The sequence below is a fragment of the Podarcis cretensis genome (assembly GCF_951804945.1).
Source record: "Podarcis cretensis genome assembly, chromosome: 13".
Lineage (NCBI taxonomy): Eukaryota > Metazoa > Chordata > Lepidosauria > Squamata > Lacertidae > Podarcis > Podarcis cretensis.
In genome coordinates this window covers 28,860,764-29,149,121 of record NC_137182.1, presented here as the reverse complement: position 1 = coordinate 29,149,121, position 288,358 = coordinate 28,860,764, and the positions used below count along the sequence as shown (strand labels likewise).

At 44.9% G+C, this 288,358-nt stretch overlaps 5 protein-coding genes and 1 long non-coding RNA gene across 16 annotated transcripts; 3 read left to right on the top strand and 3 right to left on the bottom strand.

Moving 5' to 3' along the window:
- Positions 1–23,047: 23,047 nt before the first annotated feature.
- STAC2 (SH3 and cysteine rich domain 2) lies at positions 23,048–64,392 on the bottom strand. Of its 2 annotated transcripts, none has more exons than XM_079948845.1 (11): positions 63,815–64,392; positions 40,214–40,505; positions 38,139–38,236; positions 37,287–37,380; positions 36,497–36,612; positions 35,531–35,603; positions 34,071–34,132; positions 33,309–33,406; positions 31,405–31,456; positions 29,137–29,274; positions 23,048–24,407 (listed from the first exon to the last, which is right to left on the bottom strand). In XM_079948845.1, the coding sequence occupies exons 1-11, from the start codon at positions 63,908–63,910 to the stop codon at positions 24,303–24,305; spliced, it is 1,224 nt and encodes a 407-aa protein (XP_079804971.1). In that variant the 5' UTR covers positions 63,911–64,392; the 3' UTR covers positions 23,048–24,302. The 2 variants fall into 2 exon arrangements, with proteins under 2 accessions (XP_079804971.1, XP_079804972.1); XM_079948846.1 differs by having other exon boundaries at positions 37,287–37,377.
- Positions 64,393–86,446: 22,054 nt separating this feature from the next.
- LOC307200288 (transcription factor CP2-like protein 1) lies at positions 86,447–117,809 on the top strand. Of its 6 annotated transcripts, XM_079948788.1 has the most exons (18): positions 86,447–86,519; positions 88,593–88,660; positions 92,208–92,378; positions 95,412–95,606; positions 99,973–100,127; positions 101,064–101,137; positions 101,626–101,731; positions 103,918–104,024; positions 105,925–106,077; positions 107,043–107,153; positions 108,427–108,524; positions 109,227–109,281; positions 111,118–111,211; positions 111,919–112,009; positions 113,048–113,127; positions 113,715–113,860; positions 114,723–114,774; positions 115,865–117,809. In XM_079948788.1, the coding sequence occupies exons 3-18, from the start codon at positions 92,362–92,364 to the stop codon at positions 115,900–115,902; spliced, it is 1,572 nt and encodes a 523-aa protein (XP_079804914.1). In that variant the 5' UTR covers positions 86,447–86,519; positions 88,593–88,660; positions 92,208–92,361; the 3' UTR covers positions 115,903–117,809. The 6 variants fall into 6 exon arrangements, with proteins under 6 accessions (XP_079804914.1, XP_079804915.1, XP_079804916.1 ...); XM_079948789.1 differs by lacking the exons at positions 86,447–86,519; positions 88,593–88,660 and adding an exon at positions 90,671–91,569; XM_079948790.1 differs by lacking the exons at positions 86,447–86,519; positions 88,593–88,660 and having other exon boundaries at positions 92,192–92,378.
- A 3,228-nt stretch (positions 117,810–121,037) lies between these two features.
- On the bottom strand, positions 121,038–186,321 carry FBXL20 (F-box and leucine rich repeat protein 20). 3 transcript variants are annotated; one of them, XM_079948825.1, is made up of 16 exons: positions 185,888–186,023; positions 161,951–162,045; positions 160,020–160,081; positions 147,815–147,869; positions 145,166–145,240; positions 143,532–143,626; positions 137,362–137,430; positions 136,650–136,745; positions 135,650–135,776; positions 133,156–133,230; positions 131,490–131,620; positions 130,461–130,521; positions 129,196–129,240; positions 127,714–127,770; positions 125,646–125,858; positions 121,038–124,704 (listed from the first exon to the last, which is right to left on the bottom strand). In XM_079948825.1, exons 2-16 carry the CDS (start codon positions 161,996–161,998, stop codon positions 124,597–124,599), a joined length of 1,317 nt encoding a protein of 438 aa, XP_079804951.1. In that variant the 5' UTR covers positions 161,999–162,045; positions 185,888–186,023; the 3' UTR covers positions 121,038–124,596. The 3 variants fall into 3 exon arrangements, with proteins under 3 accessions (XP_079804951.1, XP_079804952.1, XP_079804950.1); XM_079948826.1 differs by lacking the exon at positions 161,951–162,045 and having other exon boundaries at positions 185,888–186,321; XM_079948824.1 differs by lacking the exons at positions 161,951–162,045; positions 185,888–186,023 and adding an exon at positions 182,757–182,837.
- LOC307200372 lies at positions 152,161–177,214 on the top strand. The gene is made up of 3 exons (XR_013832389.1): positions 152,161–152,692; positions 171,607–171,690; positions 176,805–177,214. It is a non-coding gene; the product is annotated as an uncharacterized lncRNA (long non-coding RNA).
- Positions 186,322–189,141: 2,820 nt separating the features above from the next.
- MED1 (mediator complex subunit 1) lies at positions 189,142–217,265 on the bottom strand. The gene is made up of 17 exons (XM_079948666.1): positions 217,033–217,265; positions 214,245–214,354; positions 213,505–213,583; positions 212,388–212,442; positions 209,394–209,526; positions 208,643–208,671; positions 206,645–206,716; positions 205,733–205,807; positions 204,418–204,491; positions 203,198–203,287; positions 202,149–202,260; positions 201,795–201,919; positions 200,690–200,808; positions 198,555–198,756; positions 197,773–197,868; positions 197,546–197,651; positions 189,142–195,651 (listed from the first exon to the last, which is right to left on the bottom strand). Exons 1-17 carry the CDS (start codon positions 217,058–217,060, stop codon positions 192,378–192,380), a joined length of 4,779 nt encoding a protein of 1,592 aa, XP_079804792.1. The 5' UTR covers positions 217,061–217,265; the 3' UTR covers positions 189,142–192,377.
- A 786-nt stretch (positions 217,266–218,051) lies between these two features.
- Positions 218,052–250,600, top strand: CDK12 (cyclin dependent kinase 12). Of its 3 annotated transcripts, none has more exons than XM_079948669.1 (14): positions 218,052–220,171; positions 225,065–225,943; positions 230,156–230,332; positions 232,154–232,293; positions 234,459–234,629; positions 235,242–235,431; positions 236,360–236,416; positions 238,720–238,821; positions 239,592–239,669; positions 241,692–241,808; positions 243,208–243,339; positions 244,389–244,603; positions 245,672–246,121; positions 247,749–250,600. In XM_079948669.1, the coding sequence occupies exons 1-14, from the start codon at positions 219,111–219,113 to the stop codon at positions 248,465–248,467; spliced, it is 4,488 nt and encodes a 1,495-aa protein (XP_079804795.1). In that variant the 5' UTR covers positions 218,052–219,110; the 3' UTR covers positions 248,468–250,600. The 3 variants fall into 3 exon arrangements, with proteins under 3 accessions (XP_079804795.1, XP_079804794.1, XP_079804796.1); XM_079948668.1 differs by having other exon boundaries at positions 218,053–220,171; positions 245,669–246,121; XM_079948670.1 differs by having other exon boundaries at positions 218,054–220,171; positions 245,669–246,121; positions 247,773–250,600.
- Positions 250,601–288,358: the final 37,758 nt, after the last annotated feature.

Below are 288,358 nucleotides of genomic sequence, written 5' to 3'. Positions count from 1 at the left end.
GCACGTCTCTCTCTCTCTCTCCCCCCCCCACGCATTAACAATTCCAGCACATGTTAACACAAAACAATGACCAGCAGGAATTTCAATAAGCCAAAGAATCCAATTAACTCAACTCACTTAGGTTGTGAATTTTAATTCCCAAGGATGACTTTCATAATGTACATTGTACAAGTTTCGCTTTAGGCTTGATTCTGACATCGGCAGTTCAACCTTCATAGCCAAGGTTAATTTCACAAGCGTCAAATGTGAAATCAAGTTTTGTTTGGGTCCAGAGGTGTGCCATATTGAAAGGTAGCCCTTTGCCCATCCATTTTGGTTGACATTCAAACTGCTGGCCTTCCTCCCCCTCTGCTGCATGTATTACTTGAGGCAATCAGGGTACCTGTAATAACCAGAAACTAACATGATCCCATCTGCCAAGTGTTGTCTGTTAATTACCTAATTAATCCCAACATAGACAAAGAAGATCAAGACAATTAACCCCTGGCATGAATGAGGGGGCAAAGGTGTATTCTGCATGACTAATGTGGGGAAGGAGGGCAGGTTTCTTGGCTACTAGGCTAGTCACTCAGAGAAGTGATATCTGTTGCGCACCCTGTATTTCAGAACAAGAAATACTTTGCAAATCAAATGCTTCTCTTTGCAACTGGCCTGTGAGGTAGCAGACCCTCCAAGTGTCCCTGTTTTCCAGGCACATTCCTGGATTTACTGAAGCCATCCTAGTTCCTGATATGATCCCAGAATGTCCCGCTTTTCCTTAGGATGTCCCTATTTTCATCAGAAGGTATGGAATTATGCAACCCCTGAACCAAGGAGATAAGTAACTATACAACCTTTAGAAGACATCTGAAGGCAGCCCTGTATAGGGACTTTAAAAAATAAGTTTTATTTCTTTTAATATACACTGGAAGCCTCCCAGAGTGGCTGGGGCAACCCAGTCAGATGGGTGGGGTATAAATAAAAACATGATGGTGGTGATGATGGAAAAGGACACCCCTATTTTCATCGTAGAAATGTTGGAGGGTATGAGGTGGGCCACTATGATTTCCCTCTTCTGGGCAAAGAAACAGAAAATTAGAAATGTCAACTTTGCCTGAGCAGCACCTGCTGAACCCACAGTTGTGTGCCAAATACAAAGGCTTGCTAATACCAAAGGCAATCAACAATGTAATAGGCCTAACAGGTGAAGCAATAATTACAAAAAAAACTGTTAAAAGGGAATCCTTGTTAAACATCAGTGGATCTCCAGTAAGAGAAATAATAGCTGATGGGGTTCCCTAGAACAGTTTTCCCTGCCTGTGTATCACAGCCTGCAAGTAGGTCATGGGCTTTAGATGTAAGCCCAACATAATTACTGCTTTCTAAGTGACACGATGAATACCTCTTTAACAACTTTTCATTTCATTGGCATGTTACAATGCTGTGCTGACAGTTCTAACCGAACATCAGAAACTCGAGTCCTACATTTTAACACTTGGGAATTGCTCTCTGGTGGCAGATCCGGTGACAGTTGTTATAATTTCATTTATTTATATCCCTTGGGTGCTGCAAGCGGTGGTTATAAAATAGGCAGCTAAAATGTGTGAAACAGAGAGCAGGCTGCTGAAGAGCTAAGATCCGAAATCCATGTGGCAATAAAACTGATGGGTCACAATTCCAGGGGAATTTGGACTTGTGGGTCACCATACCAAACAGGTTGGGAAGCACTGCCCTAAAAAACAGCTTGCCTGAAACTCATTATTGTCTCCTGCGTGTGTGTGTCATGTTCCTGTAGAAGAATGGTGAGGCCTGACAAGAGTTGGTCAGTGTCCTCTGCAAATTGAAGCTTCGCTTGAAGTGACATCATCAACATGCATATGGGCTATGGACAACAGGTGACAGGCCTCACAAGGCCGAAAGCCCCTTCATACAAATGCATTCCTTGCATAAAGAACACTGGATATCAGGGGAAGCAAAAACTTTTCTCCGTGATGCATAATTTTCTACGTGCAGCAGATGTTTTTGCATTTTTGCATTCGGGCTTTGTGAGTCCCCTTCACCTGCAGCTGCAGATCTCAGGCGCTGGCTTTCTACTTCAGTGTTGGATATAGGATGCTGGTGGTCTTCAGTCTGTGATCTCACATTCTTAAACTTTCAGGTTTGGAGCATAACTTTTTTTCTTCTTTACCCTTTTGGTCTTGAATCTGGTGGTTTCTTACCCCTGACCGCCCGCCCCCACCCCGGCCAAACCATGCTTTTCAGCATCTGCATAAAACTGCTGTGAGGTCACCTGAGGATTTGGAGCAAGGCATAACCAGAATTCTGATCACACAGAGCCTTCTTGGGGGTGGCACTCATTGATGGAAAGCAGCTCACCTGGCACCTACATAATTAACTTTTTGAGGCCCAAGGTTTTGATTTCTGGGCTTTAAAATGGGTGGAGAACGTTCATTTGGGGGTAATCTGTCGGGGGTAATCTGTTGGGGCCCAGAGCCAAAAGTACATGAGACACCACCTCCTCTCTCTCTCTCTCTCTCTCTCTCTCTCTCTCTCTCTCTCCGGTTCTCTTCCCCTCCCTTTGCTACCTACATGAAATCAGACCAACGACTGCAAGTTGCCCAGCCCTGTTTTTTTTTAAAAAAGACCCAAACAAAAACACACACATTGAATTGACTGTATACAGTATTCTCTGATGTTTTCTTTTTTATTGTAGTTTTCCAGAATGGTTTTTTTTTTTTAAGCCTGAATGTTAATTGTGAGTTCATTGGGGCTTACTCCCTGGTAACTGGGTATATGATTGCAGCCTTTGCTCTCACCCTTGTCGTTCCCCTTAGGAAGCAGAAGAGGGCAGCAGAAAACCACAATTCTTTTCCTTTCTGGGTAAGGAATTGCTCTTAGTTTGCAACTAGCGTTAAAAATGTTGCATGCAAGGTTCTGGGTGACACAGAACTCTTCTCTAGGTGCAAGTGCCTATCAATTTCATTTTTTTGAAAAAGAAAATACTTAAAATTTATTTAGTGCTTTTAAGTATTTGAAACATTTTATGTACATTATCTTTTGAAATCCATAGAACAACCTTGGAGGGCCTGGTACTCTGGATTCTCTCTGAGCTTCAGGCCCAAGAGGGGTCTGAGATATCTCCTTGTTGCCAACATTTTGACTGATACGCCTCCTGGTGCCTCTCCCCTCACGCTAACCACAACTGATGGTTAGTGAATGTTTAGACAACGGGCTTAATGGTATTGGAGGGTGGGGTTGGGGGCCACCCTTAAGATGGTAATGTGCTTCAAAATGGGGCAAGCCAGCTGCTGGCAGGATGAATCACATGCCCAGAAATGAGGCAATGGGAGCTGGAGCTGAGGGGTGAGCAAGCAGGGGCAGGTGGCTGCACAATGAATGAATGAATGAATGAATGAATGAATGACAGGGGGAGGAAAATGAAGGTAGAGGGGACGGATGGGTTATAAAAAGTGGAGCTAGAGAAAGAGATGGGAGGGATGCAAAAGATTTAAGATGGGGGCCAAGAGGGAGAAAGGGAGAGAGACCAAAGAGTGAGGGGCGTGAGACAGAAACTGAGGTGGGGAAGAACAGAAGTAGTTGGAATTGCGGCCCAGGAAGTCTCCAGTGGAAAGCTTAAAGGATTTTAGAGGGGATTCCACAGGGGCAGGGAACCTACGCCAAACACAGACTGTGGGAGAGTAACAAGGTGTTCTTTCCTGAGGAAATAAAAAACAGGCAGTCAGCGATGATAAGGGCACCCAGGTTTGTGAGAGTAAGGGGCTCATCAGGTGGCCACTTAAAGTAAGAGGCACACTAGGGTTCTCCTTGACACTGATAGGTACAGTGTGACACCAGCTTTGGGGTCCCTCTCTACTCATTTGTGTTGACCAGGGCCCAAGACTTCAGCCTCGATGGCACCACCGCCAGTCACTTTCTGACCTCTTCCTTCCTTGCGCTTCCCTTCGCTCTCTGTCGATTAGTGACTCTGCGAGTCCCCTTTTGGGAGTGCATTTCCCAATCTTACAATGCTTCCAAGCCATATCCCAGTCGGGATTTGGAACTCCCACCTCCTTCTCATCCATAGCTATTAGGTTCCAACTAGTCCTCTCTTCTCCCCTCCCCCCCCCAACTTCTATTGGCAGGGAAGCCCAGTGACAACTGCTTGAGCGTCAAGCCAAAAACGCCACTGTGACAAAAGATGTTTCCCTAATAAATCACCTGCTCTTTATTATACCTCCACCAAAGAGTGACAAGGACAGTCTGGGAGAGATGGCGGAGCTGGGATGCACCACATGGCTTCCAGTCGCCGGTTCAGGAAAGGGCAGAAATGAGACATTCAGACACAAAGTATGCAACACAAGGTCTGCTCTTCTCTTGAATAAATAAAAGATTTAAAAAACTGACTGGAGCATTTTTTAATGGTCCTTTCGCAGCCTTTCCTCACCTATCTTCCCATACCATTCCACCTCTCCCTCGCCTGTCTCTTTCTCTTCCATCCATCTGCATCTCTGACTAGCTTACTTCTAAATGAGGAACATAGAAATTTGCTCTTAGGTCAGGCATAGGCAAACTCTGCCCTCCAGGTGTTTTGGGACTACAACTCCCATCATCCCTAACTAACAGGACCAGTGGTCAGGGATGATGGGGATTGTAGTCTCAAAACATCTGGAGGGCAGAGGTTGCCTATGCCTGTCTTAGATAGAGTTAAACCAGTAGTCAATCTAGCTCAAATATTGCCTTCTCTGGCTGGCAGCAGTGCTTCAGAGTTTCAGACCAGGGACTCTCTCCCAGCCCAATCTAGAGAATCCAGGGATTGGCCAGGGGACTTTCTGTATGCAGAGCACAAATATTCTACCACTGAGCTATGGCTCTTCATCTTTCTTTCTCTCCCACTTACCTTCCCCTTGACACATGCAATTTTGATGGGGCGAGGATTCTGACCCCTTGTCCATCCCAACTCAATTATTCTATCAGGATGCTGTTGCTTACATTATCAGGGGTAGGTGCGCTGAATGGCCTTTTAGGTCCCTACAGCCCCTGTGGGTTCTATGATTCATTGTGCAATACAATACTAGACAGATCCATAAAGCTATTGGAGAAATGCATTCTCATTTTTATAAATTCCCCCTCCCCCTTTGTGGCCTTTTTATTTAGCTCTTTGAGGTGCCCTCTACCTCTAAGTCCTGGATCACACACACACACACACACACACACACACACACAGACACACACTTTTATTTTTTTACAAAAGCATTGAGTCATTCTCTCAATACAGTTCTGTACATCCACTTTTAACTATAAAAAATCTACTTCTGACTATATATTTCTCCCCGTCCCTTTTGATCTGGCAAGCCCTGAGCCCCAGAAGACTGGCTTTAGGCATTTTGGCACACAGCTCCAGTGGATGTGCTGACGGGCTATTAATAGACAGAAATCGGGCTGACAGCGTCTCAATCCGTGACCTGCCCCCTGGAGTGGGACACACTGCGGCAAAGAGACCTGCAGTTCATCGCAGTGAAGCGTGCAGCTTTTGCTGCTGCTCTGTCCTGTCCTCTCCATGTCGTGTAAGCACCCGAACCTGCCACCCCTTGTTTTCTGCACCACTTTTCATGGGGCTCAGCAAGCTGGAGCACAGACAAAAGATGCTCTTATTCTTAAGTGATGGACCCCTCCCACCCTCCTTCCAGTGGGAGCTTGCCACTGGCACTTTCCCTGCAATTCTCCCCAGCCTTCCTCTCTGAGGCTATAGTTTTCTTGCTAGAGTTTCCCAAGGACGAAGCTGACACTGGCTGAGTTAATCAGAATGGTTTGCATAACAAAAGGCAAGGAGAAGGAAAAAGGAGAAAAGGGAAAAAAAAACACCCAGCAAAATTGATTTGTTTCAGAGCGCTCATGATTCACTTTTGAGAATGTCTGGCAATAGATACGGGCCCTTTCCCAGGGCATAGGAAAAGGTAACAAAGCCAGGTTGTAGCTTCTAATCCAGGGTTGGTAAGGCTCCAGGCTTGTCTGTTTGGAACCCCAAGATCTACTGACCAGCCTCTGGTGCAAAAGTCAGATAGTTGGAACGCAAGAACCGAGTGCCTCTCTGAGCACATTCTGAACCTGGGAGCTTTTCCTTTTGGTCCCAGAACAGAACAGAACTCACAGTCATTTCACATAAAAGTCCGTTCCTGTTTAGGTGTCTTCATGTGGGTGGCGCTGTGGTCTAAACCACTAAGCCTGCTGGGCTTGCCAAGTGGAAAGTTGGAGGTTGGAATCCCCACGATGGGGTGAGCTCCCGTTGCTCTGTCCCTGCTCCTGCCATCCTAGCAGTTCGAAAGCACACCAGTGCAAGTAGATAAATAGGTATCACTGCAGCATGAAGGTAAACGGTGTTTCCGTGCGCTCTGGTTTCCGTCACAGTGTTCCGTTGCGCCAGAAGCGGTTTAGTCATGCTGGCCACATGACCCAGAAAGCTGTCTGTGGACAAACTTGGCCTGAAAGCGAGATGAGCACCGCAACCCCATAGTCGCCTTTGACTGAACTTAATCGTCCAGGGGTCCTTTACCTCTTACCTTATTCATCTCAGCCACCTAATTTAGGTGGGGATAAAGTAACCTTGTTGTTGCAATCGTTAAACAACCGAGAGTCAGAAACCCTTATGCTCTACTGCGAATCTCCCAGAGATCTACCAGTAAACCTGGATCTAACTTAAGAATGTTAGAAGAGCCTTCTCGACCAGGCCAGTGGCCCATCTACCCCGGAATCCTATTCTCACAGTGGCCAACCAAATGCTCATGGGATGTACACGAGAAGGACCTCAGCACAAGATCACTCTCCCTTCCTGTGGTATCCAGCAACAGTTCTCAGAAGCATACCAAATCCAACTGTGGAGACAGAGCATATCCTCCAACATTTATCCAATGAAAATAGGGACATCCTATTCCATAATATTTTTTATTTACACCCCATCCATCTCACTGGGTTGCCCCAGCCACTCTGGGCAGCTTCCAACATATATAAAACCATAATAAAACATTAAACTTCCCTTTACAGGGCTGCTTTCAGATCTCTTCTAAAGCTTTTCTCGTTACTTATCTCCTTGGATCAGGTGTCACATAACTCCATGCCCTCCAATATTTCTCTGATGAAAATAGGAACGTCCTAAGCAAAAGCTGAATCAAATCAGAAAGCGGGACGGCTTCTGTAAATCCGGGACTCTCCCTGGAAAATAGGGACATGTGGAGGGTCTGGCATAGCTTCCATTGTCGCTAGTGCTGCTGATATCCTCCATGAATTTGTTGAATGCACTTTTAAAGACTCCTGAGCTGGTGGACATTACTGCCTCCTGCAGGAGGGCTGTTCCATAGTTTATTATCTGTCCCGAACCTTCTGCCTATACCTGTTCTAGTAAGAGTGTGATTCTGTCAGGCTTCATCTGAGCTAGGATTTAGGCCTGTTTGGAATATGCCATATGAGAACCAGTTCTTAAGAGCTGGTGGAATCCTGGGAAACAGCTGCCTGTGTTTACTTCCGAGAGCAAGAAAACTTCCAGCCAGAAACCAGAGGCATTAAAACAAAAGTGAGTCACAATGTGACAGCCCATCTCCCTAAGGGAATATTCTGAAGGGAATACACCGCGCCAATGCTCCAATTGTGCACTCTCTGGGAACATCCCTGTCAAGCGATGGCCTGCAAAATGCTGTTATCTGCTGGGCCGGGGTGTGTGGTGAGGGTTTTGAAGAGACACTTGATCATCACTTCCCTCCCTGACCCTGGCTTCTGGTCCTTCCTCTGCTTCTGCTCACACAGGCAGATCACCTCCTCTGCCTTCCTCAATGTGGCAGCCTGGCTGGATGCTGTTTGGGAAGCTTCCGCTCAAGAGATGCTAACACAAACTGATGTGAGTGATGCTGCTGACCCTCCAGGCGCTTCCTCCTCCTCCATCTCTGACGCTGTGGCTTGGCATCCCGTATCCTGGTGCGCTCATGGCAAACCGCATACATTTCTGAAGTGAGAAGTACCAGGCCACCCAGCTGCCCGGAGGAAGTCCTGCTCTCTGTCCGTCAGGGATCTCCCGGGAACAGCGGGGGTGGCCTTGAGTTCCCCCTAAGATTGGCCAGGGGTGTGCGCCGAGTCCTCCTTGGTTGATCTGGCAACAGCAACAACTGCTGCTATAACTGATGAAAGGAAGAGAGGTGCAGTTCTGGGACTTAGCAACTAACTGCAGTGTTTGTCTTGCTGTGTCATGAGAGCTGAGCTTAGCTGTAGAGGAAGAAGGCTGAGAACTCCTAAGTGGGGTGAGTGAGAAGAAGGAGGAGGAGGAGGAGGAGGAGGAGGAGGAGGAGAGTTTGGATTTGATATCCTGCTTTATCACTACCCGAAGGAGTCTCATAGCGGCTAACATTCTCCTTCCCCTTCCTCCCTCACAACAAACACTCTGTGAGGTGAGTGAGGCTGAGAGACTTCAGAGAAATGTGACTAGCCCAAGGTCAGCCAGCAGCTGCATGTGGAGGAGCGGGGAAGCGAACCCGGTTCACCAGATTACGAGTCTACCGCTCTTAACCACTACACCACACCGGACAGGAGACAGAGCTGAGGTTGATAATGTGGGATGTAACCCACTGAGAGCAGTCAAGTACAAGATTCCTTGCTTTCCCAGAGTGGACATGCAAGGAAATGTTTGGTCCAGGTAGTCAAAATTTCCTGTTCCTCCTGGCCTGGAGCATCCTTCCTTGCATGTGACTAGTGGGTGGGCGTGACCTCCCCACACCTGGTAAAAGGACAAGGCATGCTGCCGCTCCCTGTCTCTTTTCCATCTTCCTTTCGTCCTGTGAACTTCCTGGGCTGCTAATTGCAGTCATTACTATAGGTCAACCCACATATGGGGTAAACCTATTTGTATATGCTTGTAACTTTAAGCCCTAAGCCTGCCTTCAGGGATCACGCTGTGCTCTGCCTGATCGTGAGTAAACTTTTTTTATTGCTTATGAATAAGACTGTGGTTTCTTTATTCTTTTAGGAGGGATTCAAGGGGTCTTACCAGGAAAATATTAGAAAACATTTCAGCCTGGACAAACCAGATTGAATTGTGTACAGTGGTACCTCGGGTTAAGTACTTAATTCGTTCCAGAGGTCCGTTCTTAACCTGAAACTGTTCTTAACCTGAGGTACCAATGTAGCTAATGGGGCCTCCTGCTGCTGCCGCACCCCCGGAGCAAGATTTCTGTTCTTATCCTGAAGCAAAGTTCTTAATCCGAAGCACTATTTCTGGGTTAGTGGAGTCTGTAACCTGAAGCGTATGTAACCTGAGGTACCACTGTATTGTCTTAAGAAACTTACACGAGTTTGCAACTAATTTTCTGCTGTGTAAAGGGGAATGCACTCTGCTAAGTAAAGGAACTTGCTAGCACAAGTTAGGAAGGATATTAATAAACAATATACCCTCTCCTGCCACCCTGAACATTCCCACAGATAAGGCCGCACTCACCTTATAAAAACACCTCAGAGGCCTGTGTTATTGAATTAATCTCTGTAGACAGCAAGGAAAAGGAACCAAACCGAGTCTTGTGGTGAAGGCCAGCACTTCTGTGAGGCGAGGTGAAGCTATTTGCCTCAGGCGGTGCTCTGAAGCCCTGGCCTACTGGGCAGCGAGTCAGTTTGTCAAGTCTCCAGTCCAGGATCAATCCACATGTCCAAAGTCTGAACTAAAGCACAGGCCCACAGACCCTAGAGCATCCAATCTGCCCATCAACATGGGCGGCTGATCAGACCCGGCCCCTCAGCTCTGCTTCCCTTTTGCATGCTGATTGCAGCACCTGGGCTTGACGAGGCAGGTGACCCTCACCTGTTCTAAGCCTGCTCCAGCTGGGGAATCACACCCCTCCTCCAGAGCTAGCGAGCCCCACCTGGCCAGCTAGGGAGCTGGGCTGTGGGCCTTTGTCTGCCTCAGCCTCCTAGAGGGCCCATCTCTGTCAGGAGGGAGACTTCAGGCAGCTCACTTGGCTAACTGCTGAGTGAAGCCAGACATGCAGAGAGCTTCTTTTCAGTACTTCTTATAGAATCAAACACGGAGACCATGGAATGTACTCCCTCAAAGCTGAGCTGTTGCCCAGAATGCCTGCTTCTTCGCCCTAGCAGCTAACTTCCTAGCTCTCAGACCCCCTCCTGCTGTCCACGGTGTGGTGAGGCTGCTGTGGTGGGGCAGGCGGCAATGTGGACGTGCCGGCTGGGTCAGGGAGGGGCACCAGATCTGTGGGTGTTTGGGTGTTAGTAGTTGGAATGTCAATGGAGCATTTTGCCTACAAAAATGCCCCCAGTCACCCCTGCCTGAGGTACCTGGAAGCTTGGCACATTTGTTATGGCATCAGCATTCACAGAATCCTAGAACTGTAGAGTTGGAAGGGATCCCAGGGGTCATCTAGTGGAACCCCCTGCCATACAGGAATCTCAGCTAAAACATCCACAACAGATGGCCATCTTGCCTCTGCAACCTCACTCGCAGGCTGATGCTCACGTTTTTCGTATCCTGGAGCCACGCAGTACATGTGCAGGAGCAAGATTCGCCTGGCCTTGACTGCTTAAACGCAGCAATGAGCAGCAATGAGGAATGTAATGGAATCACTCGAGCACCATCTTCAAAAAGTGAGCTGCTCATGATCTCTGCCCTCAGATACAGCACACCTTGTAGCGTTATGCTAGGAGCGCTGGCGTTCTGCCAGCCGGACACATTACCTGCCTGAATGAAAACATCTCATGGTGGTGGTTGTTTTTTTACTCAGAGTATGTTCACATTAGCAGCTTAAAATAAACCCAAGTCATCCTGCTTTCCCACTGAGTTTCAAGCCATATTTACATGATGTTGCTCACTTCGGAAAGGGAGCAGGGGTGTCTTTACCTGACAAGCGTGGCCTTTTTGGTTCTCCCACCTCTGAAACCTCCTCTCTCTACCTCATCAGACTCCTGTTCATAAAGCTGTCGTTGTGCATGGGTGCAAATCTGTGCATGTCCAATGACCCTCTCAAATGTTTACAACATTCTGAAGTGTGAAGTGCACATGGCGCAAATGTTCTAGTTGGACTGAAGCAGGTTTTGGGGGGAAACCTGCATCAAACAGCAGTATCTGTCAAGAAGTGACAGGATCAATATGGATTTGTGGTTCATGTTGTGCGAATGTGGTTTCAAAAACCTAGTGCACTGGATGACGAGTGAACACACCTTCAGACATGTGGGAGCAAGCATCTGTAGCACTTCCCATCAAATGGATACGTCAACCGCAAAGCTTTTAGGAAAGCCAAACCATTTATTTTTGTGGCTGGGATGGAGGAAAGCCATTACAGTTGAAATGGCTCCTAACTGGCGTAATATATCTGATGTTCGGCCTTTCTCACATAGGAAGGAGGAGCAGGAAGATCACGCTGATAAAATACAGAATTCTCTATGCAGTAACCCTCACAACCTCAATACTAACAGCAAGCTAAGTCTCTGAGTGTGGATCCTTTTGTTATTGAAAAGGGATTCTGCAGTCTGTGGTGTAGCATGGGGGGCACCGGGGTTGTTGCCCCGGGCACAAATTTGTTAGGGGCACAAAATTTCAGCACCCGGTGCTGCCTCAATACAGCCTCACCCTTCAGTCTCTGGGCTCCGTTGAAAATGGCTTCTCCATGTTGAATCAGGAAGTGACCTCTCCAGACAACGGAATGACTCTTCTTTTCTTATGTGGCTGCCATGTCCTGGGAGATGCAGATGCCATAAAGCAGTTGGATGTGCATGTGTACATGCCCTTGGTCCTGAATTAAGCAACTGTACCCCTGAAGGATCAGATGCACAGCCTGGGAGTCATTTTGGACTCACAGCTGTCCATGGAGATGCAGGTCAATTCTGTGTCCAGGGCGGCTGTCTACCAGCTCCACCTGGTACGCAGGCTGAGACTCTACCTGCCTGTGGACTGTCTTGCCAGAGTGGTGCATGCTCTAGTTATCTCCCACTTGGACTACTGCAACACGCTCTACGTGGGGCTCCCTTTGAAGGTGACCCGGAAAGTATAACTAATCCACAATGCGGCAGCTAGACTGGTGACTGGGAGCAGCCGCCAAGACCACATAACACCAGTCTTGAAAGACCTATATTGGCTTCCAGTACGTTTCCGAGCACAATTCAAAGTGTTGGTGCTGACCTTTAAAGCCCTAAACAGCCTCAGCCCAGTATACCTGAAGGAGCGTCTCCACCCCACTAAGGTCCAGCGCTGAGGGCCTTCTGGTGGTTCCCTCACTGCAAGAAGTCAAGTTACGGGGAAACAGGCAGAGGGCCTTCTCGGTAGTGGCGCCCGCCCTGTGGAACGCCCTCCCATCAGATGTCAAAGAAATAAACAACTATCTGGCATTTAGAAGACACCTGAGTGGCTGGGGAAACCCAGCCAGATGGGCGGGGTGAAAATAATCAATTATTACTATTATTATTACTACCCTCTGTGTACCCTCCCTCCCACGGAGTCCCGGGTGCTTGCAACCCATGCTACACCACTGTCTGCAAGTAGCAGCAGGATTGTGGGACCCAGCACTTTTAGTAGTATAACCCTCTTTAGAAAAACCGCTAAGGTATAGGGGACCCTCAAAATATTCTCATGAGGGCTGAGTATGCTCCATGGTCCTAAGAAGTGCCTAGTCCAGCATCCTCTTCTCACAGTGGCTAACCAGATGCCTGTAGGAAACTTGCAGGCAGAACCTGAGCACAAGAGCCCTGTCCCCTCCTGTGGCTTCCAGCCACTGGTGTTCAGAAGAACAGTCACAGAATTCGGAGTGTTTGTTGGTGGGGGAAGGATCAGAAAATCAGTGAGTAGGGGGAGGAGTGGGGGAACGGAATGGAGCATTGTGAAAGGGGGCATGGCTGGCTGGCACCTTGAACAGCAGCACTCCACTCTGTAACATTTTGTTTCTGCTTGCACCTTATGCTCCAATCTAATGGGTACAGAGAAGCAACGTGAAACACTTGCCTTAAAAGATAACTGGCAGAGTAGCATTCCAGGAGGTGTGTTCAGAATCAAGATAGGTTTTGAGGCGTAAATCCCTGAATGGTCTAGGATAGCAGTATCTGAAAACCTGCCTTCTCCTCCATAGAGCTTTTGTTCATTCATAGAGGGCATCGTTTGAGCTCTTGCTCAAAGTGCTGCCCTCTTTAGAGGTCAGGTAGGTGGCTGCTGGGCTTAGGGCGGCTTCCTCTGTAATAGTACCCCAATTATGAAACACCCTTCCCAAGATTGCCCCCCTTTCAAGATTGCATAGTGCTCGAGAGCAGCAGAAGCAATCAATTCAGCTGCGTGGCTCTTTAGTATGTGTGAGGAGTAACTCAAGGTTACCCAGAACAGCTGTAATGGAGCCAGGCTTTCAAAAATTCTTCCCTATCCTGTCTTTGTGTCAGAACCAGCTCTGCCTAGATAGTAAGCACAGGCTCAGCAGCCTTGCAGGAGAAAGGGCTGGCTGTGTCACCAGACGGTGTGTCTTTATAATAAATCATCCATCATTGGTGCTTAGCTGGGAGCGCCCAATGTGGCCAGAGATGAATGAACACCACCACCAGTCACAGCTGGGAGCCTGGCAGGCCTGAGCAGTTAGAGCGATGGAGATCATGGGGACCAGAATTGTTGGGTTCAATTCCCAGATCCTGCAAGATGGGGGGGGGGGGCAAGAAGAAGCCACAAAATCTTTGGGTCCTGCCCATTTGGAGACCTATGCAAGAACATTTTTAGGGGGCAAGTCCAACCTCCCCTCCCCTGCTAAGCCTTGCAGAGCCACTACCCACCCCTGCTTTTCACACAGCCACTGTGGAGGTGTGTGTGTGTGATGGAGAGAGATCAGGCCCAATGTTGCTGCATGCTAGCGGAGAGGCTGGCTTGAGATCCAGTGGATTCTGGGCTGGCTCTACCCTTGCCACACCCTGTTTTTTGGCTTTCTGCTGGCTCCAACCACCCACTGGCTTGTTCAGCTTAGCCAGGAGACTGAGGCAGAGGGTCATGACCACACACTCTCCAACCTCTGCCCTCCCCAGCCTGGCTTAAGGGGTTTGGGGACTGCTTAGTCTGTGATAGCAAACAGGGCTGGCCCAAGGCATTTTGATGCTTGATCAAGGTGGCAACCACACATCAGGTACAAAAACTCTTTGCATTGGTAGTGGTATTTTCATTTTGACCTCATGAGAGCAGCAGGCTAGATTAGGGGACACGGGCAGATTGTCTTCCAACACTTTGCCATCACTTCTGGTCCCCACAAATCTGCCACCTGAGCCAGCCGCCTCACATCAGGGCCAAGAAGACACACACCTATTTTTATTGTATCCGCTGTTTAGTGCAAGTCAGCTAGGATGGGAAACTTGTGTCTCAAACAACAATGACATCAAAAATTGGCTGTGAGCACATAGGCAGGCACAGATACCCACAATGGAGCTCAAGTTTCCAGACCTCAGGAAGGCTGGGGCAGTACTAATTGAGGCAGGGTATCAACACTGTTGTCTTTTTTTGGTTGCCTGCTGAAAACCTTTATTTTTCAACAAGCAGAGGTCTTTCACAGTCTGTTTCTGCACTGGAATTGCTCTTAAGATGTTCTGATTGTTTTATCACTTGCCTGTTTGCCACACTGGGAGGAAGGTGGCATATAAATTTAATAAATCACACGCTATGCAAACACATCCCATCAAGCACCATCACTAATGTGGATGTGACACACCGAACTGAAAGTGGTCATGTGTGGATGAACTTGCACAAAAGCCCACACAGCACTGTGCTATCCCCAGGGGGCGGAATTGACATTCTGGCGTGTAGGACAGCCTTTATATTAGCAAAGCTGGAGATTCCTTCTGGGCGATGAACTGGGTAAAAGAGTCAAGTGAAGCCAAATTGCATCATAGCAGTTAGTCCCAGTGACCAGAGGGCATGTAATTCCTTGTAAAATCAGGGGCTCTTGCTCCCTTCAACTCTTCTCAGGACTTGCATGAGGGATCAGCCAAACAAACACAGGCTTATCTCTAGTGTATAAGCAGAGAGTCAGCTGCCTACAAAGTTTTGCAGCCAACATAAATAAACCAAGATAAGAAACAAGGGGTGTGTCGCTGAACCTCACTGGCATTCCTTGTCCATGGTGCTGATTCAAAATAATAATCCTGGGCCAATAATTTCTATGTGCACCTTATAGGGTTGCTCGCCAGCTAGTTTAGCCGTAAAACCATGTGCAGTCAGGAAACCAGTTGTGTGTCTGAAAAGCCGGTGAACTCCAGGTCGGTGTCACGTTCTACTCATGATGATCCGATATATTCTGCTAAGCTCCACCCCATGCTCCATCAGGTGCTATCCTGATTGGGCACCTGATCCACTTGACTGCATTTTAGTTCCAGTCCTGGGCTACTACATTCCATCCTTACTCCAATACCCCCACTTGGGAATGACACACAGAGATTGACAAGACTGCATAGGGTAACCATGCGGTAGCAGCGGCAGGACCGGCCCTACCATTAAGTAGAGTGAGGTGGCTGCTTCAGGTGGCAGATGCTGGGATGCAGACAACAGTGGTGAAGCGTTGTAGGACGTGTGTAGCTGTGTGTGTCACACAACCTGCCTTGCATTTCTAAACTGCTGTCAGGTGAAGTGGGAGACACTGTCCATTTACCTGCACTGAAATAAAAGCCACCTGCTCATCCAGTCGGCTTCTGTGAACTGGGGGATGCAACCACCTCCTTTTTGCTTCAGACAGCAAAATGTCCTGGTCTGGTTTTGAGCAGTGGCAACGGCGGGTTGGTTCTATTTCACACTGCAGGTTTAGCCTTTTAATAGAGCTGTGTGCTGTTTTTACTATCTGCATTGCAATAAATTTGTTTTTACATCTTTTTAATCCTACTAGAGATTAATTACTTCTCAATTAGTATCTTTTTATGGTTTTAGCTATACAGTGGAACCTCGGTTTTTGAGTGTCTCAGAAACCAAACGTTTCAGTTTTTAAAACTCCAAAAACCTGGAAAAAATTACTTCTGTTTTCAAATGCGCCTTGGAAGTCAAACAGTTTCCGAGGCGTTTCTCAATTTTCTCCACTGAAATTCCCAACCGCCCATTGTGCCTTGGTTGTCGAATGTTTTGTAAGTCGAATGGTCTTCCGGAATGGATTACATTCAACAACCAAGTTTCCACTGTATCTGCATTTTATCCACGTTTGTTTTAAATTTTGTGAGCCTCCCTGAGTCCTGGTACTTGGGAAAACTCTGGATGATGGTAATAATAATGATGATGATAGCCTTAAGAACATAAGGAACACAAGTGCCTTACACCGAGTCAGGTCCTTGGGTCCATCTGACTCAATAATGTCTACACTGAGTGGCAGAGTAGCTCAGTTGGTGGAACATGAGACTCTTAACAGGGTTAGGGGTTCAAGCCGCACTTGGGGCAAAAAAATTCCTGCATTGCAGGGGTTGGACTAGATGACCCTTGTGGTCCCTTCCGATTCTATGATTCCAGAAAGCTGACAGGGTTTCAGGCAGAAATCTCTCCTAGTCCTACCTGGAGATGCTGGGGATTGAACCTGCAGCCTTCTTCCTGCCAAGCAGATGCTCTGCTGATTAGCCATGGCCCCTCTGATGATGCGGTTCCTTTTCTGGATGGAGCCATTAAACCACACTTGTCTCCCACTCCCATCCCCGTTTCTTTGCTAAGAAACTGAGGGTCAGAAGAAGCAACACCTCTCTGGAGCTGCTTTGCCATAGCCATCCATCAGCTTTTGCTCACTGGTGCCAAACAAGCCCTTCCAAAATGAAAGGCCTGTCTAGTCTGAAGGGGGACACGGAAGGCATGACAGATCGGCACAGGCTTTTAACCTTTTGGAAAGAGCCTCGTTTCTGCAGCGGGAGGTGCTCTCCGCAAGACAAATCAGTCTCCAAGTGAGACAAGACAAAAGGGCAACTGGCCTGACACGGTGGCTCGACGGGAATGGCAATAAACACTGAAGGGAACACAGCCCTCCCTTGTCACAAGCCTCTGTGGCTTGCCGTGGCGGCTGTAAACCAGCGTAGGTTTGGTTCCTCATTTCAAACAGAGGCATGGAAATGCAGCCCTGTAGTCCTATATGGTGTCTGTGTCCTCTTGGGCAAGCGGACAGGATGAAGAAGGAACCGTTTCCTACGTTATCACCTGCCGCTGCAATGGTACTCCGGGCTCACTTATTGAGATACAGCTGTGGAGATTGCAAGGTTGCTACTTGAGACGGCCCCCTGTGTCAGCACACAGGTGATGCTGTAGTGTATGCTTTGTGAGGGCAAAGGCGGCATACGTGGTTCTCTTCCTCCCCATTTCATCCTCAGAAGAAGCCTGTGAGGTGGGCTAAGCAGAACCTTGCAAGAACCCTCTGAGAGTTGCTGACTGGTCAAAGGCCACTTAGGGAGTTTTCACGCTGAGTGGGGATTTGAACCCAAGTCCTAGGCTCACCCTCTAACCATTATACCACACTGCCTCTCTACTGGAATGACACTCTCTTGCTGTTTCTTTGTGAGCCAGAGGCAGTAACTTATTTTACATCAGATATGCCCATTTTTATTCTCTCTTCCTGCCCCAATCCAGGCTCTCATATGTAGGTTTTGGCAAACAAATGCAAAAGCAGGCAAGCACAATGGGATAGGCTGGTGGCTTTCCTTTGCAACAAGTTTTCCTGACACTGGGAATGCATCAAATCGGCACTGAGGAATCTTTTGTCTGTTAAGGGTCGCAGTCCCTTGAGGGTCCCTCAAAAGGTGGTGGACTCTCCTTCATTGGAGATTTTTAAACAGATGGCCACCTATCAGGGATTATTGAACTGGCAATAGGACTGTGATGGGGGGGCACTCTGAGTTCCTGAAGAGACAGTTCTGAAATAGGTGGATTAATGACTTGATTCAATTCATACAAATACAGGAGAGGGAGAGAATGATTTTGATATTGGCAGAAGCTTTCTGCTCTCTTTGCACTCTCTCCAAATTCCAAGCCACCCCTCTGCTGCTAAACACATTTAGTTGTGCAACTAATCCCAACCCAATGTTGACTTATATTTGCCTATTTAACTATTTGTACCCTGCCTAATATTGACTTGAAAATCACCATGGTGGGTTAACAACAAGATGGATCGCAGCAAGGGCGACCCAAGGAAAAGGCCTGCCTCGGCCTTATTGACTTTAGACTAATTTTAGACTAATTATTGACCCCAGATTAATATGGAAGGAGCAAGGCATCATCACTTGGTTAGTGATAATATTAAGGTGCACAGATCTTCATGCCCAGAAATGCAGAACAGTAAGTGAAGGGTGAAATGATAACTTCAGTCACAAGAGAATCTTTTGCTAACAGTAGCCCAGGCAAAGGAGCTGACCTCCACAGAGAGACTAAGAAATGTTGGGGGGGGGGGGGCCTGCATCAAGCCAACCAAAAGGCAACAGAGCAGACACTCCTTCCAGCTGGCGAGAAGAAAAAAGGAACCCACAAGGTATTTGGTGCATTGTCGTCATGTTTAATCCAGGATTTAGTTCATAGCCAACCAGATTCTTTGGCCATCAAAATTCAGTTCTAGCGCCATGCATTCCTCCACAAATACAAATGTGCCATTTTGCAAACCTACCTTTCTACAGTGCAGCCGGCGAGAATCCGGACGTTATTGCTTAGGTGCATGGGATCCCAGGTAGGGAATCGCGTGTGCTATGGGGACTCTGTACAACAAGGGTATCAAGAAAGTGTGTGTGTGTGTGTGTGTGTGTGTGTGTGTGTGTGTGTTCATGACCGGCCTCTCAGTCTACAAAAGTTGGAGAGATGGTGGCAGGATAAAATGCTTTGATTTAGCATTAGCTTGAAGCCACGGTCCTGTAGCTGCAGCAAACTGGCCACATCCAAGCAGAAAGAGGCATGACAACTTAGGAGCCCCAGCAGTAAGCAGCTACACAAAATTCCTGGCAAAGTAGGCACTTCCCATGATCTCACAAGTTTCCACATCAGTTCATCACATCTATTTATGCGTGAGTGAACATGTTTTGTTAAAAGCATCTGGTCATTTGCTTGCCCCATTCTCGCCAGTTTAGGTTGCAACCCCACAATACACGCTTTCCTGGGAGTAAGCCCCGTTGAACTAAGCGGGGTTTACATCTGAGTAGAGATGCATAGGACTGTGCTGCTGGTAATGTCAAGCAGGAATCCTTAAAACATTTTTACAAGGAAAAAAACCCCAATGCTGTCATTTGCCGACAGTGCAAGAAACAAACACCATGTCCTTCAATACACTTGAGTGTCTTCCATTTGATGCTAAAGACTCTGAATACACCTTTGGAGAGCCGTACCCAAGTCCACTAGAGTCAGCTTAGCAGCTGATATAAGAGACATTGTAGTGTTGAGGGTGGGGGAGAGAAGGCTGTGTTATTGGAGCCAACGTCCCATTATGTAAGGAAAAGTAAACAGAGATTAAGTCCTATGAAGTCTCTCATCCATGCTTGGTATACTGGGCTGGATCCAAAACAGTTAGTCACACTTTAATTTCATTGGGTTTCAATGAGGCTAAAGTTAGCCTTCATGATTAACTTGCTCCACTGATTTCAACTGGATTAAAGCACAGCTACCCCAGGGCTCGTTCACATTTCCACTTTTCCTGTGCCTAGAAAGCACTGGTCTAAGCCATGGGTGTGATCAAGTAAATAATAATTAAAAAACATGACCAAATGCATCACAGAGAACTTGGTTCTGCCTCCCTTGTCATAAAGCCAACCCCCCACTCCCTAAGATAAACCCTGGCTTCACCCTTAGTCCAAGCAGTTTTCCATTTGCCTTGCTGCTTTCCCCAGGAAAACCTACTCTGTACAGATTCAATCCATGGAAAAACTGATTGACATTTGCTCCGATTCAGCAGTAAAGAGCAGGTTTTCCCAGGGGAGAATCAGTAGGACAAGCAGAAGTGTGGAGGTGCCCTTGGTTGGGATCCAAACTCACTGCTCGCAAGGCTGCAGATGTTGGGTATTTCGGGTTTGGCAAGCTGGATGACGACCCCAACAATCCCACCTGCAAATGATGAATATACCCTCTCAGATGGATTGAATGCACCGTGGAGTATATGCCATGAATCTCAAGAATATGCGTGTCCTCCAAGACCATGCCTGAATGCCCAAGAACCAGCAGGTGCTGAATGAGGCCTGAAATATCCCTACGCCATTAGGAAAGGAAGGAAGCCATTAGGAAACAAGCAGTACTGTGCTGTGGAAAGATCAGCACAAGGTGAATTTGTATTTGTGTGTGTGTGTGTGTGTGTGTGTGTGTGTACACATGCAAAAAATGACCATGGAGAACAACTCCCCACCTCAAGAACACCCCTCACATTTGAAATCACTTTACATTGTTTTTCAAAAAGAATTTGTTTTGGTCTATCGCAGCATTCTTCCATTATAGTCTGAAAACTTAGTGGTGGGTTCAGCCTTCTGAAAAAGCAAGAGAAACCTGCTTGATCCGGCTTATGTGAGCTATTCTCTGATTTACATCCTATGTCCTTTTAAAATGTGTTTTTTTTGGGGGGAGCTATTGGGTTGTTTTTATTATGTATTTTGTGGTTTTATATCTTGATTTTATTCTGTGAACCGCCCTGAGACCCCCCGGGTATAGGGAAGTATATAAATTCTAATAATAATAATAATAATATTCTCAATACAGTAAGCCCACAATTTACATTCCAAGGATTGCGCCTCAAGTAAAAATTGCATATACTCAAAACACATTAGGTGCAATGGCTGGTGGAATTGCCAAAGATTGCCCACCTGTTATATATATATATATGTGTGTGTGTGTGTGTGTGTGTGTGTGTGTGTATAATGCAAAAAGCTGAATGTACACAAGTTTAAAGTGCGCAAGTTGTGGGCTTACTGTACATTTGTACATTACCGGGGTTGCCATTAATTTGATTTTGAACTGATTTTAAAATGAATTGATTTTAGAATGCTGTGTTACTTTTATTGTTGTTAGCCACTCTGAGCCCAGCTTCATTTGGGGAGGGCGGAATATAACTTTTATTATTTTATTTATTATTATAATGTATCCACAGACCTACCAAATAAGGTACTTGGAAAATAAGACTGATGCAACAATCCTGTTTCTGTGTTTAAGGGACTACTTCTATAAGTGAGCCAGTACACTGAAAATGTTACACTGGTTGTGGTTTAGTGCCCTGGAATTATCAGTTTAATTCTGCTGTGCTCCTACTGCTCCAGAGCAGATTCCACCAGAATTTGAAAAGGTTGTTACCCCATGTTCTCTTTTTCTAGCCCTGCAAGCAATCACAGCACAATGGTAAAAAAGTATGCGAAATTAGAGGCTTGCTTGTTCAGACATGTTTAAACACTGTTTGATTTCACTAGGCTCCTGGTGATTGAACTGACTTTGCTGAAGGGCGATACTGAAATTATGTCTGTTCACTTTGATCTGTGGCGGCTACTTCACATTTCAAAGGAGGTTTCGGGGTAGTGATACTGGTTCAGCTGCACTGGGTGCCTTCACCATCAAATGGAGAACAAGAGGCACAAATGGGAATTTTAGTGTTGCGCAGGGCACTGCTAAAATTTGAGAGCCCAATGTCTGCCACTGCACACTTGCAAGCCATCACTTGGTGTTGCAGAAATCCTGCAATGAGCATTGCATGTATGAATCAAAGCCAAAATTGTGGCTTCTTTCCTCAGCAGCTCTTTAAAGAGGATATGGTGCAGAAATTCAAAGGCAGGTGGAAAGGTTCTCTGAGCAAACCCACTACCATTAGAAAACAACTTTGTGGGAAATCCCATCACACCCTGGCTTCAAACACATGTCTGAAAGTCGTATTGGACTTCTGAAAGGGCAATGTTTTGGTGTATGTAAAGTAAAATGGTAAAGGACCCCTGGACGGTTACGTCCAGTCAAAGGCAACTATGGGGTGTGGCGCTCATTTCGCTTCAGGCCAAGGGAACCGGTGTTTGTCCAAAGACAGCTTTCAGGGTCATGTGGCCAGCATGACTAGACAGCTTCTGGCACAATGGAACACCTTGACCAAAGCCAGAGTGCACGGAATGTTCCTGCTACAGCGGTAACTATTTATCTACTTGCACTGGCATGCTTTTGAACTGCTAGGTTGGCAGGAGCTGGGACAGAGCAACGGGAGCTCACTCCATTGCGGGGATTCGAACTGCCGACCTTCCGATTGGCAAGACCAAAAAGCTCAGTGGTTTAGACCACAGCGCCACCTGTGTATGTGGCAGGGAATATATGACAACAAGGAGGAAATGATGAACTGTTCCTGCTGGAGGACCACCAAACTAGAAGCATGTAACATAAACAGTGCACCAGCAAAAAGACCCAGATCTCTCTCTCTCTCTCTCTTTTTAATGGTGCCAGTGCCACCGTACTGGCTAGAGTATTGGACCTAAGCATGGAAGCCTCAGCCTCATCTCCCACTTTTGCCATTGGCTGTAATGCTGGTTCCTTTCTGGCAAATCAAGGTATGACCATTTCAAAGCATTTTGCATTCTGAAAGTGCTACAGAAATCCTAAGAACGGCATTCTGATTACAACCAGAGTTCCTGATTTCCCACTTTGCAGATTGGAATGAGTTTCGAAATGGGGAAGATTGAGGATGCAATAGACCAGGATAATGGATTAGATCAAACACAATGAGGATCAGCGTTTCGGTTTCCCAGAAGCAAAGAAATACCTATTGCTATGCTCCCATCAGGCTCAGGCCATTTTTAAAAAGGTAGAGGGGAAACTCTCAGCCAGGCCTGATTCATACATGGTGTGGGCCACAGACGAAAGTGCTTCCTTGTGCCCATGTTCTTTGTAAATGCAATGCCCATCATGCACTTACCATGAGCACTGGGTTATTTGCATGCAGCTAGCAGATCAGGGACCCCTGACTTCTATGCCTATGGTGTGCTGAGCATGAATGGCTCAGTAGCACACAAATCATCTTAACAGGGCAGGGCACATGTGGCACATTGACACAGGCAAATGTTGTGCCTCTGAAACATGGGGATTTGGCAGACGTGCCCCCTTCTCAACCATTTCATCCAGTGAGGGAAAATACCAGCTGAGTCAAACTGCAGATGCTGGACAATGAGGCTGTACTGATAACTCTCCAATGGCTGGGACTGAAGTCATCTTATCTTTCTTTCTTTTCTTGTTCTTTTTTTTACATATATATATACAAAAGTACATTTACAAAGGACAAATAGCTGGAAGCATGCTGGAAAAGTGAGGGGAGATGGGATGGTCAGGGTCTCTGAACTCCTCACATGAGCAACGCTGCGACATTCTCGGTGTAGGTCAGAAATGCATCCAGCAGAGGAAGTTCCCTGAGAAAATGGTCCACACGGCTGTCAGTCATGCAGTGGGGGTAGGCCACCACATGCTGGGGGGGGGGAGCGCAAATGGAGCTCAAGGAATAGCCAGGGAGCCAGGAACAAAGGCAGCACCTCACATCAAGGAACTCACCCACCCACTCCACATGTAACTATCGGTTTCCAGGAACTCACTGTGGCTCAGGCTCTGTGGGGAAGACTTTGAGTACATGACAAACGAGAGGCCGCGTGGTATTGTCCCACCTCCTTTTTCTTTTTCGGCGGGGGGCTGCCCCAATCCTGAGCGACAGCCGCCTCCCCACACACACACACACACACACACACACACACACACACACACATATAAATATACAGACAGCCCTGAAGGTTTTAAAACTGATACAGGGACAGACGGACGACAACACACTCAGGCGGCCTCTCCCTGCCCAGGGAAGGCCTTTGCACATGGGGGGGGGTGCATGCGACACAGAATTATTGGGGAGCATGTCTGAATGAGGGAGTGGTTTAGGCAGCGGGAGGGAGTGGTACACCAAGATATAAAGAGTCCCCCTTGGGCCAGGCGAGCTGATGTCAACCAGTGTCTGTTGCCGTGGAAGTGTGACCCAGAGGCAAAGTGGGGGGGGGGCGGAAAAGGGGCGTGAATTACAGCGGTGGAAATCTCCCTCACACTCAGCACCCATAAGAGCTGCCTGGAAAGACCTTCGAAAGGGGTGGTGGAAAGCCAAAGCGGGCTTGAGCACATGTCCAAGCCCAACAGGGGGCAAGCGAGAGATCACGCGGGTCCTGGCGCTCAAGCCAGTCCCTCCCCCCAGTCCTCTTCCCTTGTCCAAACCAAAGCCATATCCTCAGTCCATCTAGAAGATTCCATGAAATAGTGATTAGCCAGGTGCTCAGGGTTGGGATGGGCTGGAGAGTAAGGCAGGGCTGCCCCTGCCTTGCTGCTGCTGACATCTCTGTTTTACTCTTCGGCCTTGCTTCGCATGCTCATCCGGCCTTCAAATTTCTGTGAGTGCGTCGGCAGGCACCAGGCCTCGCTTTTTGCCACTCGTCACCTTGATGAAACCCTCGTTCTCCTTGGACTTCCCCACACCAACACAGATCTGGGAGGAACAGAAGATGACGGAACGAAACATGAGCAAACAGGTCAAGATTTTATAATGCAGAATGCAGCCGGAACAACAACCAAGTCAGTCCTTCCTTATTTATTGGGTGGCGCAGGAACTGGTGTCCTCAAAATCCCAGGGGGTTTTGGGTTGTTTTTGGTTTTTTTGTATTTTTCTTTAAGAAAGCAAGTTTCTAGTCTCAATGGCTACAAAGAAAAGCTGAAGGCAAAAGGCTTACAACATACGGAGAGTGTGCATTGCGAATACTCAGCTCCCTGAGTTATGATGGACAAAGTCCCCCTTGATATTCTCATGGAGAAGCTGGTAAAATGTGGCCTGGACAAGGCAACTGTTAGGTGACTGACTGGCCAAACCCAACGAGTGCTAACAAATGGTTCTTCAACATCCTGGGGGAAAGGGGCAAGTAGGGTGCTGCAGGGTAGCTAATGCTGCAGAAGACAGCATCAGGATTCTTGGTGACCTTAACAGATCGGAGAACTGGGCCCAAACTAGCAACATGAATTTCAATAAGGATAAATGTAAGGTTCTACCCTTAGGCAGGAAGAAACAGTTGCACAAATAGAAGATGGAGCACACATAGTTTTACAGCAGTACGTGTGAAAAGGATCTGGGGTCTTAGTAAAACACAAGCTTAACATGAGTCAATAGTGTGATGATGCAGCAGCAAAAGAAAGCTAATGTTATTCTAGGCTTCGACAAAAGCTTAGTGTCCAGATCAAGGGGTGTAATAGTACCACTCTATTCGGCCTTGGTCAGACCACACCTGGAGTACTGTGTCCAGTTTGGGGCACCACAATTTAACAGGGGATATTGACAAGCTAGAGAGGAGGGCGACCAAGATTATCAAGGGTCTGGAAACCAAGCCTTATGAGGAATGGTTGAAGGAGCTGGGTAACAGGAGACTGACAGCCATCTTCAAATGTCTCACGGGCTGTCACATGGAAGATGGAGCAAGCTTGTTTTCTTCTGCTCTGGAGACCAGAAGATTTCAACGGATTCAAGTTATTAGAAAGGAGATTCTGACTAAACAACTTTCTGCCGATACGGTCTGTTCAATGGTGGAACGGACTCCCTCAGGAACTGGTGGACTGTCCTTCTTTGGAGGTTTGTAAGCAGAGGTTGGATGGTCACCTGTTATGGATGCTTTAGTTTAGATTCCTTTAGTTTAGATTGCAGGAGGCTGGACTTGGGCGTCCCTTCCCACTCTACGATTCTGTGATTCTCTCCCTTACAAATGAAACAAGCATCCAATTTTATCCCTCAGCACCATAAAAATCCTTACACAATCCAGCAGCGGTGCAGATAAAGGAATAACAACAAGGACGCAATTTCCCACTTCATTGACTTCATATACACGTTGAACATGGTGAACTGATTGTATCCCGCCAGCGATTATGCTGAGGCATTCGCTATCCATATATTCCCTTATAGGAATAAATAGAATTGATATTTCTACAGCGGCCCTTTATGACATAGAAACGGTTCCTCCCATCCCTTTGTCCCCAGTGGTGTGACTCGAGAGACCTTGTCGCATCTATTGTGATGACTATGTTCTTGGTTGATCACGTATACAATCCGCACAGGAGTCAACACCGCCAGTGGTTATCACTGTAACATTTGAGTTGAACACTCCCGTGCATTCCAAGTCCCCATCCCTCTTGAACTAACAAGGACCTGCTAATGATCTACTCTAAGCCACTCAATCCGCCTGCTTGATATGCCATCCTGCCAGTCTCAGTGGGCCAAGTGCCAGCAGACAGCATCTTCTGGTGCATCTTAATACACACCTCAGGCAAAGCACGCAAATCTCAGACGCGGAAGAAGCAGGTGGCTTCACACTCGGAGCAAAATGAATGAGACCCAGCAAATTCTGGGAGGAGGAGGTGCAAGGGACTCTCTGGAGCTCCTCGCCTTCTGCTCCAGGGTTTGAACTCTCGTCCTCCTCATTTTTCTTCTTCTCGGGGGTTTAATAGGGAACTCTCCTTCTGACTGGTTGCTTCTGAGGCAGGGGTCAATAAACTTATTCAGCAGGGGGCCGGTCCACTGTCCCTCAGACCTTGTGGGGGCCCGGACTATATTGTGTGTGTGGGGGGGGGAAATGAACGAATTCCTATGCCCCACAAATAACCCAGAGATGCATTTTAAATAAAAGGACACATTCTACTCATGTAAAAACACGCTGGTTCCCAGACCGTCCGCGGGCTGGATTTTGAAGGTGATTGGGCTAGATCTGGCCCCCGGGCCTTAGTTTGCCTACCCATGTTCTAAGGAGCTGTAGTTGTTGAAGGAGGCAAACTCTTTTCCTGTTGCTGGGCTCTGACTAAGTGCCTCTTATGGCTCACACTCAGAAGAGAGCACTGATAGCCAGGGGAAAAAAATGTACATAGGATCCATACTAGACTCCGCTTGAGACATCTAGCTCGCCTTCAAGTGACAGAAATGTGGCATTTTAGATTGAACTTTCGCATTTGCAAAAACATTGAGCTAGTCCTCTAGAAAGTGGGGGGGGGGGTTGTTATTCGGCTGTTTTTGGTATGTATTTTGTGTTTTCTATATTGCAATTTTATGTTGTGAACCTCCCTGAGACCTGAGGGTATAGGGCAATACAGTGGTGCCTCGCAAGACGAAATTAATTCGTTCCGCGAGTTGCTTCGTCTTGCGATTTTTTCGTCTTGCGGAGCGCGGATTCCCCGGGTATTAACGGCTTTAAGAAAAAGGAAGCAAACCCGCAAGATGTTTTCATCTTGCGAAGCAAGCCCAAAGGGAAATTCGTCTTGCGAAGCAACTCAAGAAACGGAAAACCCTTTCGTCTTGCGCGTTTTTCGTCTAGCGAGGCATTCGTCTTGCGGGGCACCACTGTATACAAATTTAATAAATAAGAATGATAATACAGTCGTACTTTGGAAGTCAAACGGAATCCATTCTGGAAGCCCGTTCAACTTCCAAAACGTTTGGAAACCAAATTGTGGCTTCTGATTGGCAGCAGGAGCTACCTGCAGCCAATCAGAAACCGCGGAAGCCCCATCGGACATTCAGGTTCCAAAAAAATGTTTGCAAACTGGAACAATCGCTTCCAGGTTTGTGGCATTCAGCAGGCAAAACGTCCTAGTTCCAAGGCATTCGGGATCCAAGGTACAACTGTAATTGATGCAGTCTAGAAGAGTGTTAGCTTTTTTTTTTGCTGCCACATCACACTGTTAACTCAGGTTAAGCTTGTGGTCCACTAAGACCCCTAGATCCTTATCACATATACCTCTAGTAAGCCAGTTGTCCCTCACCTTTCATTTGTGCAGCTGATTCTTCCTGCTTAAGAACCACCAACCCTCAGAGGTGCTCGTGCCCTGTATGCTAGAGGGACTGCTTGGGGGGGGGGTGTCTCCTCCAAGGGCAGGCAATTTGGCAGAGATCCGGCAGCGAGAGAGATTGAGTGCTCCAGACGTACCCGATGGGAGAGAACCGTGACGTTAGTTCACTCCTGGCACACAGACTGGAATCATTACAATCTCTCCTGTTTTAAAATTGATAGCGTTTCATATTGCTTTTGCAATATTTGGTTTCTGCAATGTTAGATGCAACGCGACAAATGACTGAGAAAAGTGACACCATCCCTGCCCTCGAGACAGCAAGTACCATGGCTCAGTTAACCAAAAGGCAACTCACTGTATTTACTCGAGTCTAATGCACCATCGAATCTAATGCACACCTCAATTTTCAGAACCTTGAAACCAAAAAGAGTATTTGCTGGTGAATGTAATGTGCCATCGAATCTAATGGGCACCTTAATTATCGCAACGTAATTGGCCAAAAAAGGTGAGGATTAGATTCGAGTAAATACGGTAACATGAGTCAAAGCACACATATCACAATCTTTCTCTACAACCCCCCTCTATAGCCCATCTGATAGCTCAGTCCGGCAGAGCGTGATACTCATATTTTCAGGGTTGTGGGTTTGAGTCCCATGTTTGCAAAAGAAAGGAAGGGGCGGGCATAGATGACCATGTAAACAGGCCAATTTGGTGATATGAACTAGGCTTTGAGAAAAAAACACATTAGCAGATATGTAGCTAATTATGTATGAGACGCTATGCCTTGGAAAGCCAAAATTCTGCGAGCTTACATGTGATTTTTTTAAAAAAACTGCAAATAGCAGTCACTGGGAGCCTGATCAAGACTGGAGCTGTGGCATACAGGGAGAGGGGCTTTAACACTTCCTGCCCTGCTGCAGTTCTGATCAGTATCACCCCTCTGAAACTGCTCTTTACATTGGCCGCAAAGCTCCCATTGGAGGCAAGTTAATGTCATGTGCTTAGCATCGCACATAGCTCCAGGCAGAACGCAGGATGCAAACGTGTGATTCCCCTAGAGCAGGCTTGTCCAACTTCCAAGAGACTGCGATCTTCTCCCACTATAAAAAAACTGGTGGTGATCTACCCACTGGATTGACCAAGGTTGTTGAGCTTTTTTTAGTAAGTCAAAATTGTTGAGCTTTCTGGGAGAGATCAAAGTTGTTATTAGGGGGGTGAGAGGGGTCCCAAGATCTACTTGTTGGCCATCCCTGCCCTAGAGTTTTCTTCAAAACTACAAGGACTAGAATCTTGCTTTTAAAAAAATAATAATTAAACATGACACTTGGGATTTTCAGATGTCTATAATGTACAGGTACTTTATGGGCAAAGAAGACCCCATATAGGATGTTTGCTCCTACCTGATTTTCCTTAACGCTGAGCTGCCCCTGTTCCTTACTTCCATAGAAAGTCTTGCAGCATCTCCAGACTGTTTCACCCGGGCGGACCCGCTGCACAAAATTGGCTGGAAAGAAACCCACGCGGTCACCCATCTTCCCCTAGGATACAAAAAAGAAAAAGTGAGCTATACATACTAACCAGCATTGTCTCTAAAGGCCCATTTGGCCTTCGTGGCTAAGAGAGCCTATGTGAAGCTCCAGCTGGTTCACTAATTACAGCTCTTCAGAGAGAGAGAGAGAGAGAGAGAGAGAGAGAGAGAGAGTGCTTGGATCCAAACTCTGGTTGGGCTACTGAAGTGCATTCTACCTGAAGATGCTCTGAAAGACAGTGGGGCCATTGCAATAGGTGCAGATTGCAGCAACAAGGGTCAGACTCATTTTGCCCCACTCCTATGTGATCTGCACAATTCAAAGAGCTTATGCTTACATACAACTCCCTAAATGCATTGAGCCCAAAATATCTGGAGGAGAATCTCCTCCTATATAGATCTGCTTCGTTGCTGAAATCAGCCAGGGAGGTCCCGTTAGCAGCATCGCTGCTCTCTGAGCTCCAGAAGGTGGCAGAGCATGAGAGGGCCTTCTCTGTGGTGGCTCCCAGGTTGATGAATTCCCTCCCTTCCAAGGAGCAATATTGCATAGTCACGATACATATTTCAGTTACAGCTGAAGAAGCACCTCTTTGCCCCAGGCCTTCAGCGGGGAATGAAAGAGTAACTTGTCAGTTTAATGCTCCTCTCCTCTTTAAATTGTCACTGTAATGTTCTCATTCAACTCTCATTGCAATGTTGGTTGATTTAGGCAGATTGATAGTGGTGTTCTCAGTAGGGGTCCAATTGGGCAAGGCTGTGGGGTCTGCCAGAGTTTCTCAGCAGGTGGATGGAAATTTGCAAGGTTCAGCAATGGGTTTGTTTGTTTGTTTGTTTGCAATTCTCTGCCCTCTTACTCAATGGACAATTTCTGAGAGGCAGAAAAAGTTAAGTTACATTTCACTTTCTTTTTTTAAAATGGTCATGTGTAATAATTGATACTTGGTTAATAAAACCATTTTTAGAAAATTCAAGGGGAGCAGGAAAGAGGCGTAACAGTCTGCCCTTCAAGCCATGAAAGGCTCACCTTTTTTTCTGATATGTGTCAGCTGGTTATGGGGTCGAGAGAAATACTACACCATGCATAGGCAAACTCAGCCCTTCAGATGTTTTGGGACTACAATTCCCATCATCCCTGACCACTGGTCCTGTTAGCTTGGGATCATGGGAATTGTAGTCCCAAAACATCTGGTGGGCCGAGTTTGCCTATGCCTGGACTACATGCTCAGAGAGGTTTGCTCTCAATGCTGCAGGAACTCTTGCTTTTCCAACCTCAGGTGGCATCAAACAGCAAGAGTAGATGGATAAAATTAGATATTTCCACAGTATCACATTGGGGCTTTCTGAAGAAGCACAGGAAAAGCAGCAGAGTCGGAGTGGACAGAGCAGCAGAGGGCAAGGCTCCATCTTCTGACTCTTTGTGGGCAGCCCGGAGGCTCTGGAAGTGTGAAGAAGGATGCTCTTGAAACCTGCCATGTTGCTATAGCAACAGGGACAAGGAACCTGATGTGTGTCTGGCTGCCTCAGAGGCCAAGGCCTTTCCCTGAGGGCCTATAAAGTGCGTGAGAGAGAGAGAGACAAAAAATTGGAGGGAGGGAGGTGTGTTAAGGACACTGTGGGCTTGTGGGTATAGACAGAGGAACCCACAAAAAGCAGAACCTACAGAACAAGATGTGCACATTTGCAACTGTGATCAAGGGGGTCCTGAAGGAGAAAAGGGCAGAAGGCATGGTAGCAAAATAGATAATAGGGTTTTTAAAAAATAAATAAATAAATTGGACATAGGAAGCACAGGTTCGAATCACGGTGCTCTCTCCCTTTATCTCTCAGGGATGTCCTTTATTTATATCCTGCTTTTTTATTATTTATTGAATTCATACCTCTTCCTCCCTCCAAGGAGCTCAAGGCGGCCCACACACTTCTCCCTGTCTCCATTTTATCCTTCCAGAAACCCCATGAGGTAGGCTAGGCTGAGAGAGAGTGTCTGGGCCTCATGGGTGAGTGGCGATTTGAACCCTGGTCTCCCAGGTCGTAGTCCGGGGCCCTAACCACTAAGGCGCACTGGTTCTTCACCCAAGAGGCCCCAGAGTGGTTTATGCAGTAAAACTGGAGAAAACAACTGGGATGCTTCTGTTCTGCTCACCTTCCACCAGTCCTCATTGGAATCATCCATCAGCATGATTCGATCTCCAGGCCTGAGGAGAGACAGAGAAAGTCACGATTGAGCTCAATGACAGCTTGGGAGTGGGGAGGTGGCGGCAGATGACAGAAGGTCCCTGCTAAAGGGATGCCATCCTAGCGCCCAAAAGATACCCACGGGCAGGGGAGGACTTCGGTGGCGCCCTCTGCAAGGCCAAAATTAAACATACACACACACACACCCCATTCCTTTTCACCTTCCATTCTGCTCAATTCATAGTTGTGAGCACCCCCCAAGCTTGGCACCCAGAGTGGCAGAACTAGTCACCCTACCCTAAAATCCACCTTTGCTACTGGTAATATACAGTGGTACCTCGGGTTAAGAACTTAATTTGTTCTGGAGGTCCGTTCTTAACCTGAAACTGTTCTTAACCTGAGGTACCACTTTAGCTAATGGGGCCTCCTGCTGCCGCCACACCGTCACTGTGTGATTTCTGTTCTCATCCTGAAGCAAAGTTCTTAACCTGAAGCACTATTTCTGGGTTAGCGGAGTCTGTAACCTGAAGCGTATGTAACCTGAAGCGTATGTAACCTGCGGTACCACTTTACATCACCCATCCGCAGCTGGCATCCTCACCAACTGCCATAATAATATCTAGCCTGTAAAAAGGACTTTCCCTTAAGCACTCAAAGCACTTCCTTCACATCACCTAAAAGGGGAATCCTAACAAATGCACCAACTGATGTGTGGTAGGTTTCCTCCTGCTGGCCTCCACCAGCAGGCAGTGGTGTTCATGGGACTTCTTTGCCCAAGCTGCAGAAAAGCCACCACCAAAAGTTCTCCCCCTGCCCCAAAAACAATCTTAATTTTCTGCTCTCTTTTTTTTTAAAGTCAGGTGTTCAAACTGCTCTTGTACATATATTATTGGTGAGCATTGTACGTTGTTTTCAGTCTTATTTTTTAAGGTTGGTTTCTGCAAGTCACGTTGAGCTCACCTTTATGAAAAGAGCGGTGAATAAATAAATATAACAAATAAAAGAGGGGAGTCTCCAAAATGGCATTTTCTTTTTCTTTTCTCACTGATTTTACAGTCATTTTGACATTTTACAAACTGGCTTCCTTCCCCCTCTTTCTACGGTTCCTTAAATTTATTTTTAATATCTTCTGCATATCCAAATTAACTTAACTTACTCATTTATCTTCTTTCAATATATACCGTTATGTAGCTGCAGGTTATTATAATAATCCTGCCAGTGTTTTTATCTGTTTACAATTTGTCTGTAAATATTCAATAAACCATTTCCACTCTTTTATAAACAGTTTGTTTCTTGATTTCTTATTCTTCTGGTAAGTTTCGCCATTTTTGCATTTCCCATATGTTTTTGTATCCAGACCCAGCAAATGGATACAAAATGGCACTTTCAGTCCGCTAGCTACAGAGATCTGCCGATTCCTAGAGGGGCCTGGAACTGGTGTAGCAGGGGAAGTAAACAAAACCAAAACCGCCTCCATCTTCTGCCCTCGCAGGTGGATAGGGCTTCAGAGGCATATAGCGCAGGCATGGGGAACCTTTGGCCCTCCAGTTGTTGTGGAACTACAACTCCCATCAGTCCCAGCAGGCCTGGCCAATGGCCAGGAGTGATGGGAGTTGTAGTTCAGAAACACCTGAGGGCCAAGGGTTCTGCTGCTCCACCTCTCCCTTGATGTCACCCCACCTAGGATTGCTCTGTTAATAGACTGGCCAGTACTTATTGTTATTCCCAAATTGTGGGTGTGTCTCCACAAATTGTGGGTGTGTTTCCAAAGGCCAGCAAGCAAGTTCCGTTGGCCAAGGGGACCCACGACCCAAATAATCACCAGCTCCTGAACCAATGGGCTCTCATGATGGGCCAAGGGGGAAGACTTACTTCAGGGGTAAATCGTTGATCTCCTGAGGCAAAAACTTGTAGAGAGCGACATAGGAGTACATGGGCGAGACCTCCTTTCGCGCACAGCCTTGAGTTGACTGTAGGAGGAAGAAAGAGCCATAAGGAAAAATAGAGCTTGGAAATTTTAACCCAGGCTTTTTTTTGGGGGGGGGGGGGACTAGGGCTGCCAACTTTTTAAAAAAACCAGTCTTTTTCTGCTCCTGTACCTTTGGAGAGCAGCATGAACTGAAGGTATAATCCTGCTTCTCTCCATGCTCTAAGAAGTAGCACCTGCTCACAAGGTTGTGTTCAGTTGGCAGCCCCTATTGCTGTGTGCCATTTTAAACAACAGACTCCATTCCGGAGCAAACAGTTACATCATTCCTGTCCATTTTTCACTAGAGGCAGGAAAAGAGCACACCCTTAGGCGCCTTGCAAGACAGGTTCTGTTGTGTGTGGGTGCACTTTAGCCTTTTTTAGCATACGCAAAACTGGAAAAGGCTAAAAATACTTTAAAAATAATAATATTCAAGACCTTTCCCAGCCAAGGTGAGGGAAGTGCAATACAATATCTGCTGCGGCTTTTCATGCCAAATGTGCTTTAGCACAATGCAGAGGAAGAAGGATTTCGCTATTTTCCATTTTCAGGGCTGGGTTAGGGCTTCAAAAAGGAATGGCACAGGGTGGGAGGGACATAGCAGGGAAGTGGCAGAATGCAGCAGGAAGGGATGTTGACGACATGTGGATGAAGGAAGAATTCACCTGTTGCCCTGGGCTCTTTTCTTCCGACGTAGTGCCCTCACCCTCTGATGGTGCTGAGAAAACTGGAACAAAACGAGAGGTAGGATATCAGACGTTGCAAGTTCTCAAGGAGTGTGTGAACTAGTACCAGACAGATTGGCTTTTCTCTAATATCACCCGCAGGAGGTGCTGCCATGTACAACTCCTCTCTCCCATGCAAGGCTATGCTACAGGCATTGGAGACTACCTAGGATGGGGGGGGGGCACCAATCCAAAGTGACATTGGTTCCCATCAGAGTGTAAATGCCTAGCCAGGGGTCAGCAAACTTTTTCAGCAGGGGGCTGGTCCACTGTCCCTTGTGGGGGCCCGGAGTATATTTTTTTTTTTGGGGGGGGGGGAATGAACAAATTCCTGTGCCCCACAAATAACCCAGAGATGCATTTTAAATAAAAGGACACATTCTACTCATGTAAAAACATGCTGATTCCCGGACCGTCCGCGGGCCGGATTTGGAAGGCGATAGGGCCAGATCCGGCCCCCGGGCCTTAGTTTGCCTACCCATGGCCTAGACACACATTTAGGACCTGACTTCTGGTTTTCTCTCTCACCACTTTCTTCCTCCCCTGCGGCAGAACAGGGAGCTACCCAGAGAAATCAAGAATTTTAAAATTCCGGATTTGGGCATAGCTATATTTAGGTACCCACAAAGCAAAAGTTAGCATTAGAGCTATGATTCTGTACATGGGCTTTGTTTGGGGTACAAAATGTAATTTTAAAGATTTTTTATAGTGGCTTTTAAGCACACGCATGCAATATTCACAACAGATGACATTGCAGAACAGTCCTGAGCCTCTCCCCACCCCACCTCCCAACGCAATATGGATTGAATTTTCCATGGAACCAGCACTGACAGGGCAACTTTTTAAGGTTTAAAAAGTGACATGAGCACATCATTTGTTTATTTTTTCACATGAGTTAGAAATAATAATACATTTTATTTATACCCCGCCCTCCCCAGCCAAGACTGGGCTCAGGGCAGCTAACACCAGATATAAAACAATTGATTAAGATACAACTTAAAAACAAGATTAAAATACAACATTAAAATGCAGCCTCATTTCAATAGAAACTCAAATCAAAAACTTTTGGGGGATGAAAACGTCAAATCTTCACCAAGGCCAACTATTCAGACTGGTCCAGAAAGACCAGAAACTTTTGGCTTTGCTGCAAGCTTTTGCAACTGATGCTTCCCCACATGCATTAATAATAGTAATAATAATTTATTATTTATACCCCGCCCATCTGGCTGGGCCTCCCCAGCCACTCTGGGCGGCTTCCATAGAAACCAAAAATACAGTAAAAAACCCAAAAATACAGTAAAAGCTCTACTTGGGTGGGTAAACATCTGGTGAGGGCTAGTGAGATGGGAATTCTTATCTCTATCATTCCCGTTAACCAAAAAAACCGTGGCCCTACTCACCATCATCAGGTTGACTTTCCTCTGTTGTCTTTCCAGCACCTTCTGGGTCCTCAGTCACTTCTTCCTTCTCATTCTAGGAGAGAGATGCACACACGCACAAACACACATGGACATGAGGGAGCAGAACTGAGTAGGAAACAGTTCCTTAACGGTGCAAGACCTATGCCTCTGTGTTCATGTGACTGAGGTGACTTGCGTGGTTTGCCCCATTTAGAAGCCTTGGCTTGCAAGCTGTGGAAAATGCCCAGATAACTAAACAAAAGCTTTTCGTATTGTGTCTATTAGGCAAGAATTATATTGTTGTTGTTTGTTTAAATAGCACAGCACCTAAAAATTGTGGGCAATTATTAATTAGACTTGTAAAACACAGGTGACTTTTAAGCTGGGCAATCCACTTCTATTCTTTCCTAGAAACCCAAGTGGGGAGCACAGGCCATCATAAAAGGGTCAGAGCAAAACCACCCCCATTCCGTTGCCATCTTCCATCATAAGAAGAAAGGAGAGTTTGGGGTGGTGTGGGGAGTATAACGCATTTCCCATAAAATTGTATTTAAAAGAATTCCTGGGAGGGAGCGGGTATAATTCAAAATGAATTTTTTTCTATTCCTTGTTCCTCCTCATTCCTGGCCCCACTAAAACCCAAGTCACAAATCATAAGGATAACTGGAGTTTTCCCTAGAAGTTTGAAGATTCTAGATTCTGGCTTGATACAAACAATTGTGTGCATTGCTTTCTTGATTTCTTATTGGCTTCCACCTGAAGGGCCAATCAGGGACTGCTAGTTATACCTGTTTTGTGTTAGCTCCTCCTCCACTTTTTGGTGCACCATTTCCTACCCTTCCTTTGCAATCCTTTCCACAACCATGCCCTGGATCTCAGACGTGGGATTCCCACAAGCCCTGGAATCTTCACCCGTGACTTCTCCTGTCTACCCAAATGCATCTTTTGCACAAGGCATGACCATACCAGGCTCCTGGTGGGGGACTCTGAGGTGCTGCTGAAGCTGGAGCGATTCATGTAGGCCAGTGACGTGCCATAGCGCAGGGTCTCGTAAATGGGGTCCACCTTTCCACTGGGGCCTGCTGGTGAAGGGAAGGCCACTTCAGAGCTGGATTCTCAAAGCAGGGGCAAAGGCAGATGCCTCATATCAAGTCAGTCTACCCCACTATTCTGAGTTTATCTATCGGCTCCCACCCTCTCTTTCACACTCCAGAATTTGTAAAACTGCAGGTTTCAGACCTTTCTATAGACCCACTCTGTCCTGATCACCCTAATCCCAAATTCATGGTGGTTTCATCTTGGGGGGGGGGGGGGTAAAAGTCCTCTGCATTATATCAACATTGGAAGGCTAGGACTCAACCTTTAAAATATTTGAGGCTCAGCTAAAGCAGCTTGACCCAATTTTACTTATTTTAACAACACAGCGGGTCAAGAAGATCTCCACCAACCAAGGCTTATCCACTCCCCACTTCCAAGTTGCACCCACAAAAGGGTAGAGTTGGCTTCCATTAATCCCAAAGCATCCCACTGCCTCTATAAATCGCAACAGCCTGAAAGTCAAATGACTTCCCTTCCCTGTCCCCACCTCTGGAAGCTACCTAATAACAGAAGCATAACTTCTTCCTACTGTTGTGTATCTAGGAAGCCTCAAATCCAAAAGACTGTCTTTCCCCAAAGGCTGAGCTTCTGTCAGTCTTTTGTTTTGTTCTACAAGTCCATTTCCCACCAGTCCCTCTGTGGACCAGTCCACTCCTACCTGTAGGGGGAGACTCCTTGGGGGCTGCTGGCGGGGGCTGCGGCTCATGCACCAGCATCGGGGAGCTGAGATTGCGTCGGAAAGAGGTTGCCTGCTGAGGAGCAGAAGTGGGAAGAATGTGAGCGGATTCTGTGAATATACCAGACTGTGGGCACATTCTGCCTTCCATGAGCAGAGGGGGTTAGGCAAGGCAGATAGTGAACCATTTTGCCCTACTGGCTATTAGTAGCCTGCAAACCATGAGACTTTTCCAGCATCCAGCAGCTCAGACAGACAGAGTGCAAAGCTAGATGAAGGGCCATACAGAACTCTGCACATGAGCTGTCCAAAATGGGGATTTCCCAGTTTCGCACTATCCGCTCCCAGAAGCTGCTCTGTGGAGTCCTCCAGCGGTAGGCTACTCACCCAAGCAGGCTATTCGCTCCTCAGTGCGCATGAGAGCTACGAGAAGTTGAGAAATGGGAGCAGGCTCTAAGTTGACAGCAAATCTGCAGTTGCTGTGTGGATAGCTCAGTTGGTTAGAAGATGGTGCAGGTTCGATCTCTGTATGGGACAGCTGCATATTCCTGCATTGGGGGGGGTGTGGCCTAGGTGATCCTCAGGGTCCCTTCCAACTCTACAATTCTATGATTCAAATGCCAAAGCGATACCAAAGCTTCCTTGCCTCGCCTTCTTTTTGTGGCAATTGCTAAGCCACACAGTGTGGGGCCTTGTGTCTGTCTTGGTTGATGGGTTAGGTCACAAAGGGAGTGCAATGCTTCTTCTCCCTTCAGCGGGGCTGATGAGGCAGCTCAGAAGCTGCAGCTCTCTCTGTCTCTTTCCATTGGGTGCTGACTCGTGCAAGCCACTTACCGTCTTGCCAGGACACTGCTGGTGGGAAACCTCTTCTGAACACCACAAATGAACGCTGGCTTTGCATGTCTTGCATCGGAGGCCTTGCTTGGAGTTCCCTGTGAGGCAAAACAAACACAGAGAGATATTTTGGTGTAGGAATGATCGCTGGGCAGCCCACGGGCAGCCTCAGCTGTCTGCACGCGTGACCTCAGGGTGTGGAGCACACTCCCCCCCCCACAGATAAAGCCACAGCTGTCTGAACATCTTGCCCTCTATCTAACCCTTTGCTCTCTTAGTGGTCTGCCGTGCCTTGTCTGTGACCTTTGTCTGCTTCATTGTGCAAGGGGAAAATGACATGGTGGAAACAGGTGCCAAAATAACCTTGTCCCACCCCACGATCTTGGGATTGGAAGATGTGTAAAGGTCACAGTCCAAATGTATCTGGTTTTGCATATTGTGCCAATAAAAGGAGCTTCCGCAGAGCTAGCTGGCAGCTTGCTTGTGCACAGCTCACCTGCATTACCAACTTCTGCCTCATGTCCTTTACTTCATTTTGGATCCTTATGGAGGGTAAGGGGCTTGGGCTAGTTGACCCTCTGGGTCCCTTGTACAATTCTGTGGCTCTCAGCAGATATGAGTCCTCATGACTCACAATGGCTATATATTGTACCTTAAGGATCAGAGGCACCATGTCTCTGAATGCGACTTGCTGGTGGAGAACAGTGGGAGAGGGATTTTGTGCTCATGCTCTGCTCATGGGTTTCCCAGAAGCAGCTGGTTGGTCTCTGTGGGATGCTAGACTAGATGGTCCTTTGGTCTGATCCAATAGGGATCTTCTTATGTTCACAAGGTCCTGTGAAAGTGTGTGTGTGTGTGTGTGTGTGTGTAATATGAACTGGGGAGAGAACATTTCCACATGAAAGGAGACAAAGGGAGGAAGGGGCATAGCTCAGTGGTGCAGCACATGTTCTGCAGGCAGAAGATCCCAAGTTCAATCCCAGGCAGGCCTGGAAGAAACCCTGGAGAGCTGCTGTCAGCTGTCGCCAAAACAACTGGGCTTAGATGGGCCAATGGTCTGGGGCGGTATAATGCGGCTTCCTAGGATCCCAATTAGCCAGGCGCCAGGAGCATTTTGCGACTGGGGATTGTCAGAATGTGAGCACTTTGAGAAGTCTGGCTGCCATGTATGGCAACTGAGACTCAAGAATAAAACTGCCGCCGCTGGTGCTGAAGGCACAGGAGGAGAAATGTGTTTCCTCGTGACTCCAAAGTAGGATCGCTGCTGCACAGCAAAGTGCCGCTTCCCCGGCCGCAGCCCAAGTCACCCTTGTAAAAAAGGACTCAATGGCAACTAGACTTTCTATTTTTGCACCCATAACCCGGAAGCCATGAGGTGAACAGCTTTTCTATCCTTGTTCTAACACTGCCTGATAGAGAGCACCACCTATTGTACAGAGAGATGCAGCTGTTTCCCACACTTCACTTCCTCCTGCAATAAGATGCTTCAATGTTAACCAGGTCAGTTTCTTTGTGAGAACTGGAGGCGTTTTTGAAATACTTGCTCATTTACGAACAGGGATGTCGAGGAACTGGCAGGAGGCAGCAGGCACCTATGTAATATGCAGAAAGCAAACGGCATGGCCACCACCGAGCCCCTCCTGCCCCAATTCCCCCTCTAGCAGCTTCTTGCCAGCCAGCTGCAGAATCTGGGATGCCTCCTTCGCTGGCTGCATCCCAGCTGCGAAGCTCTTTCCCTCCTGCCTCTGCTCACAAACAGATAAGTTATGTTAGCGCCCGGCAGCCACCGAGGCTCATTTGCGCCAGCATCTTCTAGCGTCAAATAACTAATGCTTATTAAGGATGCAAAAGCTAGGGCCGAAAAGGTCATCTCCACATCTAGCCATAATGCAACATTTGAAGACAGCCACGGATGCCGGTGGTAAAGGGCAGAAGAGAAAGATGACAAGAGTCGAGGGTACCTCTGTGTCTGTGTGTGTGTGTGTGTGTGTGTGTGTGTGTAGACGCACATGTATTAGCCAGAACTGCAAAGCGTGAGTCAGGACCCGAGAGCAAGAGGCCTTCAAACTACATACCTACAATAAGCTGGTGGCAGATTTCGCAAGGGTTGTGCTTCTTGAAGATGTACTCTTGGAAGCTGTGCGTCTTAATGGGCTTGAGGGGGGCCAGAGCCCTGGGGGTCGCTCTGGGAGAGTGCTCTGCCTCCGTGAGGGCCGGCGGTGGAGACGGGGGCGGCAGGGCATCTGGGGGGCTGAGGAGCACGTCAGAGGGGAGCTTGAACTCGCTGTTGGAGCGCAGGAAGAAGTTCTCGACGCTCTTGCTCCGCAGAATGGTTTTGAGAGAGAGGGAGCGCTTGAAACGCTGCAGCTAAAGGGCAGGTGGGAGAGAGGGTGGGGAAAAGAGGAAAAATTAAGAAAAGCTACATTTTGCGGGGAGGGGGACTTTTCACACAAGTAGAAAGTTTGCCGAGGTTTCTCTGAGCCGTTACTGGACCTCCCAAGCCTTGAGAACAAACAACCATGTTGGGAAACAACTAAAAGAAGTGCTCAAAATGCATATAATATATTCGTTTTTTTAGATTGATTTAAAAGCCGTTTCTAACCTGCTTAATACTCAAAACGCTCTCTAAGCAGTGTGTACCAGTACAAGACAAAAGCACCATGGAAACTGATACAAACAAAAAAAAAGTATTATAAAAACAAACTTTCAGTAATAACAGGGGGAGTCTCTCATCTTGCAGGTCAGGGAAAGCACATACGAAAAAGGTGTCTGAAGCCAGCAGATGTATGAGGCTTCATATATGGCAGAGGGAAGGAAACTCAAGTGGGAAGGGGCAAAATACCTAATAAAAACAAAAACAACCCAATAGTCCCCCCAACACATTTTAAAAGGGCATAGGATGTAAAACGGATCAACCAAAGGCCTGGTTAAAAAGGAACGTTTTTGCCTGGTGCCTAAAGGTGTAAAATGAAGGCAGCAGGCAAACCTCTCTGGGGAGAGCATTCCACAGACGGGGAGCCACTGCAGAGAAGGCCCTGTTTACATGTTGCCACCCTCCGGACCTCTCGAGGAGGAGGCACACTAAGAAGGGCCTCAGAAGATGATCTCAGGGTCCAGGTAGGTTCATATAGAAATAGGTGGTCCTAGCTCTGTAGTCCTTACAATATGCCTAAGAAAAATTGCCAGCAAACGCCCCTCGTATTTCCCAAAACTGAGGCTCAGAGGCAACTGTTCAGTGCCGCTCGGTGGGTTTATAGCTGGGCTGACATTTGAACTGTGGATGCCTTGACTTATATTGTGACAAAGGTGCCAACATGAATAAAATGTATGTGAATGAAAATATCAAATGCTGTGGAACAGTGCTCATGTATTATTGTAGTCATTTGATCTTTTCATTCACATACATTCATTCGAAATAAGATGGGTTTAATGCAGCAATTCTACATCTTCCCACCACGCTGACGAATAATTCTACGAAACAGTAGTCAATATCTGGAATCACTGTTCAGTGTTGGACATCATATTTGCTGAATACACAAAGCTTCACAGCTTGTCTTTCATCGTACAAAGTCTGGTACCTCGCTTCATTTAAAGATTTTCAGAGACTTTGAGACTAAAGATTTCATTTTGGACTTGTTATGGTTTGAAGGAATTCTATAAAAGATTGTCTATTGCATACGTACATGGTCATTGTGTTGCCTAGACATTGCTGACCTTTTCTTTGCAACACAGGGGTTTGTTTCATCAACACATGTGGCAGTTTAACCCTGTTCAAACGAGATGAGAACCAGGAGACACGTGTCCTGGATTTACAAAAAATATCCCGTTATGAACGTCTCCAAATTAGATTGCTGGGAGGAAGGGGCAGGGGGAGTCAAAGGCAAGGAAGGAGGGGGATACTTAACCCTGCAGGCCATCTCTCTTCTAAAAGCCATCCTTCTCCCTATGCCGCTTTTCTTACTGCAAGGAAGACTCTACCATGGAAAGGCGGAGGCTGTTAACTTGCTGCAAGGAGGATTTTGTATGCTTTTCCTGCCTGCCTCGGCATGGCAATAATAAAGCAAGGAAGACACAGACAAGAGACAACAATTAAGCACACTCAGGGCAGTTTGTGGGCCTGGAGGAACAGGCCAGCTCATCGCAGCAACAGCCCGTTGCTTATTGCTGTGGGCAGGAGTTCTGACACAGATGCTGCAATGTCTGGGCTCTGGCGCACTCCATGCGCTCTGCTGTTTCTCATCATCTATTCCCAACCAGTAATGGCAGATCAGCCAGCAAGTTGACTCAGCTAAGTCTGTTACACAACAGCTGGCTAATGGCTGTGCTGGAGTCCAGGGCTGGCAAAAAGGTAACGGAGGGTATCTTGGTTATATTGCCACCTCATGTTGAGCAAAGGGCATGCCCAATCCGGAAGCCCAGCGCTCGTTTTTCAGTGCGTAGGTATTAATAGTGCTGAACCCAGAATCAAAGCTATTAGCTTCAACCCACACTTCTGTAGTTTGGGAAAGGGCCATCGCTCAGGGTAGAGCATCTTGTTTTGCGTGCAGAAGGGTCCCAGGTTCACTCTATGTTCACTCTAGAAAAGACTGGAGCTGCCGACCAGTGCAGACAACACTAAGGTTGATGTGCTAGTGGTCTGACTCAGTATATTCCTATGTAACTGCTTAGCACCATTAAGCAGTTTACAGTCTTCATTGATATTATGTAAGCTGTCCCTCTGTGGCAGGATCACTACTGTTATGCTCATTTTAAACCATTTATTTTGTCCTTTTATCCAGTGTTTTCATCTTGTGAACCACTCTGAGATCTCTGGTAGAAGGGCAGTATATGAATGTAATAAATTATTATTATTATTATTATTATTATTATTATTATTTTACAGACTGGGGAAGGAGCCCAAGATGGAAGAGTGTGCCTCTGGCTGTGCAAGAAACCCATGGCAGAGGTAGGATTTGAACTCAGACCCAAGTCCAGATTTCTCCCCAGTGATCCATGCAGCTGCTGGTGCTGCTGATTTATTACCAATCTAATGGCATATGCCTTGCATCTAAAAGGAGGGGAGGGAGGGAGGAATAAAACAGAGTGGCAATAGTTGTGCCAGGAAGGAAAAGTTAGCTGATTAGCTGCCGACAACGCAGGAAAAGAAGCATTAAGGAAGGCTGGCAATTAGATGGCAGCTTAGCAGGAGTATTTTTAGGGTCGGGAACCAGCTGAGTGAACAGAGCTGTGAAAGGGAAAGCAAGTTTCGAGAGGGAGGGAGGGAGGGAGGCTGCCCCAGCTACAAGGTGCTTCATTACGCCCTAGAAGCCAAGACACCTGGTGGGGCAGAAGAGGTGGCGCTCCCCAGCACCTGCTGCCCTCCTCTGCGGCTCAGGGCCATGCAGAGGTCTGGCAGATGGGAGACAGCTGCACGCAGCCCAGAAAGCGGTTCGCAGCACAAGGCTGGAGTGCAAAGGCAGGTCGGAATCTCGCAGGGAACTTTGGCTGAATGTTGTTGCCGCAGCTGCTGCTGCTTCCGCCGCCACCACCACCAGCAGCCAAACTAAACACCTTCCTGCCATGGGTACATAACCTAGGGACTTTTGCTCCGTTTTGGAATGGTGGGAAAGGAGTTGCGTCGACGGGGGAGGGAGCAGAATTACCTCCACACTTCATGTTATCCTAAGGGGCCCGAGGGTGAGAAGAAAGGCACCCCCCCAAGCAGGTTTGCCTGCAGCCTTCTGGAATGATGTAGCCCCAGGCAAGTGCCTACACTGCTTAATGGGTTAGGCTGGCCCTGGAGACAGACCCAGCATGGGGGAGGGGAGAGGGGGGGAGAGAGCGAGCGCAGAGCGCTGCTGCATTTATGTACCAGATAACTGCTTAGCTGCTCCAGGCTCCTTTTCCAGCTTCTGTTCCAGAGGGGGGGGGGGAATCCATTTGCCACATAAACTGGTCACCATCCAAGCGCACATAACATCTTCTCCAGTTTCACTCCTTTAAAAACAAGAGAAGCCCCCAAAACTGTTTATATAGCAATGGAAATGTGCAAAGCACTTAAAAAATCTGTGTGAGAAGGAACCCTGTGAAAACAGGGTGTCACTATTATCAGGGCTGCGTGTGCATGCGTTGCACTAGAGGAATATGAAACATTGGCTTGGATTCGGTTACCTGTTCTATATTTGTTTGATTCTTTTAAATGTATCATTCTGCAGTGCTCACTCTGCTTTTGCTAGTGACGGCGAGACCTGCCCATGATGCAGCCACTTCTCTGGCTTTGGAGATTTCAACTGGTATTGCCAAGACACTTCAAAGTGCATTTTCACAATCATAAGGGCTATTTAATAATAAGGTTGGATTTTGCACCCGGTACCGAATTCTGCACCTGTTCTGATCTCCCACGGAATTGAAACATATACACGGGATTGATTTTTATTCCTGTTTTATGAATGGGCCGTTGAGGCTGCAAAATCGTTATGGCTTGCCAGTAGCTACATGCTATGGGAGGTCTGAAGAGTCACAGCAAGCCTGCAGGGTCTCTTAACTTCCAATTTTTACCAGAATCCTGCAAAACACACAGACATTCAAACAAGCAGGGCAGGGAGACGGTGCCTTGCTTCAGTATGCAACTGAACAATAACATCACTTATTACAGTCAGGGGCACGGGGGCAGCATGAACCAAGTGGCAGCTAAACCACAACTGATTCTTTGAAACAATCCGAAGCCTTTTGCAGATGTAGGACCTGAACGCAGGAGGGTTTGGTGTGACTTGGCACCCGGCTTGGAGCACAGCATATTCTGTCATGGCCCATATCAAGATGCTGCTGTTGAAAAATGGTAACGATGACGGTGCCCTTAAGCATGTGCAGAGTGTAACTTCCGAACCACTGAGTATCAATTCTGAATAACTGCTACTGAATAAATATGGAGGCAGACAATAGGGTGGTGGCGGTGGTGGTAGCTACATGCCAGTAGCTGTTGTGGTGGTGGTTGTGGTTGTTTAAGAGAGCCAGAAGAGTTTGAGAAATCACATCCCAGGAAATCACAGCCCCAAGCCTGAACTAGCAGCAAAAGCGGGATGGGCGTGCACAGTGGCGTAGCGTGAGGGGTGCAGGGGGGGCCGGCCGCACCTGGCGCAACATCTGGGGGTTGGGGTTAGGGGGCGCAAATCCACGGGTTAGGGGGCGCAAATCCACGGGTTAGGGGGTGCAAATTACTTGCCTTGCCCCGGGTGCTGACAACCCACGCTACGCCACTGGGCGTGCAACAAATCCCTTTTAAACCATAGTTGTTTAAAAAACGAAGTTTGATTGGGAAAATCAAGCCCCCAAAAGGGATTGCACACAACCAACACAGGTTTAAAGCCTGCATGCAACTCTGGTTCTGGGATGTCTTTGAGAAGGAGGCACTCAGCACCTCCTCAGAGGCACTCTATTTTTATTGCTGCTTTGCTTGGCTTTCAAAGCAGGCAGTGGGACTGAGCCCTGAAGCCCAGTATGCGAAAACAGGAGAGCAATGAAAGTACAGAGAAGCATAAAGCACTGGGGAAGGAGTGGCGGGGGGGTCAAGGTGAGAGAGAAGGGGAAAGAGTGCCTGCTCACCATACTGGGGCAGCCTTTCTGCTGCATCAGCAGGGGACCCAGCTGGCTCTGCAGTCTGAGCTTAAAAGCTTTCAGCTCCACTTATGGCTGATGAGCCGGGCCCATTGGAGCGAGAGCGAGAGCGCTAGAGAAAAAGAGACACCGCCGCCATGCTCCCAAGCCAGGCACTGCTAATGGAAGCCGCAACACCTCACATGGTCCCAGGGAGCAGCAGCTCCTGCCGGCTGAGCGACAAGGGCGTCTGCAAAAGGCGGCTGGGAGCTGGTTGCTGGGCCTGAAATGCACCTTGGTGCTTGCCCCATGAGCACGTGGGCTGCAAGGAGCCCAGCCTGCCGATGGGCCAGACTCTGAGACACGGCTATTTGTACTTTTTAACCTTCACCATGTGCCCAAGTGCTGTACAGAACAGGGGCATAGCGGGGGTTGCTGGGGTGATGGCACTGGGTGCATATTTCCTGGGGGGGGGGGGTAGAGACACTGCACTTTTGGCTCCTCATGCCGCCTTACGAGCCAAATGTGACCCTGACCCTGCTTGACTTAGGTGAGGGGAGGGTCACTCTGGCATCAGCAAGGTCTGGGCTGGCACAGCGGACTCCATTCACCCTCTGCGCCCCACTTCGGCCACCAGCAGAGCACGCTACACCACTGGCACAAAGCACAGAGAAATGGAATTGTTCCTTGCTGAAGGACTTACAAATCTATATTAGACAGAAAAGGAGGAGGTTAAGAGAGAGGACAGGGTTGGTGTCAGGCAACTGGTGGCCCATGGTCTAATTTAAGTTTACCAGACGTCCCCATTTCCCAGGGACAGTCCCCGGATTTACACATCAGTCCCCATACAAAATCCAATGAAGTTGAAAAGTGTCCCCAGATTCATTGAAAAAAATCTAGTAACCTTAGGAATTGCATGTAGCCTTCCAGAAGCTATGGGATCTCTCTTGCTCTCCAGATCACCACTTAAGAGTTGCTGCAATGTGTGAACTCCACCCACTTTCTAGTGTCACCCACTTTGGGGGCTGCTCCGCCCATGGGCATAGTCAGGGTTTTTGTTGGGGGGGGCAGAACCTCAGTTTGCTATGTATTTTTATTGATGGGGGGGGGCAGCTTCTCTTCCCTGCCCTACCTTGGCTACGCCCATGGCTCTGCCCACCTTAGCTGATCTCCCCTAAGGTGACAGAAGAAAAATTTTCCACTCCCGATGTAGGGAGCCTCAGGCCACAGCAAATATGCAGGCAAGGTGAGCTCTGCCACACCTCCCTGTCCAACTGTACCTTTAAGAATGCTGCTCCTTTGCGCATGCAATTAACTTATGGAACTCTCTGCTGCAAGAAATATAGGCAGCCAGGTCTATCCATGGCTATTCGCCACAATGGAAAGGGGGGGTGGGCAACAGGACATTCCTGGATGAAATCAGAAGCTGAGAAGGCTTCTATAAATCCATGAATATGACGGGTCTGTTCTTTGTGGGAAGCCATGTTCATTGAAAGCACCGTACTGCGTGGATGTGCAACCACAGGGTGGGGAAAAGCGAAGAGCCTTCAGCATAAAGGACTGGAAATTTGAATAAGCCGTGAAAAGGTTACCTCTTGAATCTCTTTCCAAGGCTGCGCCCTGGAATGCACAGATAGCGATGGAGGGGGCAGCAGCGCCAGGCATGTCCACTGGGAAGACCTACACCACAGATTTAATGCACATGACTTCCCCCAAAGGACCCTGGGAACTAATCTGTGAAGGATGCTGGGAAGACTAACTCTGTGACAGGGAAACTGCGGTTTGCAGAATTCTCTCTCTGTGTGTGGGGTGGGGTGGGGTGGGGAGTAACATACTTTAAATGTGCTTTTGGGGGGTGTTTTAAATGTATGTTGCGGATCTGTCCATCTGAAACAGAGTGCCAGCCCCCACACATATAAGACTAAGGCTAATGTTTCTGGCATCGGTGCCTTTCATTTATAAAACAAAGCACCAGCTGGAGACATGCTCCGACTTTGTGGAAAATCTGTGGAAAAGCTGAAAAGAGGCCCAGCTTCAAAGCCTGGATTCAATCCCATGTGTTCTGTTCCAAAGAAAAGAGCTCTGCAAAGGATACACCGCTCAGCTCCCACTCTTCAGAAACATCACACGCCCTCTCCCCGCGCAGAGAAGGCAGATCAAGGTCGCCTCTGTACAACCCATTTTCTCCAGCATACATCCCGATTTGCTTGCAGAGAAGTTCTCCAACGTCTGCTCTTTATTGAGCACTCGTTTTGATTCCCACCTGCTCCAACCAGGAGGCTATACAATGCATTCAGCAAATGATATACCCACAAATTGTGTGTGTGTTTCCCCATCACTTTCCTTACCCCACAAGGCCTAACTGTGCAACCTGAAGTTGCCAGGATGCAAATTTACATCGCACCTCCAAAAAAACGGCAGCAGTCTCTGTGATTGTGGAGGGAGCTATAGTGACACTCCTTTGCTGTCAAGGACTTGAAAATTTGAGAACTTGCTCTGAGTCAGTTGACCTGGGCAGTTCCTTAGGCTCTTAGTTCCAGTTCTTGCAGAGGGTGTTAAGATGTTTTTCTGAATAAAACTATTTCTTAAAAAAAACTATTCCCCATTCTTGGTGCCTGTTATTGGACACAAACATTACAGCCTGGAAGCGGCTGCTAAGTCCATCAGCTGTTTAGACAGGAGGAACTGTAGCCTCTTGGGCAGAAGCAAGAGAAAGGTTTGGCTGTGTACACACCATACATCCCCCACCCCAATAACCCTGGAAACTGTAGTTTGCCTCTCACAGAGCTCCAATTCCCAGAATCCTTGACAAACTACACTTCACGTGATTCTCTGGGGTGTTCTTGCGTGCTTTAAAAGCACACAGCCTTGAAGGTTTTCCTCCAGATGTATGGATGTAAGTGAAAAAGCACAAGGTGGAATTTGAGTAACGGAACAAGACTGGAAGCACCATGAGGACTAGAAACTTGTTTTTTATTTTTGTTTCCCCAAAAGAAAGCACTTTATCCTAGGATCTGGCATAAGAGGCTGCATGCTACACAGAACTGCAGCCTATTGGTGAAGAGTAATGTGGGCAAACTGGCCTCTCCCACATCATCCCTAGGACTGGCACAAATTTACTCCTACCTTTCACCCAGCGCCCGTATTATGCATGTCTAAGCCCAGGACAAGAAAACAGCTTCCCTGCTCCTGCTTCAGCTTCCTAAACAGGAGGCGCTGCCATTTCTCCCTTATTCACCCTCTGCAACCATCCTAGGATCCTGCCAAGACACAGCTAAAAAACCTAATATTTCTTGACGTATGGCTCCAGCCCCTACAAGCTATTTTTAACCCAGCTGCTGTGAAAACAGCTTGGCATATAAAAGTCTCATGGGAGATTCAGCTCCCACCCTTTCAAAACATATAAAAAAAGCCTCCTCCCCCATATTTATGAAACCATATACAATGTTTAACTTCCTGCTGTGCTCACCTCCCCACCGTCACCCGGTTATGTCTCCCACACAGAGCTCAAACATAGACTCACATCTTTGGGGATATTTTCAACTACTCTCTCTCCCCCCCCCCTTCTCCTCTGACATCCACAGTTGCCAAAGCCTGCTGCTTCCTGGTGCCTGCCACTGCCTACCAATGCGCAATGTTCAGGATGCGCAAATAATCACACAGGATTCCATGCCCATTCAGGGTGGATGTTTTCCCTGCTCCTCTGCCAGCCTTCTGCCTCAATGTTCTGCCTCTTTCCCCTGCCAATTCAACAAGGACATGGCTAAAACATTCCCCCCACCATTTCTTCACACATCTCAACCTTACAGATGGCTTGTTGTCCACACCGGGGTATCACGTGGAACCAAAGTTGGTCCTGTTTTGATTAATTTAGCATCATCCGCTGCAAAGAACTGCAATCTCACACATTTCTCCCTCTGAGTTTGAATGTCCCTGATCTGGGGATAATCCGGTGAGTTTTGTGTGTGTGTGTGTGCGTGCGCGGGAGGTGGGACGGCGATGACTCCAAACCACTGCACACTTTGGGAAGTAGACACTTTGCATCTGTATTTCCACCCCCTCCCCTTATGGGTGGCTCAATCCTTTGATTTATGCTAGCCATATTTCAATATCTCAAGGGCTGTTACGTTGAGGATGGAGCAACCTTGCTTTCTCTCGCTCTGGAGGCTAGGACACGATCCAATGGCTTCGAGTTACAAGAAAGATTCCAGCTAAATATCAGGAGAACTTTCTGACACTAAGAGCTGTTTGACAGCAAAGAGTCTCCCTCAAGGGGTGGAGGGCAGGCCCCTGAGTGCATCTTGCCTGAGAGTCCCTCCAGTTTCCCCACTATCTGTATTCTTTCCTAACTGTAGACCCTCTCTCTAGCCAAGGACGGAATTCTTTCCATCCACTGTATGCAAAACTGTAGCTCCAAACGCAGGCTCCTCCCCACTGTCTGAAAAAGCCCTTTGGACAGAGATGGCAAGACTGACGTATATGACTATGCAAAATTCCAAACCTCTGAATTCCCAAACCAGTTCCTAAAAGAAAATATGGCCAAAGGACCCCGGAGAAGAGGAAGACACACCTTGCTCACTCGCATCAAACTTTTAAGGACCACCAGGTGGGACCGCACAAATGGTTTGCAGGAAAGCAGCCTCGGTGGACTGCAATTTTTAGCAAGGCGGTGGTGGTGGAAGCCGAATGGTAAGCTCTTTCGGTTCAAAAACTGCCAGCCCCAAACGGCAGGGGCAAAGCCGTCGTGGGTGGGGGTGGGGGAGGATCTTGAGGAGGAAAACAGCCAACAAAGAGTTTCCTTATGCACTCTGCTGAAAATTGCTGCCTAGTGAGCTTGCTTTTCATTAAAACAAACCACCACCTAGGGTTTTGTTATGTTTATTTGCATGCAACATCTAATTCGCCCCTCACTTTCCCCACCCTGGGTTCATATTCAGTCCTATTTGCCTTCTCCCTTTTCGTTGCTTGCTTAAGATTGCTGAGAATAGCTTTCCTTTACTAAAATGGCAAGTTTCTCAACCCCATGATGGGAGGTCCATGACTGGAAACATTTTCAGAAGGTGTTGCATAAAGGTTCAAGTGTTTCGGGACAGTGGCTATCTATTCTTCCCTCCTCGGTCTCTATCTTGTGTGCCATGCCTGTTACTGACCCATAGCCTCCCCTGCTATCATCTTCTATGGGCCCCCAAACTCCAAACTGCAAGCCTTTCTAGATTACTACATTTGCAGCATAACAAGTCCGGCAGGAGAGTGTCCAGATGTCTCTTCAAGGCACAGCTCTCTTCATGGGTGTGGTGCTGATGCTGGGGAATCTTACTTCCCTCCAAGTCGCATTTCAACATATTCCTGCCAGGGAAACGCACTTATTTCCCAGCAACTATTTTGTCAGATGCAACAATGCACAAACATGGCAGGTGCCTCAATGTGCAGGGCCCCTCATGCCCAGCCCATTTGGTGAGGCTAAACCAGGGCTCAGCAAACTTTTTCAGCAGGGGGCCGGTCCACTGTCCCCCAGACCTTGTGGGGGGCCACACTATATTTGGGCGGGGGGAATGAATGAATTCCTATGCCCCACAAATAACCCAGAGATGCATTTTCAATAAAAGCACACATTCTACTCATGTAAAAACACGCTGATTCCCAGACCGTCCACGGGCCAGATTTAGAAGACGATTGGGCCAGATCCGGCCACCAGGCCTTAGTTTGCCTACCCATGGGCTAAGCTTTTAAAAATTATAATTCCTATACAGTGGTACCTCAGGTTACAGATGCTACAGGTTACAAACTCCACTAACCCAGAAATACAGTGGTACCTCGGGTTAAGTACTTAATTCATTCCGGAGGTCCGTTCTTATCCTGAAACCTTTTTTAACCCGAAGCACCACTTTAGCTAATGGGGCCTCCTGCTGCCGCCATGCCGCCATTGTGCAATTTCTGTTCTCATCCTGAAGCAAAGTTCTTAACCCGAGGTACTATTTCTGGGTTATCGGAGTCTAACCTGAAGCGTATGTAACCTGTAGCACCACTGTAGTACCTCAGGTTAAGAACTTTGCTTCAGGATGAGAACAGAAATCGCGTGGTGGTGGCGGCGCAGCAGCAGCAGGAGGCCCCATTAGCTAAAGTGGTACCTCAGGTTAAGAACAGTTTCAGGTTAAGCATGGACCTCCACAACAAATTAAGTTCTTAACCCGAGGTACCACTGTATTTCTGGGGAGTCCTTTTGCTTGCAAATGGTAGCAAACAAATTGCATAGAAAGTGGCTACTTTTGCACTGTGCCGGCCACAACAAAAAACGTGGCTGGATTTTGTTGACTCCTAAAGTAATTGACCGTGATCCAGAACCAGCTGGTGATTTCTGATTTCACGTGTCTAAAAGGCCTGCTGTGATCAATTGGGTGGTTCACTTTGCGGAAGAAATTGCTTACAGCTGCTGAGACTTGGACATTACTGTCAGTGTCAGTCCCGGCAACAACTAGGACTGGGGCTGCTGCTGCTGCTGTCTGACAGGTGGCATTCAATGTCAGGCGCAGTTTGGGGACTGAATCAGGCTTGGTCACCAGGATGGAGGACCCGTATCAAGAGTGGGATGGGGGAAGGTGGCTCTGATTCTGCTTTGCAATCTCTTCATGGCTTTTGTTATCATAGACCATAATGTCCTCTTGGACCAGCTTGTAGAATAGGCTTGGTTCCACTCCTACCTAAAGAGTCATGTCTAGAGAGCAGCATTGAGATACAGTGGTACCTAGGGTTACAGCTGCTTCAGGTTACAGACGCTTCATGTTACAGACTCTGCTTACCCAGAAATAGTACCTCAGGTTAATAACTTTACCTCAGCAAAATAAGAAAAAGAACTTTACCTCAGGATGAGAACAGAAATCGCGCGGTGGCAGGGGGAGGCCCCATTAGCTAAAGTGGTACCTCAGGCTAAGAACAGTTTCAGGTTAAGAACGGACCTCCAGAACGAATTAAGTTCTTAACCTGAGATACCACTGTACAGTGGTACCTCCGGTTACAAACACTTCGGGTTACGAACTCTGCTAACCCAGAAGTAGCTGCTCCTGGTTGCGAACTTTGCCTCAGGGTGCAAATGGAAATTGTTTGCCAGAGGCGCGCGCAGCAGAAGGCCCCATTAGCGAAAGCGTGCCTCAGGATAAGAACGGTTTCAGCTTAAGAACGGACGTCCGGAACGAATTAATCAGAGGTACCACTGTACTGTGTTTCATCCTCATGGTCTTTGTCCTGTGGTGTACCACAAGGTACAGTCTTGTCTTCATTGCCGTTTCAGCCCCCTGGCTGCAGTCATTAGGAATTAGGAGGCAAAGTGGAAGGGATCATTGGTTTGATCTTGTTTTTATTTTTAATCATGGATTTTGCGTTGTTTTTTTATATTGTGATTTTATGTTGTGAATCACCCTGAGATCTACAGATGAATGGCAGTATAAACAATTACTTACTTACTTACTTACTTACTTACTTACTTACTTAATAATGTCATCTGGCAATCTAGGAGTAGCTGTACTTAACAGGCTCCCCCTCTCTCTAAAATTGCAGGATGACAGTATAGGATGTAGACCCTGCATGGACAAGTATAATGAAATTTGGAACTCACTTATACAAAATACATTAGGTTAAAAATTGTAATGACAGTCGTACCTTGGAAGTCGAACAGACTCCGTTCCAGAAGTCCGTTTGACTTTGGATTATCTGCAGGAAGCTCCTGCAGCCAATCAGAAGCCATGCCAGACATTTGGGTTCCGAAGAACGTTTGCAAACCGGAACACTCACTTCTGGGTTTGCGGTGTTCGGGAGCCAAAACGTCTGAGTACCAAGGCGTTTGGGTTCCAAGGCACGACTGTAAATGCATTTTTGTAGACATTGGTGGGTTGGGGAACTTCATTGCAACCTTAGAAGTAGTGTGCATTTTAAAGGGGAGCTGTGGTTTGGTTTTGCATATTGACCAAGAAGTGTGGATTAGGGTAGTTTCTCATTAATATGCCAACAAAGTTGAATCCCCAGGCGTTTGGGATCCAAGCTACAACTGCATTAACTGGTAACACTTACTATAATGATGTACTCTAACCTTTTCTCTTTTACTTTTTTTTTTAAACAGCCACATTTTATGTGCTGTATTTAAATTTAAAAAAATGAAAATAAAAAGGATTGCAGTATAGAAGCACAGCTGAATCTGGCCATGTTGCTAGATGGCCATGCGGTAGCCAGGAGCGCTTTTACCCATTTCTGTCTTATATCCAAGTTGCACTGTATTTCTTTTCTTTGAGAACCTGACCCGGTCATTTATATCCTGGCCACCTCCGGGCTAGATTACTGCATTATGTTGTTTGTAGGGCTGCCCTTGAAGACAGCATAGAAACTTCCATTGGTTCGATGTGCAGCTCCCAGGGTTCTGAACGGAACTAGTCAACCAGATTCAGATCATATGACACTGATCTTATACGCCAGCCAGGCTGGCTGCCAGTTTGCTCCCAGATTCAAGGTGCTGGTTTTGACCTTTAAAGCCCTCCATGCAGGCTTCGACAAAACCACTGCCAGGGTAATTATGGTGAGAGGCCCTCCCTGCTCTGAAAGACAGGGAGGAAGCTGAGCCAGTAGCTCTGCAAGGGAAGGCATGCTCAGTTCCTCTTATCTGTGCTGAATCGATGGGAGCTAGCGGGAAAAGGGAGAGGGAATAGAAGGTGGAGCCAGATTCTCCTTTTTGGGTCTGAAATGCTCGTAGCAACTAAGGAAAGTCAGAGCAGAAAGCGCTCTTTCTAACTGCGAGAGATGAAACACATCAATAAAGCCCAAAGAAATACAAATACGAGGAAAAGGAATAAGCAGAAGCTGGGTGCGCCTCTCCTTTTCTTTTTTAAAAAAATAATATTACTTTTAAAGCTTACAAAAAAGAAAGAAAAGAAAAAAGACAGGAGAAAGAAAACAAGAAAAAGAGAAAACAATACAATACAATATATAAACAATACAAAACACAACCTTAACACATTAAACTAAACACAATACAACAAAACAAAACAAAAACAATTTAAAAGTATACATCATACCTTTTCCATACTCTCTCTCATTCCCTTGTTTCATCGACCTCCTCTCACCTCCCTTTTTGTATTCCACTTCTATTAATTGTTTCAGCAATTCCTTTCCATCTTTCTCTATTTTCTGTCATATAAATGTCTTAACATATTTTTAATCTTATTTCCATTAAAACTAATATACATATTTAAGCTTAACTCCTTGTAACATTTCTACTAAGGCCATAAAATTTCATTCCAACATTTTTCTATCACTCATTAATTTTACAGTATTTCTATATACAGACTTTAAATTCTCCAATCCTCTTCCACCATCTCCTCTCCCCGGTCTCGGACTCTGCCAGTCACTTCCGTCAACTTCATACAGTCCATCAACCTGGAGATCTTATGTCCGAGGCTCTTAACTCTTTTCCAAGTCCCTTCTGCAGGTCTTCTTCATATTCTTTGATGCTATAGTGAGGCATCTAATCATAAGCCTGCATTTTTATCAAGCTTATATTTTGATCAGGGCCTGTATCTTAAAATGAGCTTAAAGATTTTCAAATGTTCATGCCAGGCAGAAGAGCAGCTGCCTAAGAACCTTGGCAAAATGTTTTTCCTCCTAGACAAGGGGGCCCCCTGATTTATAGCAGAAAACAATTCTCAAAGTCGTAAAAAGGGAATTACAGGCTGACAGCCAAGGTTACACTGACCCTACATATTACAGAAGATAAAAAAAGAGATAAACATAATTAAGAGTGGGTAAATAGTAAAATAAAACCATGTGCCTCCCATTAAACTTGAGCCATATTTTCCTAAGGTTCAAAGGTCAAGAGCAATGGAAAAGCATCTAGCTGGCAGAAAGGAAGAGAGTATTTTGGGAAGTCTTTTTCTAAAGTTGTTTCTTTCTTAAACTGAGATCCTTTTAAGATTTCTTTTCCTTTTAAAAGGTTATTTATGTTATGTATTAAATATATTGGCTTAAATGTAATTATGCAAAGGAATTAGAAGCTAAGAAATGTTAAATCCTTATGCTAGATTCTTATTTCATATAGTTGGAAGAGATCACAGGGGCCATCAGCCACCAGCCCAGCCCCCCTTGCCAAGCAGGAAACATCATTAGAGCATTTGTCAAGCTTTTGTTTAGAGACCTCCAAAGGAAGGAGATCTTTCAATGATGATCCTTGACATCTGTTTAAGATAAAAATTTGAGATTAAACCATTTGTTTTGGAGGGCAATAGGGCGAGGTGAGCTGGTAATTAAGGTTCCTTGTTGAGACACATGTAAGATATATTACTACTTATTTGTCATTTATAGATAGAAGAATATATAGCTTTTTGTTTCCCATAAAAGGACAGAAGGAAATGGGTGTATCTTTTGTGACTGGTTCTAGCAAACAGCCAATAGGAATTTCAACCAGGCTGATTGGACAGAGGCAGCCACAGGAGGAGCAAGGGGGCTGGATTAAGGAAATATAAGTGCTGGCCAGAATGGCAGGAGGCCAGGCCAGAGCTTGGTAACCATATACCACTGTGCCTCTCAATTATTTGTCTGACAAATAAATTATTATTTTAATTTCTCTATTGCTGCGTTGAATATTTCATTCCAGCTAAGCGTTAACCACAAGCAGGGTGCTACAATAGAGCAGATCTCGGGGAAACTCCGGCCTAACAATATTTTTATTCCTTCTCGACAGGTCAGCCAGATTTCCATAGTTAAAGCTAAGATCCATAAAGTATTTCAGGACATGTTTCAAGATTCCTCCAAGTCCAAAGGCCCCCAGAACTCCAGTCTCCTCCTGACCCAAGTCTATGTCCCAAAAGTCAGTTAAGCGCCTCTCCTTTTCTTTAGTGGAAACTGCGCTTTCCCCTTGGCCCACCATTTTTAATTTCCAACCACCCTTCCTGTAATGTCCAACGCATGGAAGAAATGCAATGCAATGCTGACGAGGAGGGAGTGAAAGCGGGCACAACCTAGACAAGCAAAGGTGGGCAATTCACAGCACCCATGCCTGCCCTACTACCTTCTCCCTGGTTCACTAACCTACTGAGTGATCAGCACATGACCTTCGACCTCTCCAGCATTCAAACAGAGGTTTGAACACAGCTTTCCCAGACTCCACTCCAAGCCAAATGCTCTATTTACACTTGTTCTTAAGTGATCTAAATAACAAGAGCCTTCGTTTTTTCTTCTTCTGTTACTCCCTATCCCATGTTTTTTGTTAAATTTGCAAACACACACACGGATCTAAATTTCCAATGCTGGTTTTAATACTTTTTCAGACCCTGCTATCAGATCTAAAATCAGGGGTGGGGAACTTGTAGTCTAACAACATTTGGAGGGCCACAACTTCCATCAGCTTTCAGGACCATCAGTCACATTGGCTAGGGCTGAAGAGAGCTGGAGTCTGGCAACATCTAAAGGTTCTCCATCCTTGGCTTAAATTAAGCCAGTGCTCACTAGAGCTTATCAACAGAATCTGTCTTGAATGCAGAAGGTCTCAAGTGCAACGCTTGGCATCTTCAGGTTGAAGAAAGGAGAGCTAAAAAAAACACACACCACCAATGTGTTCGACTCTGCAAATGGGAGTTTCATATGTTCATGATAGGGGAGAGTACCTCTGAGCATGAACAGAGTTTATATCTGCCGTCACTAAGCAGCCAAACCAGTCTGGGAATTATTCTGGCTGCAAGCTTTTAGAGTCTAGGAAGTGATTCTGCTACAATCCCTAGCTCCAGCACCTCTCCTTTCAGAGAAATCGAAGGCCAATTCCATGTGAAGTTTAAAGCCTTTTATTTATAAATTTACTTCCAACCTTGAAGAGGGACAGGGGAAACACAGATCAGCTGAAACATCTCTCACTGTGTCTGTTCTGTTCGATTCTTTGCATTGCTTAAGGGGCTGCGGTGAAGGCCGCAGAAAGATATTCCTTACGCATCGTAAAGATGCCGGACGATCCGTGATATACACATCCTTGATGTAGGTCCCTTTTCTTTCCAAAGACACTTTGACATCAAATCAGATGAAGGAGGAGCAGAAGGGTTTGCTTGTTCCTCTGTCACTTAAAACACACACATACACACAAAATGCCACACCTTAAAATAAGGCAGCCTAGAAATTGCCTTTAAAAATATAACACAAAACCAACCATGTTTGCTCAAAAACACACTATAAGATCAGGCAAGCCGAGAGCTCCAGAGATGGGACAAGCCAGAGAAATCTCTTCTAGTTCTCCACATGTGCTCAGAAGCTTTGAGGTGGTTAATCGTGGCTTTCTTTCCACTCCCATTTGCCTTCTGGCCCATCATTTTTTTCCTCTTTCCTATTTTCTCCCCGCCACAGCTCCCTTAGAAGGCACTGCAACCTGAATCCACAGCATGCTGCCTGCTCAAGGCTGGGTTTGGTGAGCAAAAGGTCTTAAAAAGGAAGAGAAAAAAATGATTGAGACAAGGAGGGGAAGCTGGAAGGGCATCTGTAGTTTGTTATTGTTCCTGATTATTATTATTAAGCTAGCGCAGCAAATTGAAAAGGCACTGGCAAGGCTGCTTTCAAGGATCCCAAATTAACAGGAATAGTCCCATATATAAATATATGTTCCTAGGAAGAGAAGAGACATGGTCCATAAATTTCATCCCTGTTTTGTTTTGCGTTTGGTGGAGACACAGGGGATGCTTCCAGTTTCAGCCCCCTTTCCTTGGCATCTACAGGCAAACTAAGGCCTACTGCCAGATCCAGCCCAATTGCCTTTTAAATCCAGCCCACGGACGGTCCGGGAATCAGCGTGTTTTACATGAGTAGAATGTGTCCTTTTATTTAAAATGCAACTCTGGGTTATTTGTGGGGCATAGGAATTCATTCATTCTCCCCCCCCCAAAAAAAAAAAAATAGTCCGGCCACCCACAAGGTCTGAGGGACAGTGGACCGGCCCCCTGCTGAAAAAGTTTGCTGACCCCTGGGCTAGACATTAGATCTCTGAAAGGGAGCAGAGCAGATGCATGTTCAGTATTTACACACACATGTAAACATACTCACACAGGTGTAAGGAGCCAGCCAGCTGCTTCCATTTCACCTCCCTCCTTTCACTCCCAAGACCAGATAAGAAATGAGCACAGGGATCATGGGAGTTGTAGGCCAAAAACATCTGGAGGGCTGAGTTTGAGGAAGTCTGGTCAATAGGGTAATGTTTATGGTCACCTCCTGCTCCAGGAGCCAGCACAGAAGAGAGTGTTGTTGTCTACACGGACAGGCAAAGAAGAGCCTTCTGGAATGCACAGTCTTTGATGGGAGGAAGATCTGAGGCAGCGACTGGTCGCGTAAGAACCAGGGTGTCAGATGTGCACGAGGAGGGTGCCCCCGTCTTCATGGTGGAGGGTGGGAGCAGCTCTTCCATGAGTTCTGAGTAAAAGAGCTGTGGGAATCCAGATTGAGGGCTCCATACAGGGACCAGAATATGATCAGGCCCACAGTGAGGTGCGGACTGAACCATAGAAACTGAATTGTGAAACCCTCTTGCACAGTCCCCAACTGGCATGTTGTGTTTGTGGACAGGCCTATGCACCGCAAAGGAGCCTGTGCAGAAGACCATCTTGGTGGTACTATACCCTCCTGTCTCCCATGTTAATTAACAGGGACAGGAAGGGAAATTTGCGTTCTTCCACCACAGGTGCCAAAAAGATCAGGAGTCAAGCTTGGCCTGAGGAGGGGAGGAGAATTATTCTCTTGCCATCACCACTGAGCAACTGCAGCATACCCCCCCCAACCATATGTGGGGCTGGGTGTGCTTGTGCGTGCCTATGTGAATCCACAGTGTGAGGGGAAGGGGTCAGGATTACAAGCTGCGACACATTTTGCCTCAGGCATGAAACAGCCTCTTCAACACACATCTACGGTAATTGAATGATGCACTAGGGCTGAAGTAGAGCTCTGTTTTCTTTTAGACCCCAATACTGGTAAAGAACTCAAGAGGAGCCCTGGTGGGTCAGGCCAAAGACCCATCGAATCCAGCATTCTGTTCTCACAGGGGCCAACCAAATGCCCAAGGGAAGACCACAAGCAGGACCTCACCACATGAGCAACCTCCCTGCTTGCAAGACCCAGAAGCTGGTATTTAGAGGTGTGGCAGAAACGATTTGCAGAATCCTATTTCAGGTGTACAGAGCATGGGTTTTTGTTTCCCCTCTGCAACACTCCAAACATACTTATCACTGCCTTTTAAACTTCAGCATTAAAAAAAGGCTTTAAAAGAAACGTGTGAATTGGCTCCAGGTAAAAGCCTCATGATCCCCCCCCCAGCCTGTACTTTCTGTCCCTGATTAGTATCAAAACTGCTCCCCATCTCTTTGACTAGGTAGAAAAAGACCTTTGGAAAAGCTCCCGGTGGCACCTGATTGGCCACTTCAGGCTAGCTCACACCCCCACCAAAGCACGACTCTTCTGCTGCACAACATTTATTTCTACATTCATTGCATTCATTTCCCACCTTTGCTCCACGGAAAAGAGGAGGGCCAGCCAGTCTGACCACACCTAGCCCCCTAAGTTCCCCTGGAGGCACACGGGGCCAGCCCTACTGCTGGGCAGAGTGAGACAGCTGCCTCAGAGGTGCAGATGCTGGAAGGCAGGGAGCAGAAGAGAGGTGCTGGAGGACAGAGCTACTGTGTGTCTGTGCGTGCTATGGGGCTTGCACACGGTGCCCCCCTAAGCTAGTGTGGTCCTGTCCTGTCACTATAGTGACCTGTCCTGTCACTATTACCGAGGTAAGATTCCACTGTGTGTGTGTGTGTGTTTTCTGGGAGTCCCCACCACACACACACACATAGGGGAGCCATCAAAATACACAATACCCCACTTCATCACCAACCTGGAGTGGTACAGTCCAGAGAACAAGGCTCAGCACTTGGAGGAGGTATAAAGAGATCAAGAGACGGTATGACAGCCAGTGTAGTGTAGTGGTTAGAGAGCTAGACTAAGACCTGAGAGGCCACAGTTCGATCGCCACTCAGCCATGGAGACTTTGAACCAGTTGCTCACTCTCTCAGTCTAACCAACCTCCTACGGTTGTTGTGAGGACAAAATGGGAGGGTGGTGGTGGTGAAGTATGCATGCCACCTTTAACTCCTTGGGGGGGGGGAGGCAGGATACAAAGGTAAATAAATATTTACCCACCCCCCCCACCCCAAAAATGGCCCACCAGTGATCTACCTCGCAGATTCTGCACATCGAGCAGCAGCAGCGAGACGAGATCAAGGTTTACAAATTAATTACAAGTTTAATTAGAAATGATTAATAACAAAGAGGAACAACAGCCACTTGGTACACAGACTTGCGAGCCATCTGGGAGTACCTCACCCACGCAAAGAACCTGCGGAACACTGTGTTTCGACCTCCCCCATCTCTCCCCACACTTAACTTCTGAGAAAGTGAACTGCAGGGCAAAGCAGCACCATGTCCTGTTGTGCTTCCATAAGACAAATGCACACACACACACACACACACACACACAGTGCTGGGACTTGTCAGGGGTGGATAAAAAAAAAAACCCCTCTGCAGCACCACAGCTTCTCCTCCCTCGATTTCAAATCTACTTGGGATATTAGATGAATTAGCAGCCAACGTCACAGCACTGACATCAGCAGAGATGCTGTCATCAGAGCAGGCGGGAGATCTAGCCTGTGTATTCACACAACACAGATTTTCCCTCCTCCTCGGCCCATGAAGACGTTAATATCAAATTGGAGCGGGGGTGGAATGGACATGATGAGAGTTAAAATAAGAAGCCTCCCCCCCGCCCCCAATTTCTTATGCCTTAGCCTAGATTGTGTCATGCAACACATGAGGTTCTGGTCTGCATTTGCAAGTACCTTACCTCGGGTTAAGAACTTAATTTGTTCTGGAGGTCCGTTCTTAACCTGAAACCGTTCTTAACCTGAGGTACCACTTTAGCTAATGGGGCCTCCCGCTGTCCCCACACAATTTCTGTTCTCATCCTGAGGTAAAGTTCTTAAGCTGAGGTACTATTTCTGGGTTAGCGGAGTCTGTAACCTGAGGTGTCTGTAACCCGAGGTACCACAGTATCCATAAGTGCCTGCCCCTACCATAACCAGCCAAGATCCTGCTGTCTGGGGTGAAATAGGTCACCAGCTAAGAACTCTTGATTCTGTCCCCATTCTGATTCTTAGGGTGCATGTACAGCTTCAGCATTCTCCAGGGGTGTATGGAAGTCCCTAAACCTATTATCAGTAATTGCAAGAATGGAGAAAGCAGCAGAGCTCTGAACATGCACAGAGTGCTTTTTTTTGTGTTCAACCACAATGGAGAGGAAGGAGGGAGGTGGGCTCTAGGAAATGAGTGACAAGATGCAGGTGAGCCAGTGCCAGACACTTGCCCTTTCGATGAGTGGCTCCTTGAGTGCCTGTTATCTTTTCAGAGCCAAAGGCTTCCAGCTTTAGAAAAACATAGAAACCAAAACCCCTTTCGTGGAGGAAAGTCATTATAGGCAACTGAGCCTCCATAAACAGGAGCAGCCTTTCTTGGAATTCCAGATGCTGGGAGAGACGCACCAAGAGAAGGCCCTTTAGTGCCCTATCCTGGAGCTACTTAGAAGCATCCAGTGGGCTGGATTCTGGACCAGGATCCTGCGCAGAATTCTGGACTAGATGCACTTTGCTCTGGTTCAGCCAGGCAATTAAAATACTGTGTATAAATCTACATTTAGCAAAGCAATTCTCCCCCCCTTCCTTCTCCACCCCTCCCCTCCAAAATTGGGTCCCAAGACACTCTCCCCCCTCTAGGCTTTCAGCTGCGAAAGAACACAACCATTATAACAGCAAAGCCTGCAATTAAAGCATGTGCTAATAAGTCACACTACTGCAGTGGAACACACACACACAGACCCACCAGGCTAAATTGCTGGTTTCCAAATCCCACCCCTCTCCCGCCATCATTAAGATGTTATTATGATTCCCACGCTAGTAACCTTTTGGAACGCGCTCCCCCTCCAATACACACACTGACACACACGTGTGTGTGTGTGTGTGTGTGTGTGTGTATGAAACATCCCGCCCTCCCCCCCCCCTTTGAAAACATACAGACCTAAGTTAGGTATTGGCCAATATCCTAGATTTGTACAGAGGTACAGATAGATATAAACTGCAATTTTTTTAGCCATTTACATTTTCAATGACTGAGGTCGATGGAGCAGAGCAGGGCATGAAGTCTATTTACAACACTGATTATATGGGGGGGCAGAACCCAGCTAATATCACAGGTTCGGGTTGTATGGCATTTAGAAGTGCCATGTACTGTATCTATAGATATGAAATCGCACGGCTTCCTATCCTGTTGTTTGATCTAGGAATCGATTCAACATATAAGACACATCCAAGAGGTAACTTAAGATGTTTTTTTCCTGAACAGAATCGTTCCTTACTGGGAAGCCAAGAACACACGTATCTACACACATACACACACACGCCGCTCGACATCCAGAGAGGGAAATCGGTCACAAGACTGGGAGGAATCCGGTGGTTTGACTCCCCACCTCCGGGTCCCCTCTGATCCCACAGCACCGTAACCCTACAGTGCCCTATGCAAAGAGCGAGTGCACCGCATAGGAGGAATATGAGAGAGAGAGAGATGTCGACGGGGGGGGGGGGACCAACTCAGCCCCACACTGCGGTTGTGGAGCAAACGTAAAGGCGCGCTTTGGCGGGTGAGGAGGGGGCGGCCACGGACTCCTCGTTTACTGCAGGGAAAGGGAGGCACGAGCGGTTATGGAAGATGGAGAGGAGACGCAAAGAGACACACATACACACGCTCGAGTCTAGGGGAGAAATTGTTTGCAAACCAAAGCGATGGGCAGGTGGGTGGTGTGGAGATGCTCACATCTTCCAAGAGGGAAGAGAGAGAGACACGCACAACACAGCAGACAACACAAAACCAAACAGCGTCCCCAACTCGCTCGATCCCGGGCGGGAGGCAGCTCTAACCCAGGAGGGTCAGGTTTGGGCTTTTTAAAGAGAAGAGCAGAGAGGCGGCAAGAGAGAAAGTCTGCGCCACGGATCGCGCGGAGAGGAAGCCTTGGGTACCTTCGTCTCGTGGAGGCTGGGAGCGGTGCCCGGAGTCTGCTGCGGATCGCTGTTGTGCTGCTGCGGGTCATTTTCCTTCTCCGTGATCTCGGTCATGGTACAGAGGCGGCTGCTCCGGCCGTTGGGCGACCGGACCTGGGTCCGGAGGAGGAGGAGGAATGGACGAGGAGCAGATGCAACTTCGGGTTGTCTCCTCCTGCTCTCCACGAAGCGACCTTTTTCTTTCCTGTGCCTGGCTGGCAAGTCTTAATTCTTGGTTCTCTGAATTAAATTTTGTTTTTAACCCCGGTTAGAATTATTTGGGGTTCTCTCCACCCACCCCGCTGCCTTGTAGAAGGACCAAAGAAACGACCCAGTTATTAAAGAGGAAAGAAAAAAAAAACACCTCCCGCTAAACTCTTCTGAATGGGGAGCGGAGGGTCTGTTTTGCCATTGGAGACCTCCCCTTTTAGGCAGATTAAAACAAGCGAATTCGCATCTTCTTCTGCCACCCACCTCCCGGGCTCTGCAACAGAAACTGGGCGAAGGCTACCAAATGCTGGTCTCGCTCCTGCTGCCGCTTCCTCCAAGTTTGATTTCAGGAGCGCCTTGGCTCCTCCCCTTTTCTTGTATTATTGTGATCTCCCAACGCCCGCCCGCCCGCCCACCCCTCCTTTTTACGAGTGGTTCATTAACCTCGCCTTTTTCTTTTGATATGCTAATACAGCACGTAGGAGGGCGCTTTCCCATTGGCCCCTCCGGCGGGAGGGCAGGCGAGAGAGGCTGGGCGCCTCCACCAATGGGTGGGTCCTCGCTGAAAAGTTACGCGCGTATTTGCGAGAGAAGGGATGAAGCTGCCTTGGGTGTTTGCAGGTCAACACCAATCAGATTTCCTCAATTTCACGCACTATGTTTCAGCGCTGGGGCCTGGAAGCTAAACAAAGGATGGGAGCGCCTTCTTTCTCAGCTGTCCAGACCTGGACATTGCCAAGTGGAATATCAGAAGAGTCCTGCTGGATCACGCCAAGAGTCCAAGTAATCCTGTTCCCCTTGGTAGCCAACGGAAACCTTTGTTTATCTCCAGCATTTGCCTGGTATACTACCTCTTATTGACCTTCCTTTGCTATCATACCTGCTGCACTCTGCTGCCAAAATTATTCACCTCTCCTGCCTCTGACTCTGATGCTTCACCCTTTCACGGGTTTCCTGACCACTCCGAGATCAAGCATGAGCTCCTTGTCCCTCTCTCCAGGGGCCTCTCTCAGATGCATTCTTGCTTGTGTCCTAGCTGCCTCCAACTCTCTGTTCGAAGGTCTCTTGCTCCCTCAAAAGGGCTCATCCTCTCTTCCCTTGCTGCCCTGTGCGCTTGGAAGTGCCTCCCAGGAAACCTGTTTGATGCCACCTCTTTTGCTTCCTTCAAATCCCTCCTCAAAAGCCAGCTTTCCCAGGAAGCCTTTGGCACAACCTCCCCAATTTCCCTACGCGGGTGGCGCTGTGGGTTAAACCACAGAGCCTAGGACTTGCTGATCAGAAGGTCGGTGGTTCGAATCCCCATGACTGGGTGAGCTCCCATTGCTTGGTCCCTGCTCCTGCCCACCTAGCAGTTCGAAAGCACGTCAAAGTGCAAGTAGATAAATAGGGAAGATAAATGGCGGGAAGGTAAACGGCTTTTCCGTGTGCTGCTCTGGTTCGCCAGAAGCGGCTTAGTCATGCTGGCTACATGTCCCGGAAGCTGTATGCCGGCTCCCTCGGCCAATAAAGCGAGATGAGCGCCGCAACCCCACAGTCGGCCACGACTCAACCTAATGGTCAGGGGTCCCTTTACCTGTACTTACCCCAATTTCCCTACCATGTGCTGTAACTCAGCCTGCAAGGATACGTTTGGAAGACCTGTGTGTTGAGCATTCATTCCGATTTGTTTGCAGGGAAGCCTAGATGATGTGATCTCAAACAAGTGCCACCTTGCACTTTCCAGTGCATTGCCCAGTTACTCTCCTTTCTGCAAAAGGTCTGATCTTTTGGGAAAGTGGGTTTGTTGCACAAGACCTCCCAGTCAGCTACAACTTCACAACCTGCACATTTCAGGAACGCTTTCTGTAGATTTCAGAATGCTGCTTTCTCCTTTAGAGTTGACCTAAGCCTAAGCATGTGCAACTAAAACAAATGCACACTGCATCTCTGTTGTCCCCTGCTTCCCTGCTTGTAAGCTCCTTCAGGCAGGGACCTGTCCTTTTGTACTCTACAAAACACCATTCCCCCCCCCATGGGTCCATACAAGCAAAGAAAGGAGGAAATGATCTGCACCCCACTTTCCCCTTTCATACAGCAATGCCCAAGGCAGCATACAATTAAATGTAGTGAAAAGCACAAGTTACATAGCAGGTATTATAATCACTATACCTTTACACACTTTCTAGAAAAAAACACATTCTTTTCCTCAAAGAATTCTGGGCCCTGTAGTTTACCCCTCACAGAGTTATAATTCCCAGCAACCATTGAATCACAGCACTGTAGAGTTGGAAGGGAACCCTGAGGGTCATCTAGCCCAACCCCCTGCAATGCCGGAATCTCTACTAGATTATACCTGATGGATGGCCACCCAGCCTCTGCTTAAAAACCACCTCTCGTTGGAGTCTGTTCCACTATCAAACAGCCCTTACTGACAAAGTTCTTCCTAATGTCCTTATACCCTTACAGTGCCCAGAATTCTTTGAGGGGTGGTGGGATTGTGCTTCATATGTGCTTTAAAGGTATAGTGTGTACATAGCCTAAGACAGCAGCAAATGTCACAGTCTGGAAGATCATATCCAAGAAGAAGCTCTGCTAAAACCATAGGCTCCTTTGATGGTGAGGAAAGACTGTCTGGGAGGAGATCAAGTAGGTATTCAGGGGAAAGGCAGTAGATTATCCATCAATGGCTTCTAGGCAGTCTCCCATCCAGGTCCTGTCCAGGGCGATACCTGCTTAGCTTTAGCAATGCAACAACACACTTCCAGGCCATTCTCTAGGTCCTGTAGCAGACAAATGCAGTAGCTGGGAAAGCCAGCAATAGGAAAGTTTCTGAAGCCTACTCAAGACAAGTGTTCCAGAGCAAGGGAGAGTATGCAGAAGAGAGCCCTAAGTCTTTGAGATGCTGCAAGGAGAATAACAGGGATGCTATGACATTGCTTAACCTCTGCCCTTGGGTCTGTCTCTCATTACTGTTGGCTGTGAGGCATGTCCCCCCCTTCAGCCTCCTCAATGACTAGTGAGAATAAATGCTCCCTTGGGGAAGATGCAGGGATGAAGGTCAGAGAGAGGGGGGAGTAAGGGGGGGCTGATGCCCGGAATAACATATGTCTGGCAGAGTAAATGCACAAGGACGGTGGTAGCTGTATGAGTAAAATGTGGTGGGTAGCACATAAAAAGGTGGGGTGAAGTCATCAGGCGGATGGGATGAACAGCCAAAAGGTTTTTCCCCCTCTTTTTTTAATTGTGGGGGAAGAAAGCCATAAATTATCTTCACTCCGTTGAGGTTTCTTCTTTTTTCTTTTTTAAGGAAGATGAGTGTGTGGGAAGGAAATGAGCTATTGTCTTCACCAGTGTCCTTGCAATGAGCGCCACCATCACCAAAGCACCCTGAACCCCCCCTCCATTTTTCCCACCCCCACCTAGCACTCTCTCCTGCTCTCTCTCTCTCTCCTGGGTAAATTACAGCAGCTGTTCAAAGAGAAAATTATCCCCAGCCCTATCTACAAGGAGAAGAGAAATCCCAAGTGCTGAGATCATTGTTTGCTAAAAGGAGCCAATTTCTTGATCAGATAAGAGGGGGTTGTTTTGAAAAACTAGGATGCGGAAGGGAAGATTAAAAAAACAACAACACGCCAATCTGGAAAAGCGGATCAGAAGGAGGCGGCGATAGCAAAAGCAAAAGCAAACCTTTGCTTTTGTCACATCAAGCAACTTGTGGCGTGATGGAAGGCTAGATTTGCTTTCAAGTTGAATTGTTGGGGAGGGGTGCTCAACTTGTTCAATGCCTGTTCAAGCACACAATGAAAGGTTTCTTCTTTCAGAGTGACAAGGTGGGTGTGAGTCACAGACTTAGCCCTTTATACAATGGGTGCTCTAAGGAACCATTAGTTTGCTCTTTGCGGAAGACCTTGTTTGAATGTGAGTACCACCAGAGTTACTTGCAAGAGGGGGGAGAAATGGAACATAGGAACCCTAAGATCACATCACCTGGTAACAAAAGGAAAATATCCAGAGCTGTGTGAAACAACCAGATTTTGCTGAAATGGGCTGTTTGAATAGACTGCGTTTGTAGGCTGTTGTGCATTAATATGGGAATACACTGAGGGCCTCCTGGCGGTTCCCTCACTGTGAGAAGTGAAGTTACAGGGAACCAGGCAGAGGGCCTTCTCAGTAGTGGCGCCCGGCTCTGTGGAACACCCTCTCATCAGATGTCAAGGAGATAAATAACCACAACTTTTAGAAGACATCTTGTCCTGAATCCTTGGCCCTACCTGGCAGCAGATCAATATGTCAAGTCCAAAGTCCAATCTGCGGGTCAAGCCACACAAGCAAAATCCAAAGGTCAGGAAACACAGTCCAGGAGCAATCCAAGTAGCCAAGTCTGAAGTCCAGCAGTCAGAATACAGTCCAGAATCAAAGCCAAAGCACAGTCCCATAGAGATCCAGGAACATCCAAGCTGAGGTCCCTCAACATGGGCAGCTGATCAGTGCCAGCCCCTCAGCTCTGCTTCCCTTTTGTACTTTGCAGGCTGATTGCAGCACCTGGGCTTGACGAGGCAGGTGACCCTCACCTGTTCTAAGCCTGCTCCAGCTGAGGAATCACATCCCTCCTCCAGAGCTAGCGAGCCCCACCTGGCCTGACCTTGGTCTGCCTCAGCCTTCTAGAGGGCCACTCCTGCTGCTCCTTACACCTCACAACCCATGTTCATAGGGACAGGGCCCCCTCTGGCTCTGGTGATGCTGTTCTGGTTCCTGTGCACTGATCTCCTTCCCTTCGCCATCCTCCATCACCCAGTGAGTACTTCTTTCCCCCTCCCCTGCATGGCCAGGTGTGTCCCAGTCCCATCTACACCCCTCGCCGTGATCCTCTTCCTTCTCCCCATTGTCCTGCCAGTTCATGACACATCTGAAGGCAGCCTTGTACAGGGAAGTTTTTAATGTTTATGTTTTTATAGCTCTTGGAAGCTGCCCAGACTGGGAAACCCAGTCAGATAAGCAGGGTGCCAGTACTAATACGTACAGCCCTTACCCAGGGGTCTCGGGGCGGTTCACAGAATAATAATAATAAATAATAAATAATAAATAATAAATTACTACTACTTGTACAAAAAGGTACCCTCTCTGTATTTGCTCCCTCACATGGCATAGAACCCTTGGGGGCTGGAAGGTGCCTGCCAAATGCCGAACTTAGCCTTTGTGGGCCACGCTCCACTTTGTCAAAGACATTAAATCCAGGTTTCCTAAACTTGAGTCTCCAGCTGGTTGTTGGACTACAACTCCCACCACCCCTAGGTAGCAGGACCAGTGGTCAGGGATGATAGGAATTGTAGTCCAAAAACAACTAGAGACCCAAGTTTGGGAACCCTGCATTAAATGGTACTCAGCTGGGTAGGAACAGGTGTCCAGAGCAATACTGGATGTCCAGGTGAGTTGCTGCAAGTGTGGTGCAAACACACAGCAGCCAAGCCAATCTGGTGTTCCTGCTGGTATGCTTGCACTGCGCCACTTTCCCTGCTACCTCCCTCCTCCTCCTCCTAGTAAGTATTAGAGACTCACCTGCTGGGGAGGTCAGATTGGTGTGTGTGTCCCCCCATCTCTTTTGGGGTAGGGTGAGCTACCCATTCATCACCTATTCTCTTGTGCAGTTTAGTACTATATTGTTTGGGGCTGAAATGTGTTTTCGAGCTGAAACAAATTTTCTCCTCGGAATGCTGCCTGTTGTTTTCCTTGGGTAATTGTTCATTTACTTGACATTGTTTGCTAGATATTTTAGATTGATATTTGACATCACCCATTACTCCACCCCCAAATCATGTGCAATATGAGGCCGGGGAATCCTGATCTGCCTTATAGGGCTTTTAAGGATTACTGAGACAGTGTATGTAAAGCATTTTACATGTGATAAAAGTGCTTAGTGTTATACGAGGCGCTCTACTCTTATGAAAGGCTCTCCCCAGGGAAGCTTGCCTGACTCTGGCACTAGACAAAAATGTTTTATTTTCCTGGGCACTTGGACAGTATGAATGGCCTGCCTTGAAGTAGCTGTTCATTCTTCTGTGGAGTGGGCTAGATATTCCATGTTTCAGGTGATTTTGGATAAGCAGTTGTATTGTTTTTATGGACATTTCTGTGCAATTTTGAGTTTGCGAATCACTTTGGGACTCATTTCACTTATGCATAGCTATAAATGAAAGTAATGAGCTGAACGGAGCTAGGCTTCGTTTGATAGTTGTCAGCTGAAAGAGACAACAGGAGGGGAAGTGTAGATAACACAGACCAATGGTCTTGCTTAGTATAAGGAAGTTCCCTCTGTTCCTGTTTAATTCTTCGCCAGTGTTTCTCAAACTATCTGATGTGGTGGACTGCCAGTGTCCCAGGCACTGGAACCATATCTGGTCTCTGAATAAGCTCACCCGACCCTGGGCTACGGAGGGATTGCTACAGATTGATAGCCAGTGGCTTGTGGACCGCAGCAGTCCACGGGCCACCACTTTGAGTAGCACTGCTCTATTTTATGGGTTCAGAGTGGCTGGCAGCAGTCCCCTCTGCCGTCAAAAGCTCAGTCCCTGGCGTGTCTCTGGAATGCATTAGGTATCGCTGAACTGCCATGCCAGCAAGTTAATATAAGTATTGCAGTCATTTAAAAGGTCAGTGTTAGAACTCATTTGTCTGTGGAGCGAGATTCCTTTGCATGACCTCGTTTGGATAAATAAATCTATTTTATCACAGTGATAACATAATAGCAGCCTGGAACAAATACAGGAAGAAGCGGCCCCCTCAATGTCTCCCACTGCAGCTGTGATTAATGATGAGCCTTTTCGGTCTGCATCGTCACCTTGGTCATTGAGAAATCAAGGAAATGCATAGTCTGCGTTGAAAGGTTGATCGTGTTCATCAACAATGTGATATGTGGTGTTTGTCCTTTGATGCTATGGTCTGTCGGCTACGCAAATAAAGTCTATTCATTCAATGTGATATTATCTTATGACCCAATTACTAAACTGTTCTTGCTTGGCAGTTTCCTTTTCTATTATTATCTGCAATTACGATCTTTTCTGCCTTCTCAGAAACAGAAATACAATAGATTAAGCTCTACAACAGAGTTTGAGAAACTGGTGCACACAGATAATAAAAAAAGATACCATCTAAAGTGCAGACGATTATAGTTGAAATAGATACACAATGTAACATGACATATATACCTAAAAATGTGGGGGAGATTTATAAAGGAATACCTCAAATGAAGTCAGGATTATTTTCAGAACGATAACTAAACCTTAAAGTTACAACATAGTCACACAGAGCTATTTTAAGTCCCCAAAAGATATTTGCAATTTACAATACAGTGGTACCTTGGGTTACATAAGCTTCATTTTACATACGCTTCAGGTTACAGACTCTGCTAACCCAGAAATATTACCTCGGGTTAAGAACTTTGCTTCAGGATGAGAACAGAAATCGTGCTCCGGCGGTGCGGTGGCAGCGGGAGGCCCCATTAGCTAAAGTGGTGCTTCAGGTTAAGGACAGTTTCAGGTTAAGAACGGAGCTCTGGAACGAATTAAGTACTTAACCCGAAGTACCACTGTACTGGAAATTATTATCATTTGCGTTGTTAAACCGCAAAATCTGATTTTTTACAATATAAGCGCTATTAATTCAATGTATGAGCTGCTTTCCTACATAAGTCTCGAAGTGGTATTGAACGGTGATAACAAAAGTCTCAAGCTGACTTGTAAAATTAAAAATCCAATACAGAGTACAAAGTTTAAGAATCTTTTTTTTAATTATTAAAAAAAACCCAACCTTATAAAAGCATAACAAATCCCTGCTTTGCCACACCAACATAAGCTTGGCAACAAAACAAATAGCCCCCCAAACAATGTTAAATTCTGGAAAGGCCAGAAAGAAGAGAAAAATAAAAAAACTTGTCCTTGCTGGCTGTATACATTGGGCGTGGGGGTAGTGGAAAGATCCACTCCCCCATGGTCATTCTCCATGGAGTGTTGGAGGGGGCATACGGAGAAGGACCTCTCAAGATAACCACCTCTGAGGAAAGGAATTCTGCAAGGCATTGGGGTCCTGAATGGTATAAGGCTTTAAAGCAGTGGCACCATATAAAGGTGGGTGGATTATGCTCTTAAGGGTGCTGAGAAACTAACCAACGGCTCATCCACACTTCTGCTTGTGCTTGGAAAGCACAAGTCAGAGCAGTTTTTTCCTTGCCCCGCTCCTTTCCGAGGGAAAACCTGCTCTTTGCTGATAGATCAGAACAAATGGCAATCCATGGGAAACTCTGAATCGCCGTTTGCTCCAGTTGAGCTCCAGAGAGCGGTCCCCCCCCCCCGATGGAAAGGAATGGGACAAGAGGAAGTGCGGTTAAGCCCTAAAAGCCAGTGGAAGTCTTCCAGCCAGTGCTGTCCCAAGGTATTTTGCTACCTGAGGCTGAGCTGCAAAACACTTTCCCATGCAGTTATCCATTCCTGCCTTCATCTAACCCAGGAATGGGGACCCTGTGACACTCCAAATGTTGTTGCACCCAAATTCTCATCAGCCCCAGCCAGCAATGGGATAATGGGAATCCATAGCCCCCCCCCCCGGTCCCAATTCCTGACCTAACTTCAATTCCCTCATCTGAAGCAGCTGGCTTCCTCTTACTGCACAGTAGTGCAGGCCCTGATTCCTTTCTGACTTGACATACAGACAGACACATACAGCAGAAACCTGCCCATTTGTTTTCAGACCCCTGGAGATGAAATCTCCTTTCTCAAAGCCAGGTGACCAGGAAAAAAGCTTTTTTTAAAAAAAGCATTTAATTTATTCCTTATCAAACAAAATACTGCCACCGTCCAACAAGGGGTATCTTTGAATATATGTTCAAAAGCCAGGAAAAATAAGGTGGGACTGAAGAGGAAGAAAGCAACTCCATGATGGGATGTCTCTCTTGGGGGCTCCAAGAGGCTTAGGATGGCAGTGGCTCGGGAGAAGGTGTTTTCTGTGGCAGCTCCTAAGCTGTGGGACTCACTCCCCACAGACGTGTGCCTGGCGCCTTCATTATACAGCTTTTGGCGAATATTCAAGGTGCATCTCTGTACCTTGACTTTTGACACTTGAGATGTGTATTTTTAGGACCCACGTTATTTCTGTGACTGTAAGCAGTTTTAAACTTTTTAAAAAATATTATGTTTTAATTGGTGTGGGACCTTAAGGTGAAGTGTAGGTAATTAGCAAGAGAAACAACAGGCGCCTTCAGAATGTGTCCACGTTATGCACAAGTTGGATGTAGAGGAGTGGTGGCAGGTACCACCTGGATGGGAATGCCCAAGGGGAACCCCCAAGGGAATAAGGATCAGAGCCAAGGGAGTGGTGGTGGGACAATGATGTGTGGTCGGAGGGAGAAGAGGGAGCAGGCTGTGTGGAGGTGTTGGAAGCTGAAGGGGTAACAGGCTTCAGTGAGCAGGGAGAGGTGCAAGAGAGCAGTCTAGAATCAGAGGCAGAAGCAGAGATTGGAGAGGAGAAGGGCCAAGAGGCAGAGACGAGGCAAGCTGCTGAAGAATCCGGGGGGGGGGTCTCCCTCTCCTGCTGCAATCCCCTCCCCACTGGTCTGAAGTAGTATGAAGAGGGTGGAGCAAAGGCAGACTAGGCGAAGAACTCTCAGATTGCAAGGAAAGGACCTTTGGGAGGAGGAGACTTAGGGTGCTGTGGGAAGGCTGGGACCTTCAGTCCTTGCAATGGCTTCATTGGGGCAAGACTCACTGGTGCCTTGTGAGTTATTGCTGACCTGCGCCCGTCTCTTGACCATCAGGGGCAACATGTCATGGGGCTGGGGGCACATGCGGCTCGTGGGCCACAGGTTGCCCACCTGTGCTTTAAAAGCGTTGTTTTAAAAATAACCAAGGAATGTATGAGGAATCAGACTATGCAAATGCTGGCTGTTTTTGCTCTGCGGTGCCAGTCAGAAAGACAGTCATTTCCCCCCCAGCTGCCAGAACGAATTAAAATTTGGACATAATGAAATGTGAGAGTGAGTGAGTGTAAAGTGGTGGTGAGGTTTCAATTAGGAAGCTGGGAGGCGTTTCTCTGCTGGCTTTGTTCTTCTCCAGGCTGGTCTTCAAAGACCCCTGACCTCTTATTCCGCAGACAAACGCCAGCTGGATTGTGCTTGTTTTGTTGCTAAAGCCCTGCCGTTTCATTTAATATGAATGAGGCTGCCGGCTCTTCTCTGGCTGCGGTGGCTCAGCTGACAGACAGGCAAGGCTCAGAACAGAAGAAGGATGTGGCGAGATAGAGAGGTAGGGGCTGGCGAGGGGAATGAAGATTGACGGAAAGCAACATGGAAGGGGCACCGAGGGAAAAGATAAATACAGACATCAAGGCAACAGGAGTGGCAACAGAGAGACTGACAGATGGAAGGAGGAGAAAGACAGGTAGACAGTGGGGATGGAAACAAGAGCCCCCCCACCTCCCCACCCCCAAATATTGGGGGATGGAAGGGAAATGTAATGGCCAGCCCTGTGCAGGATTAGACGACGTTTCAGGTTTTTATGTCAGAACTAAGGCCTGGACTGGGTGAAGTAACAGAACAACACAGTACCACTAAGCATGCGCAGAATGCAATTTCCCTTGCCAATGGGTTGCCAGCTTCTGGGATAAGAATGAAGCTACCAGCTCCTAGCTAAAATGAGCTCACTCTCCATTTATAGAGAGGCAGGGGCGTTGTAGGCACAGAACAGGCAGCCACATGGCGTTCAGCTCATCGGGAGTTCTCTTGCACAAACCCCGATGCAATGATCCTATTAATCCCAAGGAGGTTTGTGCAGGAGGCCTTCCCCATGGAATTATACACTGTGAGGGCAGTGACCCCCCCCTCTCCTGTTCTGTTGCCCTTAAAAGCAGCTTTGGCTGCCTCGGTTCAACAGCAACAGCTGCAAGGCGCAGCCCTGGTGTGCAAACCATTGCCATGCTAATTAAAGGATTGCGCTGGTGGAAGGTGAAGAAAAAACCTGGACCAAGATGGTGAAGATGCAAAGAGCCAAAAGCTTGCAGCGGAATGGGGTGTAATCATGTTGGGCGCACAGGCAAAGGCCATGCCCACATTAGTGCATCCAGTGCGCTCCCCACTGCTATTTCATTGTAGGGGTGGGCAAAAATCCAAAGGCCATGCGTGTCAGGTGAAGACATCCTTACTCTCTCTCTCTCTCTCTCTCTCTGATGTGAGCAACTCTGTGCAAAACTCAAGTTTTAAATGCAGCAAAGGGGGTGGGAGGAAACGACCTTGCTGCATATTAAGCTGCTCATGTGAACACGACAGCAATCTCACAGAGCCCAAGCACTGATGGGACTTGCTCCCAAGTAACAGTATGCAGGATTGCAGTTTTAAGCTGCCGCAAGACTATACACCTGGCTTCCCCAACCTGGTGCCCTCCAAGTGTTTTTGACTGTAACTCCCATCATCCCTGAAAATGGGCCATGCGGTCTGAGGCTGATGGGCTACCAATACAGCTGGCGGGCACCTGGTTGGGCAAGGCTGCCATGCACACTTGACCTGGGAGCTTAACTTCTGTAAATAAACCTGTACAGTATTTCACTATTAGGCTTTTAAGCCTGTTCACGTACATATCAACAAAAGAAAGCCAGTGTCGTGTAGGGGTTCAAGTGGTTCAGACTTGGACCTGGAAGACCAGGGTTCAAATACCCTATACTCAGCCATGAAGCTCACTGGTTGACCTTGCCCCGGTCCCTGCCTCTCAGCCTAGGCTACCTCACAGGGCTGTTGTGGGGATTAAATGAGGGGGGAGAACCAGGTAGGCCACTTTGAGTACCTTGGAGGAAAAGGGATATGAATGCAATAAATGAATGACTGAGGAGTTAGACTGATATTATATTTGGATGTGTTAATATATATGAATATTTGCAAATTTAGAAATTACTGTAATTTAAGCAGAAATACACCCTGGTGAGGAAGACTTTGACCAGGTGACCTGCTCAGCCTATTTTTCAGGGGCTACATGTTGATGGGCAACTTCAAGCCCTCGCCCTCCCTCCTTAGGCTTCTTTATCTTTAAAGCGGATTTGGACCGCAACAGACACTTCCTCAAACAGAGGACTGCCCTCAGGCAGACCACCAAATAAAGGACTGTCCCCTGTAAAGCAGGACACATAGTCATGCTAACACTTACTAGGGAGTAAACCCCACTGCCAGCCATGCCATGGAATTAAACAGGAGTCAGTGGACTTATGTAATAGGGAGCCCTGAGCAAGGGCAAAATCCCTCTCCCCATTTCCTCCCCAATAATTCCTTTGGGTATAGTTGCTTTTCATGGATTTTCTCAGTAACTACCTGCATAAGGCTGGCTGATCAAAAGGTCAGCAGTTCAAATCCCTGCGATGGAGTGAGCTCCCGTTGCTCGGTCCCTGCTCCTGCCCACCTAGCAGTTCGAAAGCACGTCAAGTGCAAGTAGATAAATAGGTACCTCTCCAGTGGGAAGGTAAACTGCATTTCTGTGCACTGCTCTGGTTCGCCAGAAGCAGCTTAGTCATGCTGGCCACATGACCCGGAAGCTGTCTGCGGACAAACGCAGGCTCCCTCAGCCTATCGTGCGAGATGAGCGCGCAACCCCCGAGTCGTCCGCGACAAGCGACTGGACCTAACGGTCAGGGGTACTTTTACCTTTACCTGCATAAATATAGGTTTATTTTTTTAAAATTTTGCATCCCCTCGGCTTGCCATCCTGTATGGGGGAACCGCTCGCACTGCCCTAATCCAGCACTGCAGGAGTTTTGGGATAGAATCGGAGGGTGGCTGCGACTCCAGATCCCTTCACTGGCGAAGTGGCATCTTCAGCATATATAATGCAGGGCTGGCTGGTGTTTTTTGTTTCCTCTTCCGTTGCAGAAGCAAAAGGGAAATAAACTGGGTCACGGAGCTCGAATCTTTTGCTGAGGAAGCATCCCAAACATCACTGCAGAGACCTCGTGGCTCCTCCCCCTCTTCCCAGCCAGGGCAGGTGTGGCCGGGTATAAAAAGCTCCCAGCATCTGCTATATTTAGCTGCTGATTGTCATGCATGGATTTATTGCCCGCCGCCGCTACAAAGCTGCAATGCAGCTAATTCTAGGATGTGAGCGTGGAAGAGCATTTGTGCATCCACACAGGTCAGGAAGGGTACAGAATAAAAGAAAGCCCACCTGCAGCCACCTGAGCCTCGAGGAGATGAAGAGCTACACATTGATTTAGACCACAAACAGATACATACCCAGCTCCCCAATCTATAGGATGTTTTCTCTTTGCTAACTCGGCATGCTATCTTTAGGGCTCTGTATTTTGTGTGGTTGTGGGTTGCCCTGCTTCTCGAAGGTAGCTGCGTTTCAGCTGGTGTGTGTGTGGAGGATCAGGGCTACTTAGAGAGGTGGGGACATCATGACCCATTAGGGATAAATGATGAGAAGCAATTATTCTAAAGTTGAGTTCATCTGGGATTACAAGCAGGGAAAGGACTGTGGCACTCATACCTTGCTTATTAATGGGCTTCCCATAGGCATCTGGTACCAGCACCCCTCCAACATGTCCAGGCCCCAAACTGGGATGCACGTCTTCCGGACCACACTCCCAGGTGAGTCATGTGACCCGTGTGAGAATATGTAGCCCCCAAAACATACGTTTTGTGCTCTTGCGGTGCTAGAAAAAACACACATTTTGGGTGCCTATTGAGATCAAGCGGGCCCCTTCACTCTGCTCTTTTGGGTGCCTGTTAAAAACATTCATGTTTAAACCAGCCTACCCAGATGCTTAGAAAGCTGAGGTAATTTTAATCTGTTCTGGTTATTTTAACTTTTTCATGTTTTAAAGAAGGGTTGCAATTTCTTCTTGTTGATTTTACTGTTTTACCTTTTGTAAACCACTTAGAGGGGTTTTAAAATGATCAAGCAGCGTATAAATTTTATGAAATAAACGAGTAACTAGAAGGGCTTTTGGCACATCCAAGTGCTAATGTGGGGCCAATGGCTAGCTCCATGATATCAAGGTATTACAAATATAAAATATATAAAATAACAGGATGTGAGGAAATGTGTATACAGTGCTGCTTGTAGTGGTGTCCACATACTTAGTGTTAATGGGCAGCTTCAGACCAAAATGGCCACACTTTCCAGTGCCAACGGAAACAAAACTAAGCCAGTTTTGACGTAGATGCAAACACCTAGTTGGCAGAACGTGGGTCCATTCGTGCAGGATTTGCACGTCACTTGGGCAGGCTTTCAGCTTGCAAATGCTTTCAAGAGGAACGATCAAAGAAAGCAGGAAGAAGAAGAGAAGTCATTGTCACTATCGCCACCAGTCATTCAGTCATTGTCACTATCGCCACCAGCAGACAGTGGCGTAGCGTGGGGGGTGCAGGGGGGCTGGCCGCACTGGGCGCAACATCTGGGGGGGGGGCGCTCACCGCCTCTGGAGTCGCCGAAGAGCCCCATGTCTCGTGGAACTGACGAGCTGTGCGTGCGTCTGGGCTGAAGGCGTCCGGCAGGCAGCGGCTCTCAGCGCTTGCCGCGGTCCCCGCGCGTCAGGGCCACGGAGGGCGCGTCAGGCAGCCCCTCCTCACAGCCCCGCCGTCGCTGCTGCTGCTGCAGCAGCTGCTGGGCCATGTTGAATTTTCCTCGCCTCTCTGCCAGCCTCCTCCAGGCAAGCGGCGTCGTTTGGGCGGCAGCGCCAGCGGCAACTCGCCTCAGATCACCTGACATGGACCCGCCGCCGCCATGGCTACCTTACCGTAAATACCCCAGCCCAGGCAGCAGCAAGAAGAAGCTGGCAGCAGCGGCAGGTTAGGAGTTAGGGGCGCAAATTACTTGCCTTGCCCCAGGTGCTGACAAACCACGCTACGCTGCTGCCAGCAGAGGTGCCCAGAGAAGGTGGAAATACCCTGAAACACACTCATCCTGAACTCCGTTCCCTCCGTTAAACGCAGCCTCATTTGTGAAGACACGGGTAGCCCAGCTGGGCCCTGCCATTTCTTATTATCTCCCCGCCTGTGTTTCCGAACCTAAGCGGCAAGGAGATAATGGTGTGAAGCAGCCCTTTCTGCTTGTCTCTCTTTGCTGATTGCCTTCCGTTCTCTTCTTTGAATCGAGTGGGTGGAGGAGAGACTTGTTCAGGATTTGTTTTTAAATGTCCTTCATGAGGCCTGCCCCCACTTCCCTTACTGTTTCCAGAACTTCTTGATGCTTTAAAGTGCTTTCAATAGGTTTTCGTTTAAATTTTAATTGTGTTGCATTCCTACTTTGTCCATACTGCTCAACAGTCCTGTCTTAAGCAGGGCATCCCGGGATTACAGAAGCCCATCCCGGCTTCCGATTGGATTCTATAATGTCCCATTTTGTGGTCTGATGATCTGGCACAAGTCAGCGCAAGAGGCAGGAGGGCCAGACTGGCTCCTTTTTTGCTCTGGTGTGAAAGCATCTTTCGGTCTTGCACTCGCTCTTACATGTGCATGAGGTCCCAGGACCAAAAATGGAGCGTCCTCTTTTTGACCCCCAAGGATGTTGGAGGTTATGAGATCTTTTATTTACTCATTGCACCTTTTCCTCCAAGAAACTCAAGTGTCAGAACTGCCAGCAGCTTTGAGTTGTGGGTGCTCAGTGGAGATAACAGTCTGGGAATCCAGCCATATATTACAGATCTTTATTGCTTCTCAGCATATTTACAAGCAGTTCAAACAAGCGACCCAATCATCCTGGAAAGTTGTTCCGACTGGCGTCTTTGGGGTGGGGCCAGCATAGCCACCGTCTCAGCCCTACCGCTCTCCTTCCTCTGTGACGAGAGGCACTTGCTCTCGGAAGTGCCTCCTCCCTCTCAAAATCACTCCCCTCTGAACCCCCTTCGTCCTCCCTTTCCTCTGAGGATGAAAAGCTGCTAATCAAAGGGGATTTCTCCCGATAGCCTCCTATGCTTTCCTCCCTCTCGGTCTCCAGTTCCCTGACATCAAGGGGGCATACGTACCTAGTTCTCCCCCTCCTCATTTAATCCCCACAACAACCCTACCAAATGGGTTATGCTAGGAGGCAGTTGGCTGGCCTACGTTTACCCAGCGAGCTTCACAGCCTAGTGGGGATTTGAACCCTTGTCTCCCAGATCCTGGCCTGACACTCAAACCACTACACTGTGCTGGTTCTCAGGTTTTTTTTTCAGGACCCACCTTATTCTTGTGGCTGTGTTTTGTTTTCACTGTTTTAATATTGAATTTTAAATTGTTCTAACTTGCCCTGGGACCTCTTGGTGAAGGGCAGGGGCAGGTAGTAAACTGGACTGAATGAATCAACTAAATAAATAAAATCCAGGCCCATGTTTTGACCTTCTGGCACGGGGGATGGGTAGATAATGTCAAAAGATTTCATAGTTGAAGCAAAAGTTGAACCAAGAACTTTCCAGCCCCCACACTCTCAGACGTGTCTCAACATTGCACTTCTCCCTACCATCCATAATAAGTTATGCTTATGGTGCTTCCATCAAATTTCTAAGACTGTGACATTTTCATTTTTCTCATGCCCTGCTCTGGAAAAAGAAGTCATCTTTGCTGAATTTTCTCCAATTATTTTTCTGGAAGTTGTCATTCCACACACACACCCAACACCCCCTCTTAAAAACCCAGGACGATGCTAAGTCATTGCAGAGGGTGCAAAATGGTAGCCAGGCTGCCAGCAAAGTTGCTGGTGGTGCCATTTGCCACAGCAGCCTTCCCCCCCCCAAAAAAAAACTCTTAAGGGGAAAAAAGAAAGGTGCTGTGTTACTGCTTTTGCTAATGGAAAGCCCCACCTCTGAGCAAGTGCTAGAGAATTTTTCTTCACTCTGCAGTAAGTTGGTGAAACACTCCCCTGCCCTCACCCCTATTTCTCAGTCCACAAGATGGGCAGAGAATTTTGAGAGCAGAGCAGGAGTCAAAGGTGTGACACATTGGGCACTTCAGCAAAAACTCCCACAAGTGGTTACCTTAATTAGTAAGTAATCCTCCCCAAATCGTGTTGTAAAGGCAAAGGGACCCCTGACCATTAGGTCCAGTCGTGACTGACTCTGGGGTTGCGGCACTCATCTCACTTTATTGGCCAAGGGAGCAGGCGTACAGTTTCCGGGTCATGTGGCCAGCAGGACTAAGCCGCTTCTGGCGAACCAGAGCAGCGCATGGAAACGGCGTTTACCTTCCCGCCAGGTCAGTACCTATTTATCTACTTGCACTTTGATGTGCTTTCGAACTGCTAGGTTGGCAGGAGAATCCTGGTGTAGTGCTAAGCTAAAGGACCCAATGGGGCTTACATCTGAGAAAACAGGCATAGGATTCCACTGTGGGTTACGAAGTCCCTAGTCCAAATCTGACACTCTTTTTATGAACATGGCCAATCAGAGGAAGGCAATATTTGGCCTGCATCCCAAATTTAGAGGCATTCGATAAGTTTTGCAACTTGTTTTGATGCGCACAACTGGACAAAAATGTGGCACTCTCCCTCAGATTAGAGCTGCCAATTCAGGCAAGCGAGAGATACGATCTGGTAAAAGGCTTTGTTGTTGTTGATAACTGATGGAAATTCTGCCACATTGAAGGGTTAGAAATGTTCATAAATATTAATTAAAAACTATCAGTTCTGGTGGCGTAACTTTAGACTATGATGAACCTGTCCTCTCACATCAGCTGATTATATAAACCGCTCGTTCTTTTTTGGGGGGGTTCTTTTCTTCTTTTCGTGAGTTGTCGATTTTTAATTATGGCTAGTGGGCTTCAGAAGCTGGATGTGTCTGAGCCTCTCTGGACTTACTAGGTGGCCTTAAGGAAGCAACTAGCCTCAGCCCACCCCAAACCCTGCTATATGGGACATAACAGTACTGGTTTATCTGTGGAAGGATTACAGCACAAGGAACATGTATGAAGCACTTTGAACACTCAGGTCATTAATCACCAACTCGGTGCCCTCCAGATGGTCTGGACTAGATCTCCCTTCAGCTGCAGCCAGTGCACCTGGAGGGCGCCAGATTGGCAAATGCTGCTCCCTATAACTTTAAGTATTTTTTGTTGCAGTTGCTTCCTTGTGCTGCAGGGGGTGCTGTGATCCTTTCACGGCCAGACTGAATTAGGACCTGCAGAGTAAAGTAAAGTAAAGTAAAGTAAAGGCCAGATGTTTCTTTCAACAACCCAAGCCCAGGTGGCGAGCCCTCTTTTAACTCCAGGGAGCCTGCAGTGATGAGAGTTAACAAAAGAACAGTGCAGTCGCCCCCAAACCCCAGCCATACAGGAATAGGCAAGCAAGCTGTCCCATGTGGGGATCGAACCTGCAACCCTGGTGTTATCAGCACCATACTCTAACCCAGGGGTGGGCAACCTAGGCCAGGGAGCCGGATCTGGCCCAATTGCCTTCTAAATCCAGCCCACGGACGGTCCGGGAATCAGCGTGTTTTACATGAGTGGAATGTGTCCTTTTATTTAAAATGCATCTCTGGGTTATTTGTGGGGCCTGCCTGGTGTTTTTACATGAGCAGAATGTGTGCTTTTATTTAAAATGCATCTCTGGGATATTTGTGGGGCATAGGAATTCGTTCATTCCCCCCCCCCAAATATAGTCCGGCCCCCCATAAGGACTGAGGGACAGTGGACTGGACCCCTGCTGAAAAAGTTTGCTGACCCCTGCTCTAACCGACTGAGCTATCAAACAGCCATGGCTTCCCCACAACAGAATCCTGGGAGGAGTTGCAGTTTGTTAAAGGAGGGTGAGAGTTGTTAGGAGACCCCTTTTGCCCTCACAGAGCTACAGTTCCACAAGTTCCCAGGGAAGAGGGACTGAATGTTAAACCACCCTGAGAACTGTAGTTCTGTGAGGGGATTAGGTGTCTCCTAACAACTCGCAGCACCCTTTAACAAACTACAGTTCCCAGGATTCTTTTGGGGAAGCGGGAAGCAGTGTCTATTTAAAGCGGTATGACAGGGCCCCATCTGCAGTAGATATCTAAAAGAACTAACTACAGTTGGGCTAGAGGTTCCCCATTTCTGGACCAGACAGCTAGAGAGGCCAGTGGCCTGACTCAAGGTAAGGCTGTGTCTGGTGTCTAATATCCCCACCTTCATCCTCCATAGTCTGTGATGGCTTGGCTTGAGCCAGACAAGGGCATTTGGGGAGCCATTTGAACTTGAATAATTCTAGGAACAAAGGATGGGTTCCAATAAGCGCCAGCGATTTTTGGTGGGGGAGAACCAATAATAGGTGTTCGGCAGCTAATATGGATTAATGAATCCGCAGAAGAAGAAGGATGTGGTGACAAACATTTGCAGCGTTTCTAATCACGGGGAAATTAGAAACACAAATCATGCGGGAAACAATGGGACAAGCTGGTCCTGAGTCGGCAAACTTCATTCCCTTTGATTTGAATGGGATTTGTGCACGATAGGATATCTTGCATTCTTTCCCCCCTTTAAGAAGCGGGGTGTCTTGCTTACTATACGACGCAGTGGCTTTTGTTCGGGGTTAGTAAAGTGTTAACTTTGAAAGGAAAACACATAGAAGGGGAGGATTTTTCTATCTATCTATCTGTAAAATCCTCCTACTTCCCAAACATGCTGGATGGGAGTTGGAAGTTTTACTAGCATTGTGCGTGCAACAGTGTTTACTAGAAACAGGTGGGAAGACTCGGGGCATGTGTATATAGAAAACAGCAGTGGAGAATAATTGCCCCCTATGCTCCCGAGGCCTGTGATAGCTGCCTCACCTTTCTTCTACCTACAGTTGCTGATTATTGGTTCCATGCATTCTGATACCAGGAGAGATCCAGGAGGGAGGAGGAGGAGTTTGGGAAATGTCAGGGGAGTGGGTGTGAGAGAGAAAGCCCCAGGGCTGTCCTTGCCCTGACATGCTGCTCAGCCACAACCTGCCAGCACGCCGTGAAGGAACCTCAAAGACAGCCGTATTGCAGCCTTACATGCAGCAGTGTGCCAAATTGTCCACTGGGGTTGAGCTGAACAACTTGGTGCTTCAGTGTTGGCGACACCGGTCCCCCCCCACACACTTTTTTAAAAAGCGTTAATTCAAAAACCAGGACCAAATTTCTGGCTTTGCATGAAAAAGTCTTGGTAACTGACCCAGACGTCAAGAGACTAGCCAGGGCTGTTTGCTATTCACGTTGATTTAGCACCCCAGTTGCCATTATTCCAGACGTTCCACGGGAAGCTGCCAAAAAAAGGAGGAAATTTGGGGTGCCTCCAATCCAAGACTGTTGTTTATTTATTTTGTTCTTCATTTCAACAGTTGTGCAGCACCTTTCAGGGCTAACTCATAATAATAATAATAATAGGGAGAAGGGGGCAGCTTTTGCAAATGTGCAGAATTTCTTTCTTGCACCAGTGTATACATCACCTCTTGAGTTTTCAGATTTCCAGACTGGAGGCCAAACAAATAAGAGTCTCGGAATTTTAGAGCTCGGTAATTATGCAACTCCCCAGCTCCTTAAGATCCCACTTCCAGCCTGGAAGAGTCAGGAACTCTGAATCCTTGGCGGGAACGCAAAATCCAGGACATCTGAAGTTCAGTCAGGGATCCTTGGATGCCAGGAGGATACCGGTAACATGTGCTAACATGTTTATGTTCTAGGGGATGGAGAGAAAGAGAAGCCCCCGTCACCCACTCAAAATAACATGTGGGAATAAAACATGTATATGGGGCGTGCATGTGTGAACCCCAGTCACATCCAGGAAGCAACCTTTGGCAATGAGTGGGAAGTTTGCAGGGGGCTTCTCGATGCTTTCAGGTGAATGCACTGAATTCTCTCTCTCTCTGGTTGGACAACACGTGATGTTTCCAGAAAGTGCACTTTGGGCGTCTAATGGGACAGTTTAGAAACGAATGGGAATCTAAGCAAACGACGAGGCCCTGTTTGCTCATTCATTTTCATTAGCACAAATGCATGGGAATTTGAGCTGATGGAAATGAAAAAACAAAAACCCAGTTCATTTGTTTGTTCATTCACTTTTAGCTGTTTTGCATCGGAGGCATTGTTTTGCACTGATGAACCGGACCTAGAACACTATGTGCAGTTCGCAGGAAGGTCACAGGGAGGGAGAGGGAGAGAGAGAGAATAGTGAAAAAGGAGAGGGGAAAGCTTTTTTTTTTTTTTTAGAAGAAGAACCTCCACAGGTCACAGAAAGGTTATACAGGGTGTGGGGAAAGACAACTGCGAAGCTGAGGGTTTAGATCAAGGATGGGCAACCTCCAGATGTTGGGGAACCTTCGCCATTAGACAGAAGAAGCAGAGGGCCCTTTTGCTAGGTTGCCAGCCTGGTCCACTTTTGCGCTGGCTTCTGGCGCAGGGAAAGCACTCCCTCTCTGGACAGTGCGGAAGCCGCAGCAGCAGCAGGAACAGGGAACTCTGCATTGCAAAGCCAGCTGCCGATCAGTTGTGCGCTTGGGAAGGGACTCCACAGCATGGAAGTACAGTGGGTGTCAGGGCCGGATTTAGGTTTCATGAGGCCCTAAGCTACTGAAGGTAATGAGGCCCTTTATATGTCCAGCTGTCCTTTGGCAACAATAAATTGTCACAGTTTTTTGTGTTGAATATATGCTATATGGTAATTTATGAACCTAATAGGTATATAAAGCCATTTGCACATGCAGAATGTAGGTACCCTATACATATATAGAAATGAGCAAACCAGTGATATTTTAGGGAGCAGGCTAGCAGGCGGGGCCCATTACTTACATCATAGGAGCCTACACAACACAAAACACTGTTGCTGTATGTAGGTTTTATTTTATTTGTTTTTTATCTTATATTTTGGAAATGTACATCCAGTTTTTTCCCCCTTTAATTTTTTTTTTTTGGGGGGCAAGAGAATGGGAACCTAAGCTATAGCTTGTTTAGCTTATACGTAAATCAGGCACTGGTGGGTGTACATGTGTGAGTGCACACATGTGGGGTGTGTGAGAGAGAATGGATGGGTGGGTGTGTAAAACGGGTGTGTATGTTTGAATACCATTGTTCAATTAAACAATCTATGGTCTTTTAAATGGTGGGAAGGTGGAATTGTTATTGTGTGTTGTTATGCTCTGCGTTTTTGTGTTTTTACAGGCGTCTTATGCTCCCGGGTACATATAAGTGAAATCACACATAGCAAAAGCCTGCAAACACCCTCTAAATCTCTGGAAACCCCTGTAAAACCATTTTAGAAAACCAGCAGCACTTACCAGACTGGCATGAATAGCGGCAATGCTGGCTCTTGGTCTTCCTTGTAGCTGCAGGATGGCGTGGAAACAATGACAAGGGTGTCGCCACATAGGCCTTGAAAGGCTCGTGGCATTGCAGTTGCAAAGGCTTCTGGGATTGCTAGCCATTTTCCTGCTCTTTACACAACATTTTCTGCAGTTTCCCTGCTCTTTTCGGGCCCTTTTTTGTGGTTTAACTTGATTTATTTAATAATTTCCCAGTGCCACACGGACACAGGGTCAAGCATGAGTCAAATGCGTGGAGATGCCTGTATATTGTAAGCCGCCCTGTGATACTCGGATGAAGAACGGTATAGAAATTTAATAAATAAATAAAAAAGAATGAAAGAAAGAAAGAAATGTGGTATGTGTGTACAGTGGTGCCTCAGGTTACAGACACTTCAGGTTACAGACGCTTCAGGTTACAGACTCTGCTAACCCAGAAATAGTACCTCAGGTTAAGTACTTTGCTTCAGGATGAGAACAGAAATCGCATGGCAGCGGTGCGCCAGCAGTGGGAGGCCCCATTAGCTAAAGTGGTACCTCAGGTTAAGAACAGTTTCAGGTTAAGAACGGACCTCCAGAATGAATTACCGGTAAGTTCTTAACCCGAGGTACCACTGAATTTTTGGTGGTGTGTGTGTGTGAGAGAGAATGAGGGTGTGACTGTATATTGTGTGTGCGCTTTGTTTCCACCCTTTAAAGTTTTTGGAGCCCCACCCACTGCTAGAATGTGGCCCTTGGAGAACGCTCCGCAGCTCTGGTTGGTATAATGTAGTTCAGACAGCAGCTAGGCTATGTCTGAGTGTCTTTTCTTAAATTGCCTATAAAATGGGGACTCTCTTGTTCTATCCTTCTAAAACACTGCAGACCTAATCCTTTGCAGGGTAGCGGAATGCCTGACAGTTTCATGCCGGTAGGCAAAATAAAGAACACTGAAGGTACAAGCAGGAGATATGCACCTGGGTCTCCCATTAAAAGTAATGTGAAGATTATAGGAAGAGTACTGTTTTTTAAATTGCCTGCGAAACAGGGGGCCCTTTGTTCAGTGTGTCTGAAATCTGGCAGGTCTGATGGCCTGTTTGGGAAAGGAGTGCTAGTAGTATTTAATCCTATTTGGATAGATAACAAGGAATATACAGGCAGCAGATGATTGACTGGTCTCCCATTAAATCAGCGGGGAAAACTAATACAGAAACAATGAAATGTTTGCAATGGAATGTGTGGGGGGGGACTTTAAAAATGAGAAGCAGATAGAAAAAAGTATTTGTTTCTCTTCCTACCCTGTTGGATGGGTGGGGTATAAGTAATATACTACTACTGCTACTACTACAGTACTACTACTACTACTACTACTACTACTATTATTATTATTATTATTGACTCCTAGTTACATGTCTGGCATGCTCCTAGAGATGCCTTGTAGTGTTTCTCCCCCTCTGGCAGAGCTCAGGAGGAGCTGTCACTTCTGAACAATATTCAACAGGTACATCCTCCTTGATCTCTGTAACTTAATGCTCGGACAAGCTACACCTGATGAACTTCCACTAACTATGTTGCAAGTCTCCAGGATGTAAAGTGGAACATGTATATGTCTTCCATACCCGTTTCCTCTGCCCACTAAACCCCTCTCCCAATCTGAAAAGGAAGCATTTGCTGTGTACAAGGCTGGCTCCCCCAAAGTATGGAAGCACGCTTAGTGCTCAGCTCTTTGAACCTAAGTGATGGGTTCTGCAAGTTGCACTGGGAAGTCCTCTGTTGTTATACCCCAAAGCATAAGAAATGCCGTGATGTCCTCAGTGTTTGGTCTTCAGAGACTTGGGCCCCATCTGCCCTATACATTTAAAGCTGTATCATACCACTTTGAGCAGTCACGGCTTCCCCACAACGATGCTGGGAAGTGTCGTGGGTCAAGGGTGCTGAAAGTTGCTAAGAGACCCTCTCGGGATTATGGCTTGCTCCTCCACAATGTGCCACAATTACTAGCCAACCTTCAGTCATGATTTGTGGTTGGCTTGCCTTTCTAGGGAGTAACAAACAAACCACAGCCCCTGTTTGGATGCTCCCTAGAAAGGCAAGGAGTCTGTAACCTGAAGCGTATGTAACCTGAAGCGTATGTAACCCGAGGTACCACTGTATCTGTGAACATCCAAGAAATGTGTGTGTGCTCAGAAGGCATTTTCTGTTATTGCATGTTCCCAGCACTGCCGGTTTGCTCTGGGGTCAAATCCCCTCTTGGGTGAAGGCAATACCTGTGCCTCACCCCTGCTCCCGAGCTACAAATGGTGCCCAGGCAGGACCTGGACTTTGGATATGAATTTTTCTCTCTGCTGTTCCTCCTCCTTCTCCAGGCCTTTGATCTCCATATGTTTTGACATCAAACACGTGCCAGGTTTCTAGGACAGCGTGAGAGCCTCTGGTATGTATACAGTATAAACAAGAGAAATAGGAGTTGGGGGTTGGTGCTGGAGATGGGGGGGGGGGGGGAGAGAGAGAGGCAATCTATGCCATTTGTTTACTGATAAATTTATTGCTTGCTTAGTTGTTTGCAGATAAAACTTCACCAGAGGCAAGCGGGAGAGTGCCAGCAACTCCCTGAGGATGAAGAGTGGGGCGGAGATCAGAAATCTCAACAAGGGGATGGGATATTCCACTTGTGGAGAATTGACAAGGGCTGCTACACACAATTGCCTCCACACGTTGTGTGAAGGAATGAACCGATGAATGGCAGCTTGCAGGTCCTTGAGGCCTAGTCCTGTATGTTACCGCCACATCCCTGGGATGAATGCACATGGGAGCCCTCCACACATGCATCTGTGCATGCAGACTCTTGCCAATGAATGTTGAAACAGATGTCTGTCAGGGGAGGGTGGTGTTGGTGTGCGGGGATGGTGGTAGGTGGGGCAACCTCACGTGGCCCCATGGCCGCCTCCATGTATTCATTCAATGTGTGAAGGGGGAACCCACACTCGGTGACAGAGTTTAATTCCTATGACAGAAAGAGAAATAGGCCCCTTCTACACTGTACATTTAAAGCAGTGTCATGCCAGTCATGGCTTCCCCCAAAGAATCCTGGGAACTGTAGTTTGTTAAGGGTACTGAGAATTGCTAGGAGACCCCTATTCCCCTCACAGAGAAACCGTTCTCAGAGTGCTTTGACTATCAATTCTCCTCCTCGGGGAACTCAGGGAATTTTAGAATATTATTTTAGAATATTATTGTTCTGTTTAAGAAACCATTGATAATTTCCCAAGGACCCCCATTACTTCTCCTTTTAGACCAGAAACTGGACCCTCTAATTGTTCTCAGCCATCCTCTAGCCCTCCTGCCAGATTCCACTTTTGGGTCCGGAGCGCCTGGTCTTCTCTCTCATCCCCTGGCCACACAGCCCTTAAACGCAGGGAATGTACAGTACCTCAGCCTTAGAGTTGCCAACTGACCAGAATAAAACAAAATGGCGGATGCTGTCGCATTGCCTGGTTTGAAGTAACGTTCAGCTGCTGTCCTTCACCTCAGGCGGCAAAGTGTCTTGGACCAGCTCCAGCCAAAGGGCTGCAAGGCTTTTGTCTCTTGGTTTCCAACAAAACCTCTGGGACACCACCTCTTGGCTCTACCATTTGACTTGCTTGGTTTCCCTGTAGGAAGCAACATGCCCCCCCGCCCCCAATAATAATAATTCCAGAGTTTAATACTTCAAGTTTCAATGCTTAGGGGTTAAGCAATGCCCCTTTCCCTCAAGGCACATCAGAGGCTGGGCAGCATATACAGATAATGATAATTAATCCAGTTGTACAGTATATGCTGAATTCAGGGCTATCTCCATATTTTGTCTTTGCTGAGTCCGTCTTTACAGGCTGAAAGCTGACATTTCGACCACACACATCATTAATGCCTGGAACTAGCACTAGGCTGGATGAGGGCCAACAAACTAAGGCTCAACTCAGACAAGATGTAGAGACTGTTGGCTGAGTAGGTTGTCTGTCTTGGGAAGTGATGTTCATTCTGCCTTTTCTTAGATTGGGGTAGGGAAGTTACCCTTCAGCTAGTGTTGGTCTCTCAGCTCCCATCATCACTGACCCCGGGCCATGCTGGCTGGTGCTGATAGGAGTTGGTGGGCAACAGGAGCAGGGAGACCCAGGTTCAAATCCTGTTTCATCCATGAAGCTCATTGAGTGACACTGGGCCAGTCAGTATCTTTGGGCCTACCTTCAAGGGTTGTTGTGAGGATTAAAGTATGTAAGCTTATCTTGTGCTCCTTGGAGAAAAGTTGGGTATAAATGAAACACATATATACACTATTAAAAATGGTTGAACAAATTAATGGAGGGTGATATATCAATGACATCTAGAGCTAAAAATGGAACAAACGAGATGCATTCTACTCAGAGCAGACTCATTGAAATGAATGCACCGAAGTTAATCATGTCTACTTCAGTGGGTCTACTCTGAGCAGGACTATCATGGAATACCACCCTCTGTGTTTCAGACAGGATTCGTTTGATGGCCAAATCCTGGAGACAGATGATTTCTGGCATGCTATGATTAGCCAGTGGCATCTGGCTGGCCACAGAGATGCAGTGCCAAACACTGGGGCAGATCTGTCTGAGCCTATGGGAAGCACCCCTTGTGATCAATTATGTGATCAAGTATCTAGTCCTGGTTGTAGCTATTCACTGCTTCCTGCACCTGAACTATTTGGGGAGACATTTGTCACCTTGAATTAAACCTTGGGCATTCAGGTTGTGATTCCTCTGGGCGATTCCTCCAGCCAAGGGTTCTATCCACTCTTCCTGCCCATTTTCACAACAACCCCCACCCTTTTTAAAATTGTTTGCTGTAAACCCTGATTTCGTATTCAGAGAACATTCCATATTGTGGATATTTCCTTTCCTCACCCCTCACTTTGAACTCATTATAGGGGGAAAGTAAGCAACAAGTTACAGTATAGGGAAGAGTACAAAGGAGCTATTTCTGAATAATAAAACTGGCAAGGCTTCCAGTTCAGCTTCCAAAACAAACATCCCAAGTTAGCTCATCTAAACCCCAGAAGGAGCCAGAGATAATGAGGGTCTCAGCTCCAGAAGCAAAGCCTGGGAACTGTATAAAGTAATAATAAAGATGACTGTGCCCTTGAGCATGCACAGAGTACCCCTACGTCACCACTAAATAACCGCAGCCAACCCTACAAAGTTAGGGATTAGGTAGGAGCAAGATTTCCAGGTTGGGGGTTGGGGATTTTAAGGAGGTTCGAGCATTAGCAAATCTGTTGTGAAATTAGTCTACATCACCTTGATGCTGGGACTTGCTCAGGCTTTTGTTACAAACTTAGTAAGTGAACTCGTGCAAAAATCAGGATGTGGTGGGATTTTTTTGGGGGGTGTGTGTGTGCAGGGATAAGGAGGACTATTGTGGCAGGAGGAGAGGAATGGATAGAGGTCATTAAGCAACCAAACAGACAAGAAATGAGCACCGGATCTGATTGCAGATACGTGGTTTCAGGGTGTATGGTTCCACCATAATGAGGCCTAGAAACTTGAAGTATTTTTTTAAAAAATCCCCACTGCAAACAGTACCTTCACAGAAAAATTATTTTCACATGCCCAGCACAGCAGAAGGCAGAATTACCTTTCCTATTCGTCTGGCAACTGGAGCACAAAAACATTCATTTTGCCCAAATGCAATCATAGGAAAGTTGTAAGCTGCCAAAGCTCTGTATGGCAGCATATATGACTCATGCCCCACCGAGTCTCCTCTCTCCATGGCCTTTGCTGAACCTTCTTAGTCAGAGCGACTGCGTAGGAAGAAGAAGAAGAGCTGTAGAATGGATGCTTAGCACACCGTCAGCATCCCAGAACGAGTAACACTCTGTTTTAAGATGAGTTTCTCTCAAGGTCCCTCATCCCCGGAGCCCAAAGTGACTCTCTTAGATTGAACCAGCTTCTCTGCTTCACTTCTCCTGATTGCAGGGAATCTGTTCCAGAAGAGGATCTTGCCCTGGCACAGGATTCCACCAGGGACCAAGGGTTCCTTACATGCCAGCTGCCAGCTAAGGATCGCTCCACTCCATTGCAATATTCTCTACCAAAGTAAACCTGGAACTGGAATTTACTTCCTTCTGGAATGGGACACAGTGAAATGTAACAGGGAGAGGGGAAAAACTTAAGCAATGTTTGCCCAACTCAAATTTTCTTTCAAAATGAATTTAGGATTCTCCTAATTAGAATTTTAGTGTTGAGTCATGGTTTAGCTTTCATAGTGGGAGTAGAGAATTATCAACATTCATAACAGACCCTCTGAAGGTCCCTATTTTCCTTAGGAAATCAGAGAAATGTTGGAGGGTATGTCATAAGCTGATAGGTAATGTGACTGTCCTCAAATTCATGGACTAATACGTTGAATGGTAGTCCAGGTAGGGAGGGGCAGGTGAAATTCAATTTTGTTGGCATTTTAATGAGAAACTACCCTAATCCACACTTCTCAGCCAATATGCAAAACCAAACCATGGCTCCCCTTTAAAGCTCACACTTCTTCTAAGGTTGCAGTGAAGTTCCCCAACCCACCAATGTCTACAAAAATGCATTTACAATTGTACCTTCGATCCCAAATGCCTTGGTACAGAAGTGAGTGTTCCGGTTTGTGAGCATTCTTTGGAACCCGAACGTCTGATGGGGCTTCCATGGCTTCTGATTGGTTGCAGGAGCTTCCTGCAGCCAATCAGAAGCCACACTTTGGTTCCCAAACGTTTTGGAAGTCAAACGGACTTCTGGAACGGATTCTGATCGACTTCCAAGGTACGGCTGTATTAAGGCAGGGGTGGGGATACCCTGTAGTAGGTGAAAGTGTGCATGCCACCACAAGGTGCCTATCATGCTAAGTAATACATACAAAATCAATAGGGAAAATTTCTTGCAAAAATGCACTTCATGCAAAGCTCCATTTTTTAAAAAGTGTTTATTAGGAGAACTGTGCACTAGCATGCTGATGAATTTTCTGGAGGATTTCCCCCCCCATGCAGATTGCAGACCCTCCGAAGTGTCCCTGTTTTCTAGTGACATCCCTGATTTAGAGAAGCCGTCCCAGTTTCTAATCTGATCCCGGAATGTCCTGCTTTTCCTTAGAACATCCCTATTTTCATTGGAGAAAGGTTGGAGGGTATGGAGTTATCTGACCCCTGAGCCGCCTGAAGGCAATCCTGTATAGGGAAGTAATTTTTTTTTTAATGTTTACTGTTTTATTCTGCTTTAATATATGCTGGTAGCTGCCCAGAGTGGCTGGGGCAACCCAGTAAGATATGTGGGGTATAAATAGTAAAATTATCAGTGTGTGGGTTGGGTTGGGAGGACTGAGCTCTGGGTGTGCTCCACACAGCCTGTACTGAGCCTCTTAGGCTAGCCCACTGACCTCAGGTGTGATGGAGGACACGGTCTCATCATGGGGAGGGTTCAACTTCCAGTGTGGTCTGTTTCCACACACGGGACATGTGTGTGTAGATGAGTGCCCATATTGTCCTTGGCCTCAGGCAGCAAAATATCTTGAGTCAGCCTTGACTTGATGGGCAGCTTCAAGTCTCCTGCTTACCCTTCTTAGCTTCTTTCTTTATACGCCAGACTTGAACCCGGACTGCCCTTCCAATAGAAGATGGTGTTCTGCAGAGTGCAACTTGGGCTCTCCAGGGTTTCAGAGCAAAGGCCTTCTGAGAGATGCAGAGAGGACTGGATGCATGCCAAGAATGTGCTTTGCCACTGAGCTATGGCATCCCCCGTACCTACCACAGACCTGCTGTACGAAGTACAGGTGCAATTTGCCCGTCTCCGGAATTGACACCTGGGCTCTTGAACACGCCGGGCGAGTTCACTTTTATGATGCTGGCGGTGACGCTGCCAAAACAATCACACAATTGGGAATCGTCAGGCAAGAGGTGAGGAGCAGGCAACAATTCCACCCCCCACCCCCACCCCCACCGCCCTTTCCCTCTTTTCATTCTGGTAGTGATTGTCTGACTTGGAGGATTTACATAATGACACATTTATAACACTTCTCCATAATAATACGGAAATGGTTCCAGCACGGTTGCGCAAGAGCTGAAAGGATTCTTCCTGCCTTACTGCGTCAGACCCCATTTCCCCCACTGACCTCCTACACACTCCAGGGAACTGTGTGTTTGACTATGCAACAGTCATTAATACCAGCACTGCCTCCAAAGTTAACCCATTGTGAGGCCAGCTCTCTGGAAGACACACTTTTAGGTGGTGGAATTGGAAGGCTTCTAATTGCCCCAAAGAGAGAGCCATGTGTAGTAAAGCGGATTTAGAAGGGGAAATGGGGAGTCCCTGGTTTGAAACTTATCTCTGATAATAATAATAATAATAATAATAATAATAATAATAATAATAATAATTAATTTATTTATACCCCACTCATCTGGCTGAATTTTCCCATTCACTCTGGAAGGCTCCCAATCGAGTGTTTAAAACAATACAGCATTAAATATTAAAAACTGCCCTAAACCATATATTGACCAGCTTCAGGTTTGAGGGGGGCCCTAGTGGGTCCCTTCCTCTCTTTCTCGTCCCGGAAAAAACTTTTGGGGGTGGGTGGCTGTCGTCCTAGACGTGATGCTCAATGAGGAGCATTGTGGGAAACTGGACCGGCTACCTGGGGCTGCTCAGAGCACGGGGCCAGAATTTTAAGCATTCCAGGGAGAGGCATCAACAGTGGGTCTTGTCTGGGGCCTGGCAATGGTCCAAGGATGCCAGGTGACAGCACCAATCCTGTATGGCTGTCACAAATCTGCTAGGAGGCCTTGGGCAAGCCACCATCTGATCAGCCTCAGACACCCTCTCTGCAATGTGAGAAGAACAAAGCTGACCTACTTTGTGGGGCTCTTGCACTGCAGTGAGGGAGGCGAAGGGCTTTGAACATTTGAAATGAGCTGAGGAAGTCTGATTATGATTCCCAGGACTAGTTCTGTCATTAGGATGGGTGTGCGTGTATAGGGAGGACGTCTGCCAGAGCCTGGTCAGTGAAGGCTGGGCTGGGCTGTCCATTATCAGGACTCCAGGGCAAGTTCTGCCCTTCCCTATAAAGGCATATGGTGCCATGATTGCTAAGCAGTTTGAGGATAAAATAGTCCTTTTCTATCTTGACTCCAGATGCTGTTGTTTCTACAGATCAGACCAATGGTTGCAACCAGAGCACCATCTAGTTTTATGTTTATTGCCACCGATTCCCCATCCCTGGATGCTGTGGAAGGCCAGTGGTCTGAGAAGGTGGATGAAGTGCTTGGAGGAGGTGTGGCCAACCACACGTCTGCTTGACCTTTGGCTCACCTTGGCTTTTGTTTTTAGCAAGGTGCCTGGGTCCAGGTAAGTGCCTCACTGTGAAAGGGGCTGGTCCCGATTGCCTTGAAAGACGTGGCTGTGTGAGACCACTCCCTGGGTGGACCTCAGGGATTCTAACAGCTACCAGACAGTTTTATTTTTATTTATATATATATATATATATATATATATATATATATATATATATATATCTTCTTGGGCAAGGCAATTGGGTGAGGTGGTTGTCCTTCAACTCCAGGCCTGGCTTTGGCACAGTGCCTTGGCCAGACCTATGGACGGAGGAGTGTAATCCTGCTAACTCTCCTGGCTCTCTCTCTGGTGCTCCCCCCCCCCCTCTGTGTGTGTGTGTGTGTAGGTTTCACTATCATCATAGCCATGGTATCCCTGGGGAGAGAGTCTGCCCTCTTATGGAACTTTCTCCCTAGGGAAGCTCACCAGCTGCCTATGTTAAGCACCAAGGACTTCCCATCACCAAGGAAAGAGACCTCTCACCCCAAAAAGGCTTTTGCCACTGTGCTTTTCCACCTTCCAGTTTTTTAAAAAAATAATAATAATTTTGCATCTGCTTTTGGTATTTTCTTTCTACTTTTACATGTATAAATTTGTCCTGATAATTGCACATGAGGGAGGTATTAAAACAAATCTGATAAATGAATGTCAAAAAAGTGCTGAATTTTGGTTTCCCCCAGTGAAGTGACCAAGGATATAGAAGGAAGTATTGGGGTGCACTTTGGGACACACCACTGAATTGGGTGCTAAATCTGCCCCCTGGTGACACCAGCCATTGTGAACCAGGCTGCAAAGCCCTATTCTGCCTGTTTTCTGTATCTTGGTCACACCAGAGTGTGACGGATTGCTGGATACTCTAGAACTGTGCTTGCTTTTAAGCAAGCCACATATAAATTCCCACCAGGGGTTCCCTTTCTAAAAGGGGGGTGTTCTGGAGTCTGAGCCTGCCAGGAAGACATTACAGTTGACCTGAAAGCAGCGAGAGCTGGCTATGATAAATATGCAGTGAAGGTAAAGTGCCCTGCCCATGCTAAGAAGGATTCACCCCTGCTATCACTTAACATAGTGAGGAGGGAGGCTCACTCTGCATTCAAAAAGAAAGGCAATGCAACTGATGGAATCCACATTTTATTCAATGTTTTGAGAAAATTCTGCTGTTTGTGTGTACACAAAGCTCCCCCAGTTATCCTGTGGCAATGGAGACTTTCCCCTTCTGCACTGGGATGGGGGTTCCAGAAAGAGAGACCCTTTCTAACCAGCCCCTCTAACCAACCTATATCTGAGAATACAGAATGCTGGGTTGGAAACCACAGTTTATCCTGTCACACAGTTTGCTCCAGCAGCCAATGGAACATTATTGTTTTATTTTGCAAGTGGTTTAAGCAGAAATTATTTTGCTCTTCCTGACTGCAATTACATTTACAAACATATGCAAGCAATTATTCTTTTATCTCCCTCCCTCCCCTTCCTCTGAATAATTTCATTTAATAGTGATAGTTTGTTGATTGTTCAAAATGTATAGATAGGGGTCTAAAATTTATCCAGCACTGCCCAATGAATCCTAGTTCCAAACAGGCAATTTTACCTGACTTTGGGGTTTATCCACCAGGTTGTTGTTGTTTTTTTACCTGCCTGGGCTTTTTCATGCTTCCTTCTGTGTTCTTTTGGACTATACGCCCATGTCTCTCTTTAATGAGGTTGTGGGCTACTCTTTAAGTAAAGAAATGTGTCCTGGGTCCTTGGCACCTATCAGTTCCTCTGGTCAACCCAAGGAAAGGAAAAGGCTATAAAATGCTGTTATCCAAGGTATTTAACCCTCAGCCAATTGAATGGCATTTCCTTTTGAACACTCCCACCTGGCCGGCAGGTGCATAAAAAGAAAAGGGATGGTCCCAGTTGCACAACAGCCACAGCCTGCTGTAGAGCTAAGACTTTCTTTTCTTTTTCTCTGGTATTTTCCTAGTCCCATCTTTTTTTGGGGATCCGCCAATCATGCTTTTCTGGCACAGCCAACCTGATCATTACTGGCCAAGCCCGGGGGAAGTGTATCCTTGCTCTGGAAGCAACATTATAAGGTGAGAGGCCTTCTTTTGTCTGTCTTGCCCTGCCCTGCCCTGCCCTGCATTTCCCTTCCCACCCAACGCCATCCGCAGAGGTCGGGGAGGTGGAAAGTTCATGCAGAAGCCTGAAATTTATTCAGGAAGGGATGCGTAGAATTGTGGCAGGAGTTATTGGTGCCGCTTAGAACCATTCAAACAGCCTCACCATAGACCAACAGCTCATCTAGCCCGCTTCCAACAGCAGGTCTTGTGAAATCTCACAAGCCGAGAGGGATCTGCTATTCGGAGGTAGACTGCCTCTGCACAGGGAGGCTCCACTTCAACTATTCCGGCTGATATCCCCTCCACAGACTCACCTCCCACGGATTTGTTTGTGACCTATTTTAAAGCCACCTACACTAGAGGCATTGCTACGTCTTGCAGTAGTTAAGTTTCCTAAACAAATTCCAGGAAATTAAGCTTCACAGCACAGAAGCCAAGATTCATCCATGCGAGGGAGACTTTATGGACTTGTGAATGAACCAATGATTTGGATGGATCTCCCATTGCTTTCCTTCTTGGGTTCACCTATGTTTGTTGGCTCTTTGGGGGTGCTTTGTATCCCCACCTGCAAGACTGCTCTAGCATGCCTCGCCAGTCTCCTCCCAAACTGCTGTCCAGAGTTTTTCACCTCCTGGTTTTTTCTCCTCTGCCCCTTCTTCCTTTGCTCTCTCCACTCTGCTGCTCTTGCCCACCTCTGCATCTTTCCTCAGCCTCCTATCTCTGCCTTCTGCCATGCTTGCAACTCTCAGAGGGGGTCTCCTCCTCTACTCTGCCTCCCTCTCCCTAACCAAAAGCTTCCTTTGAACCTGCTCTGAAGCTCACCTTTCCTAACACCTCCTCTGCCACCGGGATCTCTCCTTCATCCAGATTGCAACTCTGAAACTGTGCAGAGGTGGATTTATTTTTAAAGTCCAGAAAACCACCCCAGAGGCCTCTTCAAGCCCTGAGCGTGACAAGCGAGCCTGTTGAAGTCTAGATTTTGCAGCCGCCCACAAGTTCTGTTAAACGGTTCCATTTAAGAGTCCAAGGCCAGAGAGATGCAAGAGCCAGGCAGGCAGGCAGAAAGACTTCTGTGACGTACGTCAGGTGGGAGGAAGACAGGGGCTGACCCCAAGCCACCCAGAGAGCAACCTAGCTAAATGTATTGTCGAAAGCCTTTTTGCAGACTCATGACATGTGAAAACAGGCTTGCACATAGGGAGACTCACCCAGCAGTCTGGGGTAAAGAATTGCCCCCAGGAGAACGGGCAAGGAAGCTTTTGTCAACCAGAAGAGAGTGGTTTCTTTTCTTTCCCTTTGGAGCTGTTAAATATGCCACTAACGAGTAACTCGGCTACATTTTGGCAAGCCGGCTAATTATAAATTGGGCAGTCTGGTAACCTTTGCTTGCTTTATTTGTAAGACGGATGTGAATGTTGTCAGCGCAGGACAGAACGTGAGAGAGAGATGCTTTCAGACAAAAGCTGTGTTCTACTTAAGGCACATTGAACATTCAGAAGTGGGACGAGGGAACAACAACACCCCCCCCCCCGATGCCTTATGACTCATGATACTCCTACATAGAAAGGGCAAGGAGGTAGAAATTAGCAGGTAATCTGCACGTAAACAACTAGCCATTCTGCACCATCTATGCACAGGGAAGCCACTTTTGGATTCGGCATCCTGACATTTGCACACTGCATGCATGTACGTATGGAGTTTTCAAGTGCGTTTGAATACAGTCATACCTCATGTTACGTTTGCTTCATGTTACGTTCTTTCAGGTTGTGTCCTGCAGCGACCCGGAAGTACCAGAAAGGGTTACCTCCGGATTTCGCCGCTTGCACATGTGCAGAAGTGCTAAATCACGCTTTGCGCATGCGCACAAACACCAAATTGTGCTGCACACCTGTGCAGCTATGGTGCTTCAGATTGCGGGCTTTTCATGTTGCGAACGGGCCTCTGGAACGGATCCCGTTCGCAGCCAGAGGTACCACTGTATGTATGTTGCATTTATCCCCCTCCCCCCCGTTTTTCTCCAGAAACCACAAGGAGGTACTGTATAGATTTAATCCTCACAACAAACCTGTGAAGTAGGTTAGGTTGAGAGGCAGTGGCCGAGTGGGGATTTGAACCGTGGGTCTCCCAGGTCTTAGTCCAACACTCTAACCACTACACCAAATGGGCTCTCTGCCTGCAGGCTACTTCCTTCATATACGTGATGTCTATGCAGGAGTTTCTCCCCTCAGCTGAGTGTAAAATCATCATTTGTAAGTGCCCCTCTCCCTTGCTACCTGCAGGGAACCCCTGACTTTGCCATTCCTGAAACAGGAAGAACCAAACAGCATCTCCACGTCGGCCGAACAGCACTGCCCTTCTTTCCAGTATGTTCTGTGTGCCGTTACCTCTCCAGCTGTCAAGCAGCATGAGGAGACCCTTACCTATCTCAACCAAGGTAAGGTTTAGGTCAGGTGTGTGTGTGTGTGCTGAGGATGGAGTGAACTTTGCCTAGATGCTGACCCCTAGCGGTGAACATAAGGCATGGACAGATGTGTTGGCTCTTCAATATAAACGCGGTGAATAGGATGGTAAACATCCAAGAAGCTTAAAAACAAACCAACATGTCAGGCCGGCTTTTACAGCTCAGAATGCTGCTAGCAGTTTGCTGAGGTTTCAGAAGGTTTTGTATGGATGCAGACCATGCTGATGGGTTTTTACCTCCAGATATTGTTGAACTCCCAACTTCCACCAGCCACAGCCGGCATGGCCAGTGGTGAGGGATGAAGGGAATTGTGGAGGGCGACACAGCAGGGGCGGGGGATCCTGCAGATGCTGCTGAACTACAACTCCCATCAGGCCCAGAAAGCATAGCCAGGGATGATGAGAGTTGTAGCTCAGCAACATCCGGAGGACTAAAAGTGCCGCACACGTGAGCAAGAGGCTTCCCATCCATGACCCACGTAAAATTTCTGCTATATCAAAGGTGCTAGACTAGAACTCAAGTGAAATTTCAAAATTTTCAGATTTTGCAATTTGGATTTCAGCGTCAAAGCTTGATTCGGAATCTGACATTTGACTGATAAGCTTAAAATTGGATGCTTTCGATGGGATGTTTTCTGGTTGATTATTCAGGTTAACATAAAATGTATTACATCATATTGCAAGCTGCCCATCAGATACTGTCAAATACTAAAGCTACAAATGTGCACAGGAACCTCTGCTAGCCGAATAGCTCAGTCGGCAGAGCGTGAGACTCATAATCTCAGGATTGTTGGTTCAAGATCCATGTTGGGATTAGATCATTGGTGAAAATTTGTGCCTGATATTCCAGATTCTTGACCTATTTTTATACATCAGCCTCCCATTCCTGACATATTCTGCTCTTTTCTAGGGCAATCTTATGAGATCCGGATGCTGTGCAATCCCAAGATGGGAGAGTTTGCAGAGGGGCGCAAGTTACTGAAGGTGAGGAAAGGGAGATTTGACTGGCATTTTAAAAAACTAAAAATACTGGGATGCTCATTATGCATAATTAGCTTATGAAATTCATTGACACGGTATATGTTGCAAAGTTTTTTGGGGGGAAACAAATAAATGAGTATATAGAAGATAGGTCCAGCTACTAAGTCATAACAGCTAGATGCACAATCTCTTTGTTGAGAGAAAGCAAAGGTCCCAGATGTTGGGTGTCAACAGAGCAAGGATATTCCCACCATGCCTTGCTTGTAGATGCTCCCTTCTCATTCCTGTTCTTCTGTTACTCATTTGCTAGCAAAAACATTTGGATTTCTGTTTTCTTAAATCTGAATGTTTTCAACATTCCTAATTGGGAGTGCTTTCAGACCTATGCATTTTAGGAGAAAATGATGCGTAAGTTGTGTTTGATGAATTGCACTTCCCCAATGGTAGAAGTGGATCCTGGGAAATCTCTGACACCTCCTTCTCCCTGTCAGAGTGTTGTCAGGGTGGTATTCCATGACCGGCGACTACAGTATACTGAACACCAGCAGCTGGAGGGATGGAGGTGGAACAGGCCAGGTGACCGCATCCTGGATATTGGTAAGCAATGATTCATTTTTGAATTGGGCCCTGGAGACTTTGTGCCCATTTAAATGCTTCTAAACCTTGCTTCTTTTAAACCTTCAACATAACCTTCAGTCTTCTGTAACTGGGAATGCTTGATGATGATTTTAGAGAAGATCAGATTGAGTTTTTTGTAAGCGAAACCCAGTCAACAGAACAAGGATCCCCCTTAAGAAAAGCTTCAGCTTCAGTAGAAAGTAACAGTAAGTGCTAGGATGCAGTGAACATTTGCCCCACTTCTATGAGCAATTAGAAATTCCAGGGGCACAGGGCTCCCTTGGAAGGAGGTCAGTAGTTCACATTACTTCATTAGGGTGAATTAGGGTTATCAATGGACTTCTAACTGAATGGAAAATTAAACATGTGTAAGGTAATAAAGGAGAGAAACTGGAAACCAGGGGTGGGGTGGAGAGTCTAGAAGGGAAGAAGAAGTAAGTAATTTGGATGTTAAATTGTTAAATTATTCAAAATTGAAAATAAAATATGAAAAAAGGGAAGGAGGCTTATTAGAGTTTTGCAATGTTTGCATTTATTTACAAATGTAGAATTGTGCATAGGTGGAGGGGTTGCTTGAAGACTCCGAAGTCCACTGCTCCCACTATTTCCCATAAGGTTCCAGTGCGTGTTACAACAATTTTTAAAAGAACATTAGAAGCAGTTAAAGCAACTTAGGATCACAAGATCTAGGGATCAGCAAACTTTTTCAGCAGGGGGCCGGTCCACTGTCCCTCAGACCTTGTGGGGGGCCGGACTATATTTTGGGGGGAAAAAGAAAAGAACAAATTCCGATGACCCCACAAATAACCCAGAGATGCACTTTAAATAAAAGGACACATTCTACTCATGTTAAAGCATGCTGATTTCCAGACCGTCCGCGGGCCGGATTTAGAAGGCAATTGGGCCGGATCAGGCCCCCAGGCCTTAGTTTGCCTACCCATGAGGATCACAAGAATAGGGTGCATCCTAAAAATATAACATCTCAAATGTCACAAGGCCAGAGGTGTGTTTTCAGCACTCACCAAAAACTGTGTAGTGAAGGTGCCAGACACACTGCTGTGGGGAGGGAGATCCACAACTTTGGGGCTGCCACAAAGAAAGCCCTCTCCTGGGCCGCCCCACAATCTTCTGAGGTGAAACATCCAAGAGCATCCCCTCTGCCAATCCCAGCACCCAAGAGGGTCTGTAGCGAAAGAGGCATTTGGGGCCCAAGTCATTTAAACGCTAATGTCAGCACCCAAGTGCCTTCATGTCCTTTGCCTGAAGCAGGAAAATGTTTGGGGCCTGCCCTGGAGACTCATCACTGGAATATCTGCTCTATCAAGGTCTTTTGACAAGACTAAGAGGCCGGGCAGGTCTTGCCTCAGGGCAGCCCTCATTGGCAGCGGCTCTATTCACAGAAATCTGGTGAGAAACCCGCCAGGGAAATCTTTGTCCTTTTCTCATGCATTCTGCTCCTAACCTGGGGCTGGGCGAGAGATATTTTCTGGAGCACGCTGTCCTGCTCAGCCACTGCTTCGCCAGCACCCCTTCTCCACATTTATCCGATTCTGCACTCCACTGGCAGAGTCTTCTTCTTTAGGGTGAGGGGGACTAACAGTATTTATGGCACTTTAAAAGAACATCATAAGGGAAAACAAAAAGGGGTTTTGAGTATAAAATAGTCAATGGGGAAGACAAAAGAGGAAAGAGAGGAGGAGGAAAATGCAGTTATGTGGACTTAAAATTTGGTTACTGTTGGGAATAAGGAGCAAAAGATTCTTAAGGCAAAGTCTCCATGGGAAACTTGAGCCCAGAAGAGGGATTTAAAGGAGGGCAGTGGAGAGACAGGAGGCAACAGCCCAATTTCTGATTCACTAAAATATTAGGAGAAGCAAAAGACAGTCTGTCTTGAGAGGCGATGGGAGAGATTTGCTGGGGACATCTAAGCAGAGGCTGGGTTGCACTGAGCAGGGAAGGTGTCGTTGAACCCTGCACTGTGGATCCTGCTCTCAGCAAGGGGGCTCAGATGAGAGGATCTCCAAGATCCCTTCTATGATTCTATGTGCACTCCCAGGGAGGGAGCTCCATGCACCCCCCTCCCCAAGATGGACACCCAGCAATTATTCTGATTGTAAGCTTGCCCTGAAATCCTGACCCCCTCTTCCTCTGGTGGCCAACTACAGATATCCCCATGTCCGTTGGCATCCTTGAACCTCATATCCACCCGAACTTGCTCAACACTGTGGAATTCCTGTGGGACCCGACAAAGCGGACTTCTGTCTTTGTCCAGGTAAGCAAGCAAGGTGGGGATACCTGCCGGTAGGACTCCTTGACTCCTACAGTTGCTTTCTCCTCCTTTAGGCCTTTATTCCCTTTCCCTTTAGACCAGCTTTGCTTCTTCTGTATTTTCCAAGACATACACCGTTGGCACTTAATGTAAATACAGTTACTGATTGGTATCTGAAGAAGTGTGCATGCACACGAAAGCTCATACCAAGAACTAACTTAGTTGGTCTTTAAGGTGCTACTGGAAGGAATTTTTTTTGTTTTGAATGTAAATACAGTATGTGTAAACGAACCTGTATGCCTTCAGCAATTGAATAACAAGTAGATGTTGTTAGGATAATAGCAGTCAGCAGATGCGAGCAAACACACGAGTTGCAGTCATAATAGCAGGGGCGGTTTTAGGGTGGCATAACTGGTGCTGGTCACAAAGGACACTGCACTTCAGGGGCTGCCGAAACAATGCTGTAGAAAGGAGTGTGATAGGCATATGTGTGTATGTGCGTGCTGAATTTTAGCATCGCTGAAATTTGAGAGCCCCAAGTCTACCTCTGGCAATAGTACTGTAAGTAGGAGCTACCACAAAATGTCGCAGTGCAGACAAATAGAAGAAGATACCTTCACCCCGGTATGGTTCCCCTTTATCACATACACAGCCCAACAAGACGACGACAAAAATCCACCAACAGCATACAAATCAATATGGCTAACCTGATCGAAAACACCCACCCACCCCACTCACACACGAAAACAAAGACCACCACAGCCAACCACAAATGAATAACCACACCCTAGGCCAACCCCAACCTCTCTCACCACCAAAGGAACACAAGCAAACAGCAAAGAACCTGCACAAGCAACGCTGACACCAAACCCTACATATAGTAAATAAAATAGAAACATCGCCACCCGACCCCACCCCCACCCATCTTTCCCCCCCCCCCCTCCATCTCTTTCCCCCTTTTCTTCCTAATGTCTCAACAAATGAAACTGATTTGTAAAAATGTTACATGGGGGAAAAATACGAGAGAGACATTGCACACTTCTGTAAATCAACAAAATCTTTAATAATAATAATAATAATAATAATAATAATAATAATAATAATAATAAATATCGCAGTGCAAAAGGACCAGGATTCCAGCCACTCCGTTCCGTTCCCGCTGCCCAGCAGTCAGTTAGTATTCTGTGTTCACTGAGCATGCTTAGCCTTCATTGGGCAGTTTCATGGAGCCCCCATGGATGGCTTTAAAAGAGGATCAGATAAATTCATGAAGGATAGGGCTCTCAATGGGTAGAAGATTTGATAGAGATGTTCTTCCTCCACTGTTGGAGGCAGTGATGCTTCTGAATGCCAGTTGCTGGAAGAGAGGGCTCTTGTGCTCAGGTCCCGCTTGCATCTGACTGGCCACTGTGAGAACAGGATTCTGGGCTAGCGGGGCCAATGCTCTTAAGAAGGCCTGCTGCACTTCTGCAAGCCTTAGGGTTCCCCAGACATTCAGATACTTCCCTTTGTTTATGTGTGGCATTGTTTTTGGCCCCATAAACACTGGCGCGGGTGCCTGAGCATTGGAACTAAAAGGGGTGTTTGCTACCACTCTGGCCTCGCACATGAAACGAGCAAAGTTGTTTTGTACAGACTCTTGACTGTAACAAGGCTCATTTCCACTCAGCTGCCCAAACTGGAAGAGTCCTTGCTCAACAAGCCTGCGGGATAGCTCGGTCAGTAGCGCACGAGACGCTTAATCTCAAGGTTGTGGGTTCGAACCTCATGTTAGGCAAAAAATAAAATCAAATAAAATCCTTCCTTCCTACTTTACAACTCTGTGAATACCCCTTATTCCCAGTTGATGCTGCTTACCTTGTTTTCTGACCTTCCTCTTCCCCCACTCTTTTTTGGGTAACAGGTCCACTGCATCAGTACTGAATTCACATTACGCAAGAACGGTGGCGAGAAAGGTGTTCCCTTCCGAATCCAGGTGGACACCTTCCGGTCCAATGAGAAGGAGGAACATATGGAGCACTTGCACTCAGCAAGCTGCCTCATCAAGGTCTTCAAGGTAATGCTGCCTTGCCCAGCAGGAGCTGGTGATCAAACCTAACCCCCCCGCCCCCCCGTAGCAGGATCCTCCCAGCAAAGAAGCCTTGCTATAGAGCTCCTCTTTCAGAAAGCTGAAAGCAAGTGTAAACAAGAGAGTGCCTGCTCTGTGTGACTCGAGCAAATAAGCCAAGTTGCATTATGCAAACCTGGGCCCAGTGAATTTGTTGGGAGCACCTAATAGACTAGTGTGCTATTACTAAAACTAAGGGGGTATGACTCTGATTTGGCTTCTGGATGGGATGCCCTCTAAGAGCAAACCCTATGAACAGCAGACAGCAGGCGAGACCTTGTTAGTGGTGCTGCCCAGTTGGGGGCTGATCTGTGACAGGGCCTTTTCAGTGCTGGTTCCCTATCTTCATCATTAACTTTCAAGGTTGTGTTTTTTAAAAAACCCTGTTTATCCAGAGTTTGGTGGCTAAAGAATTATATCCCAGGCAACCCTGCGATCATTGGATAGAAGAATGTTTTTGGCTGCTTTTATATTTTTGTTTGTTTAAACTGTAACTGATTTTTGATGTTTTAAATTGTCATTGTTTATGGAATATTTTAATCTGTTTTAGAATGTTTGCTTTGTCTTTGTTTTGAACGGCACCTTTGTCTCCCTGGGCTCCTTCCAAATATAGGCAGCTCCCCCCTACTGTTTACATGTATTCAATATGTAAACAACTATGTATAAGCACATCTCACCAAACCCAGAAGTGACCCAGAAAGACATCACTGAAACATCGCTAAAAGGGCGGAACAGGGGCAGGCCAGGGTGTTTGCAGGCTTTTTCAATGGGTTTCAATTATGCGTGATTTCACCGATGCGTGAAATCAGAACGTAAATCGGGGGGGGGGGGCTATCAGTAACTATATACAGGACCATACTGTAAGTGTAGGTGAAAATCTGATTTTATCGATATAGCAAATGTGTACTTTTCAGCCCAAAGGAGCAGACCGGAAGCAAAAAACAGACCGGGAGAAGATTGAGAAGCAGTCCCTTCAGGAGCGTGAGAAATACCAGCCCTCGTATGAAAGCACCATGCTGACAGAGGTACACGTTCCCTTTCTACAGCAGGGACTGAGAATAAAAGAATTGTTGAGTTGGAAGCTACCCCAAGAGTCATCTGATCCAGCCTTCTGCAACACAGGAATCTTTTGCCCAACATGGGGCTCAAACATGCGACCCAGAGATTAAGAGTCTTGTGCTTTGCCAACTGATCTACCCCAGCCTTGTAACTTGTGGGCCTTCAGGTATCGTTGGTAGGGCTGGGCGATATCAGCCTTTCAACATCGCAGAATATCACCAGCCCAACATCGAGGTCTGGCAATATACCACGATATTGAAAGAACAAGCTGCATTGGCCTCAGCCTCACCCCAGTGCCTAGTGGGCTGGGACGCAGAGAGAAGAACAAGCTGTATTGGCGCCTCGCCAATGCAGCTTTTTTCTCCCTCTGCGCAGTAATGAGAGCAGAGTGGGATGGTGGTTTCACTCAGAGTTTTATCTGCCACCGCTCCAGAGTTCCTCTGCTAGCAACACTTGCTGGAGGAAGTTTCTAGCAGAGGGACTCAGGAGCAATGGCGGGTTCACCAGCGATATACCGTGGAGTGAAGCTGGCATCGCGGTCTGCTCCTCATACTGGTCCTGGCCAATATATGGATATATCGCCCAGGCCTAATTATTGGACTGCAGTTCGTACCATCCCTGATGAGTTGCCATGATGGCTGGGGCTGAAGACCAACAACAGGCTCCCCCCATCCCTAGCTTAGAGCCAGCTTCCCCAATCTGGAGCTACAAGATGCTTTGAACTACAACTCCCATCAGCCCTAGCCAGCACAACCATTCTGTCGGGGGCTGATGGTCCAAGTCCCTTCCCATTCCTAATAGCCCCTTAAGTCCTGGCATCTTCGTTGTTCTATACTTTTTCTTTATTCCAATCAAAGCTCCACGAATAGCCACATTCTTATCTCACACTGCTTTTGCTAGTTGTAGGGGCAGATAAAGAGTTAAGCAGCGCACTAAAGCCTTGTCCACTGGGAATCCTCAGCACCCCATCCAGCATCTAGGTTTTCAGTGGGCATTGCCCACATAACTTCAAGCCTACCATCCACAAGGACTAGGAACCTGCTTTTTGAACAAAAGCTTTCTGCAACCATGCAGTGCCATGATGCACACAGCCCTTTGAGAGGTGTTCTCTGAAGTGGGAGGGCTGTAGCCCCAAAGCACCAGAGGATGGGTGAGTGTGTGAGATGTTGCAGCATCCAAGGCCTAACATTTCTATCCTGGTCTTTGTTTCCTCTTATCACCTTTCCCCTCCTTTTCCAGTGTGCCCCATGGCCAGAAGTTGCCGGCAACCTTCACAGTCCTCCGACCACCCCTGGCCTTGTCTCTCCCCATCCCTTCAAGCTTCAGACCCCTGAAAGGTAAGCTGGGCAAAGCAAAAGCCTGTGGTAGCATAAGAAAAGAACCTCATCCTTTCAAAGCCCTGGACAACTCCCCCCCCCCCCCGCATTTGTCCCAACTTGCTTGCACAAAGCTCATGCGGAGGTCAGACTATCTCACGTCTTTATTGAGCATTCCTTCCAGGGCTGTTAAATGACATTGAGGATTCGTCCCGATTTGTGTCAGCTGTGCTCATATGTCTTCCTGTAAACTGTTCATCTTCCCCACACTGTCCAGGGCATTTTCCTGTCACTTGCCTAATCGTGGCAGGTCTCTCTCCCCTCCCCACCCCCAATTTAGCGGATTTCTTGTGCTAGGGCGACAGAGCGCTTCTAACTGCTGTAATCACACAAACCTAAATATCTGGTCTGTGTTTGAATCCCTCCTGCAAAATGCTGACCATCTAGAGGTGGACCCTGACCATCGAAACTGAATACAGTGGTACCTCAGGTTCAGAACTAAATTCGTTCCGGTGGTCTGTACTTAACCTGAAACTGTTCTTAACCTGAGGTACCACTTTAGCTAATGGGGCCTCCCGCTGCTACCGCTGCATGATTTCTGTTCTCATCCTGAAGCAAAGTTCTTAACCCGAGGTACTATTTCTGGGTTAGAGGAGTCTGTAACCTGAAGCGTCTGTAACCCAAGATACCACTGTAACCCACTTTTGTTCCTCTGTTTGGCAGGATGTGCTCCTCACCTGGCTACACCTTGGATAGCTCATCAGAGAGCACGGCAGAGGTAAGCGGGGGACGGGACACACACCGATAGGCTGGCTTCACCCTCGTAAAAGTTTTCATCTCTTTCAGCTTAAATTTTCTAGGCACTGGTGCAATCTTAAGATGTTTTTATATGATACATTTAGAAAGCTGCATCTCAGAAAACCACAGAGTTAGGTCCATTTTTCTGCAGGTCCCAACTGCTTGGGCTCACCATGAAAACCAGGAGGCGTATTCTAGTAGTTTGCATTCATTTGTTCAGATTAGGAACATAAGAGCAGCTCTTCTGAATCAGGCCAGTGGCCCATCTAGTCCAGCATCCTGTTCTCGGTGTCCAACCAGATGCCTATGGGAAACCCACAAGCAGGATTCGAGCGCAAGAGCCCTCTCCCCTCCTGTGGTTTCCGGCAACTGGTATTCAGAAGCATTACTGCCTCCAAGCATAGTGGCCCTGTGCCCCTGGCCGAATGTCTAGATTGCGCCCTCTCGCCATGGACAAATTAGCTCTTTCCGCCTCTCCTCCAACCACCCCCTCCACCCATTCAGTTCAGGGACACGGGTGGCACTGTGGTCTAAACAACAGAGCCTAGGGCTTGCAGATCAGAAGGTCGAGCTCCCATTGCTCAGTCCCTGCTCCTGCCAACCTAGCAGTTCGAAAGCATGTCAAAGTGTAAGTAGATAAATGGACGAATTAGCTCTTTCCGCCTCTCCTCCAACCCCCCCCTCCACCCATTCAGTTCACCCTCTATTACAAACCTTTTATGAGGCAATAACAATATTTTTATTTATACATATTTTTTTGCTGATTTTGCACCCCTGGTGGGTGTCCACCTCACCACCCCCTAGCTATGGCCCTGGCTCTGCCGCGAGTGTGCAAAATGCCCAGCAATCATTGGCTGATGAGTTGATTCAGAAAGGGTTCCCTGAAGGCTCTAGCACAGGGGTCAGCAACCAGTGGCAAGGGACTATTTGATGGCAAAGAGATCTGAACCTCGCCCCTGCCCCATAATCCCAGTAACCGTTTTGTTAGCTTGTGCCTTCTCTTGCTTTGCTTTCCCAAACATGGTATGAGAGTGACGCCCGGTGGCAGCAGATGGTTTTACTTTTAGCAGCCAGCATCTAAAAAGTGCCTATGTATGTTGTGTCACTGTGCTTGAGAAAGGACACACCACACACAACAGCACCGGATAATTGCCACCGGCTTGTCCAGGTCAACATTTTTGTTGGTGTTGCTCTTCCAAGCAACACCAACGGGAGCTGAGGAGAGAGCCCAAAGGTTGTCCACCCCCCCCCCCGCACTGAGTTCGAAACATGCCACCTGCAGCCCACACCTCGTCCTCTGAACTGATTGTACACAAAGGCTCTCGGGAACAGATTTGAAGATGTTCTTGTTTCAAATTCCTGCCAATAATTTGTCCCGCAACAAATTTTAATTTGTCTTTTTTAATTTCATTTAATATTTTTTTAAATGAAATCCTAAATATTCATGCAAGTCATCCAGACTCTAGGGGATGTTGAAGGATATAAATTAAATAAATAATATGGGTTGATGGCATTACAGCAACCCCACCTTCTAGGTAAGGCTTCAAGGTTCCTGGGCTCAGTCCTAAAACATCGAAGTGACACTTCGAATCCAATCATAGATGGTTGCCTGGAATGGGTGAAGCAGCACTGTTGAATGTTTAGCAGGCTCCTACCAAATCTTTTGGCATCAGCCAGCGAAGTGTGGAAGCCAAGAAACTCCAATTGTTCTTATACTTGGGCATTTATATACTGCCTTTGATGTATCTGATCCCCAGGGCCCTCTGGGTTGTAGCTGATGTTGGTTTCTCCATGTTTCTCCCACTCTTCCTTTCAGGCCCTGAGCCCCAGTGCTTCCATCTTGGAAACCCAACAATGGTTGCACAAAAACAGGTTCCCCAATTACTCCCGGATTTTCGCCAGCTATACAGGTGAGGCTTTTCCTCTTCCAACACATAGCTCATCTCCCCCTTGAAATGTTGTCCCCCCCCCCCGACAAGTGCCCTTTTCTGGTCTCCCACCAGAACAACCCCCACCCTACAAACGTATTTTTAAGGCATGGAGAAATCTCTCTGTCACACATTTTTAAAGTTCAGAGAGAAAGCCACCACTATGCACCGCAGAGCAAACTGAGATTTAGATTGCAATCTCCGCAAGGCAGACGCCTGTCTCTGATTATGTGACAATGTAAAGCGCCAGGTACATTGATGGTATCATATAGTCACAAATTAATTGGCTGTGCTAGTCCCTGACACCCTGGAAATATTTTAAGGGGTGGAGAAAATTAACTCCAAGGCACATTGTGGAGTGAGCCTTCCTGAAGCTGTGATGGGCTGGACAAAAGCATCAGAATTGACACTGGGCCAACTCTGTCTTGAGCCCAGAAAAGCTCATTTGGTAGAGCATGAGACTCTCAATCTCAGGGTTGTGGGTTCAAGCCCCACAATGGGTGAAAGATTCTGAATTTCAAGGGGTTGGACTACATACTCTTTGTGGTCCCTTCCAACTCTATGATTCCAAGTTATTTTGCTCCCACTGCTGTCCCAGGAAGATGCACCGTGGATTTTACAACTTCAGGGCCAATTCTGAGCAGGGACCATTTTGCCAACAGATTCCTCTCTTTAACTGCCTCCCGCAGGAGCTGACTTGCTCAGGCTCTCACGCACGGACCTTGTGCAGATCTGTGGAACAGCAGATGGAATCAGACTCTCAAATGCGCTAAAGGCCAGGTATGGAATTATGTTAATTTCCCCCTCAGTTAAAATTGGAGGGGGGGGCAAAGGTAAGGGAAGAATATTATTATTACATTTTGTAAAGAAGTCCTCAAAGTAGCTTAGTGTTGATAAAACATACACAAAGGGTCAGGCTGCAATCTTCGACACACTTACTTGGGAGAAAGTCCCATTGAACTCTATCAGGATTATGTCTGCGTTAGTTGGTTAGCTCGTGCTGCTGCTAATGCCAAGGTTGCAGGTTCAATCCCCACATCGGACAGCTGCACTGCAGGGGGGAGGGTGGAAAGAACCCCGAGGGACCATCTATGATTCTCGGTCTAGCCAATTATTCAACCCAGCTTCATGTTTGTTGAATCAGAGAAGGCCACCTTCTCTGGCCTGCTGAAGCAAGCAGGACTCAAAGAGCAAGTGGGGAAATGGGAATGGGAGCAAAAGGAGCAGGTGGAAGGCACCACAACTGACTCACCACCTAGCTGCATTTCAAAGGTTAAAGGGAAATCTCTGGGCTGTAATCTGGTAGGCCCTTTTTATCATTAAATTTGCATCTGCAAGGAGCTCCAGGTGATGCATGGGGCATCATCCCATTTGTTAAGGTGCCTCCAGCATCCAAAATTATCTACGGGGCCAGGCACCAGCTAGGGAACCCTTAGGGCAAATGTCATCCAAGATGTGACCAGCAGTTGCCATCTAGACCAGTATAGAGGGTGATGTCACTGGGTTACACTAGGTGGTGGTCCCAAGGGCAGGATGCTGCTGGTGGCATGGGAACGTGAAGCAGGGCCTTCTCTGTGGTGGTGCCCCACTTGTGGAACACCCCTTAGAGAGGTGTGGGTGGCTAAAACACTAATGGGTTTCCCTTACAGGGCAAAGCCCTGGGGATGGTGTTTAGTGCAGTGGGAAAGCTACTCTGCATTAACCCTGTCGGTTGGGTTTGATGGGAGACCTCACTTCTAGAGGGTCATAAATTCTCAATCTTTGCACTACGCCATCTTACTAGGTATTGGTGGGCTACAAAACTTTGCCTCCCCTCAGGTGTGTGCGCCCTCGGCTCATCCTTTACGTGTCCAGGGAGGTGGAAACAAGTGGGAATGTCTCTCCAAATGAAGCGTCTGGTAAGTCAGTGTTACTTTCCCAAGTTTAGAATTAGAGACCTTTATCTGGCTCCATATATTCGCACCTGCCAGCGGGCAAGAAAAACCTCTTTGCTTTTACAGTGGTGCCCCGCAAGACGAATGCCTCTCAAGACGAAAAACCCGCTAGACGAAAGGGTTTTCCGTTTTGGAGGCGCTTCGCAAAACGAATTTCCTATGGGCTTGCTTCGCAAGACGAAAATGTCTTGCGAGTTCCTGCGGGGTTTTTTCCCCTCCCCCCCTTTTTCTAAGCCGCTAAACCGCTTATCTGCTTATCTGCTAAGCCGATAAGCCGCTAAAAGCCGCTAATAGTGTTAATCCGTCAATGGGCTTGCTTCGCAAGATGAAAAAACCGCTAGACGAAGAGACTCGCGGAACGGATTCTTTTCGTTTTGCGAGGCACCACTGTAAATGACATTTTAAAACATCCCACAAAGGACTTGCACACCCTCCCTGGCAGCAATACTAACATTTTGATGTTTGTGTTTGTCCTGAACATGTTTTTGGAGGCACAAATTTCAATCCCCTTTGTTTTAAAGTGTGGGTTTTTCATTTTCTTTTCCCCAAAGCCCTGTACCAGGAATTGTATCTGGAGGAGCTGACCGCCAGCGAGCTGACCAATAAACTGGCAGAACTGCTCAGCCTCCCAGCCAACCAGATTCAGCAGGTTTCCAGGCAGGGGCCGACAGGAATTCACATCCTTGTCAACGATCAGGTATGAGCCTTATTTTCAAGCCTAATACCATGGCCTCCTTCGGAAAGGGGCCAGAAGCTGTAGAGCTGCCTTGGCCCAGTGTTTTGCCACAGGAACCCCAAAATGCATTTCAGAAGTATGAACCAGGGAGCTACAACTGACCTTGCAGCAACCTGGAGCATGTTTAGAAATGGAACTTCCCTCCACATGAAACCATTTTACTGTATCCAACACTGTTGCTACAACACAGGAGTGTTGTTTTTTTTTTGTTTAAAGAGTGTGCTTCCATTAACATTATTAGTTTGCAGGCAGGACAGAGGCTGGTGAGTTGATGATGGAGATATTTCAACCATCAAATGTCTGGTGCAGAAGACCTGAATAAGCCACATTCTTATGATCAGCTGGATAACTTAGTTGGTTAGAGCCTGGCGCTGATAATGCCAAGGCTATGGGTTCAATCCCCCGTAAGGGACAGCTGCATATTCCTGTATTTCAAGGGGATAGACTAGATGATCCTCAGGGTCATCTCCAACTCTCCAAGTTCGGAAGCAGTGCTAAACTTTACAAGCCCCATCTAAGAACCCTTAAGCATTCAAACTAAACTCTCGAGTCAGATTAAATTTGCATAAATCTATTTTCAAAAACTAACACTGTCTGTGCACGTACACTCACATGCACCTGTTGTATTCAGAGTGCCACCGGGTCTTACGCTTGCCTGCTATCTCTTTTGACACATCATGGCCATCTGCCACTCAGACGGCCTGAGGTCTCTGGGGTGCTTTTCTTACACAAACCCAGAATCTCCAAGTTGACTTTAAACCTGCTCCTAGGGGTCTGGCCAGCTTCTAACCTTGCCTTGTTGTTCTCTCCTGGGCTGCCACAGATGGTCAGAAATCTTCCAGACGAATCATCTTTTGTAGCAGCTGTAACAAAAGGTAGGTGAGCTTCCCTGTAAAAATGAGCAGAATCTTGTGGCACCACCTTACAAGACAAATCATTTGTTGTGAAAACATGGCAGGGGGGGGGTAAACCATGGAGACACAGGAATAAGGAGAAATTGGTGAAAATCTGACACATAAGACAATTGTTCACAAAAACTTGTGCCACATTAATTTGTTAAGTCTTTAAAGGAAGCTACAAGTCTCTTTAGCATTTTTGTTTTTAGCAGTTTCTCTCCTGCCTTTCTTCCACCATGAAGGCAGATTTTCAGTCAGTCTTCCATGCAGGCACTGATCTGAGTCAGACTCATTTAGTCCAACAAGGGTGCTGTATCACATGCACTCAGTTTGCAAATCATCTTGTCTCTGTGCATAGACAGATGTGTTTTCCAACTAAGGATAATTCTTTCTAAGTGGGTTTTAGTGGACAAATCCTTTTGTCACAATAAATGCTAGTCTCTCAAAGGTTCTTCCCTATTCTTTCGGTGTAGTGGACTAACATGGCTTCCTCACCCTGAAAAATCAACATGAGGTGTTTTGGAAATGCGGGGGCAGAAGAACCCTAAAGCGAGCAGCCCATTTGAAGGTGGTCCCCTGTAAGCCCAGGGGGGAAAATGCTATATATTCAGTTTGGTTTACAATATATGACATTAGTGATTAAAGGAACAGGGATCTGAGTTCAAATCATAGTTTTAAACAAGGAGTAATTTGACGGCCGCCTTCAAGCTACTCCTCACCTCAATTTGCCATTCCACATGTTAGAAACTTAAAAGGTGGTGGCAAATAGTTGGTATTAGCTGAATTGCTTGGGCAAGGGCACAGAACACCCCATTGCTGGATCTTGCACAAGGGCTCACAAAATGCCAGAGTTGGCCCCAAACCACCCACTTTGAAATGATCTCTAACAAGCCCAGTCTAGCCTAGTCAAGAAGTGCAGGTAGCTTCCCTGGAGTGGCAGCTAGAACCCCCAAGCCAATAGTTCTTACCCCCTGGATCCGTATGTATGAAAATATACGAAAGCCACCCATTCACTGGATGAGTAAGAAACACTTGGAAATTGACTAATTTGTGTTGTGTGTCACTACAGCACAGAACACAGAAGGTTATCACTTAGTTCTAAAATAGACCCGGACCTTCTAGAAGATGACACGACGCTGGCCTCCAAGAAGATGAGGAGCAAACGGATGCAGAAGCAAGCATAATAATAATATATATAGAGAGAGAGTTACTAAAAACCACAAGTTCACTGTATCTCATTGAATGCAAGATTTTGCAAGGCTGAACTCTTCAAGATCTGGAGCCGAAGGACCAAACTGGCTTTTGTTTGTAGCAACAGAAATCTGCATCGAAACTGAACACAGAAACAACTTTCCATCTTGCATCTGAAATTTGCAATAAGAGGGTGGGAAGCAAATTGATGAGCAAGCAGGATGAGCAAACATGTTTTTTCTTGATAAAGGAGGCAGCAGAGATGTCAGTTATACGTGAGAAAGTATCCAAGGAAGATATATTTGTGTATAGGCTGTATAGGATAAAATTAAAAGGTTTTTTTTTAATAAAAAAAACCAAAAAACAAACCTCACAGGCTTTTGCTACAGTATTGAAGTTCCAGCATGGTGTCAATAATTGGTTAGCAGAACTGTTGCAAAAGACATATGGCTGTTTTTTGGAATATGTTGTCCCGACATAACCATTTTCAGAATGGCTGACCTGCATCTGACATGAGGTCTTGGGAGCAACAGCTTCCTGACAACGCCCACTGCACAGATGGCACCAGGGATCTAGCTGGGAGTGTAAGAGGTCTCCTAGCTATCTAAATGCTTACACTGCTATCATTTATGTGGTATAATTAATCAGTTCTCAGGCACAAGCACATCTTTAATCTTCAAGCAGTACCACAAGGCAGAGATTACCAGTGTAGCTTGCTCAGAACTTCTCCAGCTCCTGCTCACAGCCCAACTTACCACAGGGCACAATCTACTGAACAGCTTGCCCCCTGCAAGCAGAGGCCAATTGTATGTGCGAAGTAGACACCACCACCCCCTTCCCCAAAGTGCTTGACAACAGTTTTAGTGTGCATGCATGTTAAACTGGTTCGCTGAGTTTCTGCTGGGCAGGACAATCTGTAGTCAGAATGTCAAGCTGGAGAGATGTATCATCATCACAACTGGAGAAGATGGGTGGGACAGCTGCACACTTGGCAGAATGAGAATCTGTTAATGGCGCATTTCTTAAAACACCAAATGCTTGACCTCCAGTATGTATTCTAACTTTCAGGATATAGCGAGGTCGCTTTAATAGCCAGGCTTGTTTGTCTGGTGCTATCCAATTACAGGAGTCTGGATGTCAATTTCTGTGTGTCAGTTTTATTAAGGAGGAAATCCAATCAAACATTGAAAGGAGGTGGTTCATAAAAATCTAACGGAAGCTTTAAGCTGCAATTCTACATACGTACCTGGAAGAAAGCCCCACTGAATTCAATGGGGCTCACTCACAAAGTTGCATAGGATTGTGCCAATGGTTACGAACTCCAATGTTGCACTTGATCTGTAGACCAGAAACACAAACTATTCCAAACCACTAGCTTTCAAATGTCTTTTTCCAAGAAAGGTATATGCCTTTATACTGCTTAAAGCATTTGTCATGTATTAATATTAACTGCAATCTAAAAAAAAAAAATCTATTTGTATTTTGATGTATTTGTCTATGCCTTTTTATATTAAAAAACAGCTGTGATTTACTGCCATCTGTTACCAGCTGGGTGTGTGTTCTAATGGTTTTTAATCCTTCCACACTATAGGGGAACAGTAACAGAATTATAAAGTAATCAATAGTGACTATTTTTAATGTACTTGTGCAACCACACTTGTGACCTGGAATTTCTCCCCTTCCACATACGAGAAATCTTCTAATAACCTGGCAAGGCATTGCTGAGTGCACAAGCTTGACTAAACTGATTTATAGCCTCAGTTACAAGAACCATTACAATCTCCCAGTCTTGTATTTGAAGTGCGCACTCCAGTTATTTTAAGCACACATATCATAAGGACACAAACTTGCCAAGGACCCGAGACTGAGAGCAGGTCCCAGGTGAAAATACGCTATGAGCACAATTTGGTGTGAAAGTGCTCCTTGGGATCACTCCACTGTAACCCCTTCGAAAAAAGACTGGGTGAATTCATGAAGGATACAGTTATACATGGCTACTAGCCATGATGACTATGCTCTGCCTTCATGGATGGAGGCACCAATGCTTCTGTTGCTGAAACCTGGGGTGAGGCAGGAGAGAAGAGGGAACTCTTGTTTATGCTTAGGTCGCTTGCAGCTTTCCTCCAGGCATCCATGGCAACTGGATGCTGGACCATTTTATGTTCTCATAGACACAAGTCTTTTAAACACAGTATTGTGGTTTCCAGTCTTAGTGGGCTTTGAGTGGCGGCATGGGCACATTTGATTATGCAAACCATCTCATATACAGGCAATGACCTAGTTAGGCACGTCCAAATGACACATGATCGTGCGCACATGCTTGGTGCTGAACCCGGAAGTACCCCAAAAATGTCATAAAGATGTCACAAAAAGGGGTGGAGCAGGCTTGAGGGGGGGGGGAGGTCCGGAACGCAACCCCCAGTGCAAAAACGAGGATCACCTGTGCCAACAGCTCTAATCGCTATGGTACATGGTGGATGGATACAATCCTTAAACTTAGTATTCCACCTAGAGTACTAGTATTACAGCTCCCATCAAATATATAATAACGGCTTATTCACAAAATGACTCTCAAACGAAATCTCCAGATTATTATTCTGGGCCTACTTAAAGTTCACAAAAAATTCTGCCGCAGGAACAAAGACAAATCATAGAAACAAAGTTCTCACCACAGGAACCTTCACAGTCGCAATTTGGAAATGTTTTCTTTTCTTTTCGTGACCATTTCCCCACATTACAAACTTAGCCAAAATCACAATATTGTAACATGGACAGAAAAAGAAAAGATTGAGCTACATATATATTTATATTTGCTTTACTTTTTGTTAATTGACATTATTATATTCACAATCAAGTGTCCAGGAAAGGTGAAAACACAGTTTACAGGATCATAAAAGTAGTATTTTACAGATATCTCTGTATTATAGTTATGGGGGCTGAATGGCAAGGTTCCAACCTGGGCATCCAATATAATTTTTAATGAAGAAATGGAGGGCCTTGTTAATTAAAACAACGTTTGAAGATATGCTGGCTTTTAAAACTGCTCAACATCACATGGAATGTGAGAAGAACTGCACTGCAGTGATCAGGAATTGTGTTTCTTTTAAATTTTTGAGTAAGAAATTAGGAGGAGTCACATGTGAGGGCAATCCTAAAAATAATTTGAAAAGCACAACATTCCTTTAAACACACCAAGAATGATGGGGTTTGTTTAATAAAAAGTGTTCACATTATAGTTACTGTGCCAGAGGTTTCCTGATAGTGGGTGGTACAATCAATTCTACTGTAGGGTTCTCAGTGCGAATGAAATTTAGTATTTAACTATCAAACATCCAGCCTGTGGAATACCAGCAGCATCCTTAATATGTCTAATACAATTATTTCTGAACGCTAATCATCCCAAACGTAACCAAAAGATTAGATCACAAATTAAGGGCTCTTACTATGCTCCTTCTCTCTGAAAACAGAACATTACTGTGTAAGCAACCATGTCATACAATTCCCTCCCCAACACCTGTCGAATCACATAATACCATGGGCCAGCCATGCCTACCATATTCAGATTAAAAGAGGGGAAACAAATACCCGCCTGGAGTTCATAGTAATAGCCACTGTGGGAATGGTTTCAGAATTGTGACCAGTGGCTGGATTATTGTACCTTGAAATCTAACGAATTCTGTTGATCCAGCGTTCCTCCAAAGCTTGAGGTTCTTCAGAGAACCTGGTTGCAGATGTTAACTTCATTCCCGTTGCCTTCACTCTGGTCTCAAGCTTGTCATAATATGCAACAGGATACAGCAGAAGGCTTACAACAAACGTAGATTTCACCGTGTACAACTTAATATGGTTCAGGTACAGGAGAAGCCAATGGCAAGGCTGTTAAGTTTTGACATCTGGAGTTTTCATGATTTCCAAAAGGCGAGGAAGGTAAAGAGTAAAAATTAAGAGTGATCGCAATGGCCTTCTGACAACAGCACTCTTCATATACTCGGTAATCAGGGCAAGCTGCTGTAGCTGGAATTTGTGGGAGCACAGAAAATGGCATCTTCCATGTAATTATGGATTTGGCACATCTGGTTAGAACAGACTTTGGCCACAAGGCTATTAAATTCTCGCTGTGTTTCTTCAACACTCAGCCTTCCCATTGATCCTAGCAATTTGACTATCAAATGCAGCTCTCTGCCCCTTGTCTTTCCCCACCCCAACTGATCACCAGCAACCAGGCAGTGGAGGACAGACAATTATTTTATCACAAAAATAGAGTCCCTTACAAAATGGGGCATTTTCATGACACAGTGCACTTCCAGAACTCACTGTATGTATCGAACAGTCAGTTAATACACAGGGAGTTAATACACATTACTACTTCCAAAATTATGTATAATAAAAATATGATCCGATTAATCTGTCCCAAAAAGCAGCAGCCAGATGCTCCCACTGAGGCAACGGCCCTTCTGTTTATTCCCAACATCTGTTATATTTGCCTCTGAAAAGGCATTCTTGACAATCACAGCTAATTCTTGCATCAAGCCATCCATGCTAACAGATGGGTATGGTTGCTTCTGGGGGGCCTTGGCTCAATAAGAAGTTATTGTGCTTTTTGTACTCGCTGAGCTCAGAAGGCTTGAAAAATTAAATCTGCCATTGTTTACTTGCAGGTTTCGTGCAAGTAAAGTGGGGATTCTGCACATGTCATGGGGAACTGCTTTACATTGTAAGCCTTCAGGGTCAATCTAACAAACAAAGGGAACCCCTTCTGAGCATTTATGCAGCTAATCTGGCATGTGGCTGACACCTCACTGGGTGCACACAATTAAAAATGGGAACCCAGGTCTCTCTCTCATTGCAGCTCTATGGATCAGCATGCACTGCTGGTTGCAGTGAAGGGGAACTCGGCCTTCTTCGAAGGTGGCGATGTTTATTTACCCTTCCCCAAGAGACACAGCTGTCTCAATGCGTAATAAAAGGAAGTACCTAGGAGTGAACACCAGAAGACAAGAACACAGGGAGCTCTCATCCTATGCAGAAGCCATTCTTCTAACAAGACAAGCTTAGAAAAATGTGGTTTATTGATGTTATTAATAAATACACTGACAAGGGTGGAGGGGAAGAGAAGGATTTGATTATTGGCTTTAAAAATTCTCAATCAAGTGATATGAATCAAGTTATCTTTCTGTTCTGCCCTTCCCCTGAAAATAACACGGCACCGTCACTTTGGTCTCAACTTCTCTATGTTGGGAAACGAACTGCTGGCAAATTAAGGTCCATTTCACACATTTAGAGTGGCATGCAGACAGTTGCCCTGGGGTGCTATTCCACCTAGTTGGGGAGGCTGAATGCTTCGATCTGGAGATGGATTTGGTGAAAACAATCCTGCAACTAGACCTGTCCATATGAATGAAATATTCCCACACACGGACACCCCTCAGTGGTGTGCGACTGTGAGTAAGTGGTTTCCACAACATGACGTGCATGAGATTAAAGGCAGCCCTTAGGGAGAACCACTACTTACGATCGAACAAATGCAAATACACTGCATGCAATGCAGCAAGCACTGCTGCTCTACAATTCCCATTCGTTTCAAGCAGTTTGCACTGGAATAAAGTTGGGTGGACTGCACTCAAGCCTTTACTCCCCTCCTTCCATTCCTAGAGGAAGGTTCTACTTTCAAGAGCTGTGCTGAACACTGGCAAGCTGGCAGCACACGCACACGAACAAACACACACTCCAGGCTGGTTCAGGAAGTTCAGTAACATTGCAACAGTGAGTTGTTTCCACAATGTCAGCAATTGCCACAATGATGTTTGGAATTTGAAAGATGGAATTATGCTGCCAAGTTTTAGAAACGAGATGCACGAATCATAGATGGGCGGGGAAGACTTTCAACCATATTTCTATGCTGGAGTCCATAAAATGTGTGGGGTTTTTTTAAGACACAAAACTCACAAGGATCATCAGTAGATATCTGGGTGGAAGAAAGAAGATCAAAAGTTTTAAAAAAGATTTTGGGGGAAGGAAGGAAGGAAGGAAAGAAGGAAGGGGAAAATGCATTATTTTAAAAACAGGTTTCGCCTTTTCAGATCTTTGGTAGCAGTCTGAACTGCTGGAAGGCCTTGTGAAAAGCCCCATTGGTGGGTTTGGGAAATATAACACAGGTGTGTTTGAGAAACCAAAGATTGCTGTGTAAATATGTTTCTCTGGGAGTACTGAGAAAATACAAATCCTATGGAATCAAAAGAAATCGTGATTACTGCTTTGGGAAAATGCAGAGAACATTTCACAGGACCATTTCCATAAAACAGAGCTGTTCTCCAGGCCCTTCCCCAATTATAGCTACAATTGTCTGAGGTCTGTGATCTTGGCGGGACAACAGAAAATTAGTGAATACCTAATCTCATCATCCAGCACCTAGGATGCTCTCTGGGCCAGACACCCGTCCCATTATATCTCTGAGACCAGCTCATACGATTTGTGCAATTTGTGCCGGGTTCCTGCTTTGGATGGGGACCCTGACACTTAAAAACATTTAGGCCAAGAGTGAAACAGAGCATGCGTTTCCTACAAAGCCTCACAATCTGCCTTAAAAATCCTCATGAGCACTGCTGTTACCGTGGTGGTCTTTTTTTTAAAAAAAGAAACTATCTTCTACTCTACGGGCTTAGACAATCGAGCTTTTGAATCCAACCAAAGTGCAGTGGGAAAGTTGTTTTACAAGCCATGCTTTGGACATTCAGAAGCCAGCACAGTTGAAAACAAAGCAGCAGATCAGAAGTGGACTAGCAACAGGCTAATTAAAAAAAACAAAACAAACCACTCATTAGCAAATGTGGATGTGCTCACAAGCAGAGCAAAGGATTGTACATCAGCAAGGAAGCCAGATTTCTTGGGACAGAATTCTCATTATGAAGGGTTCCCCTGTGCTTTCTGTACAACAGCCAAATCGGCAGGTGCTATTAAGAAAAACTGTGTTTGGGAACTGTTAAGGCGGGAAGGGCAACTTGTGATGGGAAGGGCAACAGGCGACCAAAATGCTGGAATCATTCAAACTGGAGGAAACTGATCTGGTGCTGTGCCTCTGCCCACAAGACCTTTAAAAACCCACCCAGAAATAAAAATGGCTACCCAACCTGGCCCTGCAAGGCATCAAAAAATGGCTCCGGTGCTTTTGAAGAAACAAAACGTACAGTTATTTAATGCTGAAGTGGAAGAATCTGGCCAACTTCCCTATCAGGGTGGTAACTGATTTGTAGGGGAAGACACACAGGTCTAGCGATGGTGCCAAGAACCCCACATCAAATAAAGACAGATTTTCAGAGGTGGCTCTAATGATACCATTGCATTACTATGGCAAATAAATAGAAGAGCACAGCTGTGTGCCATTTCCCATTTGTGCTACACATTGTTCTTCGACGGGGTTACCTTTGAACACACAGGATGCTATGAGCCCCACTTGGACTGTGTTATGGGTTAAAAGAACCTAGAGAAGACTCTCTATAGAAGCAATTTTGCTTTCAGAACTTCATCCCATTTCACAGCTGTGATTTCAAAGCTCGCCCTAGCCTCCTGGTGGTAAAATACACCTTTTAAAAAGGAAAATAGCTTAACATATATTTTATGTTCAGTCATTTCATACAATCTCAGAATGGTTTTCTTAAATAAATAAAAAAAACCTGAAAACCTGGAGATACTGAAGAAGGAAGAGAGAGAGAAAAAAAAACAAAACAAAAGAAAATAAATCAGACCTGACGTTACAGATTTCTAGCTTTATCGTCACAACAATCTAGGAAGCCTCTGAGCCAAATGCTATGGAAACATGGAAGAGAAACCGCTGAACCTTCAACATGAGCATGCTCCGTGGATGTGCCGGCACAGAAAACGAGGAAGCACAGAAGCGCAGGAATCAATGTCTCACAATGGCTGCTGTTTCAACATTCCCTAACACAAGGATGATGATTTTTAAAAAGTAAAAAATATAACCATGGGCTTTTAAAGGTTTTACGTTTTCCTCCTCTCTGGACAGTGGTGGTGAAGATTCAACGTCTTATTTTGTTCCCTTCCTTGGTTATCACCGCTGCTTCCACACTTGCATCGAAGGGTATGTCCAGTTTGCTGTTTCCAATGTCAAAAGAACGACCCTCTCCCCTCCCGCCCCCCCAGCAACAGCAGTTCTTCAGATGTGCGTGATGATCCCCTACCTCCCCACTTTCTCTCCCACCCACCTCCCCATGATTTCTTCTGAGCATGCCCAGTAGGAATGGTTCATAATAATTCCAATCCACCTACAAGAGAAAAAAAGGGGGAGAGAGAGAGAGAAGGAGCCCACTGATCCAGCTCCTAAACTCCAAGGTCCTTCAGTTTGCTGGAAGAAGTAGGTGAGAGTGGGTGTATATACTGCAGTGTGTTTGTTTTTGTGTGTGTGGCTTATGGGGCAAAATCGGGAAGAAACTTCTGCGACCAGCTCCCCCTGCTTTGCTTTCTTTTCAAAAGGCCCTCACGAGAGACCACCGGCATCACTTTTGTCGTGTGGAGATACTGGTGTCCACTGTTACTTCTAGAAGGGTAATTTAAATACTCAGTTTTTGTTTTGCACAAGGTAGATTGGCTCCCGCGTCATAGGATGATGCAGCATCTGCAGAAGCGCTGTCTGCTGCCCCCCACAGATGGTGGTGGGGTCACGGGTGCGAAGTAGGCGTGGACTTTAATATTGGGTAAGTGGGTCTGAAAAGACAAACACATATATTTCCCCATTCAGAAAAAAAAATCAGAAAGGTGGGGGAGAGCACGGGTTGCACACAGAAGGACGCTGGGCTCATGAGTTGCAAAGCAGATCTCCGTAAGGAACGGGGAGACATTTCAGGGAAGGTGTTGGTTTCCCCCTCATTCTTCCCACCCTTTTCCCCACCCTGTAACTGGCATATCAACATTTGCCAGTTTTCTTCCTAGCCCGCCACTGTTCTGCTGGCCAGTGAAGGGAACCCCTTAATTCTATATAGGCTTCTAACATATTGTAGGCCTCACTTAGGATCTGCCTCTTCCTATTCCAGTCCAACAAGAGGCTGAGTATATCGTGTGCCCCCCCACTACACCAGAAAGAAATATATCATTTCTACGTCCAGGAAAAACCAAATTTCTTAGCTTAAATATTAGGAATGTCTGAATATATTTGTGGGTTTAGGCAAGGAGTTATAAAGGGGCACAGAAGTTGCAACTCTTGACCTGCTCAGTCTGGCCATTGGAAAGAGTGAATACTAAAGTTCTCTCATAATAGTTGAGGGTGCACAGGAACTGAGTAAAGTGGCTCGGAAAAGAGGCTACGTATTGTGAATGAGAGACAGACTCAGCCTTCTCTAATGTGGGGAATTTCCTGGTTGAAAGTTCCCAGTTGTCAATGCTCCCCCCAAAACCCTGCAGATAATTCCCACATTGACACCACAGAGGGCTATGTGTGAAGTTCTTTCTCACTCCCCTCAAAACAAACTTAAGACTTTGATGTACTAGGCAGCATGTCCTTAGTCTTAGCAGGGGGTAGGGAGGTGGTGTGGATTTAACATAAAACCCCACTGGGCTTCCCCAGCATCATCTTCTGAAAGGAGTCAAACAGGCCCAGGAACTAGCCAAGCGTGCACTTGTGCCTACTTAAATAAATGCCTTTTTTTTACCCTGAGTCTCTTGATTCCAGCCCGTGAAATCTGTTGACAGTCGTACAACTCTATCCTCTCCAGGCTGTGGCAGCTCTTGAGGTGCTCCAAGGAGGCGTCTGTAATCAAAGGGCAGTTGTCCAGCTCAATCACCTCCAGGCGGTCGTGGGCGCAGGCACCGTTGCCCAGGTGGCGAATACCATCGTCAGTGATCAGCTCACAGTGCGATAAACTCTGCCGCCACAAAGGGAACAAAGCGAAAGCAAAGGAGAAAGAAGCAGGCAGCATTTGCAAAGGTGTTATTATGAGGTCATTTCAAGATGGTGGAGCTACCCCAGCCTGGCAGCACCGAACTTGATATATGCCTAAGTTATCTTCAGCTGAAGAAATTCTCCAGCAACATCTGGGACTGTTGGACCACAGTATTCCAAACCTGGGCTTACAGATTTGTTGGATTCATGGATGCTCTCCCTCATCAGACGAGCCCCCAACCCCAGCGACCTATGATGTGCCATGCTGCTGGGAAGAGCTTCCCCTTCTCTCTGAATCCCTGCTTCCTCAGCCCTCTCCATTGCCTACTGCAGAGGTGGGGAACTTTCCCCACTCTCTCCTGAGGAACCTTCTGAGGGCCACATGGCAGTGGAGGGCGGGGCCAGAGGCAAAAGTGGGAGGAGCAGTGGATGTAAATGTTACCTTTGTACAGTAGGCTAGTTTCTACACAAACTCACACACTCCTCTTTATGCTCCATCTAGACAAGCAAGAGGCAGCATTATTAGACTTCAGGGACACATTTTAGTCAGGCAAAAACACTTGGGGTGCAAAAGCAACGCCAGTGAGGTGTGTAGCCTAGGGAGAGTCCCAAGGGCCAGACAGATACGTCTGGAGGGCCACATTTGGCCCCCAGGCCCAAGGTTCTCCCTCCCCGGCCAACTGATTCTTCAAGTCACTCCAAGCTCACTTGCTTTGTGCTGTGTGTGTATAGTTACTTCTCTTCTAAACCTCCAACATGCTATGCCTTCATTTAGCATTCGCCTTTCCCTTCACACACACATATATATATCTAATCCGTGTTATTTGTATTGTAATAATGAAAAGTGTTTAATTAGTGGTCAAGGCACCTCAAATTATCTCACGAAACCTTGCAACAATCCTATTATTATGCATCTATATTGCAGACAGAGAGGGACAGAAGCCAAAAGATGGTGGTTTAGCTCAGGGTCACCTAGCAAATCCATAGCTGAGGGAGTGTTTTTTATTATTATTGATTAACTAAAATTTAATACAGTGTTCACAAGAAAAAGAATAATAAACATAGCATTGAATTCATAGCGTCATTTTACATAATCTTAAACCATTAATGGTCAATGTAGGCTCTCCGCATACATGGTTGCAAAATTAGTGGGGAAAGTTTGCTATTTCCCTTGCATATGAAAAGAAGGGGGGCCGGGTTTCATTAAAGGTGTCTCTCTTTACAACACATTTTGTGACCCTCCTAAGCCCTGTTAGTTGCTCTGAAGTAGCCACCTCCCAGATATTGTTGAACCATGTTTCAAGGGGTTAGCTGAGGCAGTATTTGAGATCAAGAAACTTTCTGGCTTGAATACCTTAGCTACCATGCTAGACCAGCTCTAAAAGTTGGGCTGTCTTGTTGACAAAGCTGCTGTCCTGTTCACAGATCCATTATGCCAATGACAGACTAGAAGGTAGAACACTCAGGAGTTGCTTCTTAAACATCCTGTTGCTTTCTTAATCACACTCACAACTTGGAGCTTTTTTAATGACCCAAAATTATGCAGCTGAGAGAAAAGCACTAAATTTGAAACTCTGGCTCTACCACATTGTTTTGAGCAAGTCATTCTCAGTTCTTTTTCCTATCCAGATCCGTAAAGCTTAAACAACAGATGACCTATCTCACAGAGCTTTGCATATGAGCACATTATTTAGGGGTTCATGCATTTCAATACGCTGAATTCCACATCTCAGGGGACTACCTCGTTTTCTTTTCTGACTTGGCAAATAATTTAGAAATGCAGTTAACAATGTGGTTAAAATCCATGATGGGGGGGGGGGGGACTCTTGAAGACTCACCAAAACCTGAAGCCGTGGACAATGTATGGAGAGCTGGATTAATGTGCTGTCTGTTATCTGGAAGAGATCCAAAGATACACACGTTTCAGAAGGTATCGCCTAGCCTATCTTGTAGTAGTTCTTGGTCAGGACTAACACCAGAATAATGTCAAAGCTTGAGGTAGGCCTTCCAGATAAAGGCAAATGGCTGCTGGCAGAGTCAACTGTTTTCAGAAGGCTTCCTGAGTTTTAGAATCCCTAATATAGACATTCCCTCTCTCATCAGGTACATACAGAAGTTCTCAAACTGCGGCCCGCAAGCTCCATTCAGGAGGCCTGCAGAAAAATTGTATCTGTGTCTGGCCCTGCACTTCACTGATTTTTTTTTTCCGAAGGAGAGCAAAGCTGTTTTGACCAGGGATGGACTTTCAAATTGGCAAACAAGAACCTGGGGTCCCTGCAGGGCCTCTGATTTTCATGATACTGTGCCGGTTTGCATTGGGATGCTGGCACTGAAGAAAAATATATATATTTACTTTGTTTCATATTTAATTCAGAAGCACATCACATTAGAAATGAAAGCCTACAGTTATTAAAACATGAGTTGTGCATGTGCTTTGGTTCACAGAACCAAACAAGTTCATCAAGTGATCCACTGAGACCTTTAGCAATTTCCAAGTAGTCTGAGGAAACAGAAGTTTGAGAATCGCTAGGCTGGATGTTATGGGAGCCATATGGCTACTGCCAAAAGCAGCACCTCTGCACTACCTCTTCCTCTCTCCTGTGACGATATGCAGTAAGTGAGGTCACTGCACTCCAGGTCCCCCTCTTCTTGCATGCAACAGACAATAAAGTAGAGCAGGGAAACTTTGAGTACAATGATGCCCTGTGATACTTTAAAAAAATTATTACTGGGCAGAGAGGAGGTGGCGGAGCTAGAGCAGCTGCCACTCATCTTACAGCAATATTTTGTTCCACCAGATTTTATTATTACAAACTAAAGGGCTGTTTTCAACTAAGCACTACTATGAGTAGGCCTGTTGAAATTAATGAACCTTAAGTTAGCCTTATAAATTAATTTCAATAGGTCTATTATGAGTGAGATTAGAATTCAATACCATTCTAAGTGGATAGGATTAGTGAGACTATATACCACTATGTCTCAATATTATGGTGATAGGAAGTTCAAGAACATCTTTTCCTTTGGGGGGGGGGGGATGAGTGACCAAGACCCTCACCAAAGCATTCTTGTGAAAATGCTTCCATGCAGGGATGGATCAACAAACTTCCTTTCTGAGCATTATAGGAAGAGCACAGAAAGAGGAAAAGCACAATTCACAAAACACTTCCTGCTTGTTGGAATGTGGATAAACAATCTCAAGCAAAGGCTTATCTTAACAAATTACAGCATTCTCTGAGTCATGGTCTACGTCCATGACATTCTGCACATGCATGCACACCCACACCCACCCCTAAGAAATGGAATGAAGATATTTCATATACCTGAACACACTCTTCCAGGTCCATTTTTTCAAGCTCATGACAATTCTGGGGAGAATAAAAAACAAAGCAACACACACACAAAATTAAGCATTCGTTTTTTCAAAAAAACATGTATTGAATTCTTCCTTCTGAACGCAAGGTAAGATGGCTATAGACTAGTCCCAATTACTTCAATGGGATCACTCCAATGGAAGCTGCTGGAGAAATGAGGCCAACAGATGTCTTAAAAAGAAACATTCCTTCCACGATCAGAGCCATGATCGCAAGAGGATCCAACTACATTACGATGCTCTCGTTAGTGTTGGCCACACTGGAGCAAGTTCTGCTTGGTAGAGAAAGTGCACTGTATTATCTTCCCCTCTCCCTGATTTGGCTCCAAAGCAATCCCAACGCTGTAGTTAAGAACACACTATGCAGCTATGGAAATTATCTTATTTAAATGGCTTATTATGCTCCCATCAACCAGATTTCTCAACGTAGTTTAACTCCAGACCAATCCCATTTCCACCAATGGGATTACTCTGGGGAGTGTCACAATAATCTCTGAATTTAAGGTCTAGAACGGGGATGGGGATGCTTCAGCCCTACAGATGTTGTTGGACCACAACTCACACCATTCCTGACCTATGGTCTTGCTGGCTGGAGCTGATGCGAAGCCCCACCCATAAACTCAATGACAGGAGAGATAATGGAGATCAGAGGACAAGATGGTTTTGCAAGGGAAGGAAGTAGGGAATGGCTGCCGTGAGTTGGGAGAAGGGCATGGAAGCACAACTCCTTAAACAACAGAAAATACATTGTTGCTTTGTCTTCCATTCAGCCACAGCCAAGCTTTTAAGATGCTATCATATTGCAAAAGTCTAAAGAGGTGCGTGCTTTCAGACATCAGTCCTGCCAGGTTCTGGTGCTTGTTGAACCTCCATTTCCACGGCTGTTCAATCCAGAACTTTGCTTCCATCCTCGCCCTTAGGTTCTCTCAGGGACAAATTGGCTATGGCAGTGGCAGTTACATATTTCTTTTCACATGCCCATCCCCATTCACTTATAAAGCCTTATATAGGATGTACAGAAAAGGGCGCCAAATCAACACATCACCTCCTCTTAGTTCACTGCTCAAACCACTCTTCTCTTTTCCCAGTTTGCTTATGGTACTGAGCCAGGTATGGCATGGGGCATGGGGTGTTTAGCATCTGTCTTCTACAAGGAAGACACCACTTGCTGCTTTAAGTCTATGAACAAGCAAACAAAAAGGATCAGATGCTTACCCGAGCCAGCGTGGTAAACCCCACATCAGTGAGCTGAGAACACCGAGCCACTTCCAATATTCTGCACAGAACATAAAATACAGCAAATTAAGCACTTGTGCTTTTCAGAAATCCATTTTCAGAAATCCATTTTTGAAATCTCACAAACTTAGTGCCTGTGGAGAAGAAACCCCAAGACCACCAGTTTCAAAGTAGTTGAGGGCATTTCACTTGATGGGCTCACGCTATATATCAGCAATCCTAACAACACACGTCAAAGGGATAAATACAGCTTAAAGCCCCCAAGCTATACATTCCCCCCCCCCCATTTTTATGATTCTTACACTTCCCATAATCGCTCCTGAAGACCTTAAATAGACAATTTTTCCCTGACAAAACTCCTCCAGCTCATCCGTATTTACTCCAAACCCTGAACCCATCAAACCCTTGCAATCTCACTTTCTGATGATCAATGTCGCACAACTTTGTGGGAGTTAGATTGCTCGAAGCCCATCCCTATTGTCCTCTTGACCTAGCTCTGGGAAGGGAAGCTAGGATTATTAACAGTATTTTAGGCAACTTACGACCATTAGTCTAATTTCAAAAGCTTTCTGTAAACAATCAGTTCAGACCTCTGGGAAGAGTGATCTGTCCTTTCCCTGGGAGCCTGCTGGGCAGGGAGGAAGAAAGTGGGGGTTTCCTCCTCTGCTTTTTGCTCTGACTCCACACACTATTTCAGCTTGGTCCAGAGTGAGCATGTGGCCCCTGACAATTACCCATGAGAAAAGTTTGCTTGCCCCTGTTTTAATAGTGGCAGGTTTCATTCTGGGCAATGACATTTTTCACAACTTTGAACCTATGAGACAGATTGTAAGTATAAACAAATGAATTTCTTTTTCTATGACCCATCCCCTTCCACATAATATGCTAACCCTTTTCTATGAGCTTTTGATTCCCCCCATGTTACTCATTTTTACCCAGCATACATCCCATGTTCACATGCTAACCTTGTATCCCCTCATGCAGCCCTCTAACCCAAAGCCTACTTACCTAAGCCTTGGACAATTTTGCCCTAAAGCATTCAAGATGGCGTCGGTGATGTTGGAACAGCCAGAGGCGCACAGAGACTGTAACTTGTGGCACCCTCTACATATTGTAATGAGGCCATCGTCTGTTATTTGCTACAGAAGGAGAGAAGGGAATCAAAGTCATTTGTAGTGTGCGGCAAAGTTTTGGTCTGTTTCGCCTGGCGCATGAAACCCACAGGTCAAAGCAAACCATTGTTTAATGTGAAGGAGCAGCATGCTGGTGCCCACTGCTCATAAATTCCCACAGCGTGCTGTGGACAAAACAATCTGTATGTTTGTCATGCTGTCTAAACCCAGGCTAAAGGTTGGTTTCCACCAAACAAACCACAAGCAGTCAGTCAAGAACAAATTTTGGTACTGCTTATTACTTTGCTGGGTGGAAATCAACCATTAACCAGGGTCCAGAAGCCAGGAGAAGCCAGACTCTGGCATGTTTTGTCCACAATGGGGCAGCAAAGGGGAGGAGCGCAATAGGAACCAGAATGCTGCTCATTCCCATTAAACCACAGTTTGATTTAAACTTTGGTTTGATATGACATTTGAACTGGGCTCCAGGGTGGGAGAACCCTTCTGAGTCCTAAAATTACATGTTAAGTATTATTTGGTAAACTCATTTTAGCAACTATCACGTGAAAAAGCAGGATGCCAACAGCACACAGGCTATCAAAATCTGTTCCTTTTTTGGGCTCAACATTCCATTTTTGGCACCACCACAAAATGGTACAGGATATTTTCTCGCAGGACAAAAATGTACTTCCTCTTCCAACTTTTTAAAAATACACATACACAGAAAGTTAAATACGGAGACAAGAAAGCATTCCAACCTGACCAAAAGAATCTTTTCCAGCTTGTCCTGCAAACAAAATTTGAAATGCCTCCCGGGCAAGGGTGAACTCGGACCAGATAGATTTGTCACATTAAATGCCAACACTAGGAGAGTTCTTTACTATATCCAGAAAGTATCCATTGAATGGTCTAGGGTGGTGATATGGTTGCCAACTTGAGATTTTAAAAATATCCAGTCAGTGAGTGGTGTTGGCAAGCTCCTAGTGATCTGAGGGTGGAGCCCATTGGATTTTGTAAGGCCAGAGCAGAGTCAACAAGGTGCCCTGAATATGTTATTGGACTGTAACTTCCAGCGTGCTGGTAGAGCATGAGACTCTTAAATGGAAAGAGCTCTCTTCCAATATCCTTTATTCCCCCCACAGGAACTATACAGGGGAATATCACGGTTTTAGGAAGCCTTCAGTGGCTTTGGGGCACCATGGAAATTCTAATAACGTCTGTATGCCTAGCATACTAGGGGCATTGAATGTCTTGCTTAACATGTTTGGAAGCAAAGGGTCAAGAATGGCTATAGGCACAGAGAGGCAAGCAACTACAAAACACTTGCCCATCCCCTCAGCTGACAATTTTTATAGCCAAATTTTCACACACATTCCCATCTACCACAGTTGGGATTTGCCCCTATGTAATGAGATGAACATCAAGCTACCAGGACTGCAACTACTCCAAGCCAACAGGAAGAGGCATTTCTTGGGGTGTGAGTGTCACTTTGCATAGTTCATGGCCTCTGCATGTTAAGAAAAACAGGAGCAAATTTGGATTTGTGCGAACCAATTACTTACCAAGCAGGTCTGCAAATTCAAAGTCACCAGTTCAGGACAGTGTGCCCCAATGTATTTGAGAGCTTCATCCTCCAGCTAGAACAAAAGTGCAATAGGAGGGAGGGAGGTAAGCAACTTGTTAAATAGTCAGCGTGAAGTCATATTTTGGGTTTTCTTTTTCAAGAGTAAAATTACTGAAAATCTGGATTCCCAAAAGTCTCAGTTTTTATTTTAAAAAGAAAGGGGTAGTTTCTCATTCTCAATGACAGCTAAGAGCCCATATAGGTCTCTGGTGTCTCATGTCACCATGGGACCCACAACATCTAATAGGCTTTCAAAGCTGACTATAAGCAAAAACTCCCAGCATCAAGGCTGCCATGAAAGAGGGAAGAACAAGTGAAATATCACGTTTTCGCAAAGCCTCCCCCTACCCCATTCTATACCCCCATGAGCACTACACCTTTGTGGCATTGTCGCCTGAGAATTTCTTTGGCTGGGTTCTCAAAATACTTGGCTTCATTATGGAGGTGTTTGAAAATCTCATAGTGTAACCACATGGTTCTAGAATCAGAGTTTCTGAATTTTATGGACTTAAGTGCCTTTAATAATAATAAGAATTTTATTATTTAAACCCTGCCCATCTGGCTGGCTTTCCCCAGCAACTCTGGGCAGCTTACTGTACATATAAAAACATAGTAAAACGTCAAACGTAACTACTTGTTGGTTTCACATAAACATGCTTTGTTTAAAAGAGAAAAAGAGGCTCTTTTGTTAAGGCAAAAAGAAAAAAAGGCAACACCCAAGTTATTTCTGCTACTAAAGATGCCACGGATGTCCTTGAATCACGCAGAACAGATGGCAAAACAACTGATAGCAAGTGCCTTGCTTCCATCAATATTTTTTCCTTAGCACTCCATAAAAAGGAGAAAAGGCTCAAGCTATTTAAAAAAAAGAAATACGTGTTATAAAATTATGGCTGCGTTTGCTAAACCTCTCCACTAGAACTTCTTTCTTTGACTCATATCGGTGCAACTATAAACTGAACATCCTTTATCCATGTGGATGCAGATGCAGATGTGGATGTATATCTCCAGATGTGCCCTGAAGCTCCCGGATGCATATTTGATGCAGGTGAACATCCTCAATCAGAGGCCACAAGTTGTGTAACATGTGGTTAGCTGCCCACAACTAAACCTGGATTGGGGGCCTAGAAACATGTCTTATGCTACTCTATTACAATTCCAAGCTGCTCTAAAAGATCCAAAAAAATGTTTGCAAAAATCCAGTACAAGGAAAACTGAAGCCATGACTGTGGAAAGCTCCTGTCCTGCAACTGCCTTGTGTCACAGCTATTTTATCATTTTGCCTGGGACTGCTAACAAGGTTGGGATTTTTCCTTTCCCTGTATGAGATGCCACAACTAAGTCATGTGACCCATCTCAAAGAACTGAAATTCTTTGAGATGGGTGAAGCACACAGAGCAATGGCCCTCAACTAGTTGAACCAGGTCCCGCCCAAAGCTGAGATCAGGGGCCATCCTGCCCAGAACAGGATTCAGTACACAACCTGATTTCCAATTCAGTTATCCAACTTGCTATTTTTTACTTTTTAAGCAATTTCTAATTTCAAGACAAAACTTGGAGCATATTTGGATAAAAGGTAGGATTGCAGAGTGTGTTTCAGAATTTCAAATACAGTGGACATGAGAAATGCTCAGCTTTCCAGTACAGATGTCCAGGGTTTTTTTTTTTAAAAAAAGGTTGGCTTGGATGCCTTGGTCCTCTTCTAGTCCAACACCTTTAAAAATGACAAATATCCTAGAAGAGAAGTAACCAAAAGTTCCTATACTTAAAAGCCACATGCTATTGCAAGACAGCCAAGAACTGCATGAAGCACAGTGCTTCTGCTCTACATTTCCTTTGTTCAAAAGTAATCTCACAGATTTCCTCCCTTCTTCTCTATCCTCAAGAGAAACTCATGTAGTGCAAATTGCCATTATAACTCTTTTGGATAGGGTAAAATAAATAAAAGGTGGCGCTGTGGGTTAAAGCCTCAGCGCCTAGGACTTGCCGATCGAAAGGTCGGCGGTTCGAATCCCTGCGGCGGGGTGCGCTCCCGCTGCTCGGTCCCAGCGCCTGCCAACCTAGCAGTTCGAAAGCACCTCCGGGTGCAAGTAGATAAATAGGGACCGCTTACCAGCGGGAAGGTAAACGGCGTTTCCGTGTGCGGCTCTGGCTCGCCAGAGCAGCGATGTCACGCTGGCCACGTGACCCGGAAGTGTCTCCGGACAGCGCTGGCCCCTGGCCTCTTAAGTGAGATGGGCGCACAACCCCAGAGTCTGTCAAGACTGGCCCGTACGGGCAGGGGTACCTTTACCTTTACCTTTACTGTTCTCCCTCTTGCTTCCAATGTCACAGTGTATGACCCACACTCAACTTGATTCTGCTCCAAGTTAAAACAAATGCACTTTAACTCAAGCCTTCTTGAAGTTGCTGTGTCCTCACTGGAGACATACCTGCGTGCAGCCTTTAAGAAACAGAGCTTTGAGTCCACTGCAGCCTCTCACCAAAGCCTGGATGCCATCTTTTGTCACTTGGTCACACCATGATATATTGAGCTGCTCCAGTAGAGGGCATCCCTCGCTTGAGAGGTGAGAAGGGGGCAGAGGGGAAAGGCAGACAAAAATGTTAACTCTTAAGTATAAAAAATTCTTGCTTTGGAAACAAGGGAAATTCACCGCCTTGTTTTCCAGTAATAACACACTGAACTCTGCTCTCTGCCGCAGCTTCAAGGATGACCACCAACTGAAAACTATAGCAGGAATTTGGTTAGAGCATGGTGCTGATAACACCATGGTTGCTGGTTCAATCGCTGTATGGGACAGCTGCATACTTCTCCACTGCAGGGGGCTGGACTAGATGATCCTCAGGGTCCTTTCCATGTCTACAATTCCATAAATAATAGGTGTGTGTGGCGACAAAAGCCATGTGGCAATAATGCAGGGAGAAAGGAAATGGGCATGTTTGTATACCATGCACAAGGGCTACTGTATCAAAAGGACCTAAACAGGGCAGGGGCTGAGAAGGCACATACAGCAATGCCACAGCGTGTCTCACATCTGAATCAACAGCAAGGATAGACAATTCCATTTCTTGGATGTCAGCCTTCTGTGGCTTCCGCACTACTAGCATTGTTGATATTGCCTGGTCCACGACTAATTGGGAAGCTCATTCTTTCCCTCTGACTCTGACCCCATGGGACCAGAAAACAGCCCAAGCTTGTACTGATTGTCATCTTATGCCCAGTTTTCCTGGAGTGCCCCAAGTCAGACTAACCAAGAAAGAACAAGGTGTGCCTCTACCGCACCCGCCCACCCCTGTTCCAATTCTGGTCAGCTGCTATACCACTGACACCGTGAGTAAAATGAATGGTAAAATGAAGCAGGGGTTTCCATCGCAAAGAAATGTGGTATTTTTACATCAGGGTGAATAAGCTTTATAAAGAGCTACACTCACCTCAGTGCTTTGAGGGACAGGTTGGTTATTGAAGTGCAGGAAGCTAGATCAAGATGTCGGAGTTTGGAGCAGAACTTACTAAGGCTAGTACATGTCCTGGAAGAGAATAGGACACACATAGGTTCACTGCTCTGTCATTATTATTTTTTAAGTAGAAGACATTTAGTGATCATGTGCCTATATCAGAATGGGTCCCTTATTTTCATTGTAGTTGACTGAAATCTATTTCTTTAAAAGCACACTAAGATTCTCAATATTCTTCTTAATTTGGATTTTTCTTTTTAACTATATCATTGTTAAGACGTCACAATGTTCTACAGTTTATATTAAAAATTGAGATATATAAAAATTTGGGTGTAGTAAATGAGAGAAATCAGATGCTCAGCACATCTGGCCCAGCCTAACCATGTGCCCTCCAAGCTTAGCCTCTGATCCTTGCCTGTCTAATATATACATAGGGGACCACTGCAGATTTGGTGAAGGCGATGCAAAGGTAAGGAAGGGCTTGCTGCACCAAGTTTAAGTTGGTGCCGCCCCTTACAGTGGGACAGGGGTCCCTTGGCAATTAGCCCTTTCTAGCTACCCATTCACAATAAGAATGGATATGCTCTGACAGCATTTGAGCAACAAAACATGCAACCAAGAAAATGAGGGATAGTGATTAAAAAGAGCTAAAGAAATACCGCGGAGAGCTGAAATAAATGCCACTTACGCATCTGTAATCTTGGTGCAGCCATTCAAGTTCAACACTTCAATATTTCTGCAGTTCTGTGCAAATGTCCTTCATGACAGAAAAAAGTACAGTGCTTTTCAGGCTTTTAATAACATACATTTTAAATCAGTGGCACCTGACATATTTAAAAGGTCTTACAAACTGAGGGGCAATTAAAGCAAATAATGCAGATTTGGGGTTGGTTTGTTTTTTTAAGTGATACATTGAGAAAATTTAGGGACGATACCCAGCTTAAAAAGAAAAGAGAAAACACCATTTACAATCCATTTCATGTGTTGGCTGTGATCAAGATGGTAATGTACATGTGGATCTCCCGCTGCCAACTACAGAAGACAAGGCTGTACATACATACTAGGGTGCTTTCATCAGTGTACACTAGCTGTAGCTTATAGGTGTGCAAGTGCCAGGCAGGTAAGTACATGCATCAGTTCCCCTTGCTGGATCTCCAAACTGCTTTCTAACATTGCCTGGAAAATGGTCCAGCATAAAGAGAAACCTCAGTGAACAGATGTTAAATGTTGGACTGGGACTGGGAGACCAGGGTTCAAATCCCTGTTCAGCAATGATGCTCATCAGGTGACCGTAGACCAGTCACTGTCCAGCCTACCTCACAGGGTTCTTGAGAGAATAAATTGGGGAAAGCCATGAACACTGGCCTGAGCACCTAGGAGGGAGATGAAAACCTAACTGTTAACAACAACACCTCCTCCTCTCTGAGCATCAGGAGGAGAGAAAGATTAAGTGTTTTATAGCTGTGCTGCCAACATTCTGCTCTCTTTCCTTGAAGGAGAATCTTTGCTGTCACCATGCAATGTACCAGAAAAAGTGCAATGCACATAGCCCGCATTTCAAGTAACAAAAATACCAGAACGCTATATCCTATTTTAATTCTTCACAGTCTTTATCTCATCATCTTACAATGATCCTTCCTGTGAAAGCACTTATGAAGTGAAGGCACTGTGAAGGCACAGATTATGGTAAGCCATAATCAATGGTTTACTGTGAACACAGAGGTGCCTCTTGCTTCATTCTTCCCCTTGTGCAGGGCGGGTGCAACAAACCACAATCCCAGGCTTAGAGCCCTGTCCAAACCAGCCACAATCCTTGGCCAGAGATCATGGGGTTTGTTGCTCGAGCTCACACTAGGGAAGTAGGAGCAATCCCTGCACGTTCACAGGCAAACCATTAACTATGCCTCAGTTTATGGAACTTAACTTCTAGGTTAGATTCAGACAGCTGCCCAGTTCAGATGTCAGAGTCAAGTCACATTTTGATCATCAGAGATGTGCTGTGGGCTTGAGTAGTCTCTCCAGTTTTCTGATACCATGATACCCTAAGCTGGGGAGAGAAATGAGCAGAGGAGCTGTAGAACGTTCCTGACAGCCAAGCCATGATTAGGCTGTGGTGTCCGAACTACTACACCAGTGTGTATGGGGGATGTGTTTGGGTCTCCTGAATCTCACTTTTGATAGGTATAATTCCCTCCAAATCTGTTATGGGAGGACTGGTGGTGCAGGCCTATTTTGAGCAGGTACCAAAGCCATGTCAAGAAACCAAGCATCTGCTGCGCAACCATTAGGCAGATCTTCGCCCTATTGTGGTGTTGCAAGAGAACATTTACTTCTAAATAATAACCACCATCACCTCAGAAAGAAGGGGAGACACATCTACACATAGCCGAGTGGCTGTGGAAGCACAGTGATCTCAATGGTGAAAACCAGGAAGAGCTCAACACCTTGAGAAACAGACAGACACTCTCTGAGCAAACCGAACTAGCAAGAGCAAACATACACACTCTCATGACTGGCTGGCAGGAAGGGCAAAATGAATAGGCCACTTTACCTAAGTGCCTACACTAGGTTATTAGCAACAGATTATTAGCAATATATAAAAATAATTAGCAGTTCACCTGTCAGGTAAGGTCCCTGAGTGGTCAAGCTGATAAAGCATGCACTCCTCTTGCCTCTGGTAGCAGAGTTCTGCAAAGCCTGGGACAAGCTCTAGTCCTGTCCCATGATACTCAGCAAGTCCATGTCTTTCCGGAAGGTTTTGGAAGTGGTCTGGGCAACATGCATCTTGGATTGTTCTATACTACATTTCCATAGGACTTTAGAAGCAACGTGATCCGAAAAAGAAATAAAGGAAGTTATAAGGAAACTAAAGGGGGGGAGCCCCAGGAGCAAATGGACTGGGAACGGAATATTGTAAAGTATTTAAAAATATATTGGTTTCTAAATTAAATGTTTTATATAATTCAGTAATAGAGGGTGAGAGGATCCCTCCATCGTGGGAATGATCAATAATTATCTTAATTCCAAAACCAAGAAAACATTAGGGACCCAGGATCGTATAAGCCGATTTCCCTAATAAATCAAGATGCTAAAATATTGATCACAATAATGGCAAAAAGGATGAATAATTTTATTTATAAATAAATGAATGGATGAATGGATGAATGAATGTGGCTTTGTGGCAGCAAGACAGATGTCTAGTTTAATAGGAAGAGTGTTGAATAAAATAGATATAATAAGAAGAAATAAACTGAAAGCTGGTATAGTAGCACTGGATATTTTAAAGGCTTTTGACTGTGTAGAATGGCTGGCGTTAAAAATGATTATAGAAAGCTTAGGATCTGGAGAATGATTTAAGGGATTAATCCATCAATTATATCTGAGGAACAAGGAATATGTTGTAGTGAACGATAATATAACAGAACAAATAACACTAGCCCAAGGTACAAGGCAAGGATGCCCTCTTCCCTTAATTTTACTTGTATTGGTCATTGAAACTCTGGCCAATGTAACTAGAGAAGACAGAAATACAAAATGAATATGAAATAATGGAAAAGAAAAAAATAAACTTATTTGCGGATGACACCTTGCTAACAATTGAAAATCTGTTGGAAAATCTGTAGGTAATAGGGGAACGTTTGAGAAAAAAAAGGACAAATAATAGGGTCGTGAATTAATTGGTTCAAATAAGAGATGTTATTTAACTATGATTAAGAGGAAAAATGAAAATTCTTGAAGGAAATAAAATTAGATATAAAATTAAGAAATGTAATAAAGTACTTGAGAATAACAAGAATTTTTTTAAAAAAGAACAAGAGAATCTTAACAAATTAAAGAAGGAAATTAAGGGAAAGCTGGAGGAATATAAAAAAAACTTTCATGATTTGGAAGAATAGCGATAATTAAAATGAAAATTTTGTCTAGAATATATTTTTTTTATTTAGAATGTTACCAATTAAGATATTGGAGACAGAGATAAAGGGTTGGCAAAGTATGATTAATACATTTTGTAATGGGGTAAGAAGCCTAGAATTAATAAAAGAAGATGGTACAACCCCCAGAAAACAGGTGGACTGGGCCTCCCCAACATATATAGCAAATCAGTTAAGATATATCATAGATGTGACAACAGAACAAGGAGAGTTAGAATGGAATGAAGGAGAAGTTCGTGAATGTATTTTTTAGCTACCCAAATAGGCAAGGGTGGCAGAATATTGAAAATCCCTTCTTAAGAAACATCATTGAGAGATGGGCAAAATATAAAGGAAAATTGATACCAGTAAATTCCCCACTAACTCCGGTGGTGATGACAGAAGACTTCCCAGTAAATTAAAAAAAGGAAACTGAAAAAGAAGCAAAAGAAAAGCAAATACATAAAATAAAGAAATGGGTGGAGAAAATGAGAAGAAAAGAACAAATAAGAGAAGCTCTAAAAGGAAGTAAAATAAGTTGGTTTAACTGTATACAACTGGAGCAATGGACAAAGAAGTGGTTATGAGAAAACAAGAACTGCAAAGAACATACAATTTTTAAAAAAATGATTATAAAAAGAGGAGATAAAGAAGAAAATATAGTTTTAAAAGGAGAAACCAGTGAAATTTATAAAATTTTAGTAGAAATGGAGGATCAACAAGATCAATTAAAAGAGGTGTGAGAAAAGGAGATAACAGGGCAGATAAATAGTCAAAGCTGGGGGCAAATATGGGAGAAACACAATTTGAAAAGGTTGTCTACAAGGATAAAAGAAAATTATTATAAGTTAGTTTGGAGATGGTATTTAACACCAGTCAGATTAAATCAAACAAACAATAAATATTCAGTGTTATGTTGGAGGGTATGCCAGGAAACCGGGACTTATGTTCACATATGGTGGTGGTGTAAATATGTACAATTTTTTGGGCAAAGGGTGTTTAAGGAGATAATAGAAATCACTGGGTCCAGAGGTAGCATGATTATCCATTTGCAATGGAGTGGAAGGTTCACAGGCTATGAAGGACTTGCTCACAAATTTACTGAAAGCAGCACAAACTATTATAGTTAGAAAGTAGAAGGGACAAGGAGAATATAAAATAGAAGAATGGTTTGAAGAAGTGTGGAATATAACTATTGATGATAAATTAACATGTGCTATTAAGGTAAGATGGGGAATATGTAGGAGAAACGATTTTGAGGTGATATGTAGGTTTTTTGTAGAATTTGTATTGTTAAAACGGAAAGGGGTCACAAGAGGTGTTGAAATTCTGGGAGGGTGGATAGTTACAATGGAATAGTCTTAGGGGTGGGGTGCACATTTTTATTCTTATTTATTTATTATTACTTTGTCAAAACAAAATAAATAAAAAAGAAGCAAAGTGAGACCAAATTTGCACAGGCACTCAGAACACAGTGACTTGCTAGAGGCCTTTCACAGAGCAATGACTAGCCTATAGGATAAGTGGCTATTCCTAGCAACTTAGACAAGCTAGAGTTTGACTGAGTGAAGTTCCAGTATATTCAAGTATTATATGAGATCTACAGTTGTGTGGATGCTGGCACCTGGTGGTTATTTGCCATGCCTTCTAAGAGGTCAAGTTGTATGCCTTACAAGGAGTTGTTTGGAAGAAGCTATGGGACAGCAGCAGTAGTGCCACTCCAGACAGTGAAGAGGCCAGAGACCATCTTGGCTGTGAGTCCTGGAAGACCTGCTCCCTGCTTTGCAGGCCTTTTCCCACCTGGCCTGGGAGGGCAGGGCCCTGACTGACTCCAGCTACAAAAACTGATGCTGCGGAACAGAAACTTGTTTAGGTGGGGTTGTTGGGGGATTGTTGTTGTTGTTGTTGACGACGACATTTTTTTGTATCTTTATCTTGGATCTGATGTGGAAATTATTCGATTTGGTTGTGTACCTTTTGATGTTTCGTTTATTGTTCATGGCTACTTTTGCTACGTCTGTAGTTATGTAATCTTTTATATGTTGTAAGCTGCCTTGAGAATGGATTTAACTTTGGAAAGGCGGCATGCAAATAAAATGTTTGATTGACTGATTGAAGAAGACCTAAATTAGAATGTGAACACAGGTTTCCTCAATCCAGACTCAGGGACTGAGTGTACGCTGCAACATTTCATTGCAGACACCCACTTCTGTTCTGTAATTCTGTTCAATGGACTGTGATCCAGCAACTGCAGAATCTACCAGGGGTGCCAACGTGAAAGTTGGTGGCTTTCAGGAGAAAATGAAAAGGAAGTGTTTCTTGTCCTTACTCATATATTTTCCCAAGGCACTACACAGTGCTAAACAGCTCAGGTTTGGGGTTAGCTGCCAGCCATTAACCTGAATGCTTTAAGTAGGATAGGTCAGAAGGGTGGAAAACAGAAAAGAAGACATGTTTTCTTTTCTCTCTTGAAACTTCTCCATATAAGAGAGGGATTTTCTCTTTTAACCTCATGGCACACATCCTTTCAATGGTAATCCCCAGTTATAGGACACTATAAATTGTTATGGACTCAAGCAGGCAAATAATATGTTTCCCACATATTTCCTCATTATTTTCTTTCAATTGATGCTCTCAATGCTCTGTAGGACCTGAAAGTCACTCTTAATAGGTTCTTGTCAATTCATTTCAATTTTTAAAAATTATTTTAATTTGCGAATTATGCAAGTATGCACAACCCCCACTATTTTTGGTAGGCCCATTTTCTAAACCAATAGAAATGGGACCGCCTAAGTGTGATATCAATACAGGAGCCAATTATTTTGGAAATGCTATAACCTCATTTGAAAGTGGCTCACTGCCCCACCCTACGTGTTCAGGTTCTCCGCTGGATAGAAAAATAAAATTATTTGTGCTTTTTCAGTGGCAAAGCACTTGACCTCTCTACCTTAATGCGTTGTCTCCCACACCTAGGCATCCACGAAGGCTCAGCTTTCGTAAGAAACCCCCACATCTTTTAGAAATATTCTCCACTACACGCCCCTGTAAAAAGACCAGGAAGAGAATTTGATTGATGTGACCTTCCAGAGTAATTAGCTTTGCTTAACTTTCCATGTGGTAAATAACTTTCTCATTTCTTTAGTAAAAGCATCAACTCCCCCCGCCCTTAACCCACTCCTCCCCTGGTTGATACCCATTTTTTATCTGACCTTCAAATCCTCCTTAAACTTGTGCATTTAAATTCTGTACTCCAGAAACCTGCGTTCTGTAGAAAGTCTAACATTTATATGTACTTGGCCCATAATAAGCTGAATCTAGGGCAAGGTCACACAATCCCTGTGTGCTGCTCAGATTCTTCTTTGCTAGTGGCAAATTGGTCATCTGAACCTATAGGCACAAATCATGATTTGACATGCCATCATTCAACCCACATTCACGGTTGTTTGCTGCAATATACTCTTTTCCCAGTTTGCGCCTGCAAAAGACAGCCCACAGACAACTATTTTACTTAACGAAATATGAGCTGACAGGAGCCATCAGCATGACAGAAAACCATTAGCCAGCCGTGCATAGGGTCCTGTCACTGAGCCACAATAATATTATACTTGGAGAAGTTCAAAGAGCTGGATTTCTGCACAAAAATCTGACTCGGATTGGCTCCCCATTACACAATTTGAGAACCCCTGGTATGAACAGTATAGCTTTAAAGCTCATGCCAGAAGTTCCTAAGTCATATCCGATGGCACAGATCTGACTGCTGCAATGGGAAATTCGACTGAGAAAATAGGGAGCTGCCTTATCCCAGATCAGACCATTGGTCCATCTAGGTCAGTACTGTCTACTCTACATGGACTGGCTGCGGCTCTCCAGGATTTCAGACAGCCCTACTTGGGGTATTTCCCAGCCCTGCTTTGAGGTGCCGGGGTCTGAACCTGGGTCCTTCTGCATGCAGGGCAGATGTTCCATCACTGAGCTAGGCTTCTTCCACTTGGAAGCCACTAATGTGGATAAGAGCCCCAAGGAACCAGAACGGGTTCTTTCCACGGCAACGGTTATCAAATAAAGAATAGATTTTGTGCAACTAGGAATGGACCAAAATATTTTGGTGCCTGAGGAAGGAAATCCAAATGGCATCCTTACCAAATGGTTGTTTGTTTGTTTTTTAACCCAAATATTTTACAATCTTCTGCCCTTAGCAGTACTCTAAAAAGCCCACCACCCAAAATGCACTCTCTCATCTATCCTAATGGTGCATTATTCTTGCAAGCGGCCAATGAAGTAATTGCCCAGATCTGCTAAATGGGAAGTTACCACCCCTATATCTTTCCCCAGTAAAAATATTAACAAGTTAGGGATCCATGTCTTTGCACACAAGTGAGAGTTCACACACCCATAAACCTATGTGCATAAAATAAGTTAGTGCGGTTTCAGTATCTGAAACCCTGGAGCTAGAAACTAGAAATTAACAATCCTATCTCTGGGGAAAGATGCAAAAGATTACACAGTTTATTACTGATCTTACACAGTGCTGTAATTACAGTTTAACTAGAGAAATTGTTTCTGCACACCACTTAATTATACCTCTATGTCCCTCTGGAAATCAAACAGGTCAATGCGCTGCCAGTTGCTGCCATCCAGGGCCAGGACATTCCACGCCTGCAGTGAAAAGGGAGAAGACAGTGAAAAGAATGTAAAATGTGGGGAAATATGGCAGAAATATAAAGCAAAACTTGGGTCTAATTTAAAATGACACCAAAGCCGCTGGCCCTTAATGAGGTGCAGCTTCCAGTGGGATGATTCTAGCAAACCCATGCGTGAAAGGCCCCAACCATGCACAAATGATTTTCAGTGTAGCAACAGAACTGCTGAGAGAATGCTTAAATCATTGTTTGTTCTGGTTGCCATTTCTTTCTCTTTAAAGAACCACAGACAGTTGGGTCTTCAACAATTCTGAAACATGCACACCTGGTGATTACACTCAAATGCTCAGGCTACGGTGCCATACTTTGCAGTGAACGACATGATTGTCTGGGTCCACCTTAGTACAGGTGCTAGCACCCTCTAAAAAACCCCCAATTGTCTAAGTGGTACACAGGCCTACGGAGGCATGAGTAGTTGCAAAGAGTAGGTTACTCTCCAATGTCTTAACCCTATTGGTAAAGCAGAGCAGGCACCTGCCCTCCCTTCCCCACCCTTAAAAGAAGTGACTGTATTGGCTGATGATGCCTTGGAATTTTCTATAGTTTCACACTAAAAAACAAAAAAGCTTTAAAGCACACATTTTAATGACTCACAACAAACGGGAGTGTTATATTAAAGTAACTCTATTACCAAAAATAAAGTTCCCTAAAAAGATCAATAAGAGATGTTTTCAAAATTACCTCTTGGCACTTTGCCATGTCATATATACTATTTTGCATTACCCACTGAGGAATGTTAGAACAGAACAGGCAATGGAAGGGGCCATGGGAAAAGAAGGGAAGCAAAGAACTACAGAATGTGGGAGTCTTGCTGGATCAGATGGAAGGCCCACCTAATCCACATAGCTGCTATATAGCTATAGCAGCTAATAAGACCCATGAATTGGTTTATTTTATTTTTAAAAAACCCAAAGGCAACCATAAGATAAAGATGCATTTTGTTAATTTTGACTGTCCAGACCACTAATTTCATTAGTGTTATGAGAGAGGAAGCAAAACATCTATCTACTCCACATCATGAATAATTTTAAAAACTCAATTCTCCTCCCCAGCTGTCTTTTTTTACCCAAAGAAAAAAATCCCAAGGGCATTAGTTGTTTCTTCATAAGGAAGATGCTTCAAGTCCCTGAATATTTTGGGTTTTCCTTCTCCAGTGCTACAATATTCCTTTTGAGATGGGACAATCAGAATGAAGTATGGAAGCTTTGTAAATAGTGGCCATTTTATTTTTGGTCCTTTTCTTAAAGATTCCCAGTATGGAATTTGCTCACTCCACTGATGTTGCACACTGAGTTAACATTTCCATGGAGCTATCCACCACAACCTGAAGATCTATTTCCTGGATAGTCAACAGGTCAGAAACCCATCAGGATTTTTTTGCCCAATGTGTAAGAATGTGCCAGTGCTTACTAATGACTATGTGCTGGAGAAACAAGCAACAAATGTGAATTTGCATGACCCACCTTCCTCATCACAGTGATCTCAGTGGTTTAGCTACAGCTTCAGCACTCCCTCCTTCAGAGTTTGAGCCTGAGCATCAGTTCCAGTCAGGCATTTAGTGACTGGGGCAAACTATGAGTTCATAATGTTCTTTTAAAAATATATATATATGCAGGTTGATACTTAATTATTTTGTTAACTAATGGATTGTTATGTTTCCATAATAGCAGTCACATCTCCACCCAGAATTTTTATGATAAACAGATGCACACATATCCTACAGGAGAGAGGGGAGCATTAATCCCCATATGCCCGACATTTTCCACAATCAAGAGATATGCCAGTGTTTGCGTCTGAGAGAGGTAACAGAAAAATAATTATATTTGACATAGGTTAGGGACCTTCCCTTTTGCTATAGTGATAACCTTTTACCCCATTATTCAGTATAGGGCAGTTGGCAGAAACATGTAACATCTCTTTGTGAATCTCTATCCTAGGCTATTTGAAAATCTCAAAATAGTAAAACTCCACCCAGTTAGATTTGGCTGGTCGAAACTAAGACAGACCTCAGCTGGTAATATTACAAGAAAAGAAAAGTTTTTTTTAAAAAAAGGTGGGTGGGAAATTACAACCTGTGGGGGGGATGTGCATTCTATGTCTCTGCACGTACAATTAAAGGAGTATCATACCACTTTTTACAGTAATGGCTTCTCCCAAAGAACCCTGGGTAGTTTGTAAATGGTGTTGAAAGTTGATAGGATGAAAAACTCCTGTTCCCTTCACGGAGCTACAATTCCCAGAGTTCTTTGGGAAGAGGAATTGAATGTGAAACCCCTATGACACCTGTAGCTCTGTGAGGGAAGAATAACAGTTTTCAGCACCCTTGACAAACAAAAGTTGCCAGGAATCTTTGAGGGAAGCAATGATTGTTTAAAGTGGTATGCTTTAAATATATAGCGCAAATGGGGCCTCTGTTGAAATATCCCTTCAAGCTGACACTTTCTTGGCTCTGGGATATGATGACAAACTGGAGGTGCCCAAGAGACAAGCAATTAAAACCTTACCAGTACTAGTTTGCAAACATTCTTACCCTGGAGACCTGAGCGCAACGGCATAGCGTGACCACATCCAGGAAGGAGAATATTCTGTTAACAAACACATACATACAAATAACTAAACATTGGAACATGCACATGGGATTCTCCTCACAAATTGTTTAGCAACAATTGGTATATTTGGTCTTGCAGCCTGTTTCCAGTGCCTGGGCTCAGCCCTGAAAAATTGAAAGTGGAATAGGATTTAACATTTGACCAGTCAAAAAATATGTAGCAATTTGACCGGTCAAATACCTAAAGCACTCATCTAATAGAACTGTAACAAAGATTGATTCTTGGAATAACAAACAGAAAATAATCAAATATGTGTTGTTTCTCTATCAGGGTTAATTCCTTATTATATGACAACTGGAATTAAGAGATACACTTATTACAAACAGCAAAATCAGTTTACTGTTTAAAATAATGGCAATGAATTCTATCACACTATTTCACACATTATAAATGTCTAACAGCAATATTTATGAGCTCAAGCAATCCTTGTCAATACTGACATGTTTTGTTAAAAATGCAGTTAAATAAAAAAACAAACAAAGTAAAACTAATAAAAAAGCTAGTAGCATGAATACCATATAGCAAGAATAAAACACAGATTTTAAATGTGGTTTGGGATAGAAAAGAGAGGCAGACAGAGATATGATGTACTCAGACCCTTGCAGGACTCTTGCCTTTATTACTAAATGGCACTAGGATGCAATTAAAATGTAGGCCGTCTTTGATGAACACTTGACTGTATTGAGTTTGCAGCAGGCACTGCCCATCCATTTTCACATACATCTTCTCTGTTTAAGGGCTAGCCACTCTTAGAATTGAAAGTGGAAAAATCTCAGGAAACTGAACCCATTTTGCACCTTTTCTGTGCTCCTGAAGAGTTATGGCACACAAACGGCCCTTCCTTTAATCTCTTAATACGCTATACAGCATTTACGATACAGACCACAACTGCAACACGCTGGTAACACTACTTCCTTTTGAATGCATTCCTTTTTTTTCTGGGATTTATATCCCCTTCTTCTCTCCCTAAATGTACCTGAATACTAGAAATCTATCCTACACCCAATCCCTCAGAAAAGCTTCAACAAGTATGAAAATTGAGAAACAACAAAGATGCTCTAGTCATTAATTTAAATGCATCCGTGTGCTCTCAGGTGGTTTATGATAGGGTTCATTTGCGTTGTATCTCCAGGGATGGGCAGATCTCTTTGGGTTAAGAAACCTATGCAAACTTTCCAAGGATATTTCAAGGACTAAAAACAGCACTGAAAGCTCAGTAGGAATGCACTTTTAGCCAAGCCGGAGCAGCTTAGAGACTCTGCAGGCATTGTTTAGTTACACACCCCAGAGTTGCAATGAACTGATGATGATGCAGCTTCTTCTTGCCAACAGTGAGGTTGGAATTCCTCAGAGCGTTCCTCAGTCTGGGCTAGAACAGGATCCCACAACTCCATACTCCATGAACCTGGCAAAACCACTGTGCATTTGGATTTGATATCCCGCCTTTAAGGAGTCTCAAAGCGGCTAACATTCTCCTTTCCCTTCCTCCCCCACAACAAACACTCTGTGGGGTGAGTGGGGCTGAGAGACTTCAAAGAAGTGTGACTGGCCCAAGGTCACCCAGCAGCTGCATGTGGAGGAGCGGAGACGCGAACCCGGTTCCCCAGATTACGAGACTACCGCTCTTAACCACTACACCACACTGACTCTCAATCTGCATGATTCTTTTTGTGCTCTCCCTCCAAATTATTCCTGCTCACCCTTTCTGTAAAGCGGAAAACGCTTCACATCACTAGGAAGTTAGTCAAGGGGAGGGGCAGCGATAAGAATCACAAAGATACAAAAAAGAAGATAATCATGTATTTTACTGGATCACCACCTTGATGTGAAATACATGCAAGTTTTTGATTTACACAGACTACATCAGGATGAATGAAGCGGTTAAGAAAGGGTGGGAAGCTGTTTTAGATATTGGCTTAACTCTGAGCATGAATATTATCTAGAAGAAATGAAAGATCTTTTTACTGAGGTACAGTCATGTTTGTTTTAAATATTTATACACCAAAGAACTTGGAATCTACACACTGGGGGGATGCGACATATCCACTCCTTTGTCCCATTATCATCATCTAGACTGGGAGTACTCTACTGCATATATAAACTGTGTATTTCCAAACCAGAGCACAATAGGCAAACAGAAAGTAACTCTCAGGCCCTATCCGACAGCTTTCCCCTTTCCCAGTATGCAGAACCCTCCCCACTGCCATATATAGCAATCTTGGAGGAGGGTTAGACTTGGCAGGATGCGTATCACGAGGTTTTAAAACTCAGCTCTCTATGAACCTTTCTTTACTTCTCACTCTTCAGAAATTTCCTCTCCATGCATTTATATGCAACAAAGCATGCAGACATTATAGCACAACATGGGAAGGTTTTAGGATTGTGAGAAAGAAAGCAAAGAAGATGCCTTTTTGTACTGTGGATAAGTCCTCCACTGCAGTTTCTCAAATGTGAAAGTGGTTTACTGGGTGCCCACCAGAGCTCAAGAATGAGCGCCTCTACAAATGTTGCTAGACATTTTAATGTGAGATCAACTGTGGTTGCTAGGGAGCAGATTTTTAACAGGTGGTCAGTCAATTTATATAATAATATTATTAATAATAATAATAATAATAATAATAAATATATTTATACCCCGCCCATCTGGCTGGGTTTCCCCAGCCACTTTGGGCGGCTTCCAACAAAATATTAAAATACAATAGTCTGTCAAACATTAAAAGCTTCCCTAAACAGGGCTGCATTCAGATGTCTTCTAAAGTCTGGTAGTTGTTTTTCTCTTTGACATCTGACAAGAGAGCGTTCCACAGAGCCGGGTGCCACTACCGAGAAGGCCCTCTGCCTGGTTCCCTGTAACTTGACTTCTCGCAGCGAGGGAACCGCCAGAAGGCCCTTGGCACTGGACTTTTAACATATTATTGCAAGCAAATATTGGGGCAGAGCAGGTTGTAAAGCCCCCAAACACAATGGTATATATTGTTTAATAAAACCTTCAGGGAGAAATTTAGTTTAAAAGTCAAATGCTAAAAATGTACCACTACCACCCCAATTACTGCCAAAAACTCCTAGATTTCTATTTGGGTAGTGGCTTCTTCTAAACCATGTTGATCTATAAAAACCAACAATGAGAGCTAATTTTGAAAGGTGCAAGCATTTAATCATACCTACATTTCACTGAGATATACAGTGGTACCTTGGTTTAAGAACAGCTTAGTTTATGAACAACTTGGATTAAGAACGCTGCAAACCCGTAAGTAGGTGTTTTGGTTTGTGGACTTTCCCTTGGAAGCAGAACATGTTAAGTGTGTTCCATTTGTAAATTGAGTCCCCCGCTGCTATGGGAAAGCACGCCTTGGTTTAAGAACGGACTTCCGGAATGGATTAAGTTTGTAAATCAAGGTACCACTGTATAGGCAATCTGTTCTAAGAGAAAGTCCACCTCTATGTTGGCTTTGTGTGCTTGTGTGATCTCCCATTAGCAACACAAAGGCCACCTTGCCATTAGCCATTTGCTCAGCTCTGCTTTTTAAGAGTAATACGATTTCAGTCCCTTGCATGTTTAATTAACCTCCTGACCTCTGTTGCTTAATGCCTCTACTTAAATAGCTCACTTTAGGGGAGGGTGGAATATACTACAGTAAGTAGGAGAGAGAGAGGGACTGATCAGCTCAGCTCCAAAGTGGCCCCAAGCCACAGTAGCCAGAGAGGAATTTGCTTACTGATTTATAATTTCTTTTTTATACCACTTACCGTATTTTTCGCCCTATAGGACGCACTTTCCCCCCTCCAAAAATGAAGGGGAAATGTGGGTGCGTCCTATGGGGCGAATACAGGCTTTCGCTGAAGCCTGGGGAGCGAGAGGCTCTCGCTCTCCAGGCTTCAGGAAGCTCTGTGCAACCCTCCGGAGCCCGGCGCGAAGCCGCGTCGGCCTCCGGAGGGTCACGCAAAGCTGCCTGCCCTCCTGGGCTCCGTGCAGCTCTGGCATCCCTCCGGAGCCCGGCGCCAAGCTGCGTCGGCCTCTGGAGGGTCACGCAGAGCTGCCTGCCATCCCGGGGTCCGCGCAGCTCTGCGCATTGCTCCGGAGCCCGGCGCCAAGAGAGGTTTATATAGAAAAATTACATGTTGCATGGGTGTAATTGTTAGGATGACACCAGCCATGCTTCTGAAGTAGCTGGGAAGGGAGAAGAGTTCAGGGATTGTTATTTTTTAAAATGTTGTTATAAGTTGTGTGTCTTTGTTTCTCAATTTGATCCTTTGAACGTACTGTGGTATTCAATGCACTGTGAGATGGTTATTTTTATTGATTATACTTTAGTAATTATTCAATGGAATTGCTAAGGGTGAATTTTTGTTTAATTATTATTTGCTGGTATTTTGAGAGTTAATGTTACTGTGTACTATTATATTCTAATGTATTATTGAACATTACTTTATTTGATATTTTTATTGTAAAGTCAAGTTTTTATCATGACTTTTTTTGTATTGGATCAGATTATTATAAGGTGTGTGATCTTTGCCGTATACTTGGTTGTTGCAAATCCACCTTGTGCATAGTAATATAGAAATTAAAAGTGAAATGGAACGGAATGAAATGAAATGAAATGAAGGCAATGTGGAAACCAGGCCTTACTGTTAGCTAAATACTACAGTTAAATGGGGAGGCCTTTTTAAAAAGGCTTCTGAGTCTAATGTTTGGGACATTGTAGCAGTTGTAGGAATTGTTGCTGAGCAACTAGATGTGTCTCAACCTGCTGTGTTCCAAACCACAGCTTCAAGAGACGTATATGAAGGTCAAAGTTGAGGTAAGAGCTCGCACTTTCTCTCCAATGGCTCTAGATGTCAGAGTAATCTTTTTGTCCTCACCCATGGGTAGAATCCAAAGGGGGAGAATAGCAAATGTTGCATCCCAACTATCACGGGCTGATGAAGGGACTTATTTTACTGGACAAGCATTTTCTAGTCCTAATTTTGTATATTTAAAGGAGGGGGAAAATAATTTCTAGGACTGCTAGCCAAACCACAAAGAGCTGCAGAAAGGTTCTATAAACCTTTGATGTGTGCAAATACTTGCCCCTTCAAAATGAGCAATTTTACATGCTGTCATAACTACAGCAACCCAGTAAAGGGAAGCTACAAACCCCTCAAAAATAAAGAACATATTAACTGAAACTAAAAATGAAAAAGCAAAAACACCCTTGTCTGGAATTCAAAGAAATCAAGGGGCTTTCCCAGTTTCCTGTTCTGATTATTACACCTCCTTATATCCTGCATTGGAGACTGAATGCTCTCCAAAGTTCCTGTCAGTTTTGAAAACTGCTTCTTGGGCACTGCAGGGAGCCACAATAGGAAAAAACAGAGCCCAAGGAACAACTATACAGGCAGAAGCTCTTCATAGGGTGCATTAGATCTTACCTTTGAAACCAAGAGCACTGAACTTTCTAGCAATGACAACATAATGCTGTAGAATTTTGAATGCTATTCTTTTGAAACAAACAGTCTTAGTGAGCGAATGGGGGGTAAAAAGGTAAATGAAATTCAGTGTAAACAAGTGTAAAGTGATGCATGTAGGTGCAAAAAAATAATAACCTTAATGTGACATATACAGTGATGTGGGGGTTGAACTGGTGGTGACTGGCAAGGAACGAGACCTTGGGGTAGTAGTGGATAGCTCAATGAACATGTTGTCCCACTGTGTAGCACGTCTTAAGTATCTGCCTAGCCTTCCCTTGGACTGACCTGTTTTAATATCACTGCTATATATTCACTTTTGCTCACCACACTCACAAATGGGAATGGCTCCCTCTTCTTTCTCCAATGCAAATATAGCTTCCCAGCCATCTCCAAAAACCAATCCCCCAGAGATACAATCAGGTTGAGATTAAACAACAAATACTTAAGCAACAACAGAAAAAACCAGCCTTTAAGGCCAAGGGCAAACAGACATAGGATTTCCCTGAAAACTGGAGCAGTCACCAACCCCTCTTATCCCTCTAACTGGGAACTCCAATTCCTCAGACCATATGCAAAAGTCAGCCAAACAATTAAACAAACACCCATAATTAAAATCTTCTGAAATGGCCATACACTAAATATGGAGATTGTCTTCCATATGAAGAAAAAAATGAATGATTTGCCCAAACAGATAAACCATTATTTTCCAAGTGAGCAAATTACCAAACCCACCCAAGCTGCCCTGTTACTGATAGGTATGTGAAGGCAGGCAAAAATTAATTGCAATTTTCCACAAGGCTAGATTAAACAAAAAGCTTTCTCACAAGAATAAGAAGTGACAAAAATCATCATTACAGAAAAGTGCTGCATGGCTTGAAGAAGTGCCTACGGTAAGGGAGCAGGAACCATCACAACATGATATCTTATGCAGGGATGGATGCCACTGTTCAGGCCTAAGCTCTGGCCTACATTTAATGGACTGACAACACAGTTGTCCTCTAGTTCTCAGTGGTGCTGGAAAGCAAACAGGTTCCGGACTTCTGGGTTGGCGCCTCCGGTAATGGCGGAATTCCTCTGATCGGGAGGAATTTGCTTTGTGGAAATCCGGGTCTGGCCGCCACGGCGAAGGCGGAGACCCACTAAAAATCACAGGCGGGTGAAGCCTGTGAACGTTCGATTCGGCTGGCACCTTTTGCGCCTCCCCTACTCGCGTGGAAACCCGGTTTCGGGGATCCGGAGCGATGTGGGGTGAGCGGCGCAGTGCTTCGAATTGATTGCTTTTTCCACGGAGCGAAGCCGCATAGCTGTTGCCGGAGAGCGCTGACTTTTTCCTGTGGACAATTTGATCTTAAAGCAACTACCCGTGAGTAGAGTGAAGAATTGGATTTTTAAACGTCTTAATTTGGCACCGAAACGGGGAGGTTCAAAACAGGAAGTCTGCCTTCCCCTTTTGTAAATAGACTGAAGCAAAGAGGCTGCAAGCTAAAGTCTTGGAAAGCCTACTGTGAAGGACTAAATTTCCATCAGTAAAAAATATTAAATCCCCCTTGGAAGCAGGAGAAGAGGGGGGAAGTTTTGGATTGTATATGCTTGCAGGAGAGAGTGAAGGAAGTTAAAATACCACCACTCCGAACCTGGAAACGGGCTGCTAGTAAGACTGACGTCTTTTGGAATGCTCATTGACCGTGACTTTGACATGGCAAACTGCGGAGAAGGCTAGGGAGAAAGTTGTTGCCGTTGAACTTAAAGTAACACAGTTGGAGAGAGAGAGTCCCAGCCTTACAGATGCAATTTGATGACCATAAGTCGATGCCTTCTACGACTGAATTTAAAGAAAATCAGATTTTGAGGATTAGAGCTCTACTTGAACTGGAGAAGGAGAGTTTGATGGATTTCACCACGCAGGAATTTGCTGATTTTTGGGACTTGGACTTGGGTCAAGAAGAGATTAAAATTGTGAGGGCCTTCAGACTTGGAAGAGGAGGGAAAAAAGAGAAGAAAAAAAATAAGAGACTGTTGGAACTACCAGAGGAACCTAGAAGAACAACAGTCAATAGTGGAACTTTTGAAAGATGTCCCAAAATATCTTTTGGATTTTGGGTTTAACTACGGAGATTTGGTTGCCCTGTTGAGAAGGAACAAAATCATCTCTAGGTGGGAGTTTCCCCGAGATCTACTCTTCAGCCTCAAAGGAAGGAAAATAAAAATAAGATCAGTAGAAGACAAAGTAAAGTGCATGTATAAATACGAAGAAGACTTGCAGAAGGGACTTGGAAAAGAGTTAAGAGCATTGGACAGAAGATTACCAGGTTGATGAACTATATGGAATTGGCGGAAATGACTGGCAGAATCCGAGACCAGGGAGAAGAGACGGTGGAAGAAGATTGGAAAAAGTTTAAAGACTATTTATAGAAATATTGTAAAATTGACGAATGTTGGAAAAATGTTGGAATGAAGTTATATGGCTTTAGTAGAAATGTTATAAGAAATTAAGTATGGATAGATTATTAGAGTATTAGGGAAAAATAAGGTTAGAATATGTTAAGATAAATATAGGACAGAAAACAGAGAAAGATGGAAAGGAATTGCTGAAACAATTAACAGAAGTGGAATACAAAAAGGGAGGTGTGAGGAGGTCGTTGAAACAAGTAAATGAAAGATATGACATTGAAATTGTATGATGTATGTTAAATTGTTTTTGTTTTGTTTTGTTTAGCTTATTGTGTTAGTGTTGTGTAATGTTTTTATATTGTATTGTTTTTTTTCTTTTTTTCTTTTTTCTTTCCTTTTTTGTAGTGTTTAAAAAAAAAAAAGGAAAGCAAACAGGTTCCAGATCCGTTTGAATACTAGCACCGTAACTCATCAAATGTTATGATGTTGTGTTTCCTTCTTTACCACTGCACATTTATGTGGCTGCCATCTGTATGTGTGTGTGTATGTATGTGTGCAAAAGAGTTAGAGCGAGAAAAAACAAACAGTGTTGGCATGGTACTCCTGTTCCCTATTTTCCTCCCTTGTGTTGCCAGAGCATGATGAAGTGGCAGCAGAAAGGGCAAACAAACCTCCAGTGTCAGACACAATGTAGGAATCCCAGTGCAAAGTCATCATGATTAGAAGCCAACCTGTTGTCCACACTACTGCAACTCAATGGGAGAAAAATAATGCTTTTCACTCAACACCCCCGTACATGAGACGTCAGGACATTCTTTGGAATGAAGGAATGAGGGAACAAGAACTTACACAGCAGGGCTGTATGAAAACACACCAGCCTTTGTCTGACAGAAACTGATGCCCATTTATAAGCCTGTCCCCTTGATAAGACTCCCTTTCAAAGGCTGCCCTGCCAATGTGCATTAATGAATTTTCGCAGTATGCACAACAGAAAGTTTCCAGTTCTCAAAACTCTTGCTTATGGTTTAACTTTTTATAAACTCAATCCTCCTCGTTTGTTCCCAAGAGCAAAGTTTGGCAGAACCCTGAATGCAGAACTCAGCTTCTCAGGAGGAATTCCAGAAAGACTGCCGTATTAATCTGCTGCTAAATAAATAAATAAGAAGTGGCTTGCAATACCTCCAAAATTAATCATTTTATTGTGGCAAAGCTTTCATAAGCAACAGCTTGCTTCTATACGCATTCCTTAGATGTAAAGAGATCTCTGGGCTTATCTACATTTTGCCTTTAAGGGAAGCATCATTCCGTGGCAACTCTATGTAATCTTGAGTATGCAGCTTTCCATAGTAACTCTGCCAACTGCATGAAGGATTTATATGAGAGCGAGACTACAGCAGAGTAGTGGACTTTGATTTGGGTTCAAGTCTCTGCTCTGTGTATGCAGCCTTATAGAGTTGTGAGGCTAAAACAGGATAACTCATGTGCTGATTATTTCTAAGGAGTCAGTTATACCCCTGAATATCTGAATTCTCAGATTGTAAAGAAATTCAATGAACATTTTTCAGGAGGATTCTAAAACGCATTAAGTTAACTAAAATTTAATCACACAATTAGGCTACGAAGGATACAATCAGGTTAGTCTCAATTGTCCCTACCTTCCTCAACTGCAAGCAAATGGCTTGCTAGTGTGAAAACTCAGGTAACTGTTGACCCTATGGCCATACCAAAGTGTTTGGTAAAACAGAGCACATCAATAACCTCATAACACAAAGCTGGGCCAGTGATATACAAACACATGAGCAAACGGGGGTGTTTTTGTGGGGCCTGCAAGACCAAAACCCCTATGATCAGTATGCAGATTAACAAACATCCAGCAATGGAAATATATGAAAATGCAGCTTTATTATTTATATCTGAAGAGCTTCAGGCAAGTTACAATACCTCAAAGCAAATCCTCAAAGCAACTATGTGAAGATTCAGCTCAGTGTGTGATTTGCTGAAGGCTAGTCTGATATGCTTCACTGCTAAGTTGATCTTCCATATCCAAAATAAACAAACCTTCTATCCCCCTGATCCGCAATGTGGGCTAAAGTTCAAGAAACCAGAGATAACTTTAAAAACCTAAAGTTTTTGTACACTGTACTAGCAGAGACGTTGGAAAAATGTTTGAAATTCCCAGAAACCAGCTCCAAAAGTCTGGGAGACAGAATCCAATATTTAAGAACGAAAGAATCAGTAAGTAAGCTTTAGGTATTGACTATTCTGCTAGATGGAGAGAAAGGCCAAGTGATGCTATCTAACAGCCAGTATATGATGTCACAACCTTTAAAACTAGCTGTAACAATGCAAAGCAGCCTATGGCTGATCTACCATGTCTGTAACCTGAGCTAACTGGATTGGCAAGTTTTTTTCACCGGTTCTTTTATCTCACGTTTAACATTAGAGTCCACCACTTTACACTTAAGCAGGTACTTGCTACTGCTCACTGGTATGCACATATACAAGCCACCTTAAAAAAAACTGCTGACATTTAGTCGGCAGAGGCAGGTAAAACTGGTACAATCTGCAAGCCCGATGAAAGATTAGACAGGTTGGAGTCACAAGATGGTAGGTTGAACTATTAAGTATATAGCTGTCCCTTTACTATTTTCACACTTTCATAAGGAATATAGTATCTGTCACTGATTTGATAGAATCAAATTTTAGGCAGTAGAATAGAGCATACAATCCATAAATCAAGATTTAAGAGACTGACTCAACTCCTCCTATCAGTTCACATGTAGTTCATGATTTTTGAAAAGGAGAATTATAGGATGAGTGAATAACATTCACTAGGATGTATGAAAACAGCATGAATGTATGTTAATTCAATAGTTTTAGAATATGCCAATATGCCACAGCTCTGCATCTTTACAATGGATTTCCAGTGTCAACTTTAATAGCAAACGTTTCCCATCCCTCCTCTATTTGCATTGCCAAAAGCTAACAAAATATTATATACCTCTAATAAACATTTTTCTTTGTTTGCTATTTAGGCTATGTGTATTCTTAATTCCTGAGTTTATTTGTGTGACATCTTCAGGTACCTTGTATGTGCGGTAGAAGAGACACATTTAACAATAGTTCCAACTAGGGATGCTTGAGGAATCCCATATTTATGAATTCTGATATGAACTGACACCTCCCAGACTAATGTGCAGTTCAGAATTTAGTTTCAACAGTTTTTATGCTCACTTTCCTAATGTTCCAATGCTGCCTTAGCTCTAAAAATGTACCAATATTTGTTAGAATGTGCATTGTGCAAGAAAATGCATTTAGAAATGAGTGTTTTGAGAGATGCAAATTTTCATGCAGATCTTAAAAAAAAAAAGCAGATCAATGTGGAAACTGGACAGAAGCAACTGACAAGTGAACACATGTGAAGTGTCACAGACTGGAAACAGATTGACTAGTCCATTTGTAGTTCCAACAGTAAACCAGTGGTCAAGTTCTAGCTTCAGCACAAGTTTATTATTAACAACTGTATCTAACTGCTAGCAATCAAATCTAATAAAACTTCAGAAGATAAAGCCAGGGTGTAAATCTTTAAAATTACATTACGTCAAATTCTCAGTCAACCAGTTATTACTGGCTACAAACCACTAAAGGATGGTCAGGAACTTAAAAACAACAACACTGTAATATTAACCATCCTGAATGGCTGGAAAACGATCCCCCTTGCATTTGGAAGCTGATGGCAGTGGCATAAAAATCTGTAAAGTTAGTTTTAATTTCCTCATTCAAAGATTTGAAAATTTTGAGCTGCGAGTTGGCTCAAAATGAAGCACCTTGACCACAGTTGCTCTCTTTGGGAATCTAAAGCAGATTAGCAGTCATGCTGCCTTTCTTTTTAGGAGCCTACTTGTTTCTAATACACTGTTGCATATTGGTAAATAGATTAATTACAAAGACCCCATAGTCTCCTGTGTGTTTTTCAGCCAAAGAAAACCAAACCACATAGTATTGTCCCTGAACTTCTCATTGCTTAAGGAAGTGGTACTGGCAAGGCATATATCAATATAGCATATTTAGGTTCCTAGTGCCTGTTGATTCTGCACGGCATACCTATACTCAGTAAAACTAGCCTGACTTACAGGTTAAGAGATTTGGGAGATGTTTGCATAATTCTGCACCACTTTCAGAATTTGTTGAATTTACGGATTTTATTGACTTACAGTCAACTATGGTCTCTGCTCACTCAGCTATTACCAAAACTGCTAGCCTTGCACAAGCCAAAAGGCGACTTACCGAAGCAGCAGTTCTTTGGGAAGTTTTTTGTTGATTGCAGCCTCATCACTGTTTGAGAACATCTGCAATAGAGAAAGCAACAACACGCATTTACCCTGTTGTGTGGATCATTATCTCTTACAAACTTGGGGGAGCATGGCAACTTCATAAGGGAAAGCTATTTTTGAGGCAATCTGAAAAGGTGGCATTTGAAGAAGACATAGTGCCTTGCATGTTTATTTTAAAAGGCTGGTATTAAAATATAGTGAACTCACACTGAACATTTGGAATTGTGTTGAATTCTAAATGAACTAGCCTGAATAATATGGCAGTTTATTTTGGTTTCTCAGTAACAGGCCATACACCATATGCCCCCCCCCCCTAAGTGTTTACCTTTTCCTGCTGGATTATGTGGATGTGCAACAGCTAGATACAGACTGAAAAGAATGGATCAGAATTCCAAATACAATTTCCCCTTTATTAATTAGGCGAAAAGGTTCTAGTCCCCTAAAATAATTTCCCTGTTTCAGATTGAACCTTGATCCTGGGGCATATTTGCTTTCTCAAAAGTGTACATCTTGGATCACTTGCTTGAGTCGTTTCCTCTGAAAACACCTTGGTGTGCTGCTTGTTTGTTTGCCCCCTATCTATTAATGGAGCACTCTCTTATAACAGAGCTATAACAGACCTTGAGATAGAGAGATGTACTTCTAGATACAAGAAGTCATTTATCTCCAAGTCACATCACTTGCTCATCTAGTAGGTAAGGGTAACCCTAACACATCAACTGTTTATTATTGTTATAATTTATTTAATGTCTGTGTCACCTAACAAGTGTGACTCACAATAAAAGCAAAAACCTACAATGCCACAAATACAATTTGTTGGGGTTTGTTTTTTTAAAAATAAAAAATACACCAACACAATAAAGGAGACATCAACAACAAAGTACCATTTTAAACAGAAAAACTAAATAGACACAGACCCCTCAATCGGCAAATAATAACCCCAATGAACAGTAGTAATCCATCAACATTTGTCAAACTGAGCTCTTCAGGATTTCATATCATAAACCATTTCTCAGAGCATATGGTGTAGTAAATCATGCTGAAGATAAACAGGTCTGGGTTGGTCAGTGGCTGGATGGAAAAATGTCTGGGAACCCTATGTACACTTCTTTGTATTCCAATATGGAAGAATGGTGATATATAAATAGGAATGCAGGAAATTGTGTAGTCACTATAGTGGAGGGGAGCTGGCTGATGGTAAATTCAGTAGTGTGGGCTATTTCTTTGGCATTTGGACTTTGCACTCCAAAGATGGAAAGTTGGCATAACCAGTGGAAGTTTGCTGGGCATACGCCAGCTAACAGCCATGTGTTTCTCTCAGCATCTGTATCCCCATCAGTACCAAATTCACGTACACTCTTCACTTGGAGAAGCCACAGCAGGCATACAATTCAACAGATTCAGATTTCTACACAATTCAGATTTCTACACAAAGAGGAAGGAGTATGCAAACAGGGCCAAGAACTGAAGTACTGGGCCAGCTCATATGACTTCACCAGTCATAGAAATCAGGATTTTAAAAAATCCATGTGTAGTATGTATTAAGATTTCAGCTGGCATGTAAAAGACACAACCTGGCTTGAGAGAGCAGGGGAACAAGACAAGAATTATTTGCTTCGGGTTTAAAATAGCCCAGCACGCCAAGCATTTTTTATGTGTGAATATGCAGGTGAAATCTCTGTGTATTGTGGTTATGGCTTTGCAGAAATAGACAAATAGGGACACTGTTTCCATAGAGTTACACTGCAGGTAGGTAGCATTTGTGAAAGGCTGAAAAAAAAAAAGTTATCAACATGTAACCACATCAGTTACCTAGAATTTTGATGCCAGTTCCTAAAAATTGCCCCACCGACCCAAGAAAATCCCAGAAAATGGTTTGCTCACCTGACAGAATTGGAGGCCCAGTTCAGAAAGCACATACCATGGGCTCATTCCTGACACACGGATCCCTCATCCACTTCCTGGTTCTTTTATATTTGCTGTTAATAGCCAAATGAGAAAACTTGGGTTAGCACCTTGCCTCCAAACCGTGATTTGAAACCACACTTTGAAAGGGCTTTGTAAATCATGGTTTGGAGTCAAGACACCAGCCACATTTTGCCAATTCAGACCTCCTGCTATCATCATCCTTGGCCATCGTCCATGTCAGTTGGGGTACATGTGCGTTGGGAGTTCAATAATAGCCAAAGTGTAACAACAGATACCCCACACCCAGTTTACTATGTTTGAGTACGTAAAAAGTTAAATGAAGAATTCGCTTGTGGTGTAATTAAGGATAGAGTCTTGCCCTTGGGGTGCAAGACTTGGGTTCAAATACCCACCAAATTCACTAGGTGACCTTGGGCCATTCACTCTTTCTTATAGGAAAACTTCTTAAAAGAGGGGATCAATTGCCAGAAGGAAGGAGTGCATGAGAATTCTCTCTCTTTAAAGTGCTTAAAGATCTTGCACCAACAAACCCTAGCGAATGCATCTGAGAAAAGATACAGGTGCAATGCAGACTGCACCCCATCCAGTAAAAAAAATCAGCACCCAAGTTTTGTTCTGCTCTTCCTCATTTAAGAGCTCAGGTTAGGTCTTGTTTTACCCTTCATAAATCTTTGAAGTTGATCTGACTAGGAACTGTCAGAACTGAACACTTGATGCTAGGTCTGCCAGGCTCAAAGGCAACTGCTCTATTTATTTCCCCATATATTACCAAGGAGCAGAACAGGTTGCTACTTTCACCACAGAAGCTGTAATTTTTTTAAAAAAATAATCAAGAAGAATCTCTACAAGCAGAAGCCTCACCTCATACTCTGTCTTGATGGGCCAGATGTAACACAGCTATATCTACTTCAGTGGCACCCAGGTAAGCAAGTTTGCTTACAGCTAATCAATCATCTTTATAAGGTATGAGCTTCCAACCATTTATTACATGTCACTTCTGCAGAAACCAGGTCATGCAATTTAGTCAAAAGGAATCCTTCTCCCTGGACTTGAGGCCAATTTGTAGGATAAAACACATGTGCCAAAATTATGAAGAGGAAGACACTGTATACAAGTGTTATATGATAAATGCTGGAAGCTTCTAAGTCAGCGGTTCTCAACCTGAGGGTCCCCAGATGTTGCTGGACTACAACTCCCATCATCCCTGAGCTCTGGCCTTGCTAGCTAGGGGTGATGAAAGTTGTAGTTCAACAACATCTGGGGACCCACAGGTTGAGAAGGGCTGTCTAAGTCAAGATGAGTGGGCAGCAGTGCTTGGTCTTAAGAGAAGAACATAGCTATAGAAGACATAAAGTAAAACTAGTAGAATGGAGAGAACCAGTGGGGCACAGTTATATCTGGATACAAACTACAACAGGGGTGTGAAACTTTTTTCAGCTCAAGGGTATGTTCCCTTCTGGCAACTTTCTGGGGGCCACATGCCAGAGCTGGCTGGGGCCAGACACACAAAAAAGGCAGAGAAATGAATGTATATGTTACCTTTGTACAGTCAGGCAGTTTCTACACTTACTCACACACCCATCTCTATGTTTCATCTAGGTAAGAAAGAGGCATTAACAGAGTCCAAGGGCAGACACAAACACTCAAGGGGGGGGGGTGTGCAAGATCTGGGGAAAGTCCCAAGGGCCAACTAAAAGGGTTTGGAGGATTGCATTCAACCCTAGGACCTCAGGGAAGGGTGCACTGGAGGTGGTATCAAAGAGAACACAAGAGTTCAACCATCTAGAAGTCCCCCAAAAGGCAAACTCTTCTACAAAAATCACTGATTAATTTAGTTCAGGGGATGTATGATCACCCCTTCCCAACTAAAATGCCCAGGGTGACCTTGAGATGGAGACTGAAATAAAGGGGGCACCTAAAGGAGGAAGTGTCATAATAATAGCCAACCTCCAACTACCCTCGCGGATTGGAGCATGCATACACCCAATCACAACCAAGAGGTAAAATTTCCAGATACCCTAAACGACTTTGCCTTAGAACAGTTTGGGTCATGGAACTGACCAGAGAGATGGCAACCCTCAACTCAAGTGGCACCCAAGACCTTGTGTGAGATGTAAGTGTTGCTGAACCAATTTGAAAGTCCAACAGGCCTGTTGGATAACAAGTAAGTCAAGGGTGTGCTGAAGGAAGAAATGTAACTGCAGAGAAGCTGGATGAATTCTTTGCATCTGTCTTCACAATGGAAGATGTTCTCCAGAGTTTCAGACAGGAATCTTTCCCAGTCATAACTGGAGATACCAAGGATTAAACATGGGACCTTCTGTATGCAAACACGTGCCCTGCCACTGGCTATGGTCTCTTTCTTTGCTGTGTGAGGTAGAGAAGCATGGAATATTCATTGCCTGGCTCAAGCAAGGTCAGAACAGATATTGATTTGCTGGCAAACTCAGCTGCTTCTCAGCTGAGGCAGAATCAGGACTTTATTTCCTAAAAAAGAAAAAGAAAAAGAAAAGAAAGCTCACACAAGCCCTTATGATTAAAAGAATCAATGCCAAAATCAGCAACCAGCAGAAACTGCTAGTCTGGAAAGAAGACCTTGACATTGTAAAGGAATTATTCCAAAGGACAAGGTTGCAAAGGAGATCTGGTCTGAGAGCTTTCTATGGGCTGGAGCTGAAAAAAAAGCATTGCAGCTTTATGCTGGCACATACAGATCTGGGGGTATTCTAAGGTTTTTGTTGTTTTTAATGGGGGGCATTGTGGATGAATCGTTACAGCTTACAGCATTCTGGAAGATCTTCAAGAGCCTAGTTAAGTAATAGAAACAGAATTTAAATATAGGGCAGGATCTAGTATATCCAAACCCTTAAAATTTGTGCAAGTCAGTGTCCAGGGAAGAAAAATGGTGAGAGTGGGCCATGAAATCAGAAGCAAAGAGACTTCTGAGTTTTCAAAACGCATGTGGGATCATAAGAGAAATTAAAGGCATATTTTAGTACCTGTCCCAATAACCTTTCAAGCAGCCTACTACATGTACCACAGGCAGGGAGGGTTAATAGCACTCTTGGATTCAAGGAAAATATGAGAATCCACAGGCTGGCCTTGACAAGGCCTGTACTTCTCTTGCTTCTCTCTCATCTCATGATACTGCTTGCTTTTCAGTTCTGTGAACCAGGCGCCAAGTCACCTTTCTCAAGAGACAGACAGGGTGCAGAAACTTGTATTATAGCTGGGATTACTAAACGTTGGCCCTTCAGATGTTACTAGACTACAACTCTCAACTACTGGCCATGCTTGGAGGTGCTGATGGGAGTCAAACAACATCTGGAGGGTCTAAGGTTCCCCATCCTTGCATTATAGCATTAACTAGGGTGGCCCATACAAGATTAAAGCATAATAAAAATCAGAATTGAATGCTTATGTTCTTTGCACTCTCTTAAACTAACTTTTATATATTTTGTTGTTTAGTCGTGTCCGACTCTTCGTGACCCCATGGACCAGAACTTTTATATATATTTCTAGTCAATTATAAGAAAATAGTTTTCCATTGTAACACTCTCTTGCTGCAAAAGTTTTCCTGAGATGCTGGGTCAAGTGCATTGCAGATGCAGAACAGCTCAAACACTTTTGTGATCCATTTTTTATTCCAGTTCCAGTACAGTGGTACCTCGGGTTAAGTACTTAATTTGTTCCGGAGGTCGGTTCTTAACCTGAAACTGTTCTTAACCTGAAGCACCACTGTAATGGTTCTAGGGGTTGCTCGTGCGTAAGCCGGTGCAAACACCTGGCTGGGTTGCCTGAGTGAACCTTTTCTGTCCGGACAGCCACTCACCTGTGGCTGCCTCAATCGCTGGCAGAATCCGTCAGTGGGCGTTTCTTAAACTTCTTCCAGCAAAGAAGCTCTTTGACGCCTAGTCTCCTCCTACTCTCTCTGCGCGAAAGCCTTCTGCGCAAGGAGGGCGTAGGCAGCGGAGGAGCCCTACTCTCCCCGCTGGTCCCCAGCAAGGAGTCATGGGACCGCCTCGCTGCTTCCCCCATCTGCCCCCCTTCTCCACTGGTGCTACGCTGATTCTCTTCCCCAGAAGATGGGCTGCCTCTCCCAATCCCGGGACGCTCTCTGGAATCTCTCTGGATTTTGCTCTCTCCCTCCGGCACTGATGGCAGTTCCCTGACAACCACTTTAGCTAATGGGGCCTCCTGCTGCCGCCGTGCTGCTGGAGCACGATTTCTGTTCTCATCCTGAAGCCAAGTTCTTAACCTGTGGTAATATTTCTGGGTTAGTGGGTTAGTGGAGTCTGTAACCTGAAGCGTATGTAACCCGAGGTACCACTGTATCTATATCTTTTACTTCAAAGAGAACTTCCAAACACTCCAAAATATTTATAGACTGAAAGGATACAAGTGAAATACAAGGTATCCTGGGCATATACAGAAATACATTGAGTTGAAGAGGCCTTTCACCAAGAATGTGCATGGTAGACATCAGACCATAAAATAGCTTGCATATTTTTTTTGCCAAACTTAAATCCTACCATGGAGTACCAGTTCCAAAAGAGCAACCATGATTATTCTTGCTGCCATAAAGTCAAGCTAATGAACTCTTTCGCCTTTGAGTACAAATTGCAACATCTGAGATCAGTGAAATTATTGCTTGGTTTCCCCTACTTGGTTTCCAGAAAATATAAGGGAAATGCACATGGTCTGCAAAAGAGGGTCACAGCCTTGGGGACACATGCTTCCATTTAATCAGGATTCTCTTGCTAACTAGGATTTGAAACGAGAGGTTGAAGTAGTTTTAAACATCCTAACTGCATCAGTGAGATATAAGCCACAGCTAAGTCAACAAGGGAAAGGATGGAATATGCACTCCCATGGCTGGTTTCTGATTTACAAATCATGATTTGCAGGGAACCAGTGTTGTGCGTGCATCAAAACTTAATTTGTATGTGACACTTAAATCACTAACTATACCATACTGAGCCTTAGGAAGTGGCTTGGACTAGAAGTCTAAAAAGAAAAATACATTTTGCCTGCTATTAGCCACCCAATATGCACACAGGGAGTAACAAGTTTCCATATTTCTGTTTATGATGCTGAAATAGTTCTTTCACAAATTGTATTTAAAAAACCACCATTCCTCTGGGAGGAGCTGTATTGTCCACAGCAATTTATATTGTCCACAGCAATTTATAAATACTACAAACAGTTCAGACTGGGTGAGCTTTCTTTAGAAGCTTCCCTGCTGTCCAGGGACTTCTGTTTTCTTTTCTTCACTTTCCTTTTTACAGCTCACTTTATAAACTGTGTTCTCTCTGGGAATTGTGTATCTGCAGACTGCCACGGTCACCACACTCATGAACACAAGCATTAAAAGTCTGATATCTGCTCCAAGCACAGGCGTTATTAGGCCTGAGGAACAGGAACTGATGAATGGCCGATTACATATACCAAACAGTGCTTGAAACTCCAATTGTTCTGGGCACATTTTGCAATAGAGAATTTCATTAGCATGAGCAGTTTCTAAGCTCTGGATGCAGTACTGCGCCTAAGATTTCAGAGTTAAACTGCAGAGTGGAAGGAAAGGAGGACCTTTTTATGCCTCCCCACTTACAGCTACTCTTTGAAGACTTAATATTCTTAAGAATATTAGAGGGGTGGGCAGGGGAAGGACTAGACCATTTGAAAAATGAACATAATATTTTAGCTGCAGTTCATTGGTTTTCAGCTTTGTATTCTTGTTATATAAAAAAAGAAGTGTACCTAGGCATTCCATTGTTGCGCCCATAACCTAGGTTTAAGGTGCTATTTAGCTCCTAGCTTTCATAATTAATTTTATAATGAATGATTTTAGAGTGTTGTTTATGCTGTACTTTTGTACTGTTTTATTGTTGTTAGCCGCCCTGAGCCCGGCTTCGGCTGGGGAGGGCGGGATATAATAATAATAATAATAATAATAATAATAATAATAATCTCAGTTTCTAACACTGATACCAAATCCCTTCCCTACAACTTCCATAGGCTTCCTGAAATTATGGCGTGTGTGTTGGGCAGCAACCACAAGAAGGTCAGAAAAAGATGAGGGAAGAATCCATGAAGCACCTTGCAACTCCTGAGCCATTGCCCTGCTTGTACCATGTTGTTAATTCTTTGGGAACAATAAACAATTCAGGCCCAGTGTTGTAGAGCAGATTGAATACTGGCATTTCAATGGGGAAACCCAGATCCAAACACTTTAAGCCACTCACTCTGCTACCCTCAAAGAGTCAACATAGGGCAACTACCCGGGGAGGAAAAAGACGGCAAGCGAGTCAGGCGAAAACTGTGGTATTGATACAACACCCAGGCCTAGACAGCACATAGTTAAATTATGGAACTCACTCCCATAAGAGGAAGTGGTGGCCACCAACTTAAATTGTTTTAAAATAGCTTTTGGCAAATTTATGAAGGAGAGGGTTATTGATGGCTTTTAGCCGTGATGGCAACGCTCTGCCTCCACAATTGGAGCAATGCTTCTGAATACCTGCTGCTTGAAACCACAGGAGAGGAGATTGCTATTGTGCTCAAATCCTGCTTGCTGGTTTCCCACAGGCTTTTGTTCAGACACTGTGAGAACAGGTCTACCGTACTAGATGGGCCATCGGCCTGATCCCTGTTATGCTCTTATGATCCATCAGCCTGCAATCTATGCCAAAAACTGCCAACACCAGAGGGGACAAATAAGAGTATGTCTTCTTATGTTAGTTTTGCAAAGTTTAGGCCTGGGCAATATATTGATATATCACCTAGGACCGGTGTGAGGAGCAGGCTGCAATGTCAGGTTCGCTCAGCAGTATATCGCTGGTGAAACTGCCACCGTTCCTCTGCTAGCAGCGTCTGCTGGGTGAAGTCAGGCGCTGCTAGCAGAGCGACTCAGGAGCAGCGGTGGTTCCACCAGTGATATATCACTGAGTGAAACCACCATCCCACACTGCCCTCATACAACAGAGAGGGATAAACAAGCTGCAGCAGCGAGGCACCGATACAGCTTGTACCTCCATCTACATTTTTTAACTGCTTCAATGTAGAGCTGCCCTTGCCTCAGTAGAGCAGTTACAAGGAGCCTCCAGGCCAGCGCTGGCTCCCACAAGCTAGAAGTGGGGTGGGGGCTCCATGAAACTGCTCAGCTGAGGGGAATGTGGTGGATGCTCCCCACAGTGAGCAGTTAAAGGAGCCCCAATGCTCTGCTCGCTTGCATGCGAGCAGCAAGAGCGCCTGGGCTGTCTCAGCTGGTGGGGGGAGAACCTTCCCTCTCCCCAGCTGAGAGGCGCAAACAAGCTGCATTGTGCCAGCCTGTGAGCCTGGGTGAAACCGCCTCAGCTTTTGAGGTGAAAACTCAGGAAGTTTCACCCGGTTTCTCGAAGGCAGAGGTCAATGCACCTAGTTTTTTCAACACTGCAGTATACTGTCAAACCTCAGTGTTTGGCTGACGATACACCACAATGTTGAAAAGCTGATATTGTCCAGCCCTAGACCAGTTAGACCAATATTCTGTTATTTTCATTTTGATTGCACATACTCAATTTTTCTCCACCACCCTCTGTTGCTGATACGCCTTTTGAATAAACTGCTTAACTGGATTTCTGAGCTGTGCTGGTTTGTTAACACACTGAGAGGATGGTTGTCCCAACCACTGCTCCACTGCTGGCTGTTAAAATGCCTGGTAAAACATGAGGGAGATAGGATGAAGTTGCCAAGCAAGACACTTGGAATTCAGCTGGCTGTTCACCTGCTCCTGAGTAGACAACCACAAGACAGTGGGAATCCTGCACTTCTTGTCCTAGGTAATATATAACCATGTAGTAACAAGCAGAGAGAGAAAGCTGTTGCAATTTATCTCTTTTTAACCTGGAAGTCCTTGTGAGAAACTAACATCATCATGCAAGATAGATCTCAGGGTCTTATGGGTGGAAATGTAATTCACAAGAATACCAAAACAAAGGCCAATGGTTTTTGCTCACCCTAACACCCCCCCCCACCAAAAAGGCTGACTTAAAGGGTTGTAATCTCCCCTGCTTTGTTTCAAACCCCCCACAAAATTTGCCCAAGAGTTCTCCTTTAACATTCACCCCAGATCATAGTAAAAAATTAAGGAAGAATATTTCCACTCCTGTGACAAAAAGAAAATGAGTATAGTTATTGGGGTGGTGAAAAGTATGTATCAAAATTGTGAATCATTCCCACTTCAAGTACTTTGAGATTATCCTATTTTATCCTCACAGCCGTACTGAGAGTTAGGTCAGGCCAAGTAATAATGGCCTTGTCTAAAGCTGCTCACTAAGCCTCATGACTGCAAAGGGATGTGAACAAAGGCCCCATAGACCAAGCCCAACAGTCTATCCATTACAGCATACTGCCAATTTTTATAGGGGTAACACTCATGCATTCTCTTCCCTACCCCCATTGCTATTGTGGGACTAGTCATTCTGAATGCAACAACTGTCCACACAAACACTGGCTCTTCTGGGATACCCAGAAGATCTGAAGGAGTGCTATTAACAATTCAGAATACCAGAACACCAGCACAGATATGCAAACTATATTGGTGTCAGAGCATTGCTGCTTCTAGTAGGTGTTCTAACAATGGTGTGAACTCTCCTGCTATTTAAGAACCAAGATGACTAAAAGTATTGTACAAAGCATTAAGCAATCACTGTGTATAAGGAATGCAACCTGTATTTCACAAACAAGACAGGAATGTTGTCCGACTGAGAGATGGGCACATGGTAGCAATTAGAAAAGGGAAAAGGTTGGGCAACAGGTCTAAGGAGTAATCTTAGTACTTTATTGATCTACTGTATGAGATTAATTAGATTTATGACTGGCTACACACGAAAATAATCTTGAAGCAATTTACAAAGGTAACATACCACATCCAATAGAAATCTATTAAAACAAAATATACTGAAAGTGTTCATCCAAATCACCCACCAGTGGGTTCTGAAACTGTTTTCTCTGCACTTTTTGGTTCCACCATTGGGGGGGGTGTATTCTTTTCTCTACAACTTTACATTACCCCAAAGCCCAGAATAAGAATTTGCTTGGAGACAGAAGACCGACCAAGTCCCTGCAGATAGCATTCCACAAATGCAGAGTTGGGGGCATAGAGAACACCCTCTTTACAACAATTAGAAAGGGATATATCTAATGCTAGTCAAACACAGAGTAGATCCATTGAAAATACTTGGGTCCATTAATTTCATTGGGTATACTCATAATCTAGCTGGATACAAACCAAAGCTCTTTTGCCATTCTCCCTAAATTTGTAAGTGTGAGGAATATAAAAGGACTGAAAGTGCTGATCAGTTGACAAGCATGACCAACCAAGTGAGGTACACCTACCCTCTTTGAGAAAAAAAAACTCCAGTGCCAAAATGTTGTCAATGTTCAGTTCAAACAGTCTGATGAAATTTAGGAATTTTTTTTGCACTTGGATTCGAGAAACTGTTACCTTTATTAATACCTAAAAATGATTTATAATGAAATAAAGCAACATTAATTCTAACCCATCAAAGATATGTAATGTCACACCACAATTCCCATGATGAACTGATAATGTTTTTTCTATTGTATAGTGATCTGATCCAATGCAGCAGCATGAAAAGGGCACAAAAGGAAAGAGATCTTCACAACTGCCCTCTTCCTGGAGAACTGCCAAAGTAAGAGCTTGAACATCTTCCAGAAGCATTTTAAGACTTTCCTTTTCAGGCTGACTTTTTGCAGCTAAGGTTAAGCCAGCATGGTGAATGAGGATGTACATACTTAAATGGGGTTTTGAAATCCTGGTTCCATTGTGTGTGTGTGTGTGTGTGTGTGTGTGTGTTTAAAAATGATAAACACACTCCAGAGGTTAAAATGTTCCTTTAAAAACATAATTACTAGGGTTGTGTGCATGCCATCATTCAATGTAAGCATGGGTTTGTTAAAAGGATATGTAGTCTGCTTTTCAATTAAAAAAAAAAGAAGAGTTAACTAATACAGAACAATAAAAACAATACAAAGGATTGACCCTTAATAGAGTGATACCCAAAGGCAGAAACAACAATCCCCCAATATCACCCATCAAGGCAGGAGAAAAGGTTTAGGAAAACCACTGCAGTGCAGTGCCCCCACTTCCAACCTCTACGTCCAGTTCAAAGGGATACAATCATCAATGGCAACAGTTCACAAACATGCTCATTGTTCACACTGGCAAATACATCTTCCAGTCAGTATCAGGGTGAGTCCCCATCCTTCTCCAAGCCTAAAGGACAGAACTCTTGCTGATGGCATGCAAAGTTTTGGAGTCCTCTGAGAAGAGCAAGGTGTCTTGCTGCTTTCTGAGCATCTCATGGACTCATCATGTTAGGGGAGGCAGAGGACAGGGTTTCACCAACTGCAGCCAGAGTGCACCTCTAGGTCCGCATGTTGCCAGTTAAGACCCCAACCACCTTAAGTGAAGACAGTTAGTGGTGAACACAAATCTTGGCTGGCTAATGACAAGCAAAATTCATGGACTTCTGATAGATGGTACCAAAAATTGATGAAATTAAGGGAAATCAACTTATCTTTCACCCAGCAAAGATCATCAGCCACGGTAATAAAATTAGTAGGGGTCCCAAACTCCAGCAACAAAACTGACTGAAGAGGGTCATGTTAAGCAAAGTCATCTTGATGAGTCTGGAATTGCTTGGCCAGAGCCTTTTTGATTATTCTTGGTCATAAAAGCAAGCTGAACATTGGCTTCCCCAGGTTCTTTATCACTAGCCATGATGGATAGGGGTCAGATAGGCACGTCAAATGTACTGATCCAAAAGCCCCCTTCACATCCTTGGCTGCCAGCACTTGGAACTCCTCCAGTAAAACCTACCCAGACACCCATGTGGTTGACTCAGAAAAATAGGTGGAATCAATTTAGAATGGATGCAAATGATTTTATCCACAGAACCTGTCATAGAAGGCCATGAGTTAAGCCTTCCAGCGAAGGAGACACAGAATGGTAAAGCCCCAACTGTACAAAACCATGCACTCAGAGGTGGTGAAATCCACATATTTCTACTCCACTGTCACTGTGAGGAAATAAATATTTCACCGGGCTGTTTGATTGGCATTGCTACAACTTTTCATCCAAGTGAGTTCAAGTACATTCCTGCCACCTCATTATTACCAGCTTGGCCTGCTTGCCAGCTATGACCATTCCTGGACATGGATAGCCTGACCATGGCAGTTCATGCACTGGCAACCTCAAAGATAGATTACTGAAATGCTTCTATATGAGGCTGCCCTTGGACCTGTTTCAGAAGCTCCAGCTGGTGCAAAATGTGGTGGCCAGTCAGCTGATGGAGCAAATGACCAACAATATCATTGTTGACCAACAGCATCATTGTTAAAACATCTCCCCTGGCTACCCATCTACTACTGAGCCAGGTTCAAGGTCCTTGTATTAATTTTCAAAGCCCTGAACAACTTAGGTCCAGGGTACTTAGGGACTGTCTGAACCCTTAATATCTCAACTCGATTACTAAGATCATCTGCAGGAGTGTCACTGGTCATCCCCTGAGTTGGTGAAGCTCATCTGACAGTGACATGACACTGAGCCTTTAGCATCATCTTCCAAAAAGAGATTCAGCAGGTGCCTTTCACTTTAACCTTTAAGTATCTGCTAAAAACATTTCTATGACACAAAGCTTATAGATACAGTTAAGAAAACAGATTCCTGTAATAATTAACTGATTATTTCTGGCAATTTTTTACGCGTTTTTGCATATGTGTGTGTGCACGCATTATAAACCACTTTAGATTTTTTAAAAAATGAACAGTGGCATACAAGTATTTTATAAATATATAACCCACCGTTTTCCATTAACCACCACAAGTTCACACTTCTAATGCCACTGAATCTGTTCAGGGATAGCACACAGCAGCTGGTCAAAGGTCAGACTGGCCTTTGTCCTATGATCAGATACTGGACAATACTTTTTAACACAGCTTTTTGAATAGCAAATCATTGCTACAATGTGGCACATAGCCAGACACTCATGGGGCTGTAGCCAATTAAACAGATCTGCTAGTGCAAGGATTTCTGATTGTGCAACAGAACCTCCCGCAGGGTGCAGGGAGAGAAAATGGGAAGTTCATTTGTGCAAGGGCAAATCCTTGTGCTGGTGGATTTATTTAGAGTAATACAGCCCAAGATAGAAGAGATCTAGGCACCAGGGCCACGGAGACCCTTGAACATAGACATGAAATTATGCACGCCTGTAATTCAAGTACTACTGGGTTTAGAAAAATGTCATGATTTAATCAACTGATGATTTGGGGTACCTTTCTAGTCAAAATAGAGATGCTCAATTAAACACTGCAATGCATGTACACAAGGGTATAATTTCATTTAATCCAATATGATTTCTTGGTATTACTCTTTGTGCTAAACTTCGTACTTAGATCACAAAGTGGACAGCTGTCATTAAAGATTGGACCACGCTACACACTAGGGAGGTGGCATCTGGAAATTAACTGGGATCAAATTGTAATATTTTATACAATGCTAGTTTCTAACTAGCTGTGAATGTGTGTAATCTGAAAGGAAGAGGACATATCAGGCAATAAGTCATGTTAAGGAGGACTCACAGCATTCACATGTGACTAAAAGCCTAAATGAAAGCTAAATGCTGAAAAGCCTAAATGAAAGCTAAATGCTGAATAGGTATAATTAGAAAAAAGGCCTTAATTTACAAACTAGGGCTTTAAAGAGCCATACATTCATCTCAGAACCAAAACTTAAAGCCTGGGCAATGTTCTTAAACCAAGAAATCTGACTGTGCCACTGCTGCCAGATCACTGCTGTCTCCCACCGCTGTGGTGAGGCCTTCCAGCCTGCTACTGATTTTGCTACCACCACCAGGCCACTGCTTTAATTGCCACTGCTGCAGCAAAGTCTCACAGGCTGCTACTGCTGTTGCCTCCCACCACCACGAAAAGGCCTTGCGAGCCATCAGCACTTCTGCTACCGCTGCCATGAGGCTTCACAAACCACAGCTGCGACTGCTGCCACCAGGTCAAATATTATGAAACAGTTATCACAATGTAAACTTCAAACTGGTTTTAGACAATATATCCCTCTGTCACCCAGTCCTGGTGAGCATCAAAATCACCTGCTAAAACAGAGTCTTATTTACCGTCATTTTAGCAGGTGACACCATGCAAATTTGCATAGCACCCTCTGTAAATGGATGGAGAACCACTCCCTTTTAGCAGCACTTTGCAAGGTGTTTTTAAGTCCCCTCTTCAGGACTTCAGAGTATCTTGAAAAGGTGGGTGACCCTGCACACCTATCAAATTTGGTCTGCAAAGCTGATCCTGAAAAGGATTTGGGCCCATGAAGCCAAGATGTTTCCCCACACCTGTTGTAGAGTCTGTGTACTCCCTGCATAGAATTACCACCACAGGTTAAAGTGGGAGTTTGCTTAATCCCCAAATATATGCTCCTGTGAGAAAGACAGTGTTTGCAGAAAAGGAGCCTTTACATATGAGTTGTGGCGAATCACTACAAAAAGGGAGTTACTGAAACAGAAGAGGTACGTGATGAGATGGGCTCCATACATACAAAATACCATGCACTTATTCTGATTAAATCATTTTGAATAACCAGTTTTTCCAAGGAAATGGCAGTGCAGTTTAGAATGCTAGTCTACCTGTAAGTGTATGCATTACACACTTTCATCACTGCAAGTACATGCAGCCCAAACACTGAATCATAGTATCGTGTAACAAACTATTTAAAAAAGAATCAAAGATCTAGCATTCCAATTGTCTCTACAATTTGGGCTCTTTAAAGGAGGCATAAATAACTGATTAATAATAATCAATTATTATTACTCACTACCATCCAAATACCCTCCAACATTTCCTGGATAAAGTGTTTAAGTTAACAGTCAAAATCTAAATCACTTGCAGTATAGCATCCTTTAGAAATTAACCAGTCTGGATCCTGAAGGGCATTTGTGACTTTTGAGTTATATCAATACAAAACTCACACACAACATTCCCAAGTACAGCAATTGTGAGGACATCTATGTTGACCAGAAACAGATTTCACATCCTGGGGGGCATACTTGCTACAACAAAGAGTACTCTGTGGTACCTTCATGATTTAACAAATTTATTATAAATTTTGTGGACCGCAGTCCATTCATTTGATGCATGAAGTGTAATTGTGAATTGGTAAGCGCTGGCAAACACATGGCTGAGGGGAGCAAAGTCAAATGGAAATGAAATTCATAATGAACAGTGCCTCAAAGCAAGATAATTACAGTGACCAATTAACAAGGCAGTGTTGATGACAGCACCAACATCCTGGCATTGGTATCCAATTAACATATGTACTGAATTGTAATTCATCTGTTTCATGCTGGACTTTCCCTTTAGAGATCTTTGGGTTTTATAATCCTGTGTGATTTACATCTAATGCTACTTCAGCAATGTCAGACCAGCCACAGAGCATTCCTTAAGTGACCAGGGAGAGCTGCCACCCCATTGATTTTAAAGAGTGTTCATACTCCTGTTCCTATCTCACCAATTCCCCTCTCAGTTCTGACAGTATACGAGTTACAGGTGCATATGCTCAACTATATCAACATGGCTTCTTCACTACTAGAGTGGAATAGAAACGATTAAGTATTGGTTTTTCTCTTGCTGTAAACCGGGGCCATTGTCAAAAAATAAGGAGGCAGCCTACTGAGCAGTACTCTATTGTTTGCTTTGCTGCAGAGCTAAGTGATTATTTTCTCCATAGGAGCCACACCTTCAGAACAGACATTCTTAACAAATGTTCTCATTCTGGTACAGAGATCAACTAGCTTACTTCCACAAGTGAGGGGAAGAAGGGGAGGGTTTCATTATTACTGTAATGACCTGATTGTGACAAGCAGACACGAGGAGTAGGAAAACAATGCTTAATGGACAGCCCATATGGTATCAATTCATGGTGTAAAAATAGGTGATTGCCCAACAGGCTTGCAAGCATAACATTATTTTTAAAATGTCTTGAAAACCACATGCAGTTTGAAATATTTCACTTAACCTCTTAAGTGACTGGGAACATAAATTTCAGGAGAGATTTGTATATATAACACCATAGCTCTCAAAATATATAGACAGCTTCATAAGGAACCAGGTCACAGAAGTTAAGAGTTCAGAGAGTGAGAGTTTAAATGGGTGGTCTATGACTAGACAATACAGTGGTGCCCCGCAAGACGAATGCCTCGCAAGACGGAAAACCCGCTAGACGAAAGGGTTTTCCGTTTTGGAGGTGCTTCACAAAACGAATTTCCTATGGGCTTGCTTCGCAAGACGAAAATGTCTTGCGAGTTCCTGCGGGTTTTTTTCCCTCCCCCCCCCCCTTTGTAAGCCACTAAGCCACTTATCCGCTAATCCGCTAATAGCGCTAATCCGCTAAGCCGTCAATGGGCTTGCTTCGCAAGACGTAAAAACCGCTAGACGAAGAGACTCGCAGAACGGATTCTTTTCGTCTTGCGAGGCACCACTGTATATCCTGCGGATCACCAACTTGTGGAGAGTGCCTAGCTTTAAGCAGAGGCAGGGCACACATACAATCAAGACAGCTTGAGGACTGCTTCTGCAAAGATGGTTTTCTTGGTTTGAGGAAAAACTACTTTTAGGTGAGGAAGGGAAGGAAATGGTTTAAATTTGTATGAAAGCAGGATGTTTGGCTCTGACCATTTTCTACCCCTGCAATTGCATTTCAAATGGATGGCTTACACCGTGGGCCGGTCCACCATCCCTCAGACCATGTGGTGGGCCGGACTGTATTTTGGAAAAAAAAATAAAATGAACAAATTCCTATGCCCCACAAATAACCCAGAGATGCATTTTAAATAAAAGCACACATACTACTCATGTAAAAACACCAGGCAGCCCCACAAATAACCTAGAGATGCATTTTAAATAAAAGGACACATTCTACTCATGTAAAAACACGCTGATTCCTGGACCATCTGTGGGCCAGACTGAGAAGGTGATTGGGCCACATCTGGCCCATGGGCCTTAGGTTGCCTACCCCTGTTCTAGACCTTGTACTAAATGGTCTTACGGGAAGTGGGGACACCTTATATGACCATGAGTGTCATCTCTCCACCTTGTGTCACTTCATTCATTGCAAGTGGTTAAATATTCCAGCATTGTTAGAGCAAAAACACAAACAAAGCAGCTTGACAACCTTGATAAAGTAAGAAAATAGAAAACATGCAGTTGTGATATTTAAACTCGCTTAAATCACTGCATTATCCTGACTACAGGAAGAAAATGCAATTTGATTCTGCTGCCTTGATGGGAATGCACAAACTTTGTTCTAGAAAAACAATATTGTATATTTTAAAGTTGAAAAAAGAATCAAATTAGCATCTGCAATCATGTACTTGTCTGGTCAGCCACCTCAAGCACATAAAAAGCTTAAAATAAGTGGAGGGATGGAAGGATGCTACAAATATAGTATCAGGCCTGGTGGGCTTTGGCATGCCCATGGCAGCCCAGGTGTTGATACCTGGCTTCTTTGCCACTGGGGGATCAAGGGCTTCTATTCATATAGAAGCCTTTGACCAGTCCAGGAGCAGAGTCACACCATGCATTTAAAGCACATTCCACATCCATTTAAGGCACATGGCTTCCCCCAAAGAATCCTGGAAAGTGTAGTTTGTTAAGGTTGTTGGGAATTGTAGCTCTCTGAGGGTGGAACTACAATTCCCAGGATTCTTTGGGGGAAGTCATGAATATTAAATGTGCACTGAATATGCTTTAAATGTATGGTATGGATGTACCCCAGGTGACCTTTCTTTTAATTCTGAAGATGTTTGACTTGGCTACTGTTTGATATTACCGTATTTTTCGCTCTATAAGACGCACCAGACCACAAGACGCACCTAGTTTTTGGAGGGGGAAAACAAGAAAAAAAATATTCTGAATCTCAGAAGCCAGAACAGCAAGCAGGATCGCTGCGCAGTAAAAGCAGCAATCCCTCTTGCTGTTCTGGCTTCTGGGATAGCTGTGCAGCCAGCATTTGCTCCATAAGACGCACACACATTTCCCCTTACTTTTTAGGAGGAAAAAAGTGAGTCTTATAGAGCAAAAAATACGGTATTTTATTGTCCAAGCATTAACAGATTTTTATCTGCTCTTCAATTCACAGGTAAGGTGTTATGTGACTAAAGTCAGTCATTGATTTCAATGGTTCTTCTCTGAGTATGATTCTGTTGGATACCACCCATAATTATGTATTTTTAGTATGCTTTTATTCTGGTTATTAGCTTCCTTGAGTCTGTAGACAGAAATGAAGGATACTGAAAAAACAAACAATTTCTGTCAGATCATCAAACATACGGAGAGATGTACTACCAGATGGCAGCTTCCCCTGAAGACTCAAAGTCTGACCATCTTTCTGAAGAACTATTTACTCAAGTTATCTTTGGTGACAACAGGCAAGGGTTCATTTGACTAAAGGGTGGGGCTTAAATGTACATTGTATCTAATTGTCTGAGTACCTCTGTGTTTTGTGTTAAGGGCTAGTACAGTGCAGTGGCTAAAATAGTGAACTTCTTAGTTTAGAGAACAATGCTCTGTGGCCTCAGGCAAGCCATTAATCAAAGCACAGTATCTGCAAAATGGGAATAATACTACAGGCTTGTTGTAAGGATCACCAAGATGTCTGTAAACACTGAAAAGCTCAAATGCACACAAATGTATTGTATATGAGGAGGACACTGTACCGGACTATTGCCTCTCAGAACAATCTATACTGTCATCTTCATGCCAATTGTCTTTGGATGCTCAGAGGTGCCACTGGCTTTTTCCACCATATCTACCAGTGGGAGGCACTCATAGGGTATGCTTCCAAGAATACTTAAGTGATCAAATGTCAAATATGAATGCTGTTCTGGGTACTTCAGAACATCTTCCTATCAGCTGGGCAGACACACCCTGCAATTCCCTTGTTATTCAAGAAGTGGAAAAGAGAAGTTATAACTGATTAATTTTACTCAGTTTTTAACACTCTTATCTGAAGAAATCATCCCTCCTGCCATGGGACCTACTCAAACACTCCTGAGGCAGAAACTATCTACAGTAAAAATGAATTTTACAACCACTGTGAAATACTGCGAAAAATAACTTCAGTGTATGTACTGACAGATACTATATATAATCCTTAAAGTTCTACTCTAAACCCTTTTTGAAAAGCAGTGGCTCACAGCCTCAACTATTCACACCATTACTGTAAAGATAAACTGCAAAGAACATGTATCAAGCACACAGATTCAGAAATTATATATAATCTCTCCTATCACACTGCTCATTTTGCACCATTCCACCTACAGCCAATTTATAGAAATCATTGTATGTCTCTAGATCTAATATAATGATGACTCATATATAATGGCTAGTCTTTTATGCACTAATTCCCTACTTTCAAGGGTTATGTAGAGACTAAATTGTAAAGCAGATTGCAAATCATCTTTCTTTGAAAGGCTTTAAAGAAGATTCTATGAGAGATACTTTAGAAATTCCCTCCCCTCCCCTGACATCAGATGTTTTCTATGAACACAGTATTATGAAGGAGCCTGTGCAAGTAACCTACTCCCTCCAGTAAGATTAGTTTGTTAGAATTACTGTTTACAAGGTTCTCTGCAATACTATTCAATATACTAGATATGTGACCATATTTTCTGCCACAATTTTCTTCTTTCAACACATATGCCTGAATATGCCTTGCATAACTCAAAAGCTCATATCAAAAATCTTGAACATTACCTGGTACTTAATTCTTTTTTCACCACGATACTGTCATTGATAGCTATTTCAGCTAACTATTGTTTAGCAATAAGGGAGGGACATGATCACAAATCACCCTCCCCCAACACTCCACCCTCAACCATGGCTTGATCAACCATGGCTTGGTGTCACATCTGATAATTAAGAACACCCCCTAAACACCAGTTAACCATGGTTACTATTTTGGGAACATTATGCCTGCACCCATTATGACTCTGATCTGGTAGAGAGACTTATTACCTGGTCTATTTTTACTGGAATAGAGGTCTTTAGTTATTACAAGTGCGGTCAAAACATTCCCTAGTTTGAGATGTTTGTACAGATTTGGTGATAAATGTTTTGTGATCAAGTCAGCATCTCTGGGGTTCCCTGCTGCCATAAAACAATGGGAGATTGGATTTAGTGTGTTGGTTTCATTTACACTGAATGAACAAGACTTAAAACTTTAAAAAGTATGTTGTGCTAATTTTATGTACTAATTATCTGAACAGTTTCTCCAAAAGTCAGTTAAATGAAGTATTTGCCTGGAGAGGAGAATTCAAGCTGCTACATTCAATGTGCTTTAAGTGTTAGAGTCAAACAAATTTGAATCTTTATTTGGAAATTATCTTTATTTAAATAATTTATTAAAACAACTCAGTAACATAGTCGACTCTCAGCTTATGTGGGGGATAAATTCCATGGACAGTGCATAAAGCCAAAATCATGTATAGGCAAAACACACTCTCCCTGCACCTCCAAGCACTCTCCCAAGGTGAGCGCAGTGGCAGGTGGGATTGCCAATGTTTGTTTGTTTTAATGGATGCTTGCCCCTATTTGTTTGTTTGCTTAAGTTTAAATGCATGTAAGTTGCAAGTCAATTGTACACAATTATAAAGAAAAAACATTAAGGTACTGAAAACTATTTTACCATACTAAATTTAGTATCCCTCAAGAGCTGTGTGTATAAGCATGTGCTTTCTAGGGCTAGTCACTTCATAAATAGCCAATTACAACCATGATTTTATATTTCATTAGTATTATATTCATTTCAGTTGCCGAATTTGCACAGTACTCATTTCTAAAAATGGAACATTTTCCATGGAAATCACTTGAAAAATTTCCAGAAATGTTTTCACCTCACAGCACTGTAACAATATATTTGGTCTACAAATATTTGCATTAGTAAGTAGTCTCTCTCTGTATACAAGCTGGAAATTAGCTATCGTTCCATTGTATCTAATTACATGTTCTACATAACTCAAAGACTAAAATATTCATTTACTAACAGAAATTGGCCCAACAAAACTCTCTCATATTATTTCCGGTTTCCATTTTTAAATATATCATTGTATGCACATTTTCCCAATTGGGTTATGCCTCCCTTCCTCTCCCTCACAAGAATACCATGTAGACATGTATAATTAGAATAAGCAACCATAACACACACATTTGAATGTTAAGGTTCCCAACTGTACATCTCCCTTGGACGCCGCTTTTGGAAAAAAAACATCCCCAGTGCTACCCAAAACACTGTTCATCAGTACCAATACATACTTTTCACAGGGGAAAGGCCTGGGAATAGATTCCTCTTCTCATACAATTAAACAATTAATCTCAATGGGGAAAAAATACTAGTGTCAAATCACAAGAACCCCTCCATGTATCTAAACTCTCCCCTCAATTTTCAGATTACAAGATGGTGTAAAAAATAATGAAATTGTTATGTGCAGCTGCTTCTTACAAGTCACAAAACTTCAGTTAGTGACCTTTTTTATTTTGACTCGGTTACCAATCAACATTTTCCTGGGCTATTTAGTCAATGGAAATTAATTCAATGAACATGCACTCTTTTTGTTTAGTTTGCATTCAACTTCCAATAGTACCCATTAAAAGTAAGAGAGTGACACCAAAACATTGTTTTTACCTGTCTCATTTTCTGGATGAAGACACCGCTCTTTTTCATTCTGCAGAACTTATCACCTTGTGCCATACGCTGCCTAAGTCATCCAGTACTTTGACTCAGTTACTTTTATTTTTCCTTTCTGGACCAGAAAGTAAAGAAATAGCTGTGCCCAAAGCAGAAGTTCCTTCTGAGCTGAGCTAGTCTCCTCCCTGTATTCAAGCTATTCCTTGGTCACACTGTTGAAAGATTACACTTGGGCACTTTATTTTCCTCCCTCATGAAATCCCCACAAAAAGAGACTTGAACCAGCTTATTGCTCTTATTTGTGTCAGTGATGCTGCCTCCTCCGCACTGTGGCTATCAATTCAGGGAAGGGAGGCAGGGACAGCTGTTACGACAAAGAACTGGATGAATCTCTGGCTAGATAGGGTGCTTTTGTGTGATGCCAGATCATGTCAATTATGTGCCATGTTTTCCTGAATAGTTCATTGTTTACCCTTTGCTTGCTCTGTTTGCACTTTTTACAGCATCTTTATCCTTCAGGATTCTCCTTTTCAATTTCAGAATAGTAAAGCAACAGTAGTCCTGGACTGTACCACATTTATATATTCTGATATTAAACACATGCACCAACCACCAGTCATGTTTCCTTTAAAGCTATTTAGCAATCCGTTTTGCATAATGTCCACAAACACACAGGGTCAGCACCACACATTGCAAACCAGTCACCCATCCTGTCAAAGAGCTACAGGCTCCACAATGCCCTTTAATCACATTCACATTTGTTACTGGCATCAAAGCTACAGGATCTTCCTTACTCTAAACCCACTATATTGGCCATATGTCAGAGCACATGTATGTGCTCATGTGCATACCTCCCTGACCACTGGTCAGCGTCTGAAAACAGTTGTGATTAATATACAGCTGTAATTTGCTAAGCTGATGTGACCAATACACATTTTGTCAGCATACAATTTGATGAACTTTAGCCCCACATGGACAGATATACCTATTTACATATTACTTTAAACCCTCAAATTTTGCTCTTTTACAAACACACAGAAATAGACTATGTATTCCACATCCTGGAACACTATGCTCCTCCTTTCTTGCATGTCATTCCTTTCCCCCCTAGCTGCCCACCTTCCTTTTCCAGACCAGGAGGATCCCCTTTGTCTATATATTAATTAGGCCCTTAGTAGCCATAAACAAACAGCACAAAACTGGTCATGCCAGCAACATTAAGACTGGTTCCCTGGCCCTACCCTCTCTATTCATGCTTCTGTCCTTGCATGATTCCCTCCCCGCCCCCCCCCCCCGCCCAGTGACATGAAGTCCACAAATACTCCAGAGAATCTCCCACTACTCTGAAGTATCACCCTCCTCCAATCCCTACACCTTTATCCTGTTTTATCTCCCCCACTTAAGTGGGACATAAACTGGGAGATGACTTTTCCCCCTAGCCAGCTTAGCTAGCCTCCTGATGAGACCCTTTCCTGCCACTACCTAGGAATTGCAGCTTTTATTTTCTTTACATATACCAAGTAAAGGTTATCTAGACAGAACATTAGAGCTGTTGAATTTTCCACTGCTATGCTTCCTGTGGATTGCCTATATCTTCAGCAACAGCAGCCTGTGTATAAGAGTGCACTTAGGATGCACTTGAGGATAAACTGAAAATTAGTTGGACAAGTAATTGAAAAATGCCATCCCCTTCTAGCAGTTTCTGAACAAAGCTAGAAACTTAACAGTACCTTCCAACCCTCAAGAACCTTCACAGGAGACTGAGGATATCTGTAATATGCCCTTTTTTAAACAGCCCTAGGAGTCTGTTTACACACACACACAACCCTTCCCTTCATTGGTAGGGCATAAATTATGTGGGTAAAGTGTGCCTGCCTTAACACTGTTCAGGAGCCTCCACATGCCTACAACTTGTTTCTCTTCCAATTCTAATCTAGTCCCAGCACACTTCTACAGCAGCTCTGTAACCTCCTCCTATTATCTCTATCACTGCTCCAAACACATACTTTCTCATAACTAAATTTCTTCTGGCTACAACCTGCCAATTCACCCCCATCCCTAAACACCTGAAGAATAACATTTTCAGGTCAGACCCTGCCCCACCTCACAGTCTGCTCTTCAAGTTCTGGTTAATTTCACCCCACACCCAAAATAATAATAATGCATTAATGTCCATGTTCCTCCACTGTGTATATACGTAATCAAGGCAGCCCCAATCCTGGGACTTTCACTGCCGCTCCCACAGTGTGCTTAGGCTCCTCCCCTTCCTCTTCAAGCTCATTCTCCACCCATCCTGCCCCACTCCCAGTGGAAGTGGGTGGGATCCCAAACTCTGTTAACGAACCTCCTCGCCCAACTTCCCTACATGTACCGTGGTGCCACTAAACACACACACACCAGACTTCCTAACGTAATATTTCCTTTCCCCTCTAGTGCACATCCTTCCCACTAGCGATATCCCACAGAATGGCACGGGCGGGGCGAAGGAAGCCTTCCATCTGCGTAACCTATCACGACCGACTCCACCCCACCCAATATACACAGTGTTTCCCTCTTATTTGCCTCTCTACAGGCTTACCTATTCAAAGTCGACTACATACACCTTTTCCAGTTTTGTTCGAGGGAAAGGATCTCCTCCAGCGGAATGCCCTCGCGTCGACGGGAGAAGAAACCACCTTACACTTGTACATGTAATTTCCCTCATTGTAATCACGACAGGCAACCCTCCCACCCCCACCCCACTTAGGGGAACTTGTCGCCCTCTTCTTCCGCGGTCAGTTTTCTTCTCTGGTGTCTGGTAGGCGAGGAAAGGGAATTTCCTTCAGCCTCATCTTAGTCGCCTCCCTTCCCCCATTTAAAACCCTCCCAGGGGACACACAAACACCGCCCCATCTCTTTGGCCACCGCTTTATCGCCCCTCCAGATCTGGGATGTCCCTCCCCCCCTTTCTTTTGCGGGGAGGAGGGAGAAACGAGAATAGGGGAAGGGAAATCTCCTTCGGTGAAATCTAACGCCCCCCCTCCCCACTGCCCCATTCATAACCGAACAAACCAGCCCTGCACCACCACCTTCCCTCTCCCCATCCCGCGAAACTTTGGGAAGGCCCAGCCGATGCTCCCTCCGCTCACCTCAAACCGGCTCTTGGTGACTCCGTTCATTTCCCTCCTCATGGTGAAGGCCCTGCGGGGGTCGGCTCGGGTGAGAGCAGGCCAGGCCGAGCCGGGCCTGGCCCCCCCGGCTCCTGAACGGCGGCGTCAGCAGCGGCCGCCCGCTCAGCCCCGCGGCCTCCCTTCGCGCTGCGGGGCTGAAGGAGGCGCAGCAGCCGGGGAGGCAGGAGGCGGAAAGCCCGTCGTCGCCCGTCTGCCTCCCTAGACCAGCGGCGAGGGCCCGGGCGGCGTTAAGGCTCCTCAGCGGGTGCGGTTGAGGGAGGGGGGGTCGGCCGGCCGGAGCCCCCTCCGCCGACTAGGCCCACTCCTGAAGGGAGGGGGGGAGCAAAGAAAGCGAGCGAGCGAGCGAGAGTTCGGCCTTCGTCAACTACAACTACTACTTCTTCTCCTTCTACCCAAAACAAAAACACTCCGCACCTGCCAGCAACAGCGCCGCTCATTGGATGAGGGAGGCGCAGGCCGGGGAGGGGAAAGAGCACGGGCGGCGCGCGCCTCTGCGCGCGCGGGTGGTGGGAGGAGGAGCGTGTGCGCGCGCCCACCCCAGCTCCCGGGGACAAGGCGAAGAAGCCGGGAGGGTCCTGGTCTTCCTTTTCTCCCCGCCCCGCACCCCTCCTCAACTCTGGTCTGGGCAGGTGAAGCGACCGCCTCCCGTCGCCAACACTGAACCTATGCACGTTTCGATGACGGTCGTCGCATCGCCGCGCAGGATTTCGGTTCCGATCCTACGCACGTGCGCGGCTCACGGGTGAAGCCGTTCGTCCCTACCGAGCTCGGTGAGGCGTGCAGATATATGTTTTCAGCGCGCGCGCACTGGCACATTTCGGTTGCGCTCAGCGGTGGGGACATGCTCCCAAGCAGCTCTAGTGACTGGCATCCTTATTGATCTTAACGTTGTGCTGAATGGATCAACAAAAGGAGCTGCTTCTTCGTTGCCATCAGTTAAAATGCTTCAAACGCAGCTAAACCTTTTTTCTCTTTTTCATTTTCTCTACCTTTCCTCTGGGTTGGAATTATTATTCCCTGGGGTGCCCCTTGCAGCAAGCTGTTTAGCTTCAGCATCCCATCAGGTGCCTTCAGATCATTCTCTTGAGCAACAAGATGAAAGCTTCCAGTTAAGAAGATTTGGCTCCTTTATTCTTGGGGGGAGGATTAATTCCTGTGGCATGGTGTCTCATCCAGCTATTGTATATATTGAGGGGGGGGGGGACACACGACATTCTCTAACCAGGATAAGTAGCTGCCTCACTCCCTTGAATCCAAATTCTGCCAAGATCTGATGGATTTGTAGATTGAGCGAGTTGTGGACCACCTGCACTCACTAGGTTGGCTTTCAGCAAGCCGATTATCCTATCAGCTTCACATACATTTTGGTAGGGGTGGTGGTGGAAATACATATATAGAGGATGGTTGCCATATACTGGTAGTGATGATACAAGCAGTTTGACAGTGGAACGAACTGTTTTAAAAGGTGATGGATTCTCCTTCACTAGAGGCTTTAAAGCAGAGAATGGAAGACTAGCTACTGGGGTGCAACAGCAGAGGATTTCTGCAAAAGCAAGGGGTTGGACTAAGGTTACCTTTGAGGTCCCTTCCATATACTCTTACTAATTTACTGTACAAGGGCTATTGTAAGGATTACTGAAAGGACTGCGCGTGAAACTGCATGTACTGGAAAACCTGAAATTACACTGTATAAATGTCAAGCATTCTTACTACTGTTAATTATTAAACAAAACTATTAAGCTTTTACTCCGATACCATGCATTGAAAACGACCAAAACCAATTAAATGATACTTTTGCAAGTTGTTTACTCAAACGGGAACAAAAGAAGTTGATTTAACATTTAGAAATTTATCTTATTTGTATATGAACAATAAAGCTTTTCTACAAACCTGGAGGAGGAGACTCTTGAGAGTCCCACAGACTGCAAGAAGATCAAACCTATCCATTCTTAAGGAAATCAGCCCTGAGTGCTCATTGGAAGGACAGATCCTGAAGCTGAGGCTCCAATACATTGGCCACCTCATGAGAAGAGAAGACTTCCTGGAAAAGACCCTGATGTTGGGAAAGATGGAGGGCACAAGGAGAATGGGACGACAGAGGAGATGGTTGGACAGTGTTCTCGAAGCTACCAGCATGAGTTTGACCAAACTGCGGGAGGCAGTGGAAGACAGGAGTGCCTGGCGTGCTCTGGTCCATGGGGTCACGAAGAGTCAGACATGACTAAACGACTAAACAACAACAAACCAGCATTTTGTTTCCACTCTATATTTCCCCCACCTTTGACTAATGGAAACATTTTTGTTAAGTCAAATCGCTGGTCTGCCCTGGGTTCGTTCCTTTTGGAATGTAATGAAATAAAGTTTCCTCTAGGAATAAATTTTGGAAATAGGAGTACCTGAGGACACAGGTGAAGTCCTCCAAGCACACACAAAACACTACCTTCTCTACTATTACATATTTGACCCCCAATCTGTGATTAAGGCAATAGGGCTTCTAAGCCCATTTTAGAAATTAAGTCTGAATATTGCACCGTGTTAACTAGCCCATCTGATTTGGGAGATGAAGAGAAGCAGACACACATAACCTGGATACCTTCCACTGTCAACACTCAGCATTAGTTCCATATATGCCATCTTCCAATTAAGAATCTCTGCAGGCAGTAACATCCTATGACCAACTATTCTCATATTACACATCCACCCCAATATCTATCTACACAGTCCTTCTCAAGGTTCCCCAGAATAGTTATAATAAATCAATAGGCACCTGTACTGTATTTATCTTCATCATATTGTGGCTTATATTCTATCCACGTCAACTAGTAATGTAAATCAAAGCCTTCAGGAACTAATAGGTGACTAGGAATTAAAAGAAAAAAGCACCGAGAACTTGGATCATGTACAAGGGGTAACCAACAAGATGTGGTCCTCATCTGTTCAGCATGAGCAGAAGTCCAAGAGTCTGGGGATGCAGACTATTAGACAACTGAGCTTCTTAGACAAAAATGCAGATGAATGTTCAGCACCTACCAGTTCCTGCTAATATAAAACAGCTATAGTCGTGAAGGAAATGCACTACCAACTTTAAAAGTTTTGAAATAGAAGTTTCAAAAAAGGCTTCCCTCTTTCCAAAAAAGCTCTTACTTGACAATGAGAACTTCATCCAAGTAGAAGCCAACTTTTAAAGTGCAGAAATTGAGTTGAGGCAAACATTTCTATCAAACAAAATTTATTTGCATGTAAAACAAACATGTTATTTGAAGTACATCAAAAAACTAAAAATGGTCTATTCCTTCTCCACCTCCTCAGTCACCAGAAGCAGTATTTACACAATTGTTCACAAGAGTAAAGGACCTACCATGTACATGAAAAGAACCAATCTTGACCTCAGGTGAAGTACCTACACCTGAGATTAATAGGTTTGATTCTTTCCTATTTTCTGTTTTGTCTTTACAATACTGAAAGATGTAGGGTAATGTGAACAAATAAATGCACTTTTAGAAGTAAACATGAGAGATTTTAACACAGAAAAGGATTGTGTGATACTGGTATGTGTACTCCCAATTTTAATTGGTGGAACTATTCTTTGAATGGCTTATCTTTCTTCATTCCCTATGAAAAAACCATCACTGCTGGACAAAAAAAGGTATATTGTATTAAAAGTAGAACTTTATTAACATCCTGCTTGCATAAGGTAAAAAAAACAACCACACAATTTTGGAACCTGTTAGCATGGTAGACTTTAGACTTCCATGGAACTAATATGACTTAATCCAGTTTATGCACAGAGGGCTCATAGGCCACAATAAACCTAATCTCTCCCCTCTTTCCCACATATAATTGGGTGTTCAGCACTTGTGGGAAATGGAAGGCTGGTACATCATCCTCATCCCTCATATGTGCCAAGGAAAGAGCCATTATGACTGATAAGGGAATCCATTCATGAGCAAATCCTGCACCTCTCATACACTGGATCAAGGCTCGTTTTCATTCTGAAGAACCTTTTTGTATAACTCAAAAACCTACTACTGGCCAAGGTGGATGTCCACTGAAAAACAGAAAGTCTCAATTGTTTAACTTTGGGACCCAAAGAATTACCCCTCTAAAAGATCTGGTAGAATTCATGGTTCAAGAGCCATTACCTCTTTTAATATTTTAGACACTGTCCATACCTAAGAATTGTATTACATTGCTCCTCACAGCCTTCATCTTCCAAATACTTTCAACAATTCCATTCCAATTACAGAGGATACCAGAACTATACTGTGCGTCCCATCATGAAAACACCACTCAAATGTTGCTGCTGGGATGCAGCAAGATGTCCAAAGCCTTAAACAATAAAGCTTCTCATTTTGAGTTGCACACTGTTTCTCAGAACCCAGCTTCTTCCCTAAATGAAAAGAATACTGTAAAAACCATCATAATAAAGACAACTGCTGTGGCCTGAACATACACAGGATTACATTCTGTGATGTAGCTATCACAAAAAAACCTCTTGATCTATCAGAGACCTTGTACACACCCAAGTCGTCTGCAGTAAAATGAATTGTGTCATTTGCTCTGAATTTATGATTTGCAGTATCTTGGAAACTCAGGAAGCAGGTACACAAGTCAGGAAAACTCTGCAACATATGGTTGTGTGGGGGTACAGCTTCTCCATTAGAAGCCTCAATGCAACTTCTTCATTAGATAATCCTTGGTGGAGCAAACCTATGACATAAAAGCTCCTAAGAGTGCAAGCAGTTTGGGGTGTACAGTTAGCTATCAAAAAGTCCTGCAACCGTTGCAAACCCAGCATGGGTGGTTGTATGCCAGGGATGGGGAAGCTGTGACACTCCAGAAGTTGTTGGATTCTGACTCCTATTAGTTGCAGCCAGCAGGGCCAATGGTCATGCAAATGATGATGGGAGTTATAGGTCCGGCAACATTTGGATGGCCATAGGTTCCCCATTATTGCTGTATACTCTAGTATACCACGTGGAGTTCTGTGTGACCAGGTGCTACCCTATTCTCTTGAGCATCAGGGAATGTTCCATGTGAAGACGATACTGTAGAGAACAAGACATCAAGGTGAGGGTGATATGCATATAGTTCATGGCCTTCAATGGAACACAGCAAGGCAAATTCTAATGGCAAATCTTAATCCACTACAATACCATCTCTATCTGGTACTATGTGGTTATGGAAAAATTCTAGAATGTTTCCCTTGTATCTAGGTGGGAGTTGAAGTGCACATTCACTAAGCATATATTCTGACCACTCACACATTATAGGCTCCTTCTTAATAGGTCTGTAACCCTATATTACCTCACTGGCCTGTGAGCTGCTCCAGTATGCTGTTCCAGTAACTGCTGAACTCATGTGAGAGGAGTCAAAGATGCAGCCACTTCACTCTGCCTAGGATTTGAGACAACTGCGAAGGGAAGTAGCTGCACTGCTGATTCCTCCCATATGACCTCAAGGTTCCTACTTTTCTGGAGTGATATGTGAAGGAGCCATGCTGCAGTGGATCTTATACCAAAGAGGAAACTGATTCCACACTCATGCCAACAAACCACACTCACCAAGGGGAAAAAGTGTCACTCCCACTTATTTTAACAGCATTCTCTCCTAGCTGGGTTTTCAACCTACTTCAAAATTAAAGGGGTTGAGAAGTCTAACAATCTACACTCACAGCACCAAACCCTCACTTTCTTCTTCCCCACTCAGTTGCCATCTTATACTACCCAGCGGTAACTGAGGAGACATGCATGGAAGCCAACAGTTTCCTTGGAAGAAATCAATTTTATAATACAAAGATTAAGTGAAATGGCTGTAAAAGATGTAACACATCTATGTCAAATACTTCACCACCTGCATAAGGGCCCAACTGGTGCCATCCACTGAACAGTTCCATTTCAGATTTTATTTTTAATAGGAGATGGCAGTCAGCACCTTGAGAACTAGGGGAGATACCAGGAACTGAACCAATTCCGCTAATTAATTTTTGGTGTAAATATCAGAGTATGAATAACAAAACCCAAACAAGCTTAAATCCTGAACACTAAAAATATGCTCCAGAATGGAAATGTTCCTAAAAAAGTGAAGTAAAAGAAATGAAATATCTGCCCAAGTTTCAATTCTATCTTGCAAGTCCACAGGCATGTAACTCTGGGACAAGTGACAGAACTACACCGAATAGCGTGGTGCATCGATTCTTTGTGGTAGAGACTCTGATTAGATGGAAGTATGCATGTGTAAGAGTCCATGTAAACTTCCAAGAGTTGAAGAATATTTTTTCTCTATGCTCCATTTGTCAAGAAGTACAGCCAAAGAAAAATGCTTGTTTTTACCTGAACCCACAAGGGTGTTGTTTGCACTCACAACTTTAAAAACATTTTAAAAACAACACTATATGAAACATTTAGCCCCAGCCCACTTCCCACCTGCCAACCTTGGCTAAATATTCTCAATTTCTTATCAGGGCAACATCCATGAGATCCTCATCTTCATCCCCAATCAGAAAATCAGGGCTAGGCCTGGATGGCCTTTCCGATGTAAGAATGGCACTGCTTGTCATAGACAAAGACTGTTCTGAAGAGATAGGAGATTTAGACCAGTTCTCCGTCTTAATGCTGTGAGTTTTCTTTTTGTCTCTCTCTTTATCACGATCCCTATCCCTATCCCGGTCTTTATCTTTTACTTTCTTCTTTTCTTTTTTGTGTTTCTTATGCTTTTCCAAGCTGTATTCTGGAAGAGGCCGAATTCCATCATCAGAGCTGGGGCTGTTCTGATAGGATTTCTCCGCTATGGATGATCCTGATTCACTCTCGCTGTCAATGTTTTGCGGGGTATATGCTGGAGACTTACTGTGACTGGGAGAACAGCGCTCATGCTTTGGAGTAGACCCACTTATTAGTGGTGATCCATAGCTTTTGGAAGATGTCATCTGAGGCCTTAAGCCATCCCCACCTCCTTCCCCAGGCTTCTGCAAGGTAACTTTGGCTTTAATGCTAGGAGAGCCACCGTCATGTTTGCTGATGATAATCTTGGCCACTCCAGTGCTTCCAACATTCTTTGAATCAGATGCCTTTTTGGAAGAGTCAGAGGAGCCTCCTGAAACAGAGACTTTGGATTTCTCCTTGTCACTCCTTTCCCGCTTCCCCTGCAATTCACCTCCAGAGAGGTTGTGTTTGGAGGACATGGAGTGACTTGAGGAACTGGAACTCTGGACCATCTGTCCATCCATTGAGTCTTCCCCACCAGGGCCACTGGTGACTACACCATGCTTGAGTTTGTCAATTACAGCTGTCAAAGATGGCTTTTTGTTCCGGCTTGGGGACTTGCCTTTTGAACTCCCGTGCTGATTCTGAGATGAAGACATGGAAGAGCTGCCAGATGAGAAGGAAGATGAAGATCCCGCTGAAGAATTTGAAGAAGGGGGTGGCTTCTGGGACATGGAACTGGAGGATCCCATCCCTGAAGAGGACTTCATGCTTGAACTTGATCCAGTCCCAGACATGTGTGAGCTTCCAGAACCGGAACTAATTGGGGACTTTGCTTTAGACGACGGGGGAGTACCTGGAACGGGTTTCATCGGAGAGGCCAGCTTGTCAGAACCGCCCGAGGGTCTAGAATGAGAAGGAGAAATGTTTGGTTTACTCATGGAAGGGTTCATAAGTGATGAAGGCTTCCCTTGAGGTTTGATCTTGGTACCTCCAGAGCCGCTGCTGAGGCCGTGTTTTGTGATGGGGGAGGACCCGGGCTTTCCCACTGATTGGGTGGAGCTTTTGGACTGACCTGATCCAGAGCCGCCTTGGCCCGAGTAGAGGCTGCTGCTCATCTTGGACCCAGAAGACCCATCCGACTTGCTGCTCTTTATTTTGCCCGAGGTCGATGAGGAAGACGAAGAGGACGAGGATGACGATGAGGAGGAGGAAGAGGAGGAGGAGGAATGACTGTGATGACTTTTGCTGCTCAAAGAGGAGACTGAGCCGCTGCTTGTGTACTGCCCATGGGAAGGTTTGCCAACAGTCACTGTTCCCTTGGGAATCTGGATGGTGATTTTGGGTATGGGAGGAGTGGCTACCCCAGGGGGTGTTTGAGACCTGCCTGAACTTCCAGGAGATTTTGAGCCGCCTGTGCTTGCTGGTGGGGTGAAAGGCCTGGTAGACGAACTATGAGAGGGAGATTTGCCTTCTGGCTCCACCTTCCTCCGCTTCTGGACCTTTTCTTTACTCTTCCCATCGCTGGATGGGGTGCGGCTGCGTTTTCCACCCTTGCCATCTAGCCCAGGGCCCGTTAAAGAACTCCCGGATCCATTACCCTCTTTGACCCGCTTCTGCGACTTTTCCTTCCCCAAATCTCCCGTGCTCAGTAAGGGGCTCTGGCTTTCACTATGATGCTCCATGACATCAGAGACCCCCAGAGCCTTGCTGGCAGCAGTGATAATACTAAAGTCGACTGTGTCCGCTTGGCTGCTTGCCTTGAACTTACTCTCCCCTCCATCTCCCCCCAGCACTTGCACACCCAGAGTACTTATCGTTTGTGATGCAAAGCCCTTGAAGTCATCAGCGTCTCCACTCTGGCTGCTATCATCAAAGTACTCTTCTCCAAAACCGCTTTGGCTCTGGCTGTTCAGGAGGTCAGGGTTGAAATCAACTCCATCAGGGAAAAACTGATTTGAAGAGTCACTGTTTGGGCTCACAGTGGCATCGGCAATCAGATCAGCTGGATCAGTGTAAGGGTTTTCACTGTTGTTAGACTGAAAGACATCAGGATCAAACAGGGCACTTTGGGAATGCCCTGAACTTGAGGAGTCTCTTACTGGTGTTCCAATAGGAGGGCAATCTTCACTGGTGCTTGGTAGCTTGGATGCTTCCTCTGCTATGTCAGAAAGGATATCTGTCACATCAGCACCAATGCTGTCTGAGCTGGAGAGCCGAACCATCCTCTGAATACTGGGCTGGGTATGAGGTATAGACTGTGGATACGTTGTTGGTGGAGTGCTGCACTGACTGGGAGCTGGAGTAATATGAGGGGTATCCAAAGTGTCAGTGGTCATATTGACATCAAAGATGGGATTCTGGGAGTCAACGTCCATGGAAAACAGCTCTCTCTGGAAGTCATCTTCAGTTTGATGCTTGGGTTTCTCCACCGTGACACGTGATTTTTTCTTCTTTTGCTTGTTGCCCCCTGGACCCATTTCCATCCTTGGGGAGCCAGAAGAGGAATTTTGCCTCTCAAGTGGGCTGTTTCCATACAGCGTTGAGAAATCTTGAGCTGGATTGTCCTTCAACAGGTTCATGAGCATGGGGTGGTTCTTGGTGTTGCTTGCTGGAGATGACACAGGGGGAGGGGTATGGTGTGGAGGCGTGGGACTGGAGCCAATAGTGGAGCCCACATTGCCTGTGATTTGTAGCAAGCTTGTAAGGATAGGGTTCTGGGACACTTTGCTGAAGTCTTCCCCGTGGCCCACTGAATCATGCCGTTCTTTTATACCCATGCTCATCGTGAACAAGGTGGAGATGGGTCCCCCGGGGAAAGTGTTGGTTGGGGTGGTGGTGCCACTCATTGGGTTGTTGCCGGTGGTCATGCCATAACCTGGGCTGCTGGCAGGGGGCAGGTTCTTTTTCACCATGTCTTCAACTGTCTCAGCAATGAGGGACAAAGCTGGTGTGTCTGCTTGGATTGTTTCAGCCTTTCTCCGGATGGCTCTCATGGTCACAGGTATTGACATGCATCTATAAGGCAAGGTGGAGAAAAGCTGGTTTAGTGTCATCCTTGCCAGCAGTGAGTTCCCCCATGAAGCTAAAAGCTGTACTCATTATAAACAATTAGTGTTTCATTATAAACAATTAGTGTTAGGTACACCTCTACAGAGTGAGCCTGACTTCTGTACTACTCAGGCACACTATATACAGGAATATAAACTTTTACTCTTTTTTCTAGAGGCGAATTCTCCACCACAGCAACAAAGTAGCAACTGAGGAGTAAGGAAGCCCTACTCAATTCATTAAAGTTCTCATTAATAAATAGGTGAATGTACTCTTTTTAAAAGAGAGTTCCTACTTTATCTTCTTATTCCATGAACATGACAAAATCAAAGCATGTTAAGGCTTTGCTGAACTGAAGAGCCTGTTCAAGTAAATATGGCCTAAGTAAATATGCCACATTTTGAAAATGCTAAACTGAAGAACTGGCATCGTTACAGGAGGGATGGGGGACCCGCAGTCCTCCAGATGTTGTCGGACTACAACTCCTATCGGCTATGTGGGGTGGGTCTGATAGGAATTGGGAAGTCCAACATCTGGTGGTCTATAGGTTACTCACCCCTGAATTACAAAGTAAAGTACAGGACAGACAGATCTAGGCACTCCTTTCATACATGGCTATGCACATTAATGAAACCCAAATTCTGAACTTCATATAAATCATTTCTATTCACATCAAGACGAATTTGGTTATTTTATTCATTTTACTCCTTTCTCTAAAGACTATAGAGATGGCTTGAAGGCCCAGAAGAGATAGAAAACATCATTCTTCAGATTCAGTTAACAGAAGACATAAATTCTACATGTATCATTTCAGCATACATGAAAGTGTGCACAACATATAGAGACCATCATGGGTGAAAAACACATGCCTATTTTCTAGGTGGTCACTGGGTAACCACAGCTAAATGCAAGCTGTAAAATATAAAGTGCATGCACTTTTCACAAATTGTGTACATGCTTCATATACTCTTCTTCCTACACAAAGTGTACAAAATTGCCTTATGTCACTGGTGCATGGACAAGCAGCTGTCTCAAACTTCTGCTCCTGGAGGAAAGCTCCTTATCACCAGCAGTAAAAGCAACCCACAGAAGACAGGACTGAGCCTTTTCCTTTTGATAGACAGAAGGGAACCCAAATGCCTTTAATAATTAGAAATCAGCAGCTGACCTTAAATCCAACTCTAAGTTGCAGAGAGCTTTTAATACCAAAGCACACCATCCAAGATAGCATAGTCTGAGTTGATAGGTAAGGTCTGTCAAAGTGTGGGCACGAGAAATTTTGAGAAAACCACAGAAGGATTGACTTGCTGCAGTGCCACAAATCTCCATGAGGATTATTGGACATGAAAGGTAACAGAAGTTCTAGTTACCTCTTTCTACTTTTATTTGCCATCTATTATATTTTGTTATAAATATATGTAGATAAATAGATAAAAGAAGGAGAAATGTAGAGATGGAAAGCAGGAGCTCCAAGTTAATTCTGGCTGAAAGGGAAGCTAGTGATTGCAGTGTGATGGAAGGCATGTGTCCCAAACATTTAAAGCAATCCGCCTCCCCCCCCCAAAAAAAAACAGGAAAAGGAAAAGGTTCAGGGTGCCATTGCTTTAAGGATTAGCCCAGAAACTTTCCTCCCTTGCGTAGGGTAGGCTCTCATTACTGGAAAAAAAACTGCTGTGTATGTAGACCTTTACTGCTGTCACCATTAGAGCAGAATATAAAAAGGATGGTAGGAAAATGTTACTGTAAAATTATTTTTCCCTTGGTAAAACTTTAATGTAAGTGACCTCTGAGTTACCAGGTTTATATTTAACCACTGTCTTCAAAGATCAGTTTTGATTCTGGCTTAAGCAGTATGACATACCTTTGAACAACTTTAGCAATGAAGTCATCTGTGCAGATGAGTGCATCAGAGAGCCCTTTATACAATTTGCAGTTCACATGTGTAGAATCTTGCACATCCATTACCACTGAAAGACACAGAGGCATCACAGGGAGGTCATTAAATCGAAAATGTGTCCATCTTCATTCAATGACTGTTTATACATACATATTTTTTCCCCTCTTAAAACCCTCCATCCAGCAACTTACCACAAACTAGAGAGTCATTTACAGGATGCTGAAAGGACACACTGAAACAGGAATCTGACAGAGGGCAGACTTCAAACTGCAGGATGCCTGGGGAATCTGGAAAGACAAAAGAGCTTGCTAGGAAAGGCCATGAGCTTAAAAAGTAATGTTCACCCTATAGATAAAATAAGGGAAAGAGAGAAAGATGTTCATACTTTTATTTGCAGCTCAACTAAGACAGGGAAAAATAGTCAGGAAACATCTGATGGTGCATGGGTTGGGTAACAGCTACTCTAATCTTTTCAAAGTTTATGTTTATTATGCTAGCTGCTTCAAGTTTACTCTGGAAGGAAGAGTCTTCTATTAATTTTAATAAAATAAATATTAGTTTGGTGCATTGTGGGCTTTGCCTGCTAACTGCCGCGTGAGCAGTTTGCTTTAGGGCCTGCTTTCTTTTGTTTTTTATACTCTTGCTTAGTTTCCTTACTAACTGAATGGAAATCCTGAACCTGAACTTACTGGCTATCTGGTTCATGCCTCCTTACACTATTCAGAATTTTGATATGGTCAATAAATGCAAGGGTTGAGAAGCAACAACAGTACTAAGAGTATAAGTATTAACATACATAAATGGATAGAAAAACTGATCTTCCTAGGCAAGTGAAATAAATTGGAGGAAAAGCCAAAGGAGTCAGCTGCTGTAGTGATTCAAACCTAACAACATCTGGAGAAGACTGACAAGATTATAGAGACCAATATGTTTTTAAAAATTCTTCAGGCAGTGTACCATGGGTAGCACTCACCTTCTTTTAAGACTGTTCGCTTGACACAGCTGCCTATCAGAGTGTTGTAGGCCACCTGATGCCTGATCAAATTGAGGATGAGAGGAACCCGACTAGGATGGTGGAAAGCAATTTTGCTGAGCAGAGTTCCCTGAAGACTTCGTCCATCTGGCAAGGGGGCATCTTTGTTGAGGAAGTAGCAGTGCTGCTGACCTGGCAAAGCCTGTTATGGAGAGGGCACACACAACCTCACATTTACTACTTGGTAAAGTATGGATGGGTGCTACAAAATCACACATAGCCAGGAGATGAAAACCAAACTATTGTTTTTGAAGAACAAATCTGCATTATTCATTTATACGTTATTCCACCCTTTTCCAAAAAGTTCTACTAGTGGCAGTGGAAGGTGAGCAATGGCTCTAACAAAAACAAATAGATACAACAAAAGCACTGTGTGTCCACATTAAAAGAGGTAGGAACCAGTGGGAACCAGTAGGAACCTTAGGCCAGTAGGAACCTTAGGCCAGGGTTTCCCAAATTTGGGTGTTTGGGGACTACAATTCCCAGCAAGCCTGACCATTGGTCCTGCTAGCTAGGGATGATGGGAGTTGTAGTCCAAAAACAACTAGAGACCCAAGTTTGGGAAACTCTGCTAGGTTGTATTTGCTTTCTTTGGGGCTCAATTATATGGCTTGCCTAGTTAATACTTAATCTTCTGGTACTGGGATGAAAATAAGATCTCATTATATACCATTTCATGCTATTTTTTCTAGACATCAGTATAAGTTTAGCAACAGCAGCATAATTACTTTGTCTTTTGAAGAGTCAGTTGAAAGTATTATCAATACATAATGCCAAAAATTCTCTTTTGCAGATCACTAATCATATCATATGAGGTTCTTAGAACAGGAATTGCCTTCATTCCTTTCAGTCCAAGGTTCAGTTTCTCTACTGCACTTCTCTCAATAATATTCTCTCTTAAAAACAAACTTGTGTAGTGGAACATCTATCAGTTAGGAATCAAAATGGGGCCATCAAAATGGCTTTACATAGATCTCACAAGTGATCATTGGTCCGGCACACAGAGCAGGGCATACCCTAGATTTAGTCTTTTGCTCCAGGTGGAAAGGGTGGTGGTCTGGAAATAGGAGGGGTAGATTTCCCTCCCACTGTCATGGTCAGACTACTTCCTGTTGAGGTTTGGACTTGCAGTGACAACTCTCCCCTACAAGGGTGGAATGCCATTTAGGATAGCCTATCCTCAGATGCTGATTGAATCCGATTCCTGACTGTTCTGGGTTTTCTCAGTAGATAGGGCAGGAGATCCTGCTGAGGGCCTAGTCTATACAAGCAATTAAGAAAACAACTTTCCATAATGGTTAGTTGATGGTCTTTGATTTTAAAATAAGTGTTTTCATTACACACAGATATGGTTGCAAACAGCTTTGATTTTTTATGAGATAGCAGGATGTAAATATTTTTCTAAATAAAATAACTGGGAAAATAAAAAGGTGTCCTGGAACCAGAGCCATGGGATTCCCTGTTCCAAGAAAGCTTGAGCCTTTAACAGAAGTGCTCCAGATAAGGGGTGGAAAAACACTGCACTATTTTGTCGCAAATCCCCAGTTAATGTGTACCAGGGGTCAGCAACCTTTTTCAGCCGTGTGGGGGGCCAGACTATATTTTTTGGGGGGGGGGGGAATGAATGAATTCCTATGCCCCACAAATAACCCATAGATGCATTTTAAATAAAAGCACACATTCTACTCATGTAAAAACACACAGATTCCTGAACCGTCCGTGGGCGATTGGGCAGCATCCGGCCCACGGGCCTTAGGTTGCCTACCTCTGCTGTGTACTTTACGACCACTCTTCCCTGAAGCCTCAAGATAAAGAACAATGGTGGAACTTCACCATAATTTATACTGAAGGCAACATCTAAACCTACCACAAATTCTCTAACAATGTAAAGTATTCCAGTGAGAGAACATAGATTTTCTATAGTCAGATCATATAACCTGTCTAATCATGCAAAGCTATATATAGGATCCTGTATTAAAATTACTGATATTTAGCTGAATGTGCACCTAAAATTTACCAACCTTCTCACAGTCTGTGAGTGAAGGTAATTTATGATATCCCCACTTATAACTTACCGCATAAAAGCGCATATTATGATTCAATGGTCCAGGGTCATCTTCCTTGGATAGCTCAAACTGTGTGATAAGCTCATATAAGGGGACATATGTTGGAGGGGTTTCAAACAATGGAATGCCTGAGAAAAGAAAAAACAAAACAAAAACTATAACCACCCACCCAGAGATTTGTCCTCTCATAAAATACAAGTATTAGCTGTTACCTACAACTTGTATTTGTACTAGAGAGGATCTCAATAATTTTCACTACAACTTGACATGAGAGATGCTTGTTGCAGCGTCAAATTTCTATATCAGTTATCCAGAAACCACTTGTGTTTAATATATTCCAATCTGGATATTGAATGTTAGGAACTGTGAAATTCTTGACATGGAGCTAACATGAAAATCAGCGTGATCTTATGGAGTGCTGCACCTGGGAGAGATGGGTTCAAATACCTGAAGACTAATAAATTACACTAGTAATCTTGAAGAAAAAGCAGCAGGATCTTAAACAAGTATATTAGTGAGATAGCCCTCCCATGATCTGTGTGAAGATGAATGAGAAAAGTAGTAGCATTAAAGGCAATCTAAAAGGCCTGAGAGTAATCCAACCTCTGTGCCATGGAAGGCCACATACTGGTCCCACCCCAATTAGGCAAATTACATGTTTTTCTTTATCTGCTTGCTCTGTGCCATTTGTTTGACTGAAAAATTAACGTCTCAAAGGATTTGGCATGGATTTAAACAAACACAAAAAACTAGTAACAAAAACAGATTGAGAAGATTAGCTTTTAAGTGGTCAGTAGGGATATGGGAAAAAGGATGAAGACATCCATGTGCTCTCACTAATACAAGACTCTGCTTAGCATTACTCTGATTTCTTGCCTTTTCCCAATTGTATCATTTGGGTTAATCAGTTCCATGATTAACATTAGACACTTTGGGTTTTTTTAAAAAAGAGGAAGACAGTCTGAAGCTGCAGGTATATGGATCTAGGCTGCAGAAATGCTGAAGAACAGGGGAGCAAATATTCATATCAACCCTAGGTGTCAGGTTATGGCACCAAATACGTCACTGATGCTAGCAAAACTCTATCAACAGCTTATCTGAAGACATGACTGACCTGTGCAGTTCTGAAGTTTCTGAATGAAAGCCCGAGAAACTGGAATAGGCCTTGGGAACTTCAAGAAGAAGCAAGCTGGCAAATCAACACTATTGGCACTGGTGATTGAGGAGAAAGAAGGTGTCCTAAAGAAGAAAAGATTACAATAGTATTACATCTGGGTTCATGCAAATACTTTTTTTTTAACATTAGGAAGGCTGTAAATACACTTTTATTCCAACAAGCCTTTGTTCTGAGTAACTAATTTATGCCGTTAGAAAACTAATATATGCATTGTCCATCTTGGATGACCTTATGGAATCATTCTAATTCATTATGGTTAAATAGCACCAACAAATGGTGCCTGTTTCTTACCCTTTGTTGTCCACTGGATGAGATCCCATAATGAGAGGGGCAATTGGAAGTTTGTTCATTGTCAGTGTTCCCTCAATTGTAACACATATGTTCATCCCCAGGTAGCGAGGAACTGAAAGTGGAGGCAAGTGTTAACTTTTCAAACAGCTGTATTAAATAAAAATAAAAATCCACTGCACAGCAACGGGTAATAAACTGGATGTTATGCATTGCTTATCAGCATTATGCACTAGAACCCTGAAAAGAATTGATCTGGAGGGCCATAGGTTTCCTACACCTGCTTTAAGGAATAAGTACTTTAAAAATTGAGGGAGTGCCTATTGTACTCCACTTCTCTAATTTGAAAGACCATCAGGTGTGGTGCAATCAGAATAAGAGGGAAGAAGAATGGGTGCAGTGGCAGCAAGTTGGGCCAGCCATGGGGAAAAAACACAAATTGGTTCAATTTGTCACTTGGCTGGTTACTACGGTATTTAGTCTTTGCAACAAGCTGCAAACTTCATGGTTGGGGGTTTAATGTACAAGGTCCACTGCAGGTCCAGTACTGACATTTAGGCTAGATAATTTTCAGGATACTCCATCATGCTCACAATCATTAACCAGAAAACCAGAGAGTACAAGCTTATGTTTCCTACTAATAACCATTGTCTCTTAAAAAAACAAAACACAAACCTACTACTACTACTACTACTACAGTAATCTGAACTCATTATTTAACTGCCTCACTCTTAATCAAGACATGCACCTGTCAAGAAACTTGCCTGGAGTCTAGATAAATTAGTAATCCACAGGAATGTTAATAGGACTGCTTGTTGATAAACATCAGACAGTGTTGAAATATAAGAAGCTGTCAATACTCAACTGACTATATACTATACTATTTCAATATACAAACATTGGGGGGAATATCTATACTTAGGAAAACACAAATAAACCTTATACCAAAATAAAAGAAATCTGCTGCTTGGAGTTCAAAGAAAACCTTCAATATAATCCAAGGTGTGTTCAGAATGCACATTTGGAAGCAGAAAGCATATCTAGAAACATACCGTTGTTCTCATTCAGAATAATAGGAGCTCCAGTACCTTCCTCAATCAAATCATAGGGTGAAACATAATACTTCAGATTCATCAGGTGACCTGAAAGAAGAAAGCTTGTTAATGGGAAAGGGAACACAATGGGGTTGGGAAGGTCAGAAGTGATGCCTGTGTTGATCTGGACATAAAAAATTATGTCTACCTAGCATTCTATGTAATTAGGAAAGTCACAGCTCTTAGGACAAAGATCTACAAATTTTAGGGTTTGGGGGTTAATTTTTCATACTACCCACCACCTTCTATTCTCTTTCGCATGAAGTTCCATGTATTCCCAAATCTCATTCTCTTATCTGTGAAGCAGAATCCCATCACTATGACTTACAGATCTCACCAGCTCTGATCACCGGCTATGCTGGTTGGGACTTTTGGGAGTTGTAGACAAAACTCAGGATTGACAAGGCTGCACTACCACAGAATAAATTCTGTCCAAACAGCTGGCTTTTTGCTTCGAATAGTGTCTTGGTGGGACAATTCAATAAATGTGGGAGACTAAAGGTCATCAACTACATTCCTTTTCCTCTCATGGCACTTAAGATGTGGCTCAGTCTTGAGAATATGCCACCTTCATATTATGACCTTCTTACAAGGAATTCAGGGTGGCATATGTAGCATTGTTTTTATTCTTACAACAATCCCATGAGAAAAATGGCCTGCTTAGTATCTACCAAGCAACTTCATAGTAGAGTAGGGATTCCAACACCCGGAATCAACAGAGAAACCACAGTCGTATACTGGCTATGAGCAAAAAACCCCCCAACAACCCAGTAATTTATGATGTGACTCATGTATACCTAATTTACCAAACATGTATTAGAAGCTCTGAAGGTTCTTAGTCCTGCTGATGGCTATATCTGGGGTTGGGAAAGAATTTTACTTGAAGTCACTTTGGCTGCAGATTCTGAGAATATTTTGCCTTTCCTGTTAAGAGGTGGATCACTTGCATTTATGGAGCTCTTTGCTTTGCTAGCTAGCAGTCTTCCAATATGCATCTTTTCTCTGCTTATGGCATACTGGATAGGCTGAGCTCCATAAGGGGCTAATATGTGGATGGGTATTTCAACTCTTTAACAAAAAAAATAGCATTGCACCATTTCACAAGTCATCTTTAAAGGGGGAAAATGGGCAGTATTGTAAAATGGACCCCTCTTCTGTCACAATATACAGTCACCTACCTCCACTCCTTGGGGTGAGATAGCCAACACTGCCATGCAGAATCTTGTCCAAAGGGCTTGCATTGGTGGCTTGCCTACAGACAGAATCAAAGACATATGATAAGCTGGCGCAGAATTAAGACCCAAGACTGCCACAGTATAAATCTTTTGGATTGTTATCTTAGACTGAATTTGTAACATGCCCAAACTGAAATTTTAGGTTTGCAACACTAAGATTAAAAAGAGGAACCCATTTTTCCTTCTGACACTATTTTTTCCTTTTTACTACCACGATGACAGGACAGACAGCTGGTCTTGGATATGGGAGCCTGGAAATCCAGTACCACCTCCTCATTGGACTTTAGCAGTCAATCTTTCAACCGCAGTTCCTCAAAGACCAAAGGTAGTTGTTGGGTTTGTTTGTTTTTCTTTCAGTTTTAAGACTCTGGATTCCATAATGCTACCGTTGGAAACTTAAATAGCAATTCAAATGAAAGAAATGTACTGTATTTTTCGCCCCATAGGACACACTTTTTCCCCTCCAAAAATGAAGGGGAAATCTGGGTGTGTCCTATGGGGCGAATGCAGGCTTTCGCTGAAGCTTGGAGAGCGAGAGGGGTCGCTGCGCACCCGCAGCCTAGGCAGCCCTGCGGGAGTTCCCGCAGGGCTGTCTAGGCTGCGGATAGCAACCCGCTTCCCGGAGCGCCGGGCGCGCTGAAAGCAGAGCGCACGGTGCTTCGGGAACACATCCGCAGCCTAGGTAGCCCTGCGGGAGTTCCTGCAGGGCTCCCCACGCTGCGGATAGCAGCCTGTCGCCCGGCGCGCAGGGCGCCCTGAAGCAGAGAGCCCCTCGCGCCGGCAGACGTCGGCCATCCCCACAAGCTCGGGGGACAGCGGGAAGGCGCCGTGCTGCCATCCCGCTGTTCCCCGACCTGGTTTTGGGGGAGAAATAAAGGAAAACATTTTTTCCTTTATTTCCCCCCCAAAAAACTAGGTGCGTCCTATGGGACGAAAAATACGGTAATATGCAAGCCTCTTTATTAATAAGCATCCATTTCTATAGACTGCTTTAGGGTACAGTGAGTTTGGCTGTGTTTGTTGCATTCATCTTCATGTGAGCCCTTTAAACTTGATCATAATCTGCCATATTTACAGAGGGTGGAACTGAGGCTAAGATGTTGTGGCTTATCCGGGGAACAGCTAGTGGATCTGTGATTCAAGTAAGATTTGAACTCAGTTCCTTCCAAGTTCAATGTTCTACTTCCTGAACAGTATTGCTGCTTAGGACATCATCAGGTAAATGCTGGGTTCATTCAGTAAGGCAAACTTCTCTTACCAGTACATCCCTGCCATCTTTGAAAGATCAAGCTCCAAGGACTGAAGAGCCAAGTACATTTTCGTTTTCAGTTTGCTAAGGAGAAAAAATAAAATATTACTTTAAAATTGGTACAGAAAAAAAGACAAAAAGATGCTTTGACGTGGCAACCCTATACACATTAACCTGGGAGTAGGTCTCTTTGAACTCACTGGGACTTCCTTCCAGTATACATGTATAGAACTGCACTGTGAGCCATGCAGAATTGCACTGTAAGCCAACCGGAGCACTGTCCAACCAGTAGCAGCCTTCCATGGAAGGTCGCTCAACTGTTATCATACAAGATCACAGACATGCCAAGGACTTAAGCTTCAGACTTGTTATAGCTTATGTAGTTATTTCAGTTGAACACCAGATTCTGGAAACCACAGGAAGGGAGACTGCTCTCGCACTCGGGTCCTGCTTGTGGGCTTCCCAAAGGCATCCGGTTGGCCACTGTGAGAACAATATGCTGAACTAGATGGGCCATGAGGTTCTTACATTCTTAGCTTTCCTATTAAAAAATCCCTTTTTGACAAAATGAAGACTATATTCTAAGACTGGCCATACTTCTAAAATTTCCAATGCATACAAAGGATCCAACCTTGGCTGCACAACTCCTCTTTTAAAAAAGATGCCAATTTTAGCCCCTTTTGTGTTCTTTCTAGCGTCAGTAATACTGCAGTTCTACCTTAGCTTCCTTTCTTGAAGTTGGGAGAGATAATCAAGAGTGGTAATGCAGGAAAGGGACGGGGGTGCCACATAAAGTAAGGAGAAAAGGAGTAGGTAGACATACAATTGGGCAGGGCTTCAACCACTATATGCAATGCTCTTACAAATATGTAACTGCAGGTGTTGCCACATCACAGAAATTATGACTAGTGGAATGCTTACTTGTCACCAGGCAGTTTATACAGATTGACAAGACCCTTCAGGTGCTTAGAAAATTCTTCAAAATTTCTCTCTCTGGGAAAGAAAAACATATTAATTTTAGAGAATCTGGAAGAATCATACATGCCAGAGATATTTATAGTTAGATTCACCTAAGAGAGTTGGCAAAAGGAGTCCATTTCAACATTTTAGCTCCAAAAGCACATCCTACTACAGCACTCCTCCAGAAAATTCCAAGATGCATAATACAATTCATAGGAAAAATAGATAGGCACACCCCCCCATACTGGAAGCTTGCAAGTACTGAAGCTTCCCTTTCAGTATCCTTACTTTGAAATGTTATGGCCCAAGCTGCTTGCCTATGGTGCTGTGCCCTCTCAAGCTGTATGTAGGCTTCACTGCTCCTTTGCTGGCTACTTGTCCTCCTGGGCCTTCTCAAAACTCTCTGAGAGGACTTTTTCCCTATGTGACTCTCATAGCCCTGAAACCACTATTCTGAAGGAGAATTTCTAAGAGAGAAATCTTTAGAACAAAACAAATTATTGTAAGGCCTAGGTGGTTGCCAACAACCCTATTCTCCTGATAGAAGAGAAATATGACAAGTTCAGCAATGCAGTGCCTGATGATGTCAGTGTGCCTGCCAGTATCTATGGCATCTGCCAAAGGTCTCAGAAAATACCCCTTCAAAAAGTCACAATGCATGAGAGACTATTTGCTCTCCCCCCTCCGTTCCTATTTGCACTGCCTTGGCCTCTCCTAGACACACACCCAGCAGCCATTTTGTGCTATACTATGCCCCTTTGGTAGCCATTTTATAACATTCACAGTGCTTTCTTAAAATTCCAAATGTGCTCACTGGCCGAAAAATGTTCGTGATCCCTATGTACAGAGTGACGCCACTCCTAATTTCTTATTAAAGACTCAGCCCTGCCTTCTTACTTAGGAGCAAAGGAGTTGGCCTCTCCTCAGTGGATGAGAACAGTCTTCATATAATTCCAAATAGGAAGTAAAGACCTTCTGCTGAAATCTATGTTTTTAAATACCCCAAATGTGCAAGTTACAGTGACTTATCCAGTGCATTTCAAAGACCTTCAGGGATAAATAGGGACCTTTCAAACATGAGCTTGAAGCATTCTGTTTGGAGGGCAAGACAAGCAACTATTTGACAATTTGGTGGTAACAGCAAACTATGGTTTGTACTAGGGAAGAAGTAACTCAATGAAATGGAAAGCCCACGGGGAGGATGGAGGGCCTTATCATTAGGCCCATTCATATAACACCAAACCTGACTTGGTGTTGTTTGAACCAGCTCAGTGAATACAGAATATATATTGGGTCTATGTTGCACCAGTGTCAACATACTCTTCACCTGTTGTGAGAGAGATTTGGATCAGCTGTACAAGGCTCAAGTCATAGCTAATTAGCCACCAAAGGCAGGAGCAACATACTACATCCTAAGGAAAACTGCACGCTTAAAAGGCTTGTTTTGGCAGCGTGGTGCTTTATAACAGGAAAAAAGAGAACTGAAAAGAAACCTGATTATGGTGACCCTAAAAATTCCATATTTTCTGGATATTGGACTTTTTTTTAAAGCAAGTAAATAAACATTCTGTTTCATGGTCTCTGATATGAGCTATTTATGCTGCTTTTCAAAAGGGCCAGAAACTGAAAACTGGATGAATATCCTCAGTTCATATATCACCCACTGTTCGTTGTTAAATCTAAGCAACACTGCTGCCTCACCCAGTTCTTTAATTCTTGTTCATTCTAAAATCTTCACCTCACCCTACACAATTCCTGAAAAGCACTATGGTTGAGAAAAGATCTGTACTCTGTTCTAAAATAGCTAATATGGTGCATGAGTAAGCCACAATAAATCCAGAATGCTGTATATAAATTGTACAAGAGACATTATAGGAAATGGAGAAATGGTTGTAGCCATACAGCAGAACTGCACAGGGAGAAGGTATGTAGCCAGTAATGAAAGAGATTAGTACTCACCTTAGATGCTGCACCAGCTCTGGGCAACTCTAGAAGGGAAAATAAAAATGTGTGCTACAACTTCATTTGAAACTGTTGCAGTTATTCAGCACAATGGTGCTGGCTTAAATTGTACATGACTATAGGGAATGTCAGCTTCATGCAAGTACAAAACCCTAAAAACTTTCCTAAACAGTCCTACAGGATGTTTGGACAATGCAGAAGGCAGGTCAGAGGTATCCAGGATGATTATAAATGACTGCAGGCATTTTGATGAGACTATAAAGTTAAAAAATGATATCAAATCTTTATACTGCTCCGACAAAGAATAAAAACTAAGTTTGGGGAGATGGCGAGAATTACAAATGGTACTAACTTGGTTAGCAAGCTGTTTGTACCACACTAGTAATAGGGAAAAGGGAGCTTTGACTTCTCTTGCTACTACTGAGGGATCCAACATTTTATTAAAGGCTGGGAAATGATAGCCTCGGTTTTGAAAGAGTAGGTAGAATGTGAAAATGTGGCAGCTTGTGACTTTTTTACAAGGCTAAGAGAACTTAAAGGGAATTGGGCTGAATAGATCACTTCCCTTCTGGAGAAGTGTAAAACTAAATGCAGGAGTAGAGATATATGGATTTTAGGAAGCTGTTAAGCTCAGGGTTGATACATACTGTAGACTGCCCTGCGCTATCAGAACAGAGTGGGCTGTAAAAACATGTTTCTACAAAAAGTAGAAGGCAGAAGTTTGGTGTGACCTTCATACTCTACGTACCACAGGGTTTTCTCCATGATGGGCCACCTTAACATCGCACAGCTGTCCTGTAGGATCCAAATGGACTTCCACATAGAACATGTCTGAAGTTATGTAACATTCAGTGCCATTTGCACTAAGATGAGATCCAAGACTTACACACAAGGAGAGAAAAGATATTCACACATGAAAAGCTTGATCAAATACCAATCAATAGCACATCAATTAATCTGTTTGGCTGGAGGCATATATGCTGGTCTCCTCTGAAGACTCAAAATTGATAATAATGGGCTGCATACAGGTTAGTCGCACTGAATTTATGCTGAAGCTGCAATCTTAACCTCACTTTCAGGAAGTAAGTCACATTGCATCAATAGTTCTTTTTTAAAAAAAATAATATTTATTACTTTTAAAGCTTACAGAAAAGAAAGAAAAGAAAAAAGACTGGAGAAAGAAAACAAAAAAGATAAAAAACAATACAGTACAATATATAAACAATACAAAACACAACCTTAACACATTAAACTAAACACAATAAACTAAACTAAACAAAACAAAAAATTTTAAAAACATACATCATACCTTTTCCATACTCTATCTTTCATTCCCTTGTTTCATCGACCTCCTCTCACCTCCCTTTTTGTATTTCACTTCTATTAATTGTTTCAACAATTCCTTTCCATCTTTCTGTTTTCTGTCATATAAATGTCTTAACATATTTTTAATCTTATTTCCATTAAAACTAATATACATATTTAAGCTTAACTCCTTATAACATTTCTACTAAGGCCATAAAATTTCATTCCAACATTTTTCTATCACTCATTAATTTTACAGTATTTCTATATACGGACTTTAAATTTTCCAATTCTCTTCCACCATCTCCTCTCCCCGGTCTCGGACTCTGCCAGTCACTTCTGTCAACTCCATACAGTCCATCAACCTGGAGATCTTATGTCCGAGGCTCTTAACTCTTTTCCAAGTCCCTTCTGCAGGTCTTCTTCATATTCTTTGATGCTATAGAGCAGATCTCAGGAAAACTCCGACCCAACAATATTTTTATTCCTCCTCGACAGGTCAGCCAGATTTCCATAGTTAAAGCTAAGATCCATAAAGTATTTCAGGACATGTTTCAAGATTCCTCCAAATCCAAAGACCCCCAGAACTCCAGTCTCCTCCTGACCCAAGTCCATGTCCCAAAAGTTAATCCCTGCATGGAGGGATCTTTCCAGCTTTCCTTCTCCAGTCCTCAAAATCTGACTTTTTCTAGAATCAGTCATAAAAGGCCTCAACTTATAGTCCTCAATTTGCTCCCGCTTGTATTACTTTAGGTTTGATAACAACAACTTTCTCCTCCTTCTCCACAATTTGTTCTGCTGAAATAGATTCCTGTACCAAATCCTGAATAATTTCTGTATTGGTCTCACTTTTTGTCCCAAATTAATCGCTTTTTGTCCCAAGTTATCAATTTTAATAGTCATAACATCGGTCTTCTTGTGAAGCTGTTCCAACAAATAGCTTATCTTACAAAATGCATTCACTAAGGCTTCTCCTATCGACATTCTTAAATGGTCCAAGGTCAATCCCTGATTCTCACAGTTCTTATCCTGCAGCTGGAGATTCCACAGCTCCACTCTTGTAACAGTTTCCAAAGCTCCCTCTAGAGGGAAACAGTCTCCACTTGTATCAATCCTTTCAAGCACAGTTCAAAAAGTATAGTTTCAATTTTCAGTTACTTTTCCTCCTTTTTAAACACAGAAGAGGACAATGGAAACAATATATTTCTCTTATTTAACTGTCAACATGTTTTATTCACAGTCAATGAACTCTCCCAAAACGTCAATCTACTGGCAGCCCGTTTCCAGGTTCAGAGCAGTGGTAATTTAATTTTTATCACCCTCTCCTGCAGGCTTACACGATCCAAAACTTCCCCCCTCTTCTCCTGCTTCCAAGGGGGGTTTAATGATTCTAATCGGTGGAAGTTTAATCCTTTACATAAGGCTTTCCAAGACCTCAGCTTGCAGCTTCTTTGCTTCAATCTATTTACAAAAGGGGAAGGAGGACTTCCTGTTTGAAACCTTCCCGATTCGGTACCAAATTAAGACTTTTGTAGATCCAATTTTCCGTTCTACTCACGAGTAGTTGTTTAAAGTCAAATTGTCCACAGGAAAAAGTCAGCGCTCTCCAGCAACAGCAATGCGGCTTCACTCCGTGAAAAAAGCAGTCAATTCAAAGCACCGCACCACTCACCCCACGTCGCTCCGGATACCCGAAACCAGGTCTCCCCGCGAGTAGGGGAGGCGCAAAAGGTGCCAGCCGAATCCCACATTCACAGGCTTCTCCCGCCTGTGATTTTAGTGGGTCTCCACCTTCGCCGTGGTGGTCAGACCCTGATTTCCACAGAGCAAATTCCTCCCGATCGGAGGAACTCCGCCATTGCCGGAGGCGCCAACCCGGAAGCTGCATCAATAGTTCTAAACAGCCATAGATAGGATTGTACTGTAAGTCTTGATTAACTTGTCCCTTTAATTCCAATGAGAAATAAGTGCAACAACCAATCTTGATTCTAGTCCAATGTGTACGGTACATACCTCTTACATTTCTCTTTCTACATAACCACCATGTGATTGCTATTTGGCAACATTCCTTTTTTTAAAAAAAAAAAAATATTTCAAAACCAAAAAATTGCAACATTCCTTTCCACCCATCCAGGGCAGAGATGGAACTAAACTAAAATCTTAAGTCTAATTAAATCAAACATTTGATTTGCTGGACCTCACTGTAACAAAAACTTTGGCTTCTACATTCTTAAGCGTGTAGCATAAACAATGAATAAAAATAATACAAAAAATGTGATTGGTTGTAGTCTCAATTAGTTCTTAAACATAAGATACACGAAAAGTATTAATCTTACTCAGTGGTGGGGAACCTATGGCCCTCCAGATATTGCTGGACTAAAATTCCAAACAGTCCCAGCCAGTTGGCCAATCGCCAGGGATAATGGGAGTTACTCACCCATTTTGTCTTGCAATAGACTCTAAGCGATCTGTCATAGCAGGTAGTGATGTCACTAGGAGGAAGATGAGCTTGTTTAAAGCCAAGTACATATGCAAATTTATTCAAGTCCCAATAGGTGATATCCAACCAAGCCATACTCAAGAGTAGACCCACTGAAATCAATGGATAGTTGATCTGAACTGAAAAGGGGTGGCAGACATAGAGGTTTATCTTTCCATCTGCTGGGCAGATGGAGCTTTAACTGCCTGAGAAAGCCAGCTTACCTTCACAGCCCCTTATCAACTATGAGGTAGATGCAATGGCCAAGGCACTTCTATTTGTCACTGAACTTGTGCCACATTCCAAAGAGCAAGCCCAAAGACAAGACCCTGCCTCTTGGTCAGCAATCCTACAATTGTAGACACTTACTCCACAACTTGTGGAAATAAGAGTAAAAAATTGATCCTGTACATAAGAGGCAACTTCTGTGTCTGTACTAATTTAATTAGTTACTTGATTAATTATACTTGATGTTAGAAAGTGACACGAATTGCCTCCTCACAGCAGTGGCTGTTTTAAAAGGTGGATAACCAGGATATTGAACTATGCAGAGATTCAACACACAGTCATCTGAGTCATCTGAAATTCGGGCTCACAGGAGCCTTTCGCTTACCCAGTTTTCCCATTGGAAAAAAAATGAGAATTACCATGGTACAGGCTACAAGTTTTGGTAAGTGGCTGAAACAGGAACATAAACAATCTTTCTTCTTTAACCAGACACCACGTGGTTCCGAGTGTGTAATATAACATGTGACTATACAAACAGTGGTAATTGATTCAATGAGTCTATTGAACATGAGCATTATACATGCCCAGTATGCAGCTTACCCATTACAGCAACACAGAGCCCAAGAATGCAGTTATAAACATACAAAGCCATAAGTTCCACTAAATACAGTAAGACTTCTGAGTAAGCATACGGGGCTGTCCAATAACCTTGAGGGTATCGTAGTAATTCTTTGCGCCCATCTAGTACAAACCATATAAACACCTTTATTATCCTAATGTCAATCCCTCCTAGTCTTTTTTATTTTAACCACAAACACTTATTTATGTTTCAGAAGCGTCTACCAACCTTTTAATGCCTTCTGCAAAGTTTCTAAGCAGCTGACAAGATTCTGGTGACCAACAGAGTTCATTACAACTCGCTTTTCCTATGTTCAAAGGTGATGAAGAGAAAAAAATAGAGAAAGTGTTCATGCACATTCAGCAATACTGTGAAAGGAAAGCTATAACTAAAACATTGGAGCATTCAACTGCATTCCTGAAGGCTTCCACTCCACAGATGCTGGCCTTGTGCATTATAAAGCGAGACCATTGTGTGAGTCACACCAACTCAAACCAATGACAGCTCAGAATTGTTCTACTAAATAATAGCAAATAAAAATAATGATTATTCAAAAACTAGATCTTTTAACTAAAACTTTCTGTGTTCTAAGAGTTACTAGGTTTTTGATAAAAGAATCAGCAATGACAGTTTCTTTGCAATTGTGGCCCATCACTGCCAATCTTCCCATATAGTGCATAGTTGCAGAGGAATGCTAGGCACCTTCATCTAGGGAGCATTCACAATTGATATGGAACAGCAGCAAAGACAGTGCTATCAGAATGGAGAGCATGTCATAGAATTCAACCCAGAATCTTCTGTAACTGCAGGGATTCTGTGAAAGATGCACACATTCTGTGAAAGATCTCCTAGCAATTTACTGTTGACAGTGTCCTCTCTAAGTAGACAATCTTGACAATCACTGTTTTATGAAAATGTGCAAGGCGATTTTATCAAGTACTCCCATCTAAAATATGCTAAACCCTTACCATAACTTGCCGGACAAGCTTCATGGTTTCTGTCCAAGGTCTACTGTTAGGGTTAAACTTGACATGAAGCCTTTCTAGAAGGGAACTCATCTTATTCAGTTTCTCCGTTTCTATAAGAGAAATTGCAAGTCAGTGAAGCATACTATATATTTGAATTTCAGTCCAGAGATGCAGGTTCACCTTCAATTTCCCTGCATAACCCCCAGAGAACATTAACTTGAGCTATGTGACCATGAACAGACTAAAATACCTTGCAGAATGGGACCATGGTACATGCAATCCAGAATTCTTTACAATACGTACCGTCAACATTAGGTAACCAATGGCAGGCACTGATCTATGTTCTCCATATTTCTTACATACAGGTGTAGAAGAGGTCAATACTGTCATAAGTAAAATATCAAGCTCAGGACACAATAAGAGGACTTAATCCTACAGTGAACACAGCTAAAAGGGGCCTGCTTCATATTATTTAACCTCAGAACTTTATTTAAAATCCTATGCTAACAATGAAATGGCAAAATCAAATGGAGGAGGAGTTCAAGATGTTGTTGTTTTAAAGGCAAATATAGCTCAGTGGGTTCACAAACAGAAACCCTAAAGTTTAATATTTTGTTTCCAGACCTCAGGTTGATTCTTTTGTACCTACTGGGGTTGATGTATTTACTATTAATGCTCTCTGTGAACGTGTGATTCTTAAGTGATGCATCCCTTTCTGAGACATTTATAAGAAGGCAGGTTAAACAGGCATTGTTTTCAGCTATCCTACTGGCAAACTAACAATGCTTTAACATCTAAAATGCACACTGCTGCCACTTTTAACATAGGAGGCTTCGCAAGGGAGCAATTACTTCAATATTTTTAAACCTCAGAAAGCAAGTTAAGCCGCATCATACATAACGAGCAAAAGATTTGTAAAGAAAGCTGTAGCAAGAATATTTACTTTCCTTTTTTCAATGGAAAGTTAAGTAAGCTTTAACACAAAGCTGTAAATAGCAACTCACCTGACTGCCTGTGGTGAAGTAAGAACTACCTCCAGGTAACAAGGCAGGAAAGTTGTAAACCCACAAATGACTAAGAGGTGCATGTTGGCAGGCAGCCTAGAATTTTTTTTAAAAAATGAATTCTTTTTGGATGTTGCTATTTTTCTGAAAAGCTTCAGAAATGCAGAAGGCATCAACACCTCTAAAACCATCTCCATTTAATTATGGGTATTATGTATGTCATTTACATTGCTGGAAAAGTTTCAAATTCTTAGGCAGCTGCTGAGTAACAAGTGTAGACAGCATATTTCTAGGTAGTAACACAACTGCAATTTTTTCTTTCCTTGACATTTCTACCAAGATATCATCTATCTCCAATTTAGGATGATCTTATATTGTCATATACTCAGTATATTGGTCCATCTGAGCCACTACTGTCTACTGATGGGCAGCTAAGCCTCATGTTATTTATTGGTCAGACAAAGGTCTTTCAAAGCACTGCTGATGGTCTTCTAACTGGAGATACCAGAGATCTGAGATCTTATGCACACAAAGCAAGTACTTTATTACTCTGCTATGGTGCATCCTCACCAGAAACCTTAAAAACCTACACTTCACTCTGTTTTGAAAAGCAATAGATCACTTCCTCTAGCATGTCCTCCATACACATCCCTGGGTCTTCTAGCTAGTCCCTGCTTGCAGACAAAAGGCCTGAAAGAACCTTTGATTTAACTCAACATGGTGGTTAGGCATATGCTAAAGAAACATCCAGCTCATTTCTGAGGTTTAAGTCCATGAAAGTCCCTTTCTCTTTCTACAAAGCCCATCTCTTGCATGATGGAAGACTGCAAAGGCTACAGTCCTAAACATGTACTAGCAAGTCAGGCCAACTGAACATAGTGAGGTTTACTGCCAAGTAAGCACAGTATAGGATTCAGCAGTAAATTCCACACCCGCTTCTACGTTTTCGGCATTCCACCAAGCCCCTTTCCACCTGCAGGATGGGGAGTCTGCTGGCTTCCAGGTGTCGTTTGATCCCAGCTCTCATCAGCCCTAGCCAGCACAGCCAATAGTCAGTTATGATGGGAGCTGGGCACAGCACCATCTTGAGGCCCATAGGTTCCTCACACTCGCCTTAAAAGCAAGCGGCAGAGAGAGATCGAGCACATTTAAATAAAGAAAAGAAAGCCAAACCTGTTTCCCGCCCCCCACTGAAGAAGCATTCAACTGTTGCATGCTTTGCAGATACTACCATAGCAGACTCCTACCCCCCCCCCGCCCCAAGTTCACAGGCACCGCCATTCAAATGGCGTGCATGTGCTGGATCTTGTGATTGATTGCGTTTCACCCTCACCCCCATATTTTTATAGTAATAATAATAATTTTATTCAAGTCGACACCCCTGGATGCTACATTTTAAAAAGGGGGGCCTTTTTAAAACTCCAATCTGTACATAACTCTCGCGGAGAAGAATTCACAAATGAGGTCTTCCCGGAAGCTCTTTCACGGAAGGAAAGGGAGGCGACTCGTGAACCTGCCCCGTAGCTCTCTTTAAACGAGGAGCAGTGAGGCCCTTCTGACTTCTTCGCCAGAGACCTTCCGATGCTTTCCCGCAGCCCAAGGACTTGGGCTGCGTTGGCGGGCGAGGGGGGTGGGCACCTTAATGAAATCTACAAACCGCCGCTCGGACTCCCTCCCCCCCACCTGGCTCTAAGGGGCCTGGTCTTCCTACGAAATTCGAGCACCCTCACCCGCAGCATTTGCCAAAGGAAAGCCAGCGATCTTGACCCACCCCCGTCACTCACCCTCGGCGCCCCCTTGGGCCGCCTTCATCCCTCAGGAGCGTGGTGGGGCGGGAGAGGGGCCAGGTGCCCCCCTCCGCTCTCCCTCATGTGGAGGTGGGGGGGAGAGGGCCTCTCCCGCTCCGAGGAGGAGGAGGCGGCGAGGCCGGGGCGAGAGCAGCAGTTGGCCTGAGATGCTACCCCGCAGCAACCGCCATCCCGCCGCCGGCCGCGCGAGACCAAGTCGCGCTTCTTCTCGCGGGATTCGGAAAAAAAAGGACAAGGGGAGGGGAGAAAGTTCACGAGGAAATCCCGCGGTGCGGCCAACCGGTAAAGGCTAAAGGAAGCTCTCGCGAGATTTGGACACATACGCGCTCCGCTTCTTAAAAGGACCCACTTTTTAACTCTTTCACGCGAACAGCTGGGCTTTGTTGTTGTCGTCGTTTGCTTTAAACATGGAAGACTTTTGTCGAAGGATGAGAAGGACCAAGTTTGTCCGCGTCCTGTGGTGTTTTGTCATGGTTACCAAGCGGCCCAATAAAGTATTCGCTGAAAAAGCTGAAAGTGAGAAGGCGAAGAAACGGCCCTTCATAAGTTCGTTTGTTCCTGTTGCTAAGGGGGAGGGGAATCAATAATAAAGTTTTGTTGAAAGATTTATGTCCCCAGAATTACAGTGTGAGAAGTTTCAATAAAGTTTGTTGAACGTTATAGGAAGAAATGAATGAATGAATGGAAGTTCATGGCCCCTCCTTATAAAAACAACCTTGCATTTTTCCTTAATAAAAGTTGCCTTCCTCAGGAATGCTGTCATCTGCGGTGACCGTGAAATAAAGTTTTGTTGAAAGACAAAACCACTTCCCGCGAGATTACGAAAATAAAATTTGCTTCATCGGCCTTCAAGTCCCCCCCACCGCTCCCGCTTCCCTATTTGCTTCCAGCGCCCGGCGTCGCGAGACTTCTCGAGTCTCTCTCCGCGTTCCGACCGTGTGCGCCTGCGCGCGAAGGAGGGCGAGCGAGCGCTCACACGCGCGCGTGTGCGTGCTCTCGCGATATTTGGAGAAACAGGAGCAGGTAGAGAGGAGTTGGGGGAAGGAACCCCTGAGCGGCTGCAAAGGAAGCCACGGCGTCGGCGGCCGGGAGGACGACGACGGCGATTTCTCCCCACGTTCTCGCGAGAGTTGGTGGCTAACCTTCTCCCTTGCTCACTTTTCTACCTTTCCTCTTCCCCCCCCAACCCCTCTCCCCACCCGGACCTGGAAGCGGCTCCGTTTCGCTCCGGGAAGTACTAGGAGGAAGAGGAAGGTGGGGGTCCCGGCTTGGGGGCCTCGCTAGAGACTCAGGCTGAGGGCAGGGGAGCCCCTTCGGTGGGGACGCAGGGGCCCAGGGGTTTCCCCACACAGCCAGGCCTTGGGGCGGGTGGAGGTGTGCCCATCTCCCCGCCCCCGTGCTCTCTTCTCAGGAACTTAGGGGGTGTTTGAGGTAGGAACTAAGTCCGACCCTCATCTTTCTTTCCACGGGGGCCTTGAGTTAGTGGGGAGGGGGTATCCCTGACCAAGAGGAGCACCAAGGGTGGCTTAGAAACGAAGGGGCCTATTGTTTGGGGGGCCGCTGCTTCAGAAAACTGGGGGTGGGGTGGGGTCTTTTTCTGAAGCTCTCTTTTTGTGGGGGGTTGGGCAGCAGGTTGGAGAACTCCCAAACTCATTGCCCATTTACAAAGGGACCCAAGAGCATCTTAGTTAGTGCTCCTGGCGTGTTGATGTTCTGAAAGTGGTAGATAACTGAGGTAGGGTACTTGTTCAGGGTCTTCCATCCTACCTTTGAAGTCTAAGAACAGGGGACATTCTTGCCATTGCTGCTTGTCCCCTATTCAGAGGGTTGGGGGTAGCCTGTGGGGCGACTTCTCCCGTAATATACTTTGTCGACCCAGATCCTTGTAAAGAAACCACATTCAGCCCCATGTAGGAGAGAGAAGGGTGGGTTGAATGTAGGAAAAGGTAACGAAAGTGAACGCAGCCCTTCTGTTTTGGAAGCGGGTAAATTGAGGTGTAGGCTTTGGGGGTTTTGGAGGATTCCCCCCTCTTTTCAAGCACAGTGGAGAAGGAATGCCAAACCCAGAGAGACATGGGGGTAAGAAGGATTCAGGAGGAGGGGGGTCCTTGTATCAAGAAGCAGTGTCCAGCAGTGGCAGTTCAAACAGCAAAGAGAGGCACCGACTCTCCAAGCACAAACGACACAAGTCCAGGCATTCCAAAGACTCACCGATGGGGGCCCAAGAAGCTGGAGCAGCGCTCGGCAGCATGATCAAGCCATTGGTGGAGTATGATGATATCAGCTCTGACTCGGACACCTTTTCAGATGAAGCAGTCCTCAAGCTGGAACGCAGGGAGAATGATGAGAGAAAAGGGACATCAGAAAGGAGTGACCGGCTACACAGGCATCGGCATCATCAACACAAGCGAGTCCGTGAGTTGATGAAAAGCAAGCTGGTAGACAAAGAGAAGAGGCTAGACAGGAACCAAGACTCCTCAGGCAAGTTGAGTTCCACTAAAGAAAGGGTGTCGGGGGCCTCTAAAAAGCTACATGAGGAGAACGATGACCATTCATCTAAGTCATTCAAGAGCAGCAGCAAGGAGTCCCGGTCAGCCAAATCGCACAAGGAAAAGTCCAGGAAAGAACGAGAGACTAAGTCCGGTCACAAAGACCGTAGCAAAAGTCACCGCAAAAGGGACGCTCCTAAAAGTTACAAATCGCTGGACAGTCCAAAGCGGAAATCCAGAAGTCCCCATCGCAAGTGGTCAGACAGTCCCAAACAGGATGATAGCCCCTCAGGAGCATCTTACACGCAGGACTATGATCTCAGCCCTCCACGCTCACACACATCCAGTAACTATGATTCCTACAAGAAGAGTCCCGGTGGGTCTTCACGGAGACCATCAGTCAGCCCACCATACAAGGAGCCTGCTGCATACCAATCCAATATGCGCTCTCCCAGCCCTTATGGCAGGCGGCAGCGGTCGGTCAGCCCATACAGCAGGAGGCGTTCATCAAGCTACGAGAGGGGAAGTGGGTCTTACAGTGGAAGGTCGCCTAGCCCATTCAACCGAAGGCGCTCCAGCAGTCCTTTTGTTTCCAAGCGGTCGCTGAGTCGAAGTCCTGTGTCCAGGTGCGTGGCCTTTATCTTTAATCAAAAGTGTTTGACTTCTTTGGTTCGGATGGTGCTAGTGTCCTGAAGTCAGATAAGAAAAACATTTGCTTCTCCCCTGTAACGTGATTTGTTTAGGGTACAAGGTCTTTGTTGCTTGATTAGATAATTATTATTTTCACTTTATTGCATTGGGGATCTGAGTTTGAAAGGTAACCAAACCCATTCAGCCAATGAGACACTGGTTCAGTTCAGATGTCATGCTGAATTATTGTTCCCCAGCCTCGTGCCCTGCAGATTTTTTTAGGCTACAACTCCCATCATTCTTGATCTTTGAACATGCTGGCTGGGGCTGATACCTAGAGGGTACTAGTTTGGGGAAGGCTGTGCTAAACCATAGTTTAGCATGACAAGAATGAGTACAGTGAGCGTTGGAATAACATGCTTCCTTTTTCTGCTCCTGCATGGCTTTGAGGAGATGTTTAGAAGTTTTGGTTTAGATTAACTAGTTTGTTGTTTGAAACAAGGTAACTTAAAACCATGTGTTAAGCTGCCTTGTTGAAGCAAAACATAGTTAGCATCAACCACAATTTAGGATTCAGATAACACACTGAACTGTGGTTAATGAAAATCAGAAACAAAAAAAACTCTTTGGAGCTACACCAGAAGAGGGCATAGGGGAAATGGAAGCTACTGCAGCTCATCCTCATCATACTAAATTAGAGTTTAATGTGACCCCTGAAAGTGAACCATGATTTGGACACAATTTCTGAAGTGGCAAACCATGGTTCCATTTTGTGGCATGTCAGTTGCTAATCTATACAGCTGGTGGGGATTCACAGAATGGGAAAATTGATGGATACCTTTTACTAAATCTTGCTTATGTCAACTAAAAAAGCAAGGTTTAGAGTTGCAGAGAACTGTTCCATCTTGATCCTAAGTATATTGAGCAGTAGAAAGTGAGGAACGTTGAAGTCAATAGAACCAAAGTCTCAGATTGCAGTGGTATCCAAGGTACCTATTTCTCACAAGATTTGTGCCTCTTATGTGGTTACCAAGTTCCATTGGTTTCAGTAGAACCTGGTTTCAATTAAATCTGCCTTGGATAGCGGCTTTTGTCAAGGTAGAACAGGTGAATGTTAAATCTCCCCATACGTGAGAGTTGTGGTGTATGTAACCCAAAAATCAAGATGTGTGTGGAAATGTTTGCTTGTGATCCATTACCACATTCACGTTAGATGTCAGTACCTCAGAAATCTCTTTTGAATACAGCTAGTGATCACCTTCAAGGGAATTCAGGCATCCTACAATCTGTTTAAATTGACCTTGGGGGCAGTAAAATGTTTTTAGCAATCAGTCAGTAAAGGGGATCTTGAATCCACTACTAATATCCTTGCTAGTCCTTTGTCAAAGCCAGTCAACACCTTTCACCTGTTCAGTTTACTTAAAATGAGGTTGCATTTTTGTCATTTCTGAAACTTAGTTATTTCATAATCTGGATGTGCAGAATTGCTTTGGTCACAGATCACCACAGATCACCCAACAGCTTGCTCAGTGTTAGAAACTGAAATATGAAAGCTAGGAACTAAATGGCACCTTAAACCTAGGTTATGGGTGCACCAAGGAATGTTTAGGTGCGCTTTTTATAACAAGAATACAAGCTGAAAATGAATGAACTGCGGCTAAAATACTATGTTCATTTTTCACATGGGCTAGTCCTTCTCCTGCCCACCCCACTAATATTCTCCAGTCTTCACAGAGTAGTTGGAAGTGGGGAGGAAGAAAAAGGTCCTCATTTCCTTCTGCTCTGCAGTTTTAATATGAAATCTTAGGCACAGTACTGCGCCCAGAGCTCAGAAACTGCTTGTACTTATGAAATTCCCCATTGTAAAATGCGCCTAGAACAATGGGAGTTTCGAACACTGAGCTTGCTGCTGGTGCTTTGAATGTGCAAAGTTGCCATTAGACTCTAAGCTCCTTGTGCTCTATCTAGTGCCTAGCACCTTGTCAGTGCTAAACAAACATATAGTCACCATCTTGTTGTTTTGGCTATCTAGTCACTAGATTCTAGTGAGGTCGTATCTGCCAAGCCATGAACTCTGTGGATAGCCTTCAGCAAATCCCTGTCTCTCAGCCACCATTCCCCACCTGTACAGTAGTAACATCTCTTGGGTCAGGCAGGTTGATTCCTGGCAGCTACTTCTAAACAGTGTAGAGCAAGTGCAGCTGCCATTTCCTGCTCATTAAGGAGCAAGTGCTACCAGAAAATTCTCTCTGGCATACAGCATCTCTTTTTAATGAAAAAGAACTGGATAATGAGAGCTGATTGCAAGCACTTGGGGTACCTTAAGTACTTTTAGGAAGCTGCTATGAAAAGGAGTGCCCGGTGGAGCCTTTGTTAGGTACTAGGTAGAGTAAGCTTGAACAGAGTAGATGTTTAAATATTTAAATATGTGAACCTATGAGGGGGATCTCATTCCTGTTTGTTTTCATACACCCTTGTTCATCTCTTTGGCTTTGTCTACTCTTGACTTTTTTTTTTCTTTATGTGTATGCTGCGTTATCTCACCAGGTGCTTAAAAAAACCCTTAACTTGCTCCAGTTCCCCTCCTTTTCCTATTGGGAGCAGAAAGTTAATGTTCCTTGATAGAAAGCATGTTCTCCTGCTTCTGGACTGTTTCATGGGAACAATAGGAAAAGACCCCTTAGGGCTAAATAAATATTTCAAAATTCGAAGACGCCAAGTATCAAATGAGCTGCCTGCTTTGGACAGGGGGTGGGGTCCAGTTTCTAGCCAAATTCTTAAGTGAGCAGAGGCAGGTATGCTGTTTAATGTGAGTGGGGTTGCAGAGCATGGGAAATACCCTACCTGCAGGAACTCTTTCCACATTGGCCCATCTACTGTGCAGTTCCTTCACACTTCAGAGGATTCTGGGAAATGTCTTAGCATACATGCTTGGATTTATGGACTGCAAGAGAGGCCTGCTGTGTGTAGCCATCACCTCACTGAAATTAAAGCCCAAGAATACTGCAGTGCTGTGTGCATTCCAGGGAAATATTGGTTAATGGTGAACAAACGATCTTTTCAGACAACCGTTTCTAGTCATGTTATTGTGGAAGTTCTGTGGAGCACTCTTTTGAAGTCCGCTGTTATAAATAAATTCTTGAAAAGTTTGAAAATGCCAATGAGGGAATTTCTCATTGTCACGGTAGGTTTTAGGGAGTCGAGAAAAGATGCTCAGACATTCCAATTGCAGTTCTTTGCATGTGTCCTAGTCAAAACAAAAGGGAGGGATAGAGTTACATGGACATAGAGCTTTCAAACAGCCTGGAAAAAATAAAAGAGCTCTTTTCCAGTGTATCAAAGCTTCCCTGCTTGGTTGCTTGAAAGTGATTCTTATTCGGTGTGGAAAGCCAGGCAAGTGGATGTTTGCATATATGACTTGGAGGGTCCTTGAAGGAGTGATAAGAAAAAAATCCTGGTGATTGTGTGTGTAGGATAAATGGATGTCCCCAACGGTGATGGTCATCTTCTCTAGGGAAGACAATCTGATTTGTGCCCCAGTCAAGGGAGGCACACCCAGGGAAGAACCTACCCGGCAACTGGCTGTTTTCCCTGATGGAGGCTTTCAGAAGAGCAACTGTGAATAGTGAGCTAGCTATCACCAAGAGCCCAACTGGCATTTCCCATGTCAGAGGCCATTCAGAGAGTTTGAACAGTCTGAAATGGCAGGTATGCCTGTTGTAGTTACTTATTGACAGTCTGATGTGCACACAGAATGAAGTTAGAGTGACTGGCCTGAAGCTGAATTCAGTTTGTTTACTAAACTGAATCAATGACACTCCTTTTGGTTGCTCCTAGAGGGGCTGCCTTCTGCTGTGTGTTCCCCCCTCCCCAGTCTCCTGGTCCTTGTACAGCCAAATCTCAGAGCCTAATTTAAATTGTCCCTGCCTGTCATAAGCAGAAGTGCATTCAGTCCTGTGCATTTAGTGAAAAATGCAGCTTGGGTTTTTCCAGCACTGCCTGTGAGTATCAAAAGTTATGTTGTCTTTCAGTAGTGGTTGTAAAATATATGCCCAAACTTTTAAATCGCCTGTAAGTAATAAGGCAACCAAATAAAACTTCACTATCTTCAGGAACGTTACATTTTGAGCTGCTAAAATGGCTCTTAGCAGCATCTTGTCCTTGCCAGCTAAGACAGAGTACCAGGATTTGGTTGAGTTTTCATTTCAAAGGAAATGCTTCATCTTCTGAAAACACCTGACTCCAAAAGTTGGTTTAACATTTTTGAACTTCTGAGGTAACTGTTTAGTACATATTCTTTTACTCGAATTTCGCCCCCTATGTTCCTGTGTTCCTGTTTAGGAATGATTTAGATTACGGTGATCAATTGACCTGTCAGGGAATCAGTGTGTTTTTACATGAGTAGAATGTGTGCTTTTATTTAAAATGCATCTCTGGGTTATTTGTGGGGCATAGGAATTTGTTCATCCCCCCCCCACAAAAAAAGAAAATATAGTCCAGCCCACATCATGGTCTGAGGGATGGTGGACCGGCCCACGGCTGAAAAAGGTTGCTGACCCCTGGTGTAGTGTTTCTAGCCCCCAGGCAAGTTGGCTAGGAGCCGAATACACCATGGCCAGAAGTTGTCCACCTCTACTTTGGCAGGTAGTGCAGTGACTGATTGTTTAATGTGTTGTAAAAAAAAAAAAAGTGGCTGAGAACTTCTAATAGAAGCAAATGGGGAAGCCGGTGAGGAGTTAAAATGTTCATTGGAGCCACAGGATCACAGCTATGTCTACACACTTCAAGCAAGCCTCCCACCTCTTTGAGAGCTAAAGGTTTGCGTTTTTACATAAAACCCGACTGTAGCGTTCTTTGGAGATTCTGATTTTCCTCTTCTTTTTCCACAGGAAGCCAGTGAAGTCTCGAAGTAGAAGTCCTGCTTACTCGAGGCACTCATCTTCGCATAACAAAAAGCAGAGATCTGGGTCCCGCAGTCGCCATTCCAGTATCTCACCTGCCCGGCTACCATTGAACTCCAGCCTGGGAGCTGAACTGAGTAGAAAGAAAAAAGAGAGGGCAGCTGCTGCTGCAGCCGCAGCAAAGGTTGATGGGAAGGAGAGGAAGGACTCTCCTAGCGTTTTATCTAGGAAAGAAAACAGTTTGGCTGAAGTTAAAGAGCCAGTGGTTGAGGCCAAAAAGGCAAAAACGGCTAAACCTGAGAAGTGCCCTTCTGACATTGAGCCAGCAAATGTCACACAGCACAACACAGAGACAAAAACTACTCCTGAGCCCCTAAAAACAAAGGCAGTAGAGAACCACGAGAAGAAACCTCCTGCTTCAGTTAAAGACTCGAAAGCAATGGGAACAAAAGATATGAAACTTGCAGGCGGAAAGGAGGAAACTGTGACTCCAAAGGAAACAGAGACAGCCAAGCAAGAGGTCCCACCTCTTTTGCCTTCTGTTAAGTCACTACCTCCTCTGCCAACATCGTCGCCCCCTGCTCAGGCTCCTCCTCCGTTACCCCCTTTGCCTCCATCACCAGTTATTCCCCCTCTGCCGCCTGCCCAGTCACCTGCCACTCACACCCCTGCTTTAGTTCCATCGTGTCTGCCGTCGTCTACCCACTCCAGGACATCTCTGACTACTCAGGCTAACTCTCAACCCACCATGCAGTCCTCCTTAAAGGCGCATGTATCTGTGACAGCTGCTGTTCCGCATCTGAAAACGTCAACGTTGCCTCCGCTTCCTTTTCCACCTGTCTTGCCTGGGGAAGATGACATGGACAGGTAAGGGGAATAACCAAGCAAACCTCTTCCACAAAGGGTTGGTAATATTATGGACCAGGACTTGTTAGAATTTATGTATCTGCTCATTTCTCATTGCAAATGAAATAATTTGGTGTTTGAAATGTGTTTGAAAATGGCACAGATAGTGAAGAAAAACTCAAGGCCTCAGATGTAGAAAGCAGCTTTGGAATGTATGGAGAAGATACCAGGTATATGGAATGTGTAAAACAGGCTTCTAAATTAGTGGGATGATTAGGATTGGGGCTCCCTTGCAGGAAATGGAAGATATGGCCCCAAGTTAGAGCATGTTGAATAAAGGATCTTTGTTTGAGTAACAGAGCTGAAAGAGGCTTTAGCCTGAAATTCTGGACAGCTGTTGCCAGTCAGGATAGTACTGGATTTAGCTGACATGAATGATTGGTTGTACACCAGCGCTATTCCTTGTATAGCATATATCAGGGGTCAGCAACCTAAGGCCCATGGGCCACAAGTGGCCCACACAGGTTGTTTAACCGGCCCACTCGCCGCCCACGCAGCGAGTCCCCCACGCTGCGCTAAAACGGTGCAGCATGGGAACTCGCTTTCGCTGCACCGAAAATCACATCTGCACATGCGCAGAAGCCAGAAATTGCATCTGTGTAGATGCAGACACTGGAAATCGCGTCTGTGCAGATACAGACGCCGACAGCAGAAATCGCAGGCAGGCGCGCTTATGCGCAATCCAGTCCACCGAGGGATCTCTGTTGGAGTGAACCGGCCCAGGCAAGGTAAACCTTGCTGACCCTGGCATATATAAACCTAAATTTTTGTTTTAGTGTTGGTCCTTTGTTCACAATGCCTCACTTATGTGGCCAGCTCAGAAAAAAAATCCCAAGTTAAGTGTGTCAGGTTTATGCTACTGGGCTCAATTTTTTCTCTTTAAAGGTCTTGGCAGTCAGGTTCAGACTATCTTGACTTGGTTCATTAATCTGAGATATGCATGAGTGTTTAGCCCTTGCACGCCGCCCCTTCACAGTTTGCTGCTTTCCACAATTAAACTAGGAAACTTCTTGTTAACCCTAGTTTCCTATTTTGGATTAACTGGGAAACTATGGTTACCAGCTTTTAAGACAAGCAAGCATATTAGCCTGGATATTGAACAATGTTTAATATCTTAACTTGTTTTGAAGTTTGTAACATAGTTTTCCATTTTGGACAAAATGGGTTCAACAGAGACTTCCTGATTTAATCGTGGCAAAGGAGCTGCCTGTGCACTCAGAGATTATCATCCGAGCAAGGGCATTTGCTTCCCTATCAATGTTTGATTGCCATATCTGGAGTCAGAAAGAATATTCTCACAATACAGAGTCTGAATTTTTAGGGAGGTTGGGCTTCTTTTTTAGTGAGTCCTTCGGCTCATTTGCTTTTTCTGGATAGTTTCTCAGCCTGCTTATCAAACCAAGGCTTGTTTTAGTCTAACTCTAGTTTGTTAAAACTTCAATCCCCTGAATTTGTAGATAACCACATTCAGATGTAATGCTAAATAATGGACGAAGCTGAGGCTTTTGTTTTCCCCACTCCTTGTCTGGTGTAGTTGTAAGGAGGAGATAAACTTATGCCAGTATTTGTTAAAATATTCCTAAATATTGACGTAACTGTAAGTCTTGAATTAACTATGAACATGGAAATTGCCCATCTTTTTGGCTTGTGAGGTGGTTTTCCTTTCTAAGGAGCATGCACTGTGGTGTCATACAAATGTACAGGCAGTGTTAGAGACTGAGATACGAAAGTTAGGAGCTAAATGGCACCTTAAACCTGGGTTATGAGCACAACAACAGAATGTCTAGGTGCGCTTTTTCCTAACGACAACAAAGCTGAAAATGAATGAACAGCAGCTAAAATGTTATGTTAATTTTTCATATGGTGTAATCCTTCCCTGTAATATTCTTAAGAGGGTCTCTCCTCCAGTCTTCAGAGAGTAGTTGAAAGTGGGGAGGCAGAAACAGGTCCTCCTTTCCTTCCGCTCTGCAGTTTTAATATGAAATCTTAGGCACAGTACTGCGCCCAGAGCTCAGAAACTGCTCACACTTATGAAATTCCCTTTCGTAAAATGCGCCTAGAACAATGGGAGTTTTGAGCACTGGGGGTGGGATCTGGTTTTGCCTCTTCTCTCCAATTCAGCTAGAGCCCATAGAGGCTTCCAAGAGAGAGATTGGAATGGTGCATTGTGATCATATTCTGCGCTTGTAGAATCTAATGTTCTATATAGTGAAAGTTATGTAAACCAGCTTCAAACAATTGAGTGGGGGTTTGCTTCATTTACAATATTGTTCTTTTTTAAAACAAGACTGACAGGGCTAGGGGAGAGAAGATAGGAAGGATCAAAGGATAGTAGGGTGGTGATGTGAAGGTCATAGTTTATGCCTGGCAGCTGTGTTGAACCATACAGCCCACCTTTAGAATTGTAGTGCTGGAATATGACAAGAAGCTCGATACTTTAAAAATCCTGCCCAGAGGAAAGACCTTCAATCCATCTGATCAGCTGTGTAATTAAGCAATGATCTAGTGCACCCCTGAAAGAGAGTTTACATGGCAGTAGATCTAGCTGACTTCGGTTATCAGAAGTCAGAAGTTCTCAGTGTCTCTAGCCAGACTGGCTTCTAGGGAGGGGCTTCATTCCTGACCTCAAACAGGGCAGTTAGTTGGACACCAGGTATGATTTTTTGCTAGGCTTAGCTCGGCATTACTCATTTTCTGTGTGTGCACTTCACACAGGGCTGATTCAAAGTTGCATATATACATTACTTGACAACTGGTTACAGGCGGCAACCATTTCACACTGGGGTTCCATTCGTATCCCTTTTGCATGTCGGTAGAGCACCCTTTCTGCCTTCTTCCGGGTCTAAAAGGATCCACGTGTCAATTGGATGTTCTGAAAATGATCACTGCCTGTATTTCAAAGAGCATTGTGTTTGAAGTGAAATGAAAGTTCTTGTCTGTAGGCCATGGGGGATTAAGGCCACTCGTGGTTGCTAGTCGTGGTGGCTACATTACCCTCCAGCATTGGAGGCAGTATGCCTCTGAGTAACAGTTGATGGGGATCGTGAGCAAAAGAGTGCTTTAGTACTCATGCCCTGCTTGTGGGCTTTCCAGAGGCATCTGGTTGGCCATTTTGAGAACAGCAGGCTGCACTAGATGGGTCTTTGGTTTGATCCAGCTGATCTCTTCTTAACTAATCCTACATATGTAGTGGTGCATTCACACATGCACATTACCACTTTAGGTTGTCCCGATGACTCTGCACACGAACCTGCCTGTAGTTCTGATTCAATTTGGTGAGTGTGAGGGGTGTCACACCTGTAACACCAGGTAACTGAAGATGGATGAAAATTTAAATTTTAACTTGCAGAGAAAATTGCTTCATGTAAAAAGCTCATATATGCAGCGGTCAGAAAGTCAGCCCACTCCTTATTTTATTTTATTTAAATAAAATTTTACTTTTTTTAGCAGAAATTAATATTTGCAAGTAACAGTTGAGGGGTATTTCTCTTCTCTTTTTCCTATCTACCCCTCCCTCCTCTCACCAACCATGGCAAAGAGGGCTCCAATTCTTCACATCTGCTGGGAGGGGGCAATGGACCCCAGAAGTGGCAACCATTTCAGCTCCCAGTGCATTGCTGGAGCACGTATAAGTGCTCCCCGTTACGTCCTTGTTTTGACTTCTTCTGGGCCCAACAGGACCCCGAATCAGCGATTGTGTGTCAGTTGGATACTCCTAAAATGGTCTCCACCTGTATGCAGGAGCGGAAAGGGGTTAGATGGCCAGTCAGTCTAAGAGATAACGTACAAGGGAGGAAAGGAGTACCTGTGCAAACCAGCCTTTTTCTGGCTTCTCTAGATATTTCCTACTCATTTTGGCCCCAAAGTTGTGACCATGAGGGTAGATGCTTCCTAGTGTGTGTATGTGTTTGTGTGTTAAAGTAACTTTGGATACCCAAATCGATGCCAGATACTAGATTTGGTTTTTGTATGGCACATCGCTTGGATGAGTTAAATACCAACAAATACTCAGTGTCGATAAAGATGGAATCCTAGTGACTATCACATTGCTCCAAAAAAGAAAGCTTATGTCACCTTTGTGTTAGAGGGTGTTGAGATGTGACAAGTAGTTGCTCTAGATAATTCATAAATGTGCTCTTCTTTTCTTTTCTTTTGTTTTTCCTGGTGCTTTAGCCCAAAGGAGATTGTTCCCTCAAAACCTGTGAAGAAGGAAAAAGACCAGAGACCACGACACTTGCTCACGGACCTCCCACTCCCTCCAGAGCTTCCTGGTGGAGACCCTTCCCCTCCAGAGTCTCCCGAACCAAAGGCAGCCACGCCACCTCAGCAACCATGTAGAAAGAGACCAAAGTAAGTGTGGAGAGGGCATCTATTTGCATAGCGGCCAGTTCAGGGAAATGTCTGGTCATTTTGGTAAGGTTTGGAATTAATGGGAGGAACCATAAGAAACCAGATGAAGATAGACACTTAGCTACTCACCCAAGTTGTGTAAAGCAGTACCTTCCAGGAAAGTAGAGCTTGCCAGATCGTTGGTCAAGCAATCTCATGCCATGTTTTCGTAGTGATAAGAACAGTTAGCATTTATGTCTTGCATTCTCATTCATTCTGAATTACCTTATAGGAGCCCTGTGTGACAATTGCCAAAGGCTACATACTGTGTTGAAGGCAGAGGCAAGATTTGAACTGGGAACTACTGGTTCCCAGCTAAGTTACCGTGCCATGTTAGGTGTCATGCGCAGACCGATAAACCTGTTTTTGAATTGATATACGTGATTCCTCTTTAATGATTAAAAATAGAATAAACTCTGCATAATATGTTGACATTCACGCTTCTAAAATAACAATAGAAACAGCATGGAGAGGCTGAAATCTACTCCTTGGAAGCCTAGCAGAATTAAATGATTTCATTAAGCAGAGTAAAGCTAAGAAGGTGCTAACCTTGTGTGGCTCATAGGGGAGAGTATTCTGCAAGCAAAATGTACTGAAAAAGCATTGCTGTTAGAGGATACCAGCCTTGTCTTTAGCAAGGAAGGCATCTGACAAAGGGCTCCACCGGAAGATGTTAAGACACAGGGAAGGTCATTGAGAAAGATGCATTTTCTATATAAATACCTAAAATATAAACTATCATGGCCTAACCAATGTGGAACATTAATATTCAATGTTGACACCTTACAGTTCAGCTCAGAAATAGATTGGTAGCCAGTAAAGATTTATTTAACTCTGGTGTAACTGAGTCTGTCAGACTAGCACCAGTAAACAACACTATGATTATGTTGCAAATCTATATAAAACTTTTTTAAAGGGAGAGGAAATGGCAGAAGAAAGAGGTTCATAAAAGGAATCGATCTCTTTGCACATAAAGAGTAAGTCTTTAGGAATCTTTTCAGGTGACGAGAGAGGGAAAAGATTACTATGTAGAAGGTAGCAAACGGCAAATCAGAGGGCCACTGATTTTAGGTGTGGTGCAGGAATCAGCTCCTGGTATCCTAACTAAAGGGAAGAAGCAAAATTCCCAGAGCAAATGTATTTTCTTTGTGTTTATTTATTAAATGTAGCCTGCTCTATTTTTATAAAATAATGAAAACAATGGACACAAATTTACAGAAGCAAAAAAAAAAAAAAAAAAAAAGCAAGCAACTGACTGAGGATTCACTTTGTAAGAGCACCAATGCAGAAATAGTCAGGCAACATCTGTAGAGCCACAGATTCCCCATCTCTGTGTCAGGATCTGTGGTAGCAAGACTGAGGAAGATCTGTGTCTGAGACTTTGGAAACCCAGTGCCTGTTGGAATACTGCTAAAATCTGTATAAAACAGCTTCAATTATTCTCATATATGTTTAAACACCTAGTCCTGTAATGTCTCAATGGAAAATTGCCCCAAACCCATGTTTGAGGTTCTTCAAACTCCTAAGAGGAAGCATGGAGCTTAAATGTAATAAATAATATATCAAATTAGAAATTTCAGTCAGTGTTACAACTTGCATGCATGCATGCTGTAAAGAATCTGTAGGAAGCATGCAGGCAGATAATGGACAGGAAAATCCACCAAAGCTTGTTATTCAGAAACGTTTTGTCGAAGTCGGCATTTGGGATTTTTACGGCTCTTGTGCTTCTCCTACGCAACTCCCATCTCTCTCTCTCTCTCTCTCTCTCTCTCTCTCTCTCAGAATCTGTTGTCCTCGTTACGGTGAGAGGAGGCAGACGGAAAGTGACTGGGGAAAGCGCTGCGTGGACAAATTTGATATCATTGGTATTATCGGCGAGGGGACCTATGGGCAAGTGTACAAAGCCAAGGACAAGGACACAGGTGGGTACCCGGTGCACACTACAGAGGTACTTCGGGTTACATACGCTTCAGGTTACAGACTCCGCTAACTCAGAAATAGTGCTTCAGGTTAAGAACTTTGCTTCAGGATGAGAACAGAAATCGTGCTCTGGCGGCGCGGCAGCAGCAGGAGGCCCCATTAGCTAAAGTGGTGCTTCAGGTTAAGAACAGTTTCAGGTTAAGTACGAACCTCCAGAACGAATTAAGTACTTAACCCGATGTACCACTATATTTTCTTTTCTTATTTATTTATACATACTTTTCAAATTTATACATTTCACTAATTTTATACATTTCACTAATTTTACAGACATTTTGACATTTCAAAACTTTACTTCCTCCCCCCTCTTTCTGTGGTTCCTTAAATTTGTTTTCAATATCTTCTGCAATCCAAATTATCTTAATTTGCTCAGTTATTTGTCTTCTTTGAATATATACTCTTGTAAAACTGCAGGTTATTACAATAAACCTGCCAATGTTTTTATCTGTTTGTGATTTATCTGCATACTCCATAAGTTTCCATTCTTCCTTTGCTAGGACTTCTGCTTCTTTCCGTTTTGGGGCAAGTAACATTCTTGCATAAATAAGTTTCTATACATTTTAGGTCATTCTGTCCCTATAATTCCCAAAGGTTATTTTAAACATCCTTTTCATTTTCATAGAAAAGGGCACACTATTTTCAGTCCGTTTTTCTCATAGTGAATTCACTTTTAAGTAGCTGTCGCAGAGTGTGCCGGTCATCCTTCTTCCCTTGGGGGTTCCCCAGTTGGCTCCTCCCACCATTCCTCTGCATCCAACCGATCCATGGCAGTACCCTATAAAAAAACGCAACATGTTGTCTAACTGCTTTCACATTTGTTGACATCAGCTGTTTTTGTATAGGCAGAGGCAGTATGATTACAGATACCAGTTACTAGAAACTGCAGGAGGGGAGAGGACTGTTGTGCTCATGTCCTGCTTGTGGGCTTCCCATAGGCAAATCGTTGACTGGATGCTGGACTAGATGGGCCACTGGCCCTGATACAGCTGGGCTCTTCCTTCATGGATGTGGCCGGTGGTCGTGTAATTATCAGGAGTTCAGCCTGCACTCAAGACCCTGGCAGAGACACATGCCCGACTGGCATGTTCTCTTCCTCCTGGTCGATTGTTTGGGAGCTTCATAAGATTTCTTCAGCCCGAACATCACAGCTACCGATGCCAACCGACACCCACACACTTAGGGATCCACAGAGTTTGCGCATCATGCACGTGACAGACCTCCGCAACTCAGCATTTTGGCTAATCCAGTTTATTTACATATAAACACACATGGAGCACTGCAACATGGCTCCCTCCCTCTGTAGTATCAGACAGCAAAGAGAAAAAAGAACAAAGGACAATAGCCCCACTTCACGGAACACAGTAACACAAACATCCTGTCTACGTCACTTCCCACTCTGTCGAGTCAAAACATACCCTGTCATGTGATAGACAAAAATCCCATGACTGCAATCATAGATCAGGAATTCTAACAGTAATAGGCTGCTGCTTGGAGGCTCTTTTAATTCAACATTTTTTCAGAATGTAATGCCAGTATACTTTCTCATGTTTTCTCAAAACAAACACTGTGCAGTACACCACGATTGATAGCATAAGAAGAGGCCTAGGGATGTATCCAGGCAGAGAAGCTGAATTTCCTACTTTCCTCCCCAACACTAGCCATGACACCACAGTCCAAAGCAATAGTCTTGCAATGATTTGTAAGAACGAAATGGGCAAGATGACTGGCAGTAGACAATAATTGTCTTCTTGATGCCAGATTATAAGTGTGCAAATAACATAATGTATCTCTTACCACTGCTCCTCCTACTATTATTAAATTTGTATACTGTGGATCTCAGGGTGGTTCACAAGATAGAAACACAAAATACATAATAAAAACAAGGACAAAACCAATCAAATAACCTTACTTCCCCCCAACCCCAAGCAGTGTTGGCCTTATCTACCAACCAGTGTTGTACTTATCAAAGGTCCGGCTGTGCTGACTTAATATTTCTTCATGTAACTTGGAAGGGAGGGTTGCGTTTAAGAGGACCAGCCTTTTTGCAGCTCATTTTTATTGCAAATGGTTGCCTGCCTTCTTAGCGACTGCCATTTGTGTTTGACAGGCGAGTTGGTGGCTTTGAAGAAAGTGCGGCTGGACAATGAAAAGGAGGGCTTCCCCATCACGGCCATCCGTGAAATCAAAATTCTCCGGCAGTTGATTCACCGCAGTGTTGTCAACATGAAGGAAATCGTCACAGACAAACAAGATGCACTGGATTTCAAGAAGGACAAAGGTATCGAAGGACATTGCGCTGAGAAGTAAGATGTGAGACTGATGCAGGTAGTGGGGCCCCCTTAGTAGCAGTGAACATACTTAGCGTATAAAAATGCTCCATTCAGGTAAAGGATTCTGCGTAGCCTTGCTTCAATTTTCACCAGGAATGCTAGCATGGCAAAGGCTTGGCTTGTCACAAACATTCACGTCTGAAGTTTGCTCTCCCATTTTGAGGGTCTTTCGTGAGATATGTAGAAGGGTTTTAGGTTTTCCCAGTCCATCCTTTTTACTTGGGTGTCATAACCGTGGTGAGCAGGGAAGGAAATGTTTCTCTCCTTAGAGATCAGTTCAGTCCAGTGACCTATATGATTCCAAGGTGAGTGATGGGCTGGCACATGCCAATTTTAATCCCCCCCCCCCAAAAAAAATCATGGCAATCTTCATAAATGTTAAGGAAGGCAGAAAAAGGAGGGTTTCAGCTATAAATACAGAGTCAGAGCAAAAGCTGCTCTTGCCTTTTCCTGCTCACACCATAATCCATCTTGGAAATTTCACAGACAAGCGCCAAATTGTGTACTTTGACACTTTCAGTATTAACAGGCATTTTCTCCTCCTTCTCACCTTTTCCCAGGTGCCTTTTATCTTGTATTTGAATATATGGACCACGACCTCATGGGATTGCTAGAATCTGGACTGGTGCATTTCTCAGAGGACCATATCAAGTCTTTCATGAAGCAGTTGATGGAGGGGCTCGACTACTGTCACAAAAAAAACTTCCTGCATCGAGACATAAAATGCTCCAACATCTTATTAAACAACAGGTAACTGTCAGACCAGTTCGACAAAGGAGATGTGGCTCCCAAATCCTGTGCTTTTTAAGGCCAATGTGGAAAGGTTTTTGGAAGCTGCAGCTCGTATAAAACGCAACAGCCAGATTGCTTTCTGGAATATACGGGGTGGATGATACTACAGCAGCCCTCCACCTAATGCACTTTCAAAGAACAATTGAAAGTGCTAGTTGTTACCTATAAAGTCCTAAACATTTTGCAGACAGGATATCTGAAAGACTCCTCTGATACGAATCTGCTTCAGGGGATTAATCTCTACTTCAAAGATAGGCTTCACTTAAAATAAGCTTTGGAGGTCCTGTTGTATATCCCACCATCAAGTGAAACAGAGCCTTTTCTGTGGTGGCACCCCAACTTTGAAATGCCCTCCCTGAGGAGGCCTTTAAAACTTATTTTAGTTCTATGTAGCATTTTGACTAATTTAAATTTGATTATTTCCACTCTGTTTAATTCCCACCCCCCCAAAAAAATAATTTGTTCTTAAATCTTTTTTTTATTGTGCTGTTTTAAATTGGGCGTTGCATTTGTGGTGCCTCATACATTACTTTATAAAAACAAATAAATAGAATTATAAGTCATTAGGAACTGGGCTTTAGCACATATCTCTTAAGGCTAGAACTATTCCACAGGAAGAAGAAATGGGAATCTACCAGATAGTTCAAATTAGCCGTATTCTTCAGTTCTGTCCTTTAAATTTTAAATACAAGAAGAAGCCATTGTTAAACTTTTTTTTTAAAAGAGCATTGCAGACATCTCGTAAATATGTGAGCTTTTTAAGTGCAAATGACTGAAGCTTCTGTTAATTTTAGTAATCCCTGTTCATTTTCTGTTTCCTGTTCCCTGTTCATGCTTTTGTATAAGCCGTTGTTAATAAAAGTCTACTTCCGCCTTCTTGTTGCAGTGGGCAGATCAAGCTGGCTGACTTTGGGCTTGCCCGGCTCTACAGTTCAGAAGAAAGGTAAGGTGTCTGCTGAGAAAAGGATAACTGAGGATTTAGCTACACCAGGATGGAATCTACACACACATATTAAAAAAAACGCTGTGAAAATGCTTTTTTAAAAAATGTTTTGAAAAATATATTGAATTTGCCATAGCTCACCACTGCCATCTAGTGTCACATTTGTACATTTCACTTTACAACACACTTAAAATGTTTCAGTTGCAGCTGTATAGCTGAGTGCCAGGACGGTCTCCTCCATAAATGTTAATCTTGCATGTCTCCCACCTGTCTCAGTGAGACTTATTCAAGAGATAGTCCTGCTTGGGTGAACATCTGAGTAATGTCTTGGGTTCAAATCCCACCTCGGTCTTGAACTCATTGGAAGCCCTCAAGCAAATGATTCTGAGCCTTTGGTCAAGTGAAGACTGGTGCTTTTATTTTAAACCAAAAAGGTGGCTCAAACCTATCTTTCTGTGACCTTGGAAGCTCTGCGTTGTGATCAGCTAACCTTTACTCAGAGTAGACCCATTGAAATTGGTGACTGGGAGTAGGTTAAAGGTAAAGGACCCCTGACAGTTAAGTCCAGTCGCAAACGACTCTGGGGTTTGCGGCGCTCATCTCACTTTACTGGCCAAGGGAGACAACGTTTGTCCGCAGACAGTTTTTCCGGGTCATGTGGCCAGCGTGACTAAGCCGCTTCTGGCGAAACCAGAGCAGTGCACAGAAACACCATTTACCTTCCCACCGGAGCAGTACCTATTTATCTACTTGCACTGGCATGCTTTTGAACTGCTAGGTTGGCAGGAGCTGGGACAAAGCAATGGGAGCTCACCCCGTCGTGGGGATTCAAACCGCGACCTTTCGATCGGCAAGCCCAAGAGACTCGGTGGTTTAGACCACAGCGCCACCCGCATCCCATTTCAGTGGGTTCGCTGAGCAAAAGCTAGTTGAACGCAACCCTTTCTTCCCTGATCCCTCAATGTGTGGAGGCTAGTGGTGGTGAAGGAAGAATGTTTCCACAAATGATCAGAGGCACTTGTATTTTTGCTTCAGATGCTCCTGAGCTCATTCTCTAGCAGAGTAAAGATGCCACACCCTAATTCATTTTGCTTCAAATTCTGTGCTGCCAAATGGCACTTGAGGGTGAATGAAGTAAGGATCACAAGCAGCTTGGCACAATTGAAAGTGCTGTATAAACAGTCAGCAATAAAAACAATAATTTGAATCCTTGATATAGGTCTTAGATAAGCTTGACTTTCTGTATATTAAGCTCTTTCCATACACCACAGGTATTCTGGGGATAATTCATCCTACCAATAACTTTGGGGGGGGGGGGTAGGTAGTATTTTCCACAGGGTGAAGATCTGTGTTATTTCAAAATAGCTTGAGGGAAATTGTATTTCGTTCTGGATCAGGAGATTGGCGGGGGCGGGGGGGGAATAATTTGGAAGTGATAACAGATGAAATGAATGTTTCTAATGCTGGTTGCTTTTACAGTATTTTGAAATACTTCCATTCAGTGTCTGAGTAATGTTGTCCCAGCATTATGCACATTGAAATGCTCCCTTTTAAAATTGCCACAATCAGACTGTATCTCCTAGAGGAGCCGAGCCTCCAGGCTGCCCGTTTGGGAATAGTCATTACCTGCCACCACCGCAAGGAAGCAAAGCCTGGAGGCTGTCCTCCTCTGGGACTAAAAATAGTATTATCCAATAACAGGCACCTTTTTAAAGATTGTGTAAGTCCATTTCCAGTCCAACAAATGGACTAGAATCAAGCAGATGGGCATCTGATTAACCCCTTAGATGGGAGGCCACTGGCCTCCTGTTGCGGCATTCTTTGTGTTGCATATTTCATTGTGTAAACGTCACTCAAGCTTTTATGCATCAGGTTGCATGCCCTATTAACCTATAAAGCATTTTTTTCAAGCAGCATTAGCGATCTGATGACATTTTACAAGCGTGACTTGTAAAAGCACCTGCGACACACATCTGGATGAAATGTTAAAAGCCCCTTTTCCCATTGTCTGGATTGAGAGCAGGTGTGGCTGTGAGAGAAACCTTCCTTGGCCTATATAAAGCCCTTTCACACACACACACACACACACACACACACACACACACTATGGGTTGTGACTATGGAAAATGATTCCTACACAGTTCATTTTGTTTCAGCCATTTGAATCCAAGCCAGCTGGGATTGAAGCTTCAGCTTTGGTCCCAAACACAGTTTGGCTGCCCCATTCTCGCTTCTGTATGTATGTTCCGATTCCTTACAGAAATCTCTCAACCTGAAACATCTCTTTTCCCCCCCTCACTTAGCCGTCCATACACCAATAAAGTCATTACGTTATGGTATCGACCACCTGAGTTGCTGCTAGGCGAGGAACGTTACACTCCGGCCATTGATGTCTGGAGTTGCGGGTAAGTCATCTTTCTAGTTTCTGATAAGAGTTTACAGTTCTTGCTGAATGCTTCCCTGTGTTGTGCTTTGTGGCTTGTACGAGTGTGTGTGTGTGTGCGCGCGTGCGTGCGTGCGTGCGTGTGTGTGTGTGTGTGCTAAAAACACTTTCTAAACATTTAGGTATACTGTGAAAACTCTGGCGGTGCCTGTATTTGATGTAGTTTAGAAAATTAAGCTATAGGCCAGGTTCTCTCATTTGCATCATAATGGTGAACCATGACAATGTGTGAGAGAGTGCCCATGGATTGCTGTTTTTATTATGTGATGCATCCCATTGTTTCTTTTTAAAATTTGGTGGCCTGGCCCCTTTATTGCAGTAAGAGTCTGCTCAGTGTTCCATGAGCCTTGGAGCACTGAGGAATAGAAGATTCTGTGTTCTATGAGTTCCAGCTTCCATCCCAATCCAAAGTAGAAAATTTGGGGCACCTAATTGGCACAGAGGCTATCACAACACTGATCAGGCTTTCTGGATTTGTTTTATAGCAGTCTTTTTGCATGGTAAAGGTGAATGTGTCACACATCTTCCCAATGCAAGTGGGAAATGTTGATCATAGAGGTCAATGGAATTAGACTTTTTTTAACGTTCAAATTTGACTGGGCACCTCCCTCTCTGTTCTGGGTTTCTACCAAACCTAAGCAACCAAAGAGAGTCACCCAACATCCCATTCAAATGCTTCCTTCAGTTTCTGCTGTTCATTTCAACCTTTCTTTGTTCCTTTTCCCCTCCCAGCTGCATCCTTGGGGAACTATTTACAAAGAAGCCTATTTTTCAAGCCAATCTTGAGTTGTCCCAGCTTGAATTAATCAGGTAAGTCATTCTGTGTGTCATCAACAGGAGCGTGTGCAAAGAGAGCTGTGTGTGCTGTCTTGGCGATGCCAGCAGTCATTTTGTTCCGAAATGCTAGCAGTCACCTTATGTGCAGGTAATAGGGCCCCCCACAGGTAGTTTTTTTGTACAGACTGAGTGTCAGAACCATGTAGACACAAACAGAAGCAATCCTTGCAATCAGGATCTCAGTGAGAGAGAGAGAAATTATCCCTTGACTTCATTTGAGTGTCTCACCTAATTGGCACCAGATTAAAGGGAGGCAAGAATACCAGCAGCCTCCATCATAGAAATTTAGGGCAACTCAGAGCGTATAATGCCCTCAGCCTAATGTTTCACCTTTTTTAAAAACTCTGGTCCGTACCTAAACTTGCTTTTACCTTCCAGGCACTCTATCTTAAGATAGAATTATTTCTAAACTCTACTATGAGGGACGCGGGTGGCGCTGTGGTCTAAACCACTAAGCCTAGGGCTTGCTGATCAGAAGGTTGGCGGTTCGAATCCTCACAACGGGGTGAGCTCCCGTTGCTCGGTCCCTGCTCCTGCCAACCTAGCAATTCGAAAGCATGTCAAAATGCAAGTAGATAAATAGGTACTGCTCTGGCGGAAAGGTAAACGGCTTTCCGTGTGCTGCTCTGGTTTGCCAGAAGCGGCTTAGTCATGCTGGCCACATGACCCGGAAGCTGTACGCCGGCTCCCTTGGCCAATAAAGCGAGATGAGCGCTGCAACCCCAGAGTCGGCCACAACTGGACCTAATGGTCAGGGGTCCCTTTACCTTTTTACTATGAGGAAGAGCCTTCCTAAAAGGACAGCAGTAATCATGGGGGTCCTTTAAAAGTTAGAAAAATATTATTTATTTATTTATTTATACATACATACATACATACATACATACATACCCCGCCCATCTGGTTGGGCTTCCCCAGCCACTCTGGGCAGCTTCCAAAAAAATATTAAAATACTGTAATACATCAAACATTAAAAGTTTCCCTAAACAGGGCTGCCTTCAGATGTCTTCTGAAAGTCTGGTAGTTGTTGTTCTCTTCGACATCTGGTGGGAGGGCGTTCCACAGGGAGGGCGCCACTACCGAGAAGGCCCTCTGCCTGGTTCCCTGTAACTTGGCTTCTCGCAGTGAGGGAACCGCCAGAAGGCCCTCGGTGCTGGACCTCAGTGTCCGGGTAGAACGATGGGGGTGAAGACACTCCTTCAGATATACTGGACCGAGGCCGTTTAGGGCTTTAAAGGTCAGCACCAACACTTTGAATTGTACTTGGAAACATACTGGGAGCCAATGTAGGTCTTTCAAGACCGGAGTTATATGGTCTTGGTGGCCGCTTCCAGTCACCAGTCTGGCTGCTGCGTTCTGGATTAGTTGTAGTTTCCGGGTCACCTTCAAAGGTAGCTCCACGTAGAGCATGGGCACTTCTGTGCAATTAACCTGACCTTGCATGTAAACAAGCCCTGGGAAGCTTTATAGAAATCTGTTTCCTTTGGATCTGCTGTGTGTTATGTCTGTTTTGTGGCCTATTCTCCTGCAGGGGCAGGGGATTCTCAGATAGGATCCTGTGCTGACGGGGAACTGTCTGTTCAAGGATCCCCTCCATTCCCTGCAGAAAATGGACTTTCACAGGAGGTCCGGTGTCGCATTTTTATTCCTGTCCATCCTTGACGGGAGGCCCTGTCTCATCTTACCTGCAGTGTAGGGTGGGGAGTAGCGAGGGGCGTGGGAGGCTGCATGCAGGCAGGTGCAGAAATAGCTTTGAAGCCATTTGGCTTCACTAGATGAGAGGGAAAATCAGAAGAGGCTTCAGCCATCCATGTCTTCCAGGCTGGAGAACTAAATGGCCTCTGTTCGAGCGGTTTCATTTTGACGGATGTTTCACTTCACACTTTATGGTCCTTTTAACTTGTGTAAACCATGAAGAAATCCTGGGCAATGTGGCAAAATAGAAAGGCAATGCATAGTTGTGTTCACGCTCTCCCTTTTCCAAATCTCCTGCAGCCGCCTTTGCGGGAGCCCCTGTCCGGCTGTGTGGCCAGACGTCATCAAGCTACCTTATTTCAACACCATGAAACCTAAGAAGCAATACCGAAGGCGACTACGGGAGGAGTTTTCCTTGTACGTCCTGGGTAACGGTGTGCCTGCGAAACCTTATGTCTGTGATATCTCCAGAAACTACTGAATTTGTGTATAACTCCCCCTCAGAAGACCCACACCCCAACATTTTGTGTGTGTGTGTGTGTGTGTGTGTGTGTGTGTGTTAGCAATAAGGGTGGGGATTGAGAGACATGGAGAGGCACCAGAAAAATGATTTGCTGCTGGAGAACAATCCACGATAGAAATGGAACGAGATGCTTGTGATATTTGCTGCAAGAGATCAGCCCAAAATGAGCTGGTGCTGAAATATAGAGTATAGCCAGTGCGGTACCCCAATGAGAGAGACCCTTCTGAATGTGAGACATCCATGTTCATATCCTTGCTGAGCTGTGAAGCTCGCTGTAGTAACCTTGGCCAAAACTAGAGTTTCTCACCCTAAGCTACATTGCAGGAAGCTGCCAGGCTAGCGCTCCCGTCTATGCTTTGGGAAGAGTAGGTGAGGTGCAAATATCCTAATCAGTACAGTGGTACCCCGGGTTATGAACTTAATTCATTCCAGAGGTCCGTTCTTAACCCAAAACCGTTCTTAACCTGAGGCGCGCTTTCACTAATGGAACCTCCTGCTGCCGCTGTGCAGGATTTCCGTTCTCATCCTGGGGCAAAGTTCTCAACCCGAGATACTACTACCAGGTTAGCGGAGTTTGTAACCCAAAGTGTTTGTAACCTGAAGCATTTGTAACCCAAGGTACCACTGTAGGTTCAAAGTGACTTTCTATCTAGAAACTGTGTGCAGGTCATTGTCTCGCAGCTCAGAATGGATTCATCATCAAATTTCGGTTTAGCTAGAAGAATACAGTGGTACCTCGGTTCTTGAGCTTAAATCTGTTCCGGGAGTCCATTCGACTCCCGAAACTGTTTGAAAAGCAAGGCGCGGCTTCCGATTGGCTGCAGAAGCTTCTTGCACTCAAGCAGAAACAGCGTTGGACGTTCGGCTCCCAAAAAAGTTCTCAAACCAGAACACTTATTTCTGGGTTTGTGGCGTTCGGGAGCCGATTTGTTTGGGAGCCAAGCCATTTGAGTACTATGGTACCACTGTAATGCACTTAGGTTGTGTTGTGCAAGCCACTAGCTCAGTCCTAGGAGTAATAATATTGGCCTGCTTTTAAAGGGCAGGGGTATGGATTCTCCTAAGTCCTACTCCGAGGAAACTGGTTGAAATGAATGAACTTAAATTAATCATGTCTCCTAATGTCAGTGGATTTATTCTGAGTAGGACCAGTGATGAATATCACCCAGGGCATTGGGGACAGGGAATTAAGAGATAATATGTGTGCACAAGAGCAGCGCTTGTTATTGTCATAATGGGGACCGTTTGTGGGCTGTTGCTGTTCTTTTCTTCATTTTCTCTCTCTTCTCCCAGCATCCCTTCTGCTGCTCTTGACCTATTGGACCATATGCTCACGCTGGACCCCAGTAAACGATGCACAGCAGAGCAAGCCTTGCAAAGTGACTTCCTGAAGGATGTTGATGTCAGCAAGATGGACCCTCCAGAGTAAGCACCTCACTGTTCCTTGGGAAAGTGAGCCTGCCGGGTGGGGACTGAAATATGTCCTAGCCTTTTAAAGGTGCATTGAGAGTGGAGTGCTTGGATTCGTAGCAAGGCGGGGCTAGCTAACCCACAGATCCACACAGAGCGATCTTCACAGTTCAGACCACAGAATGCTACTGGCAGGGAGGGAGCGTTCACCAACAGGTGCCCACTTAACCATCGCAGCAGAAGCTGCATATTGTGGTGACACCTTGCAGTGGAAAGGTAACCTCAGCCCTGGTTTGTGAGCCCGTTTAACCTCGGGGGAATTAAATGGCTTCTGTTATGTGTTTCAGCCTCAGTGTATGCTCCTTCTGTGTGCAGTGAGAAAGGATATCACCTGCTTTACCTGACACCCCAGCCCCACCTTGTAAGGCAAGAGGATCTAGGAAAGGATTTTTTTGCTCCCTGTCTTTGCTTGCCTCATTCATATTCAGAGGCAACAGGAAGACTTCAGCCTCCACACACCCAAGCATATCTGCAGCCCCAAAATTGACTCTGCAGCACAGCTCAAAGTACATCTCTAAGTCTTCATGAAAAGGTTATCTGTAAGAGTCCCCTAAATTTGGCTTAGCTTACCTGTGTTACTGACCTGACCCAATCCTTTGCGTCCCCTGAGCCCTTTGCCACATACAGAGGACTCCAGGAAGGGTTGTGTCATACTGAGATTTTGGGCAAAAGTTGTGCAAATCTAGCTCCTTTTGTAAGGCCTGTTGGGTAGTAGGAGACTGACCTGCCCTTTCTCTTAATGCCTCCATTCATGCCAAATAACTCAGGATGGGCAGGGTTGGTCTAATACCTGAGATAGTAAAAGCACACCCACCCACACCCAGTTCTCCATAATGTGCTAAAAGCTTGGGAAAGAAGAGGGAATCTTTGTGCTGAGCATTTGGGACCAGTGTGGCATCAGACAGGCAGGGGCAGTCACCCAGTGTCAGAATTTGTCTTCCAGGCTTCTGCCCCAACTTCATTGCTCCCTTCTCAACAAAGGTCTATTTGCTGTCTTTCTGCAGCCTTCCTCACTGGCAAGACTGCCACGAATTGTGGAGTAAGAAGCGACGGCGGCAACGGCAGAGTGGGATCGTGGTAGAGGAACCCCCCTCGGCCAAGGTTTCCCGAAAGGAGACAGCCTCCGTAATAAGCACAGATGCTATCAAGAATCACAGCAGCCCAGTACAGCCACAGCCTGCTCCGATCAAAACACAACCTTGCGCTGTAGACTCATTCGGTCAGTGTATAGCCTGGGGTAACAGCTATAGTTTTAGTTAGCTAGACTGGGCTGTCTTCTTACTACCCTTGGTTCCTTTTTGCCATCCAGCTGGCCGCTGGTTGGTTTTGCTCCTTTAGACAGAGGCAACTGGGTTGAGCTCTGATGTAAAAGGTGATATTCTGAAGCCAGATCTCCAGCCCCTTCCCCCGCCCCCCCAAAAAGTGACAAGGGGAATACAGCTGTTATGTCTTGCACTTGGGAAAACCATAAGTTTGGTGCAGGACCCACGTAGCAGGAAGCTGGGGCAGCAAGCAAAGATGCAGACAGATGCATTAGCAGAAGGACTGTCAACTAATTAATCAGGACTTCCAACTTGGAGAGTGTTTCCAGAAGGCGATCATGGTTGATGATATATTGAAATGTCCCGAGAGGTCCAGGGGAATCAGTAGGATCACTCTCCACGTGTCTCTCTCCTGACTTAAGCCATTCACCAGAGTGACCCTATCAGATTCTCGGACAGAATGAGTCAATTGGTCTGAGAGATCTGAGATGACAAACCCAACAGGTGATAGCTGGAGATAGCATGGACTAGTAGGAAAGTGAAACTGGGGCAACCCAGTCAAGTGGCAGGGTATTGTTATCATCATCATTATCATCATCATCATTATTATTATTAGCAGCAGCTGGCTTGAATAGAAAAGATTCCAGAGTAGCACTAGGTCTGTGTCTATACAGGAGCAAGACTGAAACCTCCTGTGGCTTCCTGCCCACACCTGCTATCCCACCCCGCATAGTCAAACCCACCAGCAGGGCACAGAGCACTTTCTGCTCTGTCAAATGAGGGGGTACTCATCCTGAGAATGGCTCCCTACCCTGTCTCCATCCTTGGACTCTCCATGCCCTTAATAGCTCTGATTTTGGTTGTTGTTGTCAGTCTCTTGTAGAAGGCAGAGGGAGACAGGTATCTGATTGTGCATGTGGATGGGTGGTTGCTTATGGACTGCCTTCTGCTATTCCATTCCTAACACTCTGTTTTGTTTTGTTTTGTTTTTGTCCTCTGGCGGCTTTCCTTGGCGTTTACAGCAGGCCTCGGTGACATCACGCAGCAGCTGAATCAGAGCGAGCTGGCTGTCTTGCTGAACTTGTTGCAGAGCCAGACGGACCTTAGCGTCCCGCAGATGGCTCAGCTGCTCAACATCCACTCAAACCCAGAGATGCAGCAACAGCTGGAAGCCCTCAACCAGTCCATCAATGCACTCAATGAAGCCACCACGCAGCCGCAGGATTCTCAGAAAGCGTCCGAAGAGGAAGCAACAGTTGAGGAGCCGCCCCCTCCAGCCCAGCCGTCAGAAGAGCAAGCCACCCCGGAAGTGGCAAACACTCAGGGAGACATGCAGAGCATGCTGGCGGTTTTGCTGAGCCAGCTCATCAAGACCCAGGAGCCGGCAGGAAACGCAGAGGAGAACAATGGGGAGAAGAGCAGTGAGCTGCAGGGGCCGCGGAACACCCCCACTTTGCCTCAGGAGGAAACTACAGGTAAATAATCGCAGCATCCCCCCCTCTTGCTCCTGGGACATAAGGAGGGAAAGGATGTGGGGGCTTTCCAAGCGGTAAATAAAAAGCACTTTGAATATTCTTTAACCAAGCCTGGTAGTCTTCTCTTGAGTGTGTGTGGAATCTGGCAGCAAAATCCCCATCGGAAATTCTTGGTCAGGCTGCTCCCTCCTGCGTTAAGGCCAAACAATAATACAATCTACTTTAAGAGTAGGAAGCCATATGCACATCAGAATTGCCACCTGAATTTAAGTAGGGGCAGCCACTGTAAGACCTATCACACAGGGCTGGTTCTGACATTCAGACAGACAATCTCATGTGGATTCTACCACATTAGAAATTTGGGGGCTGACTTCGTAAATATTCTCCAAGCCTAAACTTCCATACACGTAAGAAGCTGACATGGCAATGAGAAGGCAGGGCTAGAGCACTTGTTCTGCCTATGCTGTCTTTCCATGTGTAAAGAAAGCATTTTAAATAAGCAGTTCTCTCCTACCCCCCCCCCCGCCCCGCATTCTGAAATGATAGTCATGGGAGGCTTTCTGCCATGTGGGTTTCCCCCCACCCTGAATGTTTTGATCAAGTGTTTCTCATACCTATTTGCTTGCTACACTGCGTGCATGTTTAACGTACCATAACTTTCATCTTTAAATGTCATAATGCACCCTGAGAATAGGATGGAAACTCCTAAAAATTCTTTTTGAGTCTGTGGCTAAGCTAGAAGGAAAACAGGAGCTGAACTTCTTTGTTGGGGAAATGGGTTAAGAGGAAATCTTACCCCACCTGGGTGAAGGCACAAGTTTTCTTCCTTTCGTTTGCTTTTTAAAGGAGCACGTTTCTACTCCTTTTGTTTGCAGAGATATTCTCAAAAGCATGTTGGCAATATTTGCTAAATTCTCAGATGCTAAAGGAGGGCCTCAGCCCTATTTCCTGTGGGTGGGACTTTGGGGCTCTGCCCTAGGACTTTGCAACGCCCCATGACTAGCCATAGTAAAATGAACATAGTACAGTGGACGCTCAGGTTGTGAACGTGATCTGTTTGCAACCTGCAGCATTCGCAACCTGCAATGCCACGTCTGCACACGCGCAGGTTGCAATTCAGCGCTTCTGCGCATGCGCGATCCCCGAAACCCAGAAGTAACCCGTTCCAGTACTTCCGGGTTTCAGCGGGTCCATAACCCAAAATAACGCAACCTGAACCGTCTGTAACCCGAGGTATGGCTGTAATATGAAGCAAATAGAATAACCTTTTTTCCGTTTTTCCATTTTCTATTCATGTCACACAATGTGGGTTTCCTTGGTTAATTAAGTTTTGTTTTTGTTTCTGTTTCTGTTCCTTTAAAAACATCAAGAGTACACACACCTAGCCCTACTTAGAATTCTGTACCTCCTACCATTTCCCCGACTTAGTTGCAGCTCTCAAAGATCTCGGGAAGAGGCCTGTCAAGCCTTGCTATCTCAGAGCTTTCTGGTGGGCGGTCACCTGGGGTCTTTTGTACGCAGATCATGTGCTGTGGCCCCCTCCCCATGAGTCCGTGTCTGAAATGTTTTGATGTTTGTTCACGTGTGACTTTTAAGACGGTGTTTAAAAGAAGTAACCATTCCACAGCCTGTCCTCACATTCTCCCACCAGAGAAGAGACCCCCGGAGCCTCCAGGACCTCCGCCGCTGCCGCCGCCGCCGCCGCCACCCAACCTGGCCGAGGAGAGCATCTCCAATGCAGCTCGGGACTTTAACCCGGCCGTGACGGCCGCCCTCCTCCACCTTTTATCCCAGCAAGAGGCAGGGCTGCCGAGCCACCCAGAGCACGAACCCCAAGCTGTGAGGCCTTCCTCGGATTATACCCGGTCGCAAAGCTCATCCAGGACTTACAGCACCGACGGGACCGAGGGAAGCAGCTTCGACGTCGACGAGCGGAACTCCAGCCAGACTTTAACAGCGGAGACGTCGCCTCAGACCTTGGGGAAAAGTAGGACATTTCTGGGCTCCGCAAGTCACCTCGGGGAGTCAAGCAGCTACCAGGGCGCAGGATCGGTTCAGTTCCCGGGGGACCAGGATCTCCGTTTTGCCCGGATCCCCTTAGGGATGCATTCTGCCGTTGGCCAGTCCTTCATCAAAGCCACCGAGGGGAGCAACAACACACTGGTGCACCCAGAGGCCAAAATTCACAACTACAGTGAGGTGGGAGTGGCAAACGCTAGTTCTAGTGACACAGGAACAAGTCACACGTGGGGGAACCCGGTCCAATCCGCTGCTTACGGAAAAGCCTTTCGCGGGCAGAGTAGATTGCCTCCAAGGGGAGGTCGAGGAAGAGGGTTACCTTACTAAAAATGACTGGAGAGGGGGGAATTGGTACCTTTTTTTTTCAGTGGTGTTTGACCGTCCTTTTCCCCCTTGACCTTTCCAACAGCCGGTTTGTCAGGGCAAACCATTGCTCACCTCCAGCCCACCACAGAAATGGTTTATTGTTGATACTTTCCCCTCCTGCTCCCTTTCTGCTCACCAGACTGCTGCTGCTGTTCTCTCCCCCACTCCACCGTGGGGCTTTAGAATGAAGACCTTGGCCTTCCCCCCCCCTTCCTTTTTTTTTTTAACATCTTCCCATACCCAAAGACCTACTGATTTGGGTTTCCCCACTCCAAGATGGCAGGAGAAGGAAAGAATCCTTAAAGAAGTCATAATAATAAATTGGAAACATGAACCGAATGTGTTTGCTAGCCTTGAGCCATTTATTTGTGAGAGTGAGCCCCACTGAGAGTCTGGAAAAACTGAATCGTTTCCTCTGCAGCAGAATGAGGTGGCAGAAAGAGCCGTACTGCTCCAGATTGCAGGCCGGAGAACCTACCTTTTTTGAATCCATGCGCGGAAACACACACTACAACTTGCCTCCCTGCACACAGAAAGCCCAGCACACCTGGGAGTGAGATTGTAGCCCAATCCCTCTCTCCATTGTGCTAGCCTTGTTGTTTTCCAGGAGGCAAAATGATGGGTTTAATATACATTTATATTAAAAAGGGTGCGGGAGAGGTGCATTCAGAAAAGGACAGTCCCCCCCCCCAGTGGTAAAACTCATTCTGCCGCATCGTTCCGCTGTATGTGTAAGATCCAGCCTCAGTATTGCAAAGGCAATGCGTTGTTTTGTTTTCCTTTGCCTCCTTGAATTTCAAGATTTGTCAGATGGTGCCTACATGCCTTTTATACTGAATTGGGAGGATTCGGTTTATGTTCTGTAAGATCCGGGATATTTCTCTCCCCACCCCCTTCTTAGCCACATCTTCTTCCCATGATGAAAAGACAGGATGCTACCATTCTTCTCCTGGCTAGCTGTCCCTTGTTTTACTGTGAAAGGCCTCATGCTGTCTCATACTCACCTTCCAGACCTTTAGCTGAACTGAATTTCTGTAGTGTCCACGAGTCCGTTGACTTTTGGATGTTTTCTTCTTCCTTTTTTTAAATTTTCTCTCTTAAGAATGGTGAGTGTCTTTTTGTTGAAGTTCTTAAGGCCAAAGTAAATGGCTGAAAATAAAATAAAAACCAAAGGCTTTGTAATCCTTAAGTTCTTCGGGGTGGAGTGAGCTTAAGATTGAAGCCGAGAGCGGTCGGGGCAGACGGGAGCCGAACAAGCAAGATCAGCGTTTTCAATCTTCCGAATGGTTAACAAGTGTTTACTGTCTCTTGTGCGATTTCGTTGTTGTCGATGTTAAAAAGCAGCCTATCCGCAGCTTTCCTCACTGATACTGCAGTGAGGATCAGTTTATATACTTTTAACAGCTTTAGCAGTTCCACCTGCTCTGGTTAATTTGTTTCCCCCAAAATATTTTCTAAGACGTAGATTTTTACTGTGAAGGACAGCAAGCCTGTTTTTGTTTTTTTGCGGGGGGTTTTTTTCTTCCAAAAAAGTGGAAACTTGGAAGGGTGACTAATTTCTCGGGGGGGGGGGATTATTCTCCTTTTAAACTGGACAGTGTTCAAAGGGGAGAAGCATGTCAGAAATTGCAGGGGGCAGAGGGAGTTTTAGCTCCAGCTTCTGGTCTTTACAGAAGAAGAATGGAATCTTCTTGCTTTCGTATAATACAAAGGAAAAGCTGCCTCTGTGTAGCACACTGCTGCTGAGGGCAGGGAAAAATGCCTTAAAACACATGGATAGGAGAGCCTGATGTGGTACAAGGGAATCGAAACGGCCTTTAGAAAGAGTTCTGTGGAGGTTGGGGTAGGCACTGTTCAGTATAATATGTGCCACCTTGTATTGACAAACATACAAAAAACCCACAACCTGCTTCTTTCAATTCTGCAAAGTGTAGTAAGTTTGCAAAATTCCAAGTGTAAATTTTGTATGTGTGTGTTTTTTTAATTCAGTTATGAGTTCATGCCTAACATGCAAAGAAAAAAGAGAGGGAGAGTACTGTACATGCAGAATATGGTAAATAAAAAGGAGAGACTTCTCCCAGGCATTTATTTAAACATTTCTCTTTTTTTCTTTTCCCTTCTTCAGTTTCCTGATGTTTTGGGCCTTGGCATTTTTAGGCTGTCATGGAGTTCTCAGACATGTCTCTCCTCTTCTCCGTCCTCTCCACCTCCCTCCCTCTCTCCAGGGGAAAACACAATTGCTGCCATTCAGCCATGTGGCCATTAATTTTATTTTTTTGCTCTTGTCATAAACCTGCTCACCTGAAGGAATTTGACCACCCCTTTCATGCAGGGTCTTGCAGATTCTGACTTAACACACTTCCTTTACTGCCTCAGAGCCTCCGAGGAAAAACTACTTAGGAAGGTATACTCTGGGATGAAGATTTTCTCCCCCCTCCCTTCTAGTGTGGAGTCTCAGCAGCCATAATGAGTAACGTTTACCCAGTTGAGGAAAGTATGGAGTTTACAGAATCCAATCAGTTTTGAGTATTTAACCCAAAGTAAGGGACACGGGTGGCGCTGTGGGTTAAACCACAGAGCCTAGGGCTTGCTGATCAGAAGGTTGGTGGTTCGAATCCCCGCGACGGGGTGAGCTCCCGTTGCTCGGTCCCTGCTCCTGCCAACCTAGCAGTTTGAAAGCACGTCAAAGTGCAAGTAGATAAATAGGGACCGCTCCAGTGGAAAGGTAAACGGCATTTCCGTGTGCTGCTCTGGTTCGCCAGAAGCGGCTTAGTCATGCTGGCCACATGACCCGGAAGCTGTCTGCAGACAAACGCCGGCTCCCTTGGCCTATAGAGCGAGATGAGCGCACAACCCCAGAGTCGGTCATGACTGGACCTAATGGTCAGGTGTCCCTTTACCTTAAGGTATCACCTTGAGTTTCAAGGGAATGAAGGGGGTGCAAAGGAGGTAGTTGATAATAAACCTTCCCCTCATTTTGGCCCCAGCAGCTGCATTACCAGTTTTCATACATTATGGGGTTGTTATTATTTTTTAAAAGGCCTATGGTGACATTTCTTGAGTTGCTGCTGCTCAGTTAGAATGTCACATGGAACAACTTTGCACCTGAATTGTTTACCCTTGGGCCACAGCTTATTTTGCATGACATCTGCCCTATGCTGGATGGTGGCGTCCTAGTCTTCATTGCCACGCATCCTCTTTGGGTGTTGTGTGTAAAAGGTACAACTTAAGGAGTCGGCGTGCCCAAGTTTAGCATTTTAGGAGGCAAGAATGATGGTGGTGAGCATTGAAAGGGGGGGTAAATGTGTCCTACACATGAGGATCAGGATCCTAAAAAGTCCTGCTTGGATAAACTTGGGGACCCTCCTTTGGAGAATCTAAAAAAAATAAAAATGTGGGGAGACGTCTGATCATCAGATGTGGAAGAGTGTACCTATGCTGTATTGAGCCAATTTTAGTTGCTTAACAAAATGGCAAATACTTTGAGTAGCGCAAATCCTTGCTTCAGAAAATCATGTTTATGCATGCACTATTTCTTACAGTCACATGGAACAACTTCACCCCTAACCTGTTGCCCCAGGTTATGACTTGTGAAAGACCTAACACATGTAACAAACAGCACAGGTAGAATTTGGTATGGCTTGGATGCGGCAGTTGAAAGCATTCTGTTGACACATGCACAAACAGGAAATAGCTAATATGTGTACGACCTGACAGAGCATGGGCAGACCTTGTCTATCAGCAGGTACAGCCTAATCAAACCTGTTTTTTTTCAGCTTCCACTACTGGTTAATTAACAGAACAGTTTTACTTGTGAAATGCCAGCAGCTGGGCAGTGGAAACCCTAATGGAACATTACTAGAGCTCGTTTTCAAAAAAATTGCACAAACTGGGGGTGGGGGGGGGAGTGAAAGATGACTCACACAGATCCTAGCTTTCAGGAACACCCCGCCTTTTAAAAATACATTTCTAGCCCTTATAGTTGGGGAGATACGTATGAAGTCATGCAGGGTCTATCGGCAGAAAACTTCAATGTACTGTACAGAGATGGCAGCAGTTTTTAAATGGAATTCCAGCAAATTCCTTGGAAAGCTCATGGGGGTGCCACACTGAGAAGTTCACTGGTGGCAACCAAGCTTCCCTGAAATACAGCTGGCCCTCTGCTTCTGACTTTTTTTCTGTGCAACATACAGATTTAGAAGAATATTGGGTTGCATTCTCAGTTCATGGAAGGCAAGGACAAGACCCAAAAGATTAGCTCGGTGCCTCACATGAACTTGGCCAGGAAGTTGAGAGCTAAATTTGGCTCAGCTTGATTGTCCTTTATAGTTAAACAAATTACACTATTACACACACATGCATGTGTATGAACTAAGTGTGTGCCCTAAAACATAACCCTCATTTCCCTGGAACATGCAGGAGAACATATGTGTAACTGAAAGTAAGTCCCCGAAGACGCAGAGTTTGAAAGCCCTTGTCTTGTATCTACTTCCCCACAATAAGCTGCTGTTTTCTCCTTGAGTTGTACACAGCTGTGACCCATCACATATTCACATCTCTTCTGCATTGCTAGAAATATATTCAGCAGACTACCAAATTCCAGCTAGGAAGCTCAGAGTAGCCTGCAAATTGAAGCAGGGGAGAAGATGCAAGATGTACTGAGTTTCCATTCCAGTAGAAATAATCCAGGTGTAACCAGGAAGTGTCTCGTATCTGCTCTACTAGGAATGTACAAGCCTGCTTTCTTTGTTGTCCAAGATCCTTGTGAACCCTTGGCCAAGGCCGTGTGTACACAGTGCATTTTTTAAAAAAAGTAAATTTATGTGTCCCCCACCAGAAAAACCTGCCTACATTCTAACTTCGGCATAAATTTATTATGCAGTATTTACTAATATGTAACTCTGGTTTTGCTAGCTTTGAGGACTGCAAGGAGATCTACAGGGCATTCGGCTCTTTGCAGATCTCATTCAGCCACTTCAGTGGGTTCTGAGATTTTTGCCAAGCATTGTGCATGGCATACTTCAAAAACAATAATTCTAAACATTAACAAAAAGATGGCACAGGGAAAAAGCACAGGAAAATAGATTTACAAGTTAGGCTCATAATTAATACCTAAATTTTATCTCTTATATACATAGAACTGCTCACCGCCCCCAAATTCCTGTGTTTATTGTTTGCCCTATCTTAAATGTGTATATGTTAGCCAATGTTGCCAGACTCCAAGCATTAACAGAGCAGTCTTCTGCATGTCTCTGTTCAAAAAAGGCCTGCTTTTGGAAGTCTGATACACCTGGGAGTGATCAGGAACTCCTGAGTGTATCTGATTGCTGCTGAAAGCAGCCTGTTCGGGTAAGGCACCAAACTCAAACAGTGCCAAATTCATGTCATGACTGCAACGGAACATTCCCTTGCAGCCTTGGCTTTATGTGTCCTGTGCCCAATGTCAGATGGGCATGGCTTGGCCCAAATGGCAAAGCAAGCCAAATTAGGAGGGCTGATCTACCACTTAAAATTTAAATGAATTTAATTTTTAAAGGCAAGATATAACAGCATCAGACCAATTGCGTATATATGATCTTCCCATATGCATTCACAAGGTCTATAACCATGCTTCTTTTTCTTAAATGAAAGTCTAGAATCTCAGGAAGCTGAATTCTGTGCCCATGACCATATGTCTTTGGCTGCTCCCATGAAAAGAAAGCCCTGCCCATAGTTTCTCCCAGCCATCTTCCCAAGCTACTGTTCTTTGGGTGCAGCCTTATGCTGGGGCTGTTACTCTTGATTTTGCATTATTTCTGTATGCAGAATTAATTTTCCTTGATTTTAATGCAAAAAGCAGTGTGCATATATTCTCGACTGCTGGCCGCTTTTAAGAAACTAAATAACTCTGTAAATGTGTGCAATTGACATAATGTCCTTTGCTCACTGAAATGTTGGTGCAGAATCTGTGCCCTCCTCCTGGAGTTGGGGGTGTTGGAGTAATGGAGTTTTCATCCTGAATGTATCTTCTTGTTTCTTCCATGGATCTAATGAAATGAGCTTATCTGGGTTGCAAGAGTCTCGCTGTAGTGAGGCTCAACCAGAAATCAGATTTCTCAACAACAAGGACTGTACGCATTCTGAACAAGTCTCTCTGATTATTCATAACAAAATTTGTATTACATATTGTTTCTTCCACCACTTGGAGCACGTCCCCAGCCCTCCCCCCCTCGAGGAGATCACTATCATGCAATGTTTCTTCTCTGGCCTCTCTCCTGCATGATTTCTTGTATGTGTAAAACATGTTCATTCTCCTCCCACAGAACCGGAATGATTTGCCCCTCCATAATATAGATACTGACTGAAGTAAGCAGCTGCTTTGAGAGCCAAATGGACATCTCTCTTGTACTCTGTGCTTGTAGTGACATCTGGTAACATAATTCAAGCCTTGCACATTATTAGAGCACCAACCAATGGCAACAGGGAAATCCACTTGCTTCCATCCATGTGTATTTAAAAACCCAACTTTCAGATTCAGCGCCAATGCCAAGGTAACTAACCATGTATGGATGAAAAGAATGGGGTTTTTATATACAGTACCAGTTTCCATAATTATGGTGTTTTGAAAATAATAATAATAATAATATATGTATACCCTGCCCATCTGGTTGGGCTTCCCCAGCCACTCTGGGCAGCTTCCAACAGAATATTAAAATACAGTAATGCATCAAACATTAAAAGCTTCCCTAAACACTGCTTAGAGCAGGTATGAAGAAACTGAACCTCCAGATGTTGTTGGATTCCAACCTCCCATCAGTCTTGGCCAGGATCGCCAATGGATGATAGGAAGTGGGACTCCAGGAACATCTGGAGGAGAACAGGTTCCCTGTCTCTGGTTGAAAGCATCATCTCCCACCCCTCCTAGAATACTGGTTCATCCACTTTTCAGATCCAAAAAGTAAACCACTCCTTCACAATAACTTGTTCCTGGTTTCGTTTAGCTGGATGGTATGCTGAGTTTATAGAAATCCATGGAAAAGATGAAAGATATACCGCCAGTGAGAAGGGAACTCAGTTTTGCAAGCTGTCCTGCAGGCAGAAGCCACATGTGGAAAATGTGGCACAGATCTTAACACCATGACTTTCATTCTAGAGAAATGCAGAGGGGCTGGTTGGTTCATTCTTCCGTACTTCTTAATTCTGCTCTCCAATGACACATGGTGTGTGTTCTAGTCTTTTGCACTTATTCTCATTTGTTCCCCTTGCCATTGCCATCCTTGCAGTAGTACAACTCATGCAACATGTTGGCGACTAATATACACACAATAATTACCAAAATAATTATACATTCTTTATCAATCTTCTGAGAAAAATACAAAATCTTGTGCAAAGCCACAGAAACTTGCGAACTACCCAGTCTAAGATGAATTTATAATGTCTAATTTCAATAGATTTTTCAAATGCTTCGCCCTGCCAGTCCAAGTAATCAAGAGGCCTCTGTTCGCCCCTGATGAGGCTCTTTTACTGGGGCTTGCAGGTAGCAAACACCATGACTTTCATTTTGGAGAAATGCAGAGGGGCTGGTTTGTTCATTCTTCTGTACTTCTTAATTCTGCTCTCCAGTGACACATGGTGTGTGTTCTAGTCTTTTGCAGTTATTCTCATTTGTTCCCCTTGCCATTGCCATCCTTGCAGCACAATTCAACTTGCACAGCCCTTTGATAATATTAATAATCAGCCTCCACCACCACCACCAACACACACACACACAAAATGATTTTGCCTCCACAGTTAACAGTGTATTAAGCGAGTTTGCCCTATCTGTTCTAATCACTGGGCTAGATCACAAATGCATGTGCATTGCTTGATGACTGTGAGAACTGCCTGCATTGGCCAATCGGAAAGTTCCACCTGTGCTGTTTAGACCTCCGACGGCTCCTTTGCATGTGAGAACCATCCAACAATTTTGCAGTCCTCAAGTGATGAATGTACGTGTGAGAATGAACCAACCCCTGGCATGGGAACCAGTGTGGTGGTGTGTGTTGGACTGAGGAGACTGGTTCAGATCCCTCCACCCTCAGTCATGAAACTCACTCAGTGATCTAGGGCCAGTTCCTGTCATATAGTGTAACCTATTTCACTGTATTGTGAGGATTTAAAATAAAGGGGTTGGGGGGCATTTAGGCAACTTTGATCACCCAGGGGAAAAGGCAGGATAGAGATGTAGTAATTTAATAATCCTAAATTTCTCTAGGCACAGACTTTGCAGGGATTTTGTTCAGAATTTTTTCAGCCTCTTGACAATATCCTCCAATATACCCGGTTATTTGTTGACAATGCTTAGGATGACTTGTTGCAAGTTTTGAAAGCTTGCAGATGCTTTAAAGCAGCTACAACTAATGCAATGAAAGTGATGTTAATTTATATTCCTTATTTTATCTTTTAAAAAATTCTGTTTTGCCCATCATGGCTCCATAAAGCCCATAATACGTATATAGCTCTTAAGCACTCAGAAGAAGAAGAAGACGAAGAAGAAGAAGAGTTTGGATTTGATATCCTGCTTTATCACTACCCTAAGGAGTCTCAAAGCGGCTAACATTCTCCTTTCCCTTCCTCCCCCACAACAAACACTCTGTGAGGTGAGTGAGGCTGAGAGACTTCAGAGAAGTGTGACTAGCCCAAGGTCATCCAGCAGCTGCATGTGGAGGAGCGGGGAAGCAAACCTGGTTCACCAGATTACGAGTCCACCGCTCTTAACCACTACACCACACTGGCTCTTACTAAGAGCTAAGTGCTCTCAGTAATCCCTCTAATCCCGCTGCAACTAAGGTAAATCAGAGTTGTTACACCTGTACAGTGGTACCTCGGGTTACATATGCTTCAGGTTACATACGCTTCAGGTTACAGACTCCACTAACCCAGAAATAGTGCTTCAGGTTAAGAAATTTGCTTCAGGATGAGAACAGAAATCGTGCTCCGGCGGTGTGGCGGCAGCAGGAGGCCCCATTAGCTAAAGTGGTGCTTCAGGTTAAGAACAGTTTCAGGTTAAGAACAGACCTCCGGAACAAATTAAGTACTTAACCCGAGGTACCACTGTACAGGGTTACCAGGTGTCTTGATAGATTAGGACATGTAGGCTGATAGCAGAAAATGTCACCTGGTAACTCAGGTGTGGGCCTTGGTGCCCATGGCATCAAACCAGTGTGGTGTAGTGGTTAGAGTATTGAACTAGGAGCATTGGGAGACCAGGATTCAAATCCCCACACAGCCATGAAGCTCCCCAGGTGACCTTGGGCCAGTCGCTACCTCTTGGAGTAACTTACCTCACAGGGTTGTTGTGGAGATGCAATGAAGGCAGGGAGAATGAGTTTTTGGCGAAATTTGAGCTGAAAAGTCCCAACTGGGGACTTCTGGTTCATAGCTCATGCTTTTAAATCCTAAGCTCCTTAGTTACATCTAGCTTATATATAACTACCCTTGCTTTCTCTCACTGCAGATGGCCATGCCCTGGAACAGTGTAGATGACCATGCCCTTGTATGCCTGATCTCAGCTCATTGAGGAGGCTCCTCCCTGATCTTCAGTGAGAAAAGAACCAAACTTTGTAAGTAACGAATGTGACACGCTGCCTTACAGACACTTCAAAAAGGCCTCGTGCTTTGATACAGTGCAGCGGCTCTGGAAAATGGAGTCCCTGCTTTGGTAGGCCTTGCCCACTTTTTTGATTTCTTGCTGCCACTGAAAGGCCATCTGGTCAAGTTGTCATCCAAATAGAGGCTCGTCCCTTCCCAGCTCAGCTAACACAGCCCAGATTATGAACTGCTCACCGATCAAATAGTTCGACACCACTCAGGCAAGTGAGCCAAGTCACAGAATGCAAGTGAAAGAGAGGAAGAGGGTGGAATTTAGTATGAGAGATGCCCACCCTAGATATTTCAAAGCAGGGGAGGCACCCTTTTTCAGTGTTGCAGGCCCCACATACCAGTGGTACGTGTGACCGGAGGCACAACTGAGTGACATGATGAAGGTTAATTTGACCTTCGTACGTAAAAATGTAAGGCGGGCCTGCTGGATCAAGCCCATCTAGTCCAGAATCTTGCTCTCACAGTGGCCAGCCAGATCCTTGTTGGAAGACCACAGGCAGGACCCTGAGCACAAGAGCCCTCTCTCTTCTCTCCCACTGTGGTTTCCAGCAACTGGTATTCAGAAGCCTTACTGATGTCTAGGCAAAGCTTTAGACATCATGGCAAACAGGCCAGTTTCTTCACAGGCTCCCGCACCCCTCTCTAGTCTCCGTCCAGGTAAGCAAAAGCCATGACCAGCATTGTAGGGCACTGTCATGGACTGGTTGGACGCAGAGGAATGTCACTGGGTGGCACCAGTGGGGGAACCCCCAAGGAAGGAAGGCTCAGAGCCAGGGGATTGGTGGTGGGACAATGATGAGTAGTTAGAGGGAGAAGATTGGGGGGGGGGTTGGAAGCTGAAGAACTTACAGGGTTTAGTGAGAAGGGAGAGTCTGTGGCAGAGAGAAGACCAGAAGCAGAAGCAGGAGCGGAAGGAAGCCAAGAGGCAAAGTTGACTCAGGCTGGTGAATTTTCAAATGTATCTTCCCCTCCCAGACTTCCAGTCCTGGGAGAGGAGCAGGACATTTCTGCTGAAGTTGAATACATCCATAGCAAGGGGCAGTCCAATGCATTGGACAAGGGCCGCCCTAAGAGAGCCAGGAACTGTGTTGTTGGTTTGTGTTGGCTCAACCAAATGGGAATAATTGGCAGGTGCTGGCGGCAGCAGTGGTGGACCTACATTTCAGGGGCCCTGAAACTGTTGTGGGGGCCGCTTTGCAACAGTGTCTGTGTAGCCACTGTTATCTTCTTCAGCGGGGGCTGTTCCACGACAGATCACCACACCTTTACAACAGCTGGGCTACTGGCTGTCGAGGTTTTGGAATTGTTGACATATAGACAGCAAATAATTAATCGATTTGACTCGTGACACTCAAATGGGGTCTATTAGGCCCAAATTTTTAAAGCAATGTGGACGGACGTTGCTTCTGGGGCCCCTCTGGGATTAGGGGCCTTGAAACCAAAGCTTCATTAATTTCATAGTAGATGCACCCGGGGGGGGGGGGGTGGCACAATTCGAGGGGAGCCTGCCAGGCTGCACTCTCTTATCATCTGAGCTTTTGACATCACCAACTTACTAGGTAGATTGAGACTGTACCCCAAAAGTGACACTACTATGGGTTACTGCTGTCTGTTAAGGGTGCTGCTGAGAGGAGACCCCTATCCCCCTCACAGAGCTACAATTCTCAGAGTGGTTTAACAGTCTATCCCTTGTCACAGGGAACTCTGGGAACTGAAGCTCCGTGAGGGGGATAGGGATCTCCTAACAACTCTCAGCAGTACCTTTAACAGACAACAGTTCCCAGGATCCTTTGGGGCAACCCATGAGTTGTTTTAAGCTGCACGATTTAAATGTATGTTGCAGATGGGGCCGTAGTCATTAATGGGCATTATTGAAGGATAGACAGCCACCAGATGGCACTCTATAACCAAAGTAGAGGAGTGGAAGGTTTAGGTTTTCTGCCCCCAATTCACCCCATGGCTGCCTGATCCATAGCAATCCTTTGCGAATGTGTGAGAGCAGAACACACACACTGCAGTTTTCAAGTACCTGCTAATGGAAGGCTATGTCTATACTACAGATTGAAAGCAGATTAAAACCTGGTTTTAGCCATCATGGGTTCTCTAAGAACTTATGGGATTTGGAGGGAGGGGGGTGTTAAGTGTTATTTTTATAGAAAAGAAGGTGCCAGAACTCACCATGAACGCCTCCCTTCTTCTCTTATAATAGCAATGTCACCCACCTGAGAGGTGCCAGAACTGAGTTCTGGAAAGTTCTTTTAAATTTATTTTTAAAGCACAAGATGACCCTCGTAGTTGCTTTCAATTCTACAACTCTATGATTTTATTCCATCCATATAAAAACAAAAACAACAAAGGTAAAAATATCAGAAATTATTATTGTTATTCTTTATTAAATTCTTGTGCCACCCTATCCCCTCAGATCTCAGGATGGTTCACAACATACAATATAAAAAACACAAAATACATAATAAAAATAAAAACAGAAATTAACCAATAGTTCCCTGTCCCACAATACATTTAAACAGGCATCGGATGTCACTCAGCTCAAGGCTTTGTTTTCACCTTGCACCAGAAGGTGTATAAGGAAGGCACGAGACGAACCTCATGTGCATCCCCTTAATTTGTCAACAAAATTGGAAGGTGTGAGGAGATGCCCATTAGTAGAAACGTTAAGAAGCCACTATTTCCCACATTGATAAGAACCAAAGAGTCCTGGAGGTTAGTTGTGTTGGTATATGAATATAATAAAGACCCACCACACAGTACAGTGGTGCCCCGCAAGACGAATGCCTCGCAAGACGGAAAACTCGCTAGACGAAAGAGTTTTCCGTTTTGGAGGTGCTTTGCAAAACGAATTTCCTATGGGCTTGCTTCGCAAGACGAAAATGTCTTGCGAGTTCCTGAGGGGTTTTTTCCCTTCCCCCCTTTTTCTAAGCCGCTAAGCCGCTAAGCCGATAAGCCGCTAAAAGCCGCTAAAAGCCACTAAGCCGCTAATAGCACTAATCGGCTAAGCCGTCAATGGGCTTGCTTCGCAAGACGAAAAAACCGCTAGATGAAGAGAATCGCGGAACGGATTCTTTGCGAGGCACCACTGTATAAAAATGTTCCAAATCTTCCAAGCCTCTGGAAACTTTCAGCGCCAGATTACATACATGTTTTTGTTTTACCACAAGGATATCTGCAGGCCTGGCTCTGTGTATATGCTAGTTACTGCCAACAGACACAGTGCTAACTCTCTTTAGGTTGCCATTCTTTGAGTATGACCACCCCATGTATTTAGAAGTGAAACCTGAAGAGTCATTTGTATGGAAGTCTTTAAAAGAGCAAATATTTCCTGCTCATGGGCAACTCCGGAGGGTGGTTGGGGCAGGGCAAGGACCCTCCAAACTAGGAGTTCTCCCCCCCCCCCCGCACTTGCCTCCCCGCTCCACTGCTAGGCTCCTGCCATCCTAGACCATCGGTCAATGTTGGCTGGAGCTGAATGAGCACTGAAGAAACACAGATTCCCCAACATGTTTTAGATGCTCATTGGTAGGCCTGATCAAGGTGCCTCCACCATCTGAGGTTAGCGGATGGTCAGAGAAAGACACTTTTCTATATAAGGGGAGCCGAGTCTCTGGATTACCATCTCCAGAGATACCTATTTAATTATTTGATTCTGCTCATTGCTTGCCCCGACCCCTCCACCAATTTTCATCTTTGTTGTTAAAATTGTTTTGTATGTTTTATTTCAATTTTTTTCAACAATCTCTTTAAAAATAGCAACAGTTGTTTTCAACATTAGTAATGGAGAAGTGAGCTGCAAATGCTTTAAAATGTTTTTTTTTTTTAAAAAAAAAATGTGCTGTCCAGCCTACCTTACAAGGTTGTTTGTAAGAACCATCAAGATATCACGAGGAGCATTATGAGTTCATGAGAGAGAAGTGCCGCATAAATAACTGTTGTGTGGTTAAATACGGGCCTTCAAAGCTGGCCAGATGGCTGGTTTTGCTCTTGATGAAAGCGGCAAGCTTTCTTTAAAAGACGCAAGAGGGCAGCACATGCCAATAAACCTGTTCTGGCTTCCCTCTTTTGGGTTATCATGGCCTGTTAACCCCATCTGAGCTCTGTTTTGGTTTCATTCCCTTTTATCACTTGCTGAAGGGAGACCTTTGAAGCCAAAGAAGTCAGCTATGCTGAGACAGAGGAGTTCTCGGAGTTCGCAGTGCAGCAAAAGGTGCTCATTTCTTGCTGGTGAAGCCATCCTCGCAATAAAATCCAAAGCTGGTTCTTGAACTAATTATTGCCACGTAGCAGGGGGCATGAAAAATCTCCTGCCTGTTTCCTGAGTTTTATATTAAGGAAACAAAAAATCAGCCATTAAGCAACCTGCATTCCATTCTGAAAAGTATGAAGAGCAATATGTTTCATATGCAGATTAGCTGATTATTTATAGAGCACCATCCGTACATGGCATTTTACAGAGTTTCCTATGTACACTGATCCAGGCAAGTCCCTGCCTCCAATGAGCTTACAATGTAATGTAAGCAGTGGGGGAAGACCCTGGGCATAGTCTGAGGGCGTGGTGCAGCTAAGCAGGACTTGCTGTGGTCAGTGTCTGAATAGGAGACCTCCTCAAAACTCCATGTTGAATGGAAAACTCCATGTTGAGTGGAACTTGTCACCTTGAGTTCCAAGATGAAAGAAAGAGAACAGAGATGTACAATATTAAAACAAATAAACAAGATGGGAAGGGAAGAGATGATAGGTAGCCACGGGTGGGTGTGAGGAAATGCAGTTGCACACACTTGAGCATAAAGTTGGGCATAAAGATTAAGAAAAATACTTCACTGAAAAGATGAGGGCTTGAGGAAGTATTATAAGGAAGAGAAAGGCATGGGCCAATACTTATGTGATCAGGGGGACCAGGTATAAGGGGTAGAAAGGAGGCTGGGGAGAGTCAAGTTAGAAAGCAATGAGACTGTCAGGCAACTGAGGGTGAGGCATGCTTGGCATGCTTCTGGGGATTTTTTTTTTTAAATGAAAGTTGTGAGGTCTGTTTTGTTCATTGATTGATTGTCTTGCCTTCAATTCGGATTCCAGCTCAGCGTTTGATTCACAGCGCTGCCTCGAGGGATATTGCTTCCTCTCAGACTACGTTTCCCCAGTCAATAAAATGGGACCTTGAGCGTTCTGGTTCCCAAGATGGCGGTGAAGGTAATAACGAAGGAGAAGGAGGGCAGGGAGCCATTTTGGGTACCAAAAAAGAGCTGCACAAATTGATTGCTGATTACAGTACTTTCCATTCATTTTAAGCTCCTTTAAAAAAAAAAAAAAAAAAAAAAGATACTCCACTCCTTGCTGAAGGCTCAAAATGGGCAGGTGTCAAATATGAAGAGTATTCTTTTTTAAAAAATAAAAAATCTAACACATTTAATGCTCCACACTAAATAAATACAATTTAACAATATTTTAATAAGTATAAATATATTGGATGCTCTTTGATGCTTCCTTTGCATCCTATCACTGTGCCTGTTATACTATACCCCATTAACTGGGTGTACCCAGCAATCCCTTTGCCACATTGACCAAAGTCATGTTAGAACTGCTTGTCTTGCGGCTCAGTACTGAAGTTCTTAGGTAAATAAATTTTGTCTTGGGATTGCCATACCAGTTAGCAGGGAGAGAGCTATGTACGTATGTATGTAAAGCAGATTTGTGCCCTAATCATGTTTTGCTTGATAAACCATTTGCAGAGATGACCTACTGAGTTGCACAAAACCTAATAGCTAACCAGCTTACCTAGGTTCAGCCTCTTGTTATAGAATCGTAGAATTGTAGAGCTGGAAGAGACCCCAAGGGTCATTTAGTCCAAGCCCCTGCAAGGCCAGAATGGAGGACTAGGCCCCAGGATTTGTTGAACTACAACTCTCATCATCCTTGTCCTTGTCCATTGGCCATGCTAGCTAGTTTGAGTCTGACAACATTGCAGAGCCACAGGTTCCTCAGTGCTGCCAAAATAAGTGATGCGTCTGGGAATGGCACGTACCATAGACCTATACTGCTTTAAAAGCCATTCACACTTTTAAGGGATCATTGGGACTTCGGAACGGTGTCTCTGGTGTGACCACATTGTGATTTCCGTATAGATTTGTTCCCTCATATCTGGAAGGAATGTCACGGAGCTGGAAAACATGCTCAAATGGGCCGTCAGAATGATCCAAGACTCGGAAGAACTTCTCTGTCAGAAAAGGCCTTATTGATTAAGAACTCTGTAAATTTATTTATTTGGTTTTTCAGATTAAAGTTTTACAATCACATATACAACATGCAACATAAAAACAAGGTTCCAAAGCATCTCCTGGACTTCCCTCCTCCCGTTTGTGGGTCCTATTTTTAATCATTTCCTCCTGCATCTTTTATAATAATCCAAATCTTTTACCTCTCCACTGTGTCCAAAATTCACCATTAAACTACAAGTGTTATTCCAATCCTACTAACGATTTTAGCTGTTTACACAATGATTTTTAAGATAAATTATACATTTTCCCCATTCTCTATTGAAGTTTTGGTCTTCCTGATTTCTGAATCTTCCCGTCATTTTTGCCATTTCGGCATAATCCATCAACTTAATCTGCCAAATTGATTAAGAACGTTAAGTATGCAACCCTATGCATGTCTGCTCAGAAGCAAGCCCCATTGATTCCAACCATTCTGCCCCCAAATTAGCATGCATAGGATTGCAGCCCAAAGCAGCAGGATGGGAGAACGTGAAGCATTTAAGCACAAGCATAGATATAGGAGTGGCCAGGTGCAAAAGGACAGTTGTGCAGAAGAGGAAATTTCAGCTGCATAGCTTGCATGGCAAGAAGACAGGGGCTCCTGAACCTTTAAATTTCAGCAGGTATGGCTTGCTATGCAGGAACTGCCTGCTGAAATTCCTTTGTCTTCACAACCATTAAAGGTGAAGGCACGCCATCCTCTTTTTCACCTGGTCACCTTATAGAGGCAAAGAAGGGATTGCATGCAAGTGAATGAGTCAGCTGCTAAAGGCTCTGCACCTTGGATTGAACCAAGGAGATAATGAGAGGAGGGGAGCGCCCTGCTCTGTACCATAGCGCAGAAAAGCAGCGCGTTCCTAGAGGAGGCTTGAAACGAGTAGAAGGCTGCTGGCAGCTTTTCAGGCTAGAAGCTTTTGTGGGCCTACTTACAAGGCAGTGAGAAAGGCTTATAACACTGGGAATGGTGAAAGCGAAGGTCCGTCCCTCTCTCTTATAATAATAACACCACCACCAATTGGGGTCACCACCCTTTGTCGAACCAAGGAGGCCAAAATAAAGTACTTCTTTATACAACGCATGCCTAAACTGATGGAACCTGCCACTGTAAGATGTGGCGGTGGCAAGTGGCTTTTAAAAAGACTAGGACAAACTCTCCGAGAAATGGTCTCTTGGCAACAGTTCTTAGTTAACCAGAGTGGCTGGGGCAACCCAGTCAGATGGGTGAGATATTGTTGTTGTTGTTGTTGTTGTTGTTGTTGTTATTAGCCTTGGTAGCTGAAAAGGGACCTTCTACCTATATGGCAGAGACAGAACGATTTTGATTCCTGGAAAAGTGGAGATGAACAGGGGGTGGTCCTCTCTGTCAGGCCCTGCTTGTTGACAAGCGCATAAGGCGCATAAGCCATCTTGACAGTATTTCACCTCCCAGGGTCAGAGGCAGTGTTCTGTCTATCGGTTGTCGGGAGTTGCAAGTGGCAATTGTGCTCAGGTTTCCTCCCATAGCTAAGTCCTTCTTTGGGGGGGCCTCTCTGTGTGTTTGTTTGTCGACTCCCAAGCCCTCACCTCCTCCTCCCCTTGACTTACCTCCCCTTCCCCAGTTCCACCCCACCTTCCCTGCCAAGATGGCTTGATTAAAAAGCCGCTGCTCCTGGAATAGCTGCACAGCTGGTGATCCTGTCAGCACCCCTGAGCAGAAAGTCGCTGAAGATTAAAATCTCCAAATAGCGGGAACGTGAAGCCGGCAAGAAATGTGGCAGATTCCAAAGCTTGGGAACACCTTGATATGGCTTCTTCCGCCCAGGATTGGGAATAAGCCCACTTTCCGGCCTAATGGCCGGATTTGGTGTTCCATGTTGGTTTATGCTGCCCACTGTTGGTGCGGATATTTATGCTATTGCTACTCAGTCTTCTCAGACATGGCTTTGTTTTCACCCTGGGAGCCCCTTTCCTAGGCTTTTAACTTGAAATGTGAGATTATTAACGCAAATGTTTGTTTAGAACTTGGGTGTTTTGCGGTTTGCTTTTCTGCGAGTTGCATTTCTGATCCTCGCCAGATTCTCGTGCCCCAAAGCCTAGTTAACGGTGCAATCCTGTGCGTGTTTGCTCAGAAGTAATTCTCGCTGTGTTCGACTGGGTTTACTCCCTGGAAAGGGGATGTAGGATTGCAGCCTAAATTGCTAATCCTTGTTAATGTAAGGAGTCAACATTATATTTAAAAAGGTGTTATCAAACACTTGACCCACCCATTAGCACAGAATTTAAAACCATAGATTCTGCATGATACCTTACAATTAGCTTGGAATATGAGCCCATCCTGGAGAGCTACTATAACTGTTGTGGGTCATTGTAGATTATTGTGTGTTGATACAGAAAGAAAACGTTGAAATGGAATGTTACGCAGTTTAACATTTTCCCCCTTTACTTCAGCATGGTTAAAGGACAAAAGCTGTCTTGGATTTGTGCCATTGACAGTGACACAAATACAGAATATCAAGAGCTTGCCAGAGTGGTGTGCATTCTGCCACGGAACCTCTGCACAAGAGTAAATTCTGTATTGTGCCTCTTGCCTTCCTGCTCCCAGCCTGTTAGCAGGTTGAGGGTGATTTAAGCTGGGGAAGCAGCAATGAGGGAAAGGGTTAAGGCTCCTTCCCTCAGAACTGTAGTCCTGATCCAAATCTGTGAGTCTCGACAGCTGCTTTTAACCAAAGGAAAATATGTACTGAGATCAAATCATGGATCTCTTGAATCAGGTTTATTTTGGTCCAGAGAATTTGGACTTCAAGGGATTGGGGTTACGTATCTAGCAGCTGTGGAATAGGAAAGCTGTTAAAGGTGGATGCTGAGAAATAAGGCTGGGGCTTGGGCAGAGGTGGGGGGAGAAACCGAAGTTAACATCTTGGTTTGAAATGACTACGCAAACCTTTGCTTGCAGACCCCGTCTCCAGTAACCTTTTTCAATGGAATCTGTGTTGACTTAGCAACTGTTTCTCTGCTAGAGAATCTGTTTTCTTTTTTCCTCCTCCCCTTCCTAGATTCAGGCTTAGTTACTTGGGAGAAGGAGTGCATAAAAATGGGGCCAGGCCGCAGCTGATGAAATATAATAACGCCAACCACCGGCTATGGAAATCAGTCTGCCACGTCTCTTGTGCATATACACACGCATACACACACACACACAGAGCTAGCCGAACAGACTGGCATGGCCTTGTGTTGGCACAGGTTCAGAGAACCCTCCTGTAGCCTCTCTCTCCCTCTCCCTGCGTCTCGTTCGAATCAAAGCGCAGATGAGCCAATCGTAGCGGGATAAGGAGGGAGTTCGTGTGGCACGTCCTCACCTGCCATTTAATTGGATGTATTTTTAATTAATAGCACCTCGGGGACCGACATGAGACGCCGCCGGTCTTTGAATAGGGACTGGGGAGGAATTGGGGAACGTGCAAGGATTGGACCGCAGGGTGCTCTTAGTGGGCAAACACTGCCATCAATCAAGGGCCACTTTGGGCTGTTTGGATGGATCTCAGCACGAAGGGAAATGGATAGTGCGCATGTGTTATGTGCGTGTAGGACAGGCGAGGAATCAAAGGGAATAATTCGTCCTCCTTACTTCTAAGGACAAGCCCTGGCCGACTGGGAGAGGCGCCAGCCTCAAGAGGTTATCTTTACTTTTGCCTCCAAAGAGATGAGACTTTTGTTCGTTGGTAGTTAAGCTTTGTTTAAGACTTCAGGGGAAGTGGCATCTTATCATCTAGAAATTTGCATTCCTGTGTGCCAGGTGGGTGGCAGCAAATGCTCAGTATCAGGAGAGAAGCCTCAGAGGTGCCCTGTTTATACCAGGGATGCCCCTTCTGAAATTCAGTTGGGGTGAAGGCAAGCAAGGCAAGATTTTCATCAAGGCCAATTGGATGTATTCAAGATGAAATTGCAACCAAGCAGTGCATGTTAAGAAGAGTGGGGTATCTTATACACACAACCTATAAGACTGTGAGTGACTACCCACAGAGGCCAAATGGGCACCATTTTGACACACACACTTAATGCATTTGCCCTTTGGATTGATTGTTACAATTGCCACTCAGGCTGCTTTGAGATGAAATTTCTGTGGAGCACTGATCCTCTTAATTTGCTTGCGAGGAAATCAGACAATGGGTGCTTCTAGGCTGTTGCTATATTCAGGCAGGATTTTATAGAATAATAGAATCTGATCACATATTGTCCACACAGATTGCACAATTGATTGTGAGGCCCTGCTTCCCCTAGATATTGGAATGCTTGAGTTAAGGAAAGTGACAGGGAAGGCATTTGCTTTGATGCAACGTTGTCTATCCTCCCCACAAATAAATCTGGGTCATTGCTCAAGGAACAGGTCACCTAGAAGCTCCAAATGCTACACTGAGCAAATATTGCCCTACGGTTTCCAGTGCATTTTTCAGTCACGTTCCCTATTACAAGAAGTCTGATTTGAAGTGGGATTGGGTTTGCTGCTGGTGTGTGATTGAATCCCACCCGAAAATAGTGACAGTTTGGACGTGCCCTCAGAATCCATGGACTGGGTCAAACTATAGGTCAGGTGTGGGGAACCTTTGGCCCTCCCGATTTTGCTATCATCCTTGGCCATTGGCCATCCTTGCTAGGGCTGATGGGAGTTGTAGTTCATCCTGAAGGGCCAAAGGTTTCTTCCATTCCTGCTATGGGAATAAGGACATGTTGGCTGAAATGGGGAGCAGGAGGCAAAATTCTGCCATCTTCCCTCTAAATGACATTCCTGCTTCGTAAGTTCAATATCTAAATGCTGGCGTTGAAAACGGGTTCGGGGGTGAAGCCATACATTCCAGGGCTTGGCTCTGCCAAGCTTCCCTAGGCCGTGAATCATGACCAAATATGCCTGGAAGTGGAATGTATTACTTGTGCAGACATACCCTAAAATCTAGCCAACTATTTGCCACAGGCAGACTCAGGGCTCTGTTCCCTCAGGCAAACAGAAAGTATTCAGAATATTGTCTCCAGCTCAGCTCCCTGGCAATTTAAACTTTCGTTAAAAGAAGAAGAATGTTTCTAAACCTTATGGCTGCGACCGTGTGCCAGAAAGGTGCCTGAATAAAATATTCAGCTGCCATGGGTACAGAATCAAGTTTTCGTTGGTACAGAATTTGAATTGCCTGGGTGCAGAATCTTAATTTCTTTTCTTTCTTTCTTTTTTTAAAAAAGTGCAAGTACTCGGAGTTCTGGGCATACTTGTGGAAAATAAATATACTTGTGTTAGCGTAAATGTAGGGTTGCCACTCCCTCGCCTCCCAAAAAAACCACCCTTTGCTTTAAACAATCGCTGCTGCTTTATAGGAGGAGATTCAACAGTGAATATGTTTCCCATCACTATATCTGTACAGCAGGAAAAGATTTGCCTGCTGAATGCATGAAGCATGTAGAAGGCATGGAAGCCCTTCCATGGGTCCGTGCCTGTGCATGAGGAGTGTGCATGTGTGCATACATAAGAGAGAGAATGCTAAACTGTTCCACAGTCCAGCATGAAGATGCAAACCTCCTCCATCCATCCTATTCTTTCTGCATGCAGTTTTCTCCCTACCTGGATTGCTAAGGCTTGAAATAGAAAAATGCTGGTTCCCAGAAAAGTCCCAAGTGGATCTGGTGGGGAATGGACCTAAAGAGTGCCATGCAGAGATTTCTGGCAGGCCTGGGAGAGAGCGCAGGGACACCCAAGCCATCTATTCACCTGATTTGACATACGGCTAAAAATAAAAACAGCTTGGGGCGGGTAGAATAACCAGCCTTGTCCCTTGCTTTTCTGGCAGCTAAAAGCAGAAACTGGAACACTAGAACCTGGTTGGACCACTCTTTTTCTGGTTGGTTGGTTGGTTGGCAACCCTGTTCCCGCTTGGAGTGGGAAGAAAATCTGAGCACCCCAAAAAAGAAGACCCCGCTAGTTTGGCTGCTTCTGATCTTACTCGGTTGGGCAAAGCAATAGTTGGTCTTCCAAGAAGGTCTAATTAACTCACCAACAAACAACGAACACACGCACACAGCCGTTTCCCCCACCCCTTATTCTGTCTGCTTTTTTTATTGGAAATGCTGTCTTCCGGCCTTGACTGCCACTGCCTCCACAGAAGGGCGGCAAAGGAAGCCTGGGCTGGAAGAGAAACCTCTGGAAATGAGTGCACAGCTGGTACGGCTTTCCTCCTGCTCAGCTGCACCAGCCCCCCTTTGCCTTCTGGCGAGTCCCCAGTTGGCGGTGGTGGGGGGAAGGGGGTGGCAGGGAGGGGGGAAGGCGGAGGGGAAGGGGAGGGAGGGTTCCTGCTGGTAGAGAAGATGGTCTCTGCGGTGATGCGTGAGGGCAGCTGCCCTGCAGAAGGAATGATGGAGAGGGAGCTGGTTGGGGGGGTGGGGGTGGGGAGGGGAGAGTCAGGTGCTTGTGGTTTTCAATGTAGGCCACTCATTAATATTTAGTGTCATTGGAGGACTGTGGGGAAAGTGTGAATATGCGGCGGGGAGGTTTAGCCTTGCTTGTGTGGCAGCCTCTGCTTGGCTTTCTCTGCATTGGAATTTGCTTTGCCCAGGCAAGGATTGAGGCCTGCAAGCTGCAAGGCCCGAAGAGGCCTCGGGTATTCTTTGGCCCAAAGGCTTTCGGACAGAGTGGGGAAAGTTGTCGCAGCTATTACTGAAAGTTATTTCGCCCTAACCGTGGGTGGCTGTGCTCCAGACAACCCCTTTTATCAAGGAGTAATAAACTGCCACCTTGCTCACAGATGACCACACACAAACACACACAGTCCAAGCCTGGTCCTGTGCTTTAAAACATCCGCTATACAGTGGTATCCTCAGGTTACAGACGCTTCAGGTTACAGACGCTTCAGGTTACAGACTCCGCTAACCCAGAAATAGTACCTTGGATTAAGAACTTTGCTTCAGGATGAGAACAGAAATCGCGCGGTGGCAGCAGGAAGCCCCATTAGCTAAAGTGGTACCTCAGGTTAAGAACAGTTTCAGGTTAAGAACAGACCTCCAGAATGAATTAACCTGAGGTACCACTGTATCTGCAGGGCTGAGTATGTACAGCTTTTCATAGCACTGAGAGAAACAGTATCTCTTGCTCCATGTCTGCAGAGCAAGCCGCTGCTACAGGCAGAGGAGCAGGGGCTGGTGGGGAAAGTTGGCAACCTGACGTACAGGCGTGTGGGGAACTGGTTCTCGGTAGCGCCGCTCCAGAACTTTGTCATGTGCTGGCTCTTCTGTATGATAACGGGGACATGGTAAAAGTTTTTTTACCGTCTTGGCAAGGGCTACGGACAAGCATTTCTCCAGATACAAGATAAAAAGGTAAAGGACCGTTGGACGGTTAAGTCCAGTCAAAGGCAACTATGGGGTGTGGCGCTCATCTTGCTTTCAGGCCGAGGGAGCTGGCGTTTGTCCACAGACAGCTTTCCGGGTCATGTGGCCAGCATGACTAAACTGCTTCTGGCGCATGAAGGACCATGACAGAAACCAGAGCGCACAGCTATTTATCTACTTGCACTTGACGTGTTTTTGAACTGCTAGGTTGGCAGGAGCTGGGACAGAGCAACAGGAGCTCACCCCATTGCAGGGATTTGAACCGCCGACCTTCTGATCGGCAAGCCCAAGAGACTCAGTGGTTTAGACCACAGCCACAGATACAAACACTGCACTAAGTTACTCATAAGTGTAGCATCGTCTGTATTGACCTGGTGCATTAGCAAGGACTTAATAGAACGAGGATGTGCTGTCAAAGCCAATTTTCACTGTCCAGATTCAGCCCTGGAAGATGTGAATTGATAGCACTCGAGAGAAGTGTCAAACATTAGCCCAGTTTATTGTCTTCCTTACTAAAACCTGCTTCACTTATTTCAGAAAATCCAGGGATATGTTATGCAATGCAGGGGGGCAAGGGCAGCATGTAAAATGTAAGGTGTGCATTTGACCAATCCTCTGAGATAGAAAATCTATGGAGACTGTGGTGCACCCAGTTCACACTTTACAATGTGTGCATAGCAGGGAGGCTGTATCCCACCATGCATGCAATATTCCGAGCTCCGAGAGGTATGTCAACCAGATGTAAGTAACCCATAGTCCAAACTATACACAGGTGGGATTAGAAAACAGGGCTTTGAGCAAACGGAAGTTCCAGTTTCCAGTTACTCCAGAGCCTCTCTTTTTAGAAGTTAAGCTCCAGTCTTAAAAGACGCTGCACAAACCACAGATTGGTGGGGTTTGTAATCTACTTTAGATGAGTGCGATTGGAGGGCTGAGAGGAAGGGGAGAAAGATGTGTCGGGAAGCAGGAAAAGTGGGAATAAGGGGGGAGGAGCATGGAATGACCACTTCATTTGCGCAAGACATCTTCAGCTACTTGCCAATGTTGCACTTTTCTGCAATGACTTGGTTCCTGATTTGTGGCAAACTGCCCTGGATTGCATGCACCAGAGGTTCATAGAATCATAGAATTGTAGAGCTGGAAGGTTGCCAAACTTTGGTCTGCAAGCTTCCATTCCATTCCTTGGAAAGGCTGTTGAACAGTAAAGAATATCTGTATTTGACGCTGCACTTAATTCATTTTATGACAGAGATCAAGGCTGTTTTGACCAGGTTAGCAAAAAAGGCTAACAAGGTTTTGGCAAAGCAACCATGATCTTCATAATATGGCACTGATGCAGTCAAATTTTTCCTTTAAAAAAATTTCCCTTAAAAATTAACCAGCTACGTGTAATTTTGCTGAACCTGACCTGAGAAACTTTACACTGAACTTCACAGAACTTTGCTCCCCCAAATAGGCACATCAATCACATTTTAAAGTATGTGTATGTGCTTTGAGCTGTCATATTCCCCCAAAGGTTTACTAGCTGTTGCACTGAACTCTCCAGCAATTTTCAAGTGGCCATCCTCCCATAAAAAAAAAAGAATTATTAGTGGGGTTGCGGGTCTCCTTTCAGCACAGGGTTGAACTTAAATGATTCTCCTAACTGTGGTCCCATGAATAATTGCAATGACAGGAGATCTGTGGCTCTCAGAACTGTCATGGGAAAAAATAATCTTGCCCCTGAGAGAGAAGCCCTACCATTTATTTGTCCCTTTGTGATCCTATGACTCATATAAAGCCGCAAAGTAAACCAGTCAATCTTGAATGTGTTTTTCAAAACATGATAACTGCTAGAGTTAAACATTCAGACCTTTGTGCAGCTAGATTGGATTAAAAAATGCTTGTGCAGGAAAAAACGTGCAATGGTTGGCTGGCGTGTTTGGTGTCCGAAAAGTGATCTGTAAGCAGGGCAGTCCACTGCTCAAAATGAGGTCTTCTTGAAGAGGGGTTTGAAGGGAACTGAAGCAGAAACTGACGGCAGGAGCCCTATGTGTGGGATGTAATCCACTGGGAGAAGTCAAATACAACATTCCTTGTTTTGCTAGAGTAGGCATGCAAGGGAATGTTTGGTCCAGCCAGTCGAAACTTCCTGTTCCTCCTGGCCTGGAGCATCCTTCCTTGCATGTGACTATAGGTAGGCGTGACCTTTCCAGACCTGGTAAAAGGCCAAGTCACACGGCCACCTCCCTCTCTTCGATCTTTTTCGTCTTGCAAACTTCCTGATTCACCTGGACTGTACTGCTGGCTGCCAACCAGCAGCCCCCCAGGTTATCTCCCATATGGGGTAAACCTGTTTGTACATGTTTGTAACTTTAAGCCTGAAGTCTGCCTTCAGGGATCACACTGTGCTATCCCTGATCATGAGTAAAACTACTTTTTGTTGCTTATAAATAAGACTGTTGAGTCTTTGTTCTTTTAGGATGGATCAAAGGGGTCTTACCTGGAATAATAGAACATATCTCAATCTGGGCAAGCCCGATTGTCTTAAGAGGCTCACATGAGTCTGCAACCAGTTTTCTGCTGCTGCGTAAGAAGGCGAATTCACTCTGCTAAGGGAAGAAGCTTGCTAGCACAAGTTAGGAAGGATAATAATAATCAGTATATCCTCTCCTGCCACCCTCAACATTCCCACAACCATCCCAGGCACAAGGTGGGCAATAAGACAAGAGTGGGAGAAGGGAAGACAAAGAGGGACTGATGGTTTGGGGGCAGAGGAATGTGATATCTAAGGTATGTGGAATGGGTAGGTTCTAGGGGAGGAGAGGTAGAGAAATATATATAACAGAAAACCTGGAATAAACCCAGACTATCTGGGTCAAACAGTGACAGCTGGCGAGGAGGGTGCCACAGGGAAGGACAGCTGCCATCCATCCATGACCTGCACACACACAGAGAGAGGAAGAGAGAGTGTGTGTGAAGCCTTCTATTTCCAATATGTTGGCAATTCTATGGCGATCACCCTTGGAAACCTATTTGTTCCTCTCATACCCATCTCGTAGAGGCTGGGGCCCATTTCTCACAAATGTCGCCATTGCCATGTCTTCCCCTGCTGCCTTTTTCCCCTTCTGCATGGCGTAAAAGAGCATTGCGTATCATTACAAAACAAACAAACCCAGAACGCAGCGATTTTGGCAACACTTTCGTTGAGTGTTATTATTTGTGACTTTTTACTTTTACCCTTGGTAGTTAATGTTTACTAGAGCCAACGGCATACTTTGTGTCCTGCAGGGTTACACAAGGAAAAAATGCCAGGATGTTCGACTGTGGGCATCTCTCAAGGACCCGCCCCCAATATAGTCATAACATTTGAGAGTGGGGACGACAAAGGAAAGGGAAGAAAATTAAGGTGTGTGTAGAGGAGTGTGTGAATGTGATTGATCCAGTTGTATCTACTTAGGCTGAGTTAGGGGTGATGAGGGTTGGGTTTAAGAGGTTGAGCTAGAGAGGCTTTGTTGAGAGGCTAAGGAGGGATCTGAAGAAATTGTTACGTCCTCACAAACATAATTGATGGAGGGCATTCTGGACAGCAAGGGAGACTAAGGCAGAGCAAAGAGAGCACGAGACTGTCAAACAATTGAGGGCAGTACAGTTTCAGAATCCAAAACACATTCCTCAGGCCTGATCTGGCCCTCCTAGCAATTCATGATAGACCCCAAATAATTTGACTGTGGAAACAAGGTACCATGGAGAAACCATGGGCATTGCAGATTTGAGCGCTTAGGAGGGAGTGCTTCAATGTATTGTGGGTTCTGGCAATGACCAGGTACAGTGGTACCTTGGTTCCCAAATGGCTTGGCTCCTGAACGTCGCAAACCCCGAAGTAAGTGTACCGGTTTGCAAACGTTTTTCGGAAGCCGAATGTCGGACACAGCTTCCAATTGAGTGCAGGAAGCTCCTGCAGTCAATCGGAAGCCGCGCCTTGGTTTTTGAACCATAGGGAGTTGAACTGACTCTTGGAATGGATTAAGTTTGAGAACCAAGGTACCACTGTACTCAGGAAACACTAGGGCAGATTGGAGTACTTCCTGTTTCCTGGCTGCTGGGACTGAACCTGTGACTTGTCTGTGTGCAAGGCAGATGCTCTACCACTGAGCCACAGCCAATATCAAATATAATGCTGCATGTAAACAAAGGGTAAGAAAGAAATTCCAGTGATTTAGCTGATTAATTGGTAGGATTAATAATTAAAAACAGTTTGATAAAAAGGTGTCCCCAATTAATCAGGCAGATTTTGAAATAATTAGCCATTATTTCATTAGTACATAAACGCTGAGTATGTGTCATCTTTGAAAAGCCACCAGTCTCCCTCTCCCAATGCAGGTGGAGATACGTCTTCTAAAATAGTGCATTTTAAACACAGAAGCAAATAATGCATTTACTTAAGGACTGCTGCTTTTATGTCGATGCAAATTTAATTGATTGATTAATCAATATGCAAAATTGATTGATTGACTACAACTCATATACATAGCTGTATACATGTTGCAAACATGTGATTAGAGTTAATCATGTACTGAGTAATACTATACATGTGTAGTCCAAAGTAAGACATATTGAATTAAATGGAGTTTGCTTCCAGGTAAATGGGTCTAGGACTGCACCTTAGATTTATGTAATCTGGGAGGGTGGGAGCCTTTAAAAGTGGGGCCGGCCATGTGGCACTCTTCAGATGTTGCAGGACTACAACCCCCATCATCCCTGACTATTGGTCATGCTGGCTGTGGTTGCTGGGAGCTGGAGTCCGTCAACATCTGGAGGGCCCCAGGGTGACTGGAAAAGTACAGTGGTACCTTGGGTTAAGAACTTAATTAGTTCTGGAGGTCCATTCTTAACCTGAAACTGTTCTTAACCTGAAGCACCACTTTAGCTAATGGGGCCTCCCGCTGCCGCCGCGCCACCACGGCGCGATTTCTGTTCTCATCCTGAAGCAAAATTCTTAACCCGAGGTACTATTTCTGGGTTAGCGGAGTCTGTAACCTGAAGCATCTGTAACCCAAGGTACCACTGTACTCCTAAGTAGAAGGGTATATATTTTATTTAGAACATTTTAACAACCCTTTTTCTCTGAGAAATATAAAATGACTTGTGATAAACAATGCACAATAGTGCAAATTAAATGTTTCTACTGTAAATGAACAACATGATTGACTTCTCACAGTATACTTTATAGATTCTTTCTCTCTCTCTCTCTCTCTCTCTCTCTCTCTCTGGATTTGCAGAGTTCAACATAACCAAACCGAACAAAAGTTGCTGTTCAGCACAGCAAGGGCAGAAATTCAGAGTTAACGCCATGTTCGGCCTTCACTCTTTCTTTTACCACCCTTTGGAGCCACTCCTTGAAAGATCCCTGCTCCATCCATTTAACAGTCTTGTTTTATTTATTTGTTTGTTAATCAGATTTATACACTGCCCTTCATTGAAATATCTCAGGCCGGTTCCCAAGATCAAAACACAAGGTGCAAAAGTACAGATAAATAGTTAAAACACAAACAGCAGAACAATACCCCGTCCACCAAACCCATTTAAGAGGCCGTAGAACATGAAGCAGCCCAGGGCCTGACTGAAGAGGAACAATTTTGCCTGGTACCCTAAAAATATATATAATGAACCTGTGATCCCTTGCGGCTCGTGTGGTTTCTCACAACCTCCAGCAACGGGGAACAGGCCTGGCTTCAGGTTTGGGCGCCTCCCTCCACGCCACCCTGTTTGCAACTATAACAGAATTGCACCGAGCAGCTATCCTTTTAATTGGGTCTAGCCAGCCTTCCAAGGGACGCGGGTGGCACTGTGGGTAAAACCTCAGTGCCTAGGACTTGCCGATCGCATGGTCGGCGGTTCGAATCCCCGCGGCGGGGTGAGCTCCCGTCGGTCCCAGCTCCTGCCCACCTAGCAGTTCAAAAGCACTCTTAAGTGCAAGTAGATAAATAGGTACCGCTTTCTAGCGGGAAGGTAAACGGCGTTTCCGTGTGCTGCGCTGGTGCTGGCTCGCCAGAGCAGCTTCGTCACGCTGGCCACGTGACCCGGAAGTGTCTCCGGACAGCGCTGGCCCCCGGGCTCTTAAGTGAGATGGGCGCACAACCCTAGAGTCGGACACGACTGGCCCGTACGGGCAGGGGTACCTTTACCTTTACTTTAGCCAGCCTTCCAATTTCCCAGGCTGCCTTGCAGCAGGGGCCGTGAACTGTTGGCCCTCTGGATGTTCCCGGAGCACAAATCCCACTCACCCCACACACCCCCTCAGCATTGGCCAGGCTCACTGGGACCAGAGTTTCCGGAGGCTCACAGATTTCCCCACCCCTACCTTAGAGGAACGCGAGATCGGGGGAGGCGGGGGCATTTTGAGAAAGCAAAAGGTGGCTGGATCCAGCCTCTCTTGGTGCTGCTCAGAATGCTGGGACAGCAGAGGGGGGGACGAAATAAAGGGAGGACCAAGGCGGGTTTCAGCACGGGGGCCCTGGCAGCTGCCCAAGGATGCCAGGTGCTCGCACCAACCTTGTATGTGGAAGATCTGCTTCAATAGCTGGATTTGAGATTTGGGCACATAGTTTACAAATTCCTAGTTATGGACTATTTCTCTCTCTCTCTCCCACCCCCAGTTCTCTCTCTCTTCACCCTAAGGAAAGGTAGGATCTTCCTAGATGTGGGGGTCAGCTCAACCTGCCTTTGTGATCCACGTCTGTGTGCTTCTGTGTGTTTGTGCCTGCCAATTTATTAGCGTTATTCCAACATTGTGATGCAGCAGGAGTAAGGGAAGCAGATGCTCCTTGGTAGTAGTCTTTATTGTTACCTAGAGACAAGCTACTGGCGTTTTCCCAGCCTCTCTCCCCCCCCCCCACCCGCCCACCCCGCCGCACACTTCTCTAACTCAGTTCCCTCTGCATTCTGCAAAAAAGAGAGAGGGAGAAATTTATGGTGTGCCCACGTCATTTGTTTTAACTCCTTCCCACTCAGATGGCAGAGAGGCAACCAACCAGGGTGTGATTGGTGCCAGGGCTCCCTAACAGGATCTGGGGTTTGGTTTTTTTTTTTTTTGCTTCCAAGACTCAAATGGCCGTGCAGGCCGGGGGGGCCACTAGGTGGCGCATCGGAAGATGGCTGACAATAACATCTCTCTGACCCACATGAGGTAATTTGGAGGCTATGATGGGGGTAATTAGCCTCCTTAACCCCCCCAGGATTATGGGGGGGGACGGCCCTTGCCTGCTGTGCCCTATACCACCCCCGAATTTGTGGGGGTGGGGGCACTAGGCACAAAGCCCTCCTGTGGGCTTTTCGGCACTCCTCGACGCCGTCCCCGATTCGCGCTGCTGGTTGCAATGATCTTTAAAAGAAATAATTTGGACATGATTAATTGCACATACATCAAGGAAAAAGGGGAGTAAATACTGCTGACAGAAGAGATCTCTGATAACAAGACAACAATAAAATACGAGAAGAACGTCAAGATACGGTAATGACTGAGGGGGGGGGGAAACCTGCCTCTACCTTTTTATGTGATTTAACAAGAATCCCCCTCCCCTAATGAGTCAGAAATTAAGGACTTAAGCTGTGGATTTAAGGCTGTGTGGAGATAAACTTTCGATCCAAAGCAATGTTTCAAGATGAAGCTGGAAAGCTAAGAGTTTTGGAGTGACACAGTCAGGAAAAAATGCCGTTCGCCATTTTGTGAGGCATTGTGGGAGCTCTTGGGTCTGGGAGGAGAAAGAGAGAAATAGAGTTGTTTACATATCGTGAATCAACTCCTCGGTGGGACTTAAGAGCGACAAATGCCAAAATTTACGATGGATAAAGTGATGTTATCTACGAAGGAGATATATGGAAACCATCTGGACTTAGTGGAGGAACGGGAAATCCACACAGGATTATTACACTTGCTATCGGCTTAAGGAGACTAACAGAAGAGATGGTAAAGGAAAAAGAGAAATTATACGAACAAGATATGATGTGGCAACACCAAGATAAGACTGGATAGAATTATGAACTTTGTTTGGACTGATTGGGACTGATTTGGACATTAACGCAGTAATAAGAAGATGATCTGAATTCCCCTTTGGATCTTGAAGTATGGGTTCCCCCAACAAAATTTAAAAATTTGGCTTTGTAATTCGGAATTTATATGATGTGATTTAATTTGATGTGATTGGCCAGTTAATAAAAATTATTAAAAAAAAAAAAACACAAATGGCTGTGCAGGCCTGTGCGCCTGCCCCAGAACATGCACAAAGTGCCTTCTCATCTATAGAAAGAGAACTAGACAAATTCGTGGAGGATCAATGGCTCCTAGCCACAATGGCTGTGCCCTGCCTCCACAGCTAGAGGCAGAAATGCTTCCGTATACTAGTTGCTGGAGGAGACTCTTAAGAGTCCCATGGACTGCAAGAAGATCAAACCTATCCATTCTTAAGGAAATCAGCCCTGAGTGCTCACTGGAAGGACAGATCCTGAAGCTGAGGCTCCAATACTCTGGCCACCTCATGAGAAGAGAAGACTCCCTGGAGAAGACCCTGACGTTGGGAAAGATGGAGGGCACAAGGAGTAGGGGATGACAGAGGACGAGATGGCTGGATAGTGTTCTCGAAGCTACCAGCATGAGTTTGACTAAACTGCAGGAGGCAGTGGAAGACAGAAGTGCCTGGCGTGCTCTGGTCCATGGGGTCACGAGGAGTCGGACCACGACTAAATGACTAAAAAAACCCAACAACAACTAGTTGCTGGAAACCACAGGCAGGGAGAGGGCTCTTGCGCTCGAATCCTCTTGTGGGTTTCCCACAGGCATCTAGTTGGCCGCTGTGAGAACAGGATGCTGGACTAGACGGGCCATTAGCTTCACCCAGCAGGGCTCTCCTTAGGTTATTATGAACTTGGGTAATTCTGAACTGAGAGTTCAGAATTCCTGTCTCAGCCTTAGACAAACTGCAATTTCTCAGCCCTGGTTGTTCCGTCTGCAATATGGGGATAGTTATGTGAAATGCGGTGGGGTGGGGTGGGGTAGAGGCAGGGGTGGAGGAAGGGGGTGGTGGGTGCAGGCTGCCCTGGGTGCCACTGCTGAGGGGGGTGACAAAATGCCGGGCGGCACTCACTGCGGGGCCTGCAGCATGCCTGAGCCACGTGTCTCTCCTGGGAGTGACACGGTGGCTTGGGTGCGCGCAGGCTCCGCGCTGCCCAAATGATCTGCCCGCTGCCTCCCCCCCCCCAGCTGTAGGGCAGCTGAGTGGGAGGTGGCAGGCAGACTCCAGAGGCCCTGCGGTGTGCCCGTCCTTGCCCCGTCCCTATGGGTGGCTGGCCCTGCCCCTGGCTTCCTCTGCCGCTGGGTAGAGGAGCTATATTTCAGTAGTACAACACACCGCTTGGCATGAGGGGGAAAGTTTCAGGTTCATTCTGCATCATTGTCAGTTAAAGGATCTGGAGAGACAAGAGACCTCAGCCCCAAACCTTGAAGAACCATCGGAAGACCAAGTACAATAAGAACAGTCCCAGCTGGATGAACGGTCTGATTCTGCATAAGGCAGCTTTGCAAGTTCACTATGAATCCATAGCAACCTCTCACAAGCCTGGAACTGGGGGCAGGGGGAGGTTTGGAAGTTTCCATGTAAACTTAAAACCAGCACCTGTTACGTTCAGGAATTACGGTTGTAGTAAGTGGAACGCACTCGCCGTCATCGTTTTGATGTTTCCACGGTACTGAAAGAAGCGCTTTGATCATAGGTTGCCCCTTATCCCCCAGTCCTGATTACAAAATGCCACCTACCTTGAGAGCTTAATTAGAGGAAGGTGTGGTATAAATAGAATGCCATTGTGCTTTGACATTTCAAAGAAGCCGTCATCTAAGGATAGTCCTCAAAGGTGTTTTCTGGATGCAGTAGTCTCACCGATGCACCTTGTGGCTGTTCCTTTGGAGCCCCCAGTGCAGACTCCAAAGGACGGTAGCTCTCAGGGCTCCTGGAAGCCCATGCCCAGCTGGACAGGGAGGAGGAAGGAGACAAAGGAGTTTTCCTGGTTTTAGATCCCACATATTCTTCTCCATGCAGCTCAAGGTGGCTTACTGGTGGGAGCTGGAAGCCAGCAACAGTTCAGCACCTTTTGTTCCACCTTTTCAATGCCTACTGGAAACTTCTTTATTATTATTATTATTATTATTATTATTATTATTATTATTATTCTATCAGGCTTATGTAGACAATTAAGAATACATCTTTCTATAATAGCAAGCCGCTCTCTGATTTTAAAATTTGTATTTGGTTTTTATCATGTGTGACAGTTGCTCTGGATAGTGGTATATAATTCTATTTATAAAAGGTAAAGGTAAAGAACCCCTGGCCATGGCCCAGAGATGGAAATAAGATAAAGTTCCTACCAGAGAAGAATGGCAGGTCAAATTGATGGATTATGCCGAAATGGCTAAAATGACTGGAAGAATCAGAAATCAGGAAGGCCAAAATTTTAATAAGGAATGGGAAAAATTTATAATTTATCTTAAAAACCATGGTAAACAGTTAAAATCATTAATAGGATTGGAACAACACTTGTAGTTTAATGGTAGTTTTTCGACACAGTGGAAAGGTAAAAGATGTGGATTATTATAAAAGATGCAGGAGGAAATGATTAGCAATAGGACCCACAAAGGGGAGGAGGGAAGTCCTGGAGATGCTTTGAAATCTTGTTTCTATGTTGTATGTTGAATATGTGACTGTAAAATTTTAATCTCTCAGGGATTCGAACCGCCAACCTTCTGGTTGGCAAGCCCAAGAGGCTCTGTGGTTTAGACCACAGCACCACCCGCTGTGGTGCTGTGGTCTAAATTTATAAATTGATATTTATAAATTGATATAGCAAACATCTGGACGACTATTGGCTCCCCACACATGAAATGGAATGATCCAGAGAGTATTATGTGATTTCTCTGGGGGACTGGTGGTACGCAAACTCACTTTGCACAGGAATGCCCCTGCGCTGTATAGCCCAAACCGACCCTGCGTTTTGCTTATTGCACAAAGTTGGGTTTTGAGGGGTTCAAGCTGATGATGTTGTATGAAAAGTGACGCTGCCTGTGTGCTTGCCATGGACCCATGTATACCCTTCTACGTCTTCCTTTTTAATAGGTTCTTACAAACATGCTAGAAGTCTCCTAGAATCCCTCTTCTCTGAAGACTGCGCCATCCGTAGAAAGGTGAGTACACAGCAGGGCAACAGAATGCAAGGGCTGTTCCTTTGTTTCAGCACTTCCTGTCAAACAGAAGGGATGCACTTTGATTTTAGATGCAGCCGAGCCACAGGTTTCCTTCTGCCTTATACTTAGGCCTAGTAACCCTTCCATTCACTCCAATTGCACAAATGGCAGGCTTGCACAAGCCTTTCCTGCCAGGGAGACCGATGATCCTTCCAAGTGTGTGTGTTTTTTTGGGGGGGCACAAGTCCCATCAGCCCCAGCCAGTATGGCTGGTGGTAAGATGATGGGAGCTGGAGTCCAGTATTATATGGAAGGTCTCATGTTTCCTACCCTTGATTTACACAATCCACATAGTTATAGCTCAAGCAAACAAGGTGTCTCATCCTGGAAGTTCCCTGTCTGGTCCAAACTCAAATGAGTGTGTGTGTTTTTTGTGCGTGTAAAAAAATGGGTTAAAGTATTTGAAATGGCTCAAGCATAGCATGCCACAATCCAGTGTGGGATTTTTCACTGGAAATAGGTGCTGGGACTCAAGCCTAAGATTTCCCCCTGGAGATCATGCACTCTAGTCCTAGCTGTGTTGGGAGCAGACTGAGATCCCTCATGGGGGAATATATGTCCACACACCCACCCCTGCACCTCCCTGGTGCACATAAGGAATTTTGGCTGGGTTCAAAATGCATTTGATGGTTCCTGCAATTGACCGTGAAATAGCAGCCACCTTCCGCTGATGCTCTCTGACACCCACATAGGGTTCACATCGCATCTTAGAATTTGGTTCAATTCCTAGTACGCCATTGGTGCCAATGGTAGGAGTGTGTTGTTTAATAACACAGTGGCCAGTTTTTGTATTCTTTGAGGTCCTGCTCTCCTTTCGGTGATGGTTCAGAAGTGTAATATGTTCGTGCTTGCTATGAGTGGTCAATCTCAGAATAGGTATCAGCTTGGGACATTGTTTGGAAAACTCAGAGAGATATGTAAGCTCTAAAGTTCAGAGTGACTCTTAAATAAATGTATAGTGTATTGATCCAGCAGTGAGTCTTGGTTGGGTTTGGTCATTCTGATGGTCCCACTCTGACCTGAGACTTCCAGGGCCTTTTGCAGAAATGTGGCCTTTCGCCTCCCCTCTTGCTGACTGCACACGCTTTATTCTACATCAGCTCAGATAGTCTCAAGTACTGTACTTTCTGAGAGCACTGATAGATTTCTCTTGTTTGGGCTGGCTTGTAATGGCTAGACTGAGGCAGGCAGGCAGAAAGTGAGTAATTTTATCTCATTTCTAAATCTGTTCCTGCAAGTTTTCTAATGCAACACATATCCACAAAGATAGTACAGTGTTACCTTGGTTGTTGAACGGAATCCGTTCCGGATGTGCGTTCGACTTCCGATAACGTTCAACAACCAAGGCACGGCTTCTGATTGGCTGCAGGATCTTCCTGCACTCAATCGGAAGCTGTGCCGGCTGTTCAGTTTCCAAAAAACGTTCGCAAACCAGAACACCTCCTTCCGGGTTTGCGGCGCTCGGGAGCTGATTTGTTCGACAACTAAGCCATTCGGGAACCAAGGTATCACTGTATCTGTATTCTGCAACAGCAAAGAAGGTGCAATGTGTTGGAAATTTCCATGGCCTTTTGAATTGGAACCAGTCTTTGAAAATCTGATTATTTTGAAGCGACGCAATGCGTATGGCCATTATTATTTTTCTTGGCAAGGCCTTGCATGCATGGAACAGGCTGATGCAACAGCTGTAGTAGACTCCACCCTGTGACCTCTCAAGCCAATTGCTCAATCTCTCCCCTCTCCTGCCCCTGGGGCTCTGCCCACAGATCACAAACAGGGTCTGCTTCATTTCTCTTGATCCTGTTGGACCTGGACCCTGGCTGCCATAACTCAGGTGTTGCAAGGTGCTGACATGCATCGTTGCTTGAAGTTATTGACGCCGTGGCATTATCAGTTTTTCTTTCCTTTTTCTCCACCCTCCCTTTTCCCCCCTTTCTTCCTCTCTTCTTTCCCCCCACCCCTTTCTTCTTTCTCTCAGCAAGTTTTTATGTGATTACAAGCACTGCATGGTAATTAGTGCTAAACTCATTTGCACAACTACAGTTAATTGGCTACAACAATTAATTAATGTGTTGGAAATTTGGCACCAGAATAAAAAAAAAGTTTTTTTTTCATCAAACAAAAGACAGAAGTTAAAGAAGAGAGATGGACAGACGGAAAGGCAAATTGAGTGTGCTTGGATGGCCCCCCCTCCAACAAAAAAACAAGCTTCTCACATTGTTGTTTCCAAACTACAGAGTCCTTCAAACTTTTGTTTTGTATCCGTCACCTAAAATGTTTTAGTTGTCTATTTTCTCTTCCATACCTTATCTGTTCTCTCTTTTTTTTAATTATTCCTTCTTTTATTTTATATTTCCTGCAAAAAAAAAAAATTGGGGGGTAATTTTTATTTTTTTAAATTTTTTTTTACAACTTAAGCAAACTCATTTCGCTGATAAAATATAGCATGACTAATGACTGGAGCATGTAGAAATCATTGGGAGAATGTCCTTGGAAGACGAATGCATTTTCAGCAGAATAATTAACTTAATTAACAAATTCACATGCATATTCATCAGGCTATTAATGTCTTCTCAGCTCAGCTTGATGAACATTGCGGTAATAACAATCTCATTTGCATACTGCATTCTACTGCTATCCAAAAAAAAAAAAATTAAGCAACATACACAAACACACAGAAAGGAACAGGCTTTCCCCCCTCCACCTTCTCCTCCCACCATCTTTCCCTTTGCAACATACACTGTATGTTTAGAATGAAGTTGGTCAATTTCAGCTTGCTCCCTATGAGGCGGGAGCAGGCATAAGTAGTCAACTGTATCTCATGTATGTGAGGCGTGTGTGTGTGTGTGCGGGTGAACTTCCCCTATTCCTGTCTCTCTCTATCTTTCCTATCTCTCCCTAGGGAATCCTTGGCACGGGTTCCAACTTTTTCTTCACTCCTTCCCCCTGCTGCCAAGCGGCGTCAACACAAAATTGCCATTTTCCCCAGCTCTCTACGGAGCAATCTTGAAAAGCAGTAAGGTGTGACGCCAAAGGACTGCCAACTCGGCAGCAGTGCCTGCGGAGAAACCGCAGAATGGAGGCAGAGAAATAGGGATGGCTGTTGGTGGGTGCTGGGTTTTTTTCCTCTCTCCTCTATATCCTACACACACACACACACACACACACACACACACACACCCATTACTGGCGCGTGGAGCACTTGGGAGGAGGGGTGGCGGTGGGGGGAGTTGAGAGAGAAAGAGTGGGGGGGGGGGAAATAACGTAGCAGCTGTCGGCCTAATTCCACTAACACTCTGCTTGTGGTCATATTAGAAAAACAGATTATACTCCTTTGTGGCACTCATTTATTCCTGACATACGTTAACATTCTATATCTTAATTCTGCCCGCCTTTCCTCCGACCAGTGGACTTTGGGCAGTTCTTTTTTTCTCTCTCTCTCCCTTCCCACCCAGCTGGGTGTGTCGAACAAGCTGGGAAAGCGAAATGGAGCAGAGTGTCACACCGGTTTCCCCCTCTCATCGTATTATGGAGTCGCTCGGTTAAAGTGACCGGCTGTAGGTTCAGGACGGACAATAGCTGAGTAGAGCCTCCATCGTTGGAGCGAGTCTACCTCTGTATACCAGCTGCTGAAGGGCAAATCAGTCAGTTGAAATAGCCCAGGCGTAGGAAAACTCGGCCCTCCTGATGTTTTGGGACTACAACTCCCATGATCCCTAGCTAACAGGACCAGTGGTCAGGGATGATGGGAATTGTAGTCCCAAAACATCTGAAGGGCCGAGTTTGCCTCTGCCTGAAATAGCCAAAGCAAAATTCAAGTATTGTAAACATGCTCAGCATTATTTAATACATTGGACAGTGCGTTCCCATGCATGTTTACTCATAAGTAAGTCTCGCCAGTGTTCTTTTTCTAGAAAAAGAGGTGTTGAAAATCACCACCAACACCTCTCCCTCATTCTCTTAGAATGGCAATGGCGCCCACCTGAGAGGTGCCGGAACTGCGATCTGGCTGAAAAAAATCCCCGAGTCTCACCATGTTCATTGGGGCTTACTCCAAAGCATGTATGCATAGGATCGTAGCCTAAGCAACGGGCTCTTCCCACAGTGACCTGTTTTATTGAGCATTCATCCTGATGTGCTTCCACAAAGGTCAGAGCGTGTCTGGTCTTTATTTTGTTCCAGTTTGCTTACAAGGTACAGGAGAGGAAGGATGCTGTCTGTATGTCCTGCAATGTGGCCTTCCTAGAACTATCTGTCAGGCCACTGGTGAAAACAGGACGCTAGACTGATCCGTCAGAATGCTTCTTACGTCCTGTGTGCTGGACGGTGCTACCTGTCGTTGACCACCCAAAATGTTGGTTTTTGTAACCTTATGAAGATGCAAGTTATTCACTGCACCTCCCTCCCAAGTTAAGGCCACAAGGTGTGGTTTGAAGGCTTGCGATGCAGCAACCTTAAAGCTAAGCAGGTCCAGCTTGGGTCAGTGCTTGGTTGGGAAGACCACCCAGGAATCCTGCATACGCCCCCTTGCATGCCGTTACAAAAAGAAGGCGTGTGCAATGAAGATGTGACTCAGAATGGACCCAGGCCAAAAGCTGAATTAGTGAAGACATCGCTATGCAAAAAAACTCAAAGGGGCTGGGGTGGGGGAGCAGCAAGTTAGCCATTTGGGCAAAGGGACAAGGGAGGAACATTTAGCAGCCCTCTTGTTTCCATAGGCCCAGCCCCATAGCGTTTCCACCTACTGTGTTCAAAAATCCAGCCTCTGAGCATTTGTGCAATGCCTTTAACAGGAGGCAAAGTGTGTGTGTGTGTGTGTGTGTGTGTGTGTGTGTGTGTGTGTGTGTTCCCTCTTAAGGAAGGAAGCTTCCCTTTTGAGGGCAAGCCCGTTTTCTTAAAAGGATTGCTATAAAGACAAAGTGTCTTTGTCTTCTTCAGAGGTTCCCCTTCGAAAGGTAAGGCATTTTGTTTTCAAAGGAGCGTGTACCACGTCGGAGGCATCGCAACGATCGGTCCAAGCACAACGACCTCACCCTCACCCGCGCCTTCATTCCTTCTGTTCTGGCAGCTGGCCCAGAGGATGAAATTTTGACCAAGCCAGTAAAACTGGGGCTGCTTGGCAGACCTGCCGAGTGCATACCCCTACGTAACGCAGATGAACTGTGCCGTTTGCTGTCCTGGGGTTGCCAGCCCTGCCCTTGCCTTCCATCTCTTGCTTCTTCTTCTTTTAATTTTTTTTTAACATGGCGCATAATTGGAGGCTGAGGCACAGATGCACCAAGCAGCAAGGCACGCTTGCCTTGCCCGTTCTTGCCCATTTGGCATCTCCGTCGACGAGTCAGTTCTAAACGGATCACC

What these genes read in the sequence shown, in the direction of transcription:
- STAC2 (XM_079948845.1), bottom strand. Translation starts at nt 63,910, where the DNA reads ATGACCGAGATCACGGAGAAGGAAAATGACCCGCAGCAGCACAACAGC. An exon ending in AAAAGAGCCCAGGGCAACAG is followed by an intron (nt 33,407 to 34,070) that starts GTGAATTCTTCC and finishes TTCCTCCTACAG; the next exon opens with TCAACTCAAGGCTGTGCGCG. An exon ending in ATCAACGATTTACCCCTGAA is followed by an intron (nt 31,457 to 33,308) that starts GTAAGTCTTCCC and finishes GTCTCTCCTCAG; the next exon opens with GCCTGGAGATCGAATCATGC.
- LOC307200288 (XM_079948786.1), top strand. Translation starts at nt 93,942, where the DNA reads ATGCAGAGAGGACTGGATGCATGCCAAGAATGTGCTTTGCCACTGAGC. An exon ending in TGGGAATCGTCAGGCAAGAG is followed by an intron (nt 94,160 to 95,411) that starts GTGAGGAGCAGG and finishes TTGTTTCTACAG; the next exon opens with ATCAGACCAATGGTTGCAAC. An exon ending in TCAAATGCGCTAAAGGCCAG is followed by an intron (nt 112,010 to 113,047) that starts GTATGGAATTAT and finishes GCCTCCCCTCAG; the next exon opens with GTGTGTGCGCCCTCGGCTCA.
- FBXL20 (XM_079948824.1), bottom strand. Translation starts at nt 182,822, where the DNA reads ATGGCACAAGGTGATAAGTTCTGCAGAATGAAAAAGAGCGGTGTCTTC. An exon ending in GTGGGAGACAACGCATTAAG is followed by an intron (nt 137,431 to 143,531) that starts GTAGAGAGGTCA and finishes TCTGTCATGAAG; the next exon opens with GACATTTGCACAGAACTGCA. An exon ending in CAAAATTGTCCAAGGCTTAG is followed by an intron (nt 130,522 to 131,489) that starts GTAAGTAGGCTT and finishes TGTTCTGTGCAG; the next exon opens with AATATTGGAAGTGGCTCGGT.
- MED1 (XM_079948666.1), bottom strand. Translation starts at nt 217,060, where the DNA reads ATGAAGGCGGCCCAAGGGGGCGCCGAGG. An exon ending in TCTCACCCCAAGGAGTGGAG is followed by an intron (nt 203,288 to 204,417) that starts GTAGGTGACTGT and finishes TTCTTCTTTCAG; the next exon opens with GTCACCTGATGAATCTGAAG. An exon ending in GAAACTTCAGAACTGCACAG is followed by an intron (nt 200,809 to 201,794) that starts GTCAGTCATGTC and finishes TTCTTTTCTCAG; the next exon opens with GCATTCCATTGTTTGAAACC.
- CDK12 (XM_079948668.1), top strand. Translation starts at nt 219,111, where the DNA reads ATGCCAAACCCAGAGAGACATGGGGGTAAGAAGGATTCAGGAGGAGGG. An exon ending in CTACGGGAGGAGTTTTCCTT is followed by an intron (nt 241,809 to 243,207) that starts GTACGTCCTGGG and finishes CTCTTCTCCCAG; the next exon opens with CATCCCTTCTGCTGCTCTTG. An exon ending in AGCAAGATGGACCCTCCAGA is followed by an intron (nt 243,340 to 244,388) that starts GTAAGCACCTCA and finishes GTCTTTCTGCAG; the next exon opens with CCTTCCTCACTGGCAAGACT.